This window comes from Camelus dromedarius, chromosome 10, assembly GCF_036321535.1.
Source record: "Camelus dromedarius isolate mCamDro1 chromosome 10, mCamDro1.pat, whole genome shotgun sequence".
NCBI classification, from domain to species: domain Eukaryota; kingdom Metazoa; phylum Chordata; class Mammalia; order Artiodactyla; family Camelidae; genus Camelus; species Camelus dromedarius.
Window position 1 is genome coordinate 60,330,914 of NC_087445.1, and position 285,969 is coordinate 60,616,882.

At 47.5% G+C, this 285,969-nt stretch overlaps 3 protein-coding genes and 1 pseudogene across 11 annotated transcripts; 2 read left to right on the forward strand and 2 right to left on the reverse strand.

Annotated features, from left to right (window-relative positions):
- Positions 1–2,400: 2,400 nt before the first annotated feature.
- Positions 2,401–5,321, reverse strand: POLE3 (DNA polymerase epsilon 3, accessory subunit). Its single transcript, XM_010997396.3, has 4 exons — positions 4,922–5,321; positions 4,736–4,821; positions 4,269–4,387; positions 2,401–4,002 (listed from the first exon to the last, which is right to left on the reverse strand). The coding sequence occupies exons 1-4, from the start codon at positions 4,985–4,987 to the stop codon at positions 3,830–3,832; spliced, it is 444 nt and encodes a 147-aa protein (XP_010995698.1). The 5' UTR covers positions 4,988–5,321; the 3' UTR covers positions 2,401–3,829.
- Positions 5,322–5,342: 21 nt separating this feature from the next.
- Positions 5,343–19,668, forward strand: C10H9orf43 (chromosome 10 C9orf43 homolog). The gene is made up of 14 exons (XM_064490436.1): positions 5,343–6,785; positions 7,606–7,805; positions 7,907–8,057; positions 10,414–10,471; positions 12,083–12,183; positions 13,508–13,574; positions 14,294–14,466; positions 15,147–15,297; positions 15,646–15,706; positions 15,984–16,045; positions 16,282–16,342; positions 18,424–18,503; positions 19,174–19,249; positions 19,457–19,668. Exons 1-14 carry the CDS (start codon positions 6,778–6,780, stop codon positions 19,666–19,668), a joined length of 1,461 nt encoding a protein of 486 aa, XP_064346506.1. The 5' UTR covers positions 5,343–6,777.
- A 41-nt stretch (positions 19,669–19,709) lies between these two features.
- On the forward strand, positions 19,710–154,819 carry RGS3 (regulator of G protein signaling 3). 9 transcript variants are annotated; one of them, XM_031450240.2, is made up of 25 exons: positions 19,710–19,844; positions 21,989–22,090; positions 33,259–33,437; positions 47,687–47,737; positions 50,428–50,486; positions 51,555–51,649; positions 52,635–52,703; positions 61,112–61,172; positions 62,331–62,421; positions 63,056–63,111; positions 69,598–69,679; positions 70,503–70,608; positions 71,347–71,698; positions 72,587–72,626; positions 77,395–77,591; positions 79,911–79,994; positions 85,817–85,928; positions 92,053–92,096; positions 97,573–97,695; positions 139,607–140,575; positions 148,241–148,305; positions 151,820–151,921; positions 152,301–152,362; positions 152,992–153,158; positions 153,854–154,819. In XM_031450240.2, exons 3-25 carry the CDS (start codon positions 33,335–33,337, stop codon positions 154,037–154,039), a joined length of 3,276 nt encoding a protein of 1,091 aa, XP_031306100.2. In that variant the 5' UTR covers positions 19,710–19,844; positions 21,989–22,090; positions 33,259–33,334; the 3' UTR covers positions 154,040–154,819. The 9 variants fall into 9 exon arrangements, with proteins under 9 accessions (XP_031306100.2, XP_064346505.1, XP_064346504.1 ...); XM_064490434.1 differs by lacking the exon at positions 19,710–19,844 and adding an exon at positions 21,326–21,344; XM_064490435.1 differs by lacking the exon at positions 97,573–97,695.
- On the reverse strand, positions 54,612–58,275 carry LOC105103769 (large ribosomal subunit protein eL33-like; annotated as a pseudogene).
- Positions 154,820–285,969: the final 131,150 nt, after the last annotated feature.

A 285,969-nucleotide genomic window follows, 5' to 3' on the forward strand; every position in this document is an offset into this window, starting at 1 on the left:
ACTCCTTTTCCTCCCTTGTAACCATAAGTTTATTTTCTAAGTCTGTGAGTCTGTTTCTGTTTTGTAAATAAGTTCATTTGTGCCTTTTTTTTTTTTTTTTTTAAGATTCCACATATCAGTGATAGCATATGCTATTTTTCTTTCTCTTTCTGGCTTACTTCATTTAGAATGGCGGTCTCTAGGTCCATCCATGCTGCTGCAAATAGCATTATTTTATTCTGTTTTATGGCTGAGTAGTATTTCATTGTATAAATATACTACAACTACTTCACTCATTCATCTGTTGATGGACATTTAGGTTATTTCCATGTCTTGGCTACTGTAAACAGTGCTACTGTGAACATTGGGATGTATGTATCTTTTCATATTAGAGTTCCCTCAGAATATATATGCTCAGGAGTGGGATTGCTGGGGGGATTCATTCTTGACTGAAGACTTATGTGGGGTAGAAGATTACAATAGAAGGTAAGGTGAGCCCTCCTTAAGCAGCCTTTGAGTAACAGGTCTAGGAATAGATTTGATTTAATAAAAAGCAGCAAGGCACTGCAGCATAGCAACATTCTAGGAAGAGCCACTTGGCAAGCAGTACACAGAGGAAGCTAGGGGAAGCAGAGATGAGGCAGGAAACTGAGCTCAAAGGAAGCCATACAAGTCCAGATGGAACTTGAGGGCTTAGCTAAGTGGTGCCCATGGGAGTTAAAAAATGATCTGTTTCTACATATATGTACCCCTATGTTCATTGTGGCATTATTTATAATAGCCAAGATATAGAAACAACCTAAATGCCCACCACCAGATGAATGGATAAACAGGGTGTGGTATATATATACACACGCACATACAGACACACACAATGGACTACTACTCAGCTATAAAAGGATGAAATCTTGCCTTCCATGACAACATGGATGGGCCTTGAGGGTATTATGCTAAGTGACATAAGTCCTATGGAGAAAGACAAATACTGTATGATTTCACTCGTATGTGGAGTATAAAAAACAAAAACCAAAATAAATGAACAAACCAAACCAAACCTACAGAGAACAAAGTAGTGGTTACCAGAGGGGAAGGGGTGAGGGGAAGGAAAAATTGGTAAAGGGGATCAGCAGTATGGCGATGGATGGAAGCTAAATTTTTGGTAGTGAGCATGTTACAGGGTAATACAGAAATAGAAATATAATGTTGTACACATTATATGAAACATGTTATAGATATTACTTCAATACATTTTTTACAAAATTAGATACAATTAGAAATGAATAAATATAGAATGAATAAACTGGAATTAAACTTGAACTATTTCAATATTCCTTAATGTTCTTCTGCTCCAAAAACAATCAAATACTTGACACTGCCTATGATGTCTACTAGAAGCCAGAGATTAGTCTTTAATTACACAGAGTGCAAATGTTACGCTGTATATGTGTCCACTTTACATTCTCCTATTATGAAAGAGAACAAATTTATCATAGACAAGATTGTTATATTGATTCTTTCAAAGAATCTCAGTGCTCCTTATAAAAATGAGGATTCTTTCCAGTTCTGAAGCTGTTCTGTGAATTCAAAGGGAAATGAAAATGTGTACAGAAGAGAAAAAAAAAAAAAAAACAAACCCAAAACCAAAAAACCCCAAAGCCTTGTGTACATGGCACTGTGTAGAATTTTGTTATCTTTTAAAACTCCCCTTTCTCCTAGGTATTAATACTGCCAAGTTAGAGATGAGAAAACTGAAGTTCATTATACTTGAAAAAAATTAATTGTATAATAACCAATTATGAAGGGCTCATCAGTGTATGCTATTTTCCCAGAGACAGTACTGTGACACTGTATCTGTTTTATCATCAATATAAATTTCAAGGGAGAAATAAGAAACAAATATATTGAATAACTTTGGCTTTCATTCAAATATAACTTTGAGAGGTGGAAAAAATAAAGGAATGCTGTTTCTGCTGTGAAAAAAAAAAAGCCACTGGGTCTAATGCCTGTTGAGGTTGTATATCTGTGAAATATGATTTGAAAAGCTATGTAGATTTGAGGTAATATAGTGTTATAGCTGAAATCATGGCGAAGCAGCAGCGTTCCTTAAGGTTTGAGTTAATACTTGAAAGCATTTAGAACAGTGCTGGACACACAGCAGGGACTCAGTCAGTGTTTGGAGTTGTTGAGCATCTTTTATGTACAGGGTGCCCATTGCAGCCATGGAGGGCTGTCACTGTGGTTGAAGAGTAGCACCCTTTCCTGTTGACGAGCAGCATCTGCTGGTCATCCAAGATGATGCAGGATCCCATATTTACAAGGGTCTGGTCCAGTCTGCAAACCCAAAAACTATATAGAGCATCATCAGTGGGTCCTCCTCAAAAGCACACTTATAAACAAGCAGGATGAAATGGGAGTCTTCACTTTTAACAAGAATGTTCTTTATTTATACAAAGCATTATAATTTTCTCAATATTCTTCACTCATTTATCACAAACTTTTCACTGTATCCATTTATCAAATTAACAGTGTCAAACTACACTTCACTACCTGTCAACCTCCAAGCACTCTACTTAGAGACAAACAAAAAAGTGCTTGAAGCACCAAATGGAAAGAGAAGAAAAGGAAGAAAGGTCAACAGAGATACTTCAGAAGCAGTTAAAGAGGATGGTTTTGGGGGAGGAATTAAGATTCTTGAGCACCATCAGATTTCCCTTATGGTTCAGAGGTTTACAAAATCATTTTTTAAAAAGATGAGATTAGAACTAGGGAATTGGAGAAACCTATACTTTGGGATATTAAGCAGGTCGTCAAAGTTTGTGGACAGCAAGAAGTGAGAAAAAGGACAGAAAGTGGGAATGGGGAGCAGAGGAGAGGCTTAACAGAGACAGGAGGTAAGAAGCACAGAGGGACAAAGCTGTGCCTAGAAGAAATAAAGTTTGGAACCTGTCATGAATTGAAGGAATGAAAAGCCATAGTCACAGGTCTGAGAGATGGAGTACAAGAAGAGAAAGCCTGGAATTTTATACCTTCCAGGAGGTGATGACAAATCCTGAAGCTGTACAATGGCAGGCAGTGAGGTGCATTTAAGACTAACCGATCTGTTTTGTAAGAGTAAGACACTGGCACACCCTGGCTTGACTCATTCTACTCTACACTGCTGATTTAAAAGCATTATGTGCCCAGAATGTAGCCACCCAAGCAGGTTACATGCCTATAGGCAATATAGAAGAGCTCCAAGCCAAATGAGTGTGTAGAAACCAAAATTCAATTAATGTTACTGCCAAGTGAAGAGACAACAGAACAGATTTCATTGTTCTCCAACACCCTTTTAGTAGTTTCCTAAAGCTAAGCCATCTGATCACTTGTAATAAGCTAGTATTGCCAAATACTGTACAAACAGGCTGACCATGATCAAAACCCCAATTTTTCCTGAGCCTTGACTGCCTCTGTGATCTGGGAACACAGTAGGTAGTATGGAAGTTATTATTACTTTTTTAGGGGGTGGTGTGGGGTGGGGCAGGTGGGTGGGAGGGAACTAGGGGTCAAAAACTGCCTAACTATATATGTAAGTAAACAAGAGAGAACAAATCGACCAATTAAATTAGCCATTCAGAATCACTCTTGCCAAAAAGTCATAACCTTCAGACTGATTAAGCAAAACAGGGTTCTGCTACTCAGATGCTCTGAGTCTGGGAAGTGCTGGTTTTGATGATGATTCTAGTCAGTTTTTATTTCGTTCTTCTCAGGCTCTTCTGCCTAAGACTACTCTGCCCAGCAGGAAAAAGCTTCACACAAACGTGTACCACGTTTCAAAGTGGTACCTTCCAAGGTGCCAGTCTCTGCATCCTCTTCAGTTGTCTACTTCCTCTTCTTCATTCTGTTCTTCTTCTTCCAGCCTTTCCTCATCTTCATCATTGTCCTCATCCCTGCTCTTGTCTTGCTCTTCTGAGTCTGTTTTTTTGTCTTTGTCTTTCTTCTTTTGCTCTGAAGCTTCCTTCTTGCCTTTCTGCTCCCTCCTGTATGCTGTAAGGATGAAGGAGGGGGTTAGGAGGCAAGGCTGAACCAGACTGCAGCAGTTAACTCTGTTGCATAACTGGAAAAGTTGAGGCACAGAAGGAAAAATAACCTGCCCAGCCATCAGAAAACAGATATGAGGTATGCTACCTAAGTCCTATCCAATACTTGTTTACTGGACTCAAAGGGATCAAAGCTGATAAAGACTCAGGGCCAGGTAAGCAGGTCACACACGATGAACATCTACTTGGTTAGGAAAATGAAAGGGTAGTTACCTTCCAGAGCTTCTTTTAACGGGGTAATGAACCGCTGAAACTCCATCTCCTCCATGGCTGAGAGGACATCACTGGCATTCAGTGTCTTGCGTTTCCCTTTCATCGCGAAGTTATTGGCACTGAAAGATTAAGGGCTGTCAGACCCCCTCTTGCGGCATATGGAGTGGGTGGGAAAAGGAGCATCCAGAGGTGGAATGGGTAAGCCTACGTCTTAGATGCATGCGTTTTTGTGACACGGTGGGTCCCTCCCTTTCCTGTACAAGAGTTAAGACAAAGTTATTCTGTTGTTTTATTTCGTTTCACAGCTTGTAGGAACTGGATGAGGACTGTGAACCCCCCTCCATTGAGGTAGAACATAATTATTGGGATTTTGGGGGCTCCATTCCACGAACTCCGAACCAGGGGGTCTCTGCGCCTCCCTTAAGCCTCAACCCCAGCTAAACTCTGGCCAGCTCTGCCCGCCTCACCAGGATGTGGCGTACAGCACGAAGACGCTGGCGGCGCGGGAGATGGCGCTCCGGGCCTCCTTGGAGATGTTGACACCGTCAGGGAGCTGTGAGAAGAGCGGGGGTGAGCAAAGCTACTGGCCCAGGGCCTGTTTCCCCCTGCCCGCTCGTCCGCCCCTAGCCCATCGGTCAGCCGGAGCTGCTCACCGCCTCCTTGATGATCCTGGTGATGACGGCATTGGGCAGGTTTAGATCCTCGGGCCTCTCCGCCATTGCCACCGCCGGGGCCCGCGCCTCCGGCCTCCTCTTCAGGCAGCTACAGCGTCCGGACTTCCCGCGTAGCCACGGTTTGACCCAACGAGGCTTCCGTCCCGCTCCGCGTAGCCCACGCTGTATCCCACAGTGCCCCGCGCGCCATAGCTTCGCTCCTCCCCTCCAGCCCCGCCTCCGCTTCCAGTCGCCGGTGCGTCCGAACTTTCCACGCCGCTATGATTTTGCCCCAAGGGGCTTCCATCTGACGCCACCGGCACCCGGCGTCCCTTCTCAGGCTACTTTCCCTGCTTCACGCCACCACCACTTCTGGAAATTTCTCAACAAGTATGGCTCACTGGGGCTTCCGTCCTTTCCCCACAGTGCTCTGCGCTGCTGCCTGGAGACGGCGCAGCCTGGAGGCTACCGTGGGACACGAAGGCGTGGACTGAGCGGCGGGGCGGGGCCACCTCCGACGGGAGGTGGGGCCCTTTGCCCTCCTCACCCAGCCTTGAGGTGCGGCGTTTTTCCCAGTGGGCTTCGGACTTCTTGCCGTTTTCGGTTCCTCTTAGCCCTCTGAGGTCGGATTCTCTCTTCCCTGTTCCGGAACGAAGCGGGGATTCTTTTTTTTTTTAACTCTGCAGGTGCTGATGTTCACCCTTAATCTTTTCACCCCTCCCAATTTTGTAATAATGGTATTAAGGATAACTGTTACCTAAAAAAATTTTAACGAGAACCACTTTGCCAGTATAGTGGTAGGGATGGCGACACAGACAGAGTTGGGTATGACTGGACCTCGGGGCTCAGTTCGGGCTGGTCAGGTAACAAAAGATCAGTAAGCAGCCTGTTGTAAGAATAACATTCGCACTCAAAAACAAACCCTGTTAAAGTTGGATTTATTTTTCAGTTCTTCGAATTGTTCATCATGCATCTTTTCGAGTCTAAAACATCAGCATGGTTTTGCAGTGGCTTTTTAAGTTGTATCATTTTCATTATTTCATACGTAGAAATTGTCCTTACTTCTACTGAGCAGAAATGCTGCTTTTTTTCTTGAAACTTGCTTTCTCAGGTCACCCTTAATTTCCCTGTTTTTTGATAGAGACATGAGTACAGAGAAATATTTCCTTATTATGAAAAAAGCAACAGCAAATGTGTTGATAAATGGCAACCGAAACTGTTTCGGCTAGAGGTTATAGAGTTTGGTGGGGGAACTCTCCATTTGGATAGAATATATTTGGTTTGAAGTTGTCAGGTGGTTCTCTGTTCCAGCCAGTTGCTGTCTAGTTGGGATTGGGCCCCCTGTCTTAGATATTTAAGAGAAGCCGGAAATCTGGACGTTATGGACTATTTCCATTTTTAAATAATGGCTCAAAAGTGAAGGCCAGACAAAGCAAGTCATAGGCCAGGTGCAGTCCCAGGCCAATAGTTTGCTATCTTAGATTTAAATTATAAGCTCTTTAGAACAGGGGCTTACTTTGTTCATTCTTGTTCTCAATGCCCCTAACAGATCCCCTCACATATTTGGTAGTCAATAAATGTGTTGAGTAAAAGAAAGAAGAAATGGCCACTTACCTTAAAAAGTTATTAGGGATCAGGTAGTAGTGATTGCCTAAAACATTTCTAGAGAGAGAAGAATGACATTTATTGAGCACCTGTTATACATCATACAAAAAGTGCATTATCCCATTTAATGCTTCTACAATCCTACTGAAAAATTTCCCCATCCCCTACTTTATGTAAGGAAAGAGGCTGAGGAAAGTGAAGTCACTTACTCCAGACTATATAGCCAGTGAGTGAAAAGCCAGTGGCTTCTGATGCAACTGTGAGTCGACCGATTTGCTGTTTGAGCAAACCCATTCGTTTCTGTTGGGTATTTTAGCTGCCTGTATGAGAACTGGAGTGTGTTAAAAGGGGAAGCACGTCTTCCAGATGTTTGAACCATCTAAAGCACTTCTGTGACTTCCCTCAGTATCTGTAGGGGATTGATTCCAGGAGCCCCTAAGTTTTCGAAAATCCACGTATTCTTAAGTCCCATGTACATTAGTTGTAATTTGATAAGGCTTTTTGGAGATGATGGCATCTCCTTCCTAATGATTAATGAAGAGGAAAAGGCAAGGATGCTAATATTTATTTTGAACTATATACCAGACCTTTTAATATCCATTAAGTAAATTTTATGATGACCCTGTTGTGAAATAGGCTTATCCTCATTTTACAGATGAGGAACTGAAGCTCAAATTGGCTAAGTCTCAGGTCACTCAGGTATTAATTAAATTAGAAGAACTTCTGAAATCAGTCTGCACCCAGACTGTTGTCATTCTATGCTGAGATTTTTTTCACCCAATTCTTAATTATCCTGTGACCACGATTTATCTGTGTGGTTCAATAGAAATATTTTGTGCTTGCCTCTTGGGGAGTGATAGAAATGTTAGCTCTCTTGATTGTGGTGGTCATTTCATTGGTGTACACATCTATCAAAATTCATCAAATTGTACATTTGAAATATGTGTAGTTTAGTGTACAAGAGTCATACCACAATAAAGGTGTTTAAAAAATATTTTGTGTGGAAGTCCAAATTAATATCTGGACTCCATGGCTAATATATAATAATACTCCCTAATTATGTGGTGATGTTTCTCCAGAGGGCTAGAGAGCTGCAAGATTGGCTTTTGTCCTGAACTACTTGTAGCTATGGACTTGCCAGATGAAAGCCAGTGGGACGAAACTACCTGTGGCCTAGCTGTTTGTCAGCATCCACAATGCTGGGCAACTATTCGCCGGATTGAGAGGGGCCATCCTCGAATTCTGGGCTCCTCCTGCAAGTCTCCTCTGAATGCTGAAGGTGAGTTAGCCAGCCCTGTCTCCTTCCTTACAAGATCTTTGAATTGTTTCTTTGGCTCCCTTTTGACATGTTACGTGTTTTCTTCTGGTCTGGTCTTTCAGACAGACTCCCAGTGCTCACCCTTGTAAACATCGCAGATTCCTGCTTCCAGGCCAGGAGACTTGCCCATCATCATTTATCAGAATTTACCTTCACCAAGCCTCACTCTTTATTGCCTCAAGGTTCAAAGTTTGGCTCCGAATTTCAAGGCAGGTAAATTATCATGGAGTCTTCCTTAATGGGCTTACTACCTCAAAATTCTCTGTTAACTTCCTTTGCCCATGCAGCAGACTTTGAGAAAGCTAGATTAAAAATAAAACATCAGTTTAGTTAAAGCAGTGATGAATAGGCAATGGGAAATAATAAGAAAGCATTCTTACTTGTGTTGTAGAAGTTGGTTAAAATGAGGGGTGTGTTAGTTTTCTAAGGTTACCATAACAAGGTGCTACAGACTGTTCAGCTTAAACAACAGAAATGTGTTTTCTTATGGTTCTAGAGGCTAGAAGTCCAAGATTAGGTGTTGGCAGAGTTGTTTTCTTCTGAACCCTCTCTCCTTGGCTTGTTGGTGGCCGGCATCTTCTCTCTGTGTCTTCACATTGTCTTCCCTCTGTGTGTGTCTATGTCCTAATCTCTTCTCCTTACAAGCACACTAGTCATATTGGATTAGGGACTGCTGATATGACCTCATTTTACCTTAATTATCTCCTTAAAGACCCTATCTCCAAGTATAATTAAATTCTGAGGTCCTAGGGGCTTAGGACTTCAGTATAAGAATTTGGGGAGGCAGAGTTCAGCCCTTAACAGGGAGTAGCTTCTGTAGGTCATTAGAAAACTGTGTCAATATGCAGTCTTTCTTCTCTTTTACTTTTAGGTATTAAATTATTTCTAAGCTCTCAAAGGCAGAAGCAATGGTTTCTTTTAGAATCGCCTACAAAGCCTAGGCGCCCAGTTTGTGCTTATTGATGTTGGAAGCTAAGGGGGAGGTGTCTGTGGAAAATTTAGACCTAAAATTCAAATACCCCGTTGCCTGGAATCAAAGCACTAGTGGCGGCACTTATGGTGATTTCTTTTCTTCTGTTCAGTTTACGCAGCCCTTGATGATTTCTGTAAGGGTAAAAGTAGTATAGGAAAGGATAGGACTACTTTCTGGTTTTCTGGGACTTGAACCCTGAGAAAATAGTGGCTTTTTGCAGTCAGGGCCTGTCAAGGCAAACCATGACATCATTTGTTTAGTCACTTACTGAATTCACAAATAAATCTTAGTGGGGGCCACTTTGCTGTGTGCTGGGGACACAACAGTAAATAAGATGCCTCTAAGGGGCTTTCAGCCTAGTTGAGGAGGCAAAGAACCATTCAGTGTGATGTGTATGGAGAGAGGAATGCCCCCTTGTTATGTGGAAGCACCCAGGAAGGGCTTCTGACCCAGGGCACTGTCTTTTGTGCAGGTAGCATCTGTGCCTAGACCTGAAATCAGAGCAGCCTAGTAAAGTGGGAGTTGCACGTGGAAAGTGGACAGGAAGAGAGTTCTAGACTACAGCACGTGCAAAGTCTTGGAGGCAAGTGGAAATTCTTTAGGTACAAGGAAAGTAATTTCATGTAAGTTCATTGTGTGTAGAACATAGAGCAGGAATAGGTCAGAGAGGAGGCTAGGGAGCTGGAGTAAAAAGCACAGGCCTGTATCATGGAGGCCTTCATAAATTAGGCCAACAAGTTGGGTCTTTATCTTACAGCTCTTTGCAACCTTCATTCATTATACATTTATTTAAAAAAAACAAATAAAATAGCAAGTGATATGAAAATGTAAAGGGTTGATGCTCTCTTTCTATTATGGTAAATATACATAACATAAAATTGACTATTTTAACTATTTTTAAGTATACAGTTCAGCACCATCAAGTATATTCACAATGTTGTGCAGCCATCGCCACAATCCTTTTCTAGGACTTTTTCATCATCTCAAATAGAAACTCTATCCATTAAGTAATAAATCCCCATTCCCCCCTCCCTCTAGCCCCTGGTAACCTCAGTTCTATTTTTTTGTGTCTGTGTATTTGCCGATTCTTGGTACCTCACATAAGTGGAATCATACAGTGTTTGTCCTTTTGTGTCTAGCTTATTGCACATTGCGTAATGTTTTCAGGGTTCATTCATGTTGTAGCATGTATCAGAATTTCATTCATTGTTAAGGCTGAAAAATATTCCATTTTATGTCTGTGCCACACTCTATTTAACATGTTTTTGAACATCTATATCAAAGGTACTTAATACATTTTAATTGATGGTGACGTAGCCATCTGTAGTTGGAGAGAGAGAGACGCATAGGCTCTTCAGTTTGATGCAACAAATAGTTGTGAAGTGTTTGTAGTGTACAGTGTTTGGTTGGAAGCTGTTCTAGGGAAAACAAAGAGACACAACTTAAGGAGATGGTGAGACCGTATATTCATTTGGTAAGTATTAAGCCGAGGGTTTTCTGTAGATAAGTAGGAGGCTTTTCCTCATAGTACCAACTTTATCGTCCCAGTAAGTCTTTTGTGACTCTGTTTCATGTTTGGAAACTCTTATTTTTTAGGCCTTGGAAGGATTTACCCAACAAAGACTTGATAAACCGTACTAATAGATCTCCCAAAGTAAGTCACAGGTTAAAAAGAGTACTTCCTCAGCATTTTCTCTTTACTAGTGGGAATAAATTATTTGCTTTTATTAAACATTCAGGATGACTATAATCTATCTATAAGGCTATTGGTCATGATGATGATAACTGTCTAATATTGGACCCTTATTACATGCTAGGCTCTGTGTTAGTGCCTTTACATACTATACTGTTCCCAGAAATCCCAGACGCAGTGGGATTGATTTGTGGCAGTTTGGTGTAGGTAAGAATTTCCTGTCTTTATCCTGCATAGAGCATGCTCAGCTACTAAGTAAACACTGTCATCTCACAATACAGGGAAATTAGAATGCCAGAATATCAGCTCTAAAATGAGCCTTAAGTCCATCTACTCTGATGACTTTGCAACTTTTAAAACTATGACCTATGGTAAGAGATACATTTTACAACAAAATATCATGAAACAATTCTTACTCTAACTATGAGTGATATACTCTGATATTTTCTATCCTATTCTATTGTATTCTATTTCATTTTTAAAGAGTATAGTCTACAATTCACAAAATTTGATTTCATGCCCTATGAATAAGTTGCAGCTTCAGTCTGAAGAACGTTGCTGGTCTGTCTCATACATCTCACAGTTGAGGAAACTGAGGTCCAGACAGGATGTGATTTGCTAAAACACATAGCTAGTTAGAGGCAGAGCTAAATTAGAATTTAGGAAGAAAATCCCTTCTACTTGTCTACGATAGGGATTTACTATTCTTTGCCATCCTACTGGATGCCTGTGGTGGAGAGTTTAAGGGACTAAGAGAGGGTAGATGGGTTTGAATGGATGAATGAACAAATCACTTACCTCTTTGACCTTTAAGAACAAGAAGGTTAGATTAAGTTAACCTTAATTTTAAATTAATTTTAAATTAATTGTTTGACTAGATAATACATGCACATGGTTCTAAACTCAAAAAGCATAAAAGCTTAAAAGGGTTTATAGTGCAAAAAAAGTCTTCCCTATCTCCCCCAAGCCAATCAGTTCCTTTTCATGGGGACAGCCTAATTTTTAATAGATTTTCCCCCTGCCTGAATCCTACCAGCGAAGTGGACTAGATGATTATAAGATTTCTGTGAGCACCTGTGTTCTAGTATCCAAATGTGAAAAGAGGTATGACTTTAACTTTTATGTAGGTGCCTATGATCATAGACAGGCTATAAAAGTAGAGAACTTGCTTCTGCCTCTGTCAGTTCCCTCCCTGCTCCCAAATTGTATTGTATTATCTGTAGGGAATCTAAGTCTTTGGAGTGGAGTGGCAGAATGAGTAATGTACTCTTAGGTAAGCTCCAAGGTATCCTCCTATGGATGGGGTTGGGGGTTGCTAAATGCCACCCTAATGTCAGGGAGGCAGGGGAGATTAGCCACTTGCCAGTGCTCACTCTTGCAGAGTACCTTTATTGACACCTGGTTTCTTGGGGGAATGTTATGAAGATATTTTGAAGGTGGGAAATGTCTTTCTGTCATCTTCTAAGCCACCATACTTTTTTGGTTAGCAAGATAATTCAGTCCTTAGTCTGGTAATGAATACCATCAGTGGGTACCTTCAAGCCATACATAGGCTTTATATCTTTATCTTAGCTGTCAGTGCTGAATTTGAATGAGACACAACTTCCCAGTGCTCAAGATGTTAGAAATATGGTTGTAATCTGGATCCCAGAAGAACCAGAGAAGCATGTGGGGTGAGTATCATGTCTAGAACTTGAGAGTCTTCAACTCCTGTGTTCTGCAAATGCCTGCTGTCCTTTGCAGGCCCTCTTTTTGTCATCTCCTTTTTAGCCACCTCATTGCAGGAAACAGGAGGTCAAACAGAGAAGGTTATGGTCTCTTGCATTTGCCTCTTGCTACATTGGAATTCTTGTTAAAGCACTTTGAGATTCATGTGTTGGGACTTTTCTACATCAAATTCTACCTAGCAGTAAAGAGCATACCAGATAGGGCCCAATGTATTTGTGAGGTTTGATTAAGAAACAGATGCTTTTTGACTATCAGTTTTTCTTAGCCATCAGCAACTAGTAAAAAAAGTTTTCAGTAAAGTGCGTGAATCTTTGGTCTCAACCCTAGGACTAGTACAAGATGAATAGCATAAAGAACTTCTGTGCAAAGCTGGTGTGACAAAGTTGATTTGGTAAAGGCCCCAATGCTTGCTAATATTGACAACCATTGCAAGAAAGTGGTTTTTCTTTTGTGACTGTTGAGGCTTTCAGATTCTTGTTGAGTGACTGTTCAGAGATGATGAGACTTTCTTTTTAATTTCCTTTCAAAGTCATGTGAAGTCTTCTTTACGTATGCATTTTTGTGTGAATATATATAAATATATATATATATATATATATATTTTTTTTTTTTTTGTATGAACAAAAAACTCCTAAGCTTTATTTCCTTTTGTGTAAAAGAAGCCCAGAGGTAGGTAGGTCACAGCTAGTATGTCAGCTCTGTGAGATAATCAGAAACCAGAGCTCCTTCTAGCTTTTTGGGCCATCATCCTTAGCCCATGGCTTCCATCTTCTGATGTGCTTCATGGGAGCTTTTAAGGTCTAAGTTGATTGCTGGAGCTCCAGCCATCATATCCATGTTCTAGACAAGAAGGAGGAGGAAAATGACAGAGCTAAAAATATTTGAGCACCTCTTTGCTAAGCAATGAGAATTCAGTTGTGAACTAAATAGACTTTGTCCTTGTCCTCCTGGAGTCTTGTGGTGATGTGATTCAGAAATTATAAACATCACCACATCTAAGTATATAGTTACTAATTTGGATTGATGCCATGAAAGTAAATAACTGGATTGTATGAGAGCGTGATGGGGAACCTGACTTAGATGTGGGGGTGGTGGAAGGGAGGTTCTTGTTTTTACCAGCCTCTGGGCAGCACGTACCTCTGGGCTCCCAACCAGCCATCTTTGAGTACTGAATGGAGGATGGAAATTTTCACGGTCATCATTCATAAGTATCCTTGGTGCTTCTGTTTAAGATGTCTGGGAATAAGTTGTGGTTATTCTTATTTCAAGTCTTGCTGAGAAGAAGCATATTGTTACCAGCCAGGATGGGAGGATGAAAAGAAAGAAATATACAGAGGTAAGTTTGATGCTTTGGCCAAATCTTCATGCTATTACTCTGTAGAGTTTATTTTTGTTTTCCTTTCAGATATCTTCTCCCTTCCCTTATTCTGTCTTTAAATGAACAAAATCTGAAAAAGAAAACCCTCTTAAGGGATAATTACCAAACCATTTTCTATTCCTTGAAGAGACGTTAGGAGGAACTGTTGGGTATTCAGAGAGAATTCTTGGTTGATTATAAACTAATTTTCAGTACGATGAGAATAGAGTATCAATGGACTAGAAGTTATAATGGACCTGTGCTTCTGATTCTACCATTCCTTGGGTAAATATATCCTTGGGTAAGTCCCAGGGCTGGAAGGTTACTACATTTGGAACGTAGTGTTTTGGTCCATTTTGTTCATTGCTGAATCCCAAGCCCTAGCCCTGTGCCTGGCACATAGAAGGCTAGTAAATATTTGTTCAGTTTGCTCGGTGAATAAATTAATAACCTTCTGGAGAAAAAAACAAAACAGAACCACTAATTCCCGTATGGTCTGAATTCAACAATAGGGTTGAGGAGCCAGATAGGAAAGATGTGGTGGTTCTCATAGTGCAGGGGAGGCGGGGATGCTGGAGTAGGTCTGGAAAGACGGAGCTTCCTGTACCAGAGTTGTGTTGGGAGGCTGGAATGTTGATGGGAAGAAGTGGCATTGAAGACAGTGCTTCAGGGAGTTCTTTCCATTGTCTCTCTTCCAGAAAGACAAGTCAGCTCAGTTCTTCTATGAAAACCAAAACACAGAAACACAGTTGGGACCTCTAAGGACAATTGTGTCTCCTCCCTCCCCAGTACATTTGTTTGAGCAACCAAGTTCGGAATCCGCACCCTTGTGGAAGCGATGTGACATGTTACCTCAGGATCTCCTGGAGGAGTAAGTATCACGTAAGCCTGTGGGAGAACCGAGCATCATGTTTTCCTTAGAAGCTGAGAAGGGTCTAAGCACGTGCTCTTTCTGAGCAGGGAGGGGAGAAAACTGTCACCCTACTTGGTCACTGAGTTCTTAGACTTATCAATATACAGTGATGACAAGAATCACCACCATTTGTTAAGTACTTCCCGTCTGCCAGGCCCTGTGCTGCATATATTCTCTCACTGAAACCTCCACCAGGAGCTAGACACTATTTGCTCTTTTTTTAATAGATGAATTATGGGTAAGTGGAAGGCAGGATGGATGTGTGGTTTGGAGGGAGACAGCCTTTTAATTTTGTATTGAAATTTACTGCCTTTGTGAATTTTGGTAATTTTTTTTAGCCTCTTTAATCTTCATTTTCCTTGTTTGCAAAATGAGGATAATACGGCAGGTTGGGGTGTTGTAAAGGTTCATTGGTATAAAGCACATGAGCCTGACATGTGTCAACACTTAACCCTTTCAGCTATGATTATCACAGTTGCATCTGAGAGCCGTTACTGGGTCAGCGCCTGTTGGTACAGGCCTTCTAAGGCCCGGAGTGGACATTTCTTTAAATTTGGAGCCCTTTTCATCTCTTTTTCCTGAGCTGCATTCTCCAAGAATTGTTGTTACTGATGGTCTGCTCTTGCTGTTCCCTTCAGCCTCTTACTGGATAAAGGGAAACCCATACCTTATCCAGAGATGAAGACACATTTGGCCATGATGAAAAAGAAACCTCCCCTGGAGAAGAGCCACCCCGACAGTGCCATTTCTGCTAAGATGTGTTTAACTGTACACCGCCTCACCCTGCAGGTGCGAGCTAGGGAACCTCAGAGACAGGTGTCTGCGTGTAAAGCCGAAGTCACCTCTCAAGGCTGGAAGAGTCAACTTTCTGTTTCTTCTTTCTCTTTCATCCTTCCACTCTGGATCCAGGCCCCACAGAAGGGCTAGGCTGTACATGTGAAAGTACACGTATGGGGAGAGGTTTCAGGAGAGCAACACTCTCTATTTCTTCTGCACTTGGCTCCCCACATCTTTTCCCTTCTCCAAAGCCCCTGGTACAGCGCTGCTTGTTGACTAAATGGATAAATGCATTCAGGGATACATTTTGGGAAAGGGAAAGACCTATAGTAGAGCTTTTCTTCTTTTATTTTTCTCCAGAGACCAGCATTGCGATACCCTGAACATTTAAAGAAACTCAATTGTAATCTGACAACAGAAGGTAGGTTTTCTGGTGCTGCCAGAGCTCCAGTTTCCATTTCCCTTCAGCCCACATTTCTTATACTTGATCTTGGTCTCAGTTCAGTTATGTCTGTGGCCACAGGTCACATGTAGAACTCAGGAAACTTCAGTTTCAAAAAGCGTCCTCCCCTGCCCCTCGGCTGGGTCTTGACCAGAGAGACAGTGTCCCCACTGGGGAGCAGGGTGCAGCAAGGAGCCTGGCGGAAGGGCGGGAGCCGTCAGGGAGAAGAGGACTGAGCTGGCTCTGTGGTCACCAGGTCGTAAGAGGAAGCAGCAGCGGCAGCAGCAGAGGAGGGTGAAGACACCTACTAGGAAGCAGGTAGAATGGCAGTGAGGGGTGAGGGGACCCCAAGGACTTGCTGGGCCTGGAGCAAGTAGGTGCAGCCTGGCACGGGAGGGGATGTGTGGGAGGTGGGAGTCTCCCTGTTCTGTCTGGTTGTAGATACAAGCTTCCTGTGTGGTTATAGATACTAACTTCCTTCTTTTAAACTCTTTTTGAAAAGTTTTCTTCACTTCCAAAAGTCCTAATTCAGTTCCTTCTCATGTGGGTTTCAGGAGGCTAAAAAGAAATCCAAGAGTGAACCAGGGAGTCATAATGCTTCGCAGAAACGTTCAGGTGCCATGATTTATACCACGCTGTGGTAAGGGGAATGTGGGCTTGGGAACGAGAAAATCCCAGGACATAGCTGAAGACAGGAAAAGCTGAAGTTTTTGTCATTTGGGGACTTGCCTGTCAGGCACTCAGAATTCTCCTTGGAGTGCTTCAGTTTGGCTGGTCCACTGTGTATCATCCTTCCATCAAATATTTACTAAGTAAGGGAGCTGGACCAGATGTCTGCTTCACATGCGGATTTGAGAGATGACCACAGGCATGAGTCAGAGTCATTTTCCCCTTGGGTCCTACTTTAGAAAAAGCAGCAGTTTGAGGATGAAGAGTAAGCCCAGGTTATTGAAGAGAATACTGCTGGGGGCCCATTGGCCAATGGGGCAGGGAAGAGCCAGGACCCCTCTCCAAGCCCTAAGAGAGGTCTAAGGAAGCAGAGTCAGGGCCCTCCACCTCCCAGCCACAGGTTAAAGTCTCAGGAGCCTCTCACTGTCTAGCCCGACCCAGGAGGCAGAGAGCTAATTCTTGACAGGCGATTCTTTTCCTCTAGCCTTCATGCTGGAGACAAGAGACCCCCCCTTTTGGAGTCCTTCTCATGTCTGAGCTGAAGGATATACTTACCCTGGTCCCTCTGATGTTTCTCAGCTTGGGTGCAGAATGGGAGGGAAGGAGAAAGAATCCTCCTAAACCATGGAAGAGTCTTCTACCCTAAGTAGACTGGACATTGCTGATTGTAATGTGAAAGTAACTGTTTAATCATCAAAATTTACTCTCCAACCCTGGGGCCGCTGGGAGGGCCCGGTGAGATGTTTCCTGAGAAGGATGCTGCTCTTGGTTTATTTTCCATCTCACTGAGCTCTGATACCAATGGTGTCTTCTAGCCTGAAGATCTAAGGCTCTTGACCTTTACATGGGAAGTAGACAGAACTGGGGCTGTGGCTCAGGGTGGAGTTACTTGTCCAAAGTTAGCCCTGCATCCAGGGTGGTCAGCACTCCCAAGTTTCATTCTGGTGCCTTTCATTCCTCTTCCTGATGCCTCCAATAGGAGCAGCTCTGTGTGGGTGACTAGGGGTGCCCCTTTGAATTCTTTTCATAGAGCAGTGGCTTCTCACTGAACTGAGGAAGGCCTCATGGCAGAGATGATTTTTGCATTGGATCTGGAAAGTTTTCCCAATATCGATGAGACTTTCTGGAAGTGGGAATAGCATGTGCAAAGGCATCTTGGAGGCACGTGGCTGCCGGGAGCACTGAGCAGTCTACTGTGGCCGTGGGGTCAGGTATTTACAGGAGGAGGTAAATCAGGCCCAATAGCCTAAGATGTTTGATCTTCATCCTCCGAGTCAGTGGTGCTCCACCCTGTCAGCACCCTGAAATCACCTGAGGAGCTTTTAAAACCCTAACACCTGGGCTGCACCTCAGACCTATTACATCAGAATTTCTGGTGTGGGGACCCAGGCCTCAGTGGTTTTTAGAATTCCCCAGTGCTTCCAGTGTGTAGCTAAGATGAGAACCAGTGCTGGTGGGGAGGCAGCCCATGTGTTGAACATGTTGATTGGCTTTCCCTTTTAGCATCATATCTCTGGTGACAGCTTGGAAGATGTTCAGTTAAAGAAAGGGAGACTGGCAGAGGAAAGAATGTATTAGGGACTAGTTGGGAAAACATCTGATGGAAAAGAATCATAGATCTAGAGTTTTTTTCTGCAGGGGAGGATGTTCACTTTCAGAAGCCAATATGGGTACATTAGGGATGACACAAGAAGGTAAGAGGAATATTTACAAACTGAAAAGGTAGAGTTAGAGTTTCTTTTGCTGTATGGTGTATAGGCACCTGTCCCTTAGGTTTCTTGGAGGAATCCTGGATCTTTTAACACACACTTTACCCTAATCGCTAATTCTGTAACAGATGTTGTCACAGTCCCAGGCGAACAGAATCACCAGTAGAACTCAGAGGGCCTAACTCCCTTTTACCTGCCCCTAAGGTCCTGTCTTGTCCTGGATGGGGAGTCATTTGCAGACTAGGGGTCAGCTAGAAGCCCTGCAGTGAGGTACGAAATACCGATAAGAAGAGAATTGAATTGATTTTGTGGTCACAGATCACAGAAATCTACCAGGTCAGGAAAGTCGCAAAAAGCAGCAGAAGCAGATGAAGATAGAAGGCCCCACCTTGAAACAGGTGAGAGGATACGGGGGCCATTCTGCTAGGGCCCTGTTTCAGTTGTCAGTTACTCTATAACAAACCACCTCAAAGATGAAGCCATAGTGGTTTGTTAGTTCTTGTGATTCTGTGGGTTGACTGGACAGTTTTCCTGGTCTGTCTTAAGGTCACTCATGCAGCTGCATTCAGTTGGAGGCTGAGCTGGGGATGTTGGCCAAATTATCTTAGTTCTCTTCCATGAGGCCTCTCCATGTGGCTTGCTTAGTCTTCTTGACAGTAAGTAATCTCATGAAAGCACTTTCTTAAGTGATGGGCCTGGAACTGGAACAGTGTCACTCACTTCTGCCACATTTTATTTGTCCAAAAAAAAAAAAATCACAAGTCCAGCCCAGATTTAAGAGGAGAGGAAATTGACTCCATCTCTTGTTGGAAAGAACAGTATGTGCATACAGGAATGGGAGGAATTATTGGCAGCCACCTCTGGAGGCAGTCTACCCTTAGTTGACAGCTGGGAATGGGGAAGACTGGATTCTGGCTTCATCTGGTCAGCCTGGAGGGTACAGAATGTGTGACACCAGCTTCTTTTTAGTTTTGGGTAGGTGGCATTTTATCTCATTTTAGACGTTAATGTCTCTAAGAAAAATCCTTTGTTCCCTAAAGTCCTGATTCAAGTTTCTTTTACACGTAGGCATTTCAGGATTCCACAGAGAAACCACAGGTGGACTACTCTAAGAAACACCTGGATTCATTCCCCAGTAAGAAGAGTAAGTTACTAGGGTGGAGGAACCTTAGTAAGTGACTGAGGACAGGGAGAGCTGAACCTATGTGGACCAGGATGGTTCACCTCCCTGGAGGGAACAGTCCTCATCCCTCAGAAGGGTCCTAAAGACAACCCAGCCCTTCCTTTTCTGTCCATTTTTCACAGTTGGGAGAAGGCTCCATGTGCAATTAATGACTGCATCTTTTTTTAGGTCCTGAATTACCTAGAATAGAATGCACTCACAAGGACATCAGGACTCAGATGGAGGTTTTGCTGGAAGCCCAAAAGAGGACCCCAAACAGTACTTCTGGAATAGGCTGGAACCCTGAGCTCAAACTGCTGAGGATTCTTCAGGCCACTGGTGATGAAGATGAGGAGAACCAGCCCTCTGGGGCACAGAGTGAAGAATCTCTGGAGGCATAGGTGGAAGGCATCCCCGGGGCAGCCTTATTCCAGAGCAGGATGCTTGGATTCCTGAGGACAGCGACCTTGGACATGAGGGCAGAAAGGAGAGGGGACTTCTACTTCCTGGAACCTTTACCAGGGCCTGACCTTAGGATTCTGTTTTCTTCATGGGCTGCTACTGGCTTCTAAAATAAGTGAGAGAGAAAAAGCCCCACCCTTTTCAAACTTAGACTGTTTCTTTTCCATTAGGGCCAGGATAATTTTAGTGATTAAACACAGCTGCTGCTTCATCAAAAGATTCATTCTCTGTTTTTAGGAGGAGGGGAGAGATGTTTTTTAGTATCTCTTTTCTGGGTCACTTTTATCTCCTCTCCAAAACTCTTGAAAGCTTTCTAGTTATAGGAAGGGATGAATTTGGCCTGTGGGAACCCCTAATTTGTTCCTAGCTTTCCCTCTCATTCTCTGGAAATGGTTTCTTTTGGGGATGGCATCTGCATCATTATCAAGTAATAGTCATTGTGTTATGTGTGTATGTGTTATGTGCAGTAGTCCTGTGTATAGTATGGAACTCATATTCCCAAGTTGCTGAGTCTGCAGGAAGATTTCAGTGATGCTGGTAAAGACTCAGAATTTCAGAGTCTCAGGGTCCCTTGTACTTGGTTTTCAGAAGGATTTTTTTTCATGTTTTTGTCCTTAAACTTTTTAATACAGAAAATTTTCAAAATTACACAAAAGAGAATAACAAAACTCATGTACCCAGTGTATTAGATTTGGGTAATAGAAGCCTGGGCCCCATGCCTCATGAGCATTCAGGGCCCCAGTATTCTCAGCAGCTCTGTACCCAAGATCGAGCCTCTTTCCCACAAGTAGGGGCTGGGTGGAAGAAGAGAACCTTCACCTGTTGGCTGTACTCACCAGAACTTAGCCTCAGCAACAGGTAGCTGGGGGCAGGATGAGATGTGATGATGTCCTGACCCTCCTGGGAAGTAGCTCTCTGACTTGGAACTAGGGGGAGAGGGAGCCCTGTGTCCTTGGGCTGCAGCAGTCTGGAGTAGGGCTTCTCACTGAAGTAGGGAGGAATGGGGGAGATGGTCCTAGGGTCACATACCATAGACTCCTGCAGCTCTTACTGAGGTTTTGTAGATTTTTTTGAATGTTTCTTCATTTGTTGTATGCTCTTAGAGCCGTTTCAGAGACTTAAAATAATTTTCATTTGTTTCGTTGGAGATCTGTTTGTGGAGCTCGTTGCACTATAAGGAAGGAAGTGGAACTCCGGACTGGGCCTGAGAACTTTTTATAAAGAGAAACTTACCCCTTATCAATTATTTTCTACCTTAAGTACAGTTCGTACAAGAAAGGCAGATTAAATGTTCAACTCCTTTTTAACATTGTCTCAAAACAGACCAAATTAGAAAGCTAAAACTCCTGCCTATCCATTCTTCCTTTTTTCCAAGCCAAATCAAAATCATATGACATCATTTGTGTTATAAGACTGAACTATACTTAGCTGAATCTTCATGGTGAGAGGAATCCAAGAGGCATTATGTGGGCTATTTTCCTGAAAATAATTATTTCTCAAATGTACATCACATTGCAGAATGACTTCTGTGGGCTAACTTAAAAATTTACAACTTTTTCTCTTCTCCTTAGCCTACCCTCAGACCTGTCCTCCCGAGCAAACCCGATTTCCAGTGGTCAGTAGTGGGGTGAGGATGGGCAGAGCTTAGCTTTAATTTGCTCATTTCATCTGAAGACTCAGAGAAGGTCTAACTATTGTATAACTAATTCAGCTACTTTACTTACTTAGTAAAGCAGCTCCCAGAAACTGGCACATTTTTTAAAGTTCCTGTTGATCAGTATAAATTTACCTTTTGAACCATGACATATTTTAAGTGAAAAGATATTTGCTATCTGAATACTGGCCTTTGCTTCTATTTTCAAAGGGAGAAAAAACATTGTAGGCTGAAACTTGTTTCATCTTTGTTATCTCAGTCCCTCAAATTTGGATAATCACAAACAGAAGTTAGGGAAATATAACCTGCATATCACATTATGGTTTTCAAGGCACTTTATACTATTTTGATTAATTATTTTGCCAACTCTATGGATAGATGTGGGTCGCCTCTGTTTTATAGTTTAGGAAACTGAGGCACAGAATACAGGGCTGAAGATAGTCCATTTGGGGCCTTTGGGTGAATTAGAAAAAAGGCGCCCTGTAAGACATTTTACTCCTATCCGCTGAAACATTATTTCAATGAAGATACAAATCTACGGAGATACAATGAAGATACAAATGCACTGTGTTCTGATGCCTCTCTGATTCCCTCTCTTTAATCAGGAAGGAAGGAAGAGGCCCTGTTGAAATGAGTTCACTGATGGGGAGGAGCCTTCATGAACCCTTTGCTTCAGCCTTCCAATGTTCTGAGAGAGGAGGAGCCAGGTAACTGTTGCTAACTGCCATTTCCCTACCATCTGGGCCATAGGAATCAGGAGAATTAAGGCCTAATAGCCAGGAGACTCAAGCCAGAATCGCTTGGGGATCCGCTTTACGCACGTAAGCAGAGAGGACTTAAGATTTAGCCTTTTGGAATATTGCCCTGGGAGCCTTATGTTCCTAAGAAACTATACTCTGGTTTCTTTTGTTCATTTCATTTTCTTTGTGATCTCTACTGGGGCTAGCCCACTTTATTTGGGTCATCGTTGTTTTCTGAGCATACTTCCCAATGATACCTGGTCCAGTTTGACCTGTGTACCCAAGCAGAGTCTATGAAAACATCTTCAGACATTCTGTGTCCACACTTCTCCTTGCAGAGCCAGCTGTCTTTCGTTATTGGTCCTGCTTTCTTGGGTAACAGACTCTGTTTTTCATTGTTTTGGGATTATAGAAAGTTCCCTTTGGTGGGAGAGAGTCAGGGTTTCATTCTTGGTGGCAGTGACCCTTGAAAAAAATCAGCTTATTCAAATGCACCTAAAGGAATTGTTTGCTAAATTAAGGACAGACATGCCTCTGGATTTTAGATGGAAATGATTAGAGGCTCTTTGGAATCCAGAAGAATCTGGGAAAAATTTTTATAAATTTTCTTTTTCAGTTGCCATAAGGTACCAGGGTATGAAATTAATTTGCTCTTCTGTTTATATATTTATTTAACAGATATTAAGTGATTATTATATGTTAGAAATCAACCCCTAGATTGTCTTGATAGAGAAAGGAAACATTTTGGAGAGATGGTGGAGCATCATTCCCAGGAATATAGCTAGAAATTTTACTGGATCAAGTGGTAAAGTTGTTTGAGACCACTAGGTGGTGTTATTATATTACGAAAATGATACTCTTCTGAGACAGGAGACCTCTATTTCTGAGACTGAGTATATACACACAGTCAAAGAAGCTTCTTTGTGAGTCACTGGAGGAAAGGCCACATTTCACTCTTTACATATGTGATCCAACTTAAATGCTCGAGGGGACTGGAAGCTCCTAGAGGGATGGGGTTGTGTCCATTGTCATGTTTGTAGCCCCAGGCTATAGCCCTAGCATGTAGTAGGCACTCAATAAACAAACAAACAAACAAACAAATAAATAAATGGATGAATTAGTCTTTGAACAACGTAGATTGTCACTGAAAGAACCATTTCCAGAGTGTGGAAAATTCTGGCAAATGCACACAGGCCTAGGATTTGGGGAAGTTGGGAGCTGTTGATGATCCTGACAGATCGCTAGTTGGGCAGAGACTCAGGGAGGCAGTGTTTGGGAAGGTAGAAACACCAACAGCGACCTGAGGCTCTTAAACTGCTTTTCATCTCCTCAATTCACCTGTTTGAAAATATAGGGAGGATGTAAACCAACAAATTTGGACTTTTTTTTTTCTTGAGTCTATGTTACTTCTTTCTAATGATTGCTCTGTTTTGGAAGGGGTCTTCAAAAATAATTTACTCTTCTCTTTGCCTCTCATTAATTGGTACCTTTTTTCATTCAATAATTTATTTGTTGTTCATTCATTCATTCCACAAATATTATTAATGTGTGCAGAGCACTGGTCTTGGCTGTGTGGTCATCGCTGACTTTTTCCTCTCATGGCCCCTTTGAGTTCAATTAATCACCAAATCCTATTAGCTGTAGCACTCAGATCCATGTTCTCCTGTTTCTTCTGCTCTTACGTTAGTCCAGGCCTCCATCTTCTTTCATCTGGGTCACTGCATCAACCCTTGGTCTTTACTGCTCCCAGTCATTCTCCCACCTTCCCAACACGCTCGTATGATCATGTTACTCCTTTCCTTAAAACTCTCCCTTGCTCTCAGGATCAAACCCAACCTCTTTTGCTTGTTTTACAAGCCTTACAAGGTAGAGCTGTGACCTGGTTGGGCCCATCTTTTCTCTCTCAGCCCCACTACCTCCAGCTCTCACCTCATTCTGTGTGTCCCAGCCATGATTTTTTCCTTTTGGTTCTTTTAATAAGTCCTGTCCTCTCTTACCTTCAGACTTTCCCCCGCCCCCTTAGTTTCCCTACAATCTGTAAAATTCTTTTCTTCCCCCCTCTGCCTGGCCACTTTCTATTCATTCTTTAGGTCTCAGCTTGAGTGTTACTATTTTGGGAAGCTTTTTCTGACCACTGTCAGGGTGAGGTCTCGCTCTTTCCCTTTTCCTCTCAGACTCTGTGGGGCTCACAGCTCGTCCGCTGCCACCTTCACTGCCAGACTGTTGGTTCTGTGAGTGGCACCTGTCTTCACTGCATATCTTTAGCACCTGGTTGAGTGCACATTGTAAATGCTCAATCATATATACTGAATGAGCGCAAATGAATAAAAAGCATATGTGACATATCTCCTCTCTTTGGGGTATCTGTGATGTAGCAACATGAGCTGAGTGGTACAAATAAGAGCTCCAGTGGTGAGAGGAAGGAGGGGACACTTTGGATGCTACCATCTGAAGATGAGTTAGGTTTTGGCAAGTGGAGATGTTTGTGGAGGTGGCCTTTAGGTGGAGGGAAGTGATGCAGGTGGGAAGAGTTTGGGGGATAGGCAAGGGGTGTAGTGTTCCTGTTTGGGAAGAGTGGAAGGTAGGACTGGAGACAGGTTGTGACAGCTCGTGACTAGATTGTTCAGGGCCTTGAGTGCCAGGCTGGAGGGAGTAGACTCTATCTGATAGCCATTGATGGCTTTTGAATAGCAGATGCTAGGACTAAATTAGTGCTTTAGAAAATGTTAATCTAATGGCAGTGAAACATGAACTGGAGGGAGACCAGCAAGACCAGCGAGACCAGTTAGGAGGCTATCATAGAAGTCAAGGTAGGAGGTGATCAGGGCCTGGATCATGCATAAGAATGGAGGCAAAGGGACGTGGTGCAAAAGAATTAAGAAGAATCTGGCAAGTGGAAGGAGAGAGAGGGAGGAGTCAAAGACTTCTCAGCCTGATTCAGTGAGGTGCTGTCATTATTAGAAATTGTGAAGTCAAAAGGAAGAACCAGTTTAAGGAAAGATAAAGGAATTCGTTTATCAGAACTTTACAGTGGAATTCTTGCTGTTTATGCTTTTCACTTAGGAAATTCGGTCTGTGTAGGGGACCAAAAAATGAAGCCCAAGTGGGAGGGAGTGACAGAGAGAACATAATGCAGCCGCTGCGGGCTGTTTCAGCTCTGCACTCAGTGGAAATACCTCCCAGAGGGAGGGCAAGATGGGGAAGGTGAATTTGCTCTTCCCCTTTTGATTTACAATACTGTGTGCATTTTATGGGTGACTAAGGGCTTATTTGAGGGTAATTTTGACTATTCACAATCCATGCTTTATATGCTGATTTTAGATCTGAATTCCTCCGCAAGATTTGTCTTCTTAAAATGTGTGCCAGACATTCGGCTGGGCAGTAGGCAGCTAGTAAGAAGACACATCTCAGTCACTGCATTAGAGTTGCTCACAGATGAGCTGGGGAGAAAGATATGAAAGAAGACAATTAGACTATAGTCTAGGTGAGCAGTCAGGGAGAAGGGGGTGCAGAGAGGAAGGAGGTAATTGGCTAGCATGTCAAAACAGAGGTGGCCCTGGGCCCTGGCTTTGGAGAGAGATCTGGAAGCCATCATCAGAGCAGGTAGGTGAGAGTAACAATAGGAATGGATGAGATCTTGGAAGGGGAGAATATTGAGGACGCAGGGAGACCGAAGGGCACAACAGTAACATACTCTCAGTAGAAGGCAGGAAGAGCCATGAAACAGATGAATTATCAGAGAAGTGGGAGGCAAGGGGGATGAGGACTGAGAAGACGCAAGTGATTTTCATAATAAGGAAGTCATTGGTGACTTCTGAGTGAACAGTAAGTAATGCTGGCAGAGAGGGGGGTCCAAGAGTGATTGGTAAGAATCTGGAAGCAAAGGGAATACCTGCCTCGTCTCAGTCATGGCTGCAGTAAAACCAACCAAGATATGTTTCCTAGTTCCCAATGAAATTCCCCTGGAGAATGTTTGGGATCTCTGGATGCCATGACCTCTGTCTCTGTATGATCTGCTACTGTCCAGTAATTAGACACTTCATCATCACAGTACATTGATCCATAAAAACACTTTGGTCTACATAAGCCTTATATTCAAGCTTGAGTGTAATCCATCTGAGCCACAGAGCTTAGCTGTGGTTATTGCATTTTATACTAAACATATCTATATTATTTTCTTCCAGCAGTAGAATCCACATTCCCATGTGACTGCGAATGCTAACTTGCTAATAGCTTTCCTGGAGTTTGCTTCTTGCAATTACCTCATCAGAATTTAGACAAGGCAATATATAACAATTTATTCCAGGATGCAGGGAGCTCTGGGTGTTTTTTTTTAGTTAATGGTTCCTTATCCTAGTTACATTGTCCCTTTAAAGAGATTTAAATAATAAGGAAAAAAATCTCCCTTATATGTGCCCACGTAATTACCACTCCTGGTGTTTTCTTCATTTCTTCGTGTGGATCAAGACTTCCATATGGTATTGTTTTCCTTCGGCCTGAAGGATTTTAACATTTCTTACAGTATAGGTTTGTCGGTGATGAACTCATTCAACTTTTGTAAGTCTGAGAAAATCTTTATTTTTGCCTTCATTTTATAGAAGATATTTTTGCTGGGTAAAGAATTCTAGGTTGGCAGTTTTTTTCTTTAAAGTTGTTGCTTCACTCTTCTGGTACATATTTGTGATAAGTCCAATGGTCATTCTTTGTTCCTCTGTATATAATATGCTTTTTTTTTTTCTTGCTGATTTCCCCTTTGTCACTGGTTTTAAGCAATTTGATCATGATGTGCTTTGGTATAAGTTTCTTCATGTTCTGCTGGGGTTCACTGAGCTTTTTGGATTTATGGGTTTATAGTTTTCATCAAATTTGGGCAACTTCCCCCCATTATTTCTTCAAATATATTTTCTATCCCCTACTGCTGGAAAAGCATCAGCTCACTGATGCTTTTTTTTTTTTCCCTGTCCTTTTGGGGTTTTTTCCTCTTTGTGTTTCATTTTGGATAGTTTCTATAGCTATGTCTTTGAGTTCACTAATCTTTTTTTTTAACCTACAGTGTCTGATCTGCTATGAATCCCATCATGTGAATTTTTTTCATCTCAGACATATTTTTCACCTCTAGATGTTTGATTTAGTCTTTTTTTAATGTCTATGTCTCTAACATGCTCTTAAAGTGCTTCTTGAACGTATATATACAGTTGTAATTACTATTTTAATGTTCTTGTCTTTAATGTTTTTGTTTAGTAGTTGTAATAATTATTTTAAGTCTATCATCTATGTCATTGCTGGATTGGTTTCTATTGATTTTTCTCTTTATTGTGGGTCACATATTTCTGCTTCTTTGCATGCCTGGTAACTTTGTATTGGACACCATTTTTATTGTGAATTTTGCCTTGTTGGGTGTTGGATATTTTTGTATTCCTATAAATATTCTTGAGCTTGTTCTGGGATGCAGTTAAGTTACTTAGAAAGCTTTTGATCTTTTGGGGTCTTTTTTAAGGTTTTTAAGATGGGAACAGAGTGTCATTTAGTATAAGGCTAATTAATCAACAGAGGCAAAACTCTTCTGAGTACCTACCCAATGCCCCATGAATTAGAAGGTCTTTCCACTCTGGCTGATAAAAATAAGAACTAATCCTAGTCTTGTAAGAGCTTCAGAGATTGTTCCTTCTAATCCTTTTGGGTGGTTCTTTCCCCAGCCTCAGGTACTTTCCTAATACCTATGAGCTCATCAGTGCTTAGCTGAAGATTTGAAGGAAGACCCTCTGCAGATCTCTGAAGCTCTCTCTTTGTGCAGCTCTTTCCTCTCTGATGCTCTGTCCTGTGAACTCCAGCTGCCTTGGCCTCCTGAACTCCTCAAGTTAAGGTTTAGGAGTTGGCCTGTCCCCTTTAGAAAATCTCTCCAGGCAACTGACTGGGGCAATCACAGGGCTCACCTTGTTGGTTTTGTTTCTCAGGGATCACTGTCCTTTGTTGCGTGATGCCCAATATCTTGAAAACGGTTGCTTCATATATTTTGTGCAATCTTTTAGTTGTTTTAGGTGAGAGGGAAAATCCAGTTTCTGGATTGGATCGAGTCCCAAGATGTTACTCCATCTTGGCAGGAGGCAGAAGTTTACCTTGTTCTTTAAGTTTGAAAAACTTTTTTAAGGCCTCTGGAGCCCTTGACTATGCCAAGCCAAGTTGCTTGTTATCAGATCAGGAAAAGAGGTGCTTCTTGAAGAGGCTAAAAGGGCTTGCAACATAACTGCAGGGAAGCTGAGCCATTCTAGGAGAGACAGGGGATTCTGCTTTTCTTTTCTGTCAAGTCTTTGGCTCTTATCATTGGACTCAGCTTACTGTTTCACATTCCTTTGGTACTGAAAGTTTTGTTCTTTTCTACTTTGAAACAGTACCCTCAGCTCACTTAAAATCTTGAAATTCTTTACTTGGTTCCCACTTAGACCCTATTTGTGTATTTAGGTCACCAAAGCCTTCTAAATCTGAGGCAAATTAAAGTTTCTCAGTGGTATTTATAGCAACCAGCACCTGCTCCTGTAGAGAACCACTAACTCAAGATACTGTGTTTTACCTTGAAGATGAATTGCAGACATACTTGTAAAAGGCAAATCCTGCATTTCAAGGGTGAAAAAATTACCCCTTAACAAAACGTTCCAGCTGGTTAAATTTAGGACAAGAAAAAAACCTGACCCAAGAATATTCTCTGGCTTTGAGCCCAGGGTATTTTTCCTTTTGGAGTGAATTTGGTACAGTTTCATTCATGTGGAGTTGCTGCCTCCCAGCATTTTACTCTGGGATGGAAGATCAACAATGATTGTCTTGTTGCTAAATCCAATGGACACATCTCAGTTATTAACCTACTTGACCTCTCAACAGTATTTGAGATTTGTTGACTGTTATCTCCTTCTTAATACATTCCCTGGCTTTCCTTTTCCCTTTCCAGCCTTTCTTCCTCTGTCTTTTCAGTTGGTACTCTTCTTGGTTCTTTCCTGAGCCTTCTTCTCACATTAAACATTATTTATGGGCTCTCTTATCCATTGCCATGGCTTCACTGGGAATTCCTAAATCTATATTTCTAGCCTAAGTATTTTTCCTGAACTTATGTCCGGTATATTTAACAGTTCACTTGACATCTTCACTTGGACAGCAAGTAAGTAACTCAACCTCTGCAGGCTTATAGTTGAACTCATGAAGTCTCCTCTCAGTCCAGCCCTTCCTCTCATGTTTGCCATCTCTGTAAAGGGCACTTCTAAACAGCTAATTTCTTAAGCCAGGATTCCTTGACTTCTTCCTTCCAATCAACCACCAGGGCCTGGTGATTCTACTGTTTTCCATCACTAGTTTTTTACCTGGACCACTGGAAAAGACTTCACCTAACAGGACTTTCTGCTTCCAGCACTCATGCCACCCCTCCACCCTCCCAATCCATTTTTTTTTCACACTGTAGCCAGAGTGATCTTTCTAAAACACAGGACCTTTTAAGTTCTTGCTTAAAATTGTTAGAACCTTTTAAGATCTTGCTTAAAATCATTTGATGACTGCTGTACTCTTAGGATAAAGCCCAAGCTCCTTTTAATAAGATATGAAGCCCTGTATGATGTTTACCTTCTTGCATATTACTTCTTCCCTCGCACTCTAAGTTCCCATTGCTGTGTGTCCCATTGTTCCATTCCTCAAATGTATAATGCTTATCTCATTTTCTGGCCTTTGCATGTTTTGTTCTTTCTACCTGTTTCCCTTTCTTCACCTCCTTGGCTTGGCTACATCATCCTTCAGGTCACTTTCTTTGAGAAGTCTTGGCTTTTTTTTTTATTTAAAAATAACTTTAAACCCCTTTATTGTGGTATGATTCCTGTGCAGTAAACTACACATTCCAGGAGTCTTCTCTGACTTCCTTTCTCATCTCAGTCTGCCCAGCTCCCCAGACTAAGTGAGATGTTAATCTGTGTTTCTGTGGGTTGCCATGTTTCCTCTATTGTAACGCACATCCAATGTCCCACTGGATTGTAAGCTCCATCTTGTCCACTTCTGTTGCCCTATGCTCAGTGTAAGGCTCAGCACAGCATAGGTGCTTAGCTTCGCAAACATTTGTTGAATTGAATTTTAATGTGTTGGTAGCCATGGAGGTCTCAGTCCTAGTTTGTAGCCTTTTGGAGCAGGAAGATTAGTGTGAAAGATGACATTCTATAAGTGGTTCTTTGGCTGGATTCTTATTTCTCCACTGTTTATTTACTACCTTAGCAACCTGATTCATTTAACTCTGAGCCTTGGTTGTCTCATCTATAAATACAAATGCTTGAACTTCCTGAAGGCAAACGGTGGGATGATTTTTTTCTTTTTTTGGTTGCTAGTATTTTATGTGTTAGTCAATTATGAGACTTCTTTGTACATATATACATATTTGCTATTTATTTTGTAAATATTTCAAATTCTTTTTTTAATTTAAATATTTTAAATTTTTTATGGCCATAGAAAAGCTTAAAATTTTTTTCAATCATTAAAAAATGTAAAATCCACTTTTAGCTTACTCACTGTACAAAAATAGGTAGTAGGCCAGATCTGGCCTGTAGGTATAGTTTATAGTTTTTTGTCAGCTACCACACTAGTATGTTCATTAAATCTGAACCATCTTTGCATTGCTGGAATAAATACCATTTGAATGTATCTGACTATACTGCTGGATTTGATTTGCTAATATTTTACTTAGGATTTTTGTGTCTATGTTCATTAAGTTAGATTGGTCTAGCAGAGATTTCAAACTAGTTATAATTGTAGGGCAGAGATATGTTTTCTTTGGCCTACATAATATTTTTTAAAGATTTAAATGAATACTAAAAAAATTGGGAGATGTTATATTAAAAATTAGAGATTTCTGGATTTCTTTTAAAAAAGGAATGTGGCAAAACTGGGGGAATGTGGGCCCAGTTTTGTCACATTTTAAATAGATATTCTTTATGTTTTCTATTTCATTAACTTCTACTCTTATTTTTATCTTTGACCTTTGGTCTATGGTTTTCTATTGCTAACCTTATCTGGGTTTTGTCTTTGCCTAGCTTTTTATCTAGTACTAACATATCTTCCAGTTTTTTTTTTCTAGTTCTACATAGGCATTATCTGTTTCTTGAAGGTCTAATAGAATTCGCCTCTAAAACTATCTGGGCTTTATGGTTACCTGGGGAAAGGCAGTAGGAAGGGATAAATTTGAGAGTTTGATATTTGCAAATATTAACTGCTATATATAAAAATAGATAAAAAACAAATTTCTTCTGTATAGCACACGGAACTGTAGTCAATATCTTGTAATAGCCTTTAATGAAAAAGAATATGAAAACAAATATACATATATATATGCATGACTGGGACATTATGCTGTACACCAGAAACTGACACATTATAACTGACTGTACTTCAATTAAGAAAAAAAAACACAACTATTTGGGTCTTCTATAATTTGGTCAGGTAGATTTTTGTTTTCCTTTTGTATTTTATCTATGGTTTGTGATCTATTAAAAATGTCAAACTCTTGTATCAATTTTAATAATTAATACTTTCTGGAAAAGCATCACTTTTCCCCTAGATTTTCAAATTTACAAATATAAGGTCTAAATGGTTTTCTCTTATAATTTAAAGAATTACCTTTGTATCTTGGCTATCTTTCTCTTTCCTAAACTTGCTTATTTGTAGTTTTCTTTGGCCAGAGTTCTGTTTTATTGGTCTTTTCAAGGAACTAGGTATGGTTTTCTTGTTGAAGTCCATTAAAAAAAAATTTCAACTTTAACCTTGTTTCCTTTTAAAATTTTCACCTGAATTAGCTCTTCCTTTTCTAACTTTTTGAAATGAGGCTTTAGTTTAAATATTTTTGAAAATCATTCTTTTTAAAATAAAATAATTTCCTCCTGAACTTTCTATTCTGTTTTATTGATCTGTCTGTCTTCTTTCTGGTACTGCATTATGATTATACTATTTAACATTTGGTAGTCCTAGTCCTCTTTATTATTATTTTCAAAATTGTTTTGGATATTGGGCCAGATGACATCTTAAAGGCACTAAGTTTCTTTGATGGCTAATGTGAAAATGCACCCAAATAAATCCCTTTGTTTCCTTCCTTCCAAACCCAAGTAGTCTTTATTCTTCTAGATATAGTCAATCTTAAAAAAATGCCTATAATCAATCTTTGTATGTGGATGTGGTATATGTAGGTAGCATTTTTTAAGTGTTTTTTTTTTTGTGTGTGGTGTGTATTTTATCTGTGTATATGGTGTGTTTGTGGATGTCCATGGGAAGTGATATATATGTTTATGTGTACAGTGTGTGTTTATACTATGTGTAAGTGTAAGAGGGATACTGAGGCCCATGGCCAGGGAGTGCTAGCGTGCTCAGGGCATGTCAGAAAGCCAGGCTTGGTCCTCAAACTCCCTTGCCTTCTGGAAAAAGCAGGGCCTTAAACCTTGACCCTTTCTGGGTGTCCCTTTCTAGATGTCTGGCCAGTCTCTCTTGCAGTGCCCCTGCCCAGTCTCCCTTGCAGTGCCCCTGCCCAGTCTCCCACTCATTTCTGTCCTCCTCTCCTGAGAAAAGAGCGATCTGCCCCTTTAAGAGAAGGAAACTTCCAGTGCTGTACTAAGTAAAGGGGCCTTACTATTGTTGGTGAGGGTGGTGGAGGTGGTACCACCACAGGAGTCAGATCAGCATCAGAGTGGCAGTGGGGTCTCACAACTAAATGAGTTAGCTGCTGAGTGAGACAGAAGGAGTCGGAGGGAACTTGCAAGGCAGTGGGACCTTTGTCCTGAGTTGGGGTGAAGTGCCCATTGTGGGCCTGTCTTTTCTCTATCAGGGCACATGCAGATAATGCATCTCTGCCCAGCTCTCCCACTGGGTTCCACCCTTCTGAATGTGCACCTACAGGTTTCTCATAGCTTCCTGAGTCCAAGGTGGTCTTCCTTAGTGGAGGTACTATAGTGGTCCCTGGCAGAGCTGTGAAGGGGCCACTGTCACCTTGGGCACATCACTCTTCCCTTGGTGGACCTCCCTTTGCCCAGGTACTTGAATGTCATATTTTCTAATTCCTACTGAGAATGAACGCTCCTCTCAGGGGCATCCTCAGGCTATGCCTAACTCATGCTCCTACCTTGCTTCCGCAGGTCTGCAGCACCTCCAGCCTCAGTGTCCTGTCTGCATCCTGTGGCTTGAGCCTGATTTGCCCTTTTTCCCTGGCTGATGGAGTGGCAGAGCCAGGATACTTCCCTGCCCAGAAAGGATGCCTGGACTCAGACTTTCCCAGCCAGGAGGAGGATCAGGCATGCTCAAGTCCAGGGTACAGGTAAGTCCATCTGTTGTTGGACTGGGGCCAGGGGAGCAGGCTTGCCTCTGATAAGAGCAGTGCTCAAGGTGTGGAGTGGGGAAGAACAGGACAGAGCCTCATAAAGTGCCAGGATTCAGATAATCCACTGGCTTTTATGTGACTCATTTGCACTTGACCACTAGTTTGCTGATTTCAGGGCTCCTCCAGTTTCTACTCCCTGCTGGTGGCCAGCTGGCCCTGTGGCATCTAGTTTCCTTACCAGCCTCAAGAAGGCAGGTCAGCCACCTCCACTTGCCATTGGCCATGGGGCAGGTGTGGAGGCCAAGGAAGAACAGAAGGAGGATGTCCTCTGGGACAGACAGGCCAGAGTTCAAATTTTAGCTCTGCCAACCTTGGACAAGTCAGCTACCTTATCTGTGTGAGATTCAGATTCACCCCTGGTAAGTTGGGGCTAATACTTCCTAAGGTTACTGTGAAGATTAAATGAGAAGATGTATATAAATTGCCCAGCTCAGCCCCTGGCACCTGGTACCCAACATTTATCTTTTCTCCCCACTTTTTCTCTTGCATCCCCCAACCTTGTCTTGAGTGGATCACTAAGCCACAAATATCCATTTGGCAACTTCCGACACTTCCCATTTTTAGATTTACATAAGACCAGCAGCTTTCCCTCCCACAGCAGCAACAGTCAGAGAGTTGCAGAGCAGATGTCTTGGTGTGAAACTGCTCCCAGGAGGCATCCTGTGAATGTTTGCCGACAAAGCAGCGCAGGGGCTGACCCTCCTTCCAGCTCTGCCTCCTCACACCAAGCTGGGAGATTGAAAGCACCTACCTCCTCCATGTATGGTGCATTTCTGTCCCCTCAGATGCTGGGGGCCTGTCCTCCTGTCCCATGGCATCGGACTGCAGATGAGGAGCCCTGAGGCTGGCTGGAGGAAGCTGCTCTGGTCTGAACCTGTGCCAGACTGTTCCCATCCAAGAGAAGACTCCAGAGAGGTGGAGGAGCCAGGGTTAGGGAAGGGCCTGCAGCCTGGTGGGGGCGGGGATCCAACCGTGGAGAACACTTTTCCAAACTCCACTGCACTGGGCTGGGAGGGTGCTCCTCTGCCCTTGCTTGGTGTCCAGTGATTACAGGTCCGAGCTTCAAAGCATGTTGCAAACCTGGCTAATTACTGGCCTAGGGGAGCTGGGTGAGCAGGCCAAGCCCGCCGAGTGGGAGCGCCAGGGGCCGCAGGACTGTCATTGGGCTGGCACTTGCAGCCCAGAGGGGCCTCGTAGCCCTGGTGAGGTCGCAAGTCCCGCTGGTTACCCAGGGAGGATTGCCGTGCCGGCCGCGGGGGCTACCCTCTAAGACGAGCCTCCGGCGCCTCCTCCCCTGGGTCAGGTGGAAATCTCCCCATTCAAACCGGCGCGGGCCAATCAGGGCCCGGCGCGGCCGCCGGTTCAAACGCGCGCTGCAACCAGCCTCCAGCTCCCGCCTGGGAGACACCGGCGCGGGGGCGGGTGAACCTGCTGCCTCGGTTACTGGGGAGCAACACAGACGCTTCGGGTTACAGGCGCCCCTGCCCGGCCGGAGCGGGCCGCCATGGAGCGCTCCCTGCACCGCGTCTCCCACGGGAGCCGGCGCGCCCACCCGGGCTTGTCCTTCTACCTCACCACCTTTGGTAAGTGCCCGCGGGGCGGCTGCCAGGAGCTGCTGCACCCTGCTCACAGCGCCCAGAGAGGGCAACCCCCGCAGTGGCAGGTGAGGCAGGGAGCAGCGATCCTTCAGTTTGGGGGTACCCGCTCTGGCCCCTTCCTCCCGTGGTTGCCCAGGAGGGACACAGGGCACAGGTTCAGGCCGAACAAGCCGCTGGGCACCACCTGCTGCCTGGCCGCTGATGCCAAGTGCAGTTGGTTCTACCTAACTTGGCTGGAATAATCATGCCCCAGTTAATCTTTCAGAGACCGGTTTCCCACCACTGAGTTTCCCATTAACAAGCAGCTCAGGGTTAAATCAAGGTCTTGTTACTACATCTCAAAATCACCTCAGCCCTATTTCTTTTGGCTCAGGGAGAGGACAGGTGTCGGGTCAGCCAGGTGGCCTTGGCTCCCTGTGGGCTCACCTTGGAGGCTGCAGTGCAAAGGCTCCACTGGATATCTGATCCACAGCAGAGATGGGAAAATTCTCTCCTCCAGGAGCAATGGGGCTCTCAGGAAGGTCACAGGGCTGCCCTGGGAGCCTGAGGTGGAAAGAAGTGGGCAGTAGGCTCCTGCTCCCAGGCCCCTAGATAGCAGTCCTGGGCTCCCCCAAGTAACAACTGGGCAGCAGCTGTCCCAATGGTTTGGGCAGACCTTGTCTTCTAAGTCCCCACAGTAAAGATAATTAGCCCTGTGTAGAATACAGCTCTTCACAGTGCTCCTTTCCTCACTGGTTCTGCAGCTCCCTGTGGGGAGGGAGTTACATTTCCTCTGTGGAGACTTGAGATCCAGAGAGGTGGGTCTCCCAGTGAGCCAGCTGCAGAGTTAACACCGGAGCTGAAGCCTTCTGAGATGATGTGTCCAGCACATTTTTTAAAACTTGTATACAATTTTCTTATGAAGATTGGGGAAGTTACTACAACATAAGTGGACTTCGCCCACATTTTAAAGATAGAGCACCTAAGGAGTTAGGCCCTCCCTGGGGTTCAGGATCACCTACTCCCAGGCTTACCTCTCCCAGCACACTTGGCTCTTCACAACCTGCTTTCTTCTCTACGGGCAAAGGGAGTGATGGAAAAGCAGTGGTTTGGCCCCTAGAAATGATCTGTAGTCTGGCATCCTGGAATTCACCGGTCCAGTTGGTGGAGGGTAACAGTAAGAATTATAGATTAGCCGCCATTTATTGCACGTTCATCGTGTGTGTGCCTTGTGCCAAGTGCTTTCCCTGCATCATCTTACTTAAGCCTCCTAACCCTTGGAGGCAGTTCCTGTTAGCCCCGTGGGGATGTGGGACTCTACCAGGTAGGGGAGGTTTCCTGGATGATCTGAGTTGATGGGGCTGGAGTGGTCAGGAAAGAGTGTCAGAGAGCTGTGAGGCCTTGTTACCTTAGCTGTGTCCTAATTAAAAGTGAAAAATATATTTCGTTTTTCCTCCTTAGTATCATGGTAAGATGTATTCATAGTTAAAAACTTAGTGAAAAGAAGAAAGTGAAAATCACCTGTAATTTGACTCCCCAGAGAAGGCCATTGTTAACATGGTTTATATCCTTCCAGGCTTATTTCTCTGTGTGTGTGCCTAATTTTAATAAAATTAAGATCCTTTTATATGTACAGTTTTGTAACCTTACTGGTATGATGTGACTATTTCCTTGTATCAGTCCATATTCTTCTGTTGAATTAATCTCCCTGCCAAATCTGGGAAGTTGGGGAGGGTCCAGCAGAGAGTGGATGCCCTGTCTGGCTATGGCCTCAGGGCTGAGTTGGGTGGGTATCAGGGAGGGTTGCTGCTTGAACCAGTGATTGTGACATGAGTGTGCAGTGGGCGGGCAGGAACCTAGCTGGGTGGAATGCCTCCTGATCTATGTATGCAGCCTCTTCTCAGATCTCTCTGAGGACACTGACTGATGCTGGAGAAGTTCTCTCCTGTTTCTTGCTGACTCTTTCCTTGACAAATGCCGTCTCTCTTCCCAGGCTGCTAATTTTCTTTATACACTGACTGATCTTTGCTTGTCTGCTTATGAATGAAGAGCCATACCAGTGGTTACCAAACCTGGTATCATTTGCTGAAAATACTATTATATTGTCATTGGATGGTCTTGGCACCCATGTTGAAAATTAATTGACTGTACATATGTGAGTTAACTTCTGGGCTTTTAATTTTATTCCGTTGATCTGTTTGTCTATCCTTATGCCAGTATTACACTGTCTTGATTACTGTTGCTATGTAGTAAGTTTTGAAATTTGGAAGTGTGAATCTAATTTTGTTCTTCTTTTTCAAGGTTGTTTTGGCTCTGTTGGCTTTGAGTTTCCATATAAAGTTTAAGCATAATATTTTATATAGGAAATATAAACCTGAGTTTGCAAAAATGTTTGATGAATATTTAAAGAATATTTTCTTGAAGAGATACCAACTTATTAGCTTGCCTGAGGCAACAAATTATTAATCAACCTGGGATTTGGTCCAGAGTCTGGATGTGGTGAGTGATCATGGGAGAGAACAGGTGCCTTTCCTCCAGGGTGTCTGGGTTAGGTGACAGGCAGGCTGGACATGTTCTGAGGGCTGCGGGTGACTGGACATTGAGTGACACAACCCAGCTTTGTTTACAACTGTTATCCCCAAATGAACTTGTGCGATAAAAGCTATGGGTAGTGGCTCTGTGTGTAGGCTCTAGAGGAGGCACCTGGAATCTTTGGTTTGCTGGAGGGAGGTCAGGAAGAATTGGTTCTGAAGGCACAGCAGACTAAGGAATGTCATTAATTTGCTGGGCATTTTCTTTGTTTGTGTTTCTTGTGATAGTACAACATTAGGTGGGACCCCACACCTCTCCTTTCTCTACTTCTCATTAGAAGCCACAGAGATAAAGGTCCATTTTCAACAGTGAGAATGAAGCTTGGGAACAGATGCCAGGCAGGACATGTTGGGTTGTGTGAAGTCAGGCCCTAAGCTGGAGGCCTGCGACATGTCCCTGCCAGCTGCCCCTGGCTTGCTCTGCTGCTCTGAGCCTGGGACATTCCCTGGGCTTGGCTGGGAAACCCATCCAGCCATTTCTGAAGAGCTGATCATTTGCTGGTCAGGGTCCTCAGCATTTATCAGCTTTCCTGTCTTTTGGAGTCCATTTGCTTGGAAGCGTTCAGAAATTCTCAAAGTTTCTGGACTGTTGATAGCCCTTTGTTCTCTTTTCCAGTTCTACTCTCTATATTCTTTTTTAAAGAACTTTTTATTATGAAATATAATACACATACAGAAAAGTGTCTCCCCAAAGGATGTGCAAATACCCGTGTAACTTTCACTGGGGTCAGGATTGCCAGTATCCAGAAGTCTCATGTTTGATGTGTAGTTTTTTCTTTATCATTCCATTTAAAGCATTTTCTAATTTTTACAGTCATTTCTTCTTGAATCCATGGGTTATTTGGGAGTGTATTTCTTACTTTCCAAATATTGGGGATTTTAGTAGTTTTTTTGTTTATTTTACGTTTTGCTCAGAGAATATACTCTGCATCTTTTCAGTCCTTTGATGGCTCAGCTTTAGTCATTTTTTGTACATGTTCTGTGTGTACTTGAAAAGGTCTGCAGTAGTTGGGTGTAGTGTTCTTTGTACATGTCAGGGTTAGGTCAAGTTTGCTGTTCACCTTGTTCAGCTATTCTGTATCCTTGCCAACTTCTCCCCACTTGTTCTATTAGTTACTGAAAAAGGTATGTTAAAATTCCTACTATGATTATAAATTTATTTATTTCTCATTATAATTCTGTCAGTTTTTCCTTTATATATTTTGAAACAATATTAAGAGCATACAAATTTAGAATTATTGTCTTTCTAGTGAGTTGACACTTTTATTATTATGAAGTCTTCTTTTATTGTTATGAAGTCTTCTCTTTATTTCTAGTGGAGGTAAAGTCTCCTTTTCCTGACATGAACATACTTTGGTTAATCATTGCTTGGCATATCTTTTCGCATCCTATTTCTTTCAAACTTTCTGTTTCTGTACTTTTTAGGTGTGCTGTGTATATTAGAAACTGCAGGCACAAGGTTGTTATTTTTTTCTTCTTCATGCAGACCTCAGATGGTATCTTCCTGTAAAAGAATGTTTGCTTCTGTCAGGTGCTTGAGGCCACTAGAATCTGGGATAACTTTAATTCAGTGTTAGGGATTGAGACTGAGTTGAGCTGCAGCCCTCCGAGGAGCTGTGTCTGATCATGGTTTACTCTATTCCTGAGGAGCAACCCTTTGGAGCTCCAACCCAGAATGTCAGGGTTCAGAAGGACCCCACCTCTTGGCAGGCCCTGGTCTCCAACTCCTGTTCCTTCAGCCCAAGAGGCAGCCAGAGACTCTGCTCGGATTCTCAGACTTTCAGTTACTTCTGAAATTTGAAAATACCCCCAGGAGGCAATTATCCCAGGAAAACATTAAACTTAATTCTGTGGACCAGCAATCCCCCCAGATCCAGCTTCGTAGTTCCTCTTTGTTTTATTATGTCTCTAAGAAGCTGCTTTTGAATATTTTGTCTAGCTTTTCCAGATTTCCTCAGTGAGCCTGTCATCCCAGGAATAGCAGTCCCTTACATATGTTTTCTAATTTTTCTGACTTGTTTTTTTCTTTTCCTTCTTTCCATCCTTCCTTTCGTCATTTCAGTGGGAGTACTTTATTTGCTAGGTGCTTCACATATGTTAGTTCATGCTTTTACAACAGCTCTGTTAGAGCTATATTATTATTATTCTTTCCATTTTACAGATGAGGAAACTGAGGATGTGGTGATTAAAGATCATCAGTGGTGGAATCAGGATCCAAACCAGGTCTTTCTGACTCCAAAGCCCATGCTTTGCTCAGAGTTCTATGCTTCCTCTCAGTTCTATGCTTCCTCTCTTGTGTTTTCCATATGAAACTTGTTCTGCTGGAAAACTTCATTTGATAGTGAAAAAATAATGCAAATGTAAAACATAATGAATATAAATGATTAACTTCATTGTCTGGCTCAAAGCTATCAGCAAGCACATGACAGGTGCTAATCATTATAAAATAACATAACTTTGGAGAAGTCTGAAATAGATAAGGATACTGAGTAATTTATAAACTGTGGTAAAACTGACAATTTTGGAATTAAACTTATATGACTTTATAGATGTAATTAAAAATTATAATAAAATCTAAAAGAGGATTAGGAAAGACAAGATAATGTGAATTTTTTATATATTATGGTGTTGTACACAAATGTGTATAAAAGAAAATCATTTGTTCTGCAGATAAAGCATTTTCATGAATGTGCTGGGTTGTCCTTGGGTTAATGTGGGACATTTTCAGGTTTTGCAGTTTGGTGGTAGTGAGTATAGTTTAAATCTATCAAAATTCTTTATTAAGAAAATTAAGGACCTCAAAAACTGGAAGTCTTCTTTATCCTTAGCCATATATACTGATTTATCTTAGAACTGTATTTTCTTAACAATTTTTAAAATTGAAAAATTATTTCCGGATTAAGATCAGATTTATGTCACCAACTGTGGAGGCAACATGGATATGATGCATTAGTTATCTAATGCTTCATAACAAGTGATCCCAACAGGTATTGGCTTGAGAAAACCAAACATTTATTATCTCACTGTTTCTGCGAGTCAGGAATTTGGGGATGGTTTAGCTGGATGATTTTTGCTCAGGGTCTCTCACGGTGGTCGCAATCAAGATGTTAGCTGACTTATACTGGGCAGCGCAACCTACTCCTGGAAGGAGAAACCGCTTGGGAAGCCACATTAACATCAGGTTTAGAAGGTCAAATGAACAGAGGTTGAACTGACCCATCATGATTTTTATTCCACCACTTTTGTTCCTCCAGTGGGTACCATCAAAAGCTAAGGCTACTTCTCCAAATGGAATTCAAGGTTCTCCCTCCTCAAAACAAGACACTTGAAATTCTGCAGGAGCTGTGTGGCTTCATTTCCCCCATATCACTGCAGCTACCATTTCTCCCTTAGAGGGCAGAGAGTGAAATCGATAGACACAGCATAACCTCTCTGAGTGTTAGCGGCTGGCTGGGTTCCATGTAGACCCAGCTTCCTTTGTACATTGGTCCCAATGTTATCTCCCTTCCTGTGGCTTTCAACAGTTGAAAAGTTCTTAAATGGGGAGTGGCTTTGGGGGAGAATTAAGTTTGGGGATGACTGCTGCTCCATGCTAGCCAGGCAAGTCCCCTGTAGGTGTATTCTCTGCATACCCCGTGGGCTCCTTCCAGGACATGATCCTGCTGAACCCTGAGTCCAGCAGTGGGTGCAACCCCCATATCCTTGCTTCGTTTTCTAAGTAGGTCTCTGCGTCCTGAGAGTCAGAGTTCATCTTCTATGGTCCTTTATATTTAGGAAGGTCTGCAGGTTGAATTTCCTTAGCCAGCTTCCATACCTTTTTCCCCACAATGTCCAGTGAGTCCAAAGCCCCCAAGTACTGTGCCCAGCAGAATTTAGGTTTGTTGCCTTCCCTGCACTTTCTGAAGCTCACTGTCATCCAGTATGTTCCCTGCCTTATGAGGCATGACTGTTCTCCTGCTACCTCTGGGCTCTTGCTCCCTGGTGCCCTCCTGCAGCCTCTGGGCACTAGTCTCTACCATTCTTTGCAGCCATGGGGCTCTGTACCCAACTGTAGCCCCATAAGAACTGGGGATGCGCCCCCTCCAGGGCTCCTGAACACCCTCTAGCCTGAACTTCCAGCACACCCTCAGGCCACACCCTGAGCCTGGGGAGAAAGTGGGGATATTGACAAGACCAGAGATTCTGGGGACCTGTGAGGGGCTTGATTAGCTGGTATTAAGATCAGTTGAACGCCCCAGGGATTCAGCCTGACTTCCCTCCTCCTGGTGGTTCATTTCTCTAGACTTAGAGACATTTCTTGGAGCCTGCCCTCTCTAGCTTCCTCTTGGTTTTTCAAGCAGCCCTGTGCCTGATGGCTCTCACTGCTCCTGGACCCTGCGGCTGCATTGGCAGATGCAGTAGTGCACAGTAGAGGGCTGTGAGTGTTCTGGAAAACTGGTTCGGTGCACAGGAAAGAGTGTGGAAATCAGGGCAGAGCTCTGGTCTCCAGTTCTGGCTTGGCCAACCCTGGTCACTCTGGGCTCAGGGCAAGTCACCTTCCATCTCTGGGCATGACTGTTCTGGCTACCAGATGAGGAGGCTAAGCAAGGTGATTTTAGGAATCTCAGACATTTGATGCAATGGGCTAAGGGGAGAGGGCAGAGGGGCAGGAATGGCTGGGAGGGGCAGGAACGGCTGAGGAAAGGGTCTCATTCTTCATCTTGCCTTTCCTCATCTATGAACCTCAGGATAGGCTGGGGGCCTGGAGCCTGGTCTTCTGGGTTTGGTTTCTCTGCTGTAACAGGGTCTAGGCACCCTGGCCTTCCCGGAGGAGACCCACTTGGCGGGGCCTAAAAGGGGAGCTGCGTGGAGCTGCGCAGACTCGTCTGATTTCCAAGTTGGTTTTTGCCCTGGGCCTGTCCTCTGCTCCAGCCCCACCCTTGGCCTTGTCCACGCCTGTGTCCTCACCACTGGGCTGCGAGTTCCCTGAGGGCGGCCAACGTTCAGATCTGCCCTTCCTCACTTAAGTCTTCAAGCAGGTGCCTGGCAGATGTTTGTCAAATGGAATTAGTGACCATTTGTGTTGGGAGATTTCTCAGTTCTGATTTTCTGGGACAGGGCTGTTGGAAGGTGACAGGCGCTGAGCAGCACAGGGATTCCAGGCCAGATGTGTCCGGGCCGCAGTTGGCTTTGCACTGGTAATATTTTCAGAAAAAAATGTGTCACGTTAAACAGAGATGCCTTTAGGTTGATGAGATCCAGTCCATGGGTACTCGCCCTGTTTGTCTGTTTCCAGCCTCTCTCTCCCACCCGACACTGGATCGGGCACCGTGTTTGTAGGAGGTTTCTCAGCTCTAGGAAGCCCCAGAGTGGTAATCGCTCAGACCTCCAGCTAATAATACCGTGGATTCTCCTGGCGCCTTTCATCCGAGGACCTCCTCACCCTCCAGCGTTGTCTGATCCCCACACAGCTCAGAGTGTGATAACCCCTATTATTAGCTCCACCTCAGCCGTGGACGTTGTGTCTGAGAGAAAGGAGGGTAGTCAGGCTGGAACAGGAGCAGGCCTCCTGGGCTTCTGAAATCAGTCTTCTGGGCAGGAGAACAGCAGGGGTTTCTGCTGGGCAAAGAGCTGGACCAAGGTTTGCTGGAGGCTGAACTGCTTGAGATTGTAGCTTAAACACCCTGAAGTATGAGGGGCAGGGTCAGAGTGGTTGGTGGATTACTGCGGAGCTAGGAGATGTGGAGCTTCCCTCCTTCTGTCCTCTGAGCCCTGCCTGCCCTTCCTCCAGCCAGCAGCCAAGCACAGCCACCAACCTGGGGCGCGTCCGGGGATGAACAGTTGTGACGATGAGGGATGTCTCACTGTGCCATGAGGAACAGTGGGAGGACTTTAGACTTTGGTCTAGAGGAGAGGGCCCGGAGATAGTCGAGTGAGATCCAGTCAGTGAAATTTACTGAGAGACCACTTTTGGCTCAGTAAAGCTGGAGCATTGAACAAGTAGGAGCTATGTCAAAGGGAAAGGGCTCCCACTGCAGGAAGTGAGCTCCTTATCACTGGAGGTAATCAAGCAGGGGCAGATAACTGCAAGACAGTGTTGTCATGGATGGAGTGCATGCAGGGCTTTGTGGCTTATGTGCTGGTTCGCAGCTGGCTGGGAAGCCCTGCCCTTCCGCCTTTGCCTCTCTAGTGTGTGTCCACTGGGGAGATGGAGTTCAGCAGCTTCTTGAGGTTCTAGGGAGAGTCTGTTTGACTGAGAGATTTTTCTATATGTCACTGAAAAAGAGGAGTGTGGTCCTCTCTTTCCTCTATCCATGCTGGAGAGTCTGTGAGGATGACTTGATGATTTGTTTGTGTGTGTGTGTGTATAAAATATATATATATAAAATATATATATATTTTTTAATAAAAATGAGAAAAGCCACGAGAAAAAAACCTCATCCAGCCTCTCATTCTTCACCTGTTTTCCAGCCCTGGTCCCTCCATTATCTTCATGTTTTCCCCTTTCCCTCCCTAGATTGCTTTCCCTTGCCTCCTCTCTCCTTCCCTTTCCCTTCTTTCTTTGTTTATTAGTTTATTTTTAATTATAGAAGTGCTATAGATCATGGATATATTTGTATTGTTACAACACCTACAATAGTGATAGACTGAAATTCCTCTTGATTTCCCTCCCTCCAATTCCCAGTCTCTTCCCTAGAGAAGATCACTGTTTTTAATTTGGCATCCTTTCAGACACACACACACATACGCACACGCACACACACAGAAATATATACCACATGTATTATTCTGCAATTTGCTTGTTCCTCTTAAAAACTTGTCTCAACATAAGTCGTAGCAATGTTTTCCTAGGTCAGTGTCTCAAGGCAATAGAAATAAAAGTAAAAATAAACAAATGGAACCTAATCAAACTTAAAAGCTTTTGCACAGCAAAGGAAACCATAAACAAAATGAAAAGACAACCTACAGACTGAGAAATATTTACAAACGATGTGGATGACAGGGGCTCAATTTTCAGAATATACAAACAGCTCCTACAACTCAGTAACAACAACAACAACAACAACAACAACAACAACAAAAAACAACCCAATCAAAAAATGGGCAGGAGATTTAAATAGACATTTCTGCAAAGAAGGCATACAGATGGCCAATAGGCACATGTAAAGATGCTCAGCATCACTAATTATTAGAGAAATGCAAATCAAAACTACAATGAGGTACCACCTCACACCAGCCAGGATGGCCATCATTAAAAAATCTACAAATAAGGAGAAGGGTATAGCTCAGTGGTAGAGTGCATGCCTAGCATGCACAAGGTCCTGGTTCAATCCCGAGTACTGCCATTAAAAAAATAAATATGGGAGAGGGTATAATTCAGTGGTAGATCATGCTTACCATACACAAGGTCCTGGGTTCAATCCCCAATACCTCCATTAAAAAATAAGTAAATAAGCCTACTTACGCACCCCCCCCAAAAGGTAAACAAAAATAAAGAGGAAGAGCAAATTATTAAAAAAATAAATACATAAATAAATAAACCTGATTACCTCTCCCCCAACAATAACAACAAAAAATCTACAAATAATAAATGCTGGGGAGAGTGTGGAGAAAAAGAAACCCTCCTACACTACTGGTCCTACACTGCTAGTGGGAGTGTAATTTGGTGCAGCCCCTATGGAAAACAGTATGGAGTTTCCCCCAAAACCTAAAAATAGAGTTACCATATGATCCAGCAATCCCACTCCAGGGCATATATCTGGAGAAAACTCTTAACTCAAAAAGATACATGCACCCTAATGCTCATAGCAGCACTATTTACAATAGCCAAGACTTGGAAACAAACTAAATGTCCATCAATAGATGAATGGATAAAGAAGATGTGGTACACACACACACACACGAATACTACTCAGCCATAAAAAAAGAATGAAATAATGCCATTTGCAGCAACATGGATGGATCTAGAGATTATCATACTAAGTGAAGTCAGGCAGAGAAGGACAAATATCTTATGATATCACTTATATGTGGAGTCTAAAAAAGGATACAAATGAACTAATTTACAAAGTGGAAACAGATTCACAGACACAGAAAGCAAATTTATGGTTACCAAAGGGGAAAAGTAGGGGATAAATTAGGAGTTTGGGATTACCAGATACAAACTACTATATATAAAATAGATAAACAACAAGGTCCTACCATATAGGACAGGGAACTATATTCAATACCTTGTAATAACCTATAATTAAAAAATATGAAAAAGAATGTGTATACATATATATGTATAACTGAATCACTATGCTGTACACCAGAAACTAATACAACATTGTAAATCAACTACACTTCAATTAAAAAAAAAACTTGTCTCAACAATGTTCCCATGTCAGGACATATAGTACTCCCCCATTCTTTATCATTTCTTTTTTTTAAATTAATTTTTTGTGAAGGGTGATTAGGTTGGTTGGTTTATCTACCTATCTACCTGCCTACCTATCTACCTACCTACCTACCTATCTATCTATCTGTCTATCTGTCTGCCTGCCTGCCTGCCTGCCTATCTATCTGTCTATTAAGTGGAGGTACTGGGGATTGAACCCAGGACCTCGTGCATGCTAAGCATACACTCTACCACTGAGCTATACCCTCCCCACCCCCATTCTTTATAACGGCCCATACTACTCCACAGTACAGCTATAGATGGTTCATTTAACCATTTTCATACTGATAGAGATTTTAGGTGTTTCCAGTTTTTTACGGTATTGTACTGTCAGCCTTTGTGCACAGCTGAATTTTTCTCTGTGGTAGTTACCTGGAAGTATAATTGTTAGTTTGAATGATAAGAACATTTAAATGTAATAGATAGTGTTAGAAATGACACTCCATTAACACTTCCTCTGATAGGGTATGAAAGTATCTCTTTTCCTGAATCTTGATCAATATTTGACATTATCGTCCTTTAGATTATCTTCCAACCAGATTGGGGAAAAATGGTATTTTATTGTTAATTTGCATGTCTTAGATCTCTGTGAGGCTGAGCATCTTTTTGTATATTTATTAGCCATTTTGTCATTTCTGAATTTCCAATGCAGTGTCCTTTGCCTGTTTTTCTATTGTATTGTCTCATCACTTTGCAATATGTGTAATGGTTACAGACATTTAAAAAGTCTTAGGGAATCAGATCTATCTATCTTTTCCCTGTGGCCTCTGCATTTTGTGTCTTGCTTAAGAGGGCCTTCTCCAAGCTTAAAAGCATGTTTAGGGGCTCTTCAGTGTTCTCTGGTCCAGAGCACCTCAACCTTGAATGTGCATGCAACCCCCTGGGGTTCTTACTAAACTGTGGAATTTAGTAGGCCTGGGCTGGGGCTTGAGATGCTGAATTTTAAACAATAGTCCAGATATTTCTCATGATGCTGGTTCTGGGACCTCACTTTGAGCAGCAAGGCTCTATGCCAAGGTTATAGAAAGACTCCTTAGCTTTCCTTTAGGGAGGTCAAGATTCTATGGAAGGGTTGGGGGCAGTAGCATTGACTTTGAAGGATCTCTCTGCCCAAAGCTGGTCTCTTATCTTTTGCTTTTCCCCGAACTCATTCATCCTATGTCCTTGTATTGTTGTTGCCTTCCCAGAATATAGCTAGCTGTCTGTCGCAGCTGGAGAGCTGTGGCCAACCCCTCAGCATGGACTCGTGACTGAGGCCAAGGATCCTTAGCTGTCCAGTCTAGCGTCACCATGATATGGGTGCAACAGCTTTTCCCACTGTCAACAGTGAGAGCTCTCCAGGACTGACCCGGGCTTCCTTGTGAAGTAGTGAGCTCCCCATTACCAGAGGGGTGGAAGCCTAGGCTGGTAAACCACCACTGGAGGTGCTGATGTGTAGAGAAGCCTTAACTAGATGGCTTATGGGCTCCCTTCCAACCCAGAGGCTGTATGAATCTTTGAATCACTTCACATGAACAAAAGAACATTCCTGTCACCGTAACTCCATTTTTCCCCTGGCAAGGAGACGAGGTGAAACTGTCTCTCTCGTTGTTTCCTCAGGTCAGCTGAAGCTGTCCATTGATGCCTGGGACCGGGTTCTGCTGCTTCACAGTGAGTACAGCGGTGTGCTGGGCTCATTGGGGAAGGGGAGGGCCACTCAGCCTCCCACGTGGAGCCAAGGACGGGTGGTCATGTTACCGCAGTCAAGGTTTCTTTTTCATCTTTGTATAGTGTCCTGCCGTGTGTCCATTGGAAAAAACTGGGTATTCACTTGGGACTTCTAGGGACCTTACCCTGGTCCTGCCCCAATGTGGATTAAGTTCACGGAAGGCTGGAGCCATCCCCAAGCACCTCAGCATCCTCCTTGGCCCCGGTGGAGCAGGGCCTCAGAAGAGCTTCCCTATTCTCCCTCCCTTCCTCCCTTCCTCCCTCCCTCCCTCCCTCCCTTCCTTTCTTCTCTCTTTCTTTTTCTCTCATCCATTCACTCATTGATTGATGGCAGCATAGTGTCAAAACTAAGGTCAGACTGCTTGCATCCAAATCCTGGCTCTGCTAGTTTTCGTGCTGGCTGACGGTAAGCAAGCTCAGGCTCTCATCTGCTGAATGGTGAGACTAATACCCATCTTATGGGTTGTAACAAGGATTAGAGGAGTTAATGTTAGTAAAGCGCTTAGAACAGTGTCTAGCATGTGGTAAACCCTCTTTTAGTATTTGTTAAATAAGATAGAAAACCATAAATTCCAAAAATAGTGCTTGAGCTCTGGCCCTGTGCTAGGGATTGGGGACACCAAGGAGAAGCACCCACCTCTGTCTAGGTGGTGCTGATAGGATGGCAGGGAAGACCTGGCAGAGGGAGTGATGTCCACACTCCATCCTGAAGCAGAAACCGGCCTGAGCCAGGCAGAGGGGAGCTGGTGGGCCAGGTACTCCATGCAGGGAGAGCAGCAAGTGCAAAGGCCTGAGGTCAGAGACAGCACAGTGCACTTGAGGACTGTCTCCATGCCTGCGGCACAGCACAGGAAAGGGCGGAGGTGTGAGCTGGGGCAGGGCCAAGAAGGTCCTGTGTGCCACCCAGAGGATGTTACCATTTAACTGCCATTTATCCATTTGTTCATCCTTCCGTCCAGCACACAAATAGTTACTGAGCTTCTGTCATGACTCCACTCTTCCGTTTGGCCCAGCAGGCCCTGCCTGTCTCTTCAGCCTCCCTGGTTCTTGCTGTTCAAAGCACCCTCTGCCCCAGTTCTGTCCAGTTATGTGCCCTCTGCCCCCCAACCTTCGCAATGCATCATGCTTGCTCATGCCCGTGTGCCTTCACATCCACTATTCCTTGTGTCTGAGCCTGCCTGCTTTGTGAACTGCTTTTGAGAAATAAATCTCCCTTCCTCTGATTTTGTAAGAAATAGGCCCACCTTAATCTCATTAAGACTCAGGAAGGAAGACTCCTTTTGCCTCATTTTTCCCCTCCAGGAATCACCCCCGACCCACCTGCAGGACTGAGTTCGTTGCTTCCTCCTCTGTGTCCCCATTGCAGTCCGGACTACACTGTACCATACTGGTGTGTCCAGGCTCTTTCTTCCCCAGCAGACGGGGAGTGTAGTGAGGGTGGGGGCTGTGTCTGCCTCACCTCCATGGGGGGCCAGGGAGACCCAGTTCTTCAGTCCTGGGTCCTGCCCTCAAAAACCACACCTACCTGAAGAATGCACACAGGAACAGTAACTAGGATACCAGGCAGAGTAGACCAGCAGGCGCCTGGGGTCCTCCGGTCCTGGCCATGAGGGGCCCAAGGTGACGTTCCCAAGGACCAGCAGAGGGGGGCTCTTTGCCTGCCAGAGCCTGTCTCCAGCTGTGCAAACAGTTTTTACAAAGTGCATCTTGGCCTCCCCTACTCCATTTGTCCAGCACAGTTTGCTTTGGCTTCACCCCAGTCTCAGGCCCTTCATCCCTTCCAGCCTGTTACCCTCTCTCCTTTGGCTTCCCAGGCCTCACGCCTCAGACTACAGGAGCTCTGTCTGAGCGAAGCCCTAGGGCTCCATCAAAACTGAACACGAGAGAAAATAGAAAAGAGTCAGCTTCTGCCAGGCTTGCTGTCTGCTTTCTGCAGACCTTAGGCAAGTGGGCCACACTTGCTTTTGTGGCCAGACCTGCACCCCACCTCCACCTATCCCTTGCCTTTATTTATTCTCGTTTTCTCTAGCAAACCTTTATTGAATAGTTACTCATTTGCCAGACACTCTACTGAACACCTTAGACACGTTATCTCACTTAATCTGACAACTACCATGTGAAGTGGGTATTATCATCACTAGCCCGTTATTATCCCCGACCCCTTACAGAATGGCAGCTGCAGTCTCCTGGGGGCAGCAACTTGCTTGGGCTCACGTGGCTAGTGAGTGGCAGGCTGAGTTCTCCAGCTTGGCCCCTCCATCCCAGGAGGCAGTCTGGTGTGGTGGAAGGAGCACTGGACTAGGAGTCAAGAGACAGGGATCTAAACCCAGCTCTGTCATTCCCATTGCTCCGTGACTCTGGGCAAATTTCCTACTGTCTTTGGGCCCCCTCCGTAGCCTCATCTTCCCTGTTAAGTGAATGGTTAGACTCAATGAATTTTATGTTCCTTTCTCGGTATAGGATTCAGGAATTGAATGCCCCCTGTAATGCCTCGGTGCAGGTGCTGCCTGAGCATGGAAGATGGTGGGAGTGGGCTAGACCAGAGAGGGGTTGCTATCCAGTGGTTGTCATGAAGATTAAGAGCCCGGTGATGATCCTTCCCACCCACCCCAATATTTTAATTCTCTGTTTAGTCATAGAAGGCAGAGGCCTAATGAGCAAGGAGCCTGGTGTCTGTGATTCCTACGTGAAGGTATATGATGACCTGGAGGTGGGGGTGGGTATGGGTGGGATGGGGGTGATGAGGGACCACATCATTGGACTGAGTTCCAAGGTCCCAGCACATCTGTGGGCCTGGGGCCATTTGAGGTGGCAGCTACAGTTATACATCATTTGGTCAGTAGGCATTTGTTAGGCTCTGAGCTAAGGCAGACCCCTTCCCTTGGCCCGGCTTGGTCCCTAGGGCTTCCTGCAAGAGCTGGAAACTTATGGGTGATCTTGTGCATCACCATGGAGGTGAGCACCTTGAGCGTGGATGACAGAAATCCACAGGTGATCCCAAGCCATCTCATGAAAGCAACATTTTCACCCCTCTCCTCCTGTAGAGGCAGGATGGCCAGGTTTGGTTAGTGGAGGGGAGGGAGTGTCTCTGAGGGCTAGAAGGGCTATCTGAGTGGAGCCCTTGCAGTGAAGACAGAGGCCTCCCAGGGGTGGGGGGCCTACTTCCAGCCAGAGCCAAAGGCCTAGCGCCTCCCAGAGTTTGGCAGCTGTTGTCAGGTGCAGGCTCTGATGCACCACTCTGCATTCTTCCTGAAGCCCCCAGGCTGGTCAGAGGCCCCCGTGGGCCAAGACAAGGTCAGGAGCAGGGTGGGAACCTGAGACAGGGGATGAATGGCATTAGAACTAGAACGTGGATGGGGGACCTTGGCAGAGGCTGGCCTGGAGCCTCTTGGGAAGGGAGCACTCAGCAGTCGCTGGGAACTTCAAAGAGAAGAGGCCTTGTGCTTTGGGGGAAACCTTTCTGCTTGGAGGAAGAGGAAAGATGGTCAGGTTGTGCTGCATCTCCACCTGGGCCTGTGGCTGTCTCTTTGTTACCACCCACTATGAGGGCCTGTCCTAGCATCTGACTCCAGGGCCTCCTGCCCAGGGCTCCACATTCTTCCCCAGCATCTGGTTGAGGACTCCACTCTGTCCTCTGCAGAGGCTGATCAGAAGGACACCTGGAAGCCTATAACTTGGAGATGTGCAGAGTCAGCCGCTGGGCTTAGGGGATTTTGCTTGGCTCTGAGCTCAGCTAACCCTTCCTTTTCTCCAATTCAAGATTTCTTTGATCCCTGAAGATAATCGACTACACCGTCAGAAGACGCGGGCTGTTCCAGACTGCAGAGACCCAGTCTTCCACGAGCACTTCTTCTTGTAAGAGTCTGGTGTAGCTGGGCCCTCAAGAGGAGAGGGAAGGAGTGTTTATCTGGAAACAGCTCTGTTTGCCAAATCTAGAACCAGATCTAAGCAAAAAAAAAACAGTGACTTCTAAAGGATGTCTTTGTTTTCTCATTCACTTGTGTCTTTGCATCCCTGGCACTCAGCCCAGCAGTGAGGTTCACAGTGATAAGGTATCACGTGGCTGGTTCTCATAACTAAAATGCCCAGCCTGAGGCTGGCAGCCCCTGAAAAAAGTAGACCATTTCCCACTGTGCATTGGGCCAAGCTTTCTCCTTTAGCAGAAGGAATTTTCCAAGCTGAGGGATGTTTTGCCTTCCCACCCACCTTTCCCCAACTTGCTAACCTTTCTGAGCCCCGGCTTCCTTATATGTAAAATGGGGCTAATAATAGTACCAGCCTCAGACAGCGGAGGTGTAAATGAGACGGCATAACACAGAATGTCAGGTGTTATTGTTTTATTACTATTTCTTGCCCTTATCCCTGAACTCCAGGGCCAATGGGAAGATAATGGACAATGTGTATTTTCCTATTGGTGAAAATTAATAATATTTTGTTGTTTTCCTTGTCATACCAGGTAATCTTGCTTATTGTAGACACATAGACAATATTGGTAAACAAAAAGAAGAAAACAGAAAACACTCCTAGTCCTGCTACTCACTGATGTGTTTTGTGGTGTTTCTTTCCAGAGCTTTGAATTTGTGTGGGTGTGTGTTTACAAAAATGGAATTATTCTGTGAAATTCTGTTGTAACCTCTTTTTCATCCTCAGCAATGTAATGTAAACTCTTTTATGAATATAAGTACTCACCTCCCACACTCTTTGTGCTCTGGTTTATTTAACCAGCTCTTGACGGCTGGATGTTCAGGTTATTTCCAAAATTTGCCATTATGATGGACTCTGTGGGTCTGGACTAGAGCTCGCCCCTACTAACCCTCTGACTGTCTGGTTTGCTTTGCAGTCCTGTCCAAAAGGAATACGAACAGAAGCGCCTTCTGATCACTGTGTGGAACAGGGCAGCTGACTCCAAGTGAGGGGAACTGCTGAGCTGGAGAAGAGATCCTGCTCTGGGCTCGTGGGTGACAGTCAGGTGGCAAGCATATAGCAGGGGCTCAGTTAGTGCCTGTTGGATAAATGAATGGTAGTGGCATTGCTAAATTTGAGAGGCTGCCACTCTCCTGAGTGCCTGTCACTCTAGGTGATATCAAGGATCATGTTATCAAGGTGCATTTGTGAGCCCTTGGTATCAGCAAGACACTGTTGGCCACTGGGGATGCCAACCAGCCTACCCAGGGATTCTGCTCTCAAGGTACCTGTTTTCAGGAGGGGACACCAGGGTCTGCATGGAGGCAGATGTCAGTAACAACATGCCCAGGCTTACTTCTGCAGCAGTAGAAGCTCCATGAAAAATGGGCCCGTTTCTCTCTTAGTCACTGTTGTACCCCGTGCCTAGCATGTAGATATTTGGTAATTATTGGTGGAATGAATAAAAGAATAAAATGAATAGTAGGACAGTAAGTGTGGAAAGAGGGAGAGCTCATCATGGGCTGAGGGCAAGGAAGGCTTCATGCCAAAAGTGGGATTTTGCCAGTTCTTTTTTTTAAGTTGAAGTATTGTTGGTTTACAATGTTGTATTAGTTTCTGGTGTACAGCATAGTGGCTCAGTTATACATACATATTCCTTTTCATATTCTTTTTCATTATAGGTTATTACAAGATATTGTATATAGTTTCCTGTGTTATACAGTAGGACCCTGTTGTTTATCTGTTTTACAAAAAGTGGGATTTTGAACTCAAGGGAGAGCTGAAGAATAAGACAAGGAGAGGAGGTTGGGAAGGGCATTGCAGGCAGGGGTACTGCATGAGCAAAGGCAAGGAGGCAGGGGTATGTCCTTTCCCAGGACACAGGAGGCCAGATGTGATCATCAGCCATGGCAGCTGGAACAGAGCAGAGGAGGAGTGCTGAGTAGTGAGGGTGAGAATTAGCAGCTCAGTGAAGGGGATGAGAGCACTTGACTGCATGGCCCGCTGTGAGCAGCAGGGGCTCAATCAGCTGGTGCAGCCCAAAAAATCTGGGAGACTCTGTGGTCAGTAACATTTGCCCAACAATCGTAGAACCACATGGTGACTGGAAAAGGGCCCAGGTGGATGAAAATCAGCTCGACTCACCAGCTTAGACCCAGAGAATATTTTGGGGCTCCATGCTTTTTAGTGCCCTAAATTTGATAGTATGCTTTTAAAGTGGAGCCTTATTCAACCTTCAGAATGAAGGATTTGTCTTTCAATAGAGCATCTCCTTGTTATCATGGGATGGTGCTTATGGGACTGTAGACCTCATTCACTGGCCATTTCCTGGTTACACATGTGGTAACATTGCTGCAAGTGCTGGGGACACATGGGATCAATCAGAGACTGTCCTGCTCCAGAGAAGATCACTGACAGAGACTTGGGGGTGTGGGTGATGAGGAGGATGCCACACACCATTTACTGGGTGTTGACCGCAAGCCAGGGTTTAACAGTGTATTATCTCATTTAATTCTTAAAACAACTCAAAGGAAAGTATATTTTTGTCTTCAGATTTCAGAGAAGGAAGCTAAAGCTAAGAAATGGAGTAACTTGCCCAAGGTGACATGGCCTGTGAACAGTAGAGCCAAGATGGGAGGGAACCCAGGCATTTAGATCCCGGAGTCTTCAGTCTCAACACTATACTGGACAGAAGGAGGAACCAGTAGGGCACAGAGAGCAGGGCAGGAGTAGGGAAGGATCTGCAAACGCATTGGTATTGCCAGAGGGTCAAGTTCAAAGTAGGGACTGGCTGGAGGTAAGATGAAGAGGTTGGCATAAACCGCATCAGATGATTCTGTAGATTGTTTTTGTTCTTTTGTTTGTTTTACAAGAGAACAAATCCACACTTATATTTATTTACTTTTCGATAAATTTAAATCCGTGAGAAGCACAGCATCACCCAGATTCTGTGTCCAATGCCCTTAGCCAGAAGGTTGCTTCTGAATTTGGCACGAACCGTGCTGCTGTTTCCATGAGCGTGAGCTACCTTTCCCCAGATTACTCTGGTTTTGTTTGGTTTTCCCCCAGGAGTTAACTGTTCTTTGCTTTGTACATATAAGCACATCTAGATAGAGTTCAGTTTCATCTTGAGTATAAACACCTTCAGCTTTAAGAACTGTGTGCTCCCTCTGGTTCCAGAGACCCCAGTTACGGCCAGCAAAAATGGCCTTGGATCACAGCTTCCAGACGTATTTATCATTTTAGAAGTCCGGTTCTCAGCAGGCCTCCACAGGTCCAAGATGGCTAAAAGAGTTTAGATTTTCTTTGGAGCGTGAGTTTTCTCCTTTCCAATAGTTCTCAATCCCGGCCGTGCATCAGAATCACTTGGGATGCTTGTGAGGAACACAGGTTCCCAGGTGTCACATCAGATTGATTAAACCCAGATCTTCATGGGTAGGTCCTAGGAATCTGCATTTACACAAGTTCTCAGGGTGAACCTCATGCAGCCAGCTTGGCGTTTGGGAATCTGGTGATAGGGAGATACTGAAGGGTTGTTGAGCAAGAGAATGACAGATGTATCTAGATCCGTCATTCTGGGAGGTCTTTGGAAGGTTGGGGAGGAGCTCGGAGATTCTTGTGGTGATCTGTGAGAGAGATGATTTAGGGATATAGAGGAAGGAAACAGACCCAGGGTATAATTTAGGAGATTTAAAACAGTAGTACTTAGTGGGAATTTGGCTGTGAGAACAGTGGGAGAAGTCAAGGATAACTCCTGGGTAGCCGTGATGTCTCCAACTAAGCCAGAATGTACTGGAGGGGAAGGGGAGCCAGCTTTGGACACTGTGAGATGGAGGTTCCTGGAGGGCAGCCAGCTGCGAGCTGTGTAGGGGTTGCCTCTGCTGGCCTGGAGCTCAGGGTAGAGAGAGGCCTGTGGCCACAGCGGAGATGGGGGAGCCATGGCCGCCAAGGTGGTGGGTGAAATTTTGAGCAGGTGAGACCACTGAGGAGGACGGTGGGTGCCAAGGACCAAGGGTCAGGATCCTGTCTTGAAGGGATGGGCATGGGAAAGAAAAGCCCTGAAGGAGACAGAGGAGGAAGAGGGACAGAAGGATGCCCAGCGAGCCCCCTGGACAGAGGCCAGGGGTGGGGCAGGTGCCAGAGGCAGACACCAAACCATGGGAGTCGCCACTCCCTCCGCTGTGACGCTCTCCTGCGAGACCAGAGCGAGCCAGGAAAAATGCTGCTGGAGAAGACACAGCAGTGTAGTTGGCGGTATTTGGAAAAGAAAGCGAGGCTGGGGAAAGTGAGTCAGCACCCAGTGAGGCAGCGTGACAGAGGCAGTGTCTCCACTTGTTGCCTATTTTGGGAAAGTGAGATTCCTTATTAAACAAAACACAGTCCAACTCGTGGTCACAGTCCCAACCCAAAGCTCAAGAGGGACAAAGCAGGCCCAGGCAGGCCTGCTTTCCGAACAGATGGCCCTGCCCAAGGTGCCAGCACCACAGTGACCGGCGCAGCAGGTGGGAGGCGTGGAACACTCCACCTCTGAATGAGAAGGCCTCTGAGCTGGAGGAGACGGACAGAGTGATTGCCGGAAATTTCCGCCCTGCTGGTCACTCTCAAATCAAATTGTGCTTCTCTGAAGGACGGACAGTCAACTTGACAACATGAAGGACAATTACAGAAGGAAGGAAACAAACATTTGTGAACTCTTCTCTGTGCCAGGCACTTTACATACATTATCTCATTTAACCCTCATCACAGTCCTGAGAGGCAGGAATTATTATTGTCCCTCTCTTCAGAGAAGAGGAAGCTGAGACTTATGAAGGGTAAGGAACTTGCCCGAGGTTATATAATAGTTCACGTTTATTAAGCACTTGATGTCCACTAAGTGTGTGGACACTAAGCATATTCCATGCATTGTCTAATTTAATCCTCACAGCACCATATAAGGTAGGCATTGCTAGTGTCACTCTTTTAGAGGCACAGAGAAGTTAAGTAACTTGTCCAAGGTAACACAGCCAGGACATGGTGAAAACAAGATGCAAATCCAGGTAGCTTGGCACCAAACTCATGTACTGGAAACCACATTATAGTGTACTTACTTGACCAGCTCACACAGGTGATAAACGGCTCCAAGGCCACACCCTTTCTGTGTCACTATGCTTGTGCCTCAGGCTTCAGGCTACTTCCCAGAGCATTTATAATGTAGTTTTATATAAACTACATCCAGCTGAATATGTGACAGATGCATTTTGAAACTGATAGGGGATAAAAGAGAAGCATCTGTTTCACGAATTATCATGATTCTTCCAGTGATGGCTGTAAATTTGTATTAGAGAAACAAGATGGTCTACAGAGAAATTCTGAAGAAGGGCTGGATGATTTCAGGCTCACATGGTGATCACAGCGGGAGCTGAGGAGAACCAGGCCTCAGAGCAGTAGATCTTGGCTAAGCTCTAACTTGCTGTGAGACTGTAGGTAGGTCCCTTCCCCACTCTGGGCCTCAGTTTCCTCTTCTGTAAAATGCAGTGATCGCTAAGGTTTCTTTCAGCTTATAGGTTCTGTGAGTTTTTAAGAAATTATAGACATTTTCAAATGTATGCAAATGTAGAAAATATTATATAATAAACGTTCGTATACTCATAGCACAGCTTTATCAGTTACAAATATATGGCCAATTTTATTTCCTCTATGTCCGCACCTACTTTCCCCTCCTCCAGTGGATTATTTTAAAGCAAACCCCAAACGTCATCTCATCTCAGCTAATATCCTTCTAAAGATGGCTTTAAAAAACAACCACAATGCCATTATCACATTTAAAAATTAACAGTAACTCCTTAATATCAGTAACTGTGGAACTAAGCTATTTTTTTAATTGAAGTATAGTCAGTTTACAATATTGTGTCAATTTCTGGTGTACAGACGAACTAAGCTATTTGGTAAAAGCTGAACTGAAACTTCTAGTATCAATCAGAGCATTTTCAGAAGTTGTGGTCAGAGAACAATCGTAGAGAAAGTTGTAATGTTATACACCAGGTTTAAAAAAACCCCAAACACACACAACATACATTTGAAGAACATAATCTTTTATACTAGTGGTAACTACATATATGGAGAGGCTGCTTGCTATGTGTCACACACTATCCTGGGTACTCTAAGTGTACCCTTTCCTTTAGTCTATTTTATAAACAGGACCTCATTGCCAAGTACAGTGCTGTAATGTTAGAGAGCTTGTGACCTGAGATGGGGACTGAGCCTAAGGAAAGAAAAAATGAATGGAAAAATATGTGTGTAGTTTAAGCCATCAAATTAAAAATAAATTGAGATTGAGTGGGATAAATCTGCAGCAGAACTAGGTTAAAGGCCCCTGAGAGAAAGAATTAAAGTACATTCCCTCAAAATAATGCACTTTCATTTTGTAGCAGGTCTCCTATCCTGTGTTCAGAAGTAAACTGAGCCACGTACAGTCATCCCTTGGTGTCTGCGGGGAATTGGTTCTGGGACCCCACTGGATGCCAAAATCCGTAGATGCTCAAGTCCCTTATGTAAAGTGGTATAGCAAAGTCGGCCCTCCGTACCTTTGGGTTCTGCATCCTTGCAGGAGGGCTGACTGCTATTCCCTATGAGTGTTCCATGAAGCCTTACCTCTGAGCCTTTCTACTGGCTGTTCCTGCTGCCTGAAATGCTCTTCCTATCATTCTCTCTGGCTTAACTGTTTAGGCTTTCTTTGTGCATCTCAGTCCTAAGCACCTCTGTCAATCTGTCAATCTGTCAGTATATCCCTTGTATTGCTGTCTTAAATTGCTGTTTAAATTCCTGCATGTTTGTCTTGTTTCCTTAATGCTGAGGCTCCTTGCCCAGTATCTGCCAACCATAGACATGATGGATTCATCCATCTGCCAAGCCTTCACTTAGTGCATCAAGCCCTGAGCTCAGAATTTGGGATTCAGAGGTAACCAAGGCTTGACCCCTGAGACTTTGTGCCTGGAGAAATCTCAGGTGGTCTCAGAAATCTCAGGCTCTCCCGTTTATTACCTGACTGGTATATTGCAGTGTACTCAGTTTGCATGTAAAAGGAGTCTTTCTTCTTCCAAAGGTTTTCAAAAGCAGGCTTCAGAAGTAGCTAGTTGAAGAACACTTAGAAGGTCCTGCTTATGGATATAATTGTGACAGTTTGCTTGGCCTGAATCACCATGAAATTATTGGAGGCCCCTTAGCAGGAAGCAAAGCTCATGGGAGGCTATTAACCATTTAGCATTCTCTAAGCACCAAGGAATGAAAATTCCACTTACTGAAGAGCAAGGAGAGGCAGCCCTTATTACAGCTAAAGCATCGTGCCTGGAGATTTAGAAAGTTGCAGCCATACCCAGTGTGAAAAGAAAGTGCACAGCAAGGCCGTGTGGGCACCTAGATACCAGTTGGGTTGCTCTTGAATGGGTTGACAAACAAAACTAAATCAGTGATGAGGACTTTGGCAAAGTCTTGACAAGGCTTTCCTGGAACAGCAGCTCAGGTCAGTGTCTGCCGCTCATCATGGTTGCTGCAGCTGCCCTTCCATTAGTGCTGACTTGGCCACTTCCCAGGAGGGAGGAGTATTTGTTTTTGGGGGTGGGTGGGGAGGTGGATATGGAAGAGTCGCTCTAATGGAGTGACTGCACTGTCCTCTATGGGTAGATTATTAATATGGCCTTGTATGATGAGAGGGGGCAAGGAAGAGCGGGGAGCAGGTGGACCAGGCTGTAGGAAAGGGGAGCAGGGAGAGAGAGCAGAGGGAGTAGCAGAGTGAGAGCGGCTGGTGCAGGGTGTACTCTGCAGGGCAGGGGCACCGGTTTTGAGGATCAGTCTCCAGCATTCTGCTTCCCTGCCCCTCACTTGGCTTGGCTACCGACAAGAAGCCAGTTTTCGCCCAGGACTGTTGGGTGGTAAGCTGCCACCCTTTCCAATGAATTCAAACAATATGTGTTTATAAAGACCTTCTAGACCACTGGCCCTTGACTGGGGCAGGCACGGTGAACAGATTTCTACAGACTCCCCTGCCCAGACCCCACCTTGGACTTACTGGGTCTGGATCCCCAGGAGTAGCCTCTGGGGCACAGGACTTAGGCTCTTTAGGGGGTCCTGTGGTTTCGCTCAGGCCCCCTTAGACCTGGTTCCCAGAGGCACAACTCCAGGGAGTTAGTTCACTACTCATCTGGGAAGCTCATTCCATCCTTGGCTTTGAAATTATGCCTTTCACAGAACATGCCAAGTCCTTCATCTGTGTGGGCCCCTCAGATATTGAAGTCAACCATCAGGTTCTGCTCCTGTCTTAATACCCATGTTGTTTCTTGATAAATAGCTATTAAACCAATCTCTGAAGGGGCCTGAGTTGGGGATGTGCTAAGAGAAAAGAGAACAGGAAAAAAAAAAGTAACTCTAGTGTTAGGATAGAGAAAGATGTGGTAGAACAGAAGTACTTTCGCGTAGATTTATACCGTTTTTTTTTTCCTGATTCCAAAAGTACTGCTTATTCCCTGTAAAAATTTGAAAACACTAAAAACCCAAAAGAAAAAACAAAAACCCTTCTAATCCCACCTACAAGATACAACCATTATTAATATTTTGGTGGATGTCTCTCTCATTAAACTACAGATTTGCAAACTTCCTTTTCTCTCACGATAGCAAGGTTATTTTTTGCATTAAATTAATATTCGTATCTACTATCATTATTGAAAGCTGCCAAATATCAGTCAGTCCCTGATTGTTGGACACTAGGACTCAATAATGGACATTTTTCAGGAACTTTTAATTACTCTTAGCTGAGAAGGACCCAACTGAACTCAGCCAGTTGGCACAGTGTGACATCGCTGTGAGGCCTGACCCTGACTCATGCCTGTTTGCCCAGCTAGTAGCCAGGTCTGATTGGTCTTGGTGCCTTTTGTGTGGCAGATTAGTTTGACCTTCATCTGAAACTGTCCAAGTACTTCTCGGGTCCTGCCTGGACCTAAGACAAAGCTTCTTAAGTTTGAGGTCCCATAACTTTTCTCTTGGATTGAGCATCACCAGCTGCTGTGGAAACTAAAACTCCCTGTGGGGACCAGCTCTTCAGACCAACCAGTACAGGACATTTCAAACCTGTGAGGTAGCGCTGAACTTCTGTGGTTGGTGGAGGGAGTGCTGCCCCATGGCTTTCCCATGGGGCTCTACTGTTAACTCGTTCTGTGACCTTGGGAAGGGGATCAACTCAGCCTCAATGTTTTCCTCTCTGAAATGGAGAGAATAACTCTGCTCCAACCTAACTCACAAAGTTGGAAAGATCAAATAGATGATGGAGGTAAAAGTGCTTTGTAAACCACAGTGCATCAGGCAAACCTATGTTACACTTGACCATCGACCTCCCGATATCACCCGCTGAAAAGGTGCTGACTTGGGCTTCTAATGTTCTCCCAGACAGAGTGGACTCATTGGTTGCATGAGCTTCGGGCTGAAGTCCCTCCTGACTCTGGACAAGGTGGGTCCCATGGTAGCTCCTGGTAGGTCAGTCCATCCAGGCCAGGGCTGGTCCAGGCAGGGGCCTTTGTCTGGAAGCCACTGGGTGGGGCTTATGTCTGTGAGATGGTACCCACTGAGACAGGTGCCCCGTGGCCTGATAACAGTATTTGTCACCTGTGTGACTAAGGATCCAGGTCCCCATCTTGGCTCGTTCTTGTCAGAGACCAGTTGTTAGTCAGCTCCAAGTCTTTCCAGGAGGCTCTGGGTCTGTTGTCTGCCTTTAAGGACACTAGTAGGTCCCTTGGAGCTCAGAGCACTCCCCACTCTGGAGGCTGAGGGCCAGGTGCTTCTTGTAGTCTGTTCCAGGATTCCCTTGACGTTGTCTGCCAGGTCTCATGTTTCTCGGCCTAGCAGGTGCTCAGGGATGGAGTGAGTGTCCTCTTTAGAGCCTTCCTTCAGACTGGGTGAGGACTCTGGATTCTAGAGGCCCCTCCCTGTGGGCGACCAGTCCCCAGTCCGTCTCTGCTTGGACTGCACTCCACACGTTGGAGGCATTGAGCAGGGGCAGGACGTGCTCCTCTTGCACATCCTGGAGATGGCCTGGAGGCCTGCTGCATGCAGCTGCCAGGTGACCCTGCCACTCAACTCTGTCCTGAAAGTGAAGTCTGGGGTAGGTGGCTGAGGCCCCTTTATCCTGCACGTGGGTCCCAAATATCTTGTCTTGACTGCAGCCTCTATTTCATTCCCTCTTGGGAGAAGATACTTCCCCTGAGGACTGCTTAAGAGCCTCAGGATGCCTACTTTCTGGCCTCACCCTTATGCCTCCCTCCCTGCTGTGCTGCCAACATTTATTGGGCTCCTACTGTGTACCAGGCACAGTGCTAGGCATGTCAGAGAGCCTATGTATGGTCTAGTGGGGGAGGCAGGCCTGTGTGTAGACTTGTTCTTCAGGGGTAAGAGGTGATGGGATTTCAGCAGAGGGGAGGACCAGCTCTGCCCAGAGCATCAGGGAAGGCTACCTGGAGGTGCAGGCATGGCAGCTCCCTTTGGAGCAGGGAGGCTGGAGTGTCTGCTCCTGAGCGAGGCTCTCTAGCTGCTGCTTTTGGATGGGGATCAGTGGCTGCCTGACCTGTGCCCTCTGCCCCCTCTGAGCATCTCACATCTTCTCTTGTGACAGGAGATCAATGGCTGGTACTACCTGCTTGGGGAGGACCTGGGCCGGACCAAGCACCTGAAGGTGGCCAGACGGAGACTGCGGCCCTTGAGAGGTGCATGCCCACCACCTTCAGTTCTGCCCAGACATGCTGTCCCCTGTGGCTCCTCACCCCACTCCCTACCTGTATAGTAGCGTCAGTGCCTGTGTTTTGTGACACGTATCACCCCAGGCTGCGGTCAGACCATGGGTCCAGGGACTTCTCATGAGCACCTGCTGAAATGCAGGCTTCAGGCAGCCTCATGCCCATGACGCCTTTATTAATCTGGTTGGACTTTCCTTGGAGAGGGTTATGACCTGACCCCAAGTGGTTCAGCCCCCCCCAACACCTCTCGTGGAGGGCCAGGCTTTAGGAGCTTCCTGCATGGCCCCTCCCCAGGGTCTGTGGTCTGAGGATCCCCTCTAGGCTGCCTTGCTGACCTTGGGGTGCCCACCTCTGCAGACAGGCCGTGTAGGCCCCGCCGTGTGGGTCCTGAGACTTCCCCCCTTCTTCTCTGACCTTCCCACGTGCAGACCTGGCTCCTGAGCCCCGACCTAACCTGAGCTTGGCATTCCCACATCCTGGAAGCCAGCAGTGTACCTGGGCAGCCACATAGGCCTGGTACCCTGGCCTCATCCTCTGGGTGGTCTGTGGAAGGGACACTTATATGCCAGCGGAAACTTTCTGACTCTGCTCTGTCATCTTCCAGACCCATTGTTGAGAATGCCAGGAGGCGAGGACACCGAGAACGGGGGGAGACTCAAGGTAGGTGGGAACAAGCCTGGCAAGACTGCTGGGCCCTGAGAACTGCTCTGGGGTCCAGAGCATTCTGTGCTGAGACTCAGATTTACTTGGTGCTTGGAAACTCAGCAAGTCATGCATTTTTAAGAGGTTATTTCTGGTGCTTTTCTCAGGTTACTCATGTTTGGAGCAGGGGTCGGGAGGCAACCAGGCCCTGGCACCTGGAAATGGAGGAGTCTGGGTTGTACTGACTTTGATCTCTTGAAGTCAGGTCCTCCCTTCCCTGCAGGCAACCTCAGACCCCCTGCTCCCCTGGTGCTGTGACCAAAATACCCTTTCAGGTTTCTCCCCCTTGATGTCAGAGAGCAACTGTGAGTCTGAAGCTGGGACTGAAGTGTTCTCACTTCCTGAGGGCTTTGACTCTAGAGAGAAACCTTCCCTTGGGGATTTTGGAGAATTCATCTAAATTCATTTCGTCTCCTTACAGAACAAGGCAGGTGATTTATGTTTTTTCTCTAACAACTAAGAGAGGGAGAAACAGCTCCCAGTGACTTAGTAGCCCCTCTGTCCTAGGTACTGCTGGTATCTAATGTGACCCTCCCTGCCTCCTCTGAGGTGGTTGTTACTTCCTCATCTCCCAGATGAGCACAGCGTTTAAGGCTCAGAGACGTTAGGTCACTCTCCATAGCCACACAGCCAGCAAGTGGTAGAGGACAGGATCTGAAGTGAGGCACGGCTGCCTCCTGCAAGTGGCCTAGCTGGGAAGATAAGGTGGTGATGTTTTCCATGATAATGTATGACATTTAGGTGTATTATGATCTACAAGACATTTCCCCTTTCATTTACTCAAGTCATTCACTCATTCACTCATGAAGTCTTTATTGAAGCTCTCCTTGGCCAGGTCTTGTGCCAGGTGCTGGGTTAGAGTTGTCAACAAGTCAAAAGTCCCTGCCCTCGTGGAGCCTACGGTCTAGAGCTGTGTTGTCCAACATGGTAGCCACTAGCCACCTTTGGCTACTGAGAACTTGAAATGTGGCTAGCATGACTGAGGACCTGAATTTTAAATTTTATTTAATTTTAATTAATTTAAATTTAAATTATACATATGTCTAGTTGCTACCATACTGGGTAGTACAGTAATAGAGTAACTTGCCGGGTTTCTGTTTACTGTGGCTTCATTACAAGTTGGAAAGCTTTCTTCTACCTTTAGTGGGGCAGCTACAAAGGCCTTCCTCCCTCTCTCTCTACATGCCGAGCACAGAGAGGACGGTGACCGGGGAGCATCCCTGCGGTTTTGTGGGAATTACAGGGACATCAACACTGCAGGTTTCTAGGTGGCCTGGGAAAGTCCTGCTTTGTGCTGGCCTCTGCACACAGGCCCTGACCTCTGGGGACATTGTTCTAAAGTGTGTGTTTGATTTTCCTGGGCTTGCACACTCAGAGATGTCCGTAGGACTCAGCAAAGTGGGGGTGTTTGCAGAGGCTTGGTTAGGGTAGGGGGAGAGCCCTGAGAGATGACCTGTTCAACTCTTTCATTGTGTGCATGGGGACATAGAGGCTCAGAAACGGGGGTGACCTGCCCACGGTCACAGGGACCAAAGCTGGGCTGGATCAAGGGACTCACACTCCCTGGCATCAAGGATATGAGTGGCTTGATAGTTTTTCCCAGAGGCTCTGAGGTCGGTGTAAGGGACCCTAGGCTCATCAGGCCCTGCTCTACAGGGCAGGGATCAACACTGGGAGAGGGTCTGGTCCCAGCTTCATTCTAACCTGCTTTGTGACCTTAACCACTCAAGACCCCCAGTTCTTCAGCAGTAAGAATGAGGAGGCTGGATCATCTGGTGACTGGAAATCCCTTCCCGACTTGACTTTATGGTCTGCTTGTCATCAGATCCTTAAAGCAGCCCACCTACATGGATGAGAAAACAGACTTTTAAGTAGCCTCTGAGTGGCAGACAAGCTCCCATGTTTTGTAATCCCTATCTTGAGATGGGATGTCTGTGGGTGCAACCCGCCTCCCCACACCAGGCGTCCTTGGATTCTTAGGCTGGGTTAGTTCCCTGAATTTGCTACTGTCGGGACCCTGGGATTTGCCGGGGGAGGTGGTGTTGTTGCAGAGTGGGCCGTGTTTTCTGCCTGGGTTCTCTTCCAGCCAGGGGTGTTTGTGAGAACACTGGAATCACAAAGTGGCCCATGGCGGAGAATGCAGCCAGAACAAAGGCGCCCTCTCCCCGCCGGGGCCCGGGGAATACTAACTAGTTGACAGGAATTTTAATATAAAACTCTCCCTCTTCCTTGTCATTCGGAGGTTTCAGGAAGCCTTCGGGCTTATCGTGCAGAGGCACACAGCACAGACAGGGCTTGGGGAGGTGAGAGGTGATTTCCTGCCATTCTTCTGCGGGGCGGGCTTCCCAGGGCGGTCATGCCAGGCTGACGGGGCGCAGTGCGGGCTCCCACTGCTGGGGGGGAGAGCTGGGTTTTCAGGGGGCGGCTGCCCAGGCAGGACCCGCAGCCATGAACCGCTTCAATGGGCTCTGCAAGGTGTGTTCGGAGCGCCGCTACCGCCAGGTGGGTGCTTGGCCCCTTGGAGGGGTGTGGGATGTCGTTGGGGATCATGGGTGGGGGCTTACCAAGCAGGACTCCTCTCCCCACAAGGCTTTCTTCGCCTCCGCCTGTCCTTTACAGGTTCATTGTGATCTGGGGGCAGGATAGAGGCAGGAGCTGGACTTGAAATCTGACCTTTACCTGCTGCCCCTCTTTAGGGGCAGATGAGGCCAGCTCTGCGCCACCCTGACCACTGACTGGGTGATGTCCGTGGTGAGATTATCTAGTTGATTTTCTGTCAGTTTTATTTGGGAGGAACGTGGATTAAAAAGAGCATCCCAAGCCTGAGATTGAGCCGGTTGCTGAGCAGTGGGTTTGTGTTTTTTGCTAACTTTGTATTTTTGCTAATTTTCCCTGCTTCTCATGGGATGGCAGTGCCTGTCCTGCGTTGTGTATGTGTGATGGTGTTTCAGTGTGTGTTGATGTGTGCTTGTATGCGAGATAGGATGTGTCTGTGTGTATGTACATACACACGCTTTTCCTCCCCGGTAGCCGTGATGCCTTGAGGCAGCTCTGGAGTCCTCTGGTTCCGGAGCCCAACCCCACTGGGAGGGTTTAGCCTCTCAGCCTCCAGTCTTAGGATGTGGGACAGAGTGGGAGTGATGATCCATTAGCCCCCAAGACTCTTCTGGAACTGTGATGGACATTTTTTCTTATAAAGAAGGCATGGTATCAGGGTGAAGGCAAGGGATGTCCAAATTTCAGGACTGTCCAAGCTGATGGGACTGTGGAATGGTTCTTATTTTAAAAGTATAGAAAAGTCCGTCTGTGTGTTTTAATGACCAGACTGGAATCTGAGTCCTGAACTCCTTTAGGCAGGCCAGCTTTGGTCTCAGGGAGATGCCCAGAGGGGTGACCTGTGTTGCACATGGGACAGTCCTCCCCAGCTCTCAGCCCTCCTGCCCTCCTAGAGCCTGCAGTGTAGCCCCTGTGATGCTGGCAACTGGGTGGGAGGGTGGTGAGGCAGAGAGGGCACTGGATGGGAGGCTCAGAAGTCCTTGGTCACTTGGGTCTACAGGCCTGAGAACCGGGGCACTCTGACAGTCAGAGTGGGGCCAGGCACGAGTGTGGTCTGGGGCTCTGGGACTCAAATTCAAGATGGATCCCATGCTAGGAAGCAGTGCAGGGTTGAGAGCTCCAGCTTTTTACCAGACCCAGGCTCACATCCAGTCCTGCCCTTCTTGAGCTGTGGCTCTTGAGCATGTCAGTTTACCTCCCTGAGCCTCAGTCTCCCTGTCAGTGGGATAGGGTGATAATGTGATGATGCTGAGAGAGTAAATGGGATAATGTGTATGAATTGCCTGGCGCAGGGCCTGGTATGGACATACAGGAAGCATTCAGTAAATGTGACATTTAGAGATTGGGATTGAAGTCTAGGCACAACAGAGGCTCAGAAACCAGGCAGGAGGGCAGAAATGAGGTGCTGGCTTGGTGAGATCTGGGAGCAGTGGTAGTTCCTTCCCTGGACAGAAATGAGCAAGAACCACCCCCAGGATGGACGGCCTCTGCCAGGAGTTGCTGAGGTTCCAGAGTTAGAGCAGGGCTGCTCCCCTCACCCCCTGACCCTGCAGCCCGAGGTCAGAGAGGAGGGCTGAGAACTTACTCACTTCAGGCCTCGGTTTCCTTCTCTGTAAAAGGGGCACACTAAAACTAGCCCTGCCTTCCCCTCAGGGCTGCAGTGATGATCAGGTTCTGTGGACATTGTCCCTTCAGTGTGGTTGGTGATCACGAAGGATAGAGCATACTTCTGCTTCACGCGGTCCCACCCCCTCACACTGAGCAGGAGAGGGGCTTACTTCTCGGCACCATCTCCTCTTCCCCTCTTCTCAGCCCCCAGCTGGCCTGGACTGTTGTCTAGGCTGGTTCATCTTAGGCTAGTGCCCAGGAAGGCGGAGGGGTCTCCTGTCCACAGTCCCGCCTGGGGCTGGAGGCTGTTTTGCTGGAGCACACTCCTTCTCTCCAGATTCAGCTCTGGGGCCAGTCCCCAGACCATTAGCCCTGAGCCTGGGGATGCTGGGACCTGTTTTCCAGAGCTGTGCCCCAGGCAGGAGGGGCGGTGGCCCTTGGTGGGGTAGGACTGGGGAAATGCTAGGAAGATGCTGGCATTCCAACTTCTGCTGGGGGTGAGGGTGCGTCGCGAGTCCCCTTCAATCCCCGCTGGTCGCATGAAGTGGACCTAGCTCCTGCCATCATCCCCCGGCCTCAGCCTGGGCTTTCCGCGCTCACTCCAGAGTTTGTTTTTCTTTCTTTCTTTCCATTTTTTTTTCCTCTTCCTGTCTTAGCTATGTGTTTTCCCAGAATTCTTATGGGAACAGGGTATTTTCCTGCCCCCTCCACTCCCCTTGTCTGTCAGATTTCCTGTTTTACAAACTGCTTTGAATCCAGGCCCAGGGCTGGTGGGAAGCAGAGCCTCAGGGGCCTCCCCTGCAGCATCCAAGGGCCTTGGTCACCCTGGGCTCCCAAGTCCTCCTCTTCCCCACGCCTGGCCTTTGGGACAGCTGACAGGGGAATGCTAGGCGCCTAGCCTGGAAGACGCAACCCCTAAGGGGAGGAGACAGAAGTCTCCTCATGAGGCCATAGCCCCTGACCTTCTCCAGGGTTGCTGAGTTGGCTTCTTCCTCTACCTGCCTGGGGCGCCCTTCCCCATGCCGCACCAGGGCCCATGCCACAACTGCTTCTGCTCAGGACTCAGACTCTTTTCTGACTTCAGCTCCCATATACCTGCTCTGAGCAGCCTGGAATCACTCTTTGGGTGAGAAGGGGCTGGGCCTTCTGCACCCCTCCCAAAGCCTAACTGTGGAGGTGGGGACAGAGCGGGTGTGCAGCAAGGCTGAACTGAACTGAGCCAGCAGACTGTGCTGCACCCTGACAGCTTCCTGCTGCTGGTGGGACGCTGCCAAACTGTCCTCACTAACTTAGCATTTGCTGAGTTCCTGCCATGCACCAAGCCTGTGATCTCAAGTCAGAGCACAAAGAACTCATCCCAGCACTGTCCTCATGTTTTGCTCTAATACTCATCATGTCCTGCTGTGTTTTGGAGAGATCTATGTACCCTCATCCCCTCTGGGAGCCAGAGACCAAGGCCTCATGCCTCGATACTTCAGCAGAGCCTGGTATACAGTAGGAGCTCAATAATTGCATGTTGCTTTGAAAAGAGATCCAGATGTCAGCAGGGCCCTTTCAGAGGACTTCTGAAAGTAGGGGTTGTGGACCTGCCATGCACATGGGCCTCAGCAGGCACAGTGAGGTCATTGGCTAGTTCAGGTTCAGCTAGGAGGCCTGTCTATGCCCTCACCTGCCCCCTCACCTGGGAGCCCTCACTGGATTCTTTGAGGCCCTCACAGTGGGCAGCCCTGAGATCCCCAGCATGTGTCCTCTGCCCCTTGGTCTGAGGTCGTGAGTCTGTATATCCCTACCTTCCCTCCCCTGTGCTCTGGGGGGACAGCCAACAGGTCAGCTTCGAATCTGGGCCCTCAGTACAGGTCCATCCCTGGGCTGATGCTCTGTGAGCCCCTGGGGGAACGGAGGAAGGGACTCAGCAGGTAGTGGGTCACAGGCGAGGTGGAGATGTACAGGTGCAGCAGGCCCTTTGGTAAAGGGCTAGGCCACATCTCTGTCAGGGCTGAGGAGGGCAAGATTCACCCTTCTAAGGCTCTGTGTGTCCTGGGCCCTCCCGCACCAGCCTGGCTTACCTCCTGAACTCCCAGCCTTCCTGCTTGGCCCACAACTCAGTGCTCAAGATGCCTGCAAGACAGGGACAACGAGGGGCTGGCCAGCCTCCTTCTTGGCTCCAGCAACCTTGGAGAGGAAGGTGGCTCTAGGGTGGGGCCTGTGGGCTTCCCGACCTTGGGGCTGAGGCAGCAGCCTTGTGGCTTCTGAGAGTAACCAGGCACGGTTGTGTCCTAGATCACCATCCCGAGGGGGAAGGATGGCTTTGGCTTCACCATCTGCTGCGACTCTCCGGTCCGAGTCCAGGCTGTGGATTCCGGTGAGTGCCTCGGGTCATGCCAGCCCTTGAGGGTTTGTAAACAAGACGTTGGAACTGAAGGGGGTGCCCTGAACTGGAGCAAAGTGTCCTGGTTTTTCAAAATGAAAAGAACAGTGATTTTAAAAGATCACAGATGAAACTGAGGTCTAAGAAAATATGCCCACTCTGGTTTTTTTTTTTTTGTTTTTTTGTTTTTTGGTTTTTATCAGAATGAAAATAGATTTTATATTTTGTTTCCCGTCATTTCAAACAGGAACTTAACCTATATTTTCAGTAATGGCTACATGGGAAAATGAGAGTCACTTATGAACGCGATTTGGAGTCAGTATTTTGTCTTACTCCAGCCTGATTAGCACTTAGAAATAGTCATTTCCTCCTTATTTTTTGCAAAGACTTCCCCTAGTCACAGAGTGAGCATCCTAAGAGAAGCTGAGATGTGGTGAGCTGGGCACCCCAGTGCCTGTGCAGGGATGGGCACAAGGCTGGCTCTGTGCTGATGTTAAAGGAATGAAGTGTGTGAGCCTGGCAACAAGGAGTTCTCAAGGGATGGGAGGTCCTGCGGAAGGAGTTGGGCCTGGCAGGAAGGATAGACAGCAGAACAGTTAGCCAGCCCTGGGTGCGCAGGCAGGGAGGAGATGAGGGCAAAGAGGGGCCTCCCTTCAAGGTCCCTGAGAGCATCCCGAGGTCGGCCCTTCATTCACAGATGAAGAAACAGAGAGGAGTGGTCCTTGTCTGAGTTCACTGTGGAAACAAAGGACCCCAGGACCTTTGAGTGGGTCATGGGCTTCAGGAGCCTTTGAGTGGCTTTTCTTTGTCCCTGCAGGGGGCCCGGCGGAGCTGGCGGGGCTGCAGCAGCTGGACACGGTGCTGCAGCTGAACGAGAGGCCTGTGGAGCACTGGAAATGCGTGGAGCTGGCGCACGAGATCCGGTGACAGGGGTGGCGGGTGGCCTGGGGCCTTGGGCTGATGCACACCTCCCCTCCCCAGCCCTGGACACACTCCTTGCCCGTCCCTCCTTCTCAGCTGTGAGCAATTCTCTGTGCTCCTTGGGGAATCAGTTTCTTGGCCTGAAAATGGAAGATTCAGGCTCAGAACAATTTTGGATCCTAGAACAAGCAGCAAGGAAGAAGCTCTCCAACAGACTTTGTGGTTCATGGCGTGAGTCCAGGGGGTCACTTTCTACTTTAGCTCATTATTTCTGCTACCTCAGAGCTAAGCCCATTGTTTTCCAAGGACTTGTAGACATCACAATTTTTCAGTTGCACAATTGAAAAACTATTCTTTAAAATGTTTTGATTTGCTAAATCTTAACCCTCTGTGTTAAAGCCCTCATGGTCCATTTTAGGTTTGCTTCTAGAAGGACTGGATGAAGGGTTATACATAGGTGGCTTGCTGCGCCTCCTTGGTTATACCTGATGGACATCACTAGTTGAATTTGGTCTTCTTGCCTGTTTACCTGGCCTTGGCCTCAGTGTCCTTCCCAGCCTCTGCCAGTCAACTAGAGTCAATAGGAGGGACCCCTTTGCTGTCTCGGCTTTAGATGGCCTCTGCATCCCTTTCTGCCCTGACACTGGGGGCTTCTCCCACACTTCCCCGCTCTTCCTCTCCTGGCTGACTTTGGTCTCCCCCAGACTCACCTTCTCTGTGTGACCTCCTCCAACTTCCAGGAGCTGTCCCAGCGAGATCATCCTGCTCGTGTGGCGCATGGTCCCCCAGGTCAAGCCGGGTCCAGATGGCGGGGTCCTGCGGCGGGCCTCCTGCAAGTCGACCCATGACCTCCAGTCACCCCCCAACAAGCGGGAGAAGAACTGCACCCATGGGGCCCAGGCACGGCCAGAGCAGCGCCACAGCTGTCACCTGGTGTGTGACAGCTCGGATGGGCTGCTGCTCGGTGGCTGGGAGCGCTATACTGAGGTGACCAAGCGTGGAGGCCAGCACACCCTGCCTGCTTTGTCCCGTGCCACTGCCTCCACCGACCCCAACTACATTATCCTGGCCCCACTGAACCCTGGGAGCCAGGTACGGACAGCTGGTTTTGGGGAAGGTGAAGGGCATGGGTCCCTGTGTGAGGCCAGGAAGACTCGAAGACTCACAGTTGTGTTGTGAGGAGCCTGCCAGGGGCTGGGAGTGGGGAGCAGGGAAGCGAGGATGTGTTAGCTCCAGCGTCTGTAGGGCTGTCCTGGGTAGAGAGAGCAGGTGGGCCTTTGTGGCCTCAGGGCACAGATCCAGGACCAGGGGATGTCACAGAGTGGAAGAGCGCACCTCAAAAGAAGGAAGAGCTGCCAGTCTACACTTTTCCACAGCAGAATGGGCCGTGTGGTAGGCAGTGAGCCCCTGTCGTAGATGTGAAAGCAGACACTGCAGGGTGGCATGGGGGGGTGATGGAGTGTGTCCCCCAAAACACTGTCCCATGAGATACTTTGGGGAAGAAGTGTCCTGAGGTCAAATAAGTTTGAGAAATAATCTTGTACTCTCTTCCTCTTCTGGGAGATTCCCAATGCATACTAGCCTCTTTGAGGCTCTGAGGGCATTTACAGTGAAAAAGGTAGTTTACTCGTGTTTAACCCCAAACTCCCCTGATGGTGCGCCCTTTGTGGCAGAGTTGTTAGCATCCCAAGTGCTGGTGTTCCATGGAATGCATTTTGGAACAAGCTGCCATCAAGGAAGTTGGGAACTCAGCCAAGAGGTTAGACTTGACGACAGCTAAAATTTGTTCAACTCGAACATTCTGAAGAATTCTGATTCTGTGATCCTTCCAAGCCCCCCTCTCAGCTCCTTAACGGGACTGCTGTTTTTCCTGTGTGCCCTGGGGTGCCCCCCTCCTATCCCAGGCCAGGGCTGAGCAGCTCGCCTGGTCTTCCTGCCCCGTTCCTGGGGCTGAGGTGGTTCTCTGTTTTTCCCTTGCAGCTGCTGCGGCCTGTGTACCAGGAGGATGCCATCCCCGAAGGTGAGTCTGTCCTCTGCTGCTGTTCGCTCCGAACCCCAGAGAGATGCTGAGGTAGCTGGGAGCTTGGGCCCCGCCTCCTCCTCCTCCCAGCAGAGTCAAGACCTCCTGCATGTTGACACAGACTCTTTCTCCTCTTGGGACCTTTTTAAACCAGTGTCTTTCTTCCTTGGAGCCTGAGCTGAGAAGGAAGAGAGGGCATCTTTCCAGAGCAGTCTGAGAGCCGGTGTTCAGGACTCAGGCATTCAGTTGAGATTCACTCAATGTTGCCGAGTGCCCAATATACGTAATGTGCTATAGGCACCATGGTCAGGCCTGCTCAGAAGGGAGGCGTTAAATTTGGAACTGGGAGGTCTCAAAGTGGAGTTGTGTGAGTTTGAATAACTCATGTCCCCTCACTGAGCCTTAGTTTCTACATCTATAAAATGGGGCTGATAATTCCCACTTTAGAGGGGTTTGGCGAGGATTAAAGGAGATAATGGTTTTGAGTAGCAGCCTGTTTACTGAGCGATGCTACGTAGAAGATAGTTGTCTTTGAAGTGCATGGATGTCTCTGCTGTTTGAATGGATTCTTCTCCTTTGACCTTCAAATCCTGGCCTCATTTTTTAAGGGTCAGGGAGAGAAGCTGGACACAGGACCTGTTCCTTCTCTCAGGAAGCCTGAGGTATCAGTGTTGATGCTGGAGCTGGCTGGCATTCCTTTAGGCCCTCTCTGCACCTGCCGGAGTCCAGCTGCCTGGCGTCCTGCTGGTATGAGGGTCGAGACCAGCCTTGCCTGAGGATCCATGATGCTGACCTTGGAAGTGCTTGAGCCCCTCCTCTAGTGCCTTCAGAATGCCCTTGACCTCCTTCCTTGAGAGTGGCCTCTTCCCAGCCCCTTACAGACTTGCTTCCTTGCCGTCCCCCTCTGTCAGTAGCGTGAATACGATACTTGCTTATAGCAGGTAACTTTTCTGGGGAAAAGGGCTTCCATCAGGCTCAGAGTTGTTGATGGAAGATGTCTTCATTCTCTCCAGGCTGGGGCATCTGGGTGTTTGGGCTTGGTATGTTGGAAATGAATCTATGTTCCTTCTGGAGAGGAATCTGATAGTGGTTTCACACTGAGTTTTTAAAAAGCTTTTAGTTGGCACATTAGGTTAGAGTGGAGATGTCACTGCTAAATGGTGACCCCATTAAGGGCAGGGCTTAGGCCGGCACATTTCTGGGTGTCTGATGCTGGACCCAGGGGTGACAGACAGCAGGTAGCCAACAGGGTTTTGCTTGAGTGACAGACTGAAGGGCAGTGACTTCTGAGGGTTGGCAGCCTGGTCATGGGAGATGGGAGTTGAAGAGGTATGTCGCCCGAGGCAGGCTGGTATAATTCCTTCTTGGCCGAGTGATGCCTCTTGGTGTCCCCCCAGTATGTTTCCACATTTTGATTCCCCTCTGAGAATATTGGACTTAGTGAACCAAGAAGGGCACAGTCATCCAGGCCGTGGGAGAGGGACAGTGAGGAAATGCTGATGCTGTTAAGATTGATGGTAACTGTTGAATGTATTATGTTAATCTGACTTCATTTATTCTTTATGATAATTATTTTAGTGTCCAAGGACATCTTTGCTCTTTACCAGAAATCAAGTGTTCATTGCTTCTGGTCCTGGGGTTCAGAGGACGAGGTGGAATTCAGGGCACAAATCTTCCCTCAAATGCTCTTGGGGCTCTACAGAGGCTAAGGCTGTCGCCAGGGTGCCGACTTCTGTCTCCTCTGGCTGGGCCACCTGCCCTCCTTTCAGGAGGGTGCGTTGAGCCAACCTGAGTTGAATGGGGTCTGGTGCCTTCCGGGAACTGGGGTGCCTGCCCGCCTGTCATTCTCTGGGGACAACACCCTGTGAAGGCGGCCAGCCTCAGATTCACCACTGCCGGGGCGGGATGGCTGCCAGGGCTCACCTTGGAGGCCGGAGCAAGGTGGAGTAATTACTGTGTTTGGTCAGTGAAGCAGGTGTTTAAAGGGTGACATGGGAGTTTGGACCAGAGGGTGTAACAGGTGGCAGGTGGGAAGTCAAGGAGTTTGCCTTCACAGAGCTCAGTAGCTGGGTTGCCTCTTGGATTATTTTTTCAAAAAGATACTTCAAAAAATCAGTTTTGGGGAATCTAGCCCACTTGCCACACATTATCCAGCATGTGTGGAGATGGGGCACAAGGGCTTGCCATGTAGATTGGGTTGATCCTGCTTTGTACTGGCTACTGGCCAGATGACCTTGAGCAAGTCATCCAATCACTCTAGGCCTCAGTTGCCTTCTCTAAAATGGGGCTGCTTCCCACCAGAAGGCAGAGGTATGTATCAAGTGGCTTATTTGTGACTCTCTAGGCTCTATGAAGACTCTGTGACAGCCCTGTGCAGCTGGGCTAGGGAAGGGAAGAAATGGCTTCCTTTAAAAGTCAGACTAGAGGGCACAGGGCCCAGATTACAGCATTAGCAAACAATACCCTTCTTTAAATTTGGTCTATTTTACCTCACTTTTCAGTCCTGTGTGGTTTTGCCTTCTCTGATCTAGTCTTGGTTGCATCAAATTAGACTGTCTAGTTCCAGACTGACCCTGTGACCCCATTCATGGTATGGTTTGTGGCCCAGCAGCCCTGTCCTAATGCCTGACAGGTGGGTGATTTATTGACTCGAGTTTATAATAATTCCTCATGCCCTTATACTCCAGTACTATCCACCAAAACCTTTCCCATCAGGTCTCTCGTGTGAGCCCCCACCAGCCCTGGGACAGGCAAGGCGGCAATCTGTATTATCTCTGCATTGCAGTGGAGAAAACCCTGGCTCAGAGAGGGAAGGAACCTGTTCAGGGTTGCACAGCCAGTCTCTAAGGAAGCCAGTGCTCAAGTGCAGGTGTCTTGTCCCACTCAAATCCAGTGCAGATGATCCTGAGAGCCAGGATGGGTTCTTTCAGCAAAGGGGCCAGGGCCTGGCAGCACAGACCCGTCTGGGGCCAGATCAGGAGAGGAGCTTTGTAAATACTTCCATGCATCTGTCTCCCCGCCCCCGCCTCTGTCCTGGGTTCATGCGCTTTCTACTCTTCTCTAAGCAACTCCCTGAAGAGACAGGAAGTGGTTTAGGTTATTATGGTTTGAGTGCTATCCCAAGAAACTGCTCTGATCGATGGTCACTTCTAGGGGTGTTGACTTGTTTTTCTCACCTGGCACAGTGAGAAGGAGCAGGGGTGGGCGGAGGAAGCAAGTGTGAAACCTTCTGAGCTGAGTTTTTCCTCTGACGCTGTGGACCTCGCGTTGGTGGGGAGCTTCCCCGAGATGTAGCTGGGTTCAGACCACCTATTCACCCCCGGCTGCGAGGACTAGGGGTGGCGGAAGGAGACCCAGGCCCCAGGACACGGGCTGGGTATGCAGGTCAGGGATGGCAGGTCAGTTGTTCCCCTGGCAGCAGGAACCTTTGCAGGGGGCCCAGCTGTGTGTGGAGCCTGAATGCCCTGGAGTTTGTCCCCTACCTGCTTGTGTCCAAGAATCCCTGACTTTTTTTAGCTACTCTGTGTTTGGCTCCTCTGCCCTTTGGATGAGACATGGTAAAAACCTGCCACCCCTTGTTCAGTGTGAGGGTGTGTGTCCTGCAGTGTCCCCTTATAAAGGGACTGCCTGCAGCCCTCTGCTCTCTTCGCTGGGGGCGATTCTCTCTCTCTCCCCTCCCCCTTTTCTGATGAGAATAATTTTCGAGTTGGTGGCCAAGCTGGAGAGTACCTCCTGGCTGTGATGAAGCCTGGGATTCCTAGAGTCCCTAGAACACCTGATTAACTTGCTTTTCCAGGTGGGGGAATCACAACAAGAACCACAATCAGTTAGCAGCTCACTTTTATCGAGCACTTACCAGGTCCCCGGCATTGTTCTAGGGGCTTTACTTGGAGCATCTCATTTAATCCTCATAGCAACCAGTGAGAGCTTGGTACTGTTACTGCAGTTGAGAAAACCAAGACTCTGAGAGGGGAAGTGAGTCGCTGACGGCCACGAAGCTGGGCAGCGGAGCAGTGGGATGTGAGTGCGGCCCTCTGGCTCAGAGCTGGTGCCCTTCCTCTGAGAACCGGAGCAGGTGCCACTTCTTATTGAAGGCCGACTTAGTGAGTCAGGCCGCTCCAGCTCCCTTGGCTAGTAGAGGGTGGACCTCATACATCCTGGGAAAGCCCGGTGTCTCTGCTATCACTACAGACAGGATCTCCAGTTCTTCTGTTCAAGGGACCTGGGAAGCAATGAAGTGGGCCAGGAGTGCTGCGTGTGTGCAGGGAGCTGTGGGGATGGTGGCAAGGGAGCGCGCATGTGCTCTGCCACCTGGGCTGGTCCTTTGCCACCTGGGCTGGTCCAGCTGATTGATTGTTCTCAGTGGGACTGTGGGCCCAGTGAGGTCAGATCTTGTGACTTCTCAAATCTGAGAGATTTTCTGATTTTTAAAAGTATGAGGCCAAACTGATAGGTCTGATTCAGGCTCTGGGTCACCAGATGAGAAGTGCTGCCTCCATCATAGTTGCTGGTTCCCAGCTCTGTCCTCACCCTGGACTTGCTGGTTTACATGTCAGTATCTCGCATAAAGTGTGAGGGAATTCCCTGAGGCCCGAGAGCCTTCTGAGGCCTCCCTGTATTCTCAGCACCCTGCTCAGGGTCTGGCACAGGGTAGATGCTGTTGTAAATGGCTGTTAACAAACTGAGACTGTGTTCCCTGTTTCTGCAGAGGGGATGCCTTTGCAGAGGGGATGGAAATGCTTTACAGTTCCCCATCTCTGTTCCACAGAATCAGGGAGTCCCACTAAAGGGAAGTCTTACACAGGCCTGGGGAAGAAGTGCCGCCTGATGAAGACGGTGCAGACCATGAAGGGCCATGGAAACTACCAGAACTGCCCTGTCATGAGGCCGCACACTCCGCACTCAAGCTATGGCACCTATGTCACTCTGGCCCCCAAGGTCCTGGTGTTCCCTGTCTTCGTTCAGGTGAGCTGATGGCCGACCTCAGGGCTCCCTCTGGAGGAGGTGAGAAAGAAGAGGGTCCTTTGCCCTGGGACTGTGGGATGGTACCTCAGTCTAGGACTGAGGGCCCCCTTTTGGGAAAGATGATTAGCTTCAGGGGCTTAGGATTCTGGGGGTCACACCAAGGGAGCAGAGGCTTCCAGGAGGAAGCTTACCCAACAAGGGGCTTCCTCCCTGTCCCTCCGATCTCCCCTTTCTCTCTGCGTGGGGACAAGCAGACACGTACCAGCCTGAGTGCCGAGGCTCCTGCCTCCTGGCGCCTCCAGTGCTTTGTTTTTTGGTGATGACCGAAGGAGAGCCTCGAGGTCTGGCATCTTGTCTGGTCTCCTCGGTCTTAGCAAACATGTCTGGCCAGTATTAGCTGGTGGCCTGAGATCTGTATAGATCCCTCCTCTCCTACTTTTCCCATTTCTTCCTCTCTTTCTCCACATTTCCAAACCTTTATTTATTCTATCACCCAGAGGTAACCAATGTGAGCATTTAGGTATCTTTTCTGTGTGCATATACATATTAAAAAAGCCAAACAGATCTTATTGTACATATTATAGCCTGTTGCCTCTTTGAAACAAAAATTGCAGCATAAACATTTATTTCGTACGTCATTAAATATTCTTTGAGTCTGTGTTTTATAGTGGTTGCACACTATTATATGGATGTACCATATTCACTTAAGCAGTTCTCTATTCGGACACTTGTGTTATGTCTACTCTTTTGCTATTGTAAATAACTCTATGATGAAAATCTTCTTGCATGAATTGCCTCTCAGATTATTTTTGTTGGGAGAGATTCCTAGAAGTGAAATGACCAGGTCATGGGGCGTAAACATCTGAAAGGCTCTTTATACATATTTTGATAAACTGCTTTCCAGAAAGGCTATGAATTTATCCTCATCGGCAACTTTGAGGGGACATGACCCCAAGGGTTTCATTTCTAACCATGCCTTCTTTCTCTGGTCTCCTTGGCATCCCATTCTGGGTCTGTCACTGGCCAGTAAATCTCAGAATGCATACTTTTTAGGACGTGACGCATCTCTGGCAGGTGGCATGCCTTTCCCCAGACAACTCCATGGGCAGGGTCTGCCCTTTGCCTTTTTCTGGGTCTCTCCTCTTTCTTGAGATGTAGCCACAAAGGTCTTGGCATCCACAGGGCTTATTTTTTGTTTTCATGTTTAAATTTTTACAGAAAAAAATTAGAATCAGTTTTTAAAAGTTATAAAAAACTTCTAAGTTGTAAAATCTAAAAGCCAAAAATGGCATAACTTAAGTGTACAGTTTAGCAAGCAATTGTAAAGCAGATACCAACTAACATCATAAAGGAATAGACCATTGCCACCACTCTAGAGGCTCTCTGCCTTGCTTCCTGGTTACAGTACCCTCCTCCCCACCAGACGTACCCACTAGCCTGACTATGTGATAATTTCCTTGCTTTTGTTTAGTTTTACCATTTATCTGTGCTTTCTTAAATGACCTCTTTTTGAATATCGTTTGATGAAACCATAACTCGTATTTGGGCCTTGCTTCTTTTGCCTCACATTACTTGTAAGATCCATCCAGCTGGTTGTGTGTAGTTGACATTTGTTTTGTTATCTTAAGTCCAGCACCTTGCTTGGTGTCAGGTGCCTAGAAGCCATGTTATAAATAATGCACTCACGAGGATGAGAACTGCTGGGTAGTCCAGTGCTTAGGGAGCTTTCCTTAGGCTGAGTTGGGGACGGGGCTCTGCAGTGGGTCTGGGGCAGGGTCATGGGGTGGGTAAGGCTTGGGTGAGAATTGGTCCCTGGGAACTGATGGCTGAGAAGCACTCTGTGAACTCAAGCATGTTATGAATGTAGAATAGGGACTGGCCTGGCCATGAAGGGACTCAAGTAACCAGGTCTGGCATGAGGTTCTCAGGATGTGGCCAGAGGTATCCTGAGAGCCTGGGCCTGTCAGCATGGAGAGGACTGATGGGGGAGAGTGGGGGCCGTGAGGGCCCGGGAGCTCAGTGCACTGGGGAAGCTGGGGGTGTGGGGAGGACGGCAAAGGCCCCGACCATGTGGTTGGACTTCCTGCAGCAAGTGTAGCTCTTGCAGTGAGGGTTGGTGGGGAAGGTAGCAGCAGCAGTCCCGCCCAGGATGAGTGTCTCTGTCTTTCTGTTTCTGTCTGTGTATGAGGGGGCGTGTGGGTTCTTGGGGCGTGGGGGCAGGGCTGGCAGTCTTCTGTGGCTGGTTTTGGCAGGCTGCCTCCCCCCACCCCCGCCCCCCATCTCCACCCGGCCTCTTTGAACTGTCCTCTTTGTTTCCAGCCTTTAGATCTTTGTAACCCTGCCCGGACCCTCCTGTTGTCAGAGGAGTTGCTGTTGTACGAGGGGAGGAACAAGGCTGCTGAGGTAAGACTTACACTCGCATTTCCCAGGTGGGGTTTTCTGGTGGGCTTCATCGGCCATCCTCCAGGCCTCTAACTTTCCTCTCTTCCTGACAGTCTTAGAATTGTACGATCAGGGTAGAAAAGACCTGAAAAGTCTTCCATGTGCCCCCTTACCAAATGGCTACCCAGCTTTTTCTTGTGTATTTCCAGTGTGGGGAACTCACTGCCTCTCAAAAATATATAGTCCATCTTTGATGGTTAGAAAGTTTTCCCAACCCCTAATGACATTCCACTGTTTTTCCCCACTTCCTCTAAGGAGCAGAAGAGACAGCAGTTCACCCCAGCTGTGACGAATGACTTCGTGGGTGACAAGATTAAAGCTGTTAGCCAAAGAGAATTTTTAGAGGAGCATCAGTTCCCTGCGTTTCCAAATCCTCTTCTGAGGGATAAGTCTGTGATTTCTCTTTGGGCTCTAGCTCTGCCAGCAGAGGCCTGGGTGTGGAGGTCATGGTGTTCTTCCTGGGAGCTGGCCCCTGCTTATCTCTAACTGGGGGAATTTCACTCGCCCACACAGTCCCCAGAGCTGGCCAGGTTCCAGCTCAGTCTTGTGAGTTTAAATCTACTTGGGAGCAGAAGCTGGAGCCCTGGGATCTGGCTGGGCTACCTGGGGGCCTTGAAGAGAGGGTGGGGGCCTTCTGCCGATCAGGCCCTGATTCAGAGCTGGCAGCGTGGCTGAGTTGAGTGGCAGATTAGGGTTGTGGAAAGATCAGGAAACTTGGAGGCAGAAAGGAGATAGCCAGCTCTCACTCTACTGCTGGCTCACTTAGGACTTCTGTCTTCTTCCTCAGTCTTCCCATCTGAACAGTTGGGGGTGTGTGTATTTGAGGCAGCAAGGGCAGGATCTGAGGTTGGCTGATCTCTGAAGGCCCTCTCAGCCTCAGCATTCTGGGACAGTGTGTGTAATTGTGGCTAAAGCAGGCTGCTCTTCTTTCATTTTTCAAACAAGCAGACCAGAACTCATACTTTCCAAATGAGCATTGTTTCTCTCAGGGGAGCTCCCTGGGGAGACTGTAGGCTTATTTCTGCCACCGTGGCCTTGCTTACCACATTTGTGGACCTCCTCTTCGGGAACTTTCTTAAGAACCTTGGCATAGCTTCTGAATTGCCTCCACGGGAGTAAAACTTCATCTGTTGTGGGGGATTTGAGTTTGGGGAACAAGAAGTCACTTGGAGCTGTGCTTGGTGAGTAAGTGTGTGGTAGGGCTAAGTCAGGTAGCCAAGGGTCAGAAACTGAGGTGTGGCTATAAATTCACAAGACTCAGAGGAGGCAGTTGGAGATGGCAGCCACCCTGAAACGCATACTTTTGTCTCAATGTGCTCTTTTGTTCCCCTACTCACTCCATTAAGCCTGCAGATATTGAGCACCTTTTATATATTCTCAGTGTGTGTGCATTTTCCATAATTGATCCCAGTTAACTCTTGCAGCTCTCCCATGAGAGGCACATTTGTCCCCATTCAAATGGGAAGAAACTGAGGCTCCAGTTATTACTGAACGCAAGTTCATGTGCCCGATGCACAGTGAGGCCAAACTGAAACAGAGTTTGGAGCAGAACAAGGAGAACAGGTGGCTTGTGTCCCCCAAACCCTGAAATGTCCCCTAAGGTTTCACCAAAGCATTTTTAAAGGCAGGATGAGGGCAGAGTGTCCCAGGGTATGTGATCAGCTCGTACAATTCTCTTATTGGTTAATGATGATCAATCCTTAGGGGCCAGAAGGTCTAGGGGCCATGCTTATGATCATGGGGTAGAATTTCTTCTATTCCCTGGTAGTTTTCGCATCTGGGAAACTCAGGAAATATGCATCAGATACTAGATACTTCAGAGAGGAGCTAAAACAGAGGATACGGGGGAGGGATTGGACCCTGGAAGGCCATATAGGGTCCTATTCCATTGCACAGTGAGATTAGCTAGGGCCCCAGGGTCTCAAGGATCCTGAAGGATGGAGCCGTGATTAGCACTCAGGATCTCTGGCTCAGCAGTGCTTCCCAGGATCCCATGCTGCCTCTGGTGTGTTTGTTTAAAAATAAACTAACAATCACAAGCTAAAGTGACAGCCTGATGATAGTTGTAATCTACCCAAAAGATCTTTGCCTAATTAGATCTTTGGAGCCCTAGAACTAAGAGACCCCTTTTGAAGACTGAAAGAAGTGATTTGAAGACAAGTGAAAATAAACACATTTCCTTTTCTTGAAATTTGATGGGAAGCAAATGTGTGGATCTTGGTACCCTGTCATGTTATTCAGGCCAAAAATATAAACCAGTTCGAGAGGAGTTTGGACAAGTTTGGAGAATTGCAGCGATGGCTGGGCCCTCAGGAGCCCATTAGCCCAATTCTGATTGCTTCTCTGTAACTTTCCAGCTGATTGTTTTCCAGCCTGTTCTTAAGTCTGCAGAGACAGCGCTTCCGGACGGTAGTTTTATTACTAGAGAGTGCTAAATTGTGGAAAGTTCTCCCTGGTGCTCAACAGAAATCCTTATTCCTGGAATGTCCCCCCTTGGTTCTTTGTCCCATCTCTTCTCTGGGCAGGCTGCATGAGCTGATGCAGTCCCACACCACAAACTGTCCTCACCACACCCCCTCCCAGAAGTCACAGACTTGATTAATGTGCCCTGAGATCAAATCAGCGTTTTGGCACAGCCTCATTTCTACATTCAGATCATGGTTATTGAGCATCTACAATGTAGCCAGGCCTGCGCTGGAGGCTCCAGGAGTCCTGTGGGGCACAAGGCAGACACACCCTCACTTACACACTGACTCATTGGGTTTACCATTAACTAAGGCACTGAGGTCTTTTCTGCAAACTCTGCCCTTGGGCAGGATTCCTGGGAAGAAGCTTAGTTAGGGCCCTTGAGGGAAGTGACCCTTTAAGTTGCACAGATTTCCTAACTGAGCAATCCCTCAACTCGTCACTCTTTGGGAAAACAGGAGTGTCCATGGAGCAAGTGTAGGGAAGATGCCTGGTGGCCCCCGTGGCCTGCTGTGGAAGGCAGCAGGTAATTGGGCCGTGGGGATGGGCATCATTGCACTGTGGGCCTCTATGGCTCCTGTTGGAGCAAGGCCAGCAGGATGCTGGTGAGAAGGGAGAGGGGCCCATCTGCCCCCTGCTGGCACGCTTGCCTCTCTGCCCTGCCTCCCACTGTGTGCCAGCTCTGTCCTTTCCCTGACCCGCTTTTGGGGAAATTCTTCATTCAGGTCTTAATCACTTCCTGTCTAGACCACGTTCTCAGTTCTGGGAATCCGGACCAGAGCAGCGGCCTGGTCTTTTCTCACCTTGCTCTTGGCTCTTCTCCACTTGCCCTCCATCCAGCTTTCTCTGGGCCTGGGCCATTTTTTGACTTTTCGGCTCCTGACAGACTGTCTCCTCTGACCCCTCCCCTGCCAGCTTCCCTGTGGGTCAGAGGCACTTCCGGGTTTCCCTCGAGTAGGTCGTAGGAGCCTGAGGGTTTGCCTTGCGTTCGGCTAGTGTAGATCCTTCTCCCTTCTGCGGCTTGGACTCTGAAGTCTTCTCAGACAGCCAGCCCCTCAGATCCTTCTGAACTCTCCAGTTGTTTCCTTCCCCTCCCTTAACTTCATGTTCTTGTCTCCTTTGCTCCTCTTTTTTGGTCCCGGCTTGGATTCTTTCACATTCAGAGGCAGGACAACTGTAGGCATTGCTACCTCGCCATATTGTGAGAGCCTCGGGGCTGACCTGGGCAGTGGTCTCTGGAGCTATAGGGGCCTCATCTATAAATGAGGGTGATAGTGTTCTTTACAAATGAGGCTCCACTCAGCAGAAAGTAAGTGCTCAACAAATGGAGGCTTCTGTGGGCATGTTGGGTCAGGGCTGTGGTGGGAAGGGGGATGGAGAGAGTCACCCCTGAGATCCCTTGCAGCCCAGGGTTCAGGAGCGTTTGTGTTTGATCCTTACTGGAGAGGCCAGAGGCCCTGAAAGCCTCCTGCTCAAGGATGCCCCTTATTGTCCCTGTGGCCCAGCTTTCCTCAAATCTCTGTGTGTCAGACTAGTCCTTTGAAAAACATGTATTTATTTAAAATTTTTTTTGGGGGTGGGGGAGGTAATTAGATTTTATATATAAATATGTGTGTGTGTGTGTATGTGTATATATATATATTTTTTTTTTTAATGGAGGCACTGGGGATGGAACCCAGGACCTTGTGCATGCACTCTGCCACTGAGCTATACCCTCCCTCCAGCATTTATATATTTTTAAATTATAGAAGTAACAGATTCTCACTGCAAAATGATGCAAATTAAACATAAATGTATGAAGTAAAAATCCCATTCCCCGCAGTGAAGAGTGTGGTATCTTAGACATTTTAAAAAATGTATAAATAGAGACAAATTTACAGTTTTGTTTCACAAAGTTGGACCATACACTAGGTATTTTTGGACACTGCACCATTTTGACTTATGATGGACAGATTTCCTTTTCTGCCCATATAGCACTACTTTATTCTTTTAATGATTTATTAATAAATTATTAATAAATTCATTAATAATTTAATAATAATAAAATTCTACCCTATGAAGGTAGCATAATTTATTTTATCCACTCTCTTTTGATGGATGTTTGTGTTATTTTTTTAAATTATAAAAATGCTGCCAAGAACATCTTTACATATTCATGTTTTTATGTCCCTGCAAGTATTTCTATAGGCTAGAGCCTCAGAGGTGGAGTTGTTAGGCCATCTTTAACAGTCTGACAGCTGAATGTCACCATGTTGACTTTTTAAAACTTTGGCATCACTCTGGTGCACACTTACTGTGGCCCTGACCGCAGTGCCAACTTCCGGCTGGCTCTTCATACTTTAGATGAGATGAAGTGTCAGATTTTGGCACCTCAAAGGGAAGTCCACATAATTAATAATGTTATGTTTTCTTTGGAGAATCTAAAATAAGATTTTATTGCTTTTGAGTAAAGACCACTGCAAAATTTACCAAAGAACAGTGTAATCTTTAGTGGCATAAGAGGATCAAGTGAATTTTTTTAGCATAAAAATATGCTGAGCATGCCTCATGGTTTACCTATAATGTCTAAAAATATCTGTCTCCTTTATTTTTGGAGCAGCTAGTGCATAAAAGAGATAAAAGTTCTGTGTATGTCTGTATTGAAGCGTAAGTAACTGGCTTTTTCTTGAGCTGATTGTGCATTAATGCAGTTAAAATTATCTGCAAAGAATTTGGTAAGAATACTCACATTGCATGATGCTTCAATGCACAGTCTACACAGGGCTTGTGAAAGAAGCCTGTGGGGGCTGGGCAGGAACTTTCCCTCTTGTTTGCACAGATGAGAAAACTGAGGCCGAAGGGGAATCAGGGGACTTAACCAAGTTTTCATGGCTACTTAGTAGGACAGGACTTTAGACTCCAAATCCAGTGCTCTTTCAGCCAGACATTTAGTGGAGAGTGAAAGCAAATGTGGCGCATCCTTCAGCTCAAGGGTGGTTCCAAGCCAAGGACCCTGGGCTGGAGATTCCAGACGTATTTGGTCTGAGAGGTGGGTGGGCCTGCGGGGTGTCGGGCTGTTGAGAGGCCGGCAGAGGTGATGTGGCATGGAGGGTGCGGATCAGGATGAGGGGAGTTTTTGTTCTGTTATTTTTTAATACTGTGAGGAGTGGGCCAAAGGGAAGTCTTGGACTGCAGGTCAGGTCTCTCTGCCTTTGGCTGAGGCCACGCTGAGCATCTGCTTCTGGTTCTGCCAGAGATACAGGGACTTGTTACTCAGGCCTCCAGGGGAGGCTGTGTCTTCTGGCCTCTGGGACCAGCTCTGCTGTCTCCCCGTGCAGGTGACGCTGTTTGCCTACTCTGACCTGCTGCTCTTCACCAAGGAGGACGAGCCGGGCCGCTGCAACGTCCTGAGGAACCCCCTCTACCTCCAGAGTGTGAAGCTGCAGGAAGGTGAGCGCGTGCCCGAGACGCCCTGGACTCCCTTCGGGCAGCAGGGAAGGGATGTGTGGTCGGGCCCTGCCCCTGTGCTGGTAGGCTCTCAGACCCCGGCTCCATCCTAGGCTGGCAGGCTCCCTGTACATCCTGAGTTTTGCCAGGAGGCTTCTGCTCCAGACAGGTTTCAAGGAGGCTATGGAGTGGAGGGGGAAGAGCTCTGGGCTCAGACAGACTTGTGTTCAGATCTTGGCCCCGCCCCTTACCACTTGTGTGACCTCAGGCAAGGTCCTCAACCTCTCTGAACCTGTTTCCTCTTGTGTAAGTGAGGATACCAATAGTAACTCAGAAGGTTGTTGTGAAGATTAAACAAGGCCGTTTATGCAAAATGGCTGGCCCACACCAGGTGCCCAAGCAATGCTAATTACTCCCCAGACTTACCACATGTTCCGGCACAAATGACCATAGCTCCTTCGCCCAGCCTCACCGCCCAGTCCGGAGCCTGCAGAAGCTGGCGCATGTGTGGCGAGGGGCTGGCAAGCAGGAGCATGAAGCAAGTCTCTACCCCAAACTTGCCGTGGTGCCCTCCTCCTCCACTGGGGAACGCGAAGCCAGCTGGGAGTATCTATTGAGTGGTTTGGTTTGGCGCCTGAGGTCTCTGCTGAAAGGGGTTCGATTTCCTCTCCCAGATTATGAAAACAACACCAGACCTGTTTGAGCATGGGTGACAAGGGCAGGGAGGAAAATATTACCCGGCGAAAGAATTCTGTTTTGACGGGTTTTGCTCCAGGAAAACTTCCTGCCTGTTTGCAAACCTGGCCTGTGTGCTCGGTGCCCCCCTGTTCTTCCTCCTTAGAAACGTAAGCAGTGTGAGAACCTCCACTCTCCCTGCCCCACAGGAAGTCACTCACAACTTCTCCTTCTCTGCCTCTGGCTTTCTCCCGCCCACTGGCCAGGGCGGCAACTGAGGGGAAAAAGCAAGTCACCTCGCTTGGGGCCAGCCCCTCCCGTGGGGTGGTCTGGGCCTGACCAAGGTCAGGGTGAGGAGTGGCCTTCTGAGCAAGTTCAGCTTGGACCCTGGTGTTCCAGGGAGCCCCCCTGTGCCTGCAGGAGGTGGGCAGGTGAGAACTACAGCGACTCTGGCCTCGGCTTCCCTGCTGCCCCGGCCCTCCCTCTTTCCCTCACATCCAGCTTCCCCTCCACACCCATTCCCCCATCCCTTGGGGGAAGGCCATGGACTCACACAAGCATTCACACAGCGGCCCATCCCCAGCTCACACAATCTAGGACCAGTCAGATTTGAGGGGTGCTGGTAGGGGGCTGTCCTCAATAATACATGCTGATTGATTATAAGAACCAAACCCTCATTCTGTTGTGCTCATCGCTCAAGTCTGGGACTTGCAAGCTCAGGACCCTGGCCTGTCTGCTCAGCCTCCTGCTGAAAGGAAGGAGGAAAAAGGTTTCAAACTGTCTGTGCGTTGGGTGGGGGTTGAGAGTCATGGGGCAGAAGAAGGGCGGAGGGCAGTGTGGGGGCCTGGCTCCACTGCTGCTGACATGTGTGGCTTCAGCTGGCCCTGCCCTTTTCTGGGCTGCAGTTTCTCTGACTGTGAAACCGGGACTGAGCAACCTCTATGTTCCTTCCCACCCCTGACATTCCCATGTGGACCCCGAGGTCGCTCTGAAAAGCTGGACAGCGCCCATTTGTCTGGTCACTGCACCTCAGGGGAGGGCCTCCAGTGGGCATTGGTTGGATCGTCCCCTCCTGGAGCCCCCAACCCAAGGCTTGAAGTGAGAGGCAGGGTGAGCACCATCCTCCACTGGGTGGTGGCTGGTCAGGGTGGGTGGTGTTGGGCCTTGGGATGTTGTAGAGAAACCTTCTACATGCTGAGTCACGTGTGAGCGACAGCCTTGTGCGGGCATGGCCCCCTGGGGGTAGAGACTGTGTTCTCTCCCTGCAGAGGTGGGCTGAGTGGCCAAGGCTAGCACCTCTCCTCAGGGGAGGTGACCAAGGTCATTGGAGCCTATTGGGTTGGCATGAGAGAGGGGCGTGTGTGTGTGCGTTTGCGTGCAGCACACGTGTGCCTGTCCTGGGTTGCTGGGCAGGTGTTCTGGTGCAGACTGTCTTGCCTTTCTCCGGCAGTGTCAGCCAGCCAGCACAGCATGTGTGGTTCTCTGTGGAGCCTGTGAGCTGCTGGGAGGGAAGGAAATGGCTCAGAGACACTGAGCACTCAAGGTGCACGTTCCAGCACTTAGATTTCTTTTCGGGCACTTGTGGAGCCCTCACCTACTCCCCTGCCCCTGCTTCCTCAGACAGGCTTGTGAGTCCTGGGATTTGCTGAAGTCCAATGACTCCTCCTGCTGTCAGAGTTGGAGCCGTAGGACCCAGTGTCCTGAGTCCTGGTGCCCACATCCCTGCCTGCCACCCCTTGCACCCCCAGAGACTTGCTGCAGCAGCAAGGGCCTGAGAGAGGCTTTTAAGAGATGCATTTGGGGCCTCAGCTGGAGCTTCTGTTGGCAGAATGGTCTCTGATTAACATTGCTCATTACTCCTAGGTTTGTCTCTTTCAAATCAACATGTGTGGAGAGTTCACTTGGGGGCAGCGAAGGTGGTAGACAAGGAACACATCCAGCCTTACCCACAGGCTGGGGCTGGCGAGGGTTGTTCCCTAGCAAGGGAGAATCTGCCCCACCCAGGACCAAGGACTCCCTTGCGTGGCATGTCTCAAGGGTGCTTAGCTCCGCTGGCCAAACCTACTCCCAGGGCCAGACAGGGGGCACAGAACATTGTGGGTGCCCAGCAGATACTTGTTGGGTGAGTGAATGAAAGAGTAAAAGGAGCTTGGGGGCTGGGGTACACTCCTCTCCCAGGGCTCCTGGCTGGTGGCCACTTAAACTGGGCTGCCCTCCTTCTGCCCAGCTACCCTCAAGCTTCAGCAGGGCTGAATGGCAGTGTAATGGGAACAGGCGGAGGGCTGGAGTTAACAATTGGGATATCTCCGGTCAGCCGGGGCCCATTGTGGTCTCTTCCTGACTCTGCCGCCCACTGGCTTTGCTGCTCTTTGTGTTTCTGCCTCTCAGGCGGCCAGCATCCCGCCCACAGTGTGTCTTCCTGACCTGCTCTGGTTTCTCAGACTGGCTTGAAAGTGTCCAGCTGATTCTTGGGCTCACCATCCACCCTGGGGAGCCCAGGTGTCCTACCTTGGAAACTCAGCTGCTGGAATGCTCGGAGTTAAATTTAGTTGGTTGACATTTTCTAAGCACATCTTCAGAGCCCAACTCAGTGCTAACCACCAGGGTGATAGCAGAGGAAGAGACACATTCAAAACTCAGGAGCGCATGGCCTGGTGGAATGACAGAGTAAACCAGTAGAGGGCCAGAAGTGTGACACGGTGGTCAGAACACAGGCTTTGGAGGCTGGCAGTCCTGGGTTCAAATCTCAGCTCTGCCACTTGCCCACTGCATGCCTTCTGCAAGTTGTTCTCCCTCCCTGGGCCTCAGTTTCTGTGTCTGGGAAATGGAGACAGCAGCCCTCCTGGCATGTCTCACAGGTGCAGAGGACTTGGTAAATGGTTGATTTGTGGATCTCAGACCAGGCTTGAGATGGCTCTGGGAAAATGACAGAGGGGTCAGACCTGGGCCCGGAAGCCATCTCTGGGCTTCACCCTTGCTTAGCCCGTGGTCCACGGCCCACATTCCTTGGTGGGAAACAGGGTTCCCCCAGGAACCAAATGACTCCTTGTTAAATTTCAAAAAGGTGAAAGTAGTTGGAGTGTTGAATGGAAAGCCTAAATGTGTGCTGCCTCACTGTCCGTTTTCCTTTACACTCGCCCCCATTTCCACACTCTGGGAAGTCCAAGGCCCAGTCTAGTGTCGTGGATGAGTTCCTGGTGGGGCGGAGGTTTCTCTCCTGGGTCAGCCACCTTGCAGCCTGCCTTTCTGCAGCTGCAGTTCCCTCCTGGCACCCTTGGCTCCTGAGGCTTGTTGCCCTTTGGTGAGGCTCTGAGCCATGCTGAGCACTGCCCCCATTCCGTCCTTCTCCCAAAGTGCTCCCAGCACAAGGCCATGACGTGGAGCAGGGGTGTGATGGTGGGGGTGTCACAGCACAGAAGCATGGGCAAGGCAATCTGTCAGCCATCCCTCATCACTGGGAATATGTCCTAGGCTGCATCCTGCCAACCTTGGCCTCCTGTCTCCCTGAGGCTCCTGTCTCCGTGGCTTTCCCCTCCCTTCTAGAACCTTCTCTCTTTACTCATTGCCAGCTTCTAAAACCCAAATTTCTGTTATTTTCTTAAACAGGTCTTTTTGTTTCTCCCTTGGCACTAAAGTCTGCTTTTGGAAAGTCAAGGAAACGTCCCAGTGTGTTTTCTTAAACAAAAGAAGCCACCTCCCTGTGTCTCCACCCTCAGCAATGCAAGGGAACTGGCAGAAGCTTTGAAATTGAAGGTTTCTTAGACATGATAGGCTTCTTAGGCAGGGCTCCCCTCTCCCAACCCACCTCTAGGTGGGGAAAAGCAAAAAGATTTATTCTAAGTCCAAAGCAAACCCCCATTTACTGATGAGCTATTTTTATCTGGCTCTGGCTGACATCCCTGGCCCTACGGATAGTTTTGCCCAGGAAACTGCCCTTGTACTCGCTGTGAGGGGGCCTGGCCTCCACCCACACGCGGACCTGACTCAGTACTTTTCTTGACCCAAGGTCTCCATTTTCACCTTGCCATCTTTACTTTGCAACACTTTTTTTTTTTTTTTTTTTGACAATTTCTTTCACTCGTGAGTGTGTTGAGAATTCTGCTTTGAGCCCAGCACCAGGCTTGGTTCCTTGAGGAGACAAGGGGCTGGGTAGGGCCTGTGTGGTGGGCATTCGAGGGGCGGGTGTGTAGTGGCTCAGAGCATGGGCTCTGGGGCCAGGCTTCCTGGGTGTAAATCTTGGTTCTTCCCCTTTCTACCTGAGGCATGTTACTCACCCGCTGTGCCTCAGTTTTCTTATGTGAATCATGAATGACAGTAACCCTTGCCTCCCAGAGGTCCGTGTAAGGGTTAAGTTTATGCACGTAGAACATTTGGTGCAATGGTTGGCACGCAGCACTCTGGTACTCAAAAGTTCTATGGCACTTTAAGCGTTTGCTGTTTTGAGGGTTCCTTCCTTCCAAAAGGACAGCCTGCCTGGTGAGGTTGAGGTTGAGTGCTTGGAAGTTACTAACCAGCCCTGGGCCACGTTCTGAGGAGTAGCCTGCAGTGGTCAGGGAAGGCAGCCTGGAGGAAGAGGCAGAGCTTTTTCACACTTGCCATCATTCCTGGAGCACAACTTGAGTTTCTCCATCTCCATCCTTTTACCTATGCTGTTCCCACATCCTGGAGTGCCCTTACTTCCCATCTTGTGTTCAAGCTCAAAAGGATACTCTTCCAGGAAGCTTTCCTCAATAGCTGGGGGTCATCTCTTGGCTCTTCTGTTTCTGAAGTGGTCTGACCTAATCATCTTCTGCCTTAGGGTAGGCATCCTGCCTCAGCTTCTCTACTGGAGGATGGTGGAGTGGCTGACAGTCCCTCCCAGCTGCCTCCTGCGGTGAGAGGGTTTGGTGAGCGGTTGAGTTTGGGATTCTAGACCAGGTGTGAGAAGGCTCTAGGAAAACACACCGAGGGGTTGGGCCTGGGCTGCGAAGCCATCTCTGAGCTCCACCCAGCCCATGACTGGGAATCCCCCTTGCATTGCCTGTGCACTCCTTGGTGGCTCCTCGTGAATTTCAAAATGGCAAAGGCAGTTGGAGTGTTAAAAAGAAAACCCCAAAGTGTGCCGCCTCCATGTCCCTCCTGGCAGGGAGCAGGGAAAGGAAGAGGCCTCCTGGGATGGATGACAGCTCCCTGCACGTATCTGATGCCTGGCTACCTTTCATGGGGTGAGAGCTCAGCATTCCTTGGGTCAGGCTGACCTGCAGACAAAGGCCTTACAGCTATAACTCAACCTAGTTAGTTATTAAGTGGGCTTTCCTCCAGAGATTTCCCTACACCCTGCCTGCCTCTTTCTTCCCCTTTTTACAGGAAGTACCACACACAGCCCTCTGGGTGAGACAGCTGGCTGTGCTCAGGTGAACTACTGAGACTGTAGCTAATTCTAATACAAGTCTTACTTTTTGTTCCCTCAAAGGTTCCTCAGAAGACCTGAAATTCTGTGTGCTGTATCTAGCAGAGGTGAGTGAGTCCTTCCCTCTGAATCTGAGGAGAGAGATCTGTGTCCTGGTGCTCGAAGGAAGATGCTGGGCCGGATTCTAGTCCAGGGTTCTGAGGCTGATTCCACACCAACTCCGGCAGTGGTCCCGGGCAGGTCCAGAATGGCAGTGTCCTGCTCTGTGGCCTGGGAACATCAGTCCCTGCCGCTGTGTCCCTTACCTCTGCGTAGAAGAGCAGTGGACGTGAAAGTGCTTAAAGAGGATGGAAGGACACTGTGGTCTCCTGTGCAGGACTTCCTGGTCTCCAGCACCTGCAAGGGTCACAGTGAGGGTGTGGCCTGACAGCTGGGCATCTTCCTAGCCGTTTGATAGTCCCTCCCCTGGAGCGTGCCCTGATCCTGTGCCCGCCTCTCTCCTCCTCTCTTTCCAGGAGGTACCACCTACAATCCCTCCTACAGGGCCTTGTCAGTATTTCCAAAGGCCTGAAGGTGATGATACCTTTCCCTGGGCCACGTAATGCAGGCAGGGGAAAACATTTCATGTCTGTGTTTTGGGCTGGAATGATCCCCACTCAGTGTGATTGATACTCTTCAATCCTCAGACTGGTTATCTCAGTCTGATCAGAAGCTCAGATGGGTGGTGCTGTACCTTTGCTGAGCAAAAAGGGGCAAATGGCTTATTGCTTGATATGGCTTGGGAGATAAAATATCATAACCAGGGGTTTAATCAAAGAGGGACTTGGTGATGAAGAAGTTGAGAGCCACTGTGCGGTATGAAGTTTTTCAATTTCCAGCAAATTTTCGAATCCCAACCTTGTATCTCTTCTATGAGTCTGCCACCTATTCCAAGCAGGGATTTTTTAGACCCATTCCTTCCCTCTGCTTCTGTTGTCTGTCTTACTCAATGACAGTCCTGGGAAACTGCCTATCTTGTGGGACAGTCTACACTGGCCACGCTTTGTGGATGAGGCCTGGTCTACACTGGCTGGCCAAGAGGAGTATACCCTTTTGAGAAGGAATTTGTATGTCACTTGTGATTGAAAAATCATTCCTTCAGTTCCTGGCCAAGATGAGAGGTATAGGCCTTCAGGGTGAAGAGACCCCTGAGAAGAAGACAGAGCTGGTGAGAAGTTAGCTTCAGGGACAGCAGGAAGTTCCAAATGGTAGTGGATATTGTCGGAGCTGAGCTGGGGACCCTGGCAACCTAGAATGGCGACATGAGGTCCAAGAAGGCCTTGATGTCTTCCCCTGTGTCAGCATATCCCCATCGGGCACAGGAAGTAGCTGGTGGAGACACTTCAGGATTAGCATGTTTTCAGTTGCACGGAGCCGAGGGAGAGTGCTGCTTAAGAGAAGCTGTGAGGCAGGCTGGGAAGAGCAAGAGTATTTGCCCCTACAGCCTCATCTGGATTCCACTTCTCTCCAGCAGGGCCTGAAACGAAGCTCCAGATTCTTTACTGCCAAGAGAGCCTCCCGCCAGGCTGGGGTTGTTTTTTTCCCAGAGAAAAGCACTTCTTCTCATTGGTTTCCAGGGAGCTATGACCTACTAGCCCTCCAAAGATTGATGAAGGGAGATTGATCTGGGGCCTTTTATTTCAGTAAAGTGTCAGGTGATCTGACCCCGAGGGGCTGGGGGATTGAAGCTCACAGGCAGCCAGAAGCCTCTCTTTTCTCTTAATGGGCTGCTCTTTGGGAGAGGCATGTCTGTAACAACAGGGAAGACAAGAGCCTGCTTGCTCTGTGGCCTGGAACAGGCTTGACACAGTGGTTTTGGATCCCATGGAGAACCCTGAACTCATGTCTTAGTTGGAAGTTCATCCAGAGAAGAAACTGGGGCAGGAGAGTCAGGACTTGGGGATGGTTTTCCACTCTGCACTGAGAAAGCCCCAACTGCCTGGTGGCAGCAGCTATGATTGTTCCCCAGCGTCAGGTCCTGCTTACTTATTAAGTGAGTGGAATTGTCCTGAGTGGTCCTTGGCCCTAGACAGACGTCCCCTAGCCCCTACAAATCCATGGGACAGATTCAGCCCACAGCTGGCTCTACTGGGACAAAGGGCACATGGGTCAGGGACCAGTCCCTAACTAAAAATCTGATCCTCGCTACATTAAGAGTCTGTGCTTTGGGGTTAAGAAGACCTCAGTTTGAGTCTTAGCTCTGCCATTTCCGAACTCAGTGATCTGAGCAAGTCACCTACTCATCTCTCAAATAAGGCTGATGAAGCCTACCTTGTAGGGTGGTTGTAGTGATTAAATGAGATTCAATAAGATACTGTGTTCAAGGCACTTGGCACAGAGCCTGCCACACAGAGTACTCAATAAATGGTGGCTATTATTATTGTCAGCTTCATAACAGGGGGAGAGCTTTCATATTCATTTACTCTCCATTAGAGACATCACCAATGATTTATTGATCTTTAAAATGAAAGCTAAGAGGAACATCTCACATTCTTTGTAATGTACATATACTGTAATATAAATGTGGCAAGATCTCATGCTCTGGAGGAGGCAGAAGACAGGCACTGAATCCCTCCTCTACTGAGACCTCCAGGGACTGCTGACTTGACCTCTCTGAGCCTTAGATTTCTCATCTGAAAAATGGAAACATCTGTGTTTTCCCTTCCTCCCTATGTCATAGGGTCATCGGGAGAATTGAATTAAATGAGAGAACATTTGTCACAGCAAGTGAACAAATCTAAATTGTAGTAGAAGAAGTTTTAATCTTTATAAAGATGATATGAATTCAGGAACGAGGAAGTTGAAACAAAGTGGGGGTTTTAAAGAAGCCAAGAGGAGCTGGGTTTCTCATTGGATTTGGGGATGCTCATGTTTGAATGCAGAGGTCTGGTCCCAGTGCTGTCGCATCTGGAGAGCTCTGTGCTTAGCTAACCACCCTGCAGTCAGGAGGCCCAGCCTCTGAGTGAGTTACGTGAGGACTGGCTTCAGAGCAGCATACAGCCTTGACCCTGGAGCCGGACATTTGAGGGCACAGTGTGCATCAGTGTTGAAACTGATGAGTCGGATCACACAGTGGACCATGAAAGACAGTTCACATGCAGGGGTAGCCAGGCAGGCAGCAGGGGCCCCCGATTTAGACAGATTTAGGCAGATGGGATTCCAGCTCCCTGGAGGGAGCTGGCTCCATGCTCGCTCTCTTGGCCAGACCAGCCTCCAAAACTCCAGGCAACACTTAGAGAGGAGCCTTGGGAACAAGGTCCTCCCCCAAATGTGTGCCTATCTAAGACAGCCAGCCCCAGCCCCCTCCCCCCACCTAGGCCTGGGTTTAGGTCCTTGGAGCCTCAGATGCCTTCTTGAGATCATGGATGGGAAAGTCTTTTTTAAAATTGATCATTAGATATAAGGAATTATTATTAAGGCAGAATTCCTGCTTCAGAATAGAAAGAGAGAAGGAAGTTGGGGCTCACGGAGATTAAAGGAGTTACTGAAGCCCAAAACAGCCAGGTATAGGCAGGCCTGGGAGTCCTGGACCAGGGCCAGCTTTGTGGAGTGATGACCTTTTCAAGTGGGAAGGGACCACAGTACCCACCCCAACCCTCCCCTTGCAGGGGGAACATGAGCCAGGGAGCAGAGGGCCTCTGGTAAGCTCCTGTGCCACCTGGCTTCTCCCTGGGGGATCTTGGGGTCTTTGCTGGGCGTGTCCTTCCCCTGATGAGGGCTGGGGGTTCTGGGAAGTGGAGGGACTCTGTTATTAAGTGCTAGGATTGCCTCACCACATCCACTCAGTTCCCTGAAGCCAAGAGGTGGGGCTTTCTTTCCTCTCTCCTCTGATGCTTTTAGGAAGATCAGCTTCTGAACACTTTTGGGCCAGAGCAGAGTGGTTGGCACCCTGGGAATACTTAGCTTGGGAGGTGGCCCTGCCCTGAAGGGTGGTGTCCCTGAGGGTGGGGTTGGATGGCAGGGTAGCAAATATCCCCAAATGCTGTTAGATGATACTGATAACCACCCCAGCTCAGAGTCTTTGCATTTGCTGTTCCTTTTGCCTGGAACAGTTTCTCCCTAGCACTTGCCTTGCTGGCTCCTCATCGTTCAGACTTTGCTTGAGTGCTGCCACTTCAGAAAGGCCTTCTCCATCTATCAGGCTCAGCTAGGACCCCTCTCCCTTTTGGCCTTTTCACAATTTGTAATTCCATTGTTTGCTTATTGGTTTCCTGTCTCTGCCCCCAACCTGAGGGCAAGAACTCAGGCTTTCTTATTTCTCTCTTGACCCCCTGGCACAGTCCCTGACACAAAACAGGTGCACAATAAATATTTCTTAAACAAATGAAGTGCTGAGTAGAACAACAATAGCTGCTGTTTGGTGAGGTCTAAGTTACTGTTTGCTCTCCCAGGAGCGCTGAGAGGTGGTGTCATTGTCATTCCCATTTCACAGACTTCCGTGAGGTCGACAGCTAGGAAGTGGCAAAGCTGGGATTCAAACCAGGCCTATCCAACTGCAAAACAAGGAAGGACTGTGTAGAAACACTGTCTTTTTCTCTGTTCCAAGCCATCCAGCTCACGCTCTTAGCTCCCTGGATGAGTTCATCTAATCGCAGCCCAGTGGGGTTATAATCAAATTCCAGCGGAGACAGAAAGAGCTTGCCATCCCTGTTCAGAGCATCCTGGAGTGGATGATAACGCTGGGCGTGCTGTACCGCCCCTCCCCGCCCCCAGCATGGCCGACTCCCTGGGTCCCGGCAGCTCCCTGTGCCAAAGCTGGCCTGGATTTGACCTTGTCCCGGAAGTCCCTCCAGGGAGCCAGAGCTTACTGAGGCCGTTACTTGCCAAGCGTTATGCTAGGCCCAGATGAAAAAGGCTTGCTTTCCTAGAAGGAGTTTCTATCTGGTTGGGGAGACAAGACTGCAGCACTTAACAAGGTTAACTAGCAAAGCGAGATTTAAATGACAGCAGTGCCAGGGACTTATGCTCAAGTGAGCTGAACAGTCGTTGATCAGATCCAGCTCATGTGTCAGGCAGTAGTGGGGCTATGGAAGGCCACACGACTCTGCTCGCCAAAGACTTTCCAAAGGGACCGAGATGCTGTGTGGCCTTGTGATCAGATGAGTGTGCTGAGGTCGGGGAGGGGGATTCTGTGAGCCCAGGGAGGGGTCCTGGCTCCACAGAGCATCAGCGGGGCGGAGACCTTGGCCCTCTGGGTTCCCCACGTGCTCCCCCAGCTGCTGCCTTGTGCTGCCTGTCCCCGGGGTGATCTCACCGGTGCTGCCTGCGGCTCTCCACAGGACTCCACTGTGTTGGGAACCACGGCCTCCCTCCCTTCCCCCAACCTATGGGCACATGGCTCGCCAGCTGGCCCCCGAACAGCTTCCCTGCTCCTCTGGCTGCCTCGATGTCACCAGGGATTAGTGTGCATTTGAGGCTTTTAGCAGTCACTCCCCTCCCTGCTGCAGCCTCACCCTCTGGAGCCCAGGATGGGCTTGGGCCTGGGAGCCCCCTGAACCAGGGAGCAGCCCTGACTATCCCTCTCTCCGTTTTCCCTGACGTCAGAAGGCAGAGTGCTTATTCACTTTGGAAGCGCACTCGCAGGAGCAGAAGAAGAGAGTGTGCTGGTGCCTGTCAGAAAACATCGCGAAGCAGCAACAGCTGGCAGCTTCGTCCCCGGAGAGCAAGGTAAGGACCTCTCCAGTGGCCGCAGCGCTGGCTGCCTGGCTTCCCCTAGGCCAGCCTGGGCCCTCAAGCCTCTGAGCTTGGGACCAGCCCTAGCTTAGAACTTGGATCTGGACAACAAGCGCTTGGCTCTCCCCCTTGGCCAGTCACCAGGTCTACTGAGCGAGTTTGATGGTGCTCGGGTAGAGCGACAGAGCCAAATTGAGTATGACCCATCAATTCTCAGCTCTGTTCTCTGGTTTGCCGATGGCAAGGTCTAATTCGGGCCAGCCTCCCTGCTGCTGCCTGGCACGCGGTCCCCTTCTGCCATTGGGTAGGTCGTGCCCAGGGGCAGCACACTGGTGTTTAACACCGGCCTGGGGCAGACCATAATTGGGAAGGGATGTTTGCAGCAGAAGCTGTGTTGTTTCGATGCAGGCTGTGACCAAGTGGAGTTTGCTGGGAACTGGGGCCCTGCCAGCTGGACATCAGGGAAGATTAGAAGCTGTTCTGGGGCAGGCGCCCCTCAGCTGGTCCCGTGCCTGTGGAGCGGCATGGGATGGAGCTAGACCACAGCCTTTCCCTTTGTCCCCAGATGCCAGCACGAGGCACAGTTGTATTGCCCCACTTGTGAGTCACTCAGATCTGTTCTCTTGCTAAACGTGTTGGCCATTTGGGGATTTGGTCTGGTTGCAAAAGAAGCTGAGGTGGTTGGCCGGCTGGAATCAGGGAGAAGAGGATAAAGGAAAGTGAGCAGCATCTGGTAAACTCATAGGCCTCATGCTTCTTCCTGCTACGTTCAGGCCTGCCCTGCACGCAGTGCGTCCGTGTGCCCAACACGGCCATGGGAGCAGGCCTGCTGAGGGCCGGAGGTGGGGAGGAGGTGGCTGGGCAACCTCTTCTGGAGAGGCAGTGTTGGACAGCAGGTGCTAAAATAGTAAGTGTTGAGAATTATATAATCTCAGCTTCGACAGCTATCTTGTTTTACACTTGCCTGGGGCAAGAATAACTCTGATGAGGGAGGGCAGCGGGAACAGCATGGACTTCCAAGTCACACGCTGCTGCTGGCTGGCAGGTGACCTTGGGCAAGTCACTATACCACTCTGTGTTTGGGTCACGATAGTTTCTCTCCCAAAGAGTTGTTATGTGGATTAAATGAGACGGGGCATACAGTTCATAGCACAGTGCCTGGTATTCAGTAGGTGCTCAGTAAACCATGGCTGAGGAGTACACTGCCCCCACCTCCACACAGCTGCTCTTGCTACACTAGCTGGTTCCCACCTCAGCTGCTTCTGCTGTCAGAGACCTGGGCCAAGGCTGTCGGCTGTCTGGCCCCCTTGATCCTGCGTTGGTCACAGTCAGAAACCAGGCCACTCCGTTCTCACTGGGGCGGCCCCTGGGATGTTGCGTGCTTACACTTGTGTCCCTTAGCTTTCTTGTGTTTGGGGCTTAGCTCCTCCTGGCTTGGGGAAAAGAATTCTTTCTGCCTCAACTTCAGAGTTTGCTGGCTCTGGAGTGCATTGGCAATGACCTTCTCAATGCCTTGGGGAGTCTCTCCGTCTTTTGTTGGAGGGGGACATTTTGAGTGACTGAAGGTAGGCTGGCTTTCTGAGGCAGACCCCACGTGGCTGGGGGTTGGCTGACTGAACCTGGAATGGCCTGAGGGCTTGGGGCCTGGCTTCAGGGCCATACCAAGATACATGGGCTTCCTGGGCAGGCAACAGCTGGACGCCTCTTCAAATCGACTCTTTAAACGTGTGCTTCATGGAGAAGCTCTGCTGGGTGGGAGGAGGGAAAAGAAGGGCCTGACTGCTGGGACAGCCTCAGGACGCCCCCTCAGCTGAGAACGGCGCCCGGCCCAGCCTCGCACACCCCACTTGGCATACCCTCCTTGGAAGGCAGTGAGTAACCATCTTCCATCAGGCAGGCCCCTTGGGGATCTCATTGCCCAACCTTCCCCCTGCCCTACTCCCACCGTACACACTTGAAGATTCGTAGCAACTCATGCCTTCTAGTGGCTTGCAGAATGCTTCCTGAGAGAAGTTCTGGTAAATATGATTTTCTCCAGCCCCATGTGGTTCCAGGAGTGCTTCAGCAACTTTAACCACTGGGCCCAGGTGGCTGCCCAGCCGGCACACATCGCCACCTGAGCTCAGCAACATCAGGTCCCGGCTGCCTTGGAGGTGACCGTGAACCTTCTTGCCAAAGGCTGGGCAATGAGTGGCCTTTTTACTAGTCCTGCTGTCCTCCGGGGCAGAGAGAAGAGGGAAGGCCAAGCAGAGCTTGGACACCAGCTTCTTGCTTCTCAGGCAAAAGAATTCTGCTTGATCAGTCTGTTCTGAGTCCTGACTGAGTAGCATGCCTTTTTTTTTTTTTAACACCTTTTCTTTATTCTCTCTGAGACTGCTCCGCCTTCTGCTGCAGAATGGAAACTGCTGCCTAAGCCCCTCCCTGTCTCCCCAACTCCACGGGGAAAGAGGGCTTTACACGGCAGCTCCCCAAACTCCCATGCTGCCCCTTCTCAACCCTGTTCCTTTCAACAGTGTTTGCTGTTGAAATCCCCCTTGGAATGTGGGATTCTTCAAGCATCTCAAGGAATGCAAAATTCTTCCCAGATTTGCAAATCATAATAAATGTGATATGCCCTGAACACGAAAGCCTTCTGGGGAAGGACGGAGGGAATTGGAGGAAGATGGATTCAAAGACCAATAGAGGCAGGCGTGCCACCACCTGCTGTGAGACCTTTGGCAACCACTTCCCGCCGTGGCCTCAGTGGTTCCATCTGTGCATTGGGCAGGTGGCTCTGCCCCACTCTTCAAGCCTGGTGATTATCCTGAAAGCTGAGGACCTGGAGTTGTCCAGTCTCCATTAGGGAACTATATACCCTGAAGATTTCTGCATAATTTGATTGTCTGTGAAATGTGCTGCCTTTAGGGGCCAGGTCTGCCCCCCTCTTGGTGGTGGGGAGGGGTAGGCAGAGGCTTTCTGTACTGGGTCTGAGGTAGGTTGCAGTGTGGGGGTCCCGGCTGGGGCAAGGTGGACAGCAGCAGGCTGCATCCCTTCTCTGGGCTCCACCATCTTTCTCCGGCTCACTCTTAGCTGGCCGTGGCAGGTGGGAGGCTGCTGCAGGTGGAATAAGTGGCCGCTTCCTCTTTTCTCCCAGCTTCCTTCTTCATGATCACCACCCTTTCTTCCTCATCAGCACTCTGCCCACTTCCTTGCTGCATCATTTATCCCTGGAGGGAACCTACCTGTCTCCTTTCACCTGGGGCAACTTCTACTAAACTCCCTGCCGTGGGGAATGCTGCCATGCTGCTGATCTAGAATAACTCGCAGGTCTGGAATAACTGCTTGTGGCTGTTCAAGTTCAAAGCTAGTAAGGAGAGACACATACATATTATGTTGGTTATTCAATCAAATATAAAAATAAATGCCTGCTCTGTGCCAGTTACTAGTTTAGGTCCTTTAGGGTCATAAAAATGAGTGAGACCTGGTCCCTGTCCTTATGAAATTCTCCGTTAATTGGACAGAGGTGACAAGGGTACCAGAGTGGCAATCCAAGTGTTACAGGCCATGCCTGATGGGTCCTAAGAGTGGTCCAGGGGTCGGGGGGTGGTCTTCGCTGCACATTTATCCACATAGTGAACCTCCACTGAGCCCCCATCACATGCACAGTGCTGGCCTGGACAGTGGGACACCTCTGAGAAAATCAGGTTTTCGATCGAGCCGTCAGGGCGAGAGGGGGTGCAGTGTAGCATGTTCTGGCTCCGTCCTTCCTCAGGGTGCACCCTGCTCAGCGGTGGGAATGTGTGGATGGATCTGAAAACATGGTCCAGTGGTGGAAACAGATATGCCAAAAGATCTTTCAAAAAAAACATAGTGAGTGATATGGGAGGTCTAAACTCTTACTGCTCTGTGACTTCAGGCAAGGCACCCAAACCTCTCTGAGACTCAGATTTTTCATTAGTAAAGTGGATGGACTAGGAAGGTTCTCCTGAGGAATAAACTCATGCAATGTGTTTAGCAAAGTGGTGCACAAGAAGAGCTCTGAATTATTATTATTAAAGTTATGTCTACATAGAAAGAGTCACCTAGTGGCCTTGTTTATTGAAGCAGAATGCTGTTGCTTTGAGCACATGTGACGACTGCTCTGTGTCACTCCTGGTAGCCACCTGCTGTATTCCAGGGACCAGGCAGGGAAACAGGCCTCCTGGGTCAGCTTTGGCTGTAAGACTTCTCCCAGGTGTGACACCAAGATGTGGGTTACCTTGTCATCTCCATGGGGCAGCCAGAGACAGGGCCCTGGAGTTGCCATGTCTGTCTGAGCACCTTAGAAAGGAGCAGGGACAGTCCTGGAGTCAGGCAGCCTTGGCCTGAGTCGACAGCGAGCTAATTCCAGTTCTGTCTGGTTCCACAGAAACTCCACCCTTATGGCTCTCTCCAGCAGGAGATGGGGCCGGCCAACTCAACCAATGCTACCCAGGATAGAAGCTTTACCTCATCAGGACAGACTCTGATTGGCTGAGCAAACCCAAGGGCGGGACTCTGCTTCTGGCAACTTAACCCTTTCTTGGGCATCCCCTACCACACAGTAACCTCACCTCAACTGGACCCAAAACGGAGGACCAAGATGGTGGGCCTAGGGCCATCTGAAGGGAGTGGCCCCATGGGTGTGTGTGGATTGGCATCGGAAGGACCACAGTGGTGTGAGAGGCCCTGTGGGCAGAGGCAGACTGGCATCAGAAAGTCCCAAATGGAGAAGACCCAGAAGCTTATTCCCTACAAAGAAGAAGGAGGTGAAATAGCATCTGAGCTTCCAGTGGTTCCAGCCCCCGCCTTGGGGGCAGCAGGAGAGGCTGGGAGAGGTCAGCCCTGATGGAGAACCGTGCCAAGATCTGCTGCTGCCAGAAGATATCTCCACCCATTCCCTCACTTTTTCATCTGAACTCATGCATTCATTCCTTCATTCACTGGATATTTTGAGGGCATCAACTTTATGCCAGGCTCTGTGCTAGGAGCTGGAGATTCTGTGGAGAATGAGAAGGACGTGGTCTCTGCTCTTATCAAGATTTCAGTCCGAGTAGGGGAGTGAGCATTAAATACACACCAACACATGCACACGCGCATGCGCGCGCGCACACACACACTTGCGCACGTGTGATTACCAACTATGACAATCTACTAAGGAAAAGGGAAGATTCCTTTAAGAGAGAATATTATTTGGATTGCTATGTGTGGGGGTGGGGGAGGGGAGGGGAAAAAACATGACTTTTAAGCCGAGACCAGAAAGGAGTTAGCCAGTCAAGGACTTTGGAAAGAGTGTTCCAGGCTGATGGAACAGCCTGTGAAGAGTACAGCAAGGAGCTTGGCATGCTGGAGGCCAGACCAGTGGAGCTGGAGCTTAGAGAGGAGGAAGGCCAGGTGGGTGGGGGCCAGGTCCTCCAGGGCTTGGTGGTTAATGTTTTATTGATCTCATTCTAGATTCAGTGGGAAGCTATTGAAGGCTTTTGAGAAAGGGAGTGGCAGAATCTCAGGAACAGTTCTAGAAGATGGGCACGCTCAGGGAGGTGCCCAAGTGGGTGTGAGGAGATCAGTTTGTTGGGGGGGTTCCTTCAGTCTTCCCGGTGAGGGATGATGGTTGCTCATCCTGTTTGGTGGCTGGGAGGTGGGTATGTGAATGCCCAGACCCTGGGATAGGGGAGGCTCTGGGATGAGAAGAGAATTCCCTGTCCCTCCACCCTCCTGGCCCTCATCCTCCACTGTGTCTCACTCCTTCAGTGGATGCAAGTAAGGATGGGGCCTTCCTCACAGAGCCTCCTCCTTGCTCGGTCTGGGCAGGGACCAGTGCTGACTTCCAGGAATGTCCCTGGGGGTTGGAAGCAGTGGGTGCTTTGCCTGGCCAAGGTGGTCGAGTTCACAGCACCCTAGCCTCAGCAAGGGCAGCCTATGCTGTCCCTCCATCCTGTGCTGAATGGTCTGATAGGAAGCTGGAACACAGCCCCCTGGAAACTGACTGGGTGTGCTTTCTGTAGAGCTCCTGAGGTCAGGGACTGGGGCTAAGTGTGGCTTAGCAACTCTAAAGGAGACTGACCTACCAGAAGGCTGAAGACAAACCTACCATGGGACAGCAATTAGAGCTCGGCCTGCTCACTGCCTGCAGCACCTCCTGCTGGAGCCCAGGGTTGGGCAGCTTTCACACCCTGTTCTAACTGCCCAGATCATAGCTCACACACAAAGGGTATGTGTAGGATCAGGGTCACTTGCAGAGAAAGGGTCAAGAGAGGTGGAGAGATGGCTCAGGTCAGAGAAGCCTCTGGGCCTTGGACACTCTCTGCAATGTGTCCTGTTAAGACCTTCTCAGTACCTTTAGAGGGAATTTTGTGCCTTGGTGAATTTGCTCAGCTGCTGTGGCCACTTGAACCCCAAGAAGGGTGGCCCAGAAGAGAATTCGTCCCTTACCTCCTGCTTATCCTCCCTCCTCCTAACCTGGGAAAGATCAGACGTGTCGTACCAACAATCCGACAGGGGATGGGATGCATCTGCCCGTGACCAGGACAATGGCCTGCCCAGCAGGGGGCTACACTGGGCCTGAAGTGGGACAAGTGATCCACAGTGTCCACCAGCCAAGACGCAGCCTGCAGGGTTAATTGTGAGAGGCTGAGAAGCTGGGTCTGCCCAGACAGCAAGCTGCACTGTCATTTCATTTGATTCCCGTACCAAATGACATTAAGGGGATTATGAGGCACAAGAGACTCGCCTGTCTGGGAAGGCAGCAAGCTTTTCTCTCCAGGACCTGGGGACCTACCTCTGTCCACCAGACAGGTGCAGAGGACGGGAACTCCGGTCACGGGGAAACGGAGACTCTGAATACAGCAATTAGCCCAGGGGACACGGCTTTCCTCACGTGAAGGCCTTAGATCTGGCCGGCTGCTGTGTAGCGGACGTCAGCTCCTGGAGCGCCCTGGGCCCATCTTCCTGGTGACTGTGGTGAGCCACAGCACCATTGCTGCTGTGCCTCGCAAATTGATGAAACAATTAATTTGGCTCCAGGGGCTCGAGAAGATGAAATATGACCGCGTGGCCACTGCTCTTTAGCATCCCAGTCCATCCCGGCCGTCCAGGATGATGAACAAGCCATCGAAATCCCGTTTGAGAGTCATAATCACGGGAAACACGGCTGAGCCCCTCCCTCCACATAAATCACCTAAGAAGCTCACACAATGGTCTCTTTCCTGATGGGCCAATTGTCTTGGTGTGGTGTCTCCGGGCCTACAGAGCTGGGAGCATGGGAGCACAACCATTTATTGTTGAAAAGGCCATCTGTGCGATTTGAATACAAAGTGATTCTTTAAGTTCCCCGCTTGTCCTTTGATCCCATTTTCTTGTTTTCTTATTGTCTCGGGCTCTGGGTCTGTTGAAACTCCTGGTCTCTCCTGTAAGCCGTCACGCCCGGGTCTCTGATGGCCTAGGTCCTTTGGCCCTTTGGGAGTTGGGACCTGTTGGAAATAATGATGACTTTTTAAAATGTATGTCTTGTTTTTTTCAGTCTTTAGTTTAAATTCGTTTTCCTAAATTCTGCCACCAAAGTTCTGCATTTCTCATACACTGCATTAAGAAGGCTCTGTAAATTGAAGGTGCAAGCAATTTCACAATGTGGGAGGGCTCCCCACAGTGAGAGCCTGGGCTTCAGAGATGGCACCTGGGATCCCCAGGCATTATCTCCCCTAGGCCTCCCAGCAGCCTTGTTTTATGGATGAAAGGGACTAAGACTCAGAGAAGTTAAGTGATTTATCCAAGGTCACACAGCTGGTAAAAGGCTGAGCCAGTCCTCAAGCCAAGGCCTTTCACCCTAATCCATTGCTCTTTCCAGATGCAAAGGTTTGCCTTTTAGGGGTAAAAGTAAGAGAAATCAATCATCGCCTCCAGGAAGAGCCAGGAGGAAGATATCCCACATGTAGAGGTTGTGGCCCTTTAAGCTCTAGAGGGGATGTTTTGGGACAAATGAAATGAGACACCTTATTTACACAGTGGAGAATAAACTTTGAGTTCATATGGCCCAGAGATGGCCCAGGCTGAAAAGATGAATAGCTTCCCACAAGATTTGGACAGTCTGCTGTGAAAGACGAGGTGGAACTCCTGGAGATAGGCTCTCAGCAGCACTGGGACAGGTGGGTTACCCCTTCCCATTTTGAGTCTGGCATTCAAGACAACCAGCCGCACAGTCATGGGGTACCTGGCCTCAGTGGAACGGTGGCTGAAGGCAGAATGGGATAGCTCAGAGTCAGGTCCAGGTGCACGGAGCATGAGGACTGCAGGAAGGAGGCCTTTAACCTCAGCCCTGCCGAGAGTGGGGAGAGTGCCTGCTCCAGCTTTTGGGCCTAGATTTTGCTAGTTGACTGGTTTTGAATCTCAACCCTAAGTAACTGGGCATCAAAAGAACTGGATTTCAGATATTCCCCAAAGAAGCAGACTCTTTTCCCTAAAAAGCACAACTGTTTTCCATTCTCTCTAGCTCTCCACCCTCCCCTCCTGCTGCCCGTCTGGCTGTGGAGAGATGCTTTCCTCCTGTCTTCCTCTTGATCTCAGCCATCTTGCTATCTTTTTCTAGCTGTTAAGGAAGATAGCATAGCCTTAACCTTTATCTTGTCTTGACCTTGTCTTTCTTCAAGCCTCTCTCTGAACAGAGCCACTATCCTCCAGATCATTCCAGATTCTTGGTGTTAGGACAGAATAATAATAGTAGGCAATTTATAAGTGAGCACTTAGACCGTCAGCCTGGCACCATGCCAAGCTCCTCACCTGTATTGTCTCTTTAATCCTCACTACAGCCTCATGAAGTTCATTGTCGCCATCACACATTTACTCTTATTATACCCAATTGATAGATAAGAACTGCTGAGTCTTACAGAAGTTAAGAAACTTGCCTGAGGTCACACAGCCAGTGGGTGGCTAGGATTGGGACCTGGGTGTCCCAGCTCTAGAGCACCGGCTTTTGATTGCTCTGCTCTACTGTTTTCCAGCAGTCACGAACCATCCAAGCCGGGAGGGACAGGGAGGCTGAGCAGTGACACTTCTGGCTTCAAGACCATCCTGGGAGGCCATGGTCCCAAGCCTGGTTCTCAAGGCTCTCCCCAATTCTCTGCTGTCCTGCTTCACACCCGCAGCCCGGCCGTGGTAGATTATTTCCCTTCTCTGAATTCCCTGTGCACGTTTGTGTTTAGGCTGTTTCTTCTGCCTGATGTTGCCTACCCTCCTCCATTGTTTCTGCCACATACAATCCTCAACCTTCAAGGCTCCTTGAGACACCTTCCTCAGGCTGCATCAGAAGTCACTGCTTCCCTCTCTGTGTCCCACAGAATTTTATTCATCTTTAGCACAATGTGTTAGGCAGATATGTCTCACCTGCAAGACCGTGAGCTCCTTGGGAGATGGTGGAGGTCATTATTTCTCATTCTGTTACTGCCTGGTCCTTAGTAGGTGCTCAGGAGATGTTGTATAATTAGATTGGGTCGTATGGTTCAAGCCTCTCAAGTTCTAGAATCTAGATGAGAAAACCGAGGCTCACAAAGGGGAAGTGACCTGGCCAGGGTCATGGGACAAAGTAGTGGCAGAGCCAAGTCTAAAACAGGTCTCCTGACTTTCTTGGCTCAGAGCTTTTTCCATTGCACCTCGGCTTTGTAAGACCAGAGCCTGGATCCCCACTTTATTTATTAAGCCATCTAATGTTACCAGGCTCACTTCAGCGTCATAGATGCCACCACACTCCACGCTGACTCCTGGGGATCTTCGGAGGGAAGGAGGACCGATCAGAGCTGCTCCTTTGGTTCTCTTCCCTGGGTTTGTGGCGCTCCCCTCTCACTGAGTCCCTTGCCCTCAGAGAAAACTAGAGAAGGATTCTGAATATCTTGGTTCAAATCCTAATTTTGCTAGTAACTCATTGTGTGACTTTGGGCAAATTACATCTCTGATCATTTGTTTCTTTTCCAAGAAAAATGAGAGAGTTGAATTTAGATGATTTCCAGGAGTTGTCTTCCAAGCCTCAAGACTCTAATAATAGGTTAAAAGAAAAAAAGTCAGACATTTTAGTCCTTACATTGAAACAAGAATGTATGTGTGTGAATATATGCAAATATTGTGCATGATTAATATTCATCATGTACTTGTGACAAATATGCATACTTATGGACCTTACACAGGAAGGGGTCCTCATCATAGACACTCAGCTGATAAGCACAATCCTGCCTCTTCCCACCCAAAGGTGCCTCCTTCCAGGCTCATCTCTGGGGAGGCAGCAAAAGGAGCTTTTGGACCCAGAATCTTCCCCTGTCCCCTCTTTTTTCTGCTCACTGGATTCTTATGTTCACTTTGTATATAATTATATACACATATGTTCTTTAATCCTTCCAACTACTGGTTGATGGCATAAGGCTAACTGTCAGTGGAAGTTGTGACAATCAATATGCTGTGCCTTTAGTTTCCAGTGTGGTCAGAAGTCTTCAGATTCTTCTCCAGAAGTTGACACTAACTTTTTCAATGCCTTTTTAATATATATCTTCTTTTGCTCAAACATGACTCAAGGTAGATGTTCTAAAACAGTGTCTTTTAAATGTTAGTAGTTTTCCATTTTGGTTAAATTCTATCACAATATAGTTTTTTGCTATTCCTCCTTGTGGAAGGACATTAAGGGTTAAGTAAATGAGCCTAGGAAGCTGACCACCATTTATATCACACTTTTCATTGGGGACATGCATTCTGAGACCCGTGGTCAACTCTCAGGTGAACTTTGGGAATACAACTCAACAAGCACCCAAAAGCAGAGAATATAATACTTATTTTATGAGTGACTAGAATTTTGATAGAATCACAGAATCTTTGAGTGTGGAATTGAAAAGCCTCCCCTCCCCCGCCACCGGCATCAATTGATTAACAAGCTGATTTGTAGACAGCAAGACCAAGAGAGGGGCAAGCACTTGGCCAGGGGCACATAGTTGGTGCTAGAGCTGGAACTAGGACCCACTCTCCACCTTTTAGGCCATCGCTCCTCTTCAGGGACTTCGAAGAGTCTGCCAGGTGGGGACAGGGAGGGGCACAGATTGTCTTAGAGACGCTCTTGTCATCTCATGCAGCTGTGTTGTCATTAGGAAAAGTAAGTCAGCACTTTGGGCTGTAATGGAAATAGTGAGCAATGGCTAATGGTGTGGGGAGAGATTGCCTGGTCGGCTGGTGAATCTATAAATTCCCAGTGCGTTCTTGCCGGAGCGGAATGAATGGGGCTGCTATGTTTTTACCTGGAGCTCTGAGCATGGCAGGGCTGGTGGAGACGCTCCCTGTTCTAAAAATAGGAGTGGGAACGGAGCTGAGGGGAAGAGGAGGGGGCTCCTTCGGGAGCTGGGTGGGGTGCCTCACCCCCTTCCTCTTCCTGCCAGGCCCTATGTGAGGAAGTGCCATCAATTCAGAGAACATAGATCTGGGAGGGTCCTGGAGCCACCAGCCCTCACACCCCCTCCTCACATTGAAGAGGAGGCCCTGGAGGGGAAGGGACTGGCCAGCTGTCCCTGTGCCCGGGGGGATGGTCCCAGATGGCAGGCTGTTTTCTTCCTGCTTTAAGCAGGGTGGCTGCAGGCTGGGTGAGTTTTTCTCTCCCTGACTTTGGGAGCGCACAGGGCCTGGGAACTCCTGGGGCCGGATGTGGTTGGGCTTCCTGAGTGTCGCCCGGCAGGCGAGGAGTCCCGGCTAGTCTGTCCCAAGCCCTGACCTCAGCCAGCTGGCCTTCCAGAGCCACGCCTTCCCTTTGCTGGTGTCCCCACCCTTGCTGACTTGTCCTTCTGTTGCCCCCTTGACTGTCTGTGGAGAGGGAGAACAAGGGCTTACACAGGACCGGCCGCAGGAGAGAGGACTTAAGGACTTGGGTCCTTTCTCTGCCCTCCCGCAAGGACGAGCAGAGGCAGCTAAGGTAGAGGCGGGGCCCTGGTTTTAGAGGTAGGCAGGCCAGGGTTCAAATCCCAGCTCTGCTTCTCACTAGCTGTGGCATTACTGGCACGTCCCCTAGCATCTGTCAAATGAGACAAGCACACCTATCTCACTGGGTTCCCGTGAGGATTAAGGGGAATGGTCTGTGCAAAGTGCCTGGCATGTAGTAAGTACAGTCGGCCCTTGGTATCTGCAGCCTCCACTTCCACACAGATTTAACCAACTGCAGATAGGGAAAAAAAAAAGGGTCCAGATAGTCCCAACAAGCAAAACTTGAATTTGCTGAGCTGGCAACTATTTCTGTAGCGTTTCCATTGTATTTATAACTATTTACATGACATTTACATTGTATTAGTATCCTAAGTAATCCAGAGATGATTTAAAGTATACTAGAGGACCTGTATAGTTTCTATGCAAATATTATGCCATTTTAAGTAAGGGACTTGAGCATCCCTGGATTTTGGTATCTGCAGGGGTTTTGGAACCATTCCCCCCACAGACATCCAGGGATGACTGTACTCAGTAATGGTAGCTGTCGTTGCTAGATCAAGTGAACACATGCTTGACTCTGCAACCTCGTTCCTTGGGGCCTCCACCCATGGGGTCATGGCAGGTGTGGTTTTTTTTTTTTTTTTAATGCAGTTGACTTTTATTGTGTTGTTACAAAAGAATTCATGTTTATTATGAAGAAAACATTTAATACAGTTGAACCAGGAAAAGGAAATGAAGTTCACCCTTAATCCCAACACTGTTAACATTTTGGGGTGTATCCTGTCACGCATTTGTTTATACACACATACATCTAGTTTGCAAATTGGGGTTACCGGTGCACACAATTTTCTAACTTGCTTTTTTCCGTTTAACAAGGTAGTGTATCTGTGTTTCCATGTCAATAAACGTTCTACAACATCAGTTTTAGTGCCTGCAAAATATTTCATTGTGTAGATGAAACAGGTTTCATAGTAAAAATCTCCAACAGGTCAACATTTAGGTTGTTTCTGATATTTCATTGTTACAAAAGCCAGAGATAAAAATTTTTGTAGCTATAGCCCCAGCATCCAATGTACATCTTTGACCCGCCACAAATATTTGTTGAATGCATGAAGGTTTTGTTAGAATAAATTCCAGGTGGTAGAATTTCCAGGCAAAAGAATATACATTTGTAGAAAAGGGTCTTGGTACCTATTGTCAAATGACTCTCCAGAATGATCTTACCAATTTAAAATCCCATTTAAGATTGACAGATTCTTCTTACTTTGACCCAGACTCCCCCTTTTTAGCATGGAAATTCCTAGGAAGCATCTCGGGCCTGAGCAAATTTTGACAGTCTGGATAAGAGACCATTTCCACACACACTCGCCAACACTGTACATTGTTACATTTTTTAGTAGGTTCAGTTCTTTGATTACTAGAGATATTGAATATTTATATGCCTTTTAGTTATTTATGTTACCTCTTTTGTGAGTATTCTGTTCACATATTTGCCCATTTTTCTATTGGGCTGTTTATGTTTTATTAATTCATAGGAGCTCTTTATATAATAAGGATATTTGTGTGTTAGCCTTTTATTTTTTTTAGTATTTTTTTTTAAACTACAGATGTTTCTGATTTATAGGTAGTCATATCTGTCAAAGTTGCTTTGGTAGCAGCTTTATTGAGATATTATTCATCTATCATACATTTTATCCATTCAAAGTGTACAACTCAGTGATTTTTTAGTACATTCACAGATTGTGCAACCATTGCAACAATCAATTTTAGGACATTTTCTTCATCTCCAAAAGAAACCATAGTCTTTAACTATCACCCACCAATTCCCCCATCTCCTCCAGCTCTAAGCAACCACCAATCCACTTTCTTTCTCTATAGATTTGCCTGTATTGGTCATTTTATATAAATGGAATTGTATAACATTAGGTCTTTTGTGATTGGCTTCCTTCATCTAGCATGATGCTTTAGAGGTTTATCCATGTTGTAGCATGTATCAGTACTTTATTCCTCTTTGTGGCTGAATAATAGTGCATTGTATGGATGTACCACATTTTATTTATCCAATCATCTGTTGATGAACATTTGGGTTGTTCCTACTTTGGGGCTGTTATGAATAATGCTGTCATAAGTGTTTGTATACAAGTGTTTGTGTGGACATATGTTTTCATTTCTTTTGAGTATATACAAATCCCTGAATCAAATGGTAACTCTGTGTTTAACTTTTTCAGGAACTACTAGACTCTTTTCCAAAGTAGCTTCATGATCTTACCTTCCCATCATCAGTGTACGAGGATTCCAGTTTCTCCACATCCTCTCTAACACTTGTTGTTTTCCAGTTTTAAAAATTATAGCCATCCCAGTGGGTGTGAAGTCATATCTCATTGTGGTTTTGATTTGTTTTTCTGATGACTAATATCATATATATAAAAGTTTAAAAGTATTTTTTGCCTTTAGTGTTGTGGTATCCACCTCGTATTCACTTCCCCCACACCTTGAACTTTATGGTTTTATTTTTCAATTCAGCGTGTTATTCTATCTGGAATTTACTTTGATATACAGTGTGAGGCAGAATGCTTTCCATTTTTTCCAAACAGCTGTTTGCTCCAATGCTTGCACATTATGTTAGGATTAGTACTCTTCCGTTCCTCTTTTTTTAAAATTGGTTTTTTTATCCTACTCTCACATATTTACTCTTTTAAGTGAAATTCAGTATAAATGTATCCAGTCTCTACCTCTTCTCTTTCTCTCCTCCAAAATCTCATTGAGATTTTCATTGTAATTATATTAAAAAATATACATCAAAAAGGGGAGTATTGAAGTCTATACAATATTGTCTTCCCATCGAGGAATAGGATTATGTCTCTTCATTTATGCAAATCTTCTTTTAAGATTCCTGAAGTAAAGTTTTGAAGAAAAATTGTGTTCATATAGATCTTGTGCATTTTTTGTTAAACTTACTTGAGAAAATCGAAAAATTTTTATTTATATTACAAATGGGAATATTTCTTTATTTGCTTTATATATTTTCTTTGATGATATACTTATACAAATAAATCCTCAACATTACTAAGCTGAATAAAATAAAGAAAGAAAGTCTCCCATTCCTCAAGCCCTTTCCCCATTGATAGCCACTACTGTAAGTTTGGTATGTTCCTCCAAATATTTTTCATACACATATGTAGACATATGCTATGTCTTACTTTACTACATAGTATCATATTATACAAAGTTTCTGTAACTCATTTTTAAAAACTTAATGTACCATATATATCTTTCACATCAGTCCTAATGTTCTCCCTCTTTCTTTTTAGTAGCCATTGGGCCATAATTTATTTAACTGCCCCCCTATTGATAAGCAATCAGGTCGCAACTGATTTTTTTTTTTTATTAAAAAATATTTTAAAATTTATTTTTATTTTTTTCCCTTTAACAGAGGCACTGGGGGTGAACATAGGACCTTGTGCATGCCGAGCACTCGCTCTGCCGCTAAGCTATACTCCTCACCACGTGTCTGATGTTTTGACATTGTGAGAAATGCTACAGTAAACATCCCATGAATGTTCTGTATGTTACATCTTGCTGCATTTTCTGTAGGATAGAGCATGACACACACCACCAAAGTGCTCTACAGATGCTTTCCTTCTGTTTAAACATAAAATCTGCCCAACACTGTTGCTACTATCCCCATTCTACAGATGAGAAAACAAAGGAACGGAGAGATTAAGTAGATATACAAGACAGTGAATGAGACTAGCTATTTCCCTACACCCTATCTAATGTGGGATGTTACTGCTCTTTTAATTCTTTCTTGGTGTCAGAGAGAAGAATTTATATTTTATTTTAGTTTACCATTATTTGGTTATTAGTAAGGTTGGACTTCTTTTTACATTTATCAGTCATTTATATTTCTTCCTCTTTGACTCATCAGTTCATACCATTTTCCCAGTTTTTTACCGTGGTATTTGTTTTATTTGTAATATTAGAATATTAACCATTTGCTTATTATATAGGCTATAAGTATTTTTTCCAGTTTATCAGCTGTCTCAATTTTATATATCTTTTATCATTTAGAAGTTAACATTTTTTAATGATCAAATATTTTTGTAGTAAAGTCTGTATTTTGAGGGTAGGGGGATATACCTTCTGAGGCCTTTTCCTCTTCAAGATTATAATGAATATTCTATATTTTTTTCAAGTACTTTTAACATTTTATGTTTTACATTCATATTTTTAACTCATCTGCACTTAATCTAGTGCCTGATGTCAGATGGAATTCTTATTTTTTTCCCCCCAAATAGTTGACCAGTTTTTCCAAACCTATTTTTTGAATCATTCTTCCTTTGCTCATTTATCATAGAGCAAATTTCCACACATTGATGGGTTGATTCTTGTTTCCCTGTGTTAATTTGTCTTTTCCTACATGAAACTGAGACTTAATCACTGTAGCGTCATAATATGTTTTAGAGGCATTAAACATCCCAAAGCTAACCTCCTATTATTCTTCTGCAAAATTTCCTCTGAAGTTATACACCCTAATTCTAGTGTGATGGTGACTTTCCCCTTACCTTTTTCACAAGCATATTTCAATATCAGGAGTGACACTAGATCTGTAATAGTGTGTCCTCACCTCCTGCAACCCATAATAAGCATGTCAACTGGCCTGTACTTCTCTTTGCTTTCCTTCATGACTCCTAGGTATCGCTGAAATCATCTCAAGTTTTAGTTTCTGATTATTACTATTTTTAAACATTAGTTCTATCATGCTTTAAGAATCATTTACTTAAAATTGCATTTAACTTGTCAATTATGTTATCCATAGTTAAGTATATAAATGTTTCTGCCTTCATTGCTTGCCAGTCTCTTGTGTCCCACAGCGTCTTATTCTTGACTTCTTTTTTCTTAAATTTAATTTTTAGTACTATTTTTGTTTTTGACTTCTTGATTTTGATTCATTTTGGTCTGGAGAGCTTTCTTGAGTAATTTTTTCAGAAAGGATCTGGGGTAGCATACTTCCTTGGTCTTTGTAAGTCTGAAAATATATGCCCTCATGTTTGAGTCATCCTTTGCCTGCGTAGAGAATTCTAGGCTAATAGTCCTTCTCCCTGGAAACCCGAAAAGTGCTCTGTTGTCCCAGCATTTGGTGCTGTAAGAAGCACGCTATTCACTTGAGTCTCTGAAGTTTTTTTTTTTTTAAACTCTTAAAAAATTGAAGTATAGTTAATTTACAATGTTGTATTAGTTTCTTGTGTACAGTCTAGTGAGTCTAAAGTTTCTTTATGGAAACAAGTAGGATTTCTCTTTCTAGTCTTTGGAATTTAGAGATTTCACCAGCTTATTTCAAGTTGTTTATTCTCTTTCGGTAATTTTTCCTGGTGCTAACTAGGTAAGCCCTTTCAGTCTGAATACCCAAGTCTTTCCTTAGTTCAGGGACATTTTCTATTAGGTTTTGGAATAATTTATCTTCAGTGTTTTAAAATTTCCTCTTTCTGGATTTCCTACTACAAATAATAATACCACCTCATATTTATCTAATGCACTTTCCTTCTGCTATAATATGTAATCTGCTCAGCACTATTGCTATTCTCCCCATTTTGTGGATGAAGAAACAAAGGAACAGAGAGGTTAAGTAGATTGTACAAGGTTTCACAGCTAGGTAGTGTAGGTCATGATCCAACCTCAGGCATTTGTCTCCAGAACCTGTGTTCTTAACTACTACACTATCCCTGTCTGTCACATCCAACCCCCAGACCTGACCTTGACCCTAACCTCAATACCCTTCAGTGAAAATTTGAGTGTTGACAGCTAGGGACTCTATAACCAGTGGGCGAAAACAGGGGATGCTAGAATGGTGGAGCTAAAACAGACTGGGAAACCAAGGACCAGAGAGGAACCACGATCATCAGAGGTTCCCCAGTGAATTTAGAGTGGGGAATCTTTCCTTCCGTCCTTTTCCCTACCTTCCCCTCTGTTCAGCTACCCTCTTCAGGCCTCATCTCCGTCCCTGGGACTACTGCACGGTCTCCTGGTGCATCTCCCTGTTCCTACTCCTGTCCCTTTAGTCACCTCTCTAAACAGCGGCCAAGATGACTCTTCCTATAGAGCAGACCTGGTCACCTTCTCACTGCTGAATGTTTATTGAGTAACTTCATGAATGAAAAAAGTAATTTCAGAGTGCCTATTGTATGTCAGACACTGTGCCAAGTTCCAGTTAAAACAGTACACATTAGTCAAGAATCTTCCAGTTGCAAGTGACAAGAACCCAGTTCAAATTAGCTTCAGCCAGGAAGTGGAATTTATTGAATTTAGAAGAGCAGCCTTTAGGCATAGCTAGATTCAGGACCTTGAGCAATATCACCAAGAAATGGCCTCACCCACTCTGTCTCTTTGCTCTGCTGGCTTATGTGTTGGCTTACTCCCTTAGTGATGGCAGACAGCTGCCGGAAGTGCCAGGGTGAGGGCCTGAGTTTGACTCTCTCGATCATTTCAACAATATTCCTGGGTCTGAGTCTTACTGGTTCAAGCTGGATTATGTGCCTTTCTCAGTCACTGAAGACAATAGGATGGGATAAAGTGATTGGCTGAGGCCTGGGTCACATGACCATCCCTGGAGTGGGAGATGGGTCAGTTCCGTGTGAATCACCTGGTTTGGGAGTGAGGGAAGGAAGGGTGGTTCCTCAGGTGATGATGAAGAGCATCTAGAAGCTGGCCAGGCAAAGTCTCAGATGTCCTCCACTTTGTGGTTCATCAGCCAACATCATTCTCATCCCCACCGAGCTAATAGTGTAGTGTGGTGGGAGGACAATCGGAAGAAAGACGGACACCAACCAAGTATGAACAATATATAATGAAAAGATGACATTTGTGACAGAAGGCCCAGTGAGGGCACCTCCTGGGAGGGTCTGATCAGGGACATTAGGAAAGTTTCTGAGGCAAGGAGTAGGAGTTGGGATCTAGGAAGCATCACTCTAGGTGAGGACCTTAAGGCAGACCAGTGTGAGTGGAGGCCTGAGGAAGGGGATCGAAGCATGAGATGAGGCTGGAAGAGGGTTCCGAGCCAGGGAGGCTGTGTAAGGAGTCTGACCCGCATCCTAGGCTGCTTGGAGCTGCGTGTTAGATGTTTGTTGTAGAAAGCTCATACTGGCCTCAGTAACGAGAATAGCGAAGCAGGTGGCAAGGTGAGAGGCAGGGAGCAGTTAGAAGGCTGTTGCTGTCACCCTGGGAAGAGGTGCGGGTGCCATGGACTAGAGTGGAGGCAGGAGGGATTGAGAGAGACGAAAGGTTCTCATGTCGTGTAGGAGGTGGGATCTGCAAGATCTGATGATTAATTGTGGTGGGGGGTAGAGTTTGGGAGGAGGGGGACACCCATGAGTCTGGTTCAGGCAAACAGGTGATGGGTGGTGCCGTCTTCTGAGCCGGGAACCGTGGAGCGGGAACCGTGTGGGTGACAGGGTGATGAGTCCCGCTGCAGGTGTGAGTCCTGTGATAGAGGCCTAGTTAGTGAGTTCTCGCAGAAACAAGGACATGTAGAGCAGGGCTTCTTAAATCACCTGCAGTGAAGAGCCTCATGCTTTTGTTAAAACGCATACTGTGTATAATACCTCGTGCTGGCTTGACAGCACCCAAACCAGCCTTGTACTCTATTCAATCAGATCAATCCACTGTCTTGCACTTGGCTGTCATGGCAATGGCAAGTTGCTACAAAAGTTTTTAAATCCTCTCGATTTTACTGCTTGTAAAGCAGTAAGTAACAGGCAGTTCGTGGACCAGTAAGTACATTCTGCAGACCACATGCTGAGTAACACTGATCTCTTCTATCCCCGCACCCATTTTAGAGACAGGGAAACTGAGGTTCAGGGAAGAGACTGGTCTCACCCCAGGTCTTGGAGAAAGCAGTAGCAAAACCAGCATTTCAGTCCAGTCTTTTCGCCAGCTCATCGTCGGTTTTGGTGACCTGGACTTAGGCCCAACAGTCCAAGCAGGGGGTGAACTTGGGGAGCCTGTGGATGAACTGCGTCTAAGGGCTGAGGTCACAGGACCGGTCTCCACATCTGTGCTGATCACTTCCCAGGAACTCCAGTTGTCAGGACAGCCTGACCCTAGAGCTGACACAAGTGCAGTGGGTCAAGGATTGCTCCCAGAAGCCTGAAATCTCAGGCCAGCATGTGGCTGGTTGGCCTGGAGCCAGGAAAGGAGATGGTCATGGCTCTTGGCCATCCTGTGCCACTGCAGCTGCCCGAGGTCAGGCTGATGCTGCTGAGGTGACTGTGATGTGTGCCCCAGGCTGGAGGCAGAGGCTGGCCAGTGACAGTTCTCAAGACCAGCTCTTCTGGGGCACATGTGTCTCCTGGCTTTTGCTGTATGTGGGCTTCCCCTTGCTGTGGTGGGGAGATTCAGTTCCTGTGAGCAGACTGGGAATTGTCCTTGCTGCTAGTTGCCGAGGAAGAGGCAGATGGCATGGGCAGGAACATGGTCAGGGAACGCACGTCAGGGCAGGGCTTACAGATTGAGAGCCATACGCCTTGGAGCCATGCTGCCTGTTTTGCCATGGAACCTTTCTGTACCTTAGTTTTCCCACCTGTAAGATGGGGATGATGACAGTAGCCTGTTGCTCAATGAATGTTAATGATTATCAGCTCTTAGCACAACTAGCACCACGTTAAGCCCTCATCCATTAGACCCTCAGCAGATATTTTCAGATCTAACGTTACTCTTCACACCAGCCCACTCAAGGTCGATTCTGTCCTTTTGCAGATAGCAGCGATAATGACAACCCAGCAGCAACGGTGGCTCTTATTTATTGAGAACTAGCATGTGCCAGGCGCTCCACGTGCCCTACCTCCTTTAGTCTCCGCAGGGCCCATGGAGGCAGGTGGTGATAGCCCCATTTTACAGATGAGGAAACTGAGACTCAGAGACCTGAAAGTGACTTGCCCAAGATGACTCACATTCAGATTTTTTTGGACTGCAAATTCTGTGTTCTTTTTAAACATCATGGACAGAACCTAATTCTTTAGTGAGAGAACCTGGTGGGGCCCGAGACTGACTCTTGAAGGCAAGGAGTGGAACTGGGGCCATGGGACACCCATCTCTGGCCTCATTTGGGGATGGAAGACTGAGGCCAGTAAGGGGGAAGGGACCTGCCCTGGGTTCTTCAGACTACAGGCCAGAACTCCCTGTGAATTTGAACCTGAGGATGGATACCTGCTCTGTCCTGCCCCACCCCACCACTTGCAGATTGGGCCCCCGAGAAAAAGGCATGTGCCCCAGGAAGAGCCTGGTGCACAACCTTAGCAAGCAGTGGGAGAGTGTGTGCCCTGCCCTGGTGTTAGGGTCATAGAGGCCAGGACACGGCAGGACTGTTCCTGCTTGAAGAGTCAGCGCCAGGGTCGGCTGAGCCCACCCTCCAGGTTGGATCGGAAGAGCAGGCTGCTTCCCTGTCTGTGTCCATAGTTCCGAGCACAGGCCCTAGCACGTAGTTGGGATTCAGTGGTTATTGAAGTAACCAGTAAACATTTCTTGGCCCACTGTTCCATGGGGAGGGCCTTTCTGCATGGAATCTGTAGACCCCCAAACCAGGGCTGTGAGACCCAATGAGTAAAGGCCCAGAACTTCCTAAGTGGGTTAACAGATTCAGAAGTTGGGCTGGATGGGCATATACAGATACTTCCACAGCTTCCCAGGGCGGCCCGGGGCATCACCCTCTTCTGTAACAGATTGGGGCAGGGGCAGGACTCTGTAGAAGGTGGGGCCACTGTGTCCCAGCCCAGCCTTTTATTACCCCCGCATCACCAAGCACAGGCCTGGCCCTTTCATTGTCCAAGGTAATGAAAGCCTGAGCAGCTGCTGGTGGGGGCTGGGGTGGTCTTATCTGTCATATGCTCTGAAATTCCTGGGGCCACACCTCTCCCTGGGCTGTGCTCATTTCTGCCACTGTGGCATCACTCTCCTCCCCATCCTGGAATAAAATCCTGGTGGACTTTGGATCGGAAGCTAAGACAGGGAAGCTCATTAAATAGCCTTTGACAGGTACCCTCCTTTTTTTGAGGAGGGCATTGCCAAGGTTCAGCCTCCCCCAGGTGGAGCATGTCTGAGGGAAGGAAGGTCAGTGGGTTTCCATCTGTGCAGGGCTCATGACTGATGGCTGTCAGTGACTCTCCCATCCTGCCCCAGGCTGTGCACTGGGAGGGTCCACATTCTTTGTTGATTTGTGTCTGGATCTATAGAGAGACAGAGGGCAGCGAGCACAAGTCTGGGTGTATCGGGCTTAACCCAGGGAGGCAGTGAAGGAAGACAGTGGGAGCCTTGCTGTGCTGTGCCTGCAGGGGAGCAGCCTGTAAGGGCGTCTGGGCTGCATCCTGCTGCTGCCACATCTCCAGAAGGGTCTCTCTGCAGCCTTGGGCTCTGCCTGGGGGTGCTTCCCCCCTTAAAATGGGAGGTGCACACACACTGGCTCCCTGCTAAACCTCCCTGGTCCTAGCCCGGGAGCTGCTGCCAGCTTGACTGAACAGTGAGACATTTGCCTGCATGGCTAGGCTGTGGCTTCTCAGTATGTAGCCGGAGGGCTCGTCTGTACTGTGGGCCTCCTGGTGCAGTGGTGCAGGGAACACTGGAAAGTGGGCTGGGTTTGATCTGTAGCTCTGCACTTAACTGATGACCTTGAGCAGGTTTCATAATCTCTGCCTCTGTTTACCTATCTGTAAAATGGGGACAGTAAACATATCTGATAGGGTTATGAAGATTTCGTGAATTGATAATTGGGAACTGCTTCGGACAGTCAGCACTGTCACATACTGTGTCAAAGAAATTTTAAATAAAATACGTGAATCAGTACATGGGGTCCAGGCCCTGAATGCCCAGGTGCTGATCCGGTTTAGATAGCGTGCCCATCAGTGACTCTCCACAGTCCTACCCAGGCTGTACACCAGGAGGGTCCACGTGCTTTTTGTTGGTTTGTGCCTGGAGCTATGGAGAGGCAGGGGCCAGTGGCTGCCTGGGCTCCTCAAGCCTTAGATGCTATCCTAGCCTGGTCGTGGGCCTCGGAGCACTGAACTGCTGTGCCCTTTCCTCATTATCCTTGTGGCCCAGAGCACTGATGAGTGCATTCTGGATCTGTTCTGGACCCAGCGCCGTGGGTTGGCAGGGCTGCTCCGCCCGTTGTGCCACAGTGTCTAACGAGGGGCTCACTAGTAGGACTGTGCGTCTGATGTCTGTCTCCATCACTGAGCTGTCGGCTTGGTGAGTGCAGGGCCCCCATCTGCCCATTCTCCACCGCATCCCCGGGGCCCAGCACAGAGCCTGGCATGTAGTTGGTGCTCCAGAACTTTCTGATGATTGAGAGGTGAAGACCCAGCTGAACTCAAGAACTCCTCTCATCTCAAGGAACCCTATACTCAGGCTCTCCACCCTAAGAAGTCTTATCCCCAGCACCAGAAATTTCATCCTGGGAACTGTCAGCCCCACTGGGAATTGGTCAGCCCCCCACTGGAACTGGCCGTCTGAGACTCACTGCCTTAGTTTCCTAGGACAAGAGTGGGCCCTGCTTCCCGGGAACCTGTAGGATGACAGGCTTCCAATTTGGAAGGTTCTTGAGCCCTGCAAGGACTGCCTTGGCTCTGCCCCCAGGGACAAGACAAAGCATTGATTGGAGTGTGTAAGTGACTGGCTCAGATGAGGGCTATACTGAGTTGACCCTCATAAAGGATGTTTTCTTTGTCAGCTCATATGTGTGAGAGAGACAGGGATAGAGAGTCAGAGACAGAATCAGGGAGGCAGGCATAGATAGATATTCAGAGACACTGAGACAAATACAGGGAGAATAAGAGGCAGAGGGACAGCACTTAAGCTCAGGGTGGCTGAGGTGGGCCAAGGCAGGAAGCGAGGATAGGGGCTCCTTCTGCCCCATTCTTTCTGGGCCGACATCTGAGGTACCTGCCACTTCAGTGGTAAGCATGTTCAGGCTGGAGCTGCCTATGGGACAGACATCTGGGCACAGCCCAGGCAATGTTTGTTGACATCAGACAACCAACTGCAGCAGTGATAGCCTCAGTGTCAAACAGCTTTGCGCTGGCAAAACAGCTTCCTGTCCTGGTGGGGCTGCGCGGTGGTTTGGACTGGGCACCCTGCAGTTGGACCTACTAGTCTTCAATCCCGGCTTCACAGCCAAAACTAGCTATGGGCACCTTCTGCTACCATTCTGTACCTTGGATTTTTCATCTATAAATAGGGTAATACTAGTCCCTGCCTCTCAAGGTGCTGGTGAGGATTAAATGAATTAATGAAGGGCAAGCTCCCAAAGTAGTGCCTGACGCTGGATCACTGAATCCTCTGTTAATCCCACAGGTGAGCAGGTCAAGGGTTGTCAGCCCGATTTTACAGATGAGGAAACCCAGGTAGATGGGCAGGGATACCCAGCCAAACAGGACTTGAGCTAGAACCTGAGCTGGGGACCAGTCACCTCCCAGTCCAGTGCTCTTCCTCCCTCCCCCCCCCCGTACCCCCCGCCCCATCCTTCTGTTAGGGACACCTCCTTCACTTTTGAGCCTAACTTTTGGGCTGTTGTAACGTGCCCCTCTCAGCCATCGTTTTGCGGGGAGGAAGCCCCAGGCTCTCTGTCCATCTCTGATTCCCCAGTTTAGGCACGCCAAAGAGCTAAATAAAAACATGTGTTGGGCTGTGCTGGATGTTGCTGCTGGGAGGTGACTGAAGCAGCCACTCCCCCACCCGGGGGCGGTGGCATTCTTGGAGTCAGTGTATCTAAGCTGCAGGACCCTGGGTTAAATTGCAGCCGCCCACTGGGATGTGAGCAGTGTGGGGGTGGGGGTGTGACGGGGAAGCCTCAGTGATTGGCTCCGTCCAGCCTGGGAGCCGGAGCCTCCGCCAGTGGTTTGCGCTGCCCCAGCTGAGGGACCCCTTTAGGATGCGTGTGGGGTGCAGCCGGCTCGGGATCCCAGTGCCAAGGAAAGCCGCTGTGAGCGATGAACTCCTCTCCTTCCAGAGCGGCTCTTGAGGGGCCACCCTGGGTCCTGGGGACTGGCGGCAGGGAAGCCAGGGCTGGCGCATGTGAGCCCATAACCCAGAAGCCGGCTGGACTCCTTGCAGGCTGAAGGACAGGGTGGCCGAGGACTCTTCCTCTAGACACCCCAGACTCCTTCTCAGATGAAAGTGTCTTGGGAAATCACAGAGTTTTCTATCTGATGGAAGAAAGAAATCCAGCCTGTCTCCAGGGTGGCGGCAGCTGGCTGGACAGGGTGTGTGTTTGGGAAGGGCGCTGGAGGAGGAGGAGGAAGAGGAGGAGGGCAAACAGGAGGAGGAGGAAGAGGAGGAGGGACAAGTGATGCAAGGGTTTTGAAAACGCTACCTAGATGTGGGAGGTGGAACCTGGTCATTTGGTTCTGCTTTTCCCAGCAGGTATCGCTCCCCTAGGGAACTTGGGTAAGTCCATAAATAGCTCTGCTGACACAAAGGAGCTCTGTCTGGGGAAGGCAGCCGCTTGACACGGCCGCCAGAAGCTGCCACAGCCACAGCCGCCCGCCCGCCTGCCCGCCTGCGGGAGGAGCCGGGCGGAGACCCGGGCGGGCGGGCTGGCAGGAGCGGCAGCCAGGAGTCCCTGTGTCCCTGCCGGAGTGTGCTGGGTAGGTGCCTGGGTGCCAGGGTATGTGTGTGGTTGGAGGGGGGCTCTTGTCCAGGTCACCCCTTGCCCCGGTTTCTATTATTTCTTCCCTGGGGCAGCCATTGATAGGCATGTTGCAACCAAACCATGTGTGTTCTGCTCTGAGATAGCTCTGTGTGTGTGTGTGTGTGTGTGTCTGTCTGTCTGTCTGTTTGTCTGTCTCAGGGGGTGGGGGCCCTGCAGAGCTAGGGGCATGCTGCCACTGTGTGCTGCTCCTCACTTCTAGGCTTCTAGGTCAACCGGCTTTTCTTTCTGAGAGAAAGGAATGTTTGGTAACCAGAAGTCGGGACACTGCATGGGGAGGGAGCGCTCAGCCATCGGTGCTGGCAATCTTACCAGAGATGCTGACCGCATACCAGGCACCAGGATGGCCATTCTTGCCTAGTTCCATATTGGGGAAGGAAGTAGTCTCAGGGGTTGGTCTCGGAGTTGCGGGTTGTATTTGATCCCTGAGGCTTCTGCTGAAATGTCCATTAGAAGTACAAGCAGAGAAGCTCTGCCTCCTGAGTCCCCTGGGAAAGGTCCTGCACCTGCTCCCTTGGCTCCAGCTGAGATCCGTAAGGGAGGGGGTAGTTGTTAGGGACCCACCCACCACACAGAGCTCGCCACTGTGAGCAGGAAGAGGCTAATTCTTTGATCATCTTGGAAGCCCCACATCTCTACTCTTGTCCTGAGGTGTCCAGGCAGAACCCTTATGCCCTGGAGCCCCAGAGCTGAGGAAAAGCCTGAATCCAGAGAGGGGAGGGGCTGTGTCTAAGTTCACACAGCAGGTCTCTGGCCAGGACCAGGGTGGAGGACATCTGCCTCCTGGAACAGTGAGGACAGGATATGTGGGTGTCATTACCCCAACCTCAGCTATGAAATTCATCTCTGAATCTGGTGCTCCTGGCTTGAGATGCCCAGCTAAGTACAGGGCCAGTAGACCTCTCACCAAACACTTGTCACATTCTGCTACCCTCAGGCCTTATGGCTGGGGGGCGCGATCTGGCTCCCCTCTTGAGATGGCTAGAGTGGGTATATCTCCTGGAAGGAAGGAGCTGCAGTGCCTACTCCGCCGGTGCCCACGGGATCCCAGCCAGGGCACTGAGGCCATAGTCAAAGTTTCCACCAGGGCCCCTTGAGTCCTCCGCGCCCAGCCAAGGGGCACCTCCCCTCTTCCCCAGCCCTAGCACGTGGCAAGGCTTAGCCCAGGGCGGGTCCCTCAGGGAGCCAAGTTCCACGGCACAGCTCGCTCCGGGCCCAGCCTGGCATCTGCTGCAGCAGGGGGATGGTGAAGATGGAGGCAGCCGAGGTGAGTGAGCCCCTGTTGGGAAGTCTCCAGGGCTTTGAGCCAGAGATCGTTGATGGGGCTTCTGGTTATATGTACTTGTATCAGTGAAACCGCCCCATCCCACCCCCTAGCTTTCTTGCCTTTGCACGTGCTGTTCCCGCTGCCAGGAAAGCTCATCTCTTCTCTTCTCTCCAGGTCTTAATCCTACCTAGACTTCTGCGACTAGAGCAAATACTCCAGTTAGAATCTGTCTGTCCACTGGTGGTGGTACCCCTGGTGGTTGCTTCATGTCCTATTAATGTGGGATCTGGACCTTATTCATTCCTTGGTCCCAAGGGCCTAGCCTGGGGCCCAGGGCATGGTCAGAAGGGGCTAAGATGGGTTTCCTTGAGGACAAGCTCTGATGTCCAGGTCAGCTTTTTTCTGCCCATCTCCTAGCTCTGCCTGGCAGACAGTGGACACTACCAACTTGAGGTCTGGTGAGAAGTCCCTTTGGAGGGGCCTGAGTTTCTGCATGTCAGGGTTGCTTCCATAGGGCCAAGGGGTTGGGGAATGGGATTTGGTAAATGAGGCAGGGAGAACCTTGGCTTCAGCCTGGCTGAGGACACAGGGAAAGCCCACCCAGGGGTCATGCTGGCTTGGATAGTGTGGTGTCCACACCATGGCCTGGGCCACGGAGGGTGGAAGGGGCAGCCCCAGCTGGTTTGAATGTAATGCTCATGGTTTTGTGCATAGACTACAGCAGCTTGGAGCTCACCTTGGGCGCCCTTGGGATGATACCAACCAGGGAAGTGGATGGGGTGTGTAGGGGAGTTGTAGTTCTCAGCCAGTGGTCTGCCTGGCTCCCCCAGGGGAGGCACAGCTGAGGAGGGGGTGCCCCTGCCCTGCTGGGTTCCTGGGGACCCTTAGAGCCTCTTCCCATTTAGTCTCCCAAAGCCCTAGAATCGCTGAGTCTGTTTGCCTTCTGGACAGACAGGGGACTGAGGCAGGAAAGGAAGGACTTGCCTGAGGTTACATGCGACTCAGTAGCACATCAGGGACAAGAACCCAGGTCTCTGGTTCCCCTGCCCAGGTCTCTCCATCACACCAGCTATCCACCAGCTGGATGACTCAGAGTACCTGGTATTCATCTTGGTGCTCCCTTTTTTTGGACTCCCTTAGTGACACATTTATTTCCAGGACCCCCACTCTTACTGGCTAGAGCCTGGCTCTCCTCTGAAAAACCGGGGTGTGCGGTAGAGAAAGCCCTGGCCTGGCCAACAGGCTGGAGACTAAGGCACACTCTGGGCCCTGCTCACTGGATGATCTCAGGCAAATATGCGTTTTTCTCTGGCTCAATTCCAGGGACTGGACCAGCTATTGCCAGGACCCTTCAGCCAGCAATCTGGAGAATTCTTTCTTTCTTTCTCTCTCTCTCTCTCTGTCTCCCTCCCTCTCTCCCTTCCTTTCTTTCTTTCTTTCTTTCTTTCTTTCTTTCTTTCTTTCTTTCTTTCTTTCTTCCTTCCTTCCTTCCTTCCTTCCTTCCTTCCTTTCTTCCTTTCTTCCTTTCTTCCTTTCTTCCTTTCCTTCTTTCTTTCTTTCTTTCTTTCCTTCTTTCTCTTTCTTTCTTTTTAAATGGAAGTACTGGGGATTGAACCCAGGACCTCATGCACACTAAGCATGTGCTCTACCACCGAGCAATTTTTCCTCTCCACCATCCAGAGAATTTTCGATTCTCTGCAGACCCTCTCCTCTTCCTGGGTTCTGAGAGTCATTAGTCAAGGCCAGGGTCTGGCCTCTCAGGAAAGCAGCCCCCAACCTGCTCCTCAGGCACTTCTGGTCGGAAGACTTCTCCTGCAAACTGGAGCCCAGGCTGAGGCTGGGAGGTTTGTTGTTGTTTGTGGAGGCAGGCCATTTCCAAGATGTCATTGCTCAGGGAAAACCATCATTCCTCCCAGGGATAAACAAGGCTGCTTATGGCTCAGCCCGCTAAGCCTGGAGAGGCTGGAGCCACTCACAGCAGGCCAGCCAGGCTCGGCCCCAGGGAGCCTCCACCTTTGCCTGGACAACCAGCTGGAGAGGGGAGAGGCCACGAGCCACTTGAGAGACTGGAGTTTCCAGGCACAGCGGGGAGGGGAAAAGGTCCCAGGAGACCTCTTCCTCCAGCAATGGGCCTCGGTCATCACTCCAGATGTATGGATAGCTGCCAGGTGTGCCCTCTGCTCCAGATGGCCCAGGGCTTCTCAGAACCCTCTCCCTCTGCCATGGGCCAAGCCACTTACACCTGGCACTGGGGCTCATGCTGCTGGTGGAAAACTGTCAGCAGCTCCCAACTTAGAAAGGCAGGGGGTGTGCTAAGTTATTTGGAAACAGGTGTGCTCTCCCCGACGTAGCCAGGGCTCACGTGGTGTCCTCGGTTACCTCTTGGTGGGGTTAGCCTTGACTCATAGCAGGGCTCAGACACTCTCAGGCCAGGATGGCAGAGGGTGGTGGGGCATGGGGAGAGGCAGAGAAAGAACTGGGCAGAGCCTCTGGGAGCTAAGTGGCTGGCCACACCTTGAAAAAAGGCCGGAGACAGCCACAAGGAGGACCACGGGATGGAAGGTAGTGTGGCTGTCCCCCTCCTCAAGTCAAGGGTTGCAACTGTGTCCACCCAGAGCACAGAAACATTCTCTACTCAGACCTCGTGTGAAGTTCCCAGTTGATTCAAGTAGCAGCTCTGGCATTGCTTTCTCTGCCTACCTCCCTCCTTTCCCTCCACTCGTGTCAGATGGCTTCTGTGTACCATACACTGGCCAGGTACTACAGGTATACACATTAAAGTTCCAATCTTTGTATGTAATGGACGGTGACAACATAGCTTTGATGGGGAGACTTGGGGAAGAGGAACCTTGGGGAAGCTTCCAACCCAGCCACGGAGTCTCACTGAAGCTTCCTGCAGGAAGTAAGGCTGAATCATGATGCAGACACTTGTCCATCGAAGGAGCACGCCTTCATCCTAGTCTGCTTATCCTTCTGTGGTGTAGGCATGATTCCTGCCCAGCCGATAGAAATCACCTGTGTGTATCTAGCCACATGCTGCTGCTTACCTTAGAGGAGGCCGTATAATGTGTGCAGGGGAGTGGGCTCTGGACTGGAGGGCAAGCTCTCCCACTTTGTAGTTGGGTACCCCTGGGTAAGACATGGGACCCCTCAGTGCCTGCATTTCTTCAGGCAAGGGCCCAACCTCATCAGGGCAGTGAGATGATGTGTATACACAGAGGGCTGTGTGCACACACGCTGAGTCGTGGGGGCAGTGGGGGTGCCCCGGCACCTTCCCTCACTGGTGGCTGTTACTGAATGAGATGACGTGGGTGAGGTGAGGCATTCATTGTGGAATCTGACATAGAGTGGGCATTGGCTGAACAGGAGGTGGCTTAGCGGCTTTTTGGAGCAGAGCGGGAGAATCCATTGGAATGTGCTATCGGGGATGTGTGCAAAGGGAGCGGGCTCATGGAGCAAGGAGCCCCTGCCTCAGCCCAGAGAACTGGGGATACCCTGGGATGAGGGCTTTTGTTTGCTTTTTAAATAAACTTTTAAAGTGAAATGTAAAATACTTAACAGCAAGGGTAGAAGAATGTAGCCAATGAATTTTCACAAAGTGAGCAAACTCTCCAGGTCAAGAAATAGAACATTTTAGTGCCCTGGGAACCTCCCCCAGCACCCTCCTTGGTCACTACCACCTCAAAGGTCCTGTCTTGACTTTTTTCATGGATAGTGTTACCTGTTTTTGAATTTTGTATAGAGTGAATCGTTGAGTATGTATTCTTTTATGCTGACTTCTTTGGATCAACATTTTAATGGTGAGCCCCCAGATCTGTCACTGTTATTGTGCACAGTTTTATTGTGTTCACCACCATTGCTGTGTGCGTTTCATTGTGTGAATAGGCGTGCCACAATTTATCCATTCTGTCGTTGATGGACATTTGGGTTGTTGCCAGTTGGAGGTTATAATGAATAGCACTGCTGTGAATATTCTCATGTATGTCTTTCGATGCACTATCGTATAATTTTCTGTTGGGTAAATACCTAAGGTTTACAATTGCTGAGTCATAAAGTTGTATCTGATTAGCTTTAGTAGATTCCATTGTGTAATTCTCTAAAGCGTGACATCAGTACACTCTCCGCAAGCAGTGTAGGAAAGCACCTGTTGCTCCCCGTCCTCACCAACATAATTGGTATTAGCTATTGTGATGTCTGATTGTGGTTTTAATTTGCATTTCTGTGATGACTGATGAGGTTTAGCACCTTTCCATATGTTGACTGGCTGTTTGGGTAACCTTTATGAAGTGCCTGTTCAAGTCTTTTCCCCAGCTTTCCATCAGATTGCCTGTCTTTTTATAGATTTGCAGAGGCTTAAAAAAAATTCTGGGTATATGTTCGTTGTTAGATACACACATCGCAAACCTCTCCTCCCACTCCGTGGCTTGCCTTTTCACTCTTTTCGGGGTATCTTCTGAAGAATGGAAGTTCTTCATTTCAATGCAGTCCAACTTGTCAGTCTTTGTCTTTGTGGAGAATGTATATTGAATCCCATTTCTTTACCTATTACAAGGTTGTGGAAATAGTCTCCTGTGTTATCTTCTAGATGTTTTTATTGTTTTATGTTTCATGTTTAGCTCTAAAATCCACTTGAAATAGATTCTTATGTAGGGTGGACATAGAGATCAAGACACAATTTCTGTGGGTGGATATCCAGCTTATTAAAAAGATCATCCTTTCTCACTGTAGGTCAGTATCACCTTTGTAGAAATCAAGGGGCAGTACCTGCGTGGGTGAGCTGAATTTTGAAAGATGAGTAGGAGTTCGCCAGGTGGACAGAGGAAGGGGGAGTGTTCTAGGGAGGAAGTACAGTGAGCACAGGGTTAGAGGTGCCTGAGAGGAGATTGTGTTTGGGGAACTAGTTCAGCCCGGCTGGAGGGAAGAGAGGAGAGATGGTATGGTGGAGAGGTTGGTTGGCAGGGACAGAACACACAGGGCAAGGAGCTGGGACTATCCCAGAGGGATGGAGGGGTTTTAAACAGGAAGAGAATATAGTCAGGTTTGTGTGAGGGAGATGAGAGACTGTCCCATGACAGGAGGATGAGGAGCAGGCTGTAAACCCAGACCCAGCCTTGACATCACCCCTCCACAGAGACAGAGCGTGTCTGCTTCAGGAAGGCAGTGGTGGAGGAAGCAGTGTGCCTGGGGCCTTGGAAGGCGACCTTTGGCTGCAGGTTTGTGGCTGAGTCCGACAGCCCAGGTATACATTCTGGTGTCCTTGCGTGGAAAAGCCACCCCCAACCCCCACCCCCAACCCCAACCCAGTGCCCCCAGCACTGCAGAGCCTGAAGGAGAAATATTTTAGGAACTAGAGCAGATGGACAAAGCTGGGGATGGATCTCTGGAAAAGGGGTGCTTGCTGCTTCTCCTGCCCTTGATGCGTCCACAAGGATCCTGGCCACACCTTGAGCCCTGAGAACAGGCCCTCGCAGGCTGGGTGAGATTCAGAGCTGGGCAGACCCCTTCCGGGAGAGTGTGGCCTAGAGAGGGGAGTCACTTGGCCCAGGGCCACACAGCGAGCTACACTGGCCCAGCCTAGGCAAAGCTGAGCGCAGGCTCAGCTACTCCCTGAGCCTCTACTTTGGTGGGGGCCTCAGTTTCCTCCCCTGAAATGTACAGACAATAGTGTCCCCATCTTAGGGCTGTGGTCAGAATGTCATGTGCTGTCTCCTGGTATGGAATGCTGGGGAGGGGGTGATGGTCCCGGGAGAAAGAAGTATGATAACAGGAATTGCAAAAGTTTCTTGAGTACCTACTGTGTGCCGAGCGCCTCCATCTAGGGGGTCTCTCCACAATGCCATGGTGTAAGGACTTGCTACTTCTGTCACAGTTTTACAGATAAGAAAATTGAGCCTTGAAGAGGTTTAGCAGCCTGTCCATGGGCACCGGGCTAGGAGGTGGCAGGGCCAGGATTTGAACGTGGATTTGTCTGTCTTCAGACCCCAGTTCTTCACCAGCAGTAGGCTTCCCTCCACCACCCCTGGGTCTGAAAGTGCTCTCCGTTCAACAAGCTGTTGCTTGGCATGAAGCCTGGGATTTGGGGCTTGCTCTCCAGTGCCCGCTGTGAGGAAAGCCGAGCAGTCAAGAGGAGGGTACGGCCGTGGGCCCCAGGTCCTGCCTTCTGCCCTGTAGCAGCCCTGCGAGGGAGGCGTCACTGACACAGCCACGTGGTTAGGAAGTGGGATCCAACCCAGACGATCTGATTCCAGATCCTGGTCTCATGACCACAGTGCTCTTTGTGCCCTTCCCTGGGGTCCTAGCTTGGCAGAGCTCTTTTGTGTGATCAACCTAGCGTAGAACGTCACAGAGAAGCCGCACGCTTTGACTCTCCCCTCCCAAGAAGGGGTCCCTGGAAGGGGTGGTTTGGGGGGGGGTCACCAGGTGTATGTAGTTCTGTACCAGCACCCCCCTGCCGACCAGGCGGGTCGGGTACCTGCCCTCAGTCCTCCACTAACTTGGGGTAAGAGCAGGGACCCTGCATGTGGTATTGCTCACCGCTGCCCAGCACAGTGCCTGGCCCAGGTGGGAGCTTGGTAAGGTCTTCTGAAGACAGATTGGGAAGGAAGAAAGGCAGTGACGGGGGCAGGAAAGGAGACCATGGGCAGTAGAAAGAGCAGGGCTTTTGAGCCAGGCAGACCATGGTTTCCAGGCTGACTCCTCTACTTACTCAGTTTTGGATCTTGTATAAGTTACTTAACTTCTCTGAGTCCCAGTTTCCTTCTTTGCAAAATGGGGCCAATGAAACTGACCTCATGGGGTTGCCGGACGTGGGAGAGAGTGTATGTAAAGCAACACAGCACCAGGGTCCAGTTCATGGTTTCTCGCTTCCCCCTCCACCCATCTTTTTCATTGTTTTCTGTTGCCACCGTCTCTAGCTTCACCTTCCCTATCTCTACAGCACCAAGTAAACACTACTTTCAGGCTAAAGTCCGAATTCCTTAACATAGCCATGCTTCTGCTCTACGAAACCAGCTGCACTTCCTCAGATAATCCGTGCTGTCTCTGGCTTTGGCCTGGAAACCTTCTCCCATCCATTTTCCCACCTCCTCCATGAGCCATCCCAGTCTTTCCTGCTGCCTCTGTGCTTCCATAGGCCCCTGGGCTGGTTATGGGTGGGTGGGAGGTTGACATGAGCTCCTTACCCAGTTCTCTCACTCACAGACCCAGCGCCTTCAGGGAGAGGAACCTGTCTTGTCACTGTTTGGCTCTGGTGCCCCGCACAGGCCCTGGCACATGGCTGGGGCTCTGTAGATGTTTGCTGAGTAACCCTGGGGGTGGGGGTGGGGGTGCGGTGAGTAAGCCAGGGACACAGTCCTGATGGGCCAAAGCAGGGCCTGCCCAGGGCCAAGAGAGCAGGACAGGCCAGGCATTGGCAGGAGTGCAGGGAGCCCTCTAGCCAGGGCGTCCCAGGGAGCATTTAACTGGGCTCCAAGGGATGGGCAGGAAGTAAACTTGAAGAGGTCGAGATAATAGGGAAATGAGACAGCGCATGTGCACACATGGATCATGGAGAGAAAGAGGGTGCCAGGTGGGAAGGGAGTGGTGGTGGAGCTCACAGGTGAACTGGTTCCTGAGCAGAGAGCCTGGGGTGGGGCAGGAGAGGCCCATGGGGCCACACTCACCTTCTGACGGAGGCATCAGTCACCACAGGGACAGGAAGAGACTGGGAAACTTCTGCTCTCAACTCGCCTGACTTTCACATGAGAAGAAGGCTGGAGGTGTAGGCTGTGGGACTGGGGCAGAGACTGCGAGCCCAGTCCCCCATGCACATGGATGCACTGGTGTCTGACACCTGAGAGTAGAAGGGCTTGGCGAGGTGGTGATGGGGGGCTCAGTACCAGAAACCCAGACCTTGGGAGCTGCTTCCCTGCCCAGTGAGAAGCTGGGCATCCAGGAGGGTGGTGGGGCATCCCAGCAGGCTCCAAAGGCCAGGCCTGAGGGCATGTTCTTCTGGCTTATCCAGGTGATGGTGCCAAGAGTAGGGAAGGTTTCTAAGAGGGGTCTCCTCTCTTGTCACTCTTGGGTTCCTCTTCCCTGCATGTTGGCTTTGTCCTGAGAGGCTCTGGATGGGGTGAGCTACTTCTCCTTTGTGCCTCAGTATTGCTTTCAGTACAATGGGTATGCTCCCCCCTGCGGTGTGTTGTCTTCCTAGACAGATCTATGTGTTGTTGTGGGATCCTTTAGGGATAGAGAATTTTCAGTCTGCAGTCAAATTCCCCACCCTTCCTCTTTCTCCTCCTGTAGTTGGGCCTTTGTTTACAGGGAGCATGAACCTATATATGGATTTATAGGGTCCATCTTGGGCCGGGGCTGCTGAGCTCCTGCCTACTTCTGCATGGGCTCTGTTACAGAGGGAGCGCCTTGTGTTAGAACTGGTCCCACACTAGGTTCTGGTGTGGATTCTAGTCCTGATTCGGTTGTGTGATCTTGGGCATATTGCCTCCCTTCTCTGGGCTGCAGTCACCTTTTCTGTTAACTGAGGCTGCTCCCCAGAATTTTATTGGGAAGTCAAATAAAAGTCAAAATGTCTGGGCCCTACTCTTGGGGACTCTTTACCAGCAGGTCTGGAATTGGGCCCAGATATGGATATTTTTTAAATGTTCCGCAGGTGATTCTGAAGTATATCTCTCTGTTGGAAACTGATAGTCTGGATCAGTACTTTGCAAACTTTAATATGCAAATTAATCACCTGGGATGTTGGTAAAATGTGGATTCTGATCCACAGTATGTGTGGATTGAGGCCTTAGATTCTGTACTTCATACAAGCTCCCAGGTATTGCTGCTGCTGCTGCTGCTTCTGGTTCATGAGCCACACTTTGAATAAGAGTCTGGATGGTCTGTGACGTTCATTGGATTGCCCATTCATTCATTCATTCATTCATCATCAACACTTCAGATGGGGAGTGGTGAGAGGTGAGGCTAAGGGGAGAGACAAAACCCAGAGTCTTACAGAGCTACAGAATTCGGGCTTTATCTGGAGGGCAGTGGGGCGCCACATCAAAGGTTTTAAGCAGAGGAGTGACAGGGTCAGACCTGCATTGAGAGGACTCCTCTGGCGTGGCCCAGAGAATGACCCAAGGGGTCTGGACTACTGCTGGGAGGTCAGCATCAATCCGAATGGGAGATGACTGGGTCTGGAGGCACGTGGTGGTAAGTGGAGATGGAGAAACTGCGAAGATTCTTTTTTTTTTTTTTAATTATTTTTAATCAACTTTATTTTTCAGAGTAGTTTTAGAAATTGAGAGGAAAGTACAGAGAGTTTCCAATATTTACTGTCCCTGCACACACATAGACTCCCCCAGTGGAAAGATTCTTAAGATTTTACAAGACATTCAGGAGGATTTGGTGATTGGCCATGGGGGTGGTAGTGAAGAAAGAATGATACCCAGATCTCTGGTTTGGGCCGCTGGTGGTGACATCATTGATACGGAGACTCTGAGAGGAGGAGTAGCTCAGGGGAAGGTCATGGCCTTTTAGTCTGGGGGCACATTGAGTTGGGGGCACTGGTGGGATGCTGGGAAGGAGGGCTCTACCTCGGTGCCTGGGCTCCAGCCACACGGGTGTCCTCTCTGCCCCCCAGTGTGCCCGCCTTCCTGGCTTGGGGCTTTGCCTATGCTGTGCACTCCCGTGTGAGCCCACCCCTGCCCGCTGAGCGGATTCAGTCTCAGTGTCCTTCCACAGGGTGGCCTTTCCCACACGTCCGTCCATTCTCTCACAAGACCTTATAGTTTTCCTTCACACTGTGAATCACAGTTTTTTCCAAACTGTTTCTGTGAGTGATGGCTTGGTTCATGTCAGTCCTTCCTCTACATCCGTGAGCTCCACGAGGATGGGGGGCACGTCTTTCTTATCCCCTGTTGTATCCACCGAGCCTGGAGCATTCTGAGAAAGGACAGGTCTGGGCTTGCAGTGTGGACTGGGTGTTGGTCCCAGCTAGATGGTGCAGGTGGTGATTGTTGTCTGGAGACTGGATGGGTGCATGAGGGAGCAAGTGGGGCTGAGATGAGGGAGGTGGCCTGAACAGATTCCGATCAGCAGGCCACAGGCTGAGTGGCCCACTACAGGGTAAAGGGCGCCATCGGCTCGACAGGAGGGAAATGTCAAAGCCAGGCCGTGCTGCAGTGGTTGTGGCTGCTGTTGATGGAGTGCTTGTGTACAGCACAGTGCCGAGCTCTGGATGTAATCAGCTCAGTCACTCCTCCTACATCACTGCCAGGAGCTATTATTAATCCTCTGTTAAGGCTAAGGAAACTGACGCCCAGATTGGCTACCCTTGAGGTCACCTAGCCAGAGAGTGTGAAGTGGGGATGAGTATCCAGCGCTCTCGCCACCAGCTGCTGCCTCCATAATCCTGGGCTCTGCCAAACCTATCATGGGGGAGCGGGGAGGCAGGAGAAGGGGAGGACAGCCTGGAGGGCCCCAAGCTGGTGGCAGAGGCAGGGGGTGGCTCCAGTCCCTGGGTGCCAAGAAGCCAGGCCCGAGGAGCTGGACTGAGGCTGGGCTGGGGTTCCTGGAAGCCAGCTTGAGCCAGGGACTCAGAGGCATGCCAGTCTTGAAGGAGCAACCCCATCTCCAAAGTCAAGCCTGGAGGTCAAATCACTGGGTGGGGATTCTAGTAGCCTTTCCCTTTCTCCACCAACTTTCCATTTCACAGAGAACTTTCCTGTCCTTTCTCAGACTTGGTCCCCGGAAGTGATAGTCTGAGACCACACACGTCGCAAATGAAGGAGTGAGGATTCCAGCCTAGGTCTTCTGGCTTTATGTCCAGGGCTGTTTCTGTAAAATCCTGCATAAGGGCCACCCTGAGATGGAGGCAAGCCCAAGTTCACAACCCCTCACCCCACCTCAGCCCAGTGCAGGAAATGGTTTTTGAGGGCCTGTGCGGAGCCCGGCATCTGCGGTGGATGTGATGAGTCATCTCAGAGTGAGAGCTGCAGGTTGACTCTGGGGTCAGCCGGCCTGGCTCCTCGTTTAGTAGCTGTGCGACATTGGGCAAGTCACTTTCAGCAGCGGCCGCCACCCTCAATCCCAATAGCAGGTGGGGGTCTAGGGCCCAGGGAACATAGCTGGTGTGAGCAGGCCACTGGGTGTCACACCTGCCATCCTTCCCTAGCCTGTTCTGAGCCCTGGATTGGATTGGGGAGAGGATTTGATTAGGTCCTAAACAGCGGCTCCATTTAGAGGGCCTGGTTCATTTCCTGTGTGCTTCTAGCCAGTGAGACATGCATAGAATTAACCCTGATCCAGCCAAGCCAAAGAAGTGATAGATGAGAGAGATACGTGCTCCACAGAAGGCAGGCAGCTGCCCTGAGCGCTCCAGGCCCCGGACTAGCAGGCTGGTCTCTGGGGCACCTTGGCTGGATTCTTGTCACCCCAACCTGTTGTAACAGCTGCCTAACTGGGTGTCCCCAGCCTGCACTTCCTCCATCAGAGCACTCACCACACTCCTTGACACCAGTTGTCCAGCCTCTGTTCTTCTGCTCAACTGAGGGCAGGAATTGTGTATGACTTGTCCTCTGCCTGTCCCCACCGCCACCCCCGGGGCCTAACTCAGTGCCTGGGGAATGAATGAGTGGATGTACACATGCATGTATGTCCCCGGCCTCCCCCCACCGCAACTCCTGCTCACACTTCCCAGAGTAGTTTCATGTAGCAGCGAGGCTCTGCCATGTGTCATTCCTTTGCCCACAGGACAGACCCACACCCGGCATCCATTCTGTAACACGGCTCCCATCTTTATCTCCCCTCCTGTCCTAATGCTCTTACTTGCCGCCCTCTCCACCCAGATGTCTGAGGTTTCTGGTTCTGGAGGCCCCCTCTCCCCACAAGGTACCCCATACCCCAGCTTCCCCAGGAACACAGGCCAGACTCTCACACAAGCCCTGTCCAGGAGCACAGGACAGAGCTCTTGTCCTTGTTTGCAAGCATCTGCCCTGTGTGGGACGGTCCCAGGTGAGGGGCCTCCGGCAGTACTCACAGCCTGCTTCCCCCACCCTAGACCTCAAAGTCCCAAACTCTAGTGTGTGAGGGTTCAAGGAAGTGGGGAGACACCCTTGGCCAGGAGACATGAGTTCTAATACTGAATCAGCCTCCATCTGATTTCTTAGGTAATTCCTTTAGCCTCTGGGACCCCAGTTTCTCTATCTCTAAGATAAGACTAGGCTAATGATAGCTACCACCACTTTATCAAATGCTCCTCTGGGGCCGGGGCCCGGTGAATAGCACTGACATAGTCCTGTGATATCAGAGCTCTGTTCCAGGTAAGGAAACGGGGCTCCGAGAAGTTGGGAGGCCTGGCCATATTGTTGCACAGCTGGGAAGTGACACCGCTGGGATCAAAACCAAAGTTGGACTCAGGCATCTAAGCAGGAACCGCTGGGCGCTCTGAGAGCACTCAGTCCTGGGTGGTTTCTCGGCTTCTCGGGGCGGGGTGGGGGGTGGCCCTCTGGGGACAGAGGCACTTCCCCTCCTAGCTTTGTTTGGTTTGGCCATGGTTTAGGGCGGGATTGGCAGAGGCAGGCTGACTTGTATTTCTGGTTTTGGGTCTATTGCTGTGCTTTCCCAAGGGGTGAGCGGGCTCCAGCTGCCGTCACTGCTGATACAGGCCTGGGCCCCACCCCCCACCCCCCCAGGAAAGAGGAAATTTGACCTGTTCCCCTCTCAGGGCCCAGTGCCAGGCCCCTGGGGCACCAATTATTGCAGTTCTTCCATATTGGGGGGGTAGGTCTGGCCAAGGGGGAGTGAGAGTGTGGGGCACCAGGGAGCTGGCTGCCGAAGTTTGTTTTTCTTGGTGGAGAAGGCTCCCTGGGGAGTGGGGGATGGGCAGGGGACCAGACTGCTCTGGGGACTGACATCAAAAGTAGGCTTGGGAAGAAGGAGGCGGAGGCCGGCTCTAACCCCAGCTTAGCCCTGGGTGTGCGGGTGCCTTTGGGCAAGTCCCTAGGTCACTATCCAGGCTGGGTCCTCTGTCCTTCTGTCAGTTCAGTGGAGGGTCTCTCTGATGCCCTGGGAACAAACTAAGGTTTCCAGATAAGATTCCTGGATTGGGGCTCCTGGCATCACAATTGCCAACTTTGATTCTGGGAGTTTGACAGTTTGCTTCTAGGCCTCCAGGGGAGAGATGAGCCACTGTTTGAGATTTGTGACCATTGTTTTAATCACCATGACCACCATCAGCGTCATCATCCCATTTCGGAGCTTTATACTTTCTCTAGTCTACTCTTCTGCTGTGTCGCTTGGGGACATTAGTTATCCCATTTAATGGGTGGAGGCCCTGAGGCCCAGAGGGTTTAGTAATTGGCTCTACCTGGCCCTGCTGTGTGATTCTGGGCTGGCCTGTGCTTGTCTCTGGGCCTCCGCCTCCCCATCAGAGCAGTGGAGATTTGGGCTTTGCTAAAGTTCCCAGGTCTGAGGCCATGAGGTCTGAGGGGTGCCTGCTGGCAGACTTCCCAGGGCAGGAAGTCCGCAGGGTGCCTGGGTACCTGTCTTTGGCTGTCTGGGCACCAGACCAGGGCCGGATCATCCTAGAGTCCTCAGAGGCTTCCCCTGCCTACTCAGCACCCCTCTCTCCCGGGGTGGGGGTGGGGTGGGGAGGGGCTTTCACTTTCCTCCTCCTAGGCAGCATCTCTGACCCGTACTGTGCTTTCACATCCGCTCTGGTGCTCCGAGACACCACTGACACTCGGACATGTGTCTGCGTCACCCTGCAGCTGCCCTAAGCTATAGCTGGGCCTCTTATTCCCAGATGGGAAGACTCGCTGGCCCAGGGCTGAAAAGAGTTCCCAGCTGCAGGCATAGCCTTTCAGTCTCTGGCAGCTATGCAGAGTGGAGTGGAGAAGTCACTGCTCTTTGGGCTCAGCTTTCTCACCTGCCAAATGGACATAAGTGGTCTTTACAGTAAGAGCCCTTAACCTACTTTCTGAGGTATTTACCCCTGAAATTTTCCGTGTGTGTGTGTGTATGTGTGTGTGTGTGTGTGTGTATTTACACGCACATATGCATTCCCACAGACCTGTACAGACCCCAGGAATGTGTGGCATTTTTCTCTTTCATTAGTTCTGGGTAGGTATGGCCTCTTCATGGTCAAAACCTGGACTCTGAGTAGTTCTAGGTCCAGCATTCCAAGTCCTTGACTGTGACGAGGGGCCCAGCCTAGCCCAGACCTGACCTGCTTGCCTGTGTGGCTGTGGCACTAGGACACCCCTGACTTTCTCTGTGCCCCAGTCTTCCTGTGAAGTACCTGCTCAGACTAGGGCACTATTTTTCCCTTTGCAAACGAAATCTGCAGGAACCCAGCAAAAACTCTGAGGGTTTGGAGAGTCGTGTGTGAGGCAGGAAGTGCCTTCTTTTTTGTGTGTGGAACTCCTGGGGTTCCTCCAGTCACAGTTTAAAAATCACTGTGTGGGTGATCCCTCCGCGAGTTTCCATGTATTTGTGACATCTGTCTAGTCCAGGTGTGGACAATATTTTGAAGTTCTGGTTTTATTCCAGTTTATTAGTTTCAAAAAGATCTGGCTTGAGGCTTGGTTTGATTCTGGTCCATGAAGGCAAAGGCTGTCTGGCTCCTCATTTATTCACAGAGACGACTTACTCACAGAGGGGCCATGGCACTTCCCTTAGAGGGCCATTGAGAAGATCCCGTAAGAGGGGTTTAATCTGCCATGGTCGCTGGCATACAATAGGGCCAGGTAATGGTAACCTCTCCCTCTTCTCCCTTAAATGACCAACCCTATTTTTCATGAAACAGAAGTTTCAAGCAAGGAAATAAGGGTGGGAACGCATATACAGCTCAGCCACAGGAACTGTCAGGTTTCCCCCTGGCACATCGGTTTTCACACTGTGCAGGGGGTGTAGGGTGCAGGGTGCAGGGTGTGGGGTTTGGGCCACTGCTTGATTGTGTTTCAGTCTCTGTGACATTGGTTTGTATGCAGCAGCCTCCTCTTGTCAACCTTTCTCACTATCTCTTTATTTTGCAGATGTTTGAATCAGAGGCGGATGAGAAGAGGGAGATGCCCTTGGAGGAAGGGAAGGGGCTGGGTGCCAAGGATGCCCCACCCGGCAAGGACCCTTCTCCTGACCAGGAGCCTCCTCCAGGACAAGACCTTCCACCCAAAGAGGACTCCTCTTCTGACCAGGAACCTTCTGCTGGCCCAGAGTCACTGTCTAGCAAAGACTCACCTTCCTGCAAGGAACCCCCTCCGGGCCAGGATCCCTCACCAAGCAAGGACTCCCCACCATGCCAGGAATCCCCTTCAGCCTCAGCCCTTTCTCCATGCCAGGACCTCCCTGCTATGCAAGAACCCCCTCCTAGCCAAGACCCTCTACTCAGCAAAGACCTCCCTGCCAGCCAGGACCCCCCTGTCCAGGACCTTCCGCCCTGTCAAGACCTGCCCCCTAGCCAGGCCACCCTGGTAGCTGAGGTCGTTGCTGGGGAGACCACGAGCTCTGGGGACCCACCAGCAGTCACAGGGGGCCCGCCTGTGGCCTCCAGGCCAAACTTTGTGATCCCCGAGGTCCGGCTGGACAGCGCCTACAGCCAGAAGACAGGGGCAGAGGGGGGCAGCTCGGGCGATGAGGAGGATGCAGAAGAAGGCGAGGAAGGGGATGAGGGCGAGGAGGACGAGGATGAGGACACAAGTGATGACAACTACGGAGAGCGCAGTGAGGCCAAGCGCAGCAGCATGATCGAGACGGGCCAGGGCGCGGAGGGCGGCCTCTCGCTGCGCGTGCAGAACTCGCTGCGGCGCCGGACGCACAGCGAGGGGAGCCTGCTGCAGGAGGCCCGTGGGCCTTGCTTCGCCTCCGACACCACCTTGCACTGCTCGGATGGAGAGGGCACTGCATCCACCTGGGCCATGCCTTCGCCCCGCACCCTCAAGAAGGAACTGGGCCGCAATGGTGGCTCTATGCACCACCTTTCCCTCTTCTTCACAGGACACAGGAAGGTAAGAAGGCTGAGGGCAGAGAGGGAGTGGGCACCTGACTAGTGGGGAGGAGGCAGGGTGCGTCCAGGAGCCGCAGGGAATGAACCTTCACTTTGTCCCACCTCTGCTCTTCTCTCAGCCTTCCAATGAGCCTTCTACCCATTTGACAGAGAATAAAACTGAGGCCTGCAGAGACCAAGAAGAACAGAACCTGGACTTAAACCCATGACTTTATGACTCCAGTTATTCTTGCAGCTCCATTGTACTGGGGGAACCCACAGAAAATAGAGCAGGTGTATTTGGATCTAAAAAAGATCCAACATACTAGCCAGAGAAATAGTTACAAGTGATACTCAGTCCAGGCCTAGCCGGACTAGAAGTCTGTCAGCTGACAACCATGACAACACATATTTCCTCTGCCACCATTATGCTAAGCAATTTACATGAACTCGTTAAGGCTCACAACAGCCCTATGAAGTAGATAGTATTGTTGCCCCTACAGATGAGGAAACTGAGGCACTGAGAGGGTATCTCACTTACACTGGGTGGCACAATTTTTAAATGTCTGAACCGGAATTAGAATGTGGCTCCAGGGCTGGAGTTCCTAACCACCATGCTATTTTCCTCTTGCAAGTATTTATAAATAGATGAATAAGTGTTTATTGATTTCCTGCTGTGTGCCAGGCCCTGTGCTCTCTGCCACAGCAGGGGCTGCAGAAATGTGTGAGGCTGATCTCAGCCTGTGAGGAATGTGTTTTCTGCGTGGGCCGGTTTCTAACAGTCAAAACATTGCACTGTGGCCTTGAAGCTCACTGGCCAGCTTGAGTCTGGGCTCTGTCCCTTACTTACTGTGTGGCCTTGGGTGAGTCACTCAGCTCTTCTGAGCCTTAGTATCATCTCTGAAAAGCAGAGATTAATAGCACTCACATCCCAGGGTGGTGGAGGGTGAACCCAAAGAACCTGGTGCCTGATGGCATTAGTGCAGGTGCCAGGCGAGTGCTGTTGTGGTGTTGACAGCCGGCGCAGTACAAGGTATTGTCATGACAACTCCTGAGAGGCTAGGCGGGCCAGGGTAGACAGTGACCACGGAGGGCAGCTGGCCCTCAGAGACCTGCAAGTTCAGGGAGGAGAGACCCCTAAGGCCCAAGGCCACCAGGGAAGGCTTCTGGCAAAAGATGCCCCTCAGCTTGGCCTCAAAGGTCAAGCAGGTTTAGAACAAACAGCGAGGATAAGGTAGGCATTCCATGAAAGAACATGACCTGGACAAAACTGTCTGTAGAAGCCAGTTTAGTTAGAACAGGGGATTTCTAAAGTGCAGGGATGGTAGACATATGGCATTCATGCTGCCATTCCTGCCTCCAAACTCATGGCAGACATGACTAATGGATTTCAGCACACTTCCCCACCAAGTTGGGGCATGGCCTCAGACGCCTTCTTAGCTTCTCAGCCACTGGAAATAAGGCCAATTGGCACATGGGAAGACACCTTCTGCTGAAAGGTGGCTGGGCTAGAAGGGCAGGCTGGGGCCTTCGAGAAAAGGGCCTTAAACTTTGTGCCCAGGAATTGGAACTAAGTCCCAGAGGAATTGGGACTGACTCTGTTTCTTCATTTGTAAGCACTTTGATGTGCTTCGAAATCACCAGGAGGAGGTTATTAATATAAAGATTTCTTAAGTCCCTGACTCCAGACTCTGGAATCAGATTTTCTGGAATCAGAATTTCTAGGGGATGATGCCCAGACTCTGCATGTTAAACAAGCCTCTCAAGGAATGAGATGTTCCCTATGGTTTGAGTATCACCATCATAGGCCACTTCTTGAGGCAGCTTCAATAGGAAAAAGAGCAAAACTCTGTCCTACTGAGGTGAGGCCTCAGACCAGGCCTGGCCACTCTCCTCTGGAGGACCGCTGATATCCAAGGGCTCACCACCTAGCTTAGACCTCCCAATTTCAATGCCCCCATCAGATCCTTCCCTGTTCTGCCCCTTTCCCCCCTTGCTCCAATGCGATTTTTTTTCTGGTAGGGGAAGTAATTAAGTTTATTTATGTATTTATTTATTTTAATAGAGGTATTGGGAATTGAACCCAGGACCTCGTGCATGCTGAGCACGTGCTCTACCACAGAACTATACTTTCCCCTCGATACAAATACTTATATACAGAGAAATTCACACATATTCATATGTACATTTCTAGTTCCCCAAATCAGTTGATCTCAGCTCCTATTCTGGGGCAGATTCTTCTGCCTGGCAGTCCAGCAGGCCTGGGCCAGCTGTCTCCTGTCTTGGCTTCCACCTTTCGACACCCATGATTCCCGGTGTCCTCCCCTCCCCACCCTCTTTTGGCCCATCACTTCCTTTCTTGGGCTTGAGTGACTAAGCTGGCATGGACCTCAGAGCCTGCCACCAAGCCCGTGGTGGATACTTTTCCTGTAGCTTCTGCTTACCTGGCCTCAAGTCCCTCATCATCGTTCATATCTTGCTTCCTCCAGGCAACTGGCTTCAATAAGAAACTAACCCTTGTCAGAGGGAAGTGAGGTCTAGGCTGGACAGGTACCCTGGTCTCACTCCATCCCTCGCTGGCAGTGGGCCTTGGGCAAGTCCCTGCCCTTCTCTGAGCCTCAGTTTCCTCATCAGTAAAATGGGTATGGTAATAGTATCTCCTTTGTAGGGTTGCTGGGGAGATTAAAGAGCCAGACTCAGGTAAAGTGTTCAGGGCAGTGCCCGTCATGCAGCGCCTGGTAGGTGCTCCATAAATGGGAATCGTGTTGACGGTGGTGGTGATGAGGAGGAGGGTTGCAGTAGCGGGAGCAATAGCAGTCATCCCAACAGCCACAAGGTGCCTCCAGCCCCTTTTCTGGCCTTCACGACACTGCTGCAAGCTGGGACCAGCTGTACTCATCTTACAGAGGGGAGCCTGAGGCCTGGGGAGAAGTTTCTGTCCCAGGGCACACAGTGGGTAATGATGGAGCTGGACAGTGGCCTCACCCTGTCCAGTCCTCTCTAGCACTTCCCCAGGCTCTGCACACCTCTTGCGGGTGAGAGGCAGGGGATAGGGGGCGGGCAGCTGGGGGAGGCAGCCGGCTTTGCTGTGACTTCCATCTTCCTGGCTTGGGCCTGGTTTTCCTGGGAGGGTCCACTGATGCCAACAGACCACGGTTTCCCAACAGGACCAGGCAAGAGGTGAAGAGGAGAGGGGTGAAGTCTTCAGGCTGTGTAGTGAGACAGACTGGGTTCAAGTCTCAGCTCTGCCTCCTCCTTCCTGGTCCTGAGACCTTGGCCAAGTTACATTTTCCTCTGAATTTCAGTTTTCTCTTATGAAATGGGAGTGCTAAATCTTCATGGAGTTGTCCCAGGGATTCAAGAAGACAGTAGTATGTTGATAGCTTTGTGCCCATGGTTGTGATCCTGTGATGACATGAGACCCAGGGAAGCCAGACAGAGCTGGTGTGGCCTTGGGCTGGTCATTGTGCTGCTGTGTGGCTAAGCGGAGGCTGTCCAGAGTGCATTCTGCCTGTCACAGGGTGACAGTGCTTGTGTTCCCCCTTCCCTCCCTTGTCATCCTGCCCTCTTGTATGCTGAGTGATCTCTACTGTGTGTAGGAGTGTCTGAACCAGACAGACCTGAGAGATGGTCTGTTCGGCCACAGTCCTCTTATGGATGGGCTGTCTGAGGTCTAGAGAGGAGAAGGTCCCCCGGGACCCTCCCATGGCTTATCCCCTGGACCTGGCTCCTTGTGCTGGGTTGAGTTGTCTCACAGTGCCCTCTGCTGCCAGACCCCCGCCTTGCCAGCTTATCCCTGGAGGTCCCACAGGGAAGAGCCACAGGCCTAGGTCCACCCTTTTCCTGGGAGCCAGAGAAGCTCCAAGGGTATCTGTGTCTGGGCCCAGGATACTGCCATTGAATTCCACCCCAGCCCAAGATCACAGGTCCTCCTTTAACAGTGAAGAGACAGAGGCTGTAGCCCCTCCCTGGCCATGCTTCCTTCTCCCCTCCTGCGGGGAATGGCGTGGGCAGAGGCCGTTGGGCTGAGGATGCCAGCCCTTCCGCACTAAGCTTCCCACCGAGGCCAGAGGTCAGACAGGAGGGCCCCTAAGTTCCTTTCTAGCTCCAGGATGTGATAACACCTTCCAGCCTCCTATTTAAAAAAAAATTTAAAGAAGAATTATTTCCGACATCTAAACAAGTAGGTATAGAGTGTTTAGCCCCAGTGTTTCCACAAGGTTCCATGGGGTCTAGTGGATGGTCTGGGTCAGAGAGAGCAGCCAGGCATGGCCCGGTGGCCCCAGAAATCAGGTCAGGATGGGTGGGGGAAACCAGGGAGGCCCTGCTCACAGGAGAGCCCTCAATCGTGGGTGGGCTCTGGAGCCAGACCTGGAATTCTCTGCCATGGGCCAGCTTGGAGGGCCCAGGCAAGTTACTGAACTGCTCTGGGCCTCAGTTTCCCCGGCTGTAAACTGGGGGAAGTGACAGCAAATAGCTCTTAGAACCATTGAGAAGATAAAATTAGGTGAAGTATGATACAGCACCTCAGCACAATGCCTGGCACGTAGTAAGTAACAACCAGCCTGGCTGACAGGTATTGGGCACCTCCAGGACAGGCACTGTGCGGAGTGCTTCACGTGTGTTGATTAATCCTCCTAACAGCCCTGTGCGGTAGGTCAGCCGATTGTCCTCATTTTACAAGGAAAGTAACCGAGGCACAGAGAGGGCCTGTAATTTGGCTGAGGTCAGTTAGCTAGTAGGTGACTGAGCTAGGATTTAAATCCAGGCAGTTGAGAAACTCTTAACTGTGACTATTATTATGGTTATAATTATAATACAAATTATAATTATAATTCCAAGAGGTGGTGAGCTCCTAGTCCCTAGAGGTGGTGGGGTAGGGGCTGGGCGGGCCCCAGGGATTTCTGTCTGGAGTGAAGGGAGGGCTGGGTGGCCTGGGTTCGCCTCCATTCACCTTTCAGGTGGGAGGGCCCCGTAGCGGAGCACGGCAGTGGGGAGCAGGTGGGAAGCAGAGCCCCTTTACGTACTGGCCCTGGGCAGCCCTCACTGTAGTTCCTAGAGAGAGGAGACGTGGGAGCCAGTCTGGGGCTGGAAACCAGAACCCTGACTTTCTGTCTCAATTTCTTCTCTTTCCTTGCTGTCTGGGTGTCGCTGGCCACTTTGGGGGCCGACTTCCAGGGCCAGAGCTCCCCGGCCCCTCTGTCAGGCTGATTGGTGTGGGCCAGTCCCTGGAGAAGATCACCCCCTCCCCAGCAGTGGGAGGAAGAGCCCATTTCCCAGCAGTGCAGAGACTAGGGGTGGCGGGCCAGGCGGGAGTGGTCCCCAGGCCCATTGTGTGGGGCCGATAAAGTGCGGAAGCTGAGGTTAGAATGGGAGGAAGCCCAGTGCTTGCGGCCCTTTCCCACGGGTGGGGGCTTTAGGCACTGCCCAGCCAGGCCAGCGCGACTGCGGCCTGTGTGTGTCACAGGGTGACAGCGACAGTGTTCCCTGGGCAGTGAACGCTGGCGGCCCCTGGTCACTGAGGACGCCCTGTGTGCCAAATTGGGCCTGGGGGGCCCAGACTTTCTCCTGGTGAATCTCCAAACAGCGGGTGGGTGGCGGTCACCACGCCTCTGCTGGAGCTAAAGAAGCCAAAGTTGAGAGGCTCAGAAACGTCTCCAAAGCTGGTGGAGGCAGGATCTCTACCCAGGCCTGACTGCAGACTGGAGATCCGGGATCCCACACCACAGATGGGCGTGTGCCTGTGTGTGCACGTACACACACGTGTTTACAACCTTGGTGGGGCAGCGTTCTCAGGAAGGAGGCGGCATTTCCCCCGAGTCTTTCATTGGAAACATTCAAAATGTGCCCTGTGCTTGTATTTGAGTAGCAGCATCCTCTGGTGGAGAAACACAGGCCTTGAATTCAGACAACCTAGATTCCAGCTGCCACCTAAATGCTGGGTACCCTTGGGCAGGTGACTTGACTTCTCTGAGCCTCTGTTTACTTTATGGACTTACTCTGAAGATTAATGAGATAGTAGCTGGATGACTCCCATTCCAAGGTCTGGCCTATAGGAAGAGCTCCATGAGTGAAGCTATAATTCATCCATCCATCCATCCATCTGTCCATCCGTGGGTGGGTGCAAAACTGAGGCTAGTAGCTCCCCCTGCTGGCTCTATCTGGATTAAGGCCACTTTTCTTTCCAGAATTGAGAACAGTATTTTAAGGTTTATCCCACCATTTTTATTTTACAAATGAGGAAACTGAGGCTCAGGGTGGTAGCTCCTGAGGGTCAGAGCTGAGATTCACACCTTACGAGCTTCCGTCTTGTCTTGGGACGTAGTGTCCAAGCCCAGCCTACCCTTAGCTCTAGCTCCTCCAGCATCTCAGAGCATTTCCTGTGCTCCCGCTCCAGAATGGCACTGTGGGGGCCCTGGTTTCCCCTGGAGGAGGGTGGATGCGCACAGACAGGGCAAGGTAAACAGAGGGTGGCCCCAGTAGAGATGGTGGGAGTCTGGAGTGGTCTGGAGGAAAGGAGTGGCAGACTGGGGGGACGTAGAGACTGGGCAGGAGAGGAGGGGGCATTCCAGGAAGGGGGCACAGCACAGGCAAAGGCAGGGAGATGGGGGTGCAGGGTGGAGTCTGTAGGCTGCAGTGGAGCCCTAAGGAATAAAGCTGTAGGCCTTGGATCAAGCAGCGAGGCGTTCAAGACACATCTTTCCCAACCTGCTTCCCCTCTTTCCTGATTCATTCACTCAAGGATTTCTTGAGCTCCTAATGTGTACCAGGCCTAGTGAAGGTGACCTAGACAGAGGTCAAGGCAGACAGAGGCCTTGCTCTTGGGAACTCAAAGTCCAGTAGAGGAGACAGATGGAACAAGCATGTTGGGTGTAGTGGGTGCCTCAAAGTGGGCAAAGAGGGGACAACTTTGGTCCAGGGGGTCAGGAAGGGCTTCCCAGGTGAGGAGGCATTTAAGCAGCTTACCCGAGGTCTAGGTCTTTCCCGGGGCTGGGTCCTAGGAGGTAAGACAAGTGGGAGGGTCACAAAAGCATCCATGGAAGAAATAGCACGTGCAAAGGCCTGAGGTGATGGGGTCAGGGCCGTGAAGCTATTCCTTTTGGTTGGAGGGCAGTTCGAAGAGGTTGCTGGAGCAGAGGTCAGGCTGGAGAGATAACTGAAGGAGTTGCAACTGATGTTGAAATGGAGCTTGCTGCCCAGATCCTACGATGGTAGACCCTGTACATCGTGTTACGGAATTTGGACATTATCCCAAGCACACAAGGGAGCCACGGAAAGCTTTAAGGCAAAAGAGGTGCTCTCAGGCCTGTGTAATAATTCACTTAACACACTGCTGACCAATATCAGGTCTTTTTAAAACCTCAGAGTCCTGAATTGGTTAGTCATTATGATCTCAATTTTGAAATTAAGCAATAGAGGCTCAAAGAAGGGCAGCGATTGGCTAAGTCACACAGCAGGACCTTGGCTGAAGCCCTGCTCTCTGGCCTGCCCTACTGCCATTACTGCTGCGTCCGTGGCTTCCCCCGCCAGCCGCAGGGCAGGCTGATCTCAGTAGTGGGGTCTCCCTCCATCCCCTGTTCTTTAAGGGGTAAGAACATGGGGGTGGGCAGGGCAGGTTTGCAGGAGCTGTTGGATCCCTGAGCCTCTTGGATACCCAGACTGCAACGTGTCTGTCTTTTCTCTGCAGATGAGCGGGCCTGACACAGTTGGGGACGATGACGAAGCCTCTCGGAAGAGAAAGAGCAAAAACTTGTACGTTGGAAAGATCCATGGTCCTCACGCTAATGATTGGGGGGCTCCCTGCACCCCTCTTCTTCCTCCACCCTTTGGCTTATTTTCCTTCCAGGAGTAGAGGTGGGGAGAAGGGGCTGCCCCTAGTCCTGCCCCAGACAGATGCCCATGAACAATGGGATCTGGGAACTTAGCGGTGGCCCCAGGGTGAGGTCACCAGGATCCTGAGCACCCAGCACTGCCCTTAGTGTCCATGCAGAGTGAGGCAAGGTGCTGATTTAGTATCTGGAAGCGACAGGGAGCCAAGTAGAAGCAGCCAACCAGCCAGGTTGCCCTGGCCCTGACCAGCCTCTAAGCCAAGCAGTGGCCGAGTGACCACAACAACTGTTTTTCTCCCTCTGAGAAAGGGTTGAACAGACAGATCACGGAGTTCCCCTTTCTCCTCTTGAGCTCTGGAATGTTAACAGTCTTCAGCATTGCCAGGAGGGGGCGCTGCGAGCTCAGACCTTTCTGGCTCCACTCGGGGCCATTTACACTTTCAGTTTGGAGGTTGGTTAGGGGTGCCCATTAACAGGGTGTGAGGGGCTTCTCCTCAGGTCTCCCTGTACCTGGGTCCTGGAGACTGCGGGCAGAGACAGGGAGGAGGCAGTGGGGCACATGGTGGCCGCAGAGGGAAACCCCCTCCCTTTCAGGTCCTGCAGTGCCCAACTGGGCCTGGGGGAGTACAGGAGCTCTTCCCAGATGCCTCCTGGAACCTTCTTCCCTGACCTCGACCTTGGCTGGGGTCCACTCGGCTAGAAACTCCTTCTCCCCAGCTTCCCCTGCCCTCTCCAGTTTCCTGCAGCAGCAGCTGTGGCTTCTCTCACCCTGCAGCCAAGAACACACTTTCTAGGGAAGGTGAAACACGCAAACAAGAACAATGCTTTGCACCAACCATCCGGTCCAGGCAGCACCAGAGCTGCTATGAGTGGCGCTCCCAAGGATGGAGCAGTGAGGACAGCGGAGGACGGGCATCCAGGGTGCTGGAGCTGCCCTGGGCCACCAATTCTAGCCTTCTTTCAAAGTGGGTGCTGCCTTTTGAATGCTCGAAGCTCACATTCTTAAAAGCTTAGTCGAGGACTCTTAGAATCTGGGATAGTAATAAAAATTATCTTTATTGTGTTAGGCAGGCGTCTATATGCATGGCTATATTATCTAATTTAACCTTTACCGTAATTATTATTTTACGTTTCTTTTTTTCTTACTTACCCTACTTTATAAATGAATAAACTGAGGCAGAAAGATGTTAAGTTACTTGTCCATACTTTACAGCATGTAAGTGGTAGAGTTGAGAGCTGAAACCTGGCATGCTAGCTCTAAAATATATATATATACACACATACACATATAAATAGACATACATACATACAGTTTTTTTTCAGAGCCTGTTACTTTTAAGTTCGGTGCAAAGCGCTCTGAAGGAGGTACACAACACCCCTGCTAAACAGCCTTTGAGCCCCTAGTGACAGGAATCCATTTCCCAGAGGCCATTCATTCCATCTTTTCATGGCTCTGATTGGAGGAACTAGCTTCCTCTTGTGGGTCCCTGTTCTGCTCTCTGGGGACACATGGGGCCCCTCTGACTTCTGTCATTTTTTCTGGGGTTGCCTATATGGCAGTCAGGGACTTCCAAGGACTCCCGCAGCTGTGTGACTGCCCAGCTGTGCATCTGGGAGGAGAAGGTTGGCTAGGCAGGAGTTTCAGCCTCCTCCAGCCGCAGAGAAACACAGTGGTCTCTGAGCCAGCAAGGGACCCAGGTGGATGGAGGCAGCCTGCAGGTTGGACCTCAGGCCAGCCCCTCCCCCTCGCCTGGGCCTCTGTGTCCTCACCTGGCCAGGGAGCGGGAGCAGGAGCAGGAGCAGTGGCTCCGAGACAGAGCACTGTGCGCAGGAAGCCCTGCTTGCTCATTCCTAGCCACCCCAGGGCTCTCTGAGGATCTCCGTCCTCACTCAGATGGCTGCCAGTCCCTGGACTCCTTGGCTTTATCTTGTTGGCTTGGAATCTCTTAGATCAAGGTCCCCATCCCTAAGCAGCTGCCTCAGACCCTCAGGACACCCGTGGAAAAGCCTGAGTGCTTTTGCCCCAGGCACTGTGCTGAAGCTTTATGTGCATATTCTCCTTGCCTGGAAACAGTCCCAGCAGATGGTAGATACTATTATCATCCCTGTTTAACAGATGAGAAAACTTCAGAGAGGTTAGGCAGGCAGTTGGTGACTGCTGGAGCTGGGATTTGAATCCGTGACTGTCTTACTGCAGACTCTCATCTCATAACCTCCACCCATACCACCTTCCTTAATTACACAGGGTGTCCTGTAGGTCTTAAGTGCCCTTTGAAGCTTGAATAACTTCAGAAGTGTGCTGCAAACTTATAAAATACATTTGAAAGTTGAATTATTTAAATTTCTTTCACACTTATTTAGCTTTGTGGTTTTGGTAACATTTTTAATTTTACACATTTAATTTTTGGTTCAGTCAGCATCTTTCATCTTTAAATCAGATAAGAGATCAAAATTAAAACAAAAAATTTATTATTCAAAAATCATAAGACTAAGTGTGCGTGAAAAAAATTAATTCATTTCAAATGATGTTTTTGAAAGTTTATAGGACTCATACTTTTGAAATTATTCAAGCTTAAAACTACTGAGACTTTGTCAGACATCCTGCCTATTCATGGATGGATGTATCCAAAGCCAATGACTGAGGCTGAGTGGTCTGCTGGCAGGAACTGTTCTCTGGGAGTTGCTCAGCGTAGGGGTCTAGGGACAAGGGGAGGGGGACACAAACATGAGCCTGAGACACTTAACCCCCTTCTTGCCGGCAGCTTGCCCAGCGCTGAAATCTGCCTGGGGGTGTGGCAAGGCTAAAAATGGTTTTTGGCTAAAAATAGCCAGTCCTGCCACCCTGGTGGGCAGAGCCTCCCCTCCCTCCCTCCTTCCCTCCCAGCAATTTGCTGACTTGTTTTCTCCTCCTTCCCAGGGCGCTGCCATGGTAACAGGGAGGCCAGTCACAAATAATGGGTCTGGCTTCCTGCCTGGGCGGGCCCCAGAGGCCGCCCCTTACAGACACATGCCCCTTTCACGGGCTCCCTCTCAGGGTTGGCCAGGAGAGAGATATATTTTTTCCCTGCTCCCGTTCTGGTCCCTCCCATTTCCTGGCTCCTCCTGTCTGAGTCCCAGCCCGGCCTGTGCTTCAGAGTCCAGTCATCCGGCTGGGATCGCAGCGAGCGCTAGGCTGCAGCCTGCACCGTTGCTGCCCGCTGCCCAGGACGCGGGGTGGGGGACAGGAGCCCGGGGGTGCTCCCAGCAGGCCATCCCAGGCTCCAAGGTGGGGGGCCCTACAGAGATGCTCCGAGGCATGTACCTCACGCGCAACGGGAACCTCCAGAGGCGGCACACCATGAAGGAGTAGGTGCCCCTCGCCCCAGCCCTCCCCACCCTGAATGTGCAGCGGCGAGTGTGCCAGACTGACCGACCCCCTTCTCTGCTTCTGCCCCCAGAGCCAAGGACATGAAGAACAAGCTAGGTATCTTCAGGCGGCGGAACGAATCCCCTGGGGCCCAGCCAGCGGGCAAGGCAGACAAAGTGATGAAGTCATTCAAGTAGGTCCTCTCTGGCACCCTTGGGCCCCCTCAGGCACTCACTGGTTCCCGGGGGAGCAGGGCTGGCGGTGGGGTTCAGAGAGAATGCTGTTGGCTTGATCCAGCTCTGGGGCAATGGGGGCTCTTGTGGAGGGGGCCTGGTTCCTGGATCAGCAACCCTCATGGGGAGCCTCGGCCGTGGGAAGGATGGTTAGGGAGGGGCAGAGGTGGGGGTAGAAGTGATGCCGGCCCTGAGAAAGAGGGTGGGCTTCCTCCTGGGCTCAGCTGCTTCCTGGGCCAAGGGCAGCTTACAGAGGTCACCCAGCACCAGGGGCAGCTTCTGGCCGCACTTCCCCAAGCCTCCTGGTGCCCTCACTGTGCCGCTTGCCTCGCCCCTCAGGCCCACCTCAGAGGAGGCACTCAAGTGGGGCGAGTCCTTGGAGAAGCTGCTGCTCCACAAATGTAAGTGGGGGCCGGCAGGCCTGTCCCCTCCCTGGGTTCTCTCTCCCCTCTCCGGGTTCTCTCTCCCCTCTCCTTCCCTCTCCTCCCAGGCCTGGTCCTGGAGAGGCCGCCTTTCCCTCTTTCCTGGGCTCACTTAGGTGTCCCTACTTTTGGGAAAGGCCGAGGCCCTTGGTCTGGCCTTGGAGCTGGCTTCTGCCAGACCTTCCCTGTCCAAGGGAGCTGGTGCTGCCTGCCAGAGGCCGCTGGGACCTGTGTGCTCAGACCCATATTCCCAGAATAACAATAAACACTTCTATGTACTGAGGGCTTACACTGGACCAAATGTGCCTGCCTTCTCATGGGCAGGAACCCATCTGATCCTCACAAGGTTCCAGGAGACGAGGCTGATTATCCCCATTTGACAGATGAGGAAACTGAGGCACAGATGAGGAGAGACCTGGCCAAGGCCCACAAAGAGGCAATGGCAGGGATGAGACAATACCCCAGGGTTCTTGGCTCTCAGAAACTGGTCAGCTTGCTAAGCCCCCATCATCTACATCTGAAAGGCCCCAGGAGGGTAAGCTGGGGGGCCTGAGGGTAGGAGACGCTGGTTTGGCCTCTCACCCGAGGGTCTGGACTTCTCCTCACAGATGGGTTAGCGGTATTCCAGGCTTTTCTTCGCACCGAGTTTAGTGAAGAGAACCTGGAATTCTGGCTGGCATGCGAGGACTTCAAGAAGGTCAAGTCACAGTCCAAGATGGCATCCAAGGCCAAGAAGATCTTCGCTGAGTACATTGCGATCCAGGCCTGCAAGGAGGTAAGGCCTTGGGCTGGGTCCCTGGGCCTCCGTACCTGTGCTCAGTGGTCTCTCAGTGATTGGGGTACCTGGAAGTTTCAAGGAGGAGCTCAGGAAGGGGAGAGGCCAGAGTGACTCTTAGGGACCATGTGTTCAGAGCAAAAAGGAAGCAGGGTTGGGACCCAGGAAGAACAGAATCCTGGTTGGTAAAAATGGTCACTGAGTGCTGCTGGATGCTAGGCATATGCCCTCCATGACAACATGTAAAATAGGTTTTAATATTATCTTAATTTTAAAAATGAGGAGACAGTCTCAGAGCATAGCGTCTATTGAGTGCTTCCTGTGGGTTAGACATACCTATTTCATAAGGATGATCTTGCTTAATTTTCACAACTCTCTGAGGAGCGTGCTATTATTCTAGCCTATGGATAAGACAGCTGAGGCTCAGAGCACTCAAGTGATTTGCTTAAGGTCACACACCTAGATGTGGCACTGCTGGGATTTGAACTCGGGCCGCCTGACCCTAGAGGTTTTCAGGCCCTACAGTAAGTGACTAGGCCAGGGCTTGATTCCGCTAAGCTGTGGGCCTCTGAACCCCAGCGGTAGAGCAGAGGGGCTTGGAGGTGAGAAGCTGGATAGGTCCTGTCCCGGCCCCCGGGCCCCCAGGGGCAGCTTCTGGCAGGCAGCCCTGACCATGTCACCCTCTGGCTGCACAGGTCAACCTGGACTCGTACACCCGGGAGCACACCAAGGACAACATGCAGAGTGTCACGCGGGGCTGCTTTGATCTGGCGCAGAAGCGCATCTTTGGGCTCATGGAGAAGGACTCGTACCCACGCTTCCTCCGCTCTGACCTCTACCTGGACCTCATTAACCAGAAGAAGATGAGTCCCCCGCTTTAGGGGCCTTGGGGTGAGAGCTCAGCATTCACACCAGGCGGGCTGGGCCCCTCCCCACCTGCCTCCCTACCCCTGCGACAGAGGGGGCAAGCAAGTCCCCGGAGGCTGCGTCCGGACAGACAGACGGACATTTGGATGAGAGGCCTGGACCAAGAGAGGCCCAGGCCACTGGAGGAGTAGAGGGACTGGCCCCACTGGGTCCCCACTGCCCTGGTACGAGGGGGCTTGCGGGCCCTGGCAGGTCAGGGGCCCTGGCAGAGCCAGATCCGGGGCTGCTGCTCCCTGCTGCAGAGACCTCGCAATGACCAAGTTCCTTAAAGAACCGGCTGATGGGGCGGGGGTCCCAGGTCTGGGCCCTGGGGCTCTCCAGTGGGGCTGCCGGGGCTCGCGGCTCAGATCCCCGCCTTGAGTTTTATTTATTTAAACAGTAGTTGGATGCTTGGCGCATCGTCCTGTAATAGGAAACCTTTGCCTCATCAGTTTTCCTAATTTACAAGTGCAATATTTTAACCAACGCCTTGTGAAAAGCCACCTTGCAGAGAAGGTGGACACTATTTTGCAGTTTCAGGGGATTCGCTGGTCCCGAGCCTCAGTGGCAGGCAGCTGGTCCTGCTGGACTGATGAGGCCCGGCGGGGTGCGGTCTACAGCCTGACCTCGTGCCCAAATCCAGCACCCCTGAGTTCGGGGTCCCTTGGGGGCTCCAGGAAAGCATGGCATCCTCAGACCACACAGCGGCCGAGTTCTGGAGCAAATAAAAGGCCTGTGTTATTTTTTGTTCTTGACCATTTCTGTGTGTTCCTGGTTTTGAGGCTTCCCAGGGTGTCTGGGGCTGGGCCAGTTGGTAGGTGGGCTGTCAGTCCAGCTTCTGCCATCACCTGCCTCCGTCCCGGCGCTGCATACTCGATACGCTGGTGCTGCTCTCTGACCATCTCTTCCTCCATGCCAGGCGCTCTGCCCAGCTCATTCCACTCACCATCTCATCTTCTCCGCAAGCCTCATCATTTCACAGATGAGGTGAGTGAGGCCAGGCAGGTAAGGTGACTTGTCCAAGGTCACACAGCCAGCAAATGGCAGAGACAGGGTTCAGTTAAAGCCCACCCGGCTGCAAAGCCCACACCTTGGATCACCATCCTCTACCAGCTGCTGGATGGCGTCCTCGCTTGGCTGCTAACTGGCTATGTGACCTTCAGCAAGTTCCTTCACTTCTCTGTCCTGTCACACCCTGAGGGTCTAGTGGAACTTTCAGGAGGCACGGGGATGATTGGCAGAGGTAGATGGGGCCAGAATCTCAGGCAGGGTGGCAGTTGCAGACGGACAGACTCATGGAGGCCCTTAGGACAGAAAGAAGAGCTGAGGAGATGACGGGTTGGGGGTGGGTGGCTAGGGTTCCCAGAGAGTCCCTCTGTGGCCAACAGGAGATGCAAATTTAGGAAAGGCCTGATTTGAAGCCACAGTTAAGAGGAGGCTTTGGACCACTTGCTTAGAGGGGTAGAAGGGAGCCTGGCCAAGCTGGTGCAAAAGCTGTCCCTGATACCCACATGTACCACCTGCCAGGGTATAGGGGTAGGGACCAGGGTGTGGCCTGGGCTGGGGACTGGCTCAGCTGGGCTGACTTAGTTGAAACCAGACAGAACTGGTGTAGGAGGGGCTGGGCCCCATCTCCTCAGATCATGTTCCCTGCCTGGGGTCCTGGGTTCAGGTCTGCCCACTGGGGATTGGCGATGCACAGGATACGGCGCTGTGCAGCCATGCTCCTCCCTACCTCCCCTTGCCGGTCTCCCTGGGCAAAGCCTCCCCCAGTTTCCCCCCTGCACAGGGAGAGCATCAGAAACGGTGGTCTCTTGGGGCCAGGCATACGACAGGTGTTTAAAACATGTTATAGCCTTTTCCCCCTAGCACTGGAGGGTGAGCTAGGAGTGGGGCTGGGTCTTCTAGTCACCAGGGGTCTGGCACTGGACCTGGCCAGTGAGCCCTGTTTGGCTTTGTAGATGGTGAAGGGCTTTCTCACAACAGATCTGCCAGTGTCTCAGTGACTCTGGAAGAATTGAGGACAGAGATATGCTCCTTGTTCAGAGCAAGGGAACCTCTCAGGCTTCGTCCAAACCTGAGACTTGAGGACTCAACAGCTAAGAAAATCAAGGCACAGAGAGGACTGCAATGCCACTCCTGTTCCCCCCAAAATGATGTCAGCAGAGCTGACATCAGTGCCCAGGGCTTCCAAGTCCCAGCCTGGCCTGGCTTCTCTGTGGCATCATCTGCTTGGAGGAGACACTCAGCCCAGAGGAGACTCACCTTCCCCTTTCTTCAGATTCTAGGGATTCAGCCTTGGGCCAGGCCCTCCACCTTCCCATTCCCAAGTTACCATGGAAACCAAAGTCCAGGAGAACCAAGTCAGGCAGATGGAATTCCCATTTCGGAAGGCCCCACTGCCTGGTTTCCATTACTCATGCCCTGGACCGTTGGCCTCCCAGCCTCTTTGGCTTTGCCTAGCAGCTGGAGAGCCACCTGGAAAGGCGCCTAGATTTGCCTGCCCTACCGTGGCCTGGACTCCTGGGGGGGCCTTAGGCACAGCCCTCACTGCCTCAGGCCGCAGTCCCCTTACCTGTATGGTGTCAGGACTGTTTCCCACTTTTTCTCTCACATGGGAGGGAGGAGCAGTCCCCTTGGTTCCATCCGGCAATCCCTGCTGGTCATTGTGGGAACTGGGAGCTGTGAGGTCATCATGTCCAGCTCCCTCCCCATCTCACAGATGGGAAGACTGAGGTGGAGGGAGGGAAGCAACACTGCACAGAGGTACAAGGCCCAGGATTCAGCCCTGGTTCCACCACTTACTGCTAGCTGCAAATCTTTGGAAAAAAAAAAAGCTGCATAAACTCCCTTCGCCTCAGTTTTCTCATCTATAAACTGTGCATACTGGCATCTACCCCAGAGTTGCAATGACTCAGTGAGGTCATTGCGGCAAGTTTAGCCCAGTTTTAGCCCTGCTGCAGGGATGTGCTTCTTCAACACGAACTGCTGTCAGCCATATCATTGTCAGGGTCACGGGGAGGTGGCAAGGCTCTTTCTCTACCCTGATTAGTGTGGACAGGAAGCCTTTAGTCTCAGACCCCAGCTTCCTGTCCTTCCAGGAATGGTTTTGCTAAAGGACAAAGCCAGCCTGTTCCAGGGAGTAAGTCAGAAACATTCTGTCCCTGCACTGCTGCCCAGGCTTGGCCTGGCTGTGAGCAGTTGGGGTCAGCTGGCAAATAGGGTGTGAAGGGTGGAAAGGGCAGAGGGCACAGTAGTGCCACTTGGTTGGATGCCAGTGGGAGGGGATCAGGACTGGCCTGCCTGCGCTAACTTCAGCCAACTAGCTGTGGGCCAGTCAAGTTCCTTAGGCTCTTGTCTTCTTCACCTGGCTGGGCACAGTTAGGGCCTCTCAGGCTCTCCAGCCCGGAAAAGACCATCTGGTTATGACTGCTGCCTGGTGCCTGGGTCCCTTCTTGGGTTTCTGCTTGCACCCCTCCTGTGACAGGGAGCTCATTACCTTCTGAGACAGCTCAGGATGGCCTGGGAGCCTCTTGGGGGCACTAAAATTCTTCCCCGTTGAAGTTGGGACCCTGGGGTCAGGGTGGGGCAAGGGAGGCAAGTCAGCAGGAGCCCCCACAGGTCTTCTGCCCAGGCAGCCCCCACAGCCTCGCCCGATTCCACGGCTTCACTTCTCCCTGCTCCTCTCACCCTCACCAGACTCCCTTGAGCTCCCTACCCCTAACCTCCCTGCCTTACTCCCCCTGGACTCTGTCTAATGCCTCCTCCCATGATCCCTCCTGCTGACATCCCACCCTAGAAAGTCTCTGATTCACTTCTTCCTGCTGAGGCCTGGCCCTCGCCCCTGCTTCTCCCTCAGTGCTCTCAGGCCCTCAAGCAGAGAAGCCGCTCCCGTGCTGTTGTTTTGCTTACAATCAGCAACATCTGTGAAACATCTGGCTTTGCCTGTCCTCTCCCTGACCGGGCCAGGCAGGAGGGAAGGGGGTGCCCTGGGCCCCCTGCTGCTGGGGTGCCCCTCCCTTGGGTTGGAGGAGACAGTCGGGGAAGAGGAAGAGCTGTGGGTCTGATCTGAGCCTGCTCAGCGCGCATGGGAGTAGAGGCTTCACTGGGGCTGGGGGAGGGCAGTGACAGATTGCAGATAAAAAGTAACAGCTACACCACATACCAAGGGTGGTCCATGCTTCACCTACATCCGTCCTCACAACAGGGGAAGGTCCAAGTGTTGTTTTCACTTTACAAATGAGAAAGTTAAGGTTCAGAGCAAATGGACAAGTACTTGGTGGCTGAGCAGGAACTGGGACCCATCCCTAACTCCCAGGGAGCCTCACCTCCAGCCAGTCTGAGGATTTAGTGGCTTGGATTCGGGGCTTCTCCTTGGCTTGAGGGCAGAACTTTTCTAAGGAAGGCCAATAAGTAGCGTGAGCTTAAGTGTGTGGGGATATCTGGTCCCGAGCTGACTCAGTTCTCAGTAGAGCTGTGTGAGAAGTTGTTTACCCCTGTGCACTTCAGTCATCCCATCTATAAAATGGGAATAATAATCCCACCTCATGGGACTTCTGTGGACTCAGTGAGATAATATGTGTAAACCCTGAGCACAGTGTCGGCCACAGAGGGCTCCCCGCAACTGCCCCCCACTGTGGGGGCTGAGGGAGAGAGGCCTGGGGCTGCAACTGCGGAAGCCAAGAGGTGAGGTCAGGCCACGCCCCAGCCAGCTGTGCAGGAGGATGCAGCCCCCGCATCTATTCCACAGCCAGTTTCCAATTGGAGGGCTGGTGACTCAAGGCCAGGGACAGGGCACCTAGGGGATGGGGTTGGGCCCCAGGCCCCAGTGGATTCAGCAGGGTCCTACCTGCCGTTTCAGGGGCAACGGAATAGCATGTATCCTGTCAGGCAGCTGTCCTGCCCCCAGCTCTGTCCCAAACCCACGTGTGGCCTTGGATGAGGCTCCTCCCCTCTCCTGTTGTTTTCTTCTGGAAAAGAATTAGAAGCAAGCTTTTCCTCCTGTCTGAGGATATTCTGAAGGGGCAGATGGCACTTTGTGTGATGCGAGGGGCTGGGATTCAAGCCAAGTGTGTCTCTGAATATGGAGAGTGTGTGTTTGTGTGTTAGTGTGTGTACACATGAGTCGTCAGGATTCTAAAAACAGGGTTAACCACTTCCCCAGAGGACTGAGGACCGGAGGGGCAGACTTGGAAGGAGCTGTGTATTTACCACTGGCCTGAGTCTTCAGGGTTCACGTGCCCTCGGGAAACTGCCCTCCAGTCCTCTGTCAGGCTGGGCTGAGGAAAGGTCTGCTGGTTATTTATGCTCCTCCCCTGAGGTACAGTCCACCCCTACCCTGCCTCTGCGACACACACTGAGCACAGGCCAGAGTCCTGCCTCTCAGGGGGGTGAGCTCAGGTCATAACCCCCACCCCGGGGAAAACTATCACATATAAAGGGAATGAAGGAAAGCTAAGTTCTCTCTAGGAGCCATCCGACTCTGACACCTCAGGCTGTGTTCACTTCCCCTGCTGAACTGTTCTCACAAGGGGCATGCGCTCCATCCCTGGAGCCTGGACATTGCAAGGCAGTGGAGAGTGGCAGCTAGGAGGGTGACAGACCTGGTTTGTGTCCAGGCTTAGATGCCTATTCACTCCGTGACCTTGGGCAAGTCACTTAACCTCTCTGGTGTCCTCATTTATAAAGAGGGGATTATAATAGTTCCCACTAATAGGGTTGTTGAGAAGGATGATGGCCACCGCTGAGCTCTCTGCATACAGCCCTTCTGGTCTGTCTGGCTTCAGGTCCTTCTACCTCAGGGCCTTTGCACGTGTACTTCACTCTGCATAGAACACTCTTTCCCTCTTTTATTAGTTGTTACTGCTAATAACAAAAATAATAGCTAACATTTATTGAACACTTAATATTTTCCAGGCACTGTGCTAAGTGTTTAACTGACACTTTCTTATTTTATGCTCGCAAAACCCCCATGAGTTAAGAGCTAGTGTTATTACCCACTATAGTGCAGTGTCCTGAGGACATATTCCAGAGCCAGATTACTTGGGGGTAGCTCCCAGTTCTTCCAGTTAGTTGTGTGACCTGCGGCAAGTTGCTTCACTTTCTGGGCCTCAGCTTCCCCATCTGTCCATGGGGAAAGGAATAGTACTAGTACCATAGGGTAGCTATCATGAGAGTTAAAAGTGCTTAGAACAATGCCTGGCACATTGTAAAGGCTACATAAATTTTTTATTAAATAAAACCCTATTTCTCAGACAAGAAGACAGAGGCACAGAGAGTTTGTTTGTGCCTTGCTCAAAGTCACAGGGCAACAGGAGAGAGATGGGTTTTGAACGCAGGCTGGCTGGGTCCAGAGCCCAAGCTCTTAAGCACAAAGTTATATTCTTACCCCTCCTCCTCCAGAGCTTGGATTAGATGTCAATTCCTCAGAGAAGCCTTCCTTAATAGCCTTGTCTGGAAGAGGGCCCCGCTGTCTGCTCACAAAGTATCTTGTGCCTTTTTCTCATGGCACTTGTCATAGATGGTTATTACTTATACATATGTGATCATTTCTTTTCCTCTCAACTATCAAGCCCTTGAGGGTAAGGACCACATCTGTATTTCTCCTTTTGTTTCCCCAGCATTATTACTTTGTCTGACACATAGTAATTGCTTAATAAATACTTATTTAGTGGATAGAAGCCTCATAGTAGTCCTCAGCATGGTTAGTAGTTGCACAGGATAAGCTCATGGAGAAAGGTAGCCTGGAAAAGAAGCCATTGTGTAAGTAAAGACTGAGTTCTCTTGTGAGTGACAGAAAAGATAGAATAAGAACCTCTCTCAAATAAAGGAAATTAATATATAAGCAGCTCAGGGATGGTATGGCATCTCCATGATCATCAGAAACCCTAATTCCTTCTATTTTGTTTTCCTTTTGCCATCCTCAAATTTAAACTTTTACTCCATGTCCAAGATGGCTGCTTGAGCTCCAGTCATCACTTCTGCATTCCAATTGGTGGGAAGCATGAAGAGGTAAGAAAAAGAGGGCAAAAAGTGGATGTTAATTATTTCTTAAAGAAGGCTTCCAGAAACTGTCATATGACACTTTCCCTTATATTGCATTGGTCAGGACTTGGTCACATGGCCACACCTCATTATGAGAGAGGCTGAAAAATGTAGTCTGAATGCAGATAGCCCTGTGAGATAAAACCCAGAGGTTCTATTACTTTGGGGTAACAGAAGGGTACAGCAGTGTTGGAGAAAATTAGCTATCTTTGCCATGGTCACCAAAGACAGACAGCTACCCTCTTAGGGCAATGGAGAGGAGATATGACAAGTGGTCATGTATTAATCAGCTATTGTCATACCAGTGCTGCAAAACAACCCACCCCAAAGCTCGGCAGCTTAAAACATCATTTATTCTCCCTTGTGCTTCTACAAGTCAGATAGAATCAGCTGATCCAGGAGGAGCTGGGCTGGACTTGACTCTTCATTGTGTTCATCGTGGGCTGTGCTCAGATCTGCTCCATGTATCCCTCCACAGGGACGGAAGAGTCAGCATCTACTTGGGGAGCATCCTCACTGAAATAAAAGCTGCTTTTGTTTCTGTTTTTCAATTTTTAATTTTGAAATAATTATATATTCACAGGAAATTGTGCAAAGATAGTACAGAGAGGTCCCATGTGCCTTTCACCTAGTTTCTCCCAATAATTACATCTTACTTAATTATAGTACAACATCAAAACCAGAATCTGACATTGGTACTATGCGTGTGGATAGTTCTATGTCATTTTATCACATGTGTAGATTATGTAACCACTACCGCAGTCCAGATACAGAACTATTTCACCACAAAGATCTCCCTTGCTATCCCATTATAGTCACACTCACCCCCGACCTCCACCATCCCAAACTCCTGGCAACCACTAATCTGCTCTCCATCTCTATAATTTTGTCATTTTAAGAATGTTATAAAAATGGAATCACACAGTATGTGACCTTTTTAGATTGTCTTTTCCACTCATCATAATACCCTTGAGATCCACACAAGCTGTTGTGTATGTCAATAGTTCAACCCTGTTGATTACTGACTAGTGTTCTTTGTTATGGATACACAGTAGTTTGCTTAACCATTCACCTATTGAGGGACATTTTGGTTATTCCCAGTTTTGGGCTATTACGTATAAAGCTGCTATGAACAACTGTGTAGAGAGTTTTATGTGGACACAAGTTTTCACTTCTCTGGGATGAATGTCCAGGAGTACCATTGCTGGGTCATATGGTAAGAATAGATTTAATTTTTAAGAAGCTGCCAGACTATCTTCCAGAGTAGCTGACTATGAGAGACCCAGTTTCCCTGCATCCTTGCCAACATTTAGTGTTGCCCCTATGTTTTATTTCAGCTGTTCGAATAGGTATGTGATGATATCTCATCCAGGTCTTAATTTGAATTAACCTAATGGCTAGTGATACTGGACATCTCTCTATGTACTTATTGCCATCTGTATATCCTTTGGTGAAAATGTCTCTTCCTGCCTTTTGCCTGTTTTCTAATCAGAGTGTTTGCTTTTTTTACTGTTGAGTTTTGAGAGCACTTGGTATGTTCTACGTATGAATCCTTTGTCAGATATGCGATTTACAAACGATTCCTCTCTGTGTGTAGCTTGTCTTTTCATCCTCCTAATAGTAGCTTTTTCAAAGCAAAAATTTTGAATTTTGACCAAGTCCAAATTACCATTTTTTTTCTTTCATGGACCATGCTTTTGGTGTTACGTCTAGAAACTTTTCACCAAGCCCTTGTTTCTGAAGATTTTCTCTTACATTTTCTTCTAAAAGTTTTGTAGTTTTACATTTTAAGTCTATGATCCATTTTGAGTTAGTTCTTATATAAAATATGAGATTTAGGTTGAGGTTTATCTTTTGCATAAGAACATCCAATTTCTCCAACAGCATCTGTTGAAAAGAATATCCTTCATCCACTGATTTTTTTTAAATAACAGCTTTACTGCAGTGTAACCACAGATACAATTCACCTAAGTAAAATATACAACGCAATGGTTTTTAGCATATTCGCAGAGTTGTACAACCATCACTATAATTCATTTTAGAACATTTTCATCATCCCCTAAAAAAACTCCATACCTGTTAAGAGTCACTCCTTTCCTCACACCCCCTCCTACTCAGCCCTGGACAGCCACGAATCTACTTTCTTTTTCTACAGATTTGCCTATTCTGGACATTTCATATAAATGGAACCAAACAATATGTGCTCTTTTCCTTCTGCTTCTTTCACTTAGCATAACGTTTTCAAGTTCATTGTGTTGTAGCAAGTTCATTTCTTTTTATTGCCTGATAATATTTCATTGCATATGTCACATTCCAAATACCACATTCCATACTGCACTTTATTTATCCATTCATCAGTTGATGGACTGGGATTGTTTCCACATTTGGGGTTGTTTCCACATTTGGGCTATTATGAATAATGTTCCTATGAACATTCATGTACAAGTTTCTATGTGGACATATGTTTTCAGTTCTCTTGGGTATAGACCTTGGTGTGAAATAGAGTCATCCATTCTTATGTTTAACTTTTGGAGGAACTGCCAAACCGTACCATTTTATATTCCCACCAGCAGTGTGTGAAGGTTCCAATCTCTCCACATCTTCATCAACACTTGTAATTTTTTTCTTATAGCCATCCTATCTTTGAATTCCTTTTGCATCTTTGTCAAAAACCAGTTGGCCATACTCATGTAGGTCTTTTCTACATTCTCAATTCTGTTTCATTGATCTATACTTCCTATCTCTCCACCTGTGTAGAGTAACTCTTCCCACTTTATTCTTTTTTTTTCAAAGTTGTATTTAGTTATTCCAGTTCCTTTATCTTTCTGTACAAATTTTAGGATAATCTTGCCTAATCTACAAAAAGTCTTCCTGAGATCTGGATAATAATTGTGTTAAATCTGTATTTCAGAATGTGGAGAACTGGGAATTTTATTATGCTGAATATTCCAATCCATGAGCATGGTATGTCTCTCCATTTATTTAGATCTTCTATGATGTCTTTCATCAGTATTTTGTAGTTTCCAGTACAAATCCCATACATGTTTTGTTAGATTTACACCCATGTATTTCATTATTTTTTTGGTGATTGTAAATGATTCTGTATTTCAGTTTCCACATGTTCATTGACAGCACATAGAGATACCGTGGATTTTTGTACATTGATCTTGTAGTTTGTGACTCTGATGAACCTGCTTAATAGTTCTAGGAGTTTTTTTTGTTGTTGTTGATTCCTTGAATTTTTCTACATAAACAACTATGTCATCTGCAAATAGGGACAGTTTTATATTTTCCTTTCTGGTCTGTATACTATTTATTTTCCTTTCTTGCCTTATTGGGGCTTCAGTCTTTCACCAATAAAAATGATATCAGCTATAGGGTTTTTGTAGGTTTTATTTATTTATTTAGGAAGATCTTTTATTTCTATATCATGTTTATTTATATGTACATCTACATTTATATAGGAAGTTTATTTATATAGGAAATTGCCCTCTATTCTTAATTTTTGAGAATTTTTATCATTGATAAAAATTTTTATTTTTATTAATTAAAAATAAAATCCATTGATAGGATCATGTGACTTTTCTTCTTTAACCTGTGAATAAGGTGGGTTACATTGGTTGATTTTCAAGTATTGAATCAGCTTCACATCCCTGGAATAAATTTCATTTGGTAATGGTGTATAATTTTTAGACTATATTGCTGACTTCTATTTGCTAATATTTTGTTAAGGAATTTCGCATCATATACATGAGGGATATTGGTGTATAGTTTCTTTGTACTCTCTTTGTTTTGGTTTGGGTATCAAGGTAATACAGCTTCTTAAAATGAGTTGGGAAGTGCTCCCTGCCTCATTTATTTTCTAGAAGAGATTGTGTAGAATTAGTGTTCCTTTTTCTTTCAGACACAAGTGTATTTTAAACTTCTGTTTGAAACTTCTCTGCTAATAGCCCATTGGCCAAAACAATTCACGTGGCTGTGCCTGATGGTGAGGGTGGGGAAGGATGACCTACCTTCTATTCATTTCACCAGAACTGAGCTCTTCACTCTGGGCTGCAAGCACCCACAGGCTAGTATGTGCTGGGTCTTTCTAGAACCCACATCTGTCTGGCTGGGCCCTCGCAGGAAGGACTTCTGAAGATGCTTCCTGTGTAATGGAGGTATGCTCGATTTAAGCACAGCGTTTAAATCAAACCCCCCAATGTACAAATGATACAAGGCTTTCCTTACAGAATAATCAGGATCAAATTTCCAGACTCTGAATTTAAAAAATAGGATTTAATCTACTCGGTGTGGTTGATTTCCATTTTCCCAACAATTTCATTTGCCAGCCTTTCCATGAGTGACTACTATGTTTGTGTCCATGAAGGACTCAGAGGAGTTTAGAAATCTGTTCCCCAAAGACCTCTCCAGCCTCAATACCTCCACACCCCATCTTCACCCTGCTCCTGCCCACACACACACCAGCTAAACTCACTTGGACCCCGGGGCCTTTGCACATGCTGCTCTCAGCCTCAAACACAGTTCTTGTTGCCCCTTTACCTGTCCACTTCCTCCTTAACCTTTGAGATTCAGCTCAGGGCGAGTGTCCTCCAGGAACTCTTTGCTGTCATCCTAAGTCTGGAGGAGGGCTCTTCTCTGGTCTGTCCAAGCACTGCGCTCAGGTGACTCAGCCCTGGAGTTGCCTCTTCACTTGTCTTTCTCCCCTGGACCATGAGCCCTGGAAGGGCTAGAACTGAGTGGCCATGTGGGTCCCCAGTACCCAGCCCAGAACGGGTTCTTGAAGGCTGATAGTTGAAGGCTTAAAAGTCTGCAGGCTTTGTGTTCCCAGCCTCTGCGTCAGATAATGATATGTCTCTGATGAGAAATCCCCTTCCTGAGGCTAGGAGGGGTGTGCTAGAGACACTTCTCTGTTCCCACCAGCCCTAGGCTCCTCCCTCAGAGCTGTGACTACTCCTTAGGGAGGAGAGAGCAGAGGAGATCCCGAGAGTCAAAGCATCCAGGGCACTTGTTCCTGGCAAGGTGTGGCCTTGAAGGTCAGGGAAGCCTTGCCTGGCGTTCAAGGCCCTGCTCAGCTGAGCCTGAGTTTCCCTTGAAGACTCCCTTCCTGCTCTACCAAAGAGACTTCCTGTAGCCCCTCACTGTTCTGTTCAGCATCCTCCCTCATCCCTTTGCTTCTGCTGTTCCTACCACCTTGAATGCCTCTCCCTATTTCTCTGTGCTTTCCCAGTTATGGCCTTCCAGGCCCTTCTTCCCGGCTCACCACAGGCCAAGTCTGCGAGTCTGCAAGTCTGCGAGTCTGCAAGTCTGCACCAAGGGTCTGCTGTCAGAGAATTATAGCCAGCCTCGAATTTTCTATGAAATATTTTGTGGGCGTGAGTTTGGACCTCCTTTAGGGTGAGCTGGGAGCTGGCCAAGCTGGACTTCGCCCAGAGCAGTGGCCAGGAAGAGGGAGCAGATCCCGATCCTGGAGTGAGATAAGCAGCTGGACCCCAGCACTCCGGCCTGGCTATTTTTAGTGGCTGGTTCCTGGCAGGTCTGGCTTGTTTTGGGCCTGGAGGAAGAACAATTGGCCATTGAGGCCGGGTGGAAGGCATGACAGTGTATGCTGGGGGCCGGGGGCAGTGCTAAGAGGCAGGGGGACAGAGGTGGCCCGCCCCCATCTTCCCCTTGTGCTGACTGGCAGGAAAAGCTTCCACAGCGAGCTCTTTGTCAGACTTCCTGCGGGGCCAGGTGCGGGGCCAGCTGGGTGATTCCAGAAGACTGTCTTCACGAGCAGCAGCACCAGCACCATTTCTTGCGGCCTTTCTGTGGGCCAGACCCCGTGCTGAGCACCTCCTGTGCTGTCTCATTTTCTCAGCCTCATGGTACAGACGGAAACTGAGGCCCTGGCTCAGAGAGGCCAGTGACCTGCTCACACACAGCAAGCAAGAGAGGCAGTTGGGATTCAAACCCAGCTCCTCTCTGTCTCCTTCCAGAGGGCGGGACCCTGCAGAGCCTTCTGCCCCCACCCTCCCCCTCTCAGATTCTCTCTTGCCTAATGGCTCTGACTCCATAAGTGACCTTGGGCACATCACTTGCCTTCCCTGGGCCTCAACCTACCCATCTGTAAAATGGAAAGGGGACTTTCTTGCAGGGCTGTTGAGGGTCAGAGGCCAGGTGGGCAGTCGACAGGTGAGCAGGGGCACTGAGCAGGGAGGGGATGTGCATTGTAAGGTCTCTCTCCTTTCTAGCATTTGCTGATTTTATAAGCCAATGAACCAAAGTTCTGTTCATCTCGGAAGGTGTTCACTCAGGAATTTCTCTCTGAACCTCTCAGGGTGTGGTGGGGACGAGGCTCTGAGGGCTGGACAGGTCCGCTCTGTCCAGTGTCTTCAAGGAATTCACAGTCTGTAAGGGGAGACGGGCCTACGCACAGATGTTGACAGCGCCATGAGGAAGATGCTTCAGAACACCTGTGAGTGCTTCCTTGGGCTGACACAACAGGCCTTGGGGCTTAACCAACAGAAATTTCTTTTCTCACAGTCCTGGAGGCCAGAAGTCCAAGATCAAGGTGTCGCAGGGCTGTTTCTCCTGAGGCCTCTCTCCTGGGATTGCAGACAGCAGCCTTCTCCGTGTCTCCACACGGTCTTCCCTCTGTGTGCGTCTGTGTCTAAACTTCCTCTTCTGATCAGTACGCTAGTCCTGTTGGATTTGGAACCCCTCACCCCCCATGACCTCATTTTAACTTAATCACCTCTTTAAAGGCCCTGTCTCCAAATCCAGTCACATTTTGAGGTACTGGGGGTGAAGATTTCAGTATATGAACCTGGGGGGACACAATTCAGCCCAGGGCAATGTCTGTTTAAAATAACGGGCAGCAGCTGCCTTTGCACGTTGGCAGAGAGTGAATCTGTCTCAGGTTGGGTCCCTCCTGGGGTCTCCAGGGAGCCAGCAGGACAAAGTTCTTCATCATAACAGGAGAGGAAGGAGGGACTCAGGGGGGAGACAGAGAAATTTCCAGATGACTCTCAGAGGTCAGACCTCCCCACAAACCCCAGCTGGTGAGAGAGTCTCTGTGGTGAGGGATGGTTGACAAATTCCTAAGGATTACGCTGCCTGACTCTGACTGTCAACCTGTTTTGCACTCTGTGCTGGAATTGCTCTCTGCTGTCTCCAGAGCGTCAGCAAACTCTGTTATCCAAATTAAGTCTCCACTGCAAGGCCTTGGGATAAGGGAGAGGTAAAGTGCCTACAGCTGGGATGGAGGGCAGCCACTGAGGCCTAGAACAAGGAGGACCAATGTGTGGACATAAACCCTACAAAAATCCACAGGAACTGGGGGGAGGACATGCCAGGCCGGTGGGTTGGGACTGGAGTTACCCAGACAGGACAGCAGTGACAGGAGGACTGGGGGCCTCCATGCAGATCTACTTAGTAAGAAGGGACCTACACTGACCTAGAGGGGTGGGCATCAAGGAAGGCTTCCTAGAGGAGGTGGAGACTAGGGTGGGTCTTTAAGTGTGAGTCAGAGATTGCCAGAGGAGGGCAAGGGCATCCCAAGCACAGAATCCTGCGGGGACATGAGCCCGGTGTCTCTGCCAATCCTGGGTCACGTCTTGCTGAGTGGGCCCCTGTGCGCCAGGCACGGACTAAGCTCTTCCCACAGGTAATGGAACCCGGTAGCCATGTGGGTGGTCATCTGGCTATAGCCGGTGTGAGGCAGGCAAGGTAAAGGGGGGCAGGAGAGAGTGTAGCGGGTGCTGGTCAGGCCGAGAGGGCCTGGAGTGCTCGGTGGCATAAAGGACTTTATGCCAATGGAGGTAGGGAGAGAGGAGGGCAGGAGAGGCTTTGAGCAGGGGAGGGTCAAGTGAGATGGCCTGGGAGGGAAATGTCTGGTGGCATTTGAGGAGTCCCCGGTGGCCAGTGTAGGGGTAGACACGGAGTGGAGAACAGGACCATGGAACTCAGAGAGAGGCAGCCAAGAGGTCACAGAGGGCCACTCCACGCCCAGTGGTTGGTGTGACCATCCGTTGGCATCTTGATGAAAGACTGGCCTATTCCAGGGAGGACTCCATGGTGGCTTTCCAAGAACTGCTGTTTCTCTTTCTTCTTCAGCTTCTCCTGGGGCAGGAGGGGAGGGACCTTTGGACCAATCAAGCGCTGCTGTAACTCGTGCTGACCAGGGCAGCCGGGGACAGGAACAGGACACTAGTGGATCAAAGTACCTCCCTGTGCCAGGCCTGTGCCAGGTGCTTCACACACCCACGCACGTGGTCCCCCAGCCATCCCAGGAGGCAGCTGTTGTTATTCCCATTTTACAGAGGAGGAAACTGATGCTCAGGGAGGAAGAAGGACTTGCCCAAGGCCTCTAGGCTGGGAAGGCCTTGAGTCTAGGTCTTCCGATTGGAAAAGCTCATCTCCCAAGAAGCTCCCCTTGGCTCCAGCTGGGCTGCCTCAGTTTCTAAGAAGTAGGGGGTGAGCCTCTAGGAGGATAGAGGGGCTACGTGGGTAAGAGGGTGCCTGGCCTGGCTCAGCTGCCAGGGATGGATGGAGAGCTGGGCTGGGGAAAGGCCCACATCCCTGCTGTGCCCAGTTCCGTCCACTGCCCACCCCTCCTTACACCAATTCTGGGCCTGTGTCTCTGCAGACATGAAAGAAGAAGCAATGCCCCACTTGGAGCTAAAACCCCACAAACCTGCAAGCCGCCCCTGTTGTCTCTGCCTGATGCCCAAAGCCAAGAGCCTGCCCTCTTGGTTCCAGGGACTTCCTCTCTCCTCGTGGCTGCCAGAGGCCTGCTTTCACCTCTGACTCCCCTCTGAGCCTGTGAACTCCTCTGAGAATATGGGGCAGTCATGCCCCCTTGATGGGTGGATATGAGAGGAAAGTGAGGCCATGTTTATAGAGAGCCCAGGTCCCTGATGCCAGCTCTGGGCACAGTCGTGGGGAACACTGTGGTCTTTGCTTGTTAGCTCTGGCCAGCCCACCATGGAAGGAGGTGGGAAGCTGGGCTTTGGGTCCCGCTCTCTGGGTAACATTTGGCCATAGGTTTCTCTGAACTCCAGCTTGTTACCTGTGTCTCTTTGGACTGGGATTTGGGGACTGGGTGTCACCAGAGGCAAAGTTTATTTCTGACATTGGGGCAGGGTGTGGTGACGAGCAAGATTGTAAAAGGGCCCCTTTCCCTTCAGCTGCCTTCTCTACGAGTTGTGCTTTTCCTCACAAATTGCCCTGGAACGATCTCAATAATGTGCTACTTTGAAGAGTGTGCCTGGAGGGAAGCAGGGACTCTGTCCCCAACACAGCCCTCCTCCAGATGTGCTGCTGGCCCCAGGACAGCATCACATACACACAGTGCACACAAAATGTTTCAGACACACACATCACACATACACAATGCCAACCACACCACAAATGTACACACTGCGATAATCACACAAACACAACACATACACACGCTCCACCACACCTGTCACACACAGAGACCACATCCACACATCACACACGTTTACACACGCACACAGCAGTAGGACTCTGGTGTCTTTAGCATCTTCTAATCGAGAAAATGTATTTCAACAAAAGCTCTATGAGTTCAGTGATGCTAGAAATGATTTGCATCTCGTTCATCTGATAGTTTCTTGGGAAGCAGCCATGCAAAGATGCATCAAACACAGGCTTTATTCTGGTCCCAGATCCTAGGGATGCAGGCAGCCCAGTGGGGATGCTGTACGCCCCAGGCTTGGGGATTCAAGCATGGGGACCCCTAGTGCGGCCACCAGTCAGTCACCCTCTTCCAATGGGATTTTTGGTCCCTCTTGGTCTACTACTGTCCCTCATCTAAATCATGGCTTCCTGCTCTGCACAGTACGGGCCCAAGTCTGTGTGCGTGTGTGTGAGCGCTGCTGTGGGAGTGTGTGTTTGTGTCTGTGTGTGTGTTGGGGGAGGGAGGCAGGCAGAGTGCTGGGCAGCCTATCTATGAGCTCATAAACCGCAGTCCTGAAGGATCCTCCTGCAGAGAAACTTCCCCGCCAGCTCCACCCAGAAGGCAGAGCAGATGGAAAATTGGAGCGAGCCCTCATCTTGGGTCAGGCAAGAAAATATTCTTTTTTCCCCTTCTCTCTAAAAATATGCTCGGGCCTTTTTTGAGCCTTGATGCAATAAAACCCAGCTGTGGCTCAGAGCGGCCCCCGCAGCCTTTGCCCAGGGAGAAGGAAAACAAAAACAGCCATGGGAGCCGAGGTCAATGCCTGTGTCCAGGCGCCTGGCCCAGCCTCCGGCCACCTCTGACCTGGAATTGGGTCCCAAACAGGCACTGAACAGTCCCTGTCCGTTCGTCCTGATGTGGACTCAGGGCACCAGGCATCACTTAGCCCTTCTATTTGCCTGGTGCTGAGGGTGGGACTGACCAGAGGTGGGTGTGACTTGGATTCTGCTCCTGGGTATCTCCCCGTCTCCTGGAGGAGACAGATGGGCACTCGAGGTACCCAGAACCAACCTGAGGGAGTCCTCTGGTAGCCCAGAGGAGGGAGAGGCCACGTCCAGTTTGGGGAGAAGGAAGGCTTCCCAGGGCAGGTGACATTTGGATGGCCTTAAAGGAAGGAAGCCGGGAAGGGTGTTCTAGGAGAGGGGACCAGAATCCATGAAGGCTTGGAGATGGGTGGTGGTTACTGTGTGGTGACCAGAATGTAAGGCAAAAGTTGAGGGACACAGGGAGATCAGCTCGGGGAGGTAAACTGGGAGCCTAGATGCTGGGTGTGGTGTTGGGTGATAGGGAGCCATGGAAGGTGCTTGAGCAGAGGAGGGACTTGTCTAGAGGGGGTCTGCTTGGAGGATATTTGTAGGGGAAGTCTGGTTGCCTAATGGGAGCTGAGGTTTTGTTGGGGGGGGTCCCTTAAAGAGGGGGCTGTATCTTCTAGCTGGACTTCCTGGTACCCTGACCCATCCCCAGGGCACAGACCCCTCTGGAGGAGAGTGTGGAGAGGCGCTAGGGATTTGGAGCCAGATCTGGCTTCTAGTTCTGACTCTGATGTGGACTCATGTGTCCTTGAATAGATCCACGTCCTTCTTTGGCCTCTAGTTTCCCACCTGCACAAAGGGGCCGCGAAGTCTTTTCCTTGCCCTGGAATATCAGTGCTGGGCATGCTTATGATGGTCTGTTCTTCAGATGGGGAAGATGGGGGAAAAGATTGCCCACTGTCACCCAGCACGCCAGCTGGATGGGGACCCAGGCACCCAGGCTCTCAGGTTCCAGGCTCTGGAAGAGGGCTTCCTGATATGGATTTGTGGTTTGGGGGGCCCACTGGTGCTGCCTTCTGGCCACAGCTCTGTCCCCAGAAAACTGCCTCCCATATCAGCCTTGCCACAGGTAAGAGGTCTGGGCTAAGGTTGAGGTTCAGGGGACTTTCTTCCCCTCCTGGGAAAAGAGCTTCAAATAGTCCCAAACAGGGACCCTCATGTCGTCCTGTCTCATGTCCTTCATCAGCAACCATGTGAGGATGGGTCTGTCACCCTTTTGCAGAAGACAAAACTGAGGCTGCAGAGGCAGATGACTTTCCCCAAGACGTGCAGCAGATACAGAGCAGAATTGGGATCTGAGCCCTTGTCTGTCGGCCGCAGGCTGCTCTGTCATGGGACTCCCTCCTTCCTGCCCCCCGGCTCCCCTAGACAGACTCAAACTCTTGTTCACCAGATCTCAGGGCCCCAGCTGGGCACACAGTGAGTGCTCAGGAAATGCTTGTGCGATGGATGGATGGGTGGGTGGGTGGATAGATGAAAGGATGGAAGGATGGCCTGGGGAGAAAATACAGGCCAGGCCAGCACCTCCTCATCCAAAGTCCTTTCCTGGCCAGGAGAGATGCCCCCTTTTCGGCAACCCCAATGCTATGCCCCTTCAACATCCCCCAGTTCCCATGCAGCAACCAAGGAAGTCCTGCTCCCTCATCCCCCACCATGCCCAACCCAGCAAGGTGGGTGGACCCCAGGGTAGACACTGGGTGGCGGTCAGTAGTTATCTCCAGGCTGCTGGGACTGCCAAGGGTAGCTGAGGACCCCTGAAAAATAAGAAGGGGCCCCACAGTGGCGGATCAGCTAAAAGTCTGTTGGTTGCAGCCATGCTGCTTCCTGGACCAGCTGGATGCCCCCCACCCCATGTTTTCCGGAGCCTCTGAGAGGTGCCAGCTGCCTAGCGGCTCCTGGCAGCCCCTGGAGGCAGATGCCCTCTGGCATCGCGGCAAGTCTGCCATCCTCCTGGCCCTGGGCGCCTCACAGTCTTTCCCCCGAAGCCCCCCAGCCAGCACGGAATCCCCACCTTCCTCTGTCTTAGTTCGGACCCCTCCTACCTGCCAAGACTTGAGTTTGACCCGATACCACCCCTGTTACCTCCTCTGTAGCTTCTCGGAGACCCATGGCAAACTGGAGGCCCGGAGAAATAATAAGAATAAAGCCAATGATATTTTCAGTACAATTTCTCGAGCACTAAGTCCCAGGAGCAGTGCTAAATGCTTTGCCTTCACTATTCCTTTTAATTCTCATAATAAGCCTAAGAAGTAGCTAATTATGCAGACTCCTGCCAAGAAACACAAGGCCCAATCCAAGGATTGATTCGGTGGGTCTCAGACTCGTGTGCACGTTGGAATCACCAGGGAGGCACCAAGACTCTGGTGCCCGTGGACTATCCACAGGGGGTGCGATTTAATTGGTCTGGGGTGTTGGCCTGAGCTTTGGAATTTTTAAAAGATCCCAGAAGATTCTAATGTGCAGACCAGTATGGGAACCACCAGTTTTTTTTAAAAAGAGAGTTTAATAAAGGCATGTTTTTCCCCAAACAACTTTATTGAGGTAGAGTTAACACATGGAAGCCTACATATTTAAAATACATACTTTGATACATTTTTTTTCCCGTCTTAACCATTGCTAAGTGTACATTTGGTAATGCTAAGTATATTCACATTGTTGTGCAATGGATCTCCAGAACTTTTTCATCTTGCAAAACTGAAATTCTGTGCCCATTAAGCAACTTCTCCCTGTTCCCGCCCCACCTTCCCCTGGCAGCCTTCGTTCTATTTTCTGTCTCTGTGACTTTACCTGCTCTCGGGACCCCATGTAAGTAGAATCATACAGGATTGTTCTTTTTGTGACTGGCTTATTTCACTTAGCATTATGTCCTCCAGGTCCATCCACGTGTGTCAGAGTTTCCTTCCTTTAAGACTGAATAATATTCCACTGTGTGTATTACACCACATTTTGCTTATCCATCGATTAATGGATGCTTGGGTTACTTCCATGTTTTGGCCATCGTGAATAATGCTGCTATGAATATGAGTGTACATACACCTCTATGAGATCTTGCTCTCAGTTCCTTTGGATATATATCCAGAAGGGGTAATCCTGGAGCATACAGGAATTCTATTTTTAATTTTTTGAGGAACCACCATGCTGTTTTCCATAGCGGCTGTCCTGTTTACATTCCCATTAACAGTGCACGAAGGTTCCAATTTCTTCACATCCTCACCAGCACTTCTCTTTTCTCTCTTTTTTTTTTTGATAGTGGCCATCCAAACTCCAGACTAGGAAAGTAATCGGGTGGGTGGGTGAGACACACGCCCAGCCCTCCGGAAGAGAGTCTGTTTTCAAGCACTTGAGGGGTACCGGTGGCCTCTGAGTGGCTCAGTTGGACAGGGTGGCTGCTTTCCTCTCCTTCCATCCCCCACCCCTGGGCTCCCTGTCCCTGGGGGCGGGGGCCTCACTTGTGCACCTGCAGCCCAGAAGTGCTCCGAGACTTGACCTGGGAGAGTCCAGGGTCTTGGACGCTCCCAAAGGGAAGGGCTCCTGGCAATACTGGGGTCCGGCCTCCCACGGCATAGATGGGAGGACAGACGTCCTGAGAAGGGGACTAACTTGTCCAGGGTTGTCCTGAGATGCAAGAAGGTGCCGGATACCAGCACTGCCGATGGTTGGCACGCTCTGAGCCCTCCCTTCCCACCCCGTCCCTGGAGCTCTGCTTGGCAACCACCCGCTACTTGCATTTTTGCAAAGTGATGTCATCTGCAGATAGTGGTTTTTCCGTTCCTGGTGGAGCAGGAGTTCCAGATATTGTGCTTTGGGGGAGGAGCTCAGGAGAGCTGATTGTCCACCCCTCAGGCATGAGGGCTGGGTAGACCCCCACCCCACAATCCTCCCACAGCCACGTCTAAGTTGTAGAAGCCAGGCCTGTGGTCTCAGACCTCCTGGTCTCCTGAGCCCTGAGTGATCAAAACCGTGAGGACCCCAGAGAGGAGGCCCTTTACCTCTTCCTTGTACAGATGACAGTATGAGGCCCAGAGAGGGCTGGGCCTTGCCCATGCTCACACAGCATTTAGAGGCAAACCTGGACTCACAACCAGGCATCTAATATCCCAGGCCACTTGCCCGTAGTTCAGGACCTCCCAGCCTTAGCACTATCAACATTTGGGGCAAGCAGGGTACAGTCCTGTGCATTGTAGGATGTTTTGAAGCATTTTTGGCCTCTACCCACTAGATGCCCCAAGCTCTGACAACCAAAAACATGTCCAGCTGTTGCCAAATGTCCCTTCCCACCTCCAGGAGAGAGCAAATCTGCCTCCCTTTGAGAATCACTGTCAGAATTGTGGAACCTGACAGCAATCACATTTTACACCACCCTCCATTTTTAGATGGTTTTTGGGGGGGGGGGGTTAGTAGTAATAGGAAAGGCTAGGGAAAATTCCTTTTGTCCCCAGGAAGAAAGTAACCCTTCATCTCCCAAGCCCTTTAGCCACCGCTGTGGGCTGGAGAGGGTAATTGAATCTGAAGCCCAAAAGGCGCTTTGTCTGCGGACCCGACTCCATGTCAGACACCTTCAGGATGTTAAGGCCGCGCTGGAGGGGCCGGCAAGGGGCTGGCAAGGGTCCAGGACCTCCTCCTGGCTAGGAACACTGCTTCCTCTGATCACTTTTCTTGGAGCAAAACTGCTGATTTATTTTCTTGGGGAAATAAAAATAAATGCTGGCTTTTGTAATCCCATCCCGATCCCATCTGGAAAAATCAGGCTCACGGAGCTTGGCTCCCCAAGCTCTGAGGGCTGGTCTGGCAGAGCCTGGAGTCACGATGGGCGCTCGAACATCGGAACAGGCACAGCTGACATTTCCGTTCCCGTTACAAGTTTCCTTGGAATGTTAGCAGCCCCGGGAGGCTGTCCGTGGGCAGGCAGAATTTGGTGGAAAGAAGCCCCGGACAGGCCAGAGGCCAGCTGAGCTTCTGACTTGCTGTATGACTTCGAGTCTTCACTCTTTTCTTCCCTGGGCCTTGATTTCCCCATCTGTGAAGTGGGACGAGCAGTGTTTCCCAACATTGGACCACGTGGATCAGAATCACTCAGGGAATACGTAAAATGCACGTTCCTGATCCCCGCCCCAGGTGCCCTAAAATTTTATGAGCTTCCAATCTATTTCGATGTGTTTACCTTGAATTTTCCCTCCAGGTCTTAAGTTTGAAACACTACAGTACTACAGGGTCTCCTTTTCTCCCTTCTAACCAAGTGTGGGTGTCTCGCTTAAAGTAAGAGGGTAAAATTATGTGGTGGGTCAGGACTGGGCAACACGCCTGAAAATTATCTGCTTTCAAGCTCTTGGCAAGGTCCCTGAGGTCCTCAATCCAATTGAAGTCACTGTTAAAGCACTTTATTCCTACAATGATGAAACTCTAGCTGCTAGCTGCAGAGCTTGGTTTCAAAATTGTGCCATTTATTATTTTTGTTGGATTGACTTGTAAACCCTTGTGTAGTCATACATCATTTATAAATGCATTATTCCACAAGAATGCGTTTTCCAGATGAGGTTTATTTCTTCTGTGAAAAACTAAAAAAAAAAAAAGTCTTTCTTTTTTTTTATATTAAATGGAAGTCTCTCACAACGTGTTACCTATTTATACTGTCTTAAGTGAAGGTCAGGGAACATAATTTTTCTCTTGATGCCCAAGGGTTGTCACTGTGAGCATCAACTATTATATGCTTGTAGGGACTCCTAAACCATGCGGTCGCTTGGCCTGGGCACAAAACATCCCCCAAGATGCTAAACTCTTGTGTTTGCTTTTAAAAGTTTTGTTTTGCCTTTATTTTTTTATTTTAAAACATTTCTTCTTCACGGCTGGTCAGCAGTTACTTCTTGCCCCTATCGTGATGACGCCCTCTAGTGGAAAACCAAGAACCCATGTGTGTTACAATTGTTTGCATTATAAGAGTTAACAATGAATGAGAAGATTCTCTCATGAGTTAAAGGCCAGGACTTTATATTTTGGCAGCTGGAAGAAGAGGGTAGTTTTTCCTTTGTAATTGAAAGCCCAGTTTCAGATGCCTCTAATAGCTTTCTGGTTAAACAAGGAGTTCGTGTAGATAAATTTTTCCATGTAACTAACTTACATCCCAGGTAGATTTGTTTTGTTTCTGAATTAGAGATGCTTTGGTTTCCTCCTATTCTTGGAGAAGCTTCTCCACCCCTAGCCCGTGACATATGACCCAACTCACTGGCCACCTGATCTCACTTGGACCACTCAGATTCCCTGGCCAGGAAACAGGCAACTAGGATTCAGAGCTGGAAAAAGTTACCTGTGGAGAGCTGACCTTGCAGGCCATGTGACTCAGGGGCTGAGACCATCATGGGGAGCTGCCCACATGGTGCAGAGTGAGCCCAGAAGCTAGGTGGTGGAGCCTCCCTGAGCAAAGATGCCGGGCAGGGAGTGTGGGGTGTGTGTGTGTGTGTGTGTGTGTGTGTGGTGGTGGTGGTGGTGGTGGTAAAACACTAGGGTCCCAAGCCCCTGAAAGAAGGGCTTCCTCTGGTGAAGTCACAAAAAATCAGGGCAGGGAGAGCCCTGACGGAGCCCTGGCCTCTCTCTGCATTTGGGAGACTGAGACCCAATGAACAAGACCATGCACCTTATTCACAGGAAGCATTAATTAATGATTTGAAAAGCCCAAGCTAAGCAAAACCCACATTTATTGAATCCCCAGACAATTTATTCCCACTGCACAGCCCTATGAAGACAGTCTAATTGCTCCCATTTTACACAGCTAAGGCTCAGAGATGTGAGACAACTTGCCCATAGTCACACAGCAAGTCACAAGCAGGACTCAAATCTGCTTCCAGAGCCCAAGCTCCTTGTTCTAAAGGGCACAGATGCTGAGTTCTGGAGCCAGGGATAGGTCGAGGAGGTGGGCAGGTTACAAGATGAACTTGTCCCATAGGATCATTCAGTAGGCACAGTCCTGGCCTGGGAATTAGAGCCAGCTGGCGCACAGCCTTGACTCCTTCCCCAGCCTCACTTTCCTCACCTCCAAAGGAGAGTTGGATGGGTGTTCCCTGTGATCCCAGAGAACTCTGTGGGCTAAGTGTGGGACTAGCCTCTGGAGCCTGAAGCGGGAGGACCTAGTGGCAGTAGCTGACTGTCCGTCCGTGGTCCAGATTCCAAGGGACCAGACAGTAAGAGCATGGACTCTGGAGCTCGATGGCCTGGCTCCCCTGCTCCACCCACTACTACCATGTGGGCTCAAGGAAGTTAAATTAATGGCTTGGCCTCAATTTCCTCATCTATAAAATGGGGATAATAATGGTATGGACCCCAGAGTAAAGATTAAGTAAGTTAATACTTGTAAAGTCAGAGCAGTGCCTGGCACTGGTCAGTGTTCAATGTGTGTTTATTATGGGCTTCCATCCCCCACACCCACACTCTTGGGGGTGAGAAAGTTTAAACTTCCAGTCCTGCTGAACATCTACCTCCTCCCAGATGTGGTGGCAGCCCAGGGATGCAGCAGCTGGTCCCCGTGGGCCTGTTTCCTGGGCAGAGTGAGTCCATGATCACTCAGACGTGACACATGGCCTGGCCGCCCCCACTGGAACCGCAGGTGGCCAGTCCTGCGCTAAAAATAGTGCTTTCATGAATGGAGCCAGGCAGGGCAATGCTGGGATCCACAATTAGCATTTGTGTTAAAACCGACTCTCTGGCACTTCAGCCCAGTCCCTCAGCACCACCCCTTCTGTGCTGCTGCTTTAGGGAAGACTCACTCAGGGTTGAGGGGAGTCTGCCTGGTAGGGGAGGGGTGTAGGGGAAGGGTGTAGTGATGGGTCCTTTAATAAGTAAGGGGTCCAATCATCCTATAACTTTGAGAGGTAGGAAGGAAAATCTCCCCTGATATAGAAGGAATGGAAGTTTCCCAAGTTCACAGCCAGGGGGCATATAGTCAAATTTGGGCTGTGGATCTGTGCCCCAGCCCAAAGTCTCTTCCCCTCCACCTGGTGCTACTATGGGCCAGCCCATCAGGGAGGGATCCTGACTGGGGTCAGGGTGTGGGGGCTTGCCTGAGCAGGCTTTCTTCTCTCCTTGAGACCCGGAGATGGGGTCATCTCATGAGGATCAGGGCCAGACAGGAGGATCCAGCTCAGGGAGCAGCAGAACCGGTGCTGAAGCTGAGCTGGAGGTGACCTGATGGGGCTCGAGGCGGAGGGCCAGGCCTGGGATGGGCAGGTGGAGCAGCAGGTCCCAGCCAGCAGGAAGCCTAGGTGGACTAGTCTGGGGGTGATCACCAACCTGCAGTGGACTGGAGACTCCAGCATCCTTCCTCCTGCAGCAGGAGCCCACGACTGGTGTCCATGGGGCGTGATCTGGGTGCAGCAGGCAGGTGGGGAGACAGTAAGTGGCAGGGTAGGAGCTTAGGTCCCCAAAAGGGGATGCAGCCTGGCCATGCCACTGTTTTGCCAAAACCCTTTCCAGGGCCCCTTACTGCTTGGTCCTTCTGCTGCTTTGTGGTCTCTGTCTCCTCATGGTTTCTTCTGCCTTGTGGCTCCAGTGGGCGCATGCCTTCCACAGCCCAAGTTTCTCTTTGCTTTTCTTTGTGTATCTCTCAGCGTCGGCTCTCACTTGCAACCTCTGAACTGACACTCAGTGCCCCCGGAAGAGAGGACCTGAGTGGTTAGGAAGCACCCACCAGGACAGGCCATGGATTAAATGAACTACTAGATGGTGAGCTCTCAGAGAGCACAGCGCTTTGGAATAAATGAGGACGTGGGGCTTTTGGCCCAGGGCCCCAGACAACACTATCCTTTCCTAGAGATGGATTAGGGGCCCCGAGGGGCATGGAGAAGGATGAAGGTCCATTTTACTCTGCTCAGGGACCTCTTTGGCTCCTTGTTAAGGAGACTACCTTGAACTCAGAAGACACTGCCCCTCCCTCAACCCTCAGAAATACTCACGCCCGAAGAAGGATGGTCACAGCCCCTGGCTGGAGAAGAAGCAAGAGATGAAGATAGTGGCCCTGCTCCTTCCAGGCTCCTCAAGCTGGGTTCCATGTTGACCCAAAGTGAATTTGGAGCAGGGAGGTAGCTTTTAGAATTTGGAGAGTAGAGGCCTTTGGAAATTTGAGGATCTTGGAAATTTCAGAGATTTCAGGATCTTTAAATCTTGGAATTTAAAATCTTGGAAATTTTAAAACCTTAAAATCTTAAAAGTCTTAAAATCTTAGAAATTTTAGAACCTTTGGAAACTTAAAATCTGGAGCCCTCTTAGACTATTGGTTTCTTTTGACATCCTGGAATGGAGAGGGATTCAAACAGTGGGTTCTTCCGATCTTAGAGTGAAAGGTGCCCTTTTGGTGTAGAGATGGATATTCACCCGCAGGCCTGACCCCTCTCCTCCCACCTGGTCTTGTACAGTCTTTCATTTCAGATTTTAAAAATAAAATTGCATTGATCATCTTAAATGTTTGATGTTGTGTTTCTTAAACAAGTAATGACCATATTTATTGCCTTATTGGATTTAAAAAAAAATATGATTGTTGCCTCTCAGATTTTTTTAAAGATGATTATTCTTCTCACATCAAACATTCACACTGGGATTGGATGTAGAAATCACCTCCTTTTACTGGTGGGGAAACTGAGGCTCAGAGAGGGTACAGAATTTTGTTCAGAGTCCTATGGTGATTCAGAGACAGATCTGGGCTTCTCGGCTCCTGCATCTGAGCAGCACTTAACTGCCTCCTCCGGGTCTGCCCAGTGACCCTGTCCCCAGGAGCTGCCCATCCACTCAGGCTGAGAATTTTCAATGCCTTTCCACAAAGTTTTCTCCCATTTCCAAGTTTCCCTTCCGCCAAATGGGGCCAGGGACTCCTGAGCCAGACCCAGGCCCATGTGCCTGGAACGTGAGATGCTTGTAAGGAGCAGAGATCCTGCCAGGTGACTTCCAGCAAGCAGGATCCACGAGGAAACGAGGAAACCAGAATCGCCACTGTAGCTCAGCCAGGGCTCTCGGAGTCTGGAAAGATCTTTGGCGAATCAGAGGGTTGTTTGGATCTGGGTACTTTGTCTTCTGCAGTAGCCTGCTTTAGTGATCACCCGCTGAGTCTTCTCCGCCGGCCCATCTCTGCCTCTCCCTCCACCTGCCGCTGTCGCCTACTGCATCCTCGCCTCTCCTGTCTCAGAGTTTCTGTTGCTTTGCGGCCTCTCTGCCTCCTCGTGGTTTCTCCTGCCTTGTGGCTCCAGTGGGCGCATGCCTCTGCAGTCCCAGAGTTTCTCTTTGCTTTCCTTTGTGTGTCTCTCAGCTTTGGCTCTCACTCGCAACCTCTGAACTGATGCTCACTGTTCCCCCTAAGAGAGCACTTGATTGGTTAGGAAGTGCCCACCAGGACAGGCTGTGGATTAAATGAACTCTTACACACAGTCTGTGATTTTTTTGACACCAGCTGGGTGTCCAACAGCTGAATTCAATTGTGACACTAACTCCCGGAGTTAGTGCAGACCCCATAGGTTTGAGGCTCAGTCCCACAAGACGATCTTCACTTAGGACGCCAGTCACAAGTCCCAAGGACCACCTGTGCTCCCAACTGGCTGTGAATTCTGGGGTTCCCACAACCCTTCCTCAGGTTTCATGATCTGCTAGGGCAGGAAACTCAAGAACATGCTTTACTTACTAGTGTCAGTTTATGATAAAGGATACAATTCAGATACAGCCAAATGGAAGAAGACGAAATACGGCAGTGGGGCAGAGGTGGGTTGGGTGCGTGGGATTTCACAGATTATCCAGCCCTCTTCCGGCCTGCCATCCTCCCTGCAAGTAGATCTATTCACTGACCAAGAAGCTCTCCAAACCTGTTGTTTAGGGGGTTTTGCATTGAAGTTTCATTACGTTGTATGTAGGCATGGTAGATTCAATCCTTGGCCATTGGTGAGTGAATTCCATCTTCAGCGTGTTTCCCCTCTTAGAAGGTGGGAGTGGGGGTGAAGTGAGCCAGCCCCCATCCTGAACTGATCAAGAACCGCCCCCACCATGGGTCATCTTATTAGTATGCAAAAGATAATAGATTTCAAGGAATTTAGGACCTCTGCGCCAGGAACCAGGGACAAAGACCAAATACTAGTTTTTTTTATTATACCATATTGATCACTCCTCAGCCACAAGCCAATGACTCTTGGGTCAAACACCCACGTTGGTCCAGGCAGTCCTGGCCAGGGTGACAGGATGGCTCAGCGTGGTATGTGGTGGCCCATGTGTAAGTCGTTCAGGTTAAGCATGGACGGACGTGGCAGGTGACAGAAGTGTCTGGGCAGCTGCTGGTGACTCAGCCTGGTTGGTGTAGGGACATGCGGAGCAAGAGTCATGTAAGTGTGCTATCTTCAGACATCCTCCCTCCCCTGCTCCTTTCTTCTCCTCATTTCTCCTTTGTTATTTTAATTAACACGTTGGAAGAAAACAATGGTCCACGTTTTTAGCCATCCTGCAGCTGTCAATCAGTACAGTCCATCCCTGCTCCTATCCTTCCCTTCCACCCCACACCTCTTCCCTCTCTCCTCAAGACTGCCCAGTCACTCAGGTCTGTCGTTAGTTTCTGAAACAGCAAAGCCTTTTCCCATCACAAGGGTGTCGTCTCTGATGTTCCCGCTGCCTGGAATGCTCTCCCCTGCCTCCACCCTACCCCTGGCTAACTCCCCCTCCCCAGGCCTCCCCAGCCCTTCGCTCTGAATGACATGCTCCTCCTACGTGTGCCCCTTGCACTTTTCCTTAATAATACCCAACAGCCTTTCTAATGATAGACGTCTTAGCATGATTACTTACTAAATCACTGGACTGTGCTCCAAAAGGCAGGTATTGGATCTGTTTCGTTCAACACCATACAACAGCACCTAGTATAAGCCTGGCTTAGAGATCTGCCAAGGCTTATGTGTATGTGTGAATTAGAAAAATAGAAACAACTTGAATATTCAGTAATAGCCAATTAAAAATACATGACAGTAATCTATCATGGAATTTACACAGCCACTAAAATCACAATTTAAAAGCATACTCATGCTCTGCATCATTAGTCATTAGGGAAATGCAAGTCAAAAACCACAATGGGATACCATTTGGTATCTCACTTGGATGGCTATAATTAAAAAAAAAAAAAAAAGAGGAAAATAACCAGTGTTGGTGAGGATGTGGAGAAATTGGAATCCTCATACATTGCTGATGGGAATGTAAAATGGTGTCGCCACTGTGGAAAACAGTCTGGCAGTTCCTTGAGAAGCTAAATATAGAATTACCATAACCCAGCAATTCTACTCCTATGTATAAACCCCAGAGAAATGAAAACATCTGTCCACACCAAGCCTTGTAGTATACAGATGCTCGCAGCAGCATTATTCATATCCCCAAAGTTGAGACAACCTAAATGTCAATCAACTAATGCAGAGACAAACAAAATATGGCATATCCGTACAATGGAACATCATAGAAAGGAAGGACTGTTACATGCTACCACGTGGACGAAACTTCAAAGCATTATGCTAAGTGAAAGAAGCCAGACATAATTCCATTTATATGATCCCATTCAGATGACCTACACAGAATGGCCAATCCACAGAGAGAAAGTAGATTGGTGGTTGTTAGGAGCCAGGGGAAGGGGAGAACTGGGACTAACCACTAACAGGTATCAATTTCTTTCTGGAATGATGGAAACGTTCTGGAATTAGATTGTGGTGATAATTGTACAACATAGTGAATATAGTAAAAATCCTTGATTGCATACTTTAAGATGATGGATTTTATGTTATGAGAGTTGTATCTCAAAAAATTAATTAAAAGTGTATTCCATGATAGAAGAGAGTACTCATGATGTATTACAGGGAAAACACAGGGTACATAATCCCGCTACAGTATGTACCGTAGTCCATACATATCAAAGTTTCTGCAGATTATTAGAGAAAGAGAGAGAGTAGCAGGTGCTACTTAGATATGTAAGAAAAGTGAAGTTTGTCTCAATTTTTAAATTGGACCAGTGGAAATTCAGTCTCATTTGGGGTTCCTTCCCTCTCCCCTCTGTCCAAACTAGCCAGAGAGCCCCCAAATTCCTGCTTCTTTGGGGGTGGGGGTTGAGGGAGTTGAGGGTGCCTGGGGTTCAGCCCCCCCTAGATGTCCTCACAACCACCCCCTCCAGGCCCCGCCTCCTTCCCTGTTGGGAAGCCCCTCCCTCTCCATTGTCCTTCCCCTCCCCTCCTCTTCCCCAACTTCTCCCTGTTCTTAAGGCCAAAGCCCTCTCTCTCTCTTTCCCTCTAGGACACTTAGCACAAAATCCTCTGTGAGCTCAGACAAGGGCAGAGGCAATGAAGAGGGGAAAACAAATTATCCTGCCATATATGTGAACAGAAAAAAAGACTTTATACTTTTACAATGTTTGTCTCTCGGGTGGAATTATGGGCAATTTTCATTATTTTCTTTATGCTTGTTTGAGTATTTCTGCAATGGCTATAGATGCCTTTATTGATGTAAAAGAGGATTGAATAAATACTCTCACCTACTATCTAAAAAGACCCCAAACTTTCCTCTCCACAAAGCCAGGTTCCCTTCAGTCCTTCCTCCTCCCCCAGCCAGTTCCAATCAGAGTGGAAGAGATGCTAAATGTTTGGACAATAGATAGCAATGCCCGCATGGGTGGAGTGAGCGAGGTCAGTGAAATTTGCAAGAAATTGACAGAGAATGCCATGACCCTTGAAGAGCAAACATTAAGAGAAAGGAATGGGAGAGAAGATTTGTGAGAAACGTCTTTGAAGAAAGCTTTTGTGTCGGGGGTGGGCCATGAATGGGGCCAGGGTGTGAGGGGGGGCGGCCACCTCCTTCATCTTGAAATGTTGCGGAAAAATGTGTTACAGCTTGATGTTACAGCTCAGTTGTAACAGCAACCTGGATCCGGGTGAGAGACCAAGCAGCACTCCGAGAGTTGGAGAACTCAGGTTTATTACGCCAGCCAGCCCAGAGGAGTTAACACTCCAAGCTCTGGACCCCGCCTGTAGGTTTACAGAGGCCTTTATAGACTGCCAGTTTTATACTTTGCAACATCATATGCAAATAAAGTATAACAGAAGTTGACCAACCAGGAACAAGCTTTGTAGAAACAGACCAGTCAGGAGTGAGAGAAATAACCAATCAGGAGTGAGGGGAATGGACCAATCAGGAGTGGGAGAAATAACCAATCAGGAGTGAAGGAAATAACCAATCAGAAGTGAGCTCAGGGAACCAATAGAATTTTAGGGTTAAGTAAGCCGTTTCAGAGGCAAAAAGTGAGATAGAGTCTCTGGGCCAAGGGGCCGGATGGTGTCGACACGAGAGTAGTGGCCCTGTTTGGGGGTCCTGCCGGTCTTTTTACGGGGCTTCCCGCCTCAAATAAACCACCTGAAGAGAGCTTGACTAGTGTTCCCTGAAAGTTGGGGGACGCTGGGGACTGGAGAAAGCTCAAGTGGCCTCTGTCGGGAGAGAGGGTGACCCTCATTTCAGAGGGGGTGCCCTGAGGCCCATGTGGGCGAGGACAGCGGAACAGCAGCCCTTCCAGTGCCTGCCCTGGAGAATCTTCTGGAAGGGGTGAGGTCTTGGCGGGGGAGCTCTCTGTATAGGAGGGCAGAGGGAGAGCACTGGCCCACCTGGGAGCCTCGGACACCGCCATGAATCTGCCCACAAGAAAGACAGCTGCAGGCTCAGAGAGCATCAAGCCAGCTCACCACAGAACCAGCCAGGTAAGAATGTTCCTTCTCTGCTGCTCAAACCCAGCTAGATAGAAACTACAGCCGGACTGTGGGGCTTAGGGGTGGCGAGGGGAGAAGCTGGCCACTGCCCCTGTTTCTGAACCAGAACAATCTACATGGGTCTGGGCATTCTCATGACTATCTCAGAAAGACTGTCCTTACCCCAGATTGAGCAGGAAAGTTGCCTGTTCCCAGAGTCACCCTCCTGACTGCATTTTAAAGAGATAGTGAGACGCAAAAATCAAGTTGTGTTTTTAATTAATTACATCACGTGTGACCTGTTCAACTTGCTGATTCCAACAGCATTATTTTCAGCAGCTGCTGTGAGCCAGGCACGGGGCTACTCACAAAAGTACACCCATTTTGCTTCAGAACCATCCTAGGGGCAGGCACCGCCTTCCTGATGATCCAGAAGGAGAAACTAAAGCCCAGAGCAGTTAGAGGACATGTCCTCTGTCACATAGCTAGTGAGCAGCGGATCCGCTGGCCTCTGTGACACACTGGGCAGGCTTGCCTCGTCTGTGAAATGAGAATGCAGTGGTTACCTGGCAGGGTCACATGAGGTTTCATTCAGGGGTGACTGGTGGTGCTCTGCACACAGTAGGAGGTGCAGTAAAGGTCATGCCCTTTGGGGACTGCCCTCTGCCCCACCCCCTGGTGCTGTGTCTCCAGGTGGGACTGGAGCTGTGTGTGTGGCCTGGAGGGTCCTCATGTCTGGAGAGCATGGCTTGCTGGCACATACTGGCTTTTTGATTCTGGAAATCCTCCCTTCTCCATGGAAATCCCCCCCACCCTCCATCCCTGGGCAGCTGAGAACAGGAACCCCATGGCAAGACTTGGGGGTGGCGGGGTGGTGGTGTCCAGGCTCTGGGGAGAATAGCTGCCTCTCCTGAGAGCTGCCTGGGTGAGGTCTGGCTGGCTCGCTCTTCCTCAGGCCAACGCCCCTGCTGACTTCACCTGACGCCAATGTTTCTGGTTTACTGGGAACCAGGCAAAATCCATGAGTCCTCAGCATGTGAGAGGCTGAGGTTTTCTCTGCTGTGGTTTGCCTGGCACCCTGCTGGCCCTTCCAGAGGGGACAAGTCATTGGGTTTGCAGAGCTCTGGGTGAAATGAGAACCCTTGTTCTCTGGCTCCCCGCCTGGAGGCAGAACGGCCTCAGACTCACAGTGGGGCAGTAAGGGGGCCAGTTCTCCTGGGCCAGGCCCTCCCTCTGGAGGCAGGAGGCCTGCGTTTCAGCCTCATTGGCTGTGTGATCTCAGGCAGAGCTGTCTGCCTCTCTGAGCCTTGTGAGCTCGTGTGTGGAGGAGAAGAAAAATAATGCTCCCTCTATCCTTCTGAGTTCTTAATTGAGACCCCTGTTATAAAAGATATTAATAAGAGAAAAACAGAAGTTTATGAACATGTAAACCTCATGACCACATGGGCCATACCCAGGAGGTGGTTTAGAATTCAGACTGAAATGCCATCTTAACAGGGAAAGGGGCTGGAGGATGCTGGCTTCTTAGGGGAGAGGAGATGATTTTTAAGAAAGATGAACGGGCTCTTAGAAGAATAAATGGGAGGCATGATAGTTTGTGACGAAGCTTGTGTGGGTGTGGCATCGACTTCTGGTCTCCTCTCCTGGGTCTACACTCAGTCCCCTCTGGTTGACAACACTCGGGGAGGAGACTGATGACAACTGAGTTCCTTTTGGAGGATCTGTCTTGAGGCAGATAAAGGGAGTTCAGAGAAAGCCTTTTGTTGCATTTTCTGCTTTTTAACTGTCTACAACTCAAAATAATCTATATGCCAAAGAGACATATTTTAGAGTGGAATATTCTGCTACTCTTCATGAAAAATGAGAGATGTAGTTTTGCACCCAGTGTGTGTGAGTGTGTGTGTGTGTGTGAGAGAGAGAGGTGGGGGGCTTTGGAAATGGGGGGGGGATATTTTCGGCTGTCACAATGATGGAGGTGGGGTGCTATTGGCATACAGAACCTGGGTTTCCTAAATGTCCTGCCCTGCACAGGACAGTCACACACAATCACACGATGAGGGCTGGCTGCGTGTCATAGAAATTGTAGGCAAAATTTTCCAAGGTCGGAGATTTTGATATTTTAGGATCATTATTGGAGAAAAGCTTGTTGCTACTTAATCTGAGGAAGAATTTCCTTGAGCTGTTATGGTTATCATCCCTGCACCCACCAGATATCAGGCATGGTGCCAAGGAATGAAGACCCGTCATAGGCCCCGCTGCCCTGTAAGAGAGTGGGTCTAGTTAACTGGAGCGCCCCCTGATGGGTGTGACTGTGGGAAGGTTTGGGATGAAGGGCTGAGGGCAGCAGAATTCCTATCCCTGACCAACTGGCATTGAGGGGCAGGGGGAGGGGTGTGGGATGGGGGAGGGGAGAGGAGACCCTTGTGGGTAGAGTGCCTGGCCCTTGGGAGGCAGGAGCCAGCCCTATGAGGCAACTCAAACAGGGAGAAATTCTTGGAGGTGTGGGGCTGGGGAGAAAAGGATGCTTAAAAATGTTTAATAAAATTGTGTTCTGCAGAGTAAACATTTTTCTGCATCCCATCTTCAGTTCAATCCAGCGCATACCCACAGATGCCTGGGAGGATGGGTTTTTGCCGGTAATTGAGGAAGGGGCTGAGTGTTGCAGCTCAGTCTGCGCACCAAGGAACTGAGACAGGGCTCCTGGGGCTATTGAATGATCCGCGCTGAGCCACCTCTGAGAAGTTTGGAAGCAGAGAGGCCATGAAAAGGCAAAACGCTCCTGCTAAAATCTTGGAGAGGGCTTCAGACTGGAAGGAAAGACTCCTGGCGATCCAGTAATTATCACCCTAATGATAACTAGCATTTACTGAGTGCTTACCCTCAGCAGGTTTGAAGAAGCCTGTATGACAGTGGTTAAACAAGCAGGTTTCCAGTTCGGGTTACCTGGGTCTCAGTCCCTGCCCTGCCCTTTCTACCTGTGTGGCCTTGGCAGCTGACACACGCTTCTCTTAAGTGTTGGCTTCCTCATCCTGCGAAATGGGGGCAATGCCAGTGCTTCCCTTAGAGGTCAATTAAATAACGTACCCCACATAAGGCACGGAGCACTGTCCATGACACACATTTCTCAGTAGAATCAGTGGTTGTCGTGATGATGGTCACGATGCTCCGTTATCTCCAGGGCGGGGAGCTGGCCGCTGACACTGGGTTTCTGTGTGTCCTCATTTAATCCTCACATCAGTTCCAGAAGGCAGATATTTTAGCCCCCATTGTACAGATGGAGAAATGGAGGCTCAGAGAGGTAAAGCGACATTTCACTGAGGCAACACAGCTAGCAAGCACTGGAGTCGAGGTTTGAACTCAGGCGTCTCTGACCCCCTACCCCTGCTCCTTCTGCTCCTCCAGGCAGCCTCCAGGATTGACCGGCAGGGGGTGAGGTGCCTTGGTGGGTCCTGAACGCCCTGTCAATAGGCAAACTGGAAGTGGGTTTTCTGCTTTGGGCAGGAGCACAGATGATTTCTGGCTGTAGGATTCAACACTGTGGCTCAATTTTAGGCTTTGGGAAGGGCTGTGGGAATTACTGGTGAGCTTCCAGGCCTGGCTCACAAGATTTGAGAGCCAAGGGGATGCTAAGAAGGGCCGCAGACCCGAGAGGCCACTGTGCTGCTGTTTATACACGGAGATGGTGCACGCTCATGCGTGTGCGTGTGCGTGTGCGCGTATACACTGAATCAATACTGCTTTCTTTTTTTCATCAAGAGCCCTGGCCCTGCTGGTGTGGTCACCTCACAACAAATAGTCTGCGTTCAAGGTCACAGGTAGTGACGTAGGATGTTGGCCTAAAATGCCAGGAGGAAGTTGACAGGGGATGCTGGAGGCTTGCTGACCACAGTGTCCCTGACATTCTTTATGCAGAAAGCCAGACCCTTCTGTTCTCTGGGGCTGGCCAGAGAGAACCCTGCCTCGGGAGTCAGTGGAGTGAGAGCCCCACGGGTGGGCCCAGTGGCCTGGGGGCAGGAGGCAGTGAGTCAGGAACTGGCTGTGCCACCAACTCATTGGGTGACCTTCGCTTCCCCCATCCATACAAGAAGGGGGCCTGGGCTGCCTCCTGGGCAGTGAGGAGGGTCCTGGGTGTCTGACTCGAGTTCCTTGGAATTCCCCAAGCTGCGAAGGCTCAGGAATATTGCCCTAAAAGGCCTGGTGGGAGAATGACTAGCCCAAAGAGGCATTACTGCATCAAAGAAAAGGAAAGCTACTCCGCGCAGAAATTTCCGGGAGGAAAGGTACCAGGGACATTCCCTGGTTGGGAGTGGGGATGGGGGCACTTTCTTCCTGCTGAGGGCATGTGACCTCTCAGGGGAAAACGAACAGCTGCTCCCACCTCAGGACAGAGTGTGAGAAAATGGGCTGGATTTAAAACAAGAAGGATTAAGGTTAGACACTTAGTTCAACCAGAGAAAGCAATCACTTGGATCCTCTTACTCAGAGGAATTCAGCCTAAAGTTGTAAACAGGTTTAACAAGGTTTAGAGAACTCCACGGAAACTGCACATGAATGGAGGAGTCTGGAGAAATCAGCAGGGAAGTTCTTAGTATTGGCCATATTCCTGGTATTGTGCTGGGTGTCTTGGCAAGGGGTAGCCGGTCCCTTTTCCCCAGAAACTTGTAGCATGTTGCTGGAAGAAAGAGTCTGAGACCCGATCTAAAGCCAAAAAAAAAAAAAAAAAAAAAAAATCAAAGTTCAAATCCAGGACGTAATATTTATTGAGCTCTTGCTGGATGCTAAGCCTTGTGCATGTATAAGATCACGGAATGCATGAAAACAAATAGTATTAAATAGCCCTGTCTTGTGGAGGGAGAAGTGGGCTCAGAGAGGTTGCATCCTGCTCTCAGGGCCACACAGCTGTCAAGCGGCAGAACTGGCTTTCCTCAGTGTGCCTCATACTCCCATGCAAGATGCCCAAGCAGGGTCCTTTCTTGTTCCTTCTCTGTGCCAGGGGCTGGTCTAGGGACAGCAGGCCAGCCCCCATCCTAATGAGTTTACCCTCCATGGCTGGTTTAGAGGACGAATTCTTGCTGTTGGAGATTTGGTGTCTGCAAACCCATTCCAGAGGCATTCAAGGCAGTGAGATGCGCAGGCAGTGGGTGCAGGGGCTCAAGGAAGGCGAGATTAGAGACGGCACCAGGAGGTGAAGGTTTTTATATGGGAAGGCGGTCAAGCTAGGTGAGGATCAGTGTCTCTAACTCCAGGATCAGGTCACAGCAGCTGGAGATCTTCAAGGATCCCCTGGCTGGAGCACCAAGTGAATGCTCTCCTTGGAGACAGGATGGTAGGGTGGTTAGAGGCACAGGCTTTGGAATTCAGCAGATCTGGACTCATCCAGCTCTAGTTCTGTGTGACCCTGGACAAGTTACTTGCCCTCTCTGAGGCTCAGTTTCCCCAGTTGTTAAACAAGAATACTCTCTTTGCAGGGGTGTTGTCCCCGTGCTTGGCACATCATGGGCACCCCATTTATGGGGCTGCTGTCATTGTTATGACTGGGCAAGTCTTGCCTCTGCTCACTCTCTGGTCTCAGTTTCCCAGATAACAGGACGCCCTCTGAGCAGCTCTGAGAGGCCAGGGCTTCGACTGAGACTCTGGGCAGTGGCTGACCAGGGTCCGATCCCCACGGAGATCAAATTTCCAGCCCCTCAATGGAGCCAAATAAACACAGGGGAGACAGCGCGGCTCCCTCAGCCGCCCACTAACAATCAGATTCCTGAGGCCACTGCAGCCGCGGCTGCTCACTCTGATTGCGTCTGGCTCCAGTGTCCCTGGGCCCTGCTGCTGTCACCCTCATGAGACCCTGGGGTTTGGGGTGGGAGTGAGGAAGAGGCTGTGCAAGCCAGTTTTGTGGTGGCAGTGGCGGCCAGGGTGTCCGCTTCTTCCAGAAGCAGATGGCTTGTCTCGAAGTTTTCCTTCCCATCTCCCTCCTCCACTCGGTTGGTGACTTCATAGACCACTGAAGCTACTGACAGATGAGATAGAGCCCAAGATGCTAAGAACACTCCATTTCTCATCTCCGTAACTCCTACACCCCCATTTATCCAAGGCCAAGGGCAGTGCCCCCAGTTTTATAACCCCCGAATTCTTCTGTTCTGACTTTTCACTTTCCAAGAGAAATCAGCATGTATTTACTGAGCACAACTATGTACTAGGCATTGGTGAGCAAGGCACAAAATCCCAGTCTTCAAGGATTTTACCAGTTCTGCCTGGTGAACTCCTATCCAGTCTTCAAAGCCCAGCTCAAATATTCTCTTCCATTTCTCCATGCTGCTCACCTCATGTCACTTCTTCAGTGGGTCTCTGCACATGGCCATGCAGGCTTTTCAGCAGCTCTTTGGAGGCCAAGCTCCCTCCCACTTGAGAAACTTCATGGCTGCTGCCCCCTCCAATCTCTCCTACTCACCATTCCCAAGCAAACTGTACTCACTCTTCAGAACTCAGGGTCCCTGGACTTTACCTGCAAGGCCAGTAAGATCGCTCAAGACCCCCAAGGCATTCTGTCAGTTAAGCATGTACAGTGTGTTTATTTGATTCCTGTCTGTCTCCCTCCCTGGAATGTAAATTCCATGGGGGCAGGCAGTGTGTGTCTTTGTTTACATTTGTCATCTCGAGTCTGGTATGTGGAGGACTCTCAGTATGCATCTGCTGGATGGACCCCTCCTCCATGAAGCCTTCCCTGATTTCCTTAGGCACAGTCTCTCTCCTGCCTCTATGTTTCTCAACATTTTCTTTCTTGTCTTGCTTTGTTTATGAATTTTATTATTCTGGAATATTTATACACATAGAAAAGTGCATAAAATGTATGTACAGTTTAACAGATAATTTTAAAGCACTCACTTAACTACTACCCAGGTCAAGATATAGAACATAATCAGCAACTGGAACTGCCGGTGCACCTTTCTCTCTCCACTAGTTAGCCATGATTGTGAGTTTTGATCATTTCTTGCTTTATTTTATAGTTTTGCTGTCTACAAAGGCATTCCTAAACCACCGAGTTTAATTTTGCCCATTTTTTGAACTTCACGTGCACAGAATCATACTGCACATATTTGTGTGTGTGTGTTGGGCTTCTTTGGCTCAATATTATGTTTTCAAGGCTCATCCTTGTTGGGGTGTATAATTACAGTTCATTCACTTTCTTTGAGTACAGTTTTCCATATGTATGACATCATTTATTCATTCTACTGCCAATAGATATTTTAACTGTGCTGCTATAAACTTTCTTTTTTGTCTCGTGGAGCACACGTGCACTCAAATTTTAGGGTATGTACCTAAGACTGGAATTGCATTGCATCAATTTTATTAAATAATGCCAAACTGTTTTCTGAAGTGTTTGTACCAATTTACACTCTCTTACCAGTGAAATGAGAGTTCCCATTGCTCCATGTCCTTGTCGACACTTGCTATTGCCAGATTTTTAATTTCTTCCAATCTAGTGGGTATGTTGTTGCACCTCATGGTTTAAACTTTCATTTCTCTCATTACTAGTAACCTTGAACATCTTTTCATCTTGTTACTAACCATTTGGATTTCCTTTTTGAGGAAGTGTCTTTTCCTTTCTTTTTCTTATTGGTTGCAGGTATTTATTCTGGATACGAGTTCTTTGTCAGACCTGTGTTGCAAATATCCTCTCCCACCCTGAGGTTTACCTTTTCACTCCTTAAATTACATTTTTTGGGGTCAGATATTTTAAAATTTAATGTATCAATTTTATCAAACTTTTCCTTTATGTTTAGCACTTTGTGAGAAATCCTTCCCTAGCTTGGGGTCATAGTATCTTTCCAAAGTTTTATAATTGCTTTTCATACTTAGGTCTGAAATCTACATGGACTTTTATTGTTGGTGGTGTTTAGTATGGTATGAGATAGTGGTAAGGTTCATTTTTTCCTTCCATATGGCAATCCCATAGACAGCAGCACTTGTGGTAAACACTGTCCTTTCCTAGAAACATCATTTTTGCCTTAAGTCAAGTGTCCATCTACATCTGGGTCTGCTTCTGGATTCTGTTTCATTGGACAAGAACGGAATGTGTCCATTCCTGTGCCGACATCACACTTTACTGCAGGTTTACTTTTCTATACTATAGCTTTATACAAGTCTTGATAGCTGGTAGAGCAAGTCTTTTATCTTGTTACATAGTCTTTCCTTTGTTAAGAGTATCTTGTCCCTTTTAATTTCTTTTTTTTAATTAAAAAATTTTTATTGAAGTACAGTCAGTTACAATGTGTCATTTCTGGTCAGTGTCCCAGTCATGCATATACATGCATATATTCGTTTTCATATTCTTTAATTTCCATATATATTTTAGAATCAGCCTTTCATGTTCTACTAATACACGCGTGCGCGCGTGCACGCACGCACGCACGCATGCACGCACACACACCCCCCCTACCTCTCTGTTCATCCCTGAACTTTCTGTATCCGTCCTTCGCAGCACTTAGCACTGGGTGATAGATGTCTGTGTGTCTAACCCTTTGCTCCCCGCCCTATCCAGACTGTGAGCACACTCAGGGCAGGGACTCCGACTTCATTTCTGCATCCCAAGGCCTGCCTTCCTTGTTGAACGAAGTGGAGGATATACTTGTCTTACACACAATCACCTAAAAGGCCCCAGGGAGTGAGAGCAAGAGAATGAGAATGAGGATGGGAGAGAAATTGAACTCAAGGCCCCCAGCAAGGCAGCTGTCTCACCCTGCATTCAACCAATGAAACTATAGTCAGATCCATGTTGGAAGGAAGCTGGCTGTGTTGGATGTACCAATAGATGTTGTAGGATATAGGTTTCCAACATGGCACCTCCATAAAGGATTTTCAAGGATGATTTTAACTATGCCCGGTGTTTTCCTTACATCTTGACCTGAGAACAAACTTCTATTTATGTCAGAGCCCTGCCTAACCTTCTGTGGCACCAACCGCCCCATTAACAACTCTTTTGCAAGCTCCTTGAGAGCAGGTCTGTCTCTCTTTCCCTGAAGAGCCTTTCCAAGGGACTTGGCACATTGTAGGTCCTTAGTAAAAGCTGTACTTAGGATTAGTAAATGTTGCTAACCTGCCTTCCACAAATGTTTTGTTCAAAGAACTCTTTTAAAAAGTAACTTTCTTGAGACAAGCAATAAAATGCATTCATTTAAATGTAGTATGTTTTGACAAATGTATACACCCGTGTAACCACCACTGCTATCAAGATATAGAACATTGTTGTGTATATGAGTAGTTCATTTTTGGTTGTGGAACACTGTTCTATTGACGGGATGTACCAGTTTGTTTATACAGTTACCAGTTGATTGACATTTGGATTATTTCCAATTTGGAGGTATTACAGATAATACTACTATGAACGTTTATGTACAAGTCTTTACGTGGACATTTGTTTTCATTTCTCTAGGATAAATACTGAGTCATGTGGTAAACACATCCTTATCTTTATAAGCAACTGCCAACCTGTTTTCAAAGTGACGTTTTATATCCTTACCAGCAATATATGAGAGTTCTAGTTGCTCCATATCTTCATCAGCACTTGGTACAGTCAGTAATTTTAATTTTACCCATTCTGGTGAGTGAGCATCTCATTGCCATTTGTCTTTGCATTTCTCCAATGACAAATGATGTTAAGCATCTTATGGGCTTATTGGTTACTTGTTTCTGTACTTTTGTGATGTATCGGTTCAAACTTAAATTTTAAAAATTGGATTTTTTTTTAAGTGTTGATTTGAAAGAGTTCTTTATATATTCTGGATACAGGTTCTTTGTCAGAATATTGTGAGTATTTTCTCACAGTTGGTGGCTAGCCTTTCCATTTCTTAACAATGCCTTTAAAAAGAAGTTTAAATGTTGATGTATTCCATATTTTTGATGCTATTGTAAATAGTATTTTTATTAATTCAGTTTCTAAATGTTCATTGCCAATATATAGAAATACAATTCATTTGTGAATATTAACCTTGTCTCTTAGCAACCTTGCTAAACTCTAGATCTAGTAGCTTTCTATTAGGTTACTTAGGGTTTTCTATGTATACAATTATGGGTTTGGTTTTTTCCCCTAATAAAAATTGTTTTATTCCTTATTTTCCAACATATTTTTTTCTTGCCTTATTGCACTGGTTAGTACTTCCTATACAATATTGAATGAAAATGGTGAGAGTGAGCATTTTTATTTGTTCTCAGTTTTAGTGAAAAAGTATTCAATCTTCACCATTAAGTAGGATTTTAGATCTAGGTTTTTTTTTTTAAGATAGATAATCTATCAAGTTGAAGAATTTCCTTCTATTTCTAGTTTGTTGAGAGTTTAAAATTATTCATGAGTGTTGAATTTTATTCATTTTTTCTGAATTTATTGAGATAATTATGTGGCTTTTCATTTTTAATCTGTCAATATCGTGAAAATATTAGTGGATTTTCAAATGTTAAACCAACTTTGCATTCCTGGGATAAGAATTGATGGGTTCAATTTGCTAAAATTTAAAGGGTTTTTCTCTCTCTGTTTATGAGGGATATTGTTCTGTAATTCTTTGTTCCTGCCCTCCCTCCATCCTTTTTTCTTGTATTGCTTCTGTCTAATTTTGGTATCATGGGAATGATGACCACAAAAATGATAAGCTGGGAGATTCTTCCTCCTTCTATATTCTGCAAAAATATTTGTGTAAGATTAGTGTTATTTCTTCTTTAAATGTTTGATAGAATTCACCAGTGATGTCATTTGGGCTTGGAGTTTTATTTGCCTGAAACTTTTTTTTTTTTTTTTTTTTTAGAGTGAAAGTGGATTTATTCAGGGAGATAACACACTCCATAGACAGAGCGTGGGTCTCAGAAGGCAAGAGTGGGCCCTGGGGTCATGTGAAACTTTTAATTACAAACATAATTCTTTAATAGATAGAAAACTAAGATTTTCCACTTCTGTTTGGGTTAGTTTGGGTATTTTGTGTCTCAGGGCAGTCAGTCTCCTTCCCTAAGTTGCCACATCCCAGAAGTGGAGCCTTATAGAAAGCAGCTCCCACACTCACCCTGGGCCCAAGGCTGCCCTTGGTGTTAGGGATGAGGCTCACAAGACAGACTGAGATCTCGCTGACCTGGAGGCCACTCCATAGCTGGAAAGTCACACTCCCTGCTTAGAAGGGCAGGTCATTCTGCCCTGGGGGACTCACAGGCCTTGCTCTACTGTCCTTCATTCTTAAAATAGATTCTAAAGCTGTCCTGTGGAGTGAGGCCCTCTGGAGTTTCAGAACTAGAAGATCAGAGCCTGTGGGTCCTGAACCCCTGTGGGACAAGAGTGGGACATCAGTGGGCCAAGCCAGCCTCCGCCTCCCTGGTTGGATTCGGCCCATCAGCTCCCCGTGGGGCTTCCAGCTCTGCCCCTGTCTTGTGGCCAGAGGCTCACTGTTTGGGGCAGTATATTGGAAGTGAGGTCTTGAACTGGACCTTCTTCATTTTCTCCAACATTAATGTCAATAATAGTACAGCAGTTCCCCGCTGATCGGCTGTTACAGTTACCTGTGGTTGACAATGGTCCAAAAATATTAAATGGAAATTCCAGGAATAAACAATTCATAAGTTTTAGGTTGCACACCGTTCTAAGCAGTGTGATGAAATAATCTCCCACTGTCCCTCTTTGTTCTGCCCAGGACGTGAATCACCCCTTTGCCCAGACCCTTAGTCACTTAGCAGCCATTTCTGTTATCAGACCCCGTGTGGTAAGTATCATGATGTTTGTGTTCAAGTCATCCTTATTTTACTTAATAACGACCTCAAAGCGCAAGAGTAGTGATGCCGGCAAGTCACGTAAGCCAAAGAGAAGACGTAAAGTGCTTCCTTTAAGGGAAAAGGTGAAAGTTCTCGACTTAGTAAGAAAAAAAAAAAGCAAGAAAAAAGTATACTGAGATTGCTAAGATCGATGGTAAGAACAAATCTTCTATCCATGAAATTGTGAAGAAGGAAAAAGAAAATTTTGCTAGTTTTGCTGTTGTACCGCAAACTGTGACAGTTAGGGCCACAGTGCATGACAAGTGCTTAGTGGAGATGGAAAAGGCATTATATTTGTAAAATAAGGGATTCTGAAAGAGAACGAGAAAGACCACATAACTTTCATACAACTTTTTTTTACAGTATATTGTTATCATTGCTCTGTTGTGTTATTAGTTACTCTTAGTCTTTTACTGTGCCTAATTTATAAATTAAATTTTATTATAGTATATATATTGGGTTTGGTACTATCTGTGGTTTCAGGCATCCTCTGGGGGTCTTGGAATGTATCCCCCGAGGATAAAGGGAGGGGGGTTACACTAATAGTAATAATAATAGTAACTACAATTTACTCGGTGTGTACAATGTTTAAGACATTTTGTATATCTTGGCTCATTCAGGTCTCATGATGACTGTGTGATTTGGTAACATTACTGACCCATTTTACAGATGGGGAACCAGAGAGCATTGGGGTATGTCTGAGGCTGCAAAGTAGAGATTTGAATTCAGGCCTAACACTGGAGCCAGTGCCCTCGTCCACCACCAGGCCCCAGCTGCCCCTCGTTCTCCCCTCCAGCACCCAGGGCCTGGACCAGATCTCTGGGTCTAGACCTGCCTCCCTGCTCTTTGGCCCTGTAGGGTCTGCATCTGAGTAAACCACCCAAGGCCTCTTAGTGCTTCCTCTTCCCCACGAGCTGACCCCCCGTCACTCAGTGACCGCCCGCTGGCCTCTGGGTCTGGCTGCTGCTGCAGGGCGGGGAGGGTCCTGGGGGAGCTGGTAATGACGCCCTCTCTGGGGCCTTTGCTTCTCCCTTAATTGAGACCCGCCGTGTCTCCAGCCCCGAGAGCCCGCGAGGCCATGGGCCAGGTCCTTGGCAGAGCAGCTGGCTGAGGATGCTGAGTGGAAGCAGATGTGCACGGACCATGTCTGGCTCGGTGCTGGGGGGCCCTCGGGCCTGGGAGGATGCTGGGACGTGAGGGCTGGGCTCACAATGAGGGCTGGACTCAGGACGAAGCTGCCTCAGAGCTGAATATTTTAATCTGTTCGGTTCAAGAATGAAATTAAGTCTTCATCTGTGTTGTTCTAAGCCATAGGTAATTAGAGATTGAACCTGACCTCTGGTGCATCTTATGGATGGGGAAACTGAGGCCCATGGCAAGGACTTGCTCAAGGTCCCCTAGCACTTTGTGAACTATGACATGCTGTACAAATTAGGGTGCTGATTGGGGTCTCCAGCCTCCTACTAGCAAGGTGTGCATCTTTCTTGTGTGACCTGAGTGATCCAAGGGACACCTCTGACCCTTTAGGAAGGGGAAGATAGCCAGGGTCTAGCTGTTCAGTCAGGCAAACTCCTGCCCCAAGACCACAGTGGGCTCCTTAACCACTTGCTGGCAAACAGATGCATCTCCAGAGGCGGGCCTGCCTTTCTTCAGCGACATTGCTCATGGGGTCTTTTGAGAGAGACAGCTCTGAACTGGGAATGGGAACCCTAGGTTCAAGCCCTGAGTCTGTCTCTGATGTGCTGTGTGACCTTGAACAAACCACCTCTCTGGGCCTTGGTTTTTCCATCTGAAAAATGGGATAATAATAAACTATGATCTTCAATGCAGCAGAGAGTATATTTTGAAAATCTGGACCCTTGCCCATTTCTTGAGAGCTTCCACAGCCAGCTCTTTGAAAACGGAAGAACAGTATTATCACTCCCTTGTGGGGAACTGATGGCTCAGAGAGGTGAAGTGACTTGCTCAGTGAGACACAGCATTTGTGAAGCAATGCTGTGGGGTTGGATGGAGGTGTCTTGATTTCTAGTTCTGTGGTCATCACGGTCCTCTGCCTCCCCCTACATGGGGACAGCAGCTCTGGGGTCCTCTACCACTCCTCATGAGGAGCTGAAAATGACAGCAAGGCCCAAAGCATTGTAATTGCCTTCATCCTCCTGTCAGAAGGGGCTTCAGAGGTTCAACACAGTGCTTGGCCCAAGAACCTCCTCAGCATCCCTGTTGGAGAGGGAGGTCAGCCAGCCTCTGCTGGGATAGCTCCCGGACAGCACGCTCTTGGCTTCCGGGGCAAGGTTAGCACTGCAAGGAAGCATCATCGATGTGGGCTGAGACCTGACTTCTTGTCCAGATCCCACCTGCCCCCGACTCAGAGCTGTGCACAGGCTGCTCCCCAGACTGGAGAGGCCCAGCACACCCTGGAAATGGGCCCATCTGATGATGCCTGGTTCTGAGAGCCTCCTCCTCCACTTGCCTGGCTCCTATTGCAGGAAGACCCCTTCCCTGAGGCTGTGGTTGCCTGCAGCAGGCAGAACTGGCCCCTTTCTGCCCCCTGGCAACACCAGAGAGGCTCCTAGCTCTGCCAGCTCTTCTCCTGGACCTCTTTGGGGCAGGGCTGAGATTTCTGGGACAGGCCAGCAGGATGACTCCATGGTTGGGAAGTCAGGACACTTGAGTCTGCACAACACTGCCAGTATCTTGCTATGCAATCTTGGACGAGTTGTTTTCTTTCTACTGGCCTTAGTTTTCTCATTTGTAGAATGGAGATGGTCGTAATCCCTGACCAGCAGGGCCTACGGGGCTTGTATAAAACCTAAATGGCAGGAGGTTGGAAGCGAAACCTTTGCAGACTAAAGCACTGGGTACGGTGAGGACTGTGTGGCATGACATCGTCTCACCCAGGGGTGATTCTGGACAAATCTGAGCCTCCCGGCTCCCTCCTGAGGCTGTGGGTGGGTCCTCAGGCAGGAGTGCGGGTCCTGGGGCTGCACCAGGGAGGGGGGACAAGGCCATGGGATCAGTAGGGTAGGAAAAATATTCTCTTCTGATGGCAATCCAAAGCATTTTTTAACATGTTGAAACAAACATGGATAGGTTACGGAACAGAAGATAAAGCACAAGGCTGAGGAGACACTGAGGCAATGGCAGACTTGGTCTGGCCTGGCTCTGCATCCTCCCCCCGACCCCCACTGGTGTGTGTCCCAGGCCCCTCCTGTAGAAGAGGAACTTGAGGGAGAAAGTTTTTGTGGCCCTGTAATGGCACAAGTCAACCCAACAGATGGAATTTCTGATTAACATGCCCCTTCCTCTGTCAAATTCTGCTCTTATTTATTATAAACATGCCATTCAGAAAACCTGGGTTAAATATCTGAGTTTGTTTTCCTTCCTTGGAAATGGTAGTTGTCACCATCATCACCACCATCACCATCACCCTCATCACCATCATCATCGTCACCCTCTTGCACTGGCAGATATTAAGATCTGCTTTCCTGGAAAAGCCAGACTGGAACAATGCTGGTCTCACCTGGAAAGGCTGAAGCTCCGAGAGGTGCAGGGCCAGCCCTCAGCCAATATCCATAGGCACACGGATGCCCTGGGGATCGTGTTGGAGTACAGATTCCCACTCAGAGGCTTGCGTCTCCAGTAACCTCCCAGGTGAGGTGAATGCTCCTGGTTACCTCCAGCTGGTGATGGATTTGGGTTGGCACCAGCCTCCTCCCCTGCAGCAGCCACCCTCTTCCTTCCTCCTGCCCTTCAGTGTGACCTGGAAAGCACTGGGTGGCCTGGGACCAGGCTTAGGTGGTGCTGCCTCTAGAAGGACCAAGCCTGCTTATCTGCCTGTCTGTCTACAGAGTTTGAAAATTAACACAGTGTGACCTCCCATGTCGTGAGTGGTTCAAGCAGGAACCATTGATGCGTGCTAAGAACACGAGGTGAAAGTTGTTGGGGAACAGGATATTCACAGTCTCGAAGCATCGCCCCAAAGATTACTTACTCACTGCAGAGGGGAGCGTGTTTTGAGGCTGGAGAGGCCTGGCTGTCACCACTTCTGGGGCCACTGGGCTGCCAGCCATGAAGCGATGATAGGTTGACGGTGTGTGCCACCCTTGATGGAAACATTTGGCCTGAAGCTGACATGGGAACCCCGTGGGACATTCCGCAGGACATCTGGCCCAGATTCCTCAAAGGATCTAATGTCATAAGGAGTGGAAGGGGGAAGGCATGACAGCCAAATGCCACACGTGATGCTTCATTGGATCCTGACTGGGGAAAAATAAGCAGCCACAGAGCAGGTCTGGGGGGCAGCTGGGGGAGTGTGAGTGTGGACTTCGTGTCGGGTGATTTGCCTAATTCGTGTTGATGGTCTTCGGTGTGGGACCGTGTAGGACAATAAAGTCCTTGTTCCTGGGAGAGGCATGCTGGAGCTTTTGGGGTTGAAGTATCCTGAGTGCCACCTTACTTTTGGATGGTTTGGCAAATGTGAGGGGGTTATATGTGGAGAGAGAGACAGAGACAGAGGAGGAGGGGGAGGAGAGACAGGAGGCGTGAGAGTGGTTAGATGTTAAAAGCTGGCGGATCTCCATGAAGGATATTCTTTCAACTATTCAGTGGGTTAGAAAATTTTCCCCCAAAATGTAAATAATCGTTTTTTAAAAAGGCACTGAAAAGCCATACTTTTTTTTTACGGAAGTCTCTCTAAGAGATACAAGGACAGGATTTGCATCACAGAAAACTGTCTTAAATGTCCTCCTCACCCACCTACCTCTCAGGTCTCACTTATTATAGAAACCGCTCCTCACAAATCCCCCTTTTCTCTCTTTCTGAAACCCTCTTTTTGAAGGTTAGCCAATTGAATGTGAAGTCTTACTCTGGCATTTACATACTCTGTGGTCTTGGCCAAATTGCTTAAACCTTTCTGTGCCTCAGTTTCCTTCTCTGTAAAATGGGGGAGAATATTGCTACCTACTGGCAGCGTTGTGGTGGGGATTAAATGTCATCGTCTGCCCAGTGAACACCAGGCCGAGAGCAAGAGCTCAATAAATGACCTGACTGCCCACGGCAGGTTGTCTGTGGCCTTTTTGGGATGCTCGCTGAGTGAGGGCCGGTCCCATGGTGGCTTCTCAGGCACTTTGGACTCTGCATCGCTTGGTGGGAAGCCGGACATCCCTGCTGCTCAGTCTAGATCACGTGAGATGTTCACAGGGAGCCGCCCGCTTGTTTGGGCATTGCTGTATGTCTTTCTGCGACCACCACGTGGTGGCATTTAATTGCAGGTGCTCCTCTCTCCCTGAACTTTCTTCCCATGTTGAAATGAAGGGGCCACCCTGAGCCAGCTTGAGGTCCTGCTGCACCCATGGTGGACTCTGTATGAGTGAGAAATACGTCTTTGTGGTTTTAAGCCTCTTGGATGTAGAAGTTGTTTTGTTTCCAGTACAACCGTATCTATTCCGACTGATAAAGCAGGGTTGCCCTGTCCCCGGCTCAGGGTCCCTGGAATGTTCGTCTAGAGGAGGGTCAGTCTTAACTAGAATTTCTCAATCATCTCTGACTCCCAGCCCATGCTCTCACCCCGTTAGAAGCTTCCAAGCTCAACTCTGCAGTCCCCAGCTGTCCCCTGCCCTGGCCAAGGTCCACTGAAACACGATCACAAAGAGGGCCATCTCCTTTCCCCAAATAGGCTCTCATTGGCCCCTTGGGCTACAGGGCATTTGGTCATTGTCTAAGTCTAGACATCGGAATTAAAATCTCTTATCAGCTCATAACTGGGGAAGTTGGGGCAGGCAGTATCAGAGCCAAAATTCCTCTGCCTCAGCACAGCTGCTGCTGCTACATCAGAGATGAAGCTTATTGGAAGGGAAACCAGGGATGAGGGAAGGAGTCCTGGACCGGGAGCCAGAAAGCCTGGGCTCCAGCCATGGCTCTGCTTCTCACTGCATGATCTCAGGGAGTCTCTTCCTTTATTTGGGCCAAAGATTAAAAAGATCTGCAGTTTCCTGCCTCAGGGCCTTTGCACAGGTTATTCCATTTGCCTGAGAGCTGTCATCATCTCCTTCCCTCATCACGTCTTTAACTCCTGCTTAGCCATCACATCTCAGCCTGAAATACAGGGTCATTGTATTCCATGCATTCTGCTCACTGCCTTAGAGCACACACTTGTTTGCTATAATTACTTTAATTAAAGTAATTACTTTAATTATTCGTTCAGAGACTGTCTCCCCACTAGGCTCTGAGCTTTGTGAAAGTGACCATTTGAATGTGACCCCATCAAGGCTTGGTGAAGTATGAGTGATGTGTGTGGATCTGACCTGTGAGAGCCTCCCTGGAAGCCTGGGCATGGAGGGACAAGGGTAGCATTTCAAGGCGCCCAGCGCATCCCTCCCAGATGCTGCAGGAGGGTCTCTCTCTTCCAGTTCTCCTTGGCAAGGGTTAAGCGTTGCTTAAGTGATTTGGTCCTGTGCTGCCCCCTAGTGTCCATTTCTAAAATTACAATCCCACACCCTCTCACTTGGTGGAAGAAACTGCCTGGAGGGGGCTCTCACTGCCTTGTCTGTTTCATTCCTAACAGCAGCCTTGTGAGACCAGGTTATTATTGCCCGTATTATGAATGAAGAAAGCCCACATCTTTTTGTTTATTTGGAAAATATTTATTGAGTATCTATTTTTTGCCAGGTATTTGCTAAGAGCTAGTAGTTCACTGCTGAGCTAACCTCATGAAGCTTACATTTAGGTCTGTGATGGGGAAGGAAAACAGTAAACAAGTAAACACACAGAACTGTGTGTGTTCCTGAGTGTGTGCACGTGTATGCTGTGTGTGTTTGTGTGTATGTATGTACACATGTGCATGTTCGTGTGGTTTTGTGTACACATGTGTATGTATGTGTATGTGTTTGTGTGTGTATGTGGACAGCACGTTGGTGGCCCAGATGTTAACTGACTTGTCCAAGGTCACAGAGATGCCACTGGATTTGAACCCAGTTGTAACGATCATAGCTGATAACATAAGCCCTAACTCGGTGCTGTGCCAAACTCAGTGTTCTTTACATATGTGTTCATTTTTTTCATCTTCACAACAACCCTATCCTCATCCCATTTTGCAGATGGAGAAACAAAGCACACAGAGACTAGATAACTTGCCCAAGGTCACAAAGCTCCTAAGTGGTGGAACCAGGACTTGAACCCAGGTGCTTTGGCTCCAGAGCCTGTCTTCTTAACACTGTGCTACACAAACTCTAGGAGTTTTGACATTCAAGGCTTCAATGATGATGGCCGCAAACCCAGTGCCACCCTCTCCTCACACCCAAGCCAAGAAGGCTCAGAAGAGCCCATCCTGGTGAGTCCCCTGTCTCCAAACCATCCAAGATGGCTGAGTAGCCTCCTGTCCCACGACTTGGAAAGAGTAGGGAGGAGAGATTGCCATGAAAGAGAAGGAGACTAATGGGCTGGCCAAGGGAGCAGGACCAACCCTGCTGGGCTGTGAGGGGAATGGTTCGGGTGCAGAGAGCAGGGAAGGCTTCTCGGAGGAGGTGAGAGGTGGGCTCGGCCTAGAAAACTGAGTAGGACTCAGACGTACAATTCTGTGGGAGGGACAGAAGCAGAAAGAGGTGAGCTGAAGCTCAGAGGGAGGAAGAGAGAAGCTGCTAATGGGCTCCGGGCTCTGAGCCTCAGGGCTTGCCCGCCAGGTGAAGAGCTGGACCGCCTGTGAGCTGGGGGCCCTGGAGGGGAAGGACACAGTTAGGTCTGGACTTCGGAAGAGCTTCTGGCTGCAGAGTAGAGGCTGGGGGCAGTGGGACCTGAAAGACGGAGACAAGGTGGGGGCTGTTGCAGGCATCCAGATGAGAGGGGCAGGGACAGCCACGGGACGGAGATGAAGGACTCACAGAGGCGGACGCCAAGGTCGGTTTTGGAATCAGCTGACCTGCCTCCCTCCCTTACCTCCCTGACTTCCATTCCTCCAGTTTTCCCCTTGCTCACTCCTCTCTTTGCTCTTGCTTTGTTAAAGAAAAATTATTCTGACATTTGTTAAAATGGTAAAGAGTTTATTCAAGACTATGGCAATAGGGGAGAGAGACCGAGCCCAACTCGGAGTGCAGCAAAGGCAGCTGGGGAGGAGGAGACGGAGACGGAGGGGTCTGTGGATGGAAGGTTACAGAAAGGAGCCTTCAAGGGTGGGGAAGTGCTTGCTAAACTGGCCTAACAGGACTCTTGCTAAAGGCAGGCCAAGAACTTGGATATCAAGGGTAGGGGGATTCTTGCTAGACTGAGTTAGCAGGGTTCTTTGCTAAAACGTGTTCACATACGTGACCAGGCATGTCCGCACACTTGCACACACAGACATATACACACGTGCCTACACACGCCCCCACAACACCCGCCCACACATAGGTATGAACGTGTGCACACAATAATACACCCTGCCCACACAACGCACACGAGCGCACACACGTACTTACATGCACTTCTGACACCCTGGCTGACCCCCTCCTCCCGTGGCCACAGCCCGGTTGCCAGGGCTCCTTGGGTATCTGTAGACTCAGGGCCTGAACGGGTGACCCCCAGTGATCCTCTGTTGCCACCTTGTGGCCACTTCTCAGATGACAGCACATAGGAAGCTAAGGCCTTTCCCGGTTCCAATCCCTAGGAAGCCCCCAGACTCAGTCCTAGGAAACCCTTAGCCACCCCAGAGCCTTGCCCACCCCAGAGCTCTTGGTTTTGCCAGTTGTTGAGGGGGATTAGTGGGGCCTGGAACTGGGCGATGACCCAACTCGCTCCACTACCCCTAATCTCTTCCAGGCGCCCTCACCTCCGGGCCTCCACGGTGCGGTTCCCTCTGCTTGGTGCGCCCCCCCCGTCTCCCCCACTGCTTTGTGAGCCCCTTGCGGGCAGAGAATTTGTTGTGCTCAGTTCAGGATTCGGGCACCTTCCGCGGCCCCTGGAACAGACAGGTTCTCAGTGCGTGGAGGAGGGAGGGGGAGGAAGGAGGAGGACAAGGTGGGTGTGATAAGCTGTGAGCAGGAGCGCGGTGGGCTCTGCCCGTCCCGAGGCACCCCATCCAAGTTTTCACAAGGAGAGAGAACAAAAGTGTGAGATTTTCTTCACATTCTTTTTATCTTGCTCTGTTGTTACTTGCTTTCTGATATTTTTATTAGAAAGTAGAGGGAGTCCTCATCTCTAAATACCCCACAGAGGCAAAAGTTACTGGTTGTGACCTGTGTCTGTCACCTCCACGTACGGGAGCCGCATAGCTGTAATGGGGGAGGGGTGGTCGCAGCTGAAACTTTTAAAACCTCGCTAGTGGGGGCCGGGGGGTGCTGGAAACCCAGTGCTGACAGTATCTGATGACTGCCTGATATGATTTTGAGTGGATAATAGAAGGAACTTTGTGGAAAACTTTTCAACTGAAGTCTGCTTCTCTGTCATTCTGGGCGGTGCTGGGTGGCAGAACTGGCCCCCAGGGGGGACCGCCATGGGCACTTTCTGATGCCCCCCGCTGCTGTCCTGCACAGGGCTCCACCTCTCAGAAGCACTGCATCATGCCAACCTTGTCCTCCTCCTTCTGTGCAACTTGTGAAGGTCAGAGATGACAGCTACCAGGGGCCAGGCTGGCACAGGGAATGGGGGCGGGAAAGCTGCGAAGTGTCTTCTTGTTTTTTTCTCATCCAGATGGTTCTTTGCACTGGGAACCCATAAAGTGGCCTTTTAAAAACCCAAACTGAATCATGTGACTCCCTTCTTAAAGCAGTTTATCCACCCCACTGCCCTCTCTGGGAGCCCGAATCCCTCACTCTGCTTCGCACCTCTCTCCCATCTCCCACGCCCTCCTCTCCAGCCTGAGTTCCCCTCACTGCCCTTGAACTGGATGTGGCTTCCTGAACCCTCCCTCCTCTCTACAGACCTCTGGGCCTTTACACGAGCTGCTCCTTCGGCTGCCATGGCCTTCCCCTCCCCACTCTGTCCCTACCTGGGGAAGAAGACTAAGGCAGGGCTCAGATGCAGCTCCACCAGGAACCCATCTCTGATGCTCTGATGGACGAGGTCCCCACCCCCACCCCACCCCACCCATTCATTCCCTACACATCTCCTGGACTCCAGTTAGTTTCAGACACTCTGGCATCCCTTCTTACACTGCCCTGAGAGGGACGGCTCTCATTCGCTGTGTCCCCAGGGCACAGCGGTGGGTACTCAGTCAATGCCGGGCCAAACTTAACAGGGGAGCCCACGACCATTACAAACCTGAGCTGTGCTTCCATCAGAAGGAAGTGCTACCCGGATGTCACCTGGAGACCCATTCCCAACAGCTGGTGGTGCTGGGCTTCAGAAAAGGGCAGTTGGAAGGGCCCACAGCCTCCAAGCAGGGCAACTCCTGAATGTCCCAGCCTTCTGACCGAAGTCCTTCGGCTCTGCCCTTGGCCTGCCTCAGGACCACACTTCCCGTCTAGTTCAATTTTGTTAAGATAAGAACATTTTAGAATCCAGAAAAGCATCTGAGGGCCAAGGAAAGGGAGGGGCCTTCTCTTGGTTGATGTAAAGATGCCCAGTGATGCTGAGGAGAGGCTCGGACTGAACCTTCCAGGGCTGTGTTTAGGAAATGCAAGGGCGAAAATAACATCATATAATTGAATGTTTACTAAACTATTCCTTTTTGGTTTAGTATTTTTTTTTTAAAAGTTGCCTAAATTGCTTTAGAAATCTGAAAAGATTAGTGCATCATCTGTCTTTCCAGAGACAGAAACTCAATTTCCCTCTGCTTGTGGGAACAGAATATAAAAATAATCACCGCCTTTGAGGTCTGAATGCCACCTCAACGGGGAGGAGGTGGGCTGTAGGCGAGCAGTGCCAGCCTCGCCAGGTAAGGTGGGCAGAAATTAGCATCCCAAACTGCCCTCTGCAAAACTGTCATTTAACCAGGTTAAAAAAAGCTACTCCCCAAGCAGGCTCTTTCTGATGGCCTCAGAGCTGATGTGGAAGCCGCCAAATGTGTGTATTTGTGGAGTTGTAAGTAGGTCAGATATTTCTGTCGCTAATTATTACTTGTGAAAAAATATGTCGTGAGCTTGCCGCAGGGAGAGGGTATCGGAAGCGGCATTGATCTTTGGAAACTCCAGCCGCATATATCCGTACAGGGCTGGCATCCTGAGGACTGTCAACAGAGGAAAAGGTGTCCTGAATCCAGGTGCACAGGGGCCAGTTGTGGGAACTCCAGCAGGAAGACGGGAATCCTGACTTTCACTTCCCTCTTCTGGGCTTCAGTTTTCTCGCTGGGTTAGATTTCGTGTTCAGTGTAAAGTTCTGATACTGTGACCTACTCAGTGGAAGGCCATTTTGGGGGGTGTGGGATTTCCCTTCTTTCTGAGGTATGTTTTCCTATTCTGGGAGGTATAAGCAAGGGATCAATTCGTAAGTGAGAAGTGTAGAGCACAGGGAACTACGTTCAATATCTAGTAGTGACCTATCATGAAAAAGAATAGGAAAAGGAATGTATGTCTGTACATGTAAGACTGAAACACGCTGTCCATCGGAAATTGACACAACATTGTATACTCAATAAAAAATACGAAGTGAGATCAAAAATTTTTGACATTGAACATCAGCTGCACTTGGATCAGACCCACGTGCCTAAATATTTGCTGAGTGTTGAGTATGTGTTGGACATTGTGGCAGGCATATTGGACGCAGAAACACATAGGACTCTGCCTGCTCCTTTGTACATCCAGGGTTGGTGGCTCCTTATTACTGAGTTTCAGAGGGCGAGATGATTTGTCCAAGTTTACATGCATAATAAGCAGCAGAGAAGGGGTTCCAACCCAGCTGTCCACTCCAGTATCCTAAACCAGCCCCCACAGGTATGCTTGAGTGAGTGGTTAGGAAGGCAGAGATATGCCCTCCCCTTCTCCTAGATGTGAAGTCTGGATACCGGAGCAAGATGCTGCTCTAATTAGTTTTATTTTACAGGCACGGAGACTTGTCAATGCTTTATGCAAAGTTATGCAGAATATGCAGAGCAGGGGTGGCTCTGGTCTGTTGTTACCAGTACAGCACCTGTGACTCTCTGGTCCACAGAGTTCTGCCTGCAGAGCTTCCTGGTGGCGTGGGCAGCGGGAAGGGCCCCTGGCTGCTTTCCACAAAGTCACATGCGCTCTCAAGTCCCCTCTAAGAGTTGTGTCCAGGAGCTGGAATGTAAGCACCCTTGCCATATGGACAGTATTAGCCCCCAAATATCTGGGCAGGGATGAATTTAGTTGACCTTAAAAGGTCTTGCTTTTGTTTTTAAATAGATGGGACTCAGTTTCCTCATCTTCAAAATGGGTCAGTTGGTCTCAGCTTTAAGGTCCTGTATTGACTGCGAGTATTCAGAGTCCTGTATTGAGGCTTCTGGAAAGTTCCATCCTCTCTCTTTCTCTTCAGTACCCTGCTTATGCCCCTGCCCTACCTCTTTCCAGCACGCACTCCCACCACCCCTTGTTCATGCTCCCCCTGCAAACTCTTGGGCTCCCTGGAACCGTTTTTTTCTTTCTTCCTTTTTTTTTTTTTGCCTCCCACGCTTTGCACATGCCATCTTTGCTCCCTGGAATGCCTTTCCTGCTCTTCTCCAATGTCCAACTCCTTCTCTTCCTTCACGGGCCAGCTTAGACGTTACCTACTGCTGCCCCACACCCCAGGTAAGACCAGGCAGCCCTTGACCCCAATCCTCTTGATAATGCTTACTAGCTAGTTACCCAGGAGGTGGTAATTCCACTGGGGGACAGGCACGTGGCCCAGGACTGTCGAAGTGGTAATGAATCAACATTTAAGGAATTAATGCATCGAAGAATAAATGCATCTCCCCATTTTAGCACAGAACTGTTCAAAGGAAGCAGTCGCAATGAACCCCCACCTTCCGCCACCTAGCTTGTGACTTTAGACTAAAAATAAGTACAGGGACACCAGGCTCCTCTAACTCCCTAATATAAATTTTAATTTTTAATAACTTGAGAAATCAGTGAACTATACCTATGGGAAAATGATGAGGAATCAGCCACATAAATTAATGGAAAGTATGTGTTCACATTATCTAACTGTATTAAGTGTGAATAATAATTAATTATAGATTCTACATGCGGTCTTGTCTTAGATAATTCAATGTGAAGGAATTTAAAAAGTCATTCATCACCCCCCTGTGCTCCACCCCAGGCCATAACATAAAAAGCAATGGCCGAAGAATTTTCCATAATGTATGAATGTCACCAGCTTAGAGAAAAAAATAACTCATTAGGAGCATAATAACTTGGAAAAAGAAGCTGCGCCCAAGTGTGTTTGTTAATGCTGTTGTGATCATCTGACCACCCTTCCTCCCCTGCATTTATTCTTTCATCCATTCATGCGCTGTACTCTGTGGGGCGTGGAGAGGGGGTCTAACTGGCGGATATGAAGGTGAACTCCAGAGCGGGAGTGTTTGAGTTCAAAGCCAGGCTCATCTACTTTGCTGCTGTGCAGTCTTAGGCAAGCTGCTTAACCTCACTGTGCCCCAGTTTCCTTACCTATAGAATGGTGATTGTGTAGGGTTGGGTGGTGTGTGTGTGTGTGTGTATGTGTGTAGGTGTGTGTGTGTAGTAAATAAGCCAACGTACATGAAGTGCTTTAGCACTGAGCCTAAGCACGCAATAAACAGTAGCTCTGGTTGTGAGCCTGGCGTTACCGCTGGGAGCCTCTTAAGACGGACTCAGTTTCTGTCCTTGAAGAGTTTGCTGACTGGTGAGGGAAGCAGACTATAAATAAGCAAGCTCATTTAAAATTACAAATTGTGTGTGTTACATCTGGAAGTGAGAAAGGTATTGTGCTAGAGACTGAGGAGGCTTCTGCCATAAAGGGGGCCGGACGACATCTCTAAGGAGGTGACATTTCGGTCAAGATCTGAAGGGTAAGACGGGGCTGGGGTAGTGAAGAGTCAGGGCAGCGGTCCCAGGTCTTGGCTTGTGTGCTTTCTTCACCAGGGCTGCCCTTTCCCTCTTTCCATTTTTTAAATCGTGGACCTGCCATGTCAGCTTTTAAGGCAGACAGTAGAGCCACAGTGATAGAAACACTGCAGTAAAGGGTACAGAAAAGCCCATGGACGGTGTCACAGACTTGATAATAATTTATGCTAAAGAAGTGCCACCAGACAGTGGGGAAAGGACGGTGTTGGGAAAACTGGCCTGCTGTCGGGGAAAAATATAAAGCCAGTTCTGCCTTACCCCACCCTAAAGCTGGACTTCAGATAGATTAAAGATACAAAGTTAAAACTCAAAAGGGAGTGGAAGAAAATCAGGAATAACAGGTTCTGACCTGGGGGAGTGGGATGAAAAAAGACTCCTAACCGAGACCCAAATGGCCCAATGAGGCCAAACGTTGTTTAGAGTATGTCAAAATTAAGGACTTTTTTCAGCAGAGGAGAGCACAAAGTAGGCAAACAGATGCCAAGCTGGACTTACATAATACGTCTGTGTTACGTCTAAAGCAGAAAAAGATTATTACCTATAACGTACAGAGGACTCCTTCTGATCAACAGGAGTAAAAGCACAGTAAATTCAATACAAATGGACAAAAGGTACGAAGAGGGACTTCGCAGCCGGAGAAGATCAAACAGCCAGCAAGCTCATGAAGAGATGTACAAATGCACTAAAATCCAAGCTGTGCAAATGAGAACCACACACGGGAGCCACCTCCTAAACCTCAGAACGGCGCCACGCAGCTGGGTGGGCGACACCAAGGATGCGGGGAGAAGGGAATGCCTGCTTGCCCCTGAAGTTGGGAGCCATCCTCAGAAATGCGGAGGGTGGCAGCCCAGTGGCGGTTGGCTGGGAGGCCAAGGGCGTCCTGAAGGCCAGTCAGTGCCCCACGACAAGCCATGCCTGTGGCCCAGGGCTGGCTGTGCCCAGAGGAAGGGGAACCCCCTTCCAGTTCACACAAAATACCATCTGCCAGCCTGGCTGTTGGTTTGTGGGGGGACATCCACCTGGAGGGGGCGCTTTTTGCTGGTTCACACAGGGCCGCATTGGGGCTGCAGGGCCCTGGCCTTTGGAAAGCCATTTGCCCAAAGTTAAGGAAATGAAATATTTCTCCAGCAAGACCACACCTGGATGTCTGTCCCAGAGACACCTCATAGGACATGAAGGAACCCGCATGAAGCTGCCACAGCTGCAGAGTTTAGAGGGTTGGGACTTTGGAGGCCACCTAGGTGTCTATCCCTGGGGAAATGGATGAGAAAAACGCAGTGGCTTCTCACCACGGAATACAGTGCACAGTTACAAGCAACTATTACACACCGCTGAACACACCTTGCTGCTGAGTGGGAAAAAAAGAGAAAAAAGAACCAGACTGAGAACTAAAGCATGGAATCAGTCATGTTAATTAAAAGCATATACAAACACAGAACAGCACGATGTGTTTGATAGGGATCCATACATATTTAAGAATATATATCAGCCATGTTAGTGAGGATGCCTATGGGGGAAGGGGAAAGATAGTGGAAATCAGAGATAAAGGAGAAAAAAAATTGGAAAAACAGAACCACAAACCCACGGAAAGGGTCCTGGGCAGTTCAACAGTGAGAATGAGAATGCATCAGGGGCCAGGAGTTGAGTGTCTTTGCTTGCTCCCTGTGCCGGTCTGATAGAAGTGGAAAGACAACAAAACCAAAACAAAAGCAAAATCCGCCCTGTCCCTGAGGCGGAGCCCACACCTCCCTCCTTCAAGGGGCTGGGTGCCATCCTCGTTGCTCCTCTGAGAGCCCTGGGCACAGGCTTCGCTCTGTTTGGGAAATAGTCACTTGTAGATGGAAAATTATTTACCTGTCATCTGGCTTTAAACTGCAAACAGCAGACCCTGATAAAGGCTCGCTGGACTGATGTCCTTGCACGTCAGAGCAGCATGGCACCCACAGCCACTGGGAAGGGTGCCAACTACAGGGAAGGGGAAAGCGAGTCGCCCTCAGAATCAAGATCTGGGGATTCTGGTCTCCTTTGCATCCCCACCCTGATGGGTGACTGGAAGCAAATGGATTTCCTTTCTAAGCCTCAGTTTCCCAGTGGTGGTTCCTCCGTGGCAGAAATAGGCTATTTTCCCTCTAACCTATTTCCTCCTGGGCTCACAGTTGGCCAGCGTGTCCCAGGTTCCTTGCAGTTGGGTGCTGCCATGCCACTGGGTCCTGGCCAATAGAATGTGACTGGAAGTGATCTATTCCACTTCCAGGCCTGATCCAGGAAGACCTCCCCACATGATTCTCCATGTTCTTATGCCATTGTTGGCCAGATGAGAGGGTCCCACGGAAACACAGGTTAGAAGGAGCGTGGGTCCCAGAGTCACCTCTTGGAGGAGAGCTGGCAGGAGCGCTTTATAACCAGAAACACCCCAGGGGACCGCTGCATGAATAAAACTAAATTTTCATTGTGTTTTTGCCATTGAAATTTTGGGATTTTTTTTGTTGCACCAGGTGTTCTTCTGACTTACCCATTTCCTTTTGGTCCAAGCCAGATATCACCAGAGAATTCCTTGATTTGTGTAATGCTTCTCCACTTTTCCAATTGATGTTTTGTGACCAGGCTCCTTTATTCTACTCCAAAGTAGCTAAATAGTCTGAAATAGCAACTGAGATGCAGGGCCGGACCCCCGTCGCCTGCCCTGCATCAGCTCCCTGCAACCCACCCACTATCTTGGAACCAAAAGGATGCCTGGGAAAAGCACACCTGATGGTGTCTTTTCCTCAAAAATGCTTTCATGGCCCCCCATTGTCCTCAGGATGAAGCCAAAAAGCTCACGCCTACAAAGCCCTACAAGAACTGGCCCCTGTTTATTTCTCCTACCTCTTCTCCCTCCTTGAGTCTACAGTTCACCTAAGAAAAGCAGTTCTTGTAACATGCCAGCCTCAGGGCCTTTGTACATGCTGCTTGGTTGGCCTTCCTTCTCACCATGGCTTGGCTTACAAGTCACTTCCCTTAGGAGGTCTGGACATCCTGCCCATTCGCCTCCAGTCTACATACATGGCCCACTGATGCACTCACCTTTCACAACATTCAAGTTGTAATTACTTGTTCCTTCTACGTTTCCTCTACTGAACTTTTGGTGTCTCAATGGAAGAACCAAGTCTGTCTGGCTTCTTGCTGGATTCCCACACCCCACTGGCCCTGCATCATTGACTGTGTTCATAATTAGATGTCCAACAGATACATCAATAAATGCACAGATAATGAGTGAATGGATAAGCTTGCATCTTTGGAGAGAGCAGGTAGTGTCTTGTATCATTCTGGAGAGATGCATGTATTTCTTGAAAGGAATACTGTCTCTCAAAGGAATAAGAAGATCATCCTTTAATGCATTGAGTCCCTGTGGGTGACGGCATTAGGTCTGTGGTTTTCCAAAGTGAATCTGCAAAGTGTTGGCTCACTGTCCACTGTCCAGCGAGATCTGATAACAGGCACCAGTGAGGTCCCTGAATTCTGAATCTTGATCAGAATGCTGAGGCTTATGAAGATACAAAGGAAAGCATAAGGTGCAGGGCTGGAAGGTAGGATTAGTGTTTACGGTACAGATGCGCTGGGAGGGAGACCACTGGCTGCAATGCGTGCTTTTTCACGGACACAAACCCATCGCCATGGCAATTGTTTTCTCTGCAAGTTCTCTCCAAGCAGCCATTTGTGTTTCTTGATTTCCACACAAGGATGACCTTGTTAGGCCCTGTTAGAAAGAAACAAGAGAAATGCTCTGACAACACGGGCTCCTGTCCCCAGCTTCCCTAGGGCTAACCACAACACGCACGAGATGTCCCTTCAGGTGGATTAAAATGAGAGGCTGGATGGTTAATTTCAATAACCAGCTTGGCCATCTGCAGATGGCCCCCTACCCCTCGGCTGTTCTCCACCAGCAGAAGGATCTGTCTTCTGGCCCAGCAAGGTTAGAAAAGCCCAGGCCAAGAGACCCCAGGACTCCCCCAGATGCCGTGAGGACTGGGCCCTTGCGGCAACCTGTGGCGTCTCAACGTGGGCAAAGCCTGCAGCGCCCGACCCTCTGCACAGCACCCCCTTCGGCCTGGCAGTTTACTGACTTCATCCTTTTTACCCCTTTAAAGGAAATAGCCTTGACCTATTACTGCTGTTCTGTTAATGATTGGCATAAATATTGTCTTCCAGTTACACAGAATTGGAATTTTTTCCCAAAGCTTTTGCTGGGTTATTTCACTCTTGTTTTTCCAAATAGTCCGTTTCCATTCATCTGCGATTTCAGCTGGGCCACTCTCGAGTGGTGAGCAGGAGATGTGCATGTCTCCTTCTTCCAGAGACTGGGTACCGAGCCAACCTGGAGGGGGCTGGGCCCAGTGACACCGAACACAGATCATAGGCTGTTGTCGCTGGAAGAGTCTTCTTCACGGCAGGGAGACTGAGGCCAACAGGGGGCAGCATTCACCACACGGGGGTGGAGCCAGGTGCGGCCCCCAGCAGCCACCCCAGCCAACCCCTAGGCAGGAAGAGACGTCCAGGCCCCTCCCCGCCCCGGCAGGATGGGAGACCTAGGCTGACACCCATCTCCACCCATGAACTGCCAGTCCTATTGGTCTCCTGGGCGCCATTCCCACCATTGTCTCAACTGGATCATCACAGCAGCACCCCAGCCCGTCCCCTGGTGGGGTGGGATCTGGCCACGCAGCCTTCCTTATTTGATGTGGTTCAGGTAGGGCATCCTTAGACGTTAGGGTTTAATTGATCTAGGGTATGGCTTGAGCATTGGAATTTAAGAATGCCCCAGGTGATTCTTGAAGGGAGCCGAGTTTGAAAACCATTGCCTCTTCCTCTGGCTCAGGGACTGGCAGGTGAACCACAGCGGGCCACTCAGAGCCCTTCTCTGGGATTCCGCCATGGATTTAAGAAAGTCTTTCTGTGGAGGCTGTTAGTGGGAATGAGGTCAGCCTGTCTGCTCTCAGCCCCTGTCCACCCTCTGCAGCTGCTCCCCTCCTCACACCTTCTTTCCAGCCCCACTGGATCACAAGGAGCCCTCGGAAATCACTGGGCTGCTCCCTGGAAACGCATCTTTGCATAAGGTATTTCTTGCTCTTGGAAGGGCTTCTTTCTCAGGAGGTCCTCCTTAAGCTGGAAGAACCAAGTAGGCATGATGTGCCCATGCTGGCTCCCCCGTGGACTGAGTCTGGGGCTGCACCTCTGCACTGCCCCTCCCTGGGCTCCACTGAGGACCTCACCGCTGGGTTGTCATCATCTGTCCACACCTGCATTTCTGCCAGACTGTGGACTTCCCCAAGGCAGGGACGCATCCTCTTCCAGTCCACCCTCTATGCTCAGCTCACAGCTGGGCACAGGGTGCGTTCCGATGAATCTTAGTTTGATAAGTGAGCCACACTTAGCTCCCAGGAGCTTGGGGGAGTCACTGGCCACGGGGCTGGGGCTCTCTGTGTATTTCCCTGCATCTGAGAGGGAGGGGGAAGATGAGACAGAGAGAGAGGGTTTCACGAAACGGAGGGGAGAGGGAGGGAGGACAGAGAGGGAGAGGGCGGAAGAGGGCACAGTCCTCAACTCTTCCGTTCCCTCCTTTACTTGACACACTTTTTCTGAGCTCTTTACTCTGGCCATAGAAAGTTTCCCAGCGATGAACTAAGATGTAGGCGATTAAAATAAAACCATCAGTCATTTGGTGTTTTGAAAGAAACGGTGGGCATTTGCAGAGCCCCAGCTTTCTGGTAAGTGTCTTGATTCTGCACTCTGCAGGGCAGGGCGGTACCCTGCTCCACAGAATGAGAGAGATACCACCTTAGACATGGGAAATGGGGCACCCAGAGTGTCTCCTGACCCTCTGAAGGCGTATAAGATAATTCTGGTTACTTTTCTGGTTTCCTAGAATGCTGGTTTCTAAGTGCACGGCCATCATGCAGCAAGCATCCCGGCATCGCCTACTGATTTTTCTCTTTCTGGCCCCAAACTCATAGGGTCCCTTTGCCTGTGGCCTTAAGGGAAACCAAAACTAACCTGTGAAAAAAATGACACCTTATAAACCTGCTGTTTTATAAAAACTACGTTTATAAACCTGCAAAACAAACAGGAATGGATGAACAGGAACTCAGAGCGGGTGGTTTGGGTAAAGATCAGAAATCTAATTTAACCCAGCTTAAGAAAGTGAAGTAATTTATTGATTCACCATCCCAGACAATAAAATCTGTCTCAGGTGGAAATAAATACAAGGTTCTGTTTGTCTCACATGATGCTCAGAGGTGGACAGTCCAGGCAGGTGAAGGGGCTCAATACTGTACCCACCTACCACCTCCCCACCACCTCAGTCCCTTGTCCCCAGTGTGTGGCCTTGTGGTTGTAATGAGGCTGGAAGTCCCTCGCCCACACCCACAGAGGGGAAAAACAAACATGAGAAGGGAGGAAGGAAGGCGGTGCTCCTGCGGGGTTGTGGCTGTATTTCTGTGTCAGTTATCCATGGCTGTGTGACGAATCCCCCCAAAACAACAACCGCACATCATTGTTCATGAGTCTGTGGGGCGGCTCCGAAGTCCTGCTGATCAGGCTGGCCTGATCTCAGATCACGTGTCTTAAAATTCCAGTTAGCGTGTTCCTCAGAGGGCCACCTTCCAGGGATGTCTGGGGTGCACTGAGAAATAAAATAAGGTTTCGTGAGCAAGTAAGTTTGGGGTACCCTGGGTTAAAAAATGCTCGTTCATTCATTGATCCAACAAATATTCACTAAATGCTGCTTATGTGCTACTGTTCCAGGGCCTGGGAGCACATCAGTAAATAAAATGAAAACAGATAAAAACCCCTGGTTGGGGATTATAGTCTAGTAAAAAGGTTGAGGAGTTTTATTTTCTTTTTTCTGCAGGACTTCTGAGAGCCTTTAATATACTAATGGCATCACCCAAAGGAGATAATGCTTGCAGTGTTTTCCAGGGTTACTGGACACTGGAGCTCTTGTTCTGAGAGGCACTGGCAGAACTGATGGTCTGTGGAATAGACTTTGAGAAGGACTCAGCCTCTCCCACCTCCTGTTACACAGATGGAGATGCTGAGGCCATATTCAAGGTCACCCGGGCAAGGCTGGTGCCAGAGCCAAGGTCTCCTGATTCACGGCTCAGGCTCTTCCACATCCTCTCCCCTTGATCTTGTGTCTTCTTTTCTCTTAAGGCCAAACTTGGCCTTAGAGTACCTGAGATTTGAGAGGCTGTGATGAACTCAGATACTTGAGCTCAAGGTTACAGGGAGCTCCCAAGCTCTCGATGGGGCCTCTGGGGCTGGAGTCCCGTGGAGACGTCACACCTCGGGCCACACTGGTCATGTGACCTCTCCCCAAGCCCAGACCACTAATAAGAGCCATTGTGCCTGTCCCCTGGGAAAAGACGCCAGCTGGGACATGGAAGGGAAATGAGATTGTTGGGGGAAATCTGGCCACTTTATGAAAGCATGGCTGGCACCTTGGTGCTTGGGGATGTTGTCTGCTTTCTTTCTTCCTTTTTCTTTTCTTTGGGTGCTCTCATGTCCCCCAGTCTGTTCCCTGAAGTCTGGGTACCGTGTTTAGTGTCCAGAATCTGCTAAGAGCTTATGCTGCCCAGGGGTGTTGCTTAATGCAGGGACCAGGCCAGCAGGCGAAGGTGCTGAAGCACAGAGGAGGAAACTGAGGTACATGGATGTAAAATCACTTGCATGATGTCATCAGTGGATGACATGACTTAGAGCTGGGACTGGGGCCCAGGTCTGCCTGTCCCCTCAAAACACCCCCAGTCTGCACTAAGAAGTGAATGATTTCTAGGAGACTCTTTATCTGTGAAGTAGGAACAAGGATTCCAGCTCTAAGGACCTCAGAAGGTTTGGGAGGATCAAACGAGATGCTGTTTGTCAGACAATGTTGATAACAGCATTAACTTGGTGTCCCAGGCCATGTTCTAGGGGCTTCTCAAACACTATTGCAATAATAAACATCCCATTTTGCTGACAAGGAAACTGAGGCTCATGGGATGAAACCGCTTGCCCAGGGTCACTTGTCAGTGATGGCAGAGCCGGACAGAGGCCTTAGCTCGTCTGAGCTGGAAGCTGAGTTCAGTCCATCGCCTCACATGGCCTACCACGCTGCCAACATGATCAACTTGTGCGCGACAACTATTCTTGCAAACAGTCCGCAAGCCAATCATTTAAGGGTACAGGCTGCCTTACTATGTACAATAGCCAAGACACGGAAGCAACCTAAATGTCCATCAACAGATGAATGGAAAAAGAAGATGTGGTACATATACACAATGGAATACCACTCAGCTGTAAAAAAGAGTGAAATAATGCCATCTGCAGCAACAGGGATGGACCTAGAGATTATCATACTAAGTGAAGTTAAGTCAGAAAGAGAAAGAAAAATACTGTATGATATCACTTCTATGTGGAATCTAAAATATGACACAAATGAACTTACGAAACAGAAACGGACTCACAGACATAGAAACAAATTTACAGTTACAGAAGGGGAAAGGGATAAATTAGGGAGTTTGGGAGTAACAGATACAAACTATTATATATAAAATAGATAAACAACAAAGTCCTACGGTATACCACAGGGAACTACACTCAATATCTTGGAATAAATCAGAGAAAAGCAAAAAGAATCTGTACATACATGTAAAACTGAATCACTTTGCTATTTGCCAGAAACTAACACAATATTCTAAATCAACTATATTTCAGTTAAAAAAAAAAAAGAATACAGGCTGCCTTAACAACCTGAAGTGGGTGTTCCTGAACTCCACAAGAGCCTGGCATCCTTCTGTTTCTGGAATTTTCCACTTCTCCTTTCCCTCATGTACTTGCATCCTGAAAACATCGAAACCTTATAATAAAGCAACTGGCTTCACCGCAAACAACAGCCCCTTCAACTGGCTTCTTTCTTCTCCAAATATTTCTTTTATACCTTTGATTTCAAGCCATTTCAATAACCCCCCATAGGAGCTTAACATTTCCCCTGAACTCGAAAAATAAAAAATAAAACACTCTACTGGGAAGAAAAGGAAAATTGTATGTTCTTTTGTTTACCCGAGTGTACAGAAAATCACCACAGATCGCCATGTGGCCTTGGTGATTTTCCACCGTGATATGGAAGGAGAAATGGATAAATGGGAGTTTGCAGCCAGTCTCGGGGGATTTCTTTTCTATCTGGGTGACCCCTGAAAGGCTTCTGAGCAGATAGCTATTTTTGAAAGAAAAGAGGAAACGCTGAGGGGCGGCCACCATTAGCAATAGTTCACCCAGATGCTAACTTATTCTGATGCTTGTTTGTTTGTATTTTTATTTAATCTGATGTTTTGATGCAATTGTTGGCATTTTGTTTTTGACCGTAAACCAGTAGAATTCATCCTGGGCATGCAAGAGAGGCAAGGGACTGTCAGTGACCAAGATGCAGCCTATTTTCTTAAATTATGACCCAGCCGTGTTCATTGAGGTGACGTTGAGTGAGATTCATGTGGGGGGATGGGGAGGCAGCACTGGTTTGCCCTTTACTCTCTTTGATCATAATTTAGCCTTAGGTCACCTGGGATAGGAGCTCATTTCTGCTCACCCAAGGCTTCCACTAAGAGGCCTTTACATTTGGGAAGAACTTGAGCCACATCCTGAGCCATGAGTTCTGGATGCAAGATGTGCAGACTCAGAAAGAAGAATTGCTTTCCTAAAATTCTGACCTATGTAAATTCTACGTATAGTGGACTGGGCATTGGATTGGGAGTCAATTAATGTAATCCTCCGAAAAGCCCTAAGAAGAAGGTTGTTTTTGTGCCTGTTTTACAGATGAGGGAACTGATATGTGGAGAGTTGAACTGATTTGCCCAAGCCAGCAAGCAGCGGAGCCTTGGCGTCAAGTGCCGGCTCCTCCCTGCAGACGCTGGGATCTCAAAGACCAAGCACAGATCTGCTGTGTGACCTTGGGTCAATCCCCTCCCTTCTCTGGGCCCTACTTTCCTCTTCTTTAAAATAAGAGGGCTTGGCTGGATGGTTTCTAGGACCCTTTCTAGCATTGACTATAGACAGAATTTCATGATCTTCCTCAAAGTCCAGCTGGCATTGCGACTTTAACAGGGTGTTGTGCTCAAGCTTCCTCCTGAGTCTGAAGAAAGAGAATTTAGGATGGATAGAGAGAAGGAGCATTTAATAAGTGCATGCTCTGTGTGCTACACATGTTTTACACATTTACTTGATCTCCATTCAGTCTTCACCATAGCTTATTGAGGTGTAAGTACTTTTATCACCCCCATTGTACAGATGTAGAAACTGAGGTTCAGAGATGGGATGCGGCTCATCCAAGGTCACACAGCTGAGGAGTGGTGGAGCCAGGATTAGTCTCCAGGTTCCTACAGTACCCTGTTCTTCCCCCATCAAAGCGTGCTTTGTCATCACCTGATTAGCTGTGTCCAGTCTACACCGTGCGTTCTGAGTGGCCAGGAATGTGTTTTAGTCTCTCCGTCTGTTGAGGGGTCAGTGGAGGGTCCGGCCCAAAACAGACAATCAAGAAACATTGCTGAATGGATGTATAAGCCCAGCACTTCAGAGCTCATTCTATTCACTGAGCTAACCACATCTGGTTTTCAGTTGGAAGGAAAAAAGCAGGTGTGGGGAGAGGAGCTCAGAAGTCTTCATTTACAGAGTCAACAGCATGAACTGACTTGGCTCCCAAATCCAGATGCTCATCCTCTTTCACAAGCTTGGAACTGAGCTCAAATGGGCAAAACGTTTTGTCGAAAGGCTTTTATTGTCTCTAAATAAACTCCTAGTGAACCAGGAGGACTGTGGCCTCATTCCCTTCTCCTTCTGGCTGCGATGTAGTTAGAAAGCTTATTCTTGAGTTGTATGCTTTTCTTCATGCTTTTCGACATTTACAAAATTTTGTATGATGATTTTTAAAAACAAATTAAATGCTTACATTTTTAAAGGTAGAATCAATAAGGAGATTGGATATTCACCCTTCAGTGCTTTGGAAAACAACAAAGTGGCGATTTTGGGGTAGCATATTCATAAGAATTGTGGCACGGAATTAAAGAGTACTTCAAAAAAAAAGAAAAGAAAAAGAAAGGAAAGGAAAGGAAAGCAAGGCTCCACCTGGCAAAAGGGAGAACAAGTGGAAAATCTGCCACTACCACTGATGCCCACCAGAGGGCGCCTCAAGGTCATCAGGAAGGCGAAATTCAAGCCCAATATTCACCCCAGCAACTGCAAAGGACCAAAGAGCTGGTTCTGGTATATCAACCATGACTCCACCTCTCCAGCACTTTACAGTTCACATTAGGCTCTTTCTCCTCCCTATGTCACTTGAGTCCACAAGACCAGTTCCCCCAGTGGCTTCCACCTCTGGGGCATTTGTGGTTCCCTTTTTGCCTGGTCGGGGCTCAGCCTGTGCACCTGGGAATTTATTCATGAAAATACGGCCTTTCCAACCATAGCAGACCCTTTTCAAAACTCGGGGTTTGCAACAACCATATTAAATAATTTTCTTATGCTGTACACCAGAAATTGACACAACATTGTAAACTGACTATCCTTCAATAAAAAAGAATGCAAAAAAAGAAAAGAATTTTCCACCAACCTTGTCAAAGTCAACCTCATTTTTTAGAGGAGGGAAAACCAATGAACAGAGCCTTGCACTCTTTCTCCTGAAGAGAAGAGTCACAGGAGGGCCTGACGAGGGACAGCAGAGAGCTATCATTTCTCTGTGACATTGAGTCAACTTGGCTGAAACCCACTATGGGCTCTGTTAGGACGCACAACAATTCTGGGAGAGAGGTATCACTATCCCCACTTTACAGATGGGAAAACTGAGGCTCAAGAGAAGTTAAATCATCTGACCAACATCACCCACCCCAGCTCTTCAGGGACACAGAGAAGCAAGATTTTAATCCTGGAAGAGCCCAGGCTCCACCACCTTTTACTAAAGGAGAGACAGGCCTGGGAGTGACTTTCCAGAGAAGGGGTAAAAAAGCAGGTGTGAGTTAGGACTCAAGCCCCTGACTTGGGAGACCAAACTGGCCACCCCAGATTCCAACAAGCTGCGGGAGGCCTTCACTGGTTCAAGTGTTCCACGAGCCAGCGTGTGAAATCTTTTATGTTTTTCGCCATTAATGCATTCTGTACTTACACTTCTTACTATAATTACTGTGCAGTAATTAACAAGGGAAAATAACACATCTGGGTCTACAATGCATCTCCAAACAGATGTACGAGCTGCAGAGGCACGTGGGGGCCTTTTCGGTTATCTGGCAGATAGGTCTTGAGCACCTACTTTGTGGCAGCCCTTTGAGGTGCTGGGGGTCCTCAGTGAGCCACTGGGCAAGGTCCCCGGTGGGAGGGTGAGGGGTGGCAGATAGACACGCATGTGTCAAAGATGTCAGTTAACGATAAGTGCTGTGCAGACAGTAAGACTGGGTGACATGTGGCCAGGACAGCCTCTTCCTGGAGGGGGCATTTGAGCTGCGGCCTGTGGAGATCTGGGGAGAAGCAGGCCAGGCTGGGGGAAGGGCAAGTGCCAAGGCCCCGGGTGGGAGTGTGGCTGACAGAGGCCCAAGATGTCGAAGTTTCCTCTCTTCCTCTCCAGCCTTACAGAAGAGTCCACAGAGAGCCCCTGCCCTGGGGGCCTAGAACTGGGTAGTTTAGGAGGAAGAAGGCAGCCAGACTCCATGGGGCACTGCTGCAGCACAGGGTCCTGGAGACTGGTTTGAAAGCACCCCTGCAAAATGGCCAGACCCTGACGAAGGCTGACTCTGCCCCCAGCTCTGAGGGGCCCTTGGACATCTTTTCTTTCACTTGCAGTCATTTTGGGGGGGGCATTCAGGTAGGGGGCAAAGCAGGTGTGAATGCTCGGGGTCAGGAGAGAGCCTAGAAATTAGGGGACCTGAAAAGAGTTGGTGGCTGGAGCTGGGGTATAAGGGGAAGGGCGGAAGAGCTGAGGGAGGAGGAGCTAGACCTGGTGGGGAGTTGTTCTCCGTGTTGTGGTCATTCCCCACACAGCAGAAGGAACTGAGAGTCAGCCCTGTGGGGAGGGACAGGCTTTTGCAGGCAGAGGCTGGGAGCCCCAGGCCAGGGCATTCTCAGCTTCCTTCACGATCTCCCAGCCTCCCTGCTCTGGTCAACGCACCCTCAGAAAGTTCCCAACACCACCCCTACTCCACCGAGGGATGAACCCAGGATTTGAAAAGGAGAGTCCTTGAGGGTAGTAGGGAAACTGGGACCTTCCCAGAGGCAGGGACTGGGGCAATCCCTCTCAGTGGATGAGGACTTAAGAGCAGGAGGGACTGGAGTGGGGGAGGGAGGCTGGGGAAGGGACAGAGGAGGGAGAAGGGACAGTGGGACTTGGCCTGCACCACCTTTTAAAAGAAGGACTAACCCCCAAGCCAGGCCATGAGGACCCCCCCAGGTCTCTCCTTCCTGGGGTCTCAGTTTCTTCTGGGCAGGTAGGATTGGACCTCTTTAGCCCTCTCTGTTGGATTTTTTAGATCCTCCCTCCCCTGCTTCCTAGTGTGGGGGATTTCTTGCTCTTTGGGGGGTGCTGGGGATGGGTGGGTAGGCAGAGCCAGAAATGCCTCTTACAGACAGAAGTGGGGCTTCTGGGGGAATCACTGTTCTGTTCTGGATTCGCCCACACGAGGTGGACCATAGTATTCCGGTTTCCAGTAATTCTGTGCCCAGTCCTCCCTCCTCCCTTCACCCTGCCTCTTCATGCCCCCAATCCCGCTTGCTCCCCTGGGCCCCGAGGGACCCTCCACAATTATCTCTCCTGCCCCCAGCTCCCTTATAAACTCTCCCCGAGGGTGCCCGCTCTCTCGCCGCGCCGCGGGCGGATGCCGCTAGAGACGTCCCCAGGCGGCCGTGCAGAGCGCTCTGCTCCAGGGCACGTAGGAGGCTCACGGGCTGCGGAGTCAGCACCGCCGCCGCGCTGGGCCCAGCGGACTAAGTCGGGGTGCACGGGAGTGGCGGTGGGCGAGGCTCAGAGCGGGAGGCCGCCAGGCACCACGCCTTCCCCCCCCCCCCATTTCCTCGCCGGGACCCCTGGTACCGCCCTCCAACCAGCAAGAGCCCGGCTGGGAAACTGACACTCGCTTTACATCTAACTTGCTGTTGACCTTGGCCCCTCTAAGGTCTGTTTCCTCTTAAGTGAAATATGGCGATCATGACAGTACTTACCCCAAGAATGAGTGCATGTTGTTCAAAACCACTTTGTAAGCCGGGGCTTTGTATTATATATCGGGGGGGGGGGGTGCTCACTTTATAGACTTGCGCCAGAGTGGGTAAGATGACAGGTTTGGATTCAAGCCACCCGAGTTCCAGTCTCAGGGCTGAATGACCTTGGGCGTGTCGCTCAGTTTTTTCTGATCCTGGGTTTTCTCCTGTGTTAGGATGATGTTAGTAGCACCTACTGCCTCAGTCTGAGAATTCTGTGTTGATTCACGCGAAGTGCTTACAAGAATGACTGATGCAGGATGTGCCCATGAAGTGTTAGGTCTGGTTATCATCACCCCATTTTGCAGAGGTGGATAGTGAGGCTTGCCTTCCTGTGCCGGTCCTCAGGGCATACAGCTAATAACCTACGGCCTCTGCAGCTCCTTCCTTCATGGGATCATGCTCACTCAGTGGGATTCCCTGTTTTGTGCTCCAGCTGGTCTCTGCCCCCAGCCCACTCCTGCATCCTTTCCAGGCTGTTCTGCTGATAATGACGCACAGCCCTTCGGGGAAGCAGAGATGCCCAGAGATAGGCTAGCTCTGGGCTCTTCAGGGAGTTTAAGGCAGCCTGCCAGCTTCAGGCCCTTGACCCAGAGGGTGCCCCTTGTCTTGACCATGAGGGGCAGGGGGAAGAACCTTGGGCTCTGAACTATCCCTAGAGGCCCCTGCTGGCTCTGTGGACTGATGAAAAGATGCCAGGGTATGGAGACAGACAGACCTGGGTTTGAAGTCTTTTTTTGCCACTTATACTTGGTGTCTTTGGGCAAATATGTTCCCTCTCAGAGCCCAGTTTTCTTAACTGAAAATGAAATAATAACATCTACCTCGTGGGGATAATGGCAAAGCTGAGAGATAATATGCAAAGCCCCTCCCATCATGCCTGGCACCCAGGGCGTGGTAACTGGCAGTTAGGGTTATCACCATTGCCGGCGACTGGTGTGAACGTGCGTGTGTCTCCTACCCTCCCTGGGCTTCATTTTCCCCATCCTAGAAATGGGATGTCGGATCAGATGATCTTTAATGCTGCAGCTGATCTAAACTTCAGTGATTCTTATGGAGAGGCTGACCTGCCCAGGTCTGCCTGGCACTCGTTGGATCTGTATCCACCGAAGGCTTCCAGATTCAGGCACCTGGAACCCCGCCCTAGAGCTTTCTCTGGCTGCAGGAGCAAGGTTGGCCTGCATACGGGCCAGAAAAGTCAGGGAGTTTAATGTCCTAGGAGCAGCTCGCAAGCAGTGATGGGTGAGAGCTGGTGGACAAATACCCCAACTTCCTCACTCAGTCCTGGGTGGAAAGTGCCAAGACCTTTCTGTATTGTGCCTCCATTGTTGCCCAGCTGGAGGGAGCCCCACTTGGCCACGGTGGTGACCTGCTCATGAATGCCCCTTTGACAGGCTTCCTACCCTTTCCTGAGTCATGTCCCTGCCCCTTAGCAGTGCTTCCTGGGATCATCTACCAAATAAACTAACTCTGGAGCTGGGCATCTCCCTTAGTGGTCCTGGCAGCGTGATCATCACTCAGCCCTGGAGACATTGAGGGGCACAAGCCTGGGTGGAGAACAAATTTTCCCCCTTCCCTGAAGATCACGTCCAAAGAACAATTATTCTGGGGGAGCTGAGAAGACAGACACCAAGCTAACTTAGTGCAGTACTTGGATTTTAAGAGACCCTTTGAAATATATCCTGAGTGAATGAACAGAGCTGGGAACGTTGAGGGCAGGAAGGAATGAATGAATGAGCATTTACTCATGGATCTCCTTCCACATCATTGCTGCCTCCAGGCTGATGACAATGCTTAACAATACTGGGGGCAGGAGATGCGGGGGAAGGACCAAGTTGCATAAACAAGGAAATCATGACTCACAATCAGCATTAATAAGAGCCCAGACATCATGAGCCCAACTGTCAAGGTCACAAAGTTCCTTCACATCCAGGATCTTTCTTGCTATCCCCAACAACCTGACCAAGCAGGTTTTCTTCTAACTACTATGGTTATTATTTATGTCCTCATTACTGTTTCTTTCATCCTCCTGTGGGATGCGGCCACTCCCCACGCCTGGGTCCTGGCAGACATGAATAATCAATCAAGGTATTCTCGCTTACTGAGCCTCAGACTCCTTCTCCATCTAGCACAGAAGGCAGTGGCTACCAATCAGCTGACGTTGGCATGAAAGCCGAGACCCACTTTGCTTCCCTGACTTGCAGCTTTCCTGACAACAATAAATTCTTATTAAATTAAATTGAGAGACTCCAGGTGGAAGAGGCAAGCTAGACTCAAGGCCTGGGGGTCCTGATACCCACCCAGTCCAGCGCTCTGCGTGCAGACATCAGTTAGAAGGCTGCTTCGTTGAAAGGTCCCTGAATTTCTCTAACCAATGAGATAGCCCTAGATACTGTGACCCATGCGCACACACACACCCCTCCTTTCTCCATGGCAGACTTCCCTTAAAACTTTAAAAAAAAAAAAAAATCACTGAGCAGTGTTGGCAAGGAGATCAGGCAAAATGGAGTTTGCAGATTGGCCAGCTACTCCAGCCAGGTACCTGGGCTTCCTAAATCACACAGAGGGGCCAGATACCGCAGGGAGACTCCGCACTGCAATGAATTAATCACTGATAACAAAAACTCAAATTTACTCTTATCTCTAAACAGGGAAATGCTTTTGACTAGCAAATTGGAAATTTTCACTTTCATCACTGCAGAAAGCATGAGTTTTCTCTTGATTTGTTACTTCCCAGACAGAAGGTGCTTCTTTTAGAGTCTAGGACCAGCGGCCAGGAGCCCCTGCTTCGTGGGTCTCTGCTGGCGAGAGTGGGGAGAGGCTTTGCTGAGCCACTCTAGAGTAGGGATCCCTGGGCTAACCCATGTGACCTCCCTGAGCCTCAGTCTCTTCATCTGGAGAGTCCAGTGCCTGCCCCTGTCTGGGTGCCACTGTATAGGGCAGTGGAGTCAGTTACCAGCTGAGCAATCTTGGGTAAATTACTTTGCTTTTCTGGCCACAGTTTTCATGTTTAAAAAAGGAAACAATGGTGTCTTCTTTGACAAGATGTTGAGCAGATTACACTCAGTGTGTTTGTGAAAGCAGTACCTGGAAAGCAGAGCTGAGTCTCTCAATCTTGTCAGTCCTGGGTCCCTCATCTCACTGAATTGTTGTAAAATTCAAGAGATGATTCATGAGAAAATGCTATTTGCACCAGTGCTGTCAGTTAGAACTTTTTGTGATGATAGAAATGTTTTCTATCTTCACTGTACAAGACTCCTGAAATGTTGCTAATGTGCTGAAGGATTGTCTTTTACATTTTTATTTCATTTAAATCAATTGAAATTTTAAAAGCCACCCATGGCTAGTGGCAACTAGGGTGGACTTGGCACATCTAAACATACAGCAATGATCTCCTTTGAGAAGCAAATCTCTTCACCCACCACCGCTGCCTCCCCCTCAGCCTGCACCCCACCAAAGTCAACACTTGGGCATCAAGCTGTCACCTTTGCCCAACAACGTATGAGTTCATGAAGCTGGCTTAGAGACCGGGAGCCTTAGAAGCAAAACCAAATCTGCCATTTTTTATGGAAAAAATCGAGACCCAGAGAGGGTGGCATGACTTGCGCAATGACATGTGACCCAGGTCTCCTGATTCCTGGTGGAGCGCTGTCTCCACCAGCAGGGAGGTTCCCTCCAGCCATGGTAGGCTAATAGATTCTCTCTCTCCCTGGGGACAAAGTCAGAGGTGGCCTGCGGGATGAACCCTGTCTGCAGTCTTGGACTGAGACCACTTTAATTGGTTAGAACTCCAAAATGCTGACTCCTGGTGCCAGCGCCCCATTTGGCAAACTCATACTCAGACTTTCGTTCTTTCCCATTGCCAGGAGAGTCCCATAAAGTAGCCACAGACCTCCCCAAAGGGAAGATGTGTCAGAATAGGGGATTTTCCTATGACCTGGGAACCTAAGAGTCCAGGGGATGAAACTTCAGGTGAGTGACAGCCAGCCTGGGCCCTAGACACGTGCAGCTCGGATCTGTTCTGAATGTTATCTTATCTTCTTAGAACTGCACGAGGCCCTTGGGGTGAGTCTGGTCCAGTAAAGTCCCAACAAAAGCACATGGTTAGAGATAATGAAGATTAAGGGAGAAGTTTCAGCAGAGCCCAACAGAGAAATGGATTAACTGAGATATTATCTTATCAAAACTGAAGACAGAAATAGCCCGTCTAAAAGCAGAACCTTTCACAGTGAGGGGATTGCCCAGAAAAATCATCATGGGGATCATCTAATCTAAGAAGGGTTTAGTGCTCTAAGCAAGACGCTGCTGAGGGACTGTCAGAGCACCACCCGCCGCTTTCTATACATCAGGTTAGCGAAAAACAAGCCTGGCTGTGTGGGGAATGCACTGTCTTCCTCTGGCGACAGCCTGGCTGCCAACCCCAGGGGAGGGATAGAGGTGGAGCCTAGGAACCCTAGGAACCGAAAGCCTTGTTTGAGCGCTGCCACTGCCTGGCCATGCAGTGCCGGACACCTCGCCTCCCTTCTTGGACTTCAGTCTGCCATTTGTAGACAGCATGAGATTCAGGAGGGCCCTTTAGCCAGCCCCTGTGACCCATCTCCCTTGACGCCTGCCCAGGGCTCCAGGCGCATGGAAATACCTGGTTTCCTGAATGTGCCATGTGGTTTCATTATTCAAGGCTTAACACCAGTCAAATTAGCCTGTTTGTTTGTTTTCTTGGTGGTTGTCTGTTTCCTCCATTGAGATGTTGAGGCTTCAAGGCTCCGTGTGTGGAGGTGTACCCAGCCCTGGATCAGTGACCGGCACACGGTAGCTGCCCGATACATAATTGTTGAAGGCTCAGAATGGATCATAGACCTAAATGTAAGAGCTTAAACTAAAAAAACAAACAACAACAACAACAACAACAAAAAAAAAAACAAACTTCCAGAAGAAAATGTAGGCATTTTCTACCTGAATTGGGTAATGTTTTCTTAGATATGACACTAAAAGCACAGGTAACAAAAGAAAAAATAGATAAATTCAGACTATATCAAATAAAAAAATGTTGTGCTTCAAAGGATACCATCAAGAAAGCGAAAGGACAACCCACAGAATGGGAGAAAATACTTGCAAATCACGTATCTGGTAAGGGTCTAGTATTTATAAATATGTAAAGAACTCTTACAACTCAACAACAAAAAGACAAATGATTGTAAAAAACAAAGGATTTGAGTAAGTATTTCTCCAAACAAGATACATAAATGCCAATAAGCATTTAAACATTGCTGATGGTACCTATGTTACCGTTAGTTATCAGAGAATGCAAATCAAAACCACAATGAGATACTACTTCATACCCACTAGGGTGGCTAGACTGAGTCAGCTAATAGCTATTGTGAGGTTGTGGAGAAGTTCGAGTCCTCATAGTTGCTAGTAGGAATGTAAAATGGGACAGCCACTTTTCCACTTTGGAAAACAGTTTGCCAGTTCCTTGGACAGTTAAACACAGAGTTACCATATGACCCAGCAACTCCACTCTTACATCTGTAGCCCAAAGAATTGAAAACATATGTCTGCACAAACTTGTACACAAGGCTCGTGGCAGCATTATTCATAATAGCCAAAAAGTGGATAGAAACTACCCAAATGTCCATCAGCTGATGGATGGATAAATAAAATGTGGTATATCCACACTGCACGCCAAATGTTATTTGGCAATAAAAAGGGATGAAGTATTGATACACGTTACAGCATGGATGAACTTTGAACACAGGATGCTACGTGAAAGAAGCTGATTACAAAAGACCATACATGCCATGATTCCATTTATGTGATATGTTTAGAAAAGGCAAATTCATAGAGACAGAAAGCAGATTAGTGGTGGAGGAAGGAAGGAATGGAGAGCAACCGTTACTAGTTATATGGGGCTTATTTTTGGGGAGATGAAAATGTCCTAAAATTAAGTTGTGGTGGTGGTAGAACAATCTTGTGAATTTACTAAAACCATTTAATTTACTAAAACCATTGAATTGAAAATGGATGAATTGTAGGGTATATGCACGTAATAGCAGAGCGTCTTTAAAAAAAAGTAAAAAACAAACAAACAGCAACACAACCATGGAAAAGCGAAGGGAGAGATGGTGTCTCAGCTGCGCCCTGTGTGTGAGTAGGAGGGAGAGACGTGAAGTTTGGGTGGGGTGTGGGTCACAGAGACGCTCATAGGGAGAGCGAGTGCTTTGTGACGAGTACCTGGCAAAGGTCCCCAGGGGAAAGAATAAATTCTGGAGCCGAAGGAAGGGCAGCATGGCTGGGATGATGCGGGAGAGCTGGGAACGAGGCAGGAGAGGAATCACGGGCAGGTAGGACAAAAGAAGGAAATATATTCCCACTCTACCAGCAGAAAATGGAACCCAGTTTCAATCCTTCATCCTAAACTCTTCATGTCTTGGGGGGAATCAGACTGTGAGTGTCCTGGACAAGAACCCAGGTTTTCAGCCTTGACTTAGTTAAATACTAGCAACTGCTGTGCACCGTGGTAGCCCAGATTCCAAGATTATGAGATGTGTGTTTTGCTCCTGCACACCAATTTGCCACTTGCATTGGCAGGAGGTGGGGAAGACCAGTGTGAGGCACCTTCCCCTAAAATGCACATGCGTGTGCGAACACAAATCTGCTCATGAACGTACTTGTAAGTATTTGCACACACCAGTGCCCCCACACGTGGACATGTGCACACACACACCCATGCACGCATGCTTGCACACATCACAGAATGTATTAGCACAAGTGCACACTCACCTATGCACACACACACAAATTCACAAGCATACATATAGGCATAAGCATACACATTCACACATGCTCCCCACATGTATACACGCAGACACACGTGAGTCCACACGTGCATGTACACACACTCATGCACATCCAGAATGGGGCACAGGATCCCTTGTGCAGCTCTGTAGGGATGCCTGGGAGCTGGAGCTTGGAACAGCAAGCCCACCCCTCATCCACCCGGCTCCCCCTTCTACCCCTCTTCCCCAGCTATGATTTACTCATGTCAGCAGAATGTGTCTTTTCATAACAGTGTTGGCATTCTGCATTTTTCTCTAGGTGTTATTGCAGACGGCCTGGTGATTCATGCACCAAGAGCAGGCATTCCTTTCTTCTCTTTTTTTTTGCATGTTATATGTATTATTTTTTATTTTATTTTGTATTATTTTTGTAGGTCCTTGTTGTTTATCTACTTTTTTAACATTTTTTTTATTGCGTTCACAATGTTGTGTCAAATTCGTGTAGAGCACAATTTTCCAATTATACATGAACATATAGATATTCATTGTCACATTTTTTTTTTGCTGTGAGCTACCACAAGATCTTGTATTATATTTCCCTGTGCTATACAGTATAATCTTATTTATCTATTCTGCATATGCCTGTCAGTATCTACAAATTCTGAACTCCCAATCTGTCCCTTTCCACTCCCCTCCCCTTGGCAACCACAAGTTTGTATTCTATGTCTATGAGTCTGTTTCTGTTTTGTATTTATGTTCATTTTTTTTTTTTTTTTTAGATTCCACATACGAGCAATCTCATATGGTATTTTTCTTTCTCTTTCTGGCTTCCTTCACTTAGAATGACATTCTCTAGGGACATCCATGTTGCTGCAAATGGCGTTATGTTGTTGGTTTTTATGGCTGAATAGTATTCCATTGTATAAATATACCACTTCTTCTTTATCCAGTCATCTGTCGATGGACATTTAGGCTGTTTCCATGTCTTGGCTATTGTCAATAGTGTTGCTATGAACATTGGGGTGCAGGTGTCATTTTGAAGTAGGGTTCCTTCTGGATATATGCCCAGGAGTGGGATTCCTGGGTCATACAGTAAGTCTATTCCTAGTCTTTTGAGGAATCTCCATACTGTTTTCCACAGTGGCTGCACCAAACTGCATTCCCACCAGCAGTGTAGGAGGGTTCCCTTTTCTCTACAGCCTCTCCAGCATTTGTCATTTGTGAACTTTTGATGATGGGCATTCTGACTGGTATGAGGTGATACCTCATTGTAGTTTTGATTTGCATTTCTCTGATAATTAGTGATATTGAGCATTTTTTCATGTGCCTGTCTATCATTTGTATGTCTTCCTTGGAGAATTGCTTGTTTAGGTCTTCTGCCCATTTTTGTATTGGGTTGTTTGTTTTTTTCTTATTAAGTTATATGAGCTGCTTATATATTCTGGAGATCAAGCCTTTGTCAGTTTCATCTTTTGCAAAAATTTTCTCCCATTTTGTAGGTTGTCGTTTTGTTTTACTTATGGTTTCCTTTGCTGTGTAGAAGCTTGTAAGTTTCATTAGGTCCCATTTGTTTATTCTTGCTTTTATTTCTACTGCTTGAGTAGACTGTTCTAGGAGAACATTTTTGAGATGTATGTGAGATAATGCTTTGCCTATATTTTCTTCTAGGGGGTTTATTGTATCTTGTCTTATGTTTGAGTCTTTGATCCATTTTGAGTTTATTTTTGTGTGTGGTGTAAGGGAGTGTTCTAGCTTCATTGATATACATGCTGCTGTCCAGTTTTCTCAACACCACTTGCTGAAGAGACTGTCTTTATTCCATTGTATATTCTTGCCTCCTTTGTCAAAGATGAGTTGACCAAAAGTTTGTGGGTTCATTTCTGGGCTCTCTATTCTGTTCCATTGGCCCATATGTCTGTTTTTGTACCAATACCATGCTGCTTTGATTACTGTAGCTCTATAGTATTTTCTGAAGTCTGGGAGTTATTCCTCCAGCCTCTTTCTTTCTCTTCAGTAATGGTTTGGCAATTCTAGGTCTTTTGTGGTTCCGTATAAATTTTATTATGATTTGTTCTGTGAAATATGTCCTGGGTAATTTGAATAGGGATTGCATTAAATCTATAGATTGCCTTGGGCAGTATGACCATTTTAACAATATTGATTCTTCCAATCCAGGAGCATAGGATATCTTTCCAATTTTTTAAGTCTTCTTTAATTTCCTTAATCAGTGTTTTATAGTTCTCCGTGTATAAGTCTCTCACCTCCTTGGTTACATTTATTCCTAGGTATTTTATTACTTTGTGTGCTATTTTAAAGGGGATTGTTTCTTCACTTTCTTTTCCTGTTGATTCATCATTAGTGTAAAGAAATGCAACAAATTTTTGAACGTTGATCTTGTAACCTGCTACCTTGCTGAATTCTGCGATCAGCTCTAGTAGTTTTTGTGTGGACCTTTTAGGGTTTTCTATATATAGTATCATGTCATAGGCATATAGTGACACTTACATCTCTTCTTCTCCAATTTGGATCCCTTTTATTTCTCTCTCTTGCCTAATTGCTGTGGCTAGGACTTCCAAGACTGTTGAATAGGAGTGGTGATAGTGGGCACCCTTGTCTTGTCCCAGATTTTAGTGGGAAGCTTTTGAGTTTTTCACTGTTGAGTACTATGCGGGCTGTAGGTTTGTCATATATAGCTTTTGTTATGTTGAGATATGTTCCCTCTATACCCACTTTGGTGATGGAATGTTGAATTTTATCAAATGCTTTTTCTGCATCGATTGAGATGATCATGTGGTTTTTGTCCTTTCTCTTGTTGATGTGATGTATTATACTGATTTGTGTATGTTGAACTGCCCTTGTGTCCCTGGGATGAACCCCACTTGGTCATGATGTATAATCTTTTTTATGTGCTGTTGGATTCTATTTACTAATATTTTGGTAAGGATTTTTGCATCTATGTTCATCAGTGATATTGGCCTGTAATTCTCTTTTTTGGTAGTGTCTTTGCCTGGTTTTGGTATCAGGCTGATGGTGGCTTCATAGAATGAGTTTGGGAGTATTCCTTCCTTTTCAATCTTCTGGAAGAGTTTGAGAAGGACTGGAATGAGTTCTTCTTTGTATATTTGGTAGAATTCCCTGGTGAAGCCATCCGGTCCTGAACTTTTATTTGTAGGGAGGTTTTTTTTATTGCTAATTTGATTTCATTTCTAGTGATTGGTTTGTTCAAGTGGTCAGTTTCTTCTTGGTTCAGTCTTGGTGGACAGTATGTTTCCAGAAACTTGTCCATCTCCTCTAGGTTATCCATTTTGGTTCCATATAGTTTTTCATAATATTCTCATATGATATTCTGTATTTCTATGTTATTTGTTGTAATTTCTCCATTTTCCTTTCTTATTTTGCTTATTTGTGCTCTCTCTTTTTCTTCTTTGTGAGTTTGGCCAGAGGTTTGTCGGTTTTATTTACTTTTTCAAAAAAACAGCTTTTGGTTTGATTGATTTTTTTCTATGTTTTTTAATCTCTATTTTATTTATTTCCTCCCTGATCTTTGTAATTTCCTTCCTTCTGCGGCCTTTCGGGGTTTTTTGCTTTTCTTTTTCTAATTCTTTTAGCTGATGGGTTAAATTGTTTATTTGAGATTGTTCTTGTTTTTTGAGGAAGGCCTATATCGCTATAAACTTCCCTCTTACCACTGCCTTTGCTGCATCCCATAAATTTTGTGTGGTTGTGTTTTCGTTTTCATTTGTCTCAAGGTATTTTTAAATTTCAACATTGATTTCATCATTGACCCATTGGTTTTTTGATAGCATGTTGTTTAATCTCCATGCTTTCCTTTTTTTCTCTTTTGTTTCTCTGTAGTTGATTTCTAGTTTCATGGCATTGTGGTCAGTAAAGAGCTTGAGATAATTTCTATCTTCTTAAAATTGTTGAGGCTTCTTTTGTGCCCAAGTACATGATCAATCCTAGAAAATGTTTCGTGTGCACTTGAAAAGAATGTATATCCTATTTTGTGGGGCTGTAATGCCCTGAAAATATCCACCAAATCTAATTTTTCTGTTGTATCATTTAATTTCTCTGTTGCCTTATTTATTTTCTGTCTGGAAGAACTGTCTAGTGATGTTAATGTGGTGTTAAAATCTCTGACAATGATTGTATTTCCATCAGTTTCCCCCTTTATCTCTGTTAGTAATTGTTTTATGTAGTTAGGTGCTCTTATATTGGGTGCATATATGTTAACGAGTGTAATATCCTCATCTTGTATTACTCCTTTAATCATTATAAAATGTCCTTCTTTATCCTTCTTTATGGTCTTTGTTTTAAAGTCTATTTTGTCTGAAATCAGTACTGCTTCACCTGCTTTTTTTGTTTTTCCATTTGCATGGAATATCCTTTTCCATCCTTTCACTCTCAATCTATATGTGTCCTTTTCCCTAAAATGGGTCTCTTGTATGCGATATTGAAGGTTCTTGCTTTATTATCCAGTCTGCCAGTCTGTGTCTTTTGTTTGGAGCATTTAGTCCAACAACATTTACAGTAATTAGTGATAGATGTGTGTTTATTACCATTTTGAACTTATTTTTGCAGTTGATTTGGTATTTCCTCTTTGTTCTTTTCTTCTTCCTTTTGTGGTTTGGTAATTTTCCTTTGTATTATCTTGGATTTTATTTAGTTTTTGTGACTCACTTGTAAGTTTTTGGCTTGTGGTACCCTTTTTTGTAAGTCTATTAACCCATTACTATAACCGTTAGTATTAACCATATAGTAATATAATCTCAAACCCATCCTACCGAGAACAAAAAAATTTGAAAAAGAAAAAAAATACTCTATATTTTCTTGCTTCCCTCTCCCACTCTTAATGATTTAAATGTCTTCTTTTACAATTTCGTGTTTATTCTATTTGTAATTCATGAGTTATCACTTTTCCAGTTATGAGTTTCTCATTTCTGTAGCATCCTGCTTCTTTTCTATTTAGAGTAGACCTTTCAATATTTCTTTTAGCATGGGTTTAATGTTGCTAAACTCTTCTAGTTTTTGCTGGTCTGTGAAATTCTTTATTTTTCCTTCTATTCTAAATGATAGCCTTGGTGGATAATGTATCCTAGGCTGCATCTTTTTTTCATTCAGGACTTTGAATATATCTTGCCACTCCCTTCGGCCTGTAGTGTTTGTGTAGAAAATCAGCTGAGAGCCTTATGGGGGTTCCCTTGTAACTCACTCTTTGTTTTTCTCTTGCTACCTTTAGGATCATTTCTTTATCCTTGACTCTGGCCACCTTAATTATGATATGTCTTGGTGTGGGTTTGTTTGGGTTCTTCCTGTTTGGGACCCTCTGAGCTTCCTGTACTTGGATATCTGATATTTAGGTTTGGGAAGTTTTCAGTCATGATTTCTTCAAATATCTTTTCAATCTCCTTTGTTCATTCTTCCCCTTCTCGAACCCCTGTTGAGTGTAGATTGGCACGCTTTATATTATCCCATAGGTCCCTTATATTGTTTTCACTGGTTTTTATTTGTTTTTCTGTCAGCTTTTCTGATTGGGTGCTTTCTGTTATCCTGTATTCTAGGTCAATTATTTGTTCCTCTGCAATATCTAGCCTGCTTTGTACAGCCTTTAGATCAGCTCTCATCTCAGCAAATGAGTTTACCAATTCTGCTTGGCTCTTTATAGCTTCAATTTCATTTTTTGACATATTTTATATCTCTAAACACTATCTCTTTTAGTTCCTTCAGTACTTTTGATCACTCCTTTTTTGAAATCTTGATCTAGTAGGCCATCAATGTCTATTTCATTGATCATTGTTTCAGGGGATTTCTCTTGCTCTTTTAATTGGGAGTGTTTCCTCTGCTTCTTCATATTGCTCATATCTCTCTGGTACTGTGGCTTAAGGAGTATCAGTTATCTATTGTGGTCCTTAAGGAGTTTATTTATTTACGTATCTAAAGCCTATGCTAGAATCAAACTTTAAAAAAATGAGAGAATTTTAAAAGAAGGGGGGAAAAGATTTGAAAACAGTGTATAATCAATAATAGAAGAGCAAGTTGAAGCAGAATAGCAATCGAGTTGAGATGTCTTTTAAAAACCAGATTCATGTAGTCTTTGTCTTTTGAAGAGGGCGATGTTCTGTTGGAGTTCAGCAGATGCTCTGGTTGGCTGGATGGGTCCGTGGATGTGAGTTTTGGTATATTTGTGGGAGAGGGTGAACTACGAGCGTCCTTCTACTCCGCCATCTTGGCCCCCTCCTAGGCATTCCTTTCTAATGTGGTTTGTCTCTTGTTTCCTTTCTCCCAACTTGGTGTCTTGCCTATAAATTGTGGTGATGCAAATGTGCACAAGTTCACTAACTTCCTTCCCCTCCTTCACCTCAAGTCTAATCTGATGGCAAGGCCTTCTCTGCAGGGGTTCCCACTCTGATGGAATCACCCTCTTGACACTTGACCACTGGCTTTTTGTGAGTCTGGATGTCTTAATCCTGAGTATTTGAAGCCTTCCAGTTATAATCCCAGTCCTGCAATTGGGGCCAATTTCTCACCTCTCGCAGACTGCATTTTCACTTCTGGATGATGGAGATGGTACCCTCCGTCCTGCCCGGTGATGGAGAGAGTTAAGCCAGACCCAGCATGGTGCCTGTGGGTGCTTGGAGGCACCACAGCCCTTCTGCTCTTCACCTGCCTCGGGCAGTGCTGGGGCTGGGCTGGGACCTGAATGCCTTGGGAATGCCAGCAGTATGGCCATCCTTTCAAACAACGGCCCTTACTATTTGTTTGACGTCTGTTCAGAGGAGGGGCGGGCAGCCTGAGTGAGAGGCAGAGCAGACCTTCTGTTCGAAGCCTTAGACTATTGCACTAAGGAATTCAGCTCTGGTCCAAACTTGCATTTCTAATTCTTCTAGACCGTTAACACCCTTGGGGTGTTGTGGCTGACCCTACTCTTACTTGAGAATGTCCCTGGGAGCATCATCCCCACCCAAGTGGCTTCTCAGACTATTCCTTCTAAGCTGCTCTTAGAGTTTATGTCTTTAGGAAACCACCAGCTGACCCATCCTTCTGGGCTGTGGAGTGAGCAGACCAGGGGCTGCATGTTCCAGGGGCACTTGGCAGTGGGGTAGACCCACATTGTAATGATTCTGTTGTTTCTCATCATTAGTACTGCAACTCTCCCCGCCTCAAACGCCTCCAGGGACGGCCTGCTGCCCACAGAATGAAGCCCCAGTTCCTTAGCCTGGCATTCAAGGCCCCCATGAGCTGGGGTCAGCATGACATTCTGTTTGCATTGCTCTTCTTCAGTCCCCAGAGGTTAAACTTGCTGTCCCCAAGCTTGCCTGACTGTATCTCTACTTGAGCTGGGCCTCTGCACTGGGCTCTGTTGGAGCCCATCCACTGCTCCTCACCTGGACCACTGCAGTGCATACACCCCAGCTTCTAAAATCTGCACTGCTTTCCTGAGGCTTTCTGAGGCTGCCAGGGCCCACTTTGCCTGCCAGGATGAACAAGCTTGCTGAAAATTCTTGCTCCCCATACCACCGCCATAGCCTTCAACTGGTGACTGAGGAAGAGCTGGTGTATAAATGCCTCAACTCCTTTGCCCTTTCGTGGGATAAGTTTGAGGCTCTGGACTACCCTTGCTCTGAAATTCCTGGGGTGATTAAGCTCCAGTTACCATCCGTGGAAATGAGCTTGGTAACACACCCTTCACCAGCTGCCTTTCCCTTTCACTCCCCCACTTTCTAACAGTACCTTCTTCACCTCCCAAATGGACTACTTGTATACAAATTCTTGCCTCAGGAGGTGCTTCTGGGGAAAATCTAACCAAGACAGGTCCCCATCTAGCACCCTTTCCCCTCGGCCAACTCCATACAACGGAATCTCAAAGCCCAGCATTCAAGAATGTGGAGATTAAGTCCTAAATACAAATACTAAATCTAATCCTCACAATGACCCCACGAGGAGGGTCCTGTTGTTACCGTCATCATACAGATGGGGAAACTGAGGCATGGAAGGGCTAAGCAACTTGTCTCAGGCCCTAGAATGGAGCACAGTTAGAACATTGTGACAATAACATCTGAGCTTATGGGGACAAAACCAGAGTGAGCGTGCAGATTGGTTAATGCTTATGCTTGCCTGTGTGCCATGTTTGGGTGTCCCTTTATGACCCTGGGCCAAAGTGGAGCATAAAGGCCGAGTCCAGGATTCAGCATGTCTTAGGGCTCAAGAGCATTCATGAAATGACACCCCCAAAACCAGTTGCTTCTCGCATTGTGCCTTTCTTACAACCCTGCTTATATCCTTCATGGCTCTTATCATAAGCTGTATTTATTTTTATTTTGCTTTGTTTGTTGCCTTTATAGTCTGTCTGCTCCATGTGACAGTAAGACACAGGAGAGCAGGATCCTTGTCTGTGGTGATTTTGCTGTATCCTTAGCACCTACTGCAGAGCCTGGCAAATGGTAGGTGTTCAAAACATTTGTTGACGAATGAATGACTAAATGAATAATCAGAGGGAACTGGAGCCTTCTTGGGTATGTGAGGGTCTGGGCTGGATCATATTATCTGTGACCTATTTCATGCTCCTAGAATTGGGCTCAGATTCACTAACCATGTGCCCAGGTCACATGTTAGTTAGTCTCAGAAGGCAGTTTCCAGATGGGGACTCTGTGTCCAGAAATTGCTTTCTGGAAGGTGCCCCTAGATTTCAGCTTTGTCAATTCGGGAGCCAGACTCTTAGGTTTCCAGCTGAAAAACAACAGCTGTGAATATTAAATAAGACGCATGCACCGAGAGTCTTCGATCGGTAGAACGTGTATAAATTTCAATAATAATGGGGATGCATTCATCAGACCTATCAATCATTACCCCCTGTGCCGCTAAGACATTTCTCAATGTCAGACACATGCCTGGCAGACATATTTTCTGGAATCTAGCTGCATGGCCAAAGGCCTGGCTCTGGGTCTCAGTCTCCGTCTACCAGGAAGGGAGATCTGAGGTGGAGAGCCTTGCTCTGACTGTCCAGGTTTCACAACTCTTGAGTACCATCATGGTACACGATGGAACATCATTTCTTTGCCTTCTGTTCATCTCATGCTTGCACAACTGCCCCCATGTCTAATTATGTCTCTCCTCTTCTGAAGATGCCTGTTATGGGTTCAGTTTGCCTGGAGAATGAAGCTCCAACTCATCCAGGGCATTTGAGACCATGTTCAGTCTGGTGGCCAAATCCCTTTTCACTTATCTTGTGGTCCTTCCGGATGGGAGCCCTGTCACGACTTTCTCACGTCTTCCACCTCTGCTCCCACTGCCCCTGGTCTGCACACATCTCCAACCTTCACGTGTCCCATTTTGTTCATCCTGAGTGTCTGACAAAGTGCTCATGACACATGTTCAAATACGTGTGCTCCGTCTTCCTGCTCAAGGAGATTGAGGAGGGCTTCAGGGTCAAGGTGAACATTTAAGTGGTTTCATGGCGGTGAATGCAGAGAATTTGGCCAGGAGGACACTGTGGTGACAAGACAGAGGGAGAGCCTTTCAGGTTGTGGACACAGCAGACCAGAGTGACCAGCTTGTAAGAGGGTGGGGTGAGCATGAGGACAGGAGGGTCACCTCGTGACTTGGCATTTGAGGAATCTACCCCGTTAGCGCTCACAGGAATAGTGGCCTCATGGCATCTCTGAGATTTCAAAGAAACATTCACTGGTCATCTATTTTGTGCCAGGCTCTTGGCCAGGCACTGGGGTTGGAACTTAAAAGACCTATTTAACAATAAAGTGTGTGCTGAGAAGGATGCGCTCTAACACTGGTTGGGCACCTGCCTTATGCTGCCATATGGCATTCGTTCCTCTCATGGTGGATTGTGTTTCCAAAGAAACCTCAACAATGTCCCATCCCGTGTGCTCTTTTGCATTGAGAACATAGCACTTTCCCATCACGAATTGGTACATATTTCTTCTCCCCTTGAATCTGGGATGACTTGTGTAACTTCTGAGCCTGGGCTTTAGGAGATGGCCAATACATCCATTTTCCTGATCGACACTCTCCTTGAGGGTTGTCTGTGTCGGACCACCAGAGACCATGCTGTGAGGAAGCCCATGCTAATCAGGGGGGAGGGCCAAGCAGAGGGGCCCCAGTGAGACAGTCATGTGAGTGGAGCTGTCTTGGACCTTCTAGTCTAACCCAGCCACTAGTGAACAGAATGACCCCAGGGGACATCTTGTGGACCAGGATCACCCAGGCCTGACCACAGAATCGTGAGTGAATAAAATCACTGTTTTTATAAGCCTCTAAGTGTTGGGAGCATTTGCTAAGCTGCCATAGGGAACCAAAATGCCTCCTTCATCCTCCTTCATAGCTCTGAGAAGCAAGGGGCATTATCTCCACTTTGTAGATGTAGAAACTGAGGATCGGAGACCTGAAATGACTAATCTGAAGTCGTGTGGGAACTCAGTGGTGGAAGCAGGATTCAAACATAGGCCTCTGTAACCCAGAGACTGTGCCAGTTCCCTCGGTCATGGTGTCCTCAGAGAGCAGAGGGTGAAGGCCTTTCCTCCTGGGGAGGGGAGCTGGGAGCTGGGAGGTAGACTTTTCCCACAACCCTTTTGTACCTTTAAATTTTTGAATATATTACCTACTCCATTATGAACAAATAAAGGTAATGTTTTTATTTCAAAGAAAAATAATTGTGGGGTGTGTGTACATTAGGGTGGGAGCAGATGAAATTAGAGGCCGCTCCACAGGACAGAAGCATTTGGGCTTGGCATCCAATTGGGTGGTTCCCACCCCTGACCTACTGAGCTTTAGAACTCCTGAGGCCTGGGCAGCTGGTTTAATTGGTCTGGGGTGTGGCTTAGGCCTTCGAATTTTGTACAAGCTCCCAAGGTGGTTCAAATGAGCAGCCCTGGTTGAGAGTCACAGGCTTAGATGGAGGACCAGGATTCCACGAGGCAGTGAAAGGCTAGGGAGGGGATGGGTGGGCTGTGCAGGCCTGAAGTCGACGTTTGTGCAGAAAAAATGAAAAAGAATTGCTCTGGGGGTGTAGGGGCTTAAACAAAACAGAACAAACACAACCAAACAGAACAGAATGAAGGGAGTGGCCCTGCTTCCTGTGTCCCGGTGGGTGTGATCATTGAGTCAGTTCACAGACGTGCTCAACCTTCATGACCAAATGAATCAAGCTCAGAGGAATTAATTTGAAGGATGGTACTAGTTAGGTTTGCTTATGGGGGAAAATGATAAGCAGTGTGAAATCCATCACTGCTCGGGGTGCCTTTCCTGGTCCCTGCTTCGCCAGGGTCCTCCACTTGCAGCCGGCAGTGGCCTTAGGCTGCAGCTCTGTGTACTCATCTGGGAAGATCTACAGTGTCTGCAGTAAAGAAAGCAACTGCCAGACAAGATGAGTAACAAAAAGCTATTACTATGCATAATGTGTTTGGACAGCAGTAGGGGCTGGGATGAGGAGCTGATGGGTAACGGTTTCTACCATGATCCACTTCTGGCAAGATATAAATTGATGTGTTTGAGTTCCCAGAATAACAAGTAACTTTTTAGTGACAACCAGGAAGAGTCTCTCTGAAGAGATCACACCATGAGACCCATGAAACCCTAAAGCTTATGTCTTTAGGTTTTAAAATAATAATCAGTAATAATAATAATAGCTCACATAGATATTGTGCTTTCTGTGTGCCTGGTGCTATTCTAAGTCCTTAATGGATAAATCCAGGCAGACTCAGGTTCAAATCCCAGCTTTGCTGTTAACTAGTTCAGGGCCCCAGGGTCTCTGTTGTCCTGTTGGTTAATAAGGACACTGCTTTAGACCAGGTGACCTTGGTGAGGGGCCTGCTTCCCACACACAATGACCGTCCACCATTCAGTGCCAACCTGAAGGTCGCTTCCTTTCACTAACCCTCATAATGTGAACTCAGACTTTAAACTCAGCCCATTTACCAGCTTCCCTTCTTAAGCCTCTGCTATCAGCTTTCCTAAGATTTATTCGTTATTTGGTTTCAAATTTTCTATTCTGACCTCTTAGGCAACTCTCTGGGTCTTAAAGTCATTCGGCATCAATTTTATTACTTTGCAGTATAAATTGTCCAGCCCTCCATGACCCATAGAAGCCTCTGGCTGCATGTGACATTTTAAATACTAACTTTGGGGTTCTTGTCTTCAAGGGAGGAGGAATTATGTTCAAACGGTGGCTCTTTAGAAATACATAAAACATGAGCTGGGCTGTTAATGGAAAAGTCACCTTCTCACAACCCCTGTTAGGCACGGCTGGGACAGGTGATTGAACCCCCTCCCTTTTGCAAAATTAAGAGCAAATATTGGTTTACCCTTAACCAGGATGACCTCAGGCCCATTCCTGTTGCAAAAAAAAAACTGCAGTTGGTGCTTGAACGCAAAATGGAGCAATGGCTGGGCCTGTGAGTGGCACTGTAGCCAGTCAGGCAAAGGGACACTCTGCAGGTAAACTGGCCTTTTCTCAGGAAAGAGTCCTTTAGCCAAAGGAAAGAAGCTGGAGATGTGGAATTCCAGGAATCTGGGGAGTTCTTGAAGGCAGGGACTTCCTCATGTGCTTGCTTGTGTGTCCATTATGGTGTTGACCACATAAGGAAATGGGCAGGTGAATGAATTTGGATTGTCCCAAATTCATGATGGACTCAATCTGGTTCAGAAAGTCATCCCAAAGTGGACCCTCTTGAGGACACAGGTCATCTGGCTGTTTAGAAACAAACACTGAAATTCTGGTTGGATAAAAACAGGTGATAACCAGCTTGGTGTTACAGCATAGACCCTGAGGCCAGGCTGCCTGGTTCTGCAAACTTGGGCAAGTTATTTAAACTTTCTGTGCTATCTGCAAAAATGGACATAGAAATAATAATACTCCCTTATATAGAAATAATAAAATCTCCCTTAGAGAGTTGTTGTGAGGCTTAAATAAATTAATTTTTAAAAAGAGATTAAAAGAATTCTGGCAATATTTAAAAAATTAAATCAAAGACTAGTAAAGACTGAGCTAGGGACCTTTCCTTGAGGTGACTTACTGCGATTGAATCTCAGTGACTTTTTACAGATTAGGCCACATTAAGCCAAATTCCCCTACCTATAAGAATGTTGACTTTGATGGGAAATCTTAAGATGCCCTCCTTCCCCTCCAAGCACCCGGGAGAACCTGAGAGCCCTGATCATCACTGTGTCATTCGTGGGAAGAGGGAAAATTCTCCAGCTCCAAAAATGCCCCTCCACCTGCTCGTGGATGCTGGCATCCCACTCAGGCACAGTTAAACTCCTCCCATGTCTAGAAGGACCACTTGTTGGGAGTTCTTGCAGAGCCTTACTCTTCTGCTCTCTTACCCTCATCCCACTTGTATTTACTGCTTCAGTTTCTGCCTTCTCTATTAGGCTGTGTATGGTAAATTTATGGGCTACAGGATGCCCAGATATTTGGTCAAACATTACTCTGGGTGTGTCTGTGAGGGTGTTTTCTGGATGAGTGGAACATCTGAACAGGTGAACTGGGACAAGCAGATTGCCTTCCCTAGTGTGGCTGTTTTCCCCTCTGCCTTTGATCTCCAACTAAAACATCGGCTCTTCTTTCCTCTTGAGTCTGCTGGCTTTCAGAAAGGAGCTCAGACCATTGGCTCTCCTCGGTCTCCAGCTTGCCTGTCTATAGATCTTGGGACTTCTCGGTCTCCGTAACCACTTGAGCCAATTTCTTATAATAAATCTCTTAGTGTATATATATATATATATATATAGATAGATCTTCTTCAGTCTGTCCCCATGAACCCATCGTAAGTTGGAAATATCATTAAGTCAAAAATGCACTTAATACACTTAATCTACTGAACATCACAGCTTAGCCTAACCTACCTTAAACATGCTCAGAACACTGACACTGGCCCACAGTTGGGCAAAATCATTTGACACCAAGACTGTTTTATAATAAAGCATCTCATGTAATTAATGGAATACTGTACTGAAAGTGAAAAGCAGAATGGTGTCTGGGTACAGAATGGCGGTAAACGTATTGGCTGTTTCCCCTCGTGATCGTGTGGCTGACGGGGAGCCGCGGCCGCCGCTGTCCAGAGGCAGGAGAGAGGATTACACAGCACGTCACTAGCCCAGAAGAAGATCAGAATTCCAAATTCAAAGCACGGTTTCTACTGAATGCATATCGCTTTCACAGCATTATGAAGTCAAAATATTGTAAGTTGAGCCATCATAAGTTGAGGACTGTTTGTATTTATGTGTATCTCCAATTGGTTCTGTTTCTCTGGAGAACCGTAATGTGAGGATGTAGGATGTAAATTAAATGAGAGCAGGGAGATCGCTCTGTGCCTCAGTTTCCCCATCCTTAGAGCCTTGTGAGGGGCTGGCGTTCTATCAACATTTGTTGAAGGAAGGAATTCCGGTGTAAGAAGGAACTTCTGTGGCAAAGCCACACCCCTGAGCCCTCAGCCCTTCTGAAACCCTGAGGGCAGCATTCACAGGATCTGGAAGTTGGTGACTTTGATCTTCGGATCTTTTTCTGCTTTCCTTTCAGCATCCTTCTCTCTACCCTGGTGCATCCCTGGGCCTCCAAGTCTCAAATCTATTCTCCAGCTGGGATCCACTCCACATGCTGATCCACACCACTGTGTGAATTATGAGAGGTGTGACTTCGAGGGATGAAGAGCTCATTGTGGGCATAAAGCATGTCCCCCGGTGCTTGATGTGGCGGAAACTCAACAGTTATTTGTGATTACCAAGTGGCACAGGAATCCTGAGAGAACGCTATTAGCCCCATTTTATAGATGTTGCTGTGAAAACCCAGAGGGGTATGAGGCTTGGCCAGGGTAGAGCTGGGATTCCAGCCACCATCTGTGGGAATCTGAGTCTCATGCTTTTCCCTCAGCTTGCTCAAAGGCCACATGGGGGCCCACTGGCCCCTCCCTAGGAACACGAGCTGGTGGGCCCCTGGCCTGCTGCCACCCCTCAGGTGATGTAAATATATTCTGCGGGCACTCACCCTGGCAGGGGCCGCATTGGTGCCGCAGGCAGGGGCTCTGGGTGCAGAGGGTGTGACTTCATTGGCTTTCATGAGGTGTCTTTATGCGGGGAGTAGGAGATCTGTGGGCTCACTGCAACACTTGACAAACCTGTAAATATGTATTTGGAGTCACTCACTGCCTGGCCTTTGCATGAAATCTGCATTGCAAAACCAAGTCCAGAGAACAGGGCTTTTTAATCAGGCCGGCGTGACCCAGACCTGGCTGGCACTGCCCCTCCTGCAGCCTCAGTTCCTTCAGTTGTGCATGGGATCGTTGTTCCTGCCCTGCTGACTCTTTAACAGTGTTAAAGATTGAGAGGGAGGATGGATTTGAGGGTGCTCTGTCAACTGTAAAGTACCGGGGGCCGGTTCCTAAGAAATGAACACAGCATTTATCCTGTCCTCTCACTGCTAGGGAGCCGATCAAAGAAAGAGATGACCTACCACCCAAGGCAAGAAAGGGAACTGTGGGATGCAGAGGGCATCAGGGAGGACTTCCTAGAGGAGGGGAAGTTGTAATGGATTCTGAGGGACAGACAGAATGTAGACAGGAAAACTGGGAACAGCATGAGGTAACATGTGCATGTATTGACGTGTCGGGGGAATCCTCTGCAGGAGTTAAAAGCAGAGGCCCTGAGCAGACTAACCTGGGCTTAAGTCTTGGCACCATCACCTCTTGCTCTATGACTTTGGTAAGTCACTTCACTTCTCTCAACTCTGGTTTATTTACCTGTAAAGCTGGGTGAATAATCCTACCTTAAAAGATAAAACCATGTGCAGGGAGAAAGCCCTCAGCACTTTGTCACGTGGTTTGCACCCCATGAAGGGTAGCTAACAATGCTGGTCTGGTCCAGAAGGCTAGAGTGACCCAGGAGAGGAGGAGCTGGTGTCTGTGGTTGGCAGTAGCCTCCTTGGGTCACTGGTAAACCCTGTGTTGAGTCCCAGAAAGATCATTGCCTTTGGAATCAGAGGGTTCTGAGTTTGGGTCTCAGCTCTGCCACTTTCCACCTGTGCAATGTTGTTCTGAAACCTCCCAGAGCCTGTGTTCTCTCATCTGTAAATAGAGGTGTGTTAGCATCTTGGTTGGAAGGAATGGATGCTCCCATGTCATCTTGAGAAGAGGAGGTTTATTGTGAAGATATGCATAGGACTGGGAGGGCATCGGGATTTGAAGAAGCTCCAGGGATGAGCCCCTGCGGCCCGCATGTCATAGGTGGACTCTCCATGGCCTCGTGCCTGCCTGGACCACTCAGTGGCAAAGGGTGGGGTACGACTGAGGCGAAATGACTGTTGGAAAGAAATAAAATCATCTTCTGTCATACGCTAAAATAAATCCAGATGCTAATAAGATTTAAATGTAAACGAATAAGAAGAAATGTATAATCATTTGATCTTTGTTGTAAGATCTTTCTAAACATATGTGCAAAGACAAAAACCATGAAAGAGAAAAGATAGATATATTTAACTGAATAAAACTTTACAAATCTTGTAAGGCAAGAATACCAAAACGAATCTGAAAAATGTAACAATAAAATGGCCACAATGTTTGTAATATACATGACAAAGAGCAAAAAGCCCTTGCAAATTAATAAGAATGAAGACGAAAGGGTAAGGGATATGAAAAAACAATCCAAGATACACAAGTGGCCAATAAATGTATGAAAATATTCACCTTTGCTAATAATAAAATAAATTCAAGTTAAAATAGCCATTTCTTCTCCCACCAGTAGTCCCCGATGGAAATGGGAGCTTTCAGGCTGAGAACAAATCACTGCTCTGTGTACACCAGTTCTGGGGATAAATGAAAGATGACGCATGGTGGGAGGGTATAGCTCAGCAGTAGAGCGCATGCCTAGCAGGCACAAGGTCCTGGGTTCAATCTGCAGTACTTCCATTAAAATAAAAATTAAATAAATGTATCAATAAATACACCTAATTACCTGCCCCCCCAACAAGAAAATAACTGGATATCCACATGCAAAAGACTGAAGCCGTAGCCCTAGAGCATACAAAAATGAAAAAAAAAAGAAAAAGAAAGAAACCAAATTTAAAAAAAAAAAGAAAGACGATGCATCAAACGTCTTAAAACCACACCTGCCCCTTTTTAGCCAGCAATTCTATTACTACAACATTGTCCTGAGGAAAAAATCAGAGGTATGCAAGGATTCAGCAACAAGAATATATGTGAGAGTGTACCTTTTTATGACAAAATGAGTGAAAGCAACCTGAATGTCTAAGAATAGGTAATTGGCAGCGTAAATTATGGGATATCTGCAAGACAGAATAAATCCTCAACTGTCATTAAAATTGACAGTGTAAATCTAGTCTTAATAACAAGGAAGTATTTTCTAATTTTATTATTTAGATAAATAAAACATTACAAAATGGTATTACACATGACCCCATTTTGTAAAAACGTAAAAATCTAAACATATAAATTTGCAAAGGAAAAAAATCTAGAAAATGTATACTAAAATACCAATATATCTCTCTGGGAGATGGGATTTCTGGTGATTCAGGTTTTTTTTTTTTTTTTTTTTGGTTTGTTTTGTTGCTTATGATATTTTTCCTCTAAAATATCTCATTTGTCTATAAAAACATATCTAGACCAATAAAAGTAATAAATAAATGATTCTGCAGGATGTAGTCATAGCAATACTTACAGGGAAATTCACAACTTTAAACAATGTTATCACCAAAAAGAGAAAAGCAGCGAATTTTACCTACTAGAAAAGGCACAAAAACAACCCAAAGAAAAATGGTAAGAATAATAAAATAATAAAGATTAAAATTAAAGTAAATAAATTAGAAAACAACAACAAAAACCAGTGGAATTAAAAAATAAATCCATGAGCTGTCTCTTTAAAAAGATTAATGAAGTACAAACTTCTGGCAAATCTAATCAATGGGAAAAAGCAGACACAATTAAAATGAGAAATGGGTATAACCGCCAAAATAAAAGAGATCAACACAGGTGAGAAAGAGCCACGCACACTTTCATAGTCATACATTGAAAACATCTTAATGAAAATGCCTCGTTTTCTACAAATACATAAACTACCGTGAGCATCCAAAGACATACTTCATTCGCAGGACAAAAATCAGCCACCAAGGAAGCCCAGGCAGAATGAGCCAGCTTTCCTGCCCAATTGTTCTGAGAGTCAGCTCTTGACAAAATAAAAATTAATCAAATAAATAAACACAAAGGGAAACTTCTGCCAGAAGGTCGATCAAGCATGTCCGGATCGGCCTCAAAATATTATTAAGACGCGTCAGGGTTGCTGGGCGAGATGACATCATTTGACAGGCTGCAATTTTCTTCCAAGCCACAAACCAGCTCAGCCATTTCTGGGGCGCTGGCTCCCCCAGGGCCTCTTGGGTTATGTGTGGCCTCTTTTGCTTGGTGAGGTTTAAGACCTTGGAGAGTGCTTCTAGGCGAGGTGTGTGTGTCCAGACACACTTACATTTACCTGGTGACGTTCTAGCCTTTAGAAGTGAGCCTTCCTCTCCAGGAATGACCCCGCGTTGAGGGCCGCACATTCAGTGGGCTCCTTGGGGCATCTGCCTTGCGCTTTAATGATCATGAACTTGCCCCACAAGAAGCGCTGTGCCCTGAGTATCCCAACACATTTGTGGATAAAAGTAAAACCCGAAGGGTGTGGGAGTTCCCATATACCTTTTTTTGCTCTGAGATTTTCTAACTTAATCTGGGTCTTCTGTAAACATTCACAGATGTTCATAATCATAACTGCAGAGTAAAGTTTAAAGTATGTCTTTTTCTAACATCTATTTATAGCTGACACCAAAATCCAATGATGGTGATCAGATGTTACCTAAGCATGTAGACCACTGTGCGCTACGCTGTATTTGCTGGGAGAGAAATATCAATTTTTCATAAACCATTTTTACTTAACAAAGGCTAATTTCAAAATACAGTATCAGAAAGGAAATCAAAGGAGAACCTGGGTTAGGGCCTCTGGATTTAAATCCTCTCCCAAAGCTCATCTAATTCCGAGAAGCCTGAGTTAAGAATCTTGGGTCTTATTCCCTCCTTCTGTTTCACCGAAGCCCAGGGCACCTGCATGGATCTTCAGGGAGTGGAGCTGATGGAAGCTGTGAGGATGGGGTCTCTGCTTACAGATGAGGACAGAGACCCCCTGAACTCTTCACTGAATTAATATAAGTGACCATCTGGGGAGTGCCTCCCTCAGGCACTCTGCAGGCCTTAGGTCAGGTTCCTAGGTGTTATTCAGGATTCTTTAGAGAAACAGAACCCATTGTATGTGATATAGATATAGATATAAATAGATTAATTTTAAGGAATTGCTGCATGAGATTGTGGAGGCTGGCAAGTCCAGAATCTGCAGGGCAGGCTGGCAGGCCTGAGACCCAAGGGAAGAGCTGATGGTGCAGCTCGAATCTGAAGACAGTCTAGAGGCCAAACTCCCTCTTCCTTGGGGACTCTCAGTGTGTTTCTTCTGAAGGCCATCAACTGATTTTATGTGACCCACTCACAGTATGAAGGATAATTTGCTTTTCTGAAAGTTTACTAATTTAAATGTTAATATCGGGGGGTGGATATAGCTCAGAGGTAGAGTGTGTGCCTAGCATTCACGAGGTCCTAGGTCAGTCCCCAGTAACTCCATTAAAAAAATAAACCTAATTAACCCCCCATTTTAAAAAAAATAGATGTTAGTATCATCTAAAAAATACCTTCATAGCAACATCTAGACTTGTGTTTGACCAAATATCTGGGTACCATGGCCAAGTTGACACGTAAAATTAACCATCACACTGGGTAACGGATTCTGGGCTGGAGAGGTGCCTGCAGGTGGATTATAGGGGAGTGCTCTTGGAAACAGTGCCTAGGGGCAGAGAGGAAAACAGGCTGGAGCAGAGAGAGAAGCGGGGCTGCAATGCAGTTGCATCACAGGCCTTGGCCCCTCCCACTGGGAGCTCTGAAACTGGGATGGCTCTTATTGTGCCAGCTGAATCAAGGCACGGGGGCTGGGCCTTTACCCCCTCCACAGACCACTGGATGCTGGCTGCCTCCACAGAGGGACCTATTCCCAGAGAGGGTCTGGGTTGAGAGCCATTGGCCACCAATTCTCCCTGCATCCTGGGGCACTCATGTCCCCAACTGGAAGGAGGCAGTTGAGTGATGCACCACAGCATCTGCCACACAAGCAGCATCTCACTTCATCCCTCATAGACCCTCGCAAAGTGGGATTTACAGTCCCCATTTTACAGATGAAGAAACTTGAGACCCGTATCAATGGGATACCTTGTTAAAGCTCACAAGCCTGACAGGCTCTAAATTAGTCCAAGATGTCCAATCACTCAGCTCTAGGGTTTGGCCCTTCATCAGGAGTTTGCCTGTAACAGAGATTGTCATGTGGGGATTGATACTCTTCTCACTGGATTGAGGAGTGTCTAGCTTGGCAGCTGGGTTAGGGGACACATATAGCTTACAAGAAAGAGGAAAGCAGTTGGGGGTTGGAAAAGAGAAGACCCTCCCTTCAGCCCCATTTCAGTACTCTTTGGCTTTTCTCTAGCTGTCCCTGGTGGGGAAAGTCTGACCTCTCTCTGCTGCAGAATATGTGGTGGGGTCCAGGGTGTGGCAGCAGCTTTTTCTCTGGGGTTTGTATATAAAACATCTGCAGCGAACCCTTTCCCTCTGGGTCTGCCGAGATCCTACAGGAATTCCTCGCAGGCCCAAGGTCTGCTTCCATGCAAGCACCTGCTAGAGAACCTTTCAAATACTTGTTTTTGAGAATTTCACAGCTACTCTTAGGAGAGGTTAAAGAAGGCTGCCGGAAGCTGCTGCTTTAATTATGAGTCAGCCTGTCCCTTGGCGAGTACACATGAGCACCTGCTGTGTGCCCAGCGCTCTTGGGTGGCTTTCAAGCCCCACAGCTTTGGTATGGGAACTCCCTCCTGCCACTCCTGATGCCATGATCTCAGGCTGGTTATTCAACCCCGTCAACCTCAGACTGCTCATCTCTCAAGTGGGGGTGATAACAGCATTACAAGGGGCTCCTGTGAGCATTGGAGAAAATGTTCATAAGATGCAAAAATGTTCATAAGATGCTTGGAACATGCTTAACAAATGCCAACTCTCTTCCAGTCCCTGCGGGAAGGGGTGGGGTTGCATGGATACGTAGGACACAGTCCCTGCCCTTAGGGAGCTTAACCTCAAATGCTGATTAGTGTGACTAAGTGAAGCAAAGAAACAAGAACACCCTCGGAGAGAACTAGCTGGAAAGCATGCTGCAAGTTTCCCTGGCCTGGGGACCCAGGGCGCGTGATGGGGTGGGCTGAGAGGCCTGCAGGCCAGACCACCTGCAGGCCCAGCTCTTCCTCCAGCCAGCTGGGGAATGAGCCCCTCTCAGATGCTCAGCTCTCTCCTCATTACTGTCAAGTGACCTTCATAAAGGCAACACAGAGGGTTATTTCTGATTCCACTGCATTGGAAGCAGAGAGCATTTTGCCTTTCGTCAAGGAACCCAGCCTTGTTGGGAGAGAAGCTCTGCTCCTCACACACACACACATACATATCCAAACACATATACACACATATGCGCGCACACACACACACACACACATTTTATCAGAGTAAAGTCCCGGAAATGTGGACTTTCTACGTGACAGGGGTTACTGCCCGCTCCCTGTTTTGCTAACACTTAACCCTCCAACAGCTCTCTGTGGGTAGAAATGATTATTAACACTGGTTAACAGATGAGAACCTGAAACTCAGAGAGGTTAAGTAATTTGCCTAGACTCTAACTGCTAGTAAGCTGTGGGACCAGAGTTAGAACCCAGACAGGCTGAATCCATAGTCTGGGCTTTTAACCTCTGAACTCTACTGGCTGCCCCAGAGTAAGGGTTACAGGTGCTCAGGGAAGGCTCCCTGGGGGAGGTGGCACTGAATCAAAGGGAGTGACAGGTTAGAATGACTGAGTGTCTACTTGACTGAGGCTCTGGATGTACAGTAGGCTGTGAGTGTGTGAAGAGAACTGGAGAAGGCATCATGGATGATGGTTCTGCAGAAGTGAGGGCGGGGAGGTGGGACTTGAGGGTGCAGTGAACCAGGTTCAACTGGGAAGTGAGCCACCTGCACAGATGCACATGTGAGGACCGGGAACATGGCAGGGCATCTGAGCTGCCATCCCCTGGCCCTCCATCACTGGCCTGTTCCTTCACCCTGGGAGCCGGGATGCATGCTTCCTCCTCCTTGGCTCCTTCAGCTTTGGCATCTGACACACTGACCCACATCACAGGCAACTGTAAGCTCCGCTCCAGCTGCCTTGGCAGAGCCTGCTGGCTTCATGGCTGCCGTCACCAAGTCTTACGCTTGGGCAGACAGACAGGAAACCACCCCAGCCCGGTGTTCCCTGATCTACCAAGCCTGTCTGGCCCTATCCACTGAGGTTTCCTCAGAGCCCAGGCCCTGCTCTGGAGGCCCCCCACCGTCTCTGTGTTTAAGCCAAGGGAGAGGATGTGATGGTTCTGGACCTGCAGGCTGCCTCCAGTGAAGCAGCCACATGTGGCCCACCCCCACCCCCACTTCCAGGGCTACTCCTGACTCCTGCCTTGGGGTCTGCAGACTGGCCACAGAGGTGGTGACTCCTGGAGAAGGTGGCTCATGATGGGATGGGCAAGATTTAAATAGGTAAAGGGAAGAAATAAATGAAGGGAACAGAGCAAAGTGAGCAAGGCATATGTGTGGGTCAGCAGTCAGTCGCTCATTTATTCAATCCACAAACACTTCTTGAGTAACTACTGAGGCCAGGCCATTCACAGGAAGGAAAGCACATTAGTTTGGCTCTACGGGGTGGGGGGTGGGGGGTGGAGATGGGCAAAATAAGTCAGGAGCTGTCTTATGGGACCAATCTCCTCTTGGATGTCCCCCATGTGCATGTCCACTTCTGCGTGTCCAAAATGACCTCGTCATATTTATCTCCCTCTTCTGGATTTCCTGTCCCTGTGAATAACATCACGGAAATTCAACTGCTGAAGCCAGAAATTTAGGCGATATCCCTGACTTCTCCCTCCTTCACTCCCCGAGCCGCCCGTCAGGCCTTCCTGTGGAGCCGCCCCTCTGAACAGCTCCCACATCTGTCCACTGTTCTTGATTTCCTGGCTGCAATCATGGTGAGGACCCGTGACCTCTGGCCTGGCCCTCAACAGCAGCCTCCCCACTGGTGTCTGTGCTTTCCCTTCACCTCCCTCCTGTCCATCCTCTGCACCTCGACTGGAGTGTCAGTCAAAAGCATCAAGTGGATCACAGCACTTCCAGGCTTAAAATCCTTCACTGGTGGATCTCCCACTGCTCTCAGGACAAAGCGTCCAAAGCCAGACATGCTCTCCCTTGTCCATGCAGCTAATTGCTCTCCATTTTCTGGGTGCCAGTGCAGCTGCTTCTCCTGGTGAGCACCCCTGACCCTTCACAGGAGATGCCAATAGTCATGTCACCTCTCCTCCCCAACCTCAGCCTGCAACCGAAGCCAGGTGGGCACTCCCCCAGCATGTCACCAGGTCCTACCACCAGCTGCCACCTCGTGGGCCTGCTGCGGCGCTCTGATTTTTTGGCTCCACCCTCTCATCCTTTGGAAGGACAGTTCTGAGACATATTTTTGAAAGTTCCCTTGAATTGATTCCTGGTTACCCTCAAATGTACCCATTACCCTCACTGGCTTTCCCTCCTTCCTCCCACACCCTCACTCATGCTCCCATGAGTCTCATGCTCCTATGCCTTCACTCCTGTGTCCTCAGATCACCACCCAAATAAACTACTTGCTCCTGAGTCCTTACCTTAGGCTCTGTTTTTAGGGGATCTGAACCAAAACACCTCTCCTCTCACCCAGACAGGCATAGATGTCCTTCCACTCTTTCACTGTTCTGTATTCTTATTGTCTGTCTATGTGTCCATCTCCCCCATGTCAGTGTGAGCTAGGAAAGAGAAGGGACCATGGCTGTCTCTTCCCAGCACACAGCACAGGGTACCTCAGTAGGTGTTGTGAATAAGAAATAGGGTGTTCGTGATAAAGACACACAACAAATGGGGATGATAAAGGGTATTTGTGAAAACCCCACAACTAACGTCATACTCGCCAGGGAAAGAGAAAACTTTCCTCCCCAGGATCAGGAACAAGATAAGGATGCCCACTCTGGTCACTTATATTCAACAGTGTACTGGAAGGTACAGCCAGGGCAATCTGGGCAATGTCTTAAATGAAATAAAAGGCATCCGGCTTGGAAAGGAAGATGCAAAACTATTTCTATTCACAGAAGACATAATCTTATATATAGAAAATCCTAAAGAATCAACCAAAGACTGTTAGAGCTAATAAATTTAGTAAAGTTGTAAAAATAAAACATCAGCATGCAAAAATCAGTTGTATTTTCTATACGCTGGCAATGAATAATTCAAAAAAGAAATCAAGGAAACAATTCCATTTAAAAAACTACCAAAAAGAATAAAATATTTAGGAATGAACTTAAGAGGTGCAAGACTTAGACACTGAAAACTGTAAAACATTGCTGAAAGAAATTAAAGAAGATATAAGTAAATGAAAAGATATCCCATGTTTATGGATTGGAAGATTTAATATTGTTAAAATGTCAGTATTCCTTGAAGTGATCTAATCATCCCATGCAATTCTTGCTGAAGTCCCAGTGGCTTTTTTTTTTTTTTTTTGGAAGAAGTGGAAAAGCTTATCCTCAAATCCATATAGAATTTCAAGGGATCCAGAATAGCCAAAATAGTTTCATAGAAGAAGAACAAAGTTGAAGGACTCACACTTCTCAATTTTCAAAACTTATGCATACAAAGCTACAGTAATCAAAACAGTTTGTTACAGGTAAAAGGATAGAAATAAAGATCAATGGGACCCAAGAGCCCAGAAATAAACCCACACATCTACAGTCAGTTGATTTTTGACAAGAGTGCCAAGATCACTCAGTGAGGAATAGAATAGTCTCTTCAACAAATGGTGCAGGGACAACTGGTCTCAAAATGTAGAAGAATGAAGTTAGACCCCTTTTCATACCGTATACAAAAAGTAAATAAAAAAAGAGTCAAAAACCCAAATGTAAAAGCTAAAACTATAACTTCTAGAAGAAAAAACAGAGTTAACTCTTCATTACCTTGGTTTTGGTAATGAATCTTAGATAAACACCAAAAGCAGAAGCAACAAAAGAAAGAATAGACAAGTTGGACTTCACCAAAATTTAAAACTTTTGTGCATCAAAGAACATTACTTAGAAAGTGAAAGACAACTTACAGAATGGGGGTAAATATTTACAAATAATATATCTGATAAGGAAGTCATATCTAGACTATATAAAGAATTCTATAACTCAACAACAAGAAGACAATTATTACCCAATTTAAAAACAAATAGAGGACTTGAATAGATATTTCTCCAAAGAAGATACACAAATGGCCAAAAAGCACATGAAAAGATGCTCAACATCATTAGTTATTAAGGAAATGCAAAACCAAACCACAATGGGAGGCTATTTTCACTTGATCGGATGGTAGTAGTAACAACAACAACAACAACAACAACAACAACGATAATGGAAAATAGCAAGTGTTGGCAAGAGTGTGTAGAAATTGGAAGCTTTGTCTACTGCTGGTTGAAATGTAAAAGGGTTCAGTCTTTGTGGAAAATAGCTTAGCAGTTCCTCAAAAAGTTATACATAGAACTACTATATGACTCAGCAATTTTACTGTATATCCAAAAGAGTTGAAAATAGATATTTAAAAAATTTGTACATGAGGGGAGGGTATATAGCTCAGTGGCAGAGTGCATGCCTACCATGTACAAGGTTCTGGGTTCAATCTTCAGTACCTCTGTTTCAAAAAAATAATAATAAACCTAAATTACCTCCCCCCTATAAAAAATTTTTTTAATTAAAAATTGTTAAAATTAAAATAAATTTGTACATATGTCCATCACAGTACCATTTACAAATGCCAAAAGGAAGAAACAACCCAAAAGTCCACCAACTGATAAATGGATAAACAAAATGTGTCATATCCACACAATGGAATACTATTTAGCCATAAAAAGGAATGAAGAACTGATATATGCTTCAACATAGATGGACGTTGAAAACATTATGCTAAATGAACAAAGCCAGACACAAAAGGTCACACATTGTATATTTGATAAATTTGAAATATTGAGAACAGGTGCATGCATAGGGCTTACATATTAGCAGTGGCCAAGGGCAGGGGAATGGGAAGGACAGGGATGGGAAGTGACTGCTCAATGGGTAGAGGGTTTCCATTTTGGGTTATGAAAATGTTTTGGAACTAGATCGAGGTGATGGTTGCACAATATTATAAATACACTAAATGCTACTGAACCATACATTTTAAAAGTGGCTCAGCCTTCCCATCCTGCCTCACATCTGCACTCAAGTACCACAGAGACAGGATCCTTCCAACCCGGGCCTTTCACGTTTCCTACAGAGCAGACACCCAGGCCTTCAGAGGTGGAACCATTGTGATCCTTGTCCCTCTTGTCCCTTTCCTGTGTATGTGTGTGTGGTGGGGCAGGCATGGGGGGTTTGTCTCACATTTTGAATCCTCCATTTCTCTGGGAGTGCCCATCAGAATTCGGCCGGAACTGTCACCCTAGGTAACTGTTACTTCTGCCAAAGGTGTGTGAATATTTATGATTGCTCCTATGCTTCCTGTTTACCATGTCAGCAGCACCGTTAGCATTCGTGCTGATAATAAAAACTCGATTTATAATAAAAACAAGCATTTTGTTGTGGAATTGGGTTTTAAGATCCTATAAAGACTTTGCAGAGATTTATTTGAGCTTTGTAAATGTCTTGCCCCAGGGTGAGACTTCAGAGTCTTCGAACAGTTCATTTTGAAGGATTTGGTTATTAGAAAACTTTTATAGTCTCTTTAATTTAATGGGAGAAGAATAACAAACTGAATGGCTTCCAACAATAATGGGTTCCCCATATCTGGAATGTCTTCCTATCCTATCTCTTACCCTAAATATGCTGTGGTGTGAGACCACGGTAGCTGGGAGTTGAGAGACCTGGGTCCTAGGCTACTCAAAGGCTAAATACCTGTAGGTAAGTCTCCCTTCTCCTCTCCAGGCCTCAGTCTTCTCTTTTGAACTGTCTGGGGATTGAAATTTTATGTAATAAGAACTTGATCCCATAATCCCATTCTAAGAAAGTTTTCCTGAGGGGAGAAAAATTCAACAAAGCAGAAAGTTATGTGCCTAAAACCATTCAACACAGTACCATCTAAAAGGGCAAGAAAGCAGAAGTTTAAAAAAAAACAACTCACGAAATGGAAGTAGCTGATAGAGTTATGGAGCAACTTATGACACAGTAATAAACTGACAATAAAAAATAGTGACTGCCATGTATGTGCTGCACCCCGCCATACCACCGAGACTGGGATGCTGCTCGTTAAAACGAAACAATGGTTATTTCCAGATGATGGGATTATGGTTGATTTTTGTTTTCTCCTTTATGCTTTTGCTCATTTTTCAAACTTTCTATAATGAACACATATTACCTTTATAATCAGGAAAAACAAATGTCATTGAGATAGCAATTAATTTTACACAGGGTATGCAACAAAGAAGAAAATGCTTTAGTTATAATGTGAAGTGAGAAGGAAATAGAACATGAAATGAATATTCAGATTGCAACTAAGTTGAAATGGCAACAGATCAAATCCCTGAAAACCGCTTTGCCTAATTATCAATTCATCTAATAACCAGTTCTCTGAAAGTTCACCCCTCTACCTTCAGGTGTTTTTGTATCTATTCAATTATCATATTCTTTTCCATTTTATCATCTTTTGACATGTTAAGTATTTGTTATCCAATTGTCTAAGGGTACTTTTGATAATTTTGTATTTCTAAGAGTTATTTTAAACATTTGCACCATCCCTTGATTATGGGATAGTTTTTATCCTTGTGTGTGTAATTTGTTCCTTTTTAATCTACTTTTGAATAATTTAAGGACTTGTTAAGATGTTTGTTAAAAGTCCTTTCTTCAAAATTTAATATTTCGTATGCACTTTTCAATGGTACCCAAGACACTAAGTACAATCAATTATAAATCCTGCTTCTGACTTGATCCTTCACTAGAATCCCATCACCAAAGTTATGGATCAAGCAAGACATGAATGAATGTCTTAAATGATAAAAATACCATTTATGAAATGCTGGTGATTTAATCAGCATAAACTGTCAAAAAGATGTCAAGGAAGAATAAGATACCCAAATGGATTTAACACAGCATCAGAATGTAGGTGAATTCATCTTTGGGAATGGCTGTAGATAAACTGATATAAAACCCAAGGGAAATTGCAATAATAATTAATAATTAAATCACAACAATGATGTGTTAGGGTTGTGGAATCTTTGGTGTTTTTATTGAAAATTCTCTTTAATTTGTATTACTTTTCCTCTCCCTCTCTCTCTGAAAGAAGGCATCTGAGTATCTTATTTTAATTTCCCTTTTAGCAATATGATTTCACTGAAAACACTGAAGATGAGAACTTATGACAAATTTTGTGTTCACTTAAACCATTTCTTGTGTGAAAAGAAAGAGGTCAATTACTATTCATAGTTCTGGCTGCTTCCTAATGGATATCCTGGTACTGGGAGCTTAAGTAGCAACTTTGCAAGGAGATAGATACAGGTAATGAGAATTTTGGAAGGGCTGCAACAAATCTAAATTGGCCTGCGTAAGAAAATCCAAGAGTACAGGAGTCAGGGAGCTAGAGTCAGACACTGAGAAGACTGAGGGGCAAGGGAAGGGTCCACGGAAACAGCAGCCCTTCCTGGCTGGTCATGATAAAAGAAGGACTTGACAGAAGTCTAATGGGGATTTGTTAAGCGGTTTGCAGGACAGCATGCAGAGACACTGCCATTCTTTCTCCTATCAAATCATCGGCAATATCTGCTTGGCTCACAAATCCTTTGGAATAAGTGGAGTTTTTAATGGTAAACCTTGAACTTTTCGGTCGTATCTCAGGATTGGCCCAGTGCAAAAATCAGGGCTTTCCGTAAGAGCATATGGATTATATCTGACTATTTCAGCATCCACATGTGAATATTGCAAAAAAGAAAGGAAGGAAGAAATGGGGAAGAAAAAGAGAAAAGGAAGAAAGCATTTTATAAGAAAAACTTTATACTGTCCATACTAGTTTAAAATTGAAATCATAAAATTTAATTATAGTTAAATTTAACAACAGAGAAAGAAATGGGATGGAACTTCAGATAGACATTTCTTCAAAGCAGTGACAGTGGTTGCTAAAGATTTCTTTAAAGTTAAGGGATAAAAGGTATAAAAAAACTTCAAGTGGTCAGAACCTTTGTTATTTTCTTTTAATTAAATCTGATAGTCTCCACTGTTAAGATCAATTTAATTTGTTTATATTTTTTTGATCCCTGGTTTTTGGACTTATTTACATCTTTTTTTCTTCTTTCCTTTCCTGCCTTTGTTCTGTAAAGTTTTCTATATACTGTCCCCACTTTTGCCCCTGTTGACTAAGAAGCATAGATTTTATTTATGTTCCTTTAGTGGTTACCTTTAGAAATTAATGTGTATATTTACTGACTAACCTCTCTAATATAATCTAAAATTATTCAGTATCTCTACTCATCTTTGGTGAAAGTCAAAGATATTGGCACACTTTTTCACATTCATTTGCCAATCTCTTTATTCCCTCAGTCTAAGTACTTAGTTTCATTTCTGTTTAACTATAAGAAATGGTGTGATGAGTATTTCGCAGTCAATAATTAAATTTGCAATTTTACCAATTTCTGGGTTCATCATTTTCTTTGAGTTCTCCCCTTTGATTTCAAACTTTTTCCTGGTGCAAAGATCAATGGGAAGTAAATGGTACATCTGGGGAAAAATCTGTATTTTGCCCTCCCTCTGGAATGATAGTTTAGCTGAGTATAGAAATCTAGGGGTTGGTATTTATTTTCCTCAGTGCTGTGTGAGCTTTGAGCCAGGTCAGATAAAGGCAGCATTTTAAGTGGGATCTTTCCGGCAACTATCAGACATGTCAAATGATGACAATTCTCTAAGATCTGAAGAAGCTTCAACCCTGTTCTCCTCTGGTGGCTGTCAGGCTGCTGGTTTTCACTATGACTGTAGGCTGTTGATTTTCAAGGTTTCTGCGGAGCTGAAGAGAAGATGGGAATAGGACACATTAAAACACTATGACACTTGCTGTCCTTCCCAAGATGTAGCCATTTTTCTTGAAGAAATGCTCTTCAGAGTGTTGCAAGATTTCATTTGACTTCCAGAGTTCTGGAAAAGTTGATTTTGAAAACTTTTGTCAGTCTTCTCATCACTTTTATGGAAGAGAATTTTTGGAAGCCCTTACTCTGCCATTTCACTGATACTACTTTTTCATGTGTTTTTAAAATTTTGGTTTCCAGGTTCATCTTGAGTAGGAGATCTCGTCTCTCTCCCAGCATTCCTCTCTGCCTAGCACTGTGTAGCACTGTTGTCTCCACCCTACTCCTTGAGACCCTTAGCTCAGAATGGCTTCACACTAGCCGCCTAGAACTCTAGCCCTGCAATGACATTGGGGATACTGCAGATACTTCCACTGAGTCAGCAGCTTGGTTGAGGTCCTGGCAGTAAGGCTCTTTTCTTTCCCTGCCTCCCAGAGCCTGAGGTTTCATATGCAATGTAGCCCCCGGAAGCTGTCAGCAGACTTTTTCAGCTTCAAGAGTAGAGGGTTCCCATTCAAACTTCTGGTGTGAAGCAAAGATCCTGGCTCTGGTGTCCCACCTCATGTTGGAGGCTGTTACCTCCTTTTACATTCTAGGATCCAAATCCCCACCCTCTCTGCTTGCTCCGAACTTGGAGCCCTGGAGGCTTACTGTTAACAGGCCCCCTCTTCTCACTTTTCATTTCTGGTCCATGGAGATGCTACTCTTGATCTTGATTTTGAGCAGCCTTATGTCTTTTTAATTTTCTTTCTTTGTATTTTACTTATTGTTGCTGTGTGTTTGGAGCAAGAGGACGGGGGGCTGTGGAAATAGACAAGACATGAAGAAACAATGACATCTTGGCTCTACAGTCTGTAAGATCTGTTGTCCTTTAAAATTTTAAACTAATTTTAACCTGAAAGAGGATCTATTGACTCTCTGCCCTGATATATGAGGGAATTAGCCTAAAATGATTAAAAATGATAATACATATCCATGAGAGGCTTGCACACTGCGATGTACACACAAGTCTGTTTCTTTGATGAAACTACTACGGCTGCTTTCAAAAATAAATATGTCAAGCATACATCTTGATTTTGCTTTCTAGGAAAACACAGAAATAAGGTGCCAATCACTATAACAAGGAATTTTCCCTATTCTTTTGTCAAGCATGTTTTGTGAGTGAAGAACTGGCTCTGTGGAGGATGGCAAGAATTTCCAGAAAAACCATGATTCCAACCATTTATATTTATAGGCACATATACAAACCTGGGTTAAAAAACCATAATGTCTGATTGAGTAAAATTTCACTAACTCGAAGTTTAAGGAATAGATTAGCCTGATCCAACTTGATCAAATTTTACTGAACTTCTGCAAGGTACAATTTGTAATCCTAGGCATTGCCTGGATTACAGAAGTAAGTGAATACAATTCTTGTTCTCTAGGAGAGGGGGAGGGAAATCTAATAACTTGAGGGTATGCACTGTGGTCCATGCTTATGACCTTCACTGACGTTGTTTCTGAGTGCAGGCCTGAGGATCAGGTGCCTCTGATGACACCTGAATTTTTTAAAAATAAACTTCATCATATTGTTGAAGGTCCAATAGTGGGGAAACAATGAATGGCTTTATTTGAAATTCTTCCATTGCCTTCTTATGGATCAACTCAATGTTCCAGAAATGGAAATAATAACAATCGATTGGCTAGGCACATAGTTCTGAAGGCATATAAATTCAGTTACTGTAATATTGCTATCTAGAGGAGCTGCAGGCATAGTTCCAGAGAAACCTCTTTCTAACAAACAGATGAAATCAAACCTCTTCAGTCTGTAGGTTCTCTCTCATTAAGGGGTGGATCTTGGAGAAGAGTGTGGGAATTCCCTCCGGGGGCAGGTGGGCAATTCCAGCTTGGGGATCAGGAGACCAGAATGGAGGTTCTAATGTGGCTCTTCCAACCCCCTGCATATTGAGGCAAGCATTGCCTCTATAACTTAGCCATTCACCTGTCTAAACACTTCCACGAACTTCCATTGTGTTCAGCACAAAGTCCAAATTCTATAACCTCCATTAAATGCCCTGCATGGTCTGGACCTTGAAGTCTCTTTTGCCTTATCTCTCACCAGTCTTTCTTTACCCTGAATTTGGCCCCAGACATACCCAGCTACCTGCAGGTCTGTGAATTTATCCAGTATCCATGCCTGCATCTATGCCCTCCCCTCTACCTGGAGATGCATCCCTGCCCTTCCCTCCTCCAGGAAGCCTTCCCCCACATCACAGTGATAAGCAGCTAGTATTGGTTAAGATCATTCTGGCAGTATATGAAAAGACCAAATACCAGTAGCTTACATAAGATAATACCTTTCTCACCTAAAAGTCCTAGTTGGTATAGAGCCTCTGCTTTACAAATAGTCTGTAGTGTTGGTTCCTTTTAGATTGTTCTGCATCCTGAGGACACATCCCTGTCCCCGTGGTCCAAGATGGCTCACTGTTAGTCACTGTTATTTGAGGGAAGGCTTTCTGGAGGGAGGGCAGGGATGAGGCCTCCCCGCTTTAAGGGCCTGACCTAGAAGCTGAGCACTTACTCACGTCCCCTTAGCCGGAACTGACTCACACGGTCACACCCAGGTACAAGGGAGGCAGGGAAGGGTAGTCTTCATTCCGGAAAGCCTTGATTATTATGAGAGAGAAAGGAGAACAGATATTGGGGAATCGCTGGATGTGGATGATGGCTGAGAACAGAAAGACCAGCCAGCTCAGGTGAAGGTGAAGACCTGACCACTCCAACAAGGGAGAAGGTGACATCAGAGACGGACAAATGGCAAAAAAATCTTGAGGAAATGAAAAGAGGGAGCCATGTTACAATGAACTGGAAAATGTTCCCACATCCATGCCTTTATGTATATAAGTCTTCCCGTCCAGTATGCCCTAACATTTCTCTCTTCATCTCTTGAAGCTCAGTTTATGCTTGATCTCCCCATGGAAGCGTCTACTGGCAAGTTGAATCTTTCTCAGGTATAAATAAAGAGCCTCCTCTCTGGGCTACTAACTGGGCCAAAATGACTGTAACAATTTTTTATTGATGCCTATTATAGGTAGATATACATACAGATATATATATCTCATTTTCTTCCCACAATGCCCTTAGCGAGTTTTTAGAGATTCAATTAAAAATGCTTCCCTCTTTCGCTATCAAAATGAAGACTAATTGAGAAACAAGATCCAGGAGATTGGCCAATGGCAAACAATGTTAGCTTTTTGTTGACAAATTGGAGACTGTGGCTTCATACCTACAGTCAAATGGCTTGCTAAGAATCTTCCCTGCACTCCAGCTAAATTTTCCAATTTAAACCTTGGAGCAGCCCACCCAGGGTTACGTTTGGCTTCAGAGTCACCTACTTACTCAGCACTTCCGCCTTGCACTGGTGTGGAGCAGTGGGGCCAGAAAAGGGAACATCCTCTGTCAGTCAGGCAGCCTTTTAATAAATTAGCTCCACCCACATCCAGTAACTCATTTCTCCCTCTGCGGGTGGAAGAGGAAGGGGCAGGGCAAGACGCCAGTGTGTTACTCCCCTGGTGTTCCGTCCACATAGAAATGTAGTAAAAGGAATGAAGGTTCTGCCATAACAAGCCTTAACCTGAGGAATGGTTTTGCCCACGTTATAGACCAAGCCAGCACTGTGAGCAGTACCATGACTTGCTAGGGTCACCCACGTATTGGGTGGCAGAGAATTTTGGAACCAAGTCTGTCTAGTTCCAAACTTTGGCTTATAGTCACTAGCTCTAGCAGCTTGTAAGTGCTTTGACGGGGACATTGCAATAAACATCTCCACATTAGCATCGCCTAACAGAGTATTTATTAAAAGACTCATAGCAGGGTTTAGTGTAAAGACCTGGGGGTTCTGGCCCAGATTGTTGCTTCTTTGTCCTTGTTTCATGTTCAGCCAAGTTTCTTTACCAGAACAATTCCCCAGGAGCAGGAACCAATGATGCTGCCTGGGGACCTTTTCAACTCTGAATTTTCCTTTGTTGTGTTTATAGTTTGAGGCACTCTATTGTACTTTTTCAAAATCTACTTTCTCCCTTAAGCCTCCTACTACCCGTGAGGAGGGAAGGACATGGTGTGGAAGAGGTTCACCTAAGGGCAGAGAGGGATTAAGGACAATGAGTGGTCCAGGCTGGTTACCAGTTAGTTGGTAACTCTTCAAACTAATGTCCTTAAATGTTTGCCTAACATCTATTTCCAGAGGGGAAGAGAGACTTGCTTTATATCGGTAGAAATTGTACAGGAAAAGAAATTTACTTACTAATTTGCCTCCTCGGGCAGAAGTGATAACAACATTCTGAAAAATACCTGCTAAACATTCCAAACATTCCCCACTTTTGTGTGGTTCTTAAACTCGCTCCAGTTTTCTTTTGCAATCTGCTAAGCTGTACAACTTTTGAGTAGGTGTATTAAAGGGTTTTATATTAAAGAATGAAACAAGCTGCTTGTTTCCAGTAAACAGCCTGACTTTGTGGAAAGTTCTTTTACAAAATTGCAGGCTGCTGTGACCTGTCCACCCAAGACAGAGCTGTGCTTGGGAGGAACTTTTTATTTTTATCTTCCACTGGAGGGCGCTGTCTACTTTGATGGAAGTGGAACTATGGTCCATTTCACCAATATATTCTAGTGATTCTTTCACTTCCCTCATGGATTTTTGTCCTGGGCAGCTGTCCAGCTGTCCACTTCTTAAGCTGGCTTTTCCCAAAGTCACACAGGACAGCAGTGTCAAGGTTTAGATGAGACCCCAGGAAGTCTGATTCCTGCTAGGGTAGGCCTTAGTGCGCAGACTTCATCACCCTGATGAAAATGCCAGGGTTCATCCCAGCCTCACCCCGTATGTATGTATCTGCTACATGTCTCCATTCTGTCTGTGATTTAAGTTCCATGGTTTTGCATCTGTTCCCTTAGAGAAATCATAAATTAGGCATCTCTCACCTGCTTCCTAGGTCACAGCTCCTAACTTCCGGTTTGGCAAGCATGATCCTCCAAGCTGTTGGCGTGTGGCTTTAGAGGAAGGCCTTTCCCACTGTAATGTGCAGAAATCACCTGGGCATCTTGTGAAAATGCAGATTCTAATGCTGCAGGTTTGGGGAATGGAGCCTGAGGTTCTGCATTTCTAACAAGCCCTGAGCAGCGTCACTGTTGGCTGACATCCCACATTTCAAATGGCACAACTGTACCTACTTGTCCCGTCCAGTTTTCCCACTTAGTTTTACATATGGGGGTGTCGTTAGATAAACTCAAGGATGGAGGCTGATTATTAGCTACGTAGAGCTTTGTCTCTTACTTAGTTTTTATAAATTGTTTCTGCAGGGCCCCTCTCCCTGGCTTTATTCCATCTCATCTTTCTCTTTTTCTCTAGTAGGACACCCACGAGGCAGTGTGTTGATGTCTGTGTCTGCCACATCTGGTCCCGAGTTATCTTTCATTGTCATACAAAGTAATTCCATTTTCTTTGATCTCCCTTTTCATTGAGAACCTGAATCAAAATACAATGAGTGATATGATCATGGTAATGACAGGCCTCAGATGTGCATAAAGCCCTTTAATATCCATAAGACAGTATAGGTAGAGGCTATGAGCCCTTCCAGAGTCCACCTGCTTGCATTCAAATCTTGCCTCTGTTACTGCCTAGCTGAGTAGCCTTGGGTAAGTTACTTAACCTCTCTGTGCTTCAGTTTCCTCATTTGCCAGATGTGGCTAATGATGCTTCATAAGGTCCTTGTGAAGATGAAATGAGATAATGTGTATTCAGTGAGGCACTTAGAATAGGCCTGACACGTAGTAGGCCTTCAGTAATCAGTGATGTTGTAATTCCTCAGTCCTGTGGGGAAGGGAAGGAACCAGAGGCCCAATAAGGAGAAATGACTTGCATTCAAGATCCCACAGCAGGAATGGTGGCACAGCAGGGACCAGATCTGACTCCAACTCTGGTGCTCATAGCAATTGGGTGCTCATACCACCCAACTCCAAATGTGGAGTTTTATTACCATCAATTCACAGCCCCGAGTGTGACTGTTTCCCCAGCATCCTGCTGATCTTTTGTTCTCTCTTTCCTTCTAAATGGAGCATTTCCAGCTGGGGTGATTCATGGATCTGGCACCTCATGGCTCCCATTAACTTCGAAGAAAGTCATAAGGCAAAACCCACATCAATCAAGCCTCCAAATTACTCATCCGTCTTTACAGGTGACACGTGGATTAAGATGAACAGGGAGTGAAATGAGTATCATACAATAACTATTTAGATTTATGAAAATCACCTAAGAGCTTACACCAAGTTCCAAAATTGAAGCTTGCTGTATTTTCATTGCAAGGTTGAACTTCAAGGGTAAGAGACAGGATGTCACGATAGAACAGTCTTGAAAAGTGGAATCCAAGGGGCTGGAACTCCCAGATTCACTACTTAACTGGACTTGTGATCATGAGCAAGCCTGTTAACCCCTTAGACTCTGTTTTGTGGTTTTGTTTTTCATCCTTGCAACAAACCACGGAGTTAGCTATTATTCCCATTTTACAGGTGTGGAAAACAAGGCATAGAGGCTGTGACTTGCCCAAAGAGACATGACTGCCAAGAGATAAAGCAGGGCTTCAAACTCCCATATTTGAGTTCTAGAAACCTATGTCCTTGTACCACTCTGTCTCATAAATGAGATGATGGGTCTAAAAGCATCAGGCACTGAGTAGGAGCTTAATAAACCTTCACTGACTCTTGAGGACCAAAATTCATGTTTTATCAACCCCTTATTCTCTATAGTAACTTTGTACCTAGTAGGTTCTCAATTAATACGAGTTGAGTTGCATTATTCCCCCTTGGAAATGGTCCTGTTTTTATTTAATGATTTGCTTAGATGCATTTTAATATGCAGACCACAATGCTCCTTGTACAATATCTTCTGGACTGCGAGGCGCGGGCATTCATTATTTTATGAGATGCATATGTCATGCATAGCACAAGCCCTTTTCTTAAACCAACACAACATGCAAATAGAAATTTCATGTAAAATCACATTCAGACAGTCTCAAAGTAGAAACAGATGTCTGAAAAATATGAACGCCAGGCTTATTAAATATTTTATCATCAAATATTTCATACATTTCAAAAATGTCATCTGTGAAAACACAGAAATACCGCCTCAGGAGAACCAAAATATTTAATCACTTTCAAGAAATTCTTAAAAATAAGTCTTCACCTCGGAACTATTCCAGGCAGAGAACAAATTTCCAGGTGCTGCAAGCTATATTTATTATATTTTCATCAAAATCAGTAACCTAGTTGAAGGAGATACAGTAATCAGTAAGGTCATTATTAGGTAAGATAATGACTTCTGAATGAATTCTCTCATTAATCTCATTACAAAATGGTAATGGTACCTGACTAATCATGCCGGAGGGGAGAGCTGTGTTGAATCAGAGCAAAATTAAGGCTGTAATCACAGAGCTGCTCTCGCCATTTCTTCACGAAAGTCTTACTCGGGGCATGGGGACTGGCTTGAAGTTCCTCTGACTGGCTGGACTGTTGATCTGAAGTCTGGGGCACCCGATGTGGTGAGGGGCAGGGGGAAGGGCCCTGGGTGGCAGCATTTCTCTCTCTCAAGAGAGAACTGGTCCTCTTCCTGCTTCTGTCCCCTACTTCCTGTGTGACCTTGGACAGGTCACGCCTGGCTCTGGGCTCCATTTCCAGTTTCCCTGACTTAGTCTTTTGCTTTCATCCTAGACCCCTAAACACATCAGGCAGCTCACATTGCACCTGTCTGCCCCCGAGAAGGTTCCAATCTTCACGTGGACCACAGAATGGCTGCCCATCTGCCCCCGAGAAGGTTCAGATCCTCACGTGGACCACACACCCTACATGGTCATTGCCTTTCTGACCTTATCTCCCACCATCCTCCCGGTCACTCCAGCCATGCTGACCTCTTTGATGTCTGTCTGGATCATCCTCGCTCCCCACTCCACTTATCTGCATGACCCACCCTCTCACCTCTTCCAAGTCTTTGCTCCAATGTCACCTTCTCAAGAATGCCTACCCTGAACACCATATTGAACACTGCAATCTCTCCATCAGCTCTCCAATCTCCACTTTTTCTCTCCACGTGTTTTTTGCCTCTACCACTCTGTATAATTTATTAGATTCTCGTCTGTCTCCCTATCCCCGCTGCCCCTACTGGCATGTTAGCTCCATAAGGGCTAGTTTCTTTGTACTCAGAAGTATGCCTGGTACACAGCAGATGTACAATAACTCTGATGAATCTGGAATTTATCACATGCTTGTGGGTTCCCAAACTTGCTGGACCAGGATGACCAGGGATGACGAAGTGTACACTCACTGCAGCGAGGCCCTTTTAGTAGTGAGGCTGCCTTTGCTTGTTAGAAATCTGAGCCACATTGAGTTGCTTTTTGTCCATGAGGACTGGCCTGAGAATGTATGTGCTGAGTGGCAGCGTCTGGAGTCTGAAGCCTCAACAGCCAGGAGAGGTGGGCCAAGCTGAGAAGATGGAATTGACAGGAGAGGAAAGGGATTCCATGTCCTGAGTTCCAGCCCCAGTGGAGAGGTCCAGGGTTGGGATGACTGGGGTCCACAGTAACAGGCATGCAAAGACCTGAGGGGTTTCAGCAGATGATGATTCAGGATGTTTTAAGAGACTCCTCATGACCTAAGTAGCACAGGTGGCAATCTCAAATTAACCCTCGCTGGTCAAACTGCTCAGCAACAGGTCAGGGCTGTGGTCTGCTCTTTGTTCACACTGGTGCCAAAAAGAGAATCTGGAACGTGCTGGTTGCTCATAAACGCTTAGTGGGTGTGTGAAGAGCTCTGAATTAAGACTTGAACGTGTTTGTTTCTGTGTGCCCTGTTTTACGGTGGGCGTGGGTGGATAATAATAAACTGTCCATGATAACAAGGAGGCTGGAGACCATATATCACTTAGGGGACAAGGAGAAAAACAGGGATGTTTAATCTGAACAGAAAGCAGGATGAAAATAAGCCCATGGGACCAGCATGTAAAAGCTGGATTACTTTTATTTTATGTGGCTTTAGAGCAGGGGTGGGAGATAACTGGCCCAACTGCTATCATATTCCTTTTTTTCAAGTCCATAGTAACATCACTGATTGATCAGACACCCTCCTATAGAGCCAGACCAACCCTCAGAATCCTTCTCAACACAGTGCCTCAGGCTCTCCCCACCAATTGAATGGAGCTGATATGTGAGATAAAACATATTTGCGCAACTTTGTCTAGAACACAGGGATAGGCCAATGGAAAGCCCATTAATATTAGGAAAAAACATTTCGTTTTAAGCAAAGATGGAGTAAATTTCTCTGGGAGCAGCAAGTTTCTCATCACCGCTCACGAGGAGGTTATTTCTCTGTTTTCTTTCCCATGATGGTGCCCAGTGCAAAGGAAAGCATCCGCTGGTATGTGGTGGATGCATTTCCAGTGTCAAAAGTTCAGACCCTGAGTTCCATCGGACAGAGCACCTTTAGAGCGAAGGACTGGAAAAAATTATTATGAGACTTGCTGCAGGGGTTAGCTAATGCTGCAGTGGCTATCACATTGCAATGTAAATGTATCAGATCAATACGTTGTACACCTTACACTTACAAAATATTACATGTCAATTAAATCTCAATTTAGAAAAAGGTAAGAACAGTGACTGGTGCTTCAAGAAAAGAAGTGACTACACACCTCAATACAGAGGACAGTGCCCCGTTAACGTTTCATGTTTGCTTCCAGGAAGCTCCGCCATTTTCTCCCGCTAACTGGATTCCTACTTCAATGGCTCTAGCTGATACTACATCCCCTGCATTTTGGCCCAAATATTATTTAATCTCCAGATTCAGTGGTTTGTCTTGTAGCTCTCTTGTTGTAGCCCCTCACTGTGGGCACCAGTGGTAAGCTTCCACCCCAGCACCCTCAGCTGTGTTCCCTTCTGGGGCATGGAAACTTCCGGATCCCCTATGTGATACAACTCGGGAACTGGGCTCTGTCTGCCTGATTATATCACACCAGAATTCCTGCAGCTACCCATATTGGTGGAGGGTTGTCCTAAAATGCTCTTGCCTGCCAGAGCAATAAAAACAGGCCTATGTGCACTTTGCTTCAGCTTTCAACCTGTAATATAACGGGATCCGTCTGCCACCTCTCCTTCCCAGCCCTCATCCTGGGGATTACACTCTAAAGGAGGAGCCAGGACACTTGAGTCTCCTTCATATATTTCCTTCTCTCTCCTCCTCTTTCCACCCCTTCACTTTTCTTTCTGATGGAAACTTTCCTTATTGATATCCATCATCTTTTCTATAATACGACTTCATGGAAAAATTCATCATTGGGCATTTTCAGACTCTGTTCTTGACAGTAAAGAAGCATTTAGAATTTTAAAACCTTAATTTTTATAAACAAAGCCTGTCTTTCAAGGCTACTATCTTGCTGTAGCCTCAGAACTCTAGTTTGACTTAAAGTTGGACAATGACTTTTTTGGTCTAGACTCTGGATGCTACCTATTGCTCCCCCACTGAAGCAATAAAGGCCATTGATAATGGATGGGGAATTACAGGACAACACAACTCACAAGGAAGGAAAGACGCATGATTTTCTATCTTAAAAAGTTATTTTTCTGTAGAATAACCAGAATGCACGAAAATATTTGTGTTCAAGGGTGTTACAACATTATATGTACTTTTAAAAAATTGTAAACACATCAAATGTCCAGAAAAGGGGATTAGTTAATTGTGATTTAAAATGATATCATAGAAGATTATTCACTTCCATGGATAAAACTTTATAACATATTATTAGGTGAAGAAAGCACTTTACAAAATAGCATGTTTAATATGATTACACTTTGTAAAAAATATATAATTGTCTATCTCTGGATGGTAAAGTGATGAGTGATTTTTCTTTTCTTCTTTGTGCCTTTTCATGTTTTCCAAATTACCAGTGAACATGTGCTAGTTTTGTGGTCAGAAATAAATGAATGATAAATGCTGTGTTTATTTTTTGGAGAAGAAAAAGCAGATAAGCCCTTGTTGGGGATGATGAGGTGGATCCTCAGAAAGAGGATGCTGGGAACTTTTTAGCTTCTCCAAGTCTAAGAGACTCTGGTTCTGTTATCTCTCCAACCTTGTCCTCTGGCCTCTGGCCCAGTGGTGTGGTAAGAGGGTGGAAGGGTCCTCCCCAGGCTTGGTGCTCCCCAAGCCCTTGGACATTGGCCAGTTCCCCAACCAGCACAGTAAGTGCCTACTCCCCATGAAGCCTTCCCATCATAGAAACACTCCATTTATTAAAGAACCATGGTGCCAAGAGCACTTTCTGCCTACACTCAGACCTTGAGTACCCTGAAGTTTCAATCTTTTATGAAATAGCTTTTCATTTCCCCCTTCTCTGCTAAGGGTTATTACAAGCCACTGAGTGGTTCTTTGTACATAAATTTTTTATCTTGTTAAGGGTTTTTTTTTCCTTCACTTGACCGGTGCTCAGTTCATAAATAAAACATCAAAAATTTGCTCCAATTCCTTCTGTAGGTTTTGTTTGTGTTTATTTTAGTATAGTCTCCCACTGGGGAGGAAGAAAGCAATGAACACATCACTATCTGACCATGTCCTTCGCTCTTATATAAACCTTCCATGGCTCCCTACTGCCAACCAGAGAAAGCCCAGACTTCTCAGCATGGCACTCAAGGCCTGCCCTGACTTCTTTCTCGCTCAGTTCCTCTCCTCATTCTTCCAACCCCCAAAGTCAAGAACAATTTCTATTCCAGAACATCCTCCATTTTCCAGTCTCCCTGCCTCTGCTCACCCTATGCCTTCCATTCTGAATGCTTTGAAGAGACTTGGAGTGATTTTTAATTTAACATTTTCTATATGGTTCTCTCTGAGTTGTGATCATTAACTTTGCCTGGTTCTTTTGTAGATAAGGCTGCTGCTAAACAAACTCTGGCCTGGAGATCAGCAGATCTGGGTTTGAGTTACACTTCGTGACACTAGACAGGAACTGGTAGCTCCATTTGTTTATTCATAAAATGGAGAGAGTCATGCCTACCTGACAGGGAGGTTATGTGAATCGAATACAGTTGTAAAAGTTCTGAGCAGTGGGTCTGGCATATCTATCTTTCTAGATCTATGTAACTATCTTTTTCTTTTTTTTGTCTGAAGCACTTGAAAGAAGTTGCAGACATAATGATTCTTTATCCCTAATATATCTGAAAATAAGAAAATTATCTTAGATAACCAAATGCCATTTTGCATCCAAGAACGTTAATAGTTCTGTGTTTATCATCTAATATCCAGTCTTCATTAAAATTCCCCAGTTGTCCCCAAAATGTCTTTTATAGTTTCCCCCCAACCAAGAACTAATCAAGATTCATAGATTGCATTTGATTGTTATATCTCTTCTATCTCTTTTAATCTAAAACCCCTCTCACACATGGCTTTTATTGCCTTTGGGAAATGCTAGGACTCTGTCTTGTAGAACATACTGCATCTTGGAGTTTTCTGATTGTTTCCTTCCAGTATACTTTGACTTTCTTTCTCTAGCCCTTGTGTTTTCCATCAACTACTTGGCATTGACTATAGATCCTCCCAAAATGATCAAATAGGGGCTTAATTCTTTCTCTTTCATTACCAAGTTTCACAGTAAGGAGTTGGAGTAATGGTCACTTTTAGGATTAGCATCTGATACTCTCTCTCGATATTCATTCAAGACTCATGGATTATTTTTATTAATGCATTCTATTGTAATCCATTATTTTCATTATTGGTTTTGATGCGTGAATTGTCCTAATTTGGCAAATGGGGGCCCCTTCAAGCCAACTTCTGTACTTTCAAAAACATATCTCCTCCATTTTCCCCTAACATATATTGTGAAAATTTCAAACATCTAGAAAATTTGAAAGATTTCTCTGTGAACGTCCATTACACAGCACATACAACTCACATTTTACTATATGTGCTTTATCACATATTTATCCTTCCATCTATTTTTCTATCCATCCATGAATTCATCTAGGTATGATGTAAGAATACAATGTTATGTTTTCTCAAGGGATTATCTAGTTGTTCTATATATTTATCTTAAGTGTCCATATTTCTCTGAGGATTTGAGATTCCTTCTTTCATAACATCAACTTTCCACTTGTGGTGAGTCTATTTCTGGCCTTTTAATCGTGTCCCATTGATGTATCTATCAAATTATGTGTCAACTTCATACTATTTTAATTTTAGAGGCTTTCTCATATGTTTTAACATCTGGGAGAACTAGTTTCCTTTGCCGTTGCTTTAAGTTTTGGGTGTTTTCCTGGATATTTTTGCTTGTTTCCATATGAACTTTAAAATCAAGTAGTCTAGTTCCAGAAAAAAAAAATAGTGTTTGGGCTAAGTTTACACATATTACCTTTGAATATATTCAGTTATATTATCTAAGAAGAGCAGCTGTGGAGATGATTATATTCTTCTTATTTTTGAATTATTAATATGTAGATTATATTAATTTCCTAATATTGAACCATCCTTGAATAGTTATAATAAAAATTGCTGTAATAAAATTTAGTCATATGTATTATTGTAAATATGCTGTTGGATCTGTTAATAAGGCTCTATGTAGGATTTTTATATAGTCATTAATAAGTGAGATTGCCCTGTAAATTTCTTTTTTGTGCAATATTTATCAGGTTTAGAGATCAATATTATTTTCATTTTATACTGAAATTCAGAAGTTTGCATTCTTTTTCTGTTATTTGGAACAGCTTACATGGCATTGGAATTATCTGATATTGAAGGGACAATAGAAATCTTTGAAAGTCACCTGATCCTGGAAATTTTATGGTGGTTAGTTCTTTCATAACTTTCTCTATCTATTTATAGAAATTTACCTATATAAGCTATCTCCATTTGTGTCACCTTTGTTAAATGGCATTTTTCCCCAGAAAATTATCTTTTCCATCTAGGCTTTAAAATTTCTTAGAGAACAATTGTGATAAGAGATATTGAAAATTTCTTCTGACTCAATAGGTATTTCTTCCTTGGCATTCCTCATTGTCTTCTCTCTGCTTATTTTTCATGTTTTAGTTAACTATTTGTATATCTGTTTAGTCTCTCTGTTTTTATTTTTTATGGAACTTACTAACGTCTTGGTTATGACCCATGTATTGCTAATTTTTGTGTCTGTTTCACAGGCATTTGAGAAGAATGTATGTTCTCTGTTATCAATCAGGGTATAAATTTTGATAGATGTACATAAGATACTGTCCTTTCCAAGAATCTTCCGTCTTCCTAGAAGCAGTGCCGTCTCAAGGCTGTTATTTCTAGCACTGTGATCTTTATAGAGCTCTTCTTTCTGACTCCCCTTAGCCAATATTTAATCTACCAGGTCTCAGACCCATTCTTGGTGATGTTCTCTTATTCCGGATGGAGAAATCCTACCTCTCTTTCAGGGAGTGAAATCTGGTTGGTATCATCTGGCTTCTATTACCCTAGGACCTTGCTGCACTCTCTTCTATTCCATGCAGTCTCTGCCTGAATTCTGCTCTGTTGTGGACCCAGAATCAACTGCACTGGCCTCAGATGTTTATTTTCCCACTTACATGTAAATTGAAGCATCTAGTATTTTCTGACTCCTAGTTATGCCATAGGCATGGGCAAGAGTAATTTTATTTGTTTCTATGTTCTGCAAGGTTTCCAGGAAAATATATGAATAAAGTTGAATTTAAGCAGCTGCCATTATCCTTGGGAATTCTTGAAGGCCAAATATGAACCTTTGACATTTAGTGATGTGTATGATGAGTAGTCTTAATTGGCCAATAATTGCCAATTAAAATATTTTCATTCTTGTAAAGGAAGCGATGGATTATTTATTTATTCATTCAACTAAGATTTACTGAGCAACTACTATGTGCTTGGTACTGGGAAAAATCTGACCTACCACCTGCCACTTGTTAAGGCACTGAGACGTAGCTAGTGCAAACATTACCAAGTCCATTTCACATGTGAGGAGACTCCCCCTTAACAATTATTCTGTAAGCACATTGGCCTTTTCTCTGTTTCTCAATTTTGTATGCCTCAGGACCATTGCACCTGCCATTACCTATCTGCTTGGTACATTCCATCATTGGCTTTTTTTTGTGTTCTTCAGACTTAAATATCACCTCTTCAGTACCTCAATAGGTTTCTTTAACATTTTATCTATTATTTTCTGTTACTATATACTATTCAGTTCCCTCAGAGCTCCTATCACAATTTATGTTTAGATATCTATTTATTTGGTTGTTTGCTGATATATTGTCTGTGTCTCCATTAGACTGTAAATTCTTTGAAGGCAAGAAAGATGTCTGTTTTCAGTCACTTCTCTCTTTTTGGTATCTATCAAAGTGCTGGGAATATGATAGGACTGCAATAAATACTTGCCAAATGAATGATGCCCAGAGAGAGTAAGCAATTAGCCTGAGGTCACACAGCAGATTAATGGAGAAAACAAAATTAGAATCCTGGTCTCCCCAAGCTGAGTGCTCTGTTTGTTAGCAATTCTGCCTCTACGGAGAGGATGCTGTCCTGTCACTGGGGCTAAAATATAAATGTGATCTATTTGGCTTCAACTGACCTTAAATTTTTTTCTCCATACTCATAGAGTGAATATGGAGAATTTTTTTTTTAATTTTTAAAAGTGAAAAAAAAAAAAAAAAAGTTGAACTCCAGGCCCTAGTGTTCCAAAGTCAGTCATGAAACCAAATCCCTGCACTCATCAGGCAGCTTAAGGGACTGACCAGAAGGACTGGGGAATAGGGCATCCTGGGTCAATGCCTGCAGACATTCAACTACTTTGAAATCAACAGGTTTATACTGTGAATTCACTAGGTGTCAGGCAGCTTGCCAGGCACTAGGGATTCAGGGATGAGCAGAGGCAGGCGTTTCCTTGCCCCCTGGTTGCTCCCAGAATGTGAGTCTTGATTACAGAACCGTGTGGTGAGGGTTATGATGTGGAAAGGACAAGAGCAGAGGAAGTCCAGAGGAGACACTGACTCCATTCTCAGGGCGCAGGGACAGGGGCTTCCCAGAGGAGGGGACTTGAAGGCTGAGCAGGAGTTAGCCAGGTGGAAGACAAAGGAAGCGGAGTGTAACAGGTAAGAGGCGAAGGACGCAGATGCAAGAGAGAACAGAGCACTTGAGATAATTCCCAGAGCTGGTTGTGGAATAACAAGAGATGAGGCAGAGCCCAGTCACAGAGGGCCTTGGAGGCTGGGGCAGGAGTCGGGGGGTGACCCCAAGGGCAATGGGAGCCACAGAAGAGTGTTCCTTAGGGGTGTGACATGGGCACACACTGACTCACAGCATCTGAGTGATGCAAGGACCTCAGCGGAGATCCAGTCCAACCACCACTCTGCACAGGCGGGCCCACCTGAGGCTGCACACCTCTGGGGACAGGAAGCTCCTCTCAAGGAGAAAGCCCACATTGCTCTGCTTGAGGATTCTTCCTTATAAGAGCTGAGGGCTGCCTCCCTGGCATCTCCACTCAGAACAGCTCTGCTTTTTCTTCTCATCTTATCTTTCCCTGGGTAACGTCCCCCAAGTGCCCTGAACATGACGACCCTGGGAGAGGTCCGTGATGCTGGAAGGGGCCACTGGCCCAGCCACAGTCCTAAACACGTTGCTCCTGAGAGTAGAAAACCACTATGCAGACCTGTTTCATATCTCCAAGAATTCCAGTGGAAGTGGCCGCACATTGCTCTCCGCCAAGGACTCTTGACAGTCAAGCAAGGGTTGTTCCAAATGTAGTGGGTCTTGTGGCAGCTGCTGCTTCAACATAAAGGGCTGGATAAATAGCAGCTGCCCTGTTATCAGTCCTGCTCATCTGTGTCCCTGTCTCCCACCCTTGCTTACCTGGACTCTGTGCTTTGTACCTATTTAGTCACCTCCAGGTCACCCCGGTTCCTGATTCCTGGTTGACATAGATGTGGAGTTTCTAGCTCTCTACCTCTTGGTCCCTTTCCTCTGGAACCCTGATCCCATGGCCCTCTCCAGGTCTCAGCTCCAGGTCCCAGCCCCAGGTCCACACTTCATCTTGCAGGTCTGCTCAGCTGAGCTCGGCACGGTTCTAAGTCAATAAGCAGATCCCACCAAATGAAAGTTTCTGCTGCCAAGCACATTTCACAAGGGAAAAGGGAATTTCCATCTATCAAAGGTGCATTTATTTCAAGGGGACCTATCACTCACTGAGATTCACAAGAGAAAGAGCCCCAAGAAAAATCAAGGGCATTTGCATTACAATCCACCTCAATGCCCAAAAATATCCTGCTGAATGTGCAGAATTTAAAGGAAAAGAACATGTTTTGCTTATTTGCAAGAAAAAAAAAAAAAGAATATTCAAGAGAAGGAGGGAACCAAGGTTTAAATTCTCAGACATGCAAAGGAAAGCGTTTGGTAAACTTTGACCAAAGAATCACCTATGTTCTTAGAAATTTTGGAGTGGCCCTGGCAGGAGTGGCAGAGGATCCACATCCAGTGGAGGGAAAGGCACTGTGCTTTGGGAACAGTCAAAAGCGTTTGAGGTGGATAATCTTGACCTCTGTGTGCCTGTGGTTCCAGGTGACAATACCAGGTCATCAAAAGTATTTCACTTGTGCTCTGCAAGCAAGTCTCCCAAATCTCCCTAATGATTGAGGAAAGTGAGCAAGAACTTGACCCGCACAGCTACCCTTCCCACCCTCACCCAGAGGGCAATGCCCACAAAGCAGAAACACCTTTGAAGTTTTGTGCTTGATGCTAAAAATAAATGCAGTTTGTTTCCCACTCCATAATATTCTGTGTTTATAATATAAAAGTGTTCAAAATGATGCCCCACTGGGGGAAAACCTAAAATCAACCACAGAAGTCTTCCTACATTGCTCGTACGTTAATGGGGGAGCTGTTCTCGATAACCAACAAAATCGATGCTTACTGGCTGTTTCCTCTATGCCAGGAATCATGCTGAGAGCTAGCCAGATAGTCTTTTTATTTAGAGAGATTAAGTAGTTTGCCCAAGGTCACATGGCTAGAAAGTGGCAAAGTTGGACTCAAAATCAAGCCTCTGAGGCTCCAAACCCCAAGCATGGAAACAGAGGACTTTACAGCCTGAGTTCAGCAGTGCTAGGGAAAGGGGCTGATGTGAAGTGTGATGACATCCGGCCAGGTGAGAGTCCAGGCCGGTGGTCTTCTCTGTCCTTGAGTCACAATATTTTAAGAATCCAGACTTACGTGTGGATTCAAGGATTCCCCTTTTAAGTTTATTTTATGAGGCTTATAAGTGATTTGCAAGAGAAGAGGCTCAGGAAGTGGTTACAGAGGTGCCGTGGTGCAGTGTTCTCGGGGGACCTGGGAAGATTCTCGATGAAGGTCCTGTCCTGCTGAGAGGTTAGGCTACTTGTCTCACCAACGCTTGGTCACTCCTTTCTCCTCTCTCAGGGCAACGCTCATCAGAGGACGTTTTCAGCCAAGAGATCTGACTGGTGCTGAGGCTTTCTATTTTACCACTGATGCAAAAACTTTCACTACATGATCTCCCTCCCCACCATCAACCTTCTTCATCCAGTTCTCAGACTTGTTTTGGGCAGTAGATAATTCCATCTCCCTTGTAGTTGTTGTTTGAGAGTGACCAGCTTAATAAAAACCTGCTAAATATTTTTAGTAAGTATCTGTGAACCCCTTTTCCCAAGGTTTCATCCCTTCTCCTTTTGATCTTAAGTCTGTCCATGGAGAAAACTAACAATTCAAGACTGTAGGGGACAGTTTTCATTCGTTTTGCCTTCCAGCATCTGAAGCCCTTCCCATGTGTGATGGGTATGTGGAGCAGTGTCAGTCTGCAGGACCACAGATGTGAAGAGGTTTATTTCCCGGTAGCAGATCCCTTACTAACATCTCAGAAAGTCCCCCTTGTGTCTGTTAGAAGTCAGTCTAGGTCTAAGCCCAATTCTGAGTTAACGTTTCCCCCACCTCACAGCAGCCAGACCTGTGGCCCCAGGGACCTGAGGTGGTCAGGTGTGGGCTGCTTTCTCCTCCTCCTCGCACTTCAGCATCAGAGTAGGGGAGGAGGGTCAAGGTCCACTTCTGGATACTTCCTCCTACTCTCCCTTTTGGACACGATGCCTGTGTTGTGGGCTGCGAGAAGAGCCAGAGATGGGAGAACCCTCTTTTCCCCTAATTATCTTGGCTATGGTCCTTTGTCGTTCTTGCTTCTCTGGCTGACCGTGATGAAGGTCAATGCCCGCTGGTGGTACACCCCACAACCTCTTGCTGCTGCTGGGGTCCCCTTGCCTGGTGGGCACTCGTCTCTGGTGGGGTCCTGGCAAGATGGCAAGACCCTGGCCATCATCCCCAACATCTACCTGATCTACCAGAAATTCTGCAGCACCCTCTCTCTCCACCCCACTCCTCTTCTCTTCTTCCTGCTTAAATAGGATCAAAAGGCAGATTAGCAAGTCTTTTGACTGAGTAAATACCATCTAGGGACCCAAGATGCTGGTCTCAATTTCTATGAGTGAATCTCTTGGTGCCCTTCCCCATCTCTTGCCTTGGGATGGAAGAGTAGCATCCTGTTCTCTCCCAAAGAGTGAACAGAACAGGAGAAAGACGCTGTCCTTTCCACTAAGCCAAAAACATACATTTCAATAATTTCCTCTTCCTCTACCTTCCAAGGCTGTTTAGATGAGGGTGGGGTAGGGCCTGTCCAGCTGCCTCTTAAATAAACCCCAACGGGGGTGTCCCTCCCCAGTTGTTCCTGGCTCTTTAGAATTCACACTGCTTAGTGCTAACTCTCTTCGTGCTCAGGTTAGGGTCCTAAGCACACTCTGCATCCTGTTATACATAGGATGAGACAGAGTCTCATCCTAATGACATAGAGCCTGCCTCTCACTATAAAAAGATGAGTGGCAGAAACTCACTTTCCCAGCCTCCCTTGCAGCTAGGGTACAGGTATGTTACCCAGCTTTTGATAATCAGATATGCAACCTCAGACTTTGAATTCGAAACAAGCAATATAGAGAATTAGGGACTTGGCAAAAATCCAGTATGGCTACTGTTGGCCGTAGCCACAGTGTCTGCATCCAGTTTCTAGGGGCACAGTGACAGCAGCATGAGGGTCTGGTGCCACTGGGATCAAAGCTGCGAGCCACAGGGTCTGTGCAGCAGCTACGTTGGTGATGTCTTCATGGACCCCTTCGACAGCCTGCTTGAGGCACTGCTCTTGGCTGCATACACTTTGAGCCTCAATAGATGAATTAAACAGCAGATTAGATACAGTTAAGAGAGAATTAATGAAGTAGACTATAGATTTGAAGAAACTAGCCAAAATGTAGTACAAACATATGAAAAAATATGAAAGAGGATGTAAGTAACTAACACATATCCAATTGAAGTTCTATAGGAAAGAAGAGAAAGGATATTCACAACGTGTTTTTTAGAATAATGGTTGAGAATTTTCTGGAATCGATCAAATAGCTATTCCTCATGGTCCAGGAAGTAAAACTAATTCCATGCAGGACAAATAAAAAGAAATTACACTTTGACATTGCAGTTTGAAATTGCTAAATACCAAAAACAAAGGTATTTTAAAAGAAGCCAAAGAAAAAATATACAATATCCCCAAGGAGCAATGAATAGACTAACTACTGTCTCAAAAACAAGAAACACCAGAAAACAGAGGAATTAATATCTCTGGCATTGATTCATAATAACATTGTTGGTGAAACTATGGTTCAAGAATAGGGATGAAAAAAAGATATTTGGAGGCTGAGTTTACCATGAGTAGGACTTTACTGAAGGGATTTAGAGAATGTAGTTCAAGTAAGAGAAAGATTGACCCCAGAAAGAAGGTCTGATGTGCAGGAAGAAATACTGAGCAAGAAACTGTTTAACATGTGGATAAATTGTTTTGTTTAATTGACTATATAAATCAACAATAATAATAATAATGCCTAATTTGGAGGATAGAGCTACCAGATGGTAGTAAAAATATTGCACAGCAATTACATGTAATATGTGGGAGGTTCTTGATATTTTGAAGGAGAAGGATAAAGCTATTGAAAAAATTTAGATTTTATCTGAAGAATACCTATTAATATCATAAGGATAACTAATAAGAGTAGAAGTAGTGCACACAAGTTTAAATCATTAGAAGGAAAATGGAGCAAAAGTATCTATCTCTTTTTAAAAAATTTAAAAAGGAGAGTAAAAGAAGTATGCAAGAAGGAAAAATAGGGGAAAAAAATAAGATATTGATTAAATCAAAATGAACTAAAACACTAGTTGAGAGAGAGAGATTGTCATGTAAGACTTTAAAAGTTTGGCATTCAACTAGTAACGAAAATAAGAATATTTTCAGTAAAGTGGTGGAATTCTAGTGTGATTTTGGTGGGCAGAGAATGGGAGAAAGGACATTCCAGGCAGGAAAGACTGAATCAGCCAAAAAAGGAGCCAATGAAGAATGAGCCATGCTTAAGGAATGGGGAAGAAAGCGTTGAAGTCCCTGGAACTCCAAGTCCTGGGAATCCCTACTGTATTCTGTAGACATTAGGGCACCAGGGCAGGGTGTTGAGTAGAGGAACCTAATTAAAAGAAGACAGACATTTCTTTTTTTAAAAGAAGATCGCATGTATGACTCCTCTCTGGAAATCCTGAGATTCAGCCAGATTTCTTTGAAGGTTAGCGTTTTAAGAATTAGGACCCAGTGCCTCGGTGTCGGTCCTTGTTAAGACTGAACAGGGAAGGAATTCATTTCACGTGATTGTGTGGAACCAAGCCATTTCCTGATGCACCTACACTTGAGACTTGGGGAAATGGGATGTGGAAGATACGGGTACTAGTAATTCTGATGAGGATTTAATTAAGAACTCCATTTCCCCGGACTTCCAGTACTTGACTGCCTGATGTCTCTTTAATAGGAACTGCTGATACATTCTAATTATGACGGGTTATTTATGGGATCAGGTCTCATCTCTCTGCTCAATTATGTTTTGTTTGGGAGATTTGCGTTCTTTTATGACTCTGGTTCTTAATTGAGTCTATTGTCTTCCCTAAAGATATGCTTAGTCTGGGGACCCATTAGTTTGTGGCTTTTCCTCTACCAGAGATGCCGCTACCCTTAACATTTCTCTTTCGTTTCACTGATAAACTCTGGAGCCCTAGGGAAGAGAACTCCATCCTCCATTCTCAGCATCGCCTGTGGTTGTACTCCTGGCCCATGGCTTTGCCCTGCAAACTCGGCTTAAAGGCTTCCTTCTTCTTTAAAACTATGCTTGCATATTAGATATCTTTGAAAATCTGAGAAAGTTGCTCATTTCAGTTGCTTGGAGTCAAAAGACACAGTTGAAATTCTGAATTGGAACTTATTTATAGATGTTTCTTTATGGAGGAAAAACTTCTGGTTCACTGTCTTGGAGATATTCTCAGCTGTAGGTAAATTACAGTTGGGTCCTAGAAAACTGTGACATTATTATATTATTTTGTAGACTGGGTTCCTTCCAGCATTACAAGATGACTGTGTTTCCATAACTATAACTGTGGATCTACATTATTTTGGAGGGCCACAGAAATACTCTGTTATGGAGACATGATAATTTGTGCCACCAATTTTCTACTAGTGGGTATCCAAGTGGTTTCCAACCTGTGATGGGTAACTGTGGACATCTATCATTGTGCACATCCACAGTTATTTCTGAGACCAATTCCTGGAAGGCAAATTGCAAAGTCCGAGGGCATGTCCTATGCTAGGACTTTTAAAGACTAAAGACTATCAACTTCCAACAGATCAGATTGCAACTGGAGCTGAAGTTATGAGGAGTGGAAATCCATGCCCAAGGACAGGAACTGCACAGATGAAGGTGTGAATGCT

What these genes read in the sequence shown, in the direction of transcription:
- POLE3 (XM_010997396.3), bottom strand. Translation starts at nt 4,987, where the DNA reads ATGGCGGAGAGGCCCGAGGATCTAAACCTGCCCAATGCCGTCATCACC. An exon ending in CCAGGATCATCAAGGAGGCG is followed by an intron (nt 4,822 to 4,921) that starts GTGAGCAGCTCC and finishes CTCTTCTCACAG; the next exon opens with CTCCCTGACGGTGTCAACAT. An exon ending in GTTAAAAGAAGCTCTGGAAG is followed by an intron (nt 4,003 to 4,268) that starts GTAACTACCCTT and finishes TCATCCTTACAG; the next exon opens with CATACAGGAGGGAGCAGAAA.
- RGS3 (XM_031450240.2), top strand. Translation starts at nt 33,335, where the DNA reads ATGGAGTGGCAGAGCCAGGATACTTCCCTGCCCAGAAAGGATGCCTGG. An exon ending in GGAGGATGCCATCCCCGAAG is followed by an intron (nt 72,627 to 77,394) that starts GTGAGTCTGTCC and finishes TCTGTTCCACAG; the next exon opens with AATCAGGGAGTCCCACTAAA. An exon ending in GTGTGCTGTATCTAGCAGAG is followed by an intron (nt 92,097 to 97,572) that starts GTGAGTGAGTCC and finishes CCCTGACGTCAG; the next exon opens with AAGGCAGAGTGCTTATTCAC.
- C10H9orf43 (XM_064490436.1), top strand. An exon ending in GGCTCCGAATTTCAAGGCAG is followed by an intron (nt 8,058 to 10,413) that starts GTAAATTATCAT and finishes CTTATTTTTTAG; the next exon opens with GCCTTGGAAGGATTTACCCA. An exon ending in TGCTTCGCAGAAACGTTCAG is followed by an intron (nt 16,343 to 18,423) that starts GTGCCATGATTT and finishes TTGTGGTCACAG; the next exon opens with ATCACAGAAATCTACCAGGT.